At 45.0% G+C, this 243,793-nt stretch overlaps 5 protein-coding genes and 1 pseudogene across 5 annotated transcripts; 4 read left to right on the forward strand and 2 right to left on the reverse strand.

The window, feature by feature from the left end:
• The first annotated feature begins 1,265 nt into the window (after nt 1–1,265).
• Nucleotides 1,266–66,289, forward strand: Trim71 (tripartite motif containing 71). The gene is made up of 4 exons (XM_090352748.1): nt 1,266–2,141; nt 54,510–54,677; nt 58,989–59,123; nt 64,141–66,289. The coding sequence occupies exons 1-4, from the start codon at nt 1,266–1,268 to the stop codon at nt 65,590–65,592; spliced, it is 2,631 nt and encodes an 876-aa protein (XP_090208874.1). The 3' UTR covers nt 65,593–66,289.
• Nucleotides 66,290–83,387: 17,098 nt separating this feature from the next.
• On the forward strand, nt 83,388–92,167 carry Ccr4 (C-C motif chemokine receptor 4). Its single transcript, XM_090352749.1, has 2 exons — nt 83,388–83,422; nt 90,446–92,167. Exon 2 carries the CDS (start codon nt 90,486–90,488, stop codon nt 91,569–91,571), a length of 1,086 nt encoding a protein of 361 aa, XP_090208875.1. The 5' UTR covers nt 83,388–83,422; nt 90,446–90,485; the 3' UTR covers nt 91,572–92,167.
• Nucleotides 92,168–113,437: 21,270 nt separating this feature from the next.
• LOC150050044 (thioredoxin-dependent peroxide reductase, mitochondrial pseudogene) lies at nt 113,438–114,608 on the forward strand (annotated as a pseudogene).
• Nucleotides 114,609–117,227: 2,619 nt separating this feature from the next.
• Glb1 (galactosidase beta 1) lies at nt 117,228–214,646 on the reverse strand. The gene is made up of 16 exons (XM_090351810.1): nt 214,540–214,646; nt 195,860–196,026; nt 192,563–192,713; nt 191,918–191,978; nt 189,465–189,559; nt 179,369–179,549; nt 175,706–175,764; nt 172,266–172,387; nt 172,142–172,182; nt 164,745–164,857; nt 145,838–145,912; nt 141,940–142,029; nt 137,506–137,619; nt 134,564–134,695; nt 131,247–131,564; nt 117,228–117,748 (listed from the first exon to the last, which is right to left on the reverse strand). Exons 1-16 carry the CDS (start codon nt 214,606–214,608, stop codon nt 117,506–117,508), a joined length of 2,031 nt encoding a protein of 676 aa, XP_090207936.1. The 5' UTR covers nt 214,609–214,646; the 3' UTR covers nt 117,228–117,505.
• Tmppe (transmembrane protein with metallophosphoesterase domain) lies at nt 210,588–212,016 on the reverse strand. The gene has a single exon (XM_090352750.1). It carries the CDS (start codon nt 211,948–211,950, stop codon nt 210,607–210,609), a length of 1,344 nt encoding a protein of 447 aa, XP_090208876.1. The 5' UTR covers nt 211,951–212,016; the 3' UTR covers nt 210,588–210,606.
• Nucleotides 214,647–223,722: 9,076 nt separating the features above from the next.
• On the forward strand, nt 223,723–241,385 carry Crtap (cartilage associated protein). The gene is made up of 7 exons (XM_090351811.1): nt 223,723–224,216; nt 227,817–227,966; nt 230,055–230,226; nt 234,540–234,668; nt 237,784–237,929; nt 240,068–240,151; nt 240,955–241,385. The coding sequence occupies exons 1-7, from the start codon at nt 223,743–223,745 to the stop codon at nt 241,006–241,008; spliced, it is 1,209 nt and encodes a 402-aa protein (XP_090207937.1). The 5' UTR covers nt 223,723–223,742; the 3' UTR covers nt 241,009–241,385.
• The last annotated feature ends 2,408 nt before the right edge of the window (nt 241,386–243,793 follow it).

Below are 243,793 nucleotides of genomic sequence, written 5' to 3' on the forward strand. Positions count from 1 at the left end.
GCGCCGGTGGCTTTGGCCACGCGGCTCCCGAACTCGCCGCGCGGGGCCCTTGCCGGTTCCATTGATTCCAACGCGCCAGGGAGGAGGCTCCGTCCCCAAGGCTCGGGATCGGAGGGGGGACCAAGGCGAGGGCGAAATGGCCCGATGACAAAGGAAATGTGATCCCCTTCCCTGCCAAGGTTTCAGAGAGGACGGACGTGAAGAGGAGGAGGAGGAGGGGCGCGGGGCGCGCGCGGAGCTCGGATAGCATTGCACGACGGCCCGCGCGGAGCGGGCAGCGGGTACATCTAATATCTTCCTGCCGATGAATAATTCAGGGAGGCCCGCGGGGACCTGCGGCCCCGCGCTGTAGCGCGGCTAACCCGGAGGGGAAGGAACGCACGAGAGACGCCCAGGCTCCGGATCAGCGAGGCGGGGGGAGGGGGGCCACCAGGGCGCCCGGGGCCGCGTGGAACGCGCGTGCGTGTTAGCGCTGGTTACCGCGGGCCCCACTGGGCGGGCGGACGCGCGGGAGACTCGAAGCGCGTGGGGCGCGCGCGTGCGCACTGCGCGCGTGCAGCCCGCAGCCCGGCCCCGCACGAGGTGCAGCTGCTCGGGGGCCGACCGCCCTGAAGGGGAGGCTGCGCCGGGTCCGTAACGCGAGGCCGGAGCGCGGCGCACCGGGCCACCCAGGAGCCCCGGGCTGCCGCGTCATGCGGCGGGGCGGCTTGGCGTCGCGCGGCCAGCACCAGCTTGGCGATTTGCTGCTCCCGCCTTTACGAGTTCGGGGCGCCTTCCCCCAAGAAGAGACTAAATCCGTTCAGCGAAAAGCTCTGTAACACCAAATCGTTCGTCGAATCAAGTTTATGCTCTCGCCTGGCGGGCCTGGATTCCACCGCGGACTCGCAATTTGGGGACTACTAGGCCGGTGCCTAGCGAAGCCCCGGCGGCGGCCGGGACTCCACTGACCCCCACCCCCCACCCCCCGCTACCCACGCGCGTGTCAGGGCTTGTTCCGGCGTTCCCGTTGGGGAAGGCACGCTGCGCCCACGTCCTCCGGGGAGGAATCCATCTCCCCTGGACTGGCATTTAATGCCCGCGGCGGTAGGGCTGGCAGAGCGCAGGCTGCACGCGGCGAAGCCGAGGAGAGCGCGGCGCCCCGGGGTCGGCTCCTGGCTCGCTCGTCTAATCGATGCATTTTTCTAACTGAGCCGGCTCCCCCCCCTCCACCCGCCCTCTCCTCCTCTTCCTCTCGGGTCTCCTCCCTCTTCTGGGCCGGCTTGCAAATGGCTTCGTTCCCCGAGACCGATTTCCAGATCTGCCTGCTGTGCAAGGAGATGTGCGGCTCGCCGGCGCCGCTCTCCTCCAATTCCTCCGCGTCTTCCTCGTCCTCGCAGACGTCCACGTCGTCCGGGGGCGGCGGCGGAGGCCCCGGAGCGGCGGCGCGCCGCCTGCACGTCCTGCCCTGCCTGCACGCCTTCTGCCGCCCCTGTCTCGAGGCGCACCGGCTGCCGGCGGCCGGCGGCGGCGCCCCGGGAGAGCCGCTCAAACTGCGCTGCCCCGTGTGCGACCAGAAAGTCGTCCTCGCCGAGGCGGCGGGCATGGACGCGCTGCCTTCGTCCGCCTTCCTGCTCAGCAACCTGCTGGACGCCGTGGTGGCCACGGCCGACGAGCCGCCGCCCAAGAACGGGCGCGCCGGCGCCCCGGCGGTAGCGGGCGGCCACAGCAACCACCGGCACCACGCGCACCACGCGCACACGCGCGCGGCCGCCTCCGCGCCGCCTCTCCCGCCCGCGCCGCCGCCGCCTCCGCCCGCGCCTTCCCGCTCGGCTCCTGGAGGTCCAGCCGCCTCCCCGTCCGCTCTGATGTTACGCCGGCCCCACGGCTGCAGTTCCTGCGACGAGGGCAACGCGGCTTCGTCGCGCTGCCTCGACTGTCAGGAACACCTGTGCGACAACTGCGTCCGCGCGCACCAGCGCGTGCGCCTCACCAAGGACCACTACATCGAGCGCGGCCCGCCGGGGCCCACGGCCGCCGCCGCCGCCGCCGCTGCCGCCGCGGCGCAGCACCTCGGGCTCGGGCCGCCCTTCTCCGGCTCGCCCTTCTCCATCCTCTCGGTGTTTCCCGAGCGCCTCGGCTTCTGCCAGCAGCACGACGACGAGGTGAGTTCCCGGGCGGCCTCGGGGTGGGTGCGCGTGTGTGCGGGTGGCCGCGCGCGGGGGAGGGGCCCCGGCCCAGCCTGGTTGTGTTTTATTTTGGGGGGGGGGGGGGTTACGTGGCAGTCGTTATTATCGAACAGATCAGGACCCAGTGGCCGAAGAAGTGGAACGTAGACCTTTTTCTTTTTTCTTTTTTAAAGTGCGTGACGCCCCCAACGTGTCCCCAAAGCGTGTCTCCCCCCGTTTCCTGGCTTTGGCTGTCTTCTGCGTGGACTGGGTGTGTTTGCGGGCTCTTCCCCGGGAGGCTCGTCTTCCCCGTGCTCCGCGTGGGCGCGCATCGCTCCTCTCGTTTATTTTTGTGAAAGTGGACTGTTGCTTTGGAATCGGGCGCGGGCGGGAAAGGGGGAGCGCGCGTGGGTGAGTACTTTGCAGGGTGGATCTGCGGTCCACGTGCGCCCGGGCAGATGGTACAGCATGCCTCTGCATCTTAGGAGGTTCGAGGCGCCCCAGCGTTGAGGCTCTACCCGTTCCGCAGCTGTGAAAAACAAACAAAAAAAAAGGTTAAAAAGGCTTGTTGTGCGCGCCCCCACTCCAGATCCCACGTGCCGGCATCGCGGGCCCACGGGGGTACCCCGACGTAGGGGAGGAAGCTCCCAGCCCATCTGGGAATCCTTTGTAGCCCCCGCCTGCTCTCATCTCCAGTGGGAACCGGTTTCCCAGCGTAGAAAGTGTCCCCGACCCTTCTCACCCACAGGCTCTGCCTGCCTCGGAAAAAACCCGGGCTTGTGCCCAGAGTCTGAGGACGGCACCTCCACCGTTGGGCTTGATTTCGCTTTTTGGATGTTGAATTAAGTCTTAGCTTATTTCGATTTTTTTTTTTAACGGACCAGCTCGCCTTATTTTGTTAGAACACCTAGGCACGGACCAGAGGGATTTTTGAGAACACACGAGTGCCCAGTGCCGGAGGGGTGACTTTCTTTAAACCTGTGAGCTTTGGTGTGTGTGATCGCCAAAAAGCTTTGGAGGAAGAGCAGAAATTGGCAGAGGCTTTTAAGCTTTGGAGGAGGAGCAGAAATTGGCAGAGGCTTTCCAAATCCTGGGAGTTGGAGGGGGCCGGCTGGTGCCCGGCAGTGCTAAAAGCCTGTAACCCTTGGCAGCCCCCTCCACTCCTAACCTAACCTGTTATTTGGAGGGGAGGCAGAGCTAATGCCCTGAGAGCCTTAAGTCGACTTTTCCAGGGGGAAAGTTGTAATTCTCATGTACTGTGTGCACCTTACATTTTCGAGGTCTCTTCCAGGTATGAAGCTGTGAGAGCTTCACTTCGTTTTCACCCTTTGAATTGATGTTCACTTTCCCCACATTTGTGGGTGAATGTTTCTCGTGCATTCTTTTAGAAAATCCCTGGAGCAGAAAGATGGAGCCCTTTAGGTTGAAATGGAGGTGGGGGGGAGGGGCGGGTGTGGGGAGAGCTCCCGGAACTGCCTGCTGGGAGGGGCACTGAGTTTAAGTGTCAATTTTTATTTATATTCCTGGTTAAAGGTACCCTGATTTTGGACTAAAATTGGTGTTCCGGGTTGCAAGACTTAAGAGAAAGGTTTACTTATTTTTAGATGATAAAACCAATCCAACTGTGTTGGAAGCTCTCCTCCTCACTCTGTGAGGTACCAGGATGCTCTTAAAAGTCACTTTTCAACACGGGCAGGGATTGCCTATAGGTGTTTTAATAAGAAAGCATTAAGATAATTGCTACTAAAGTAAATGCCTTTCATTAACATAAAATTTTCTAAGTGTTGAGCAAGATTGGCTTTTCATTCAAAGAAGAATGCTTGGGAATGGTTATGCCTTTATTAGTTTTTGCATTTGGAAGACTGCCACAGCCAGGGTTTAAAGGTGATAAACAAATGCTTCGAATAGATTGAAATGTTTGAAAAAGAAAAGCTTTACAAGTACCGTGTTTCTCCCAGGCTATTCATAAAGTCTCTTTTCTTTGGTGGAAGTGTTGTTAGCTATTACAGAACATTGTCCCTTTAAAAAAAAAAAAAACTCTGCTTTCTGGCCCGGAAGGAGCACGTGGGCATGTTGGAGGATGTTTTGGGTCTGTTACTTCCATGTACACTCTTAGTTGTAAAAATATGCTACTTTACCCAGCTACTTCTGTGTCAGTAGATCCCATTAAGTTGTTTGGGATCTGTTTTCCTTTGGGTGACCCAGTGCTACCTGACCTGGGAAAGAGGCCCAAATGACTGTCATTGCCTGGAGAAGGCAACCTCATGGGGGAGAATGCTTCCTTACCCATCACCTACCAGATAACTGGACTGGTCTGTGAGGTGGGTGTCTGAATCTTTCTTTAAAACATCATAGTCACTTAGTACCTTGGGATTTGGGAGGGAATGATATGATTTGCTTGCTGCCACTTTATCTTTCCTTGTATTTGGTTCATTGGGGCATAATTTGGGGGTTTCAGTTGTTCTCTGTCTCTAGGGTCAGGTTGACACCCAGAATTTTGGGCCGCTGTGCTGCCCCTTCAGATTTGATCAGGTTCCAGAAGCTTGTTGCTCACACAGCTCCATTCCTGGACAAGGCTACTACAGGTTAGGGTTTTGTGCCACTCTGACATGAAATGCCCTTTTAATTTTTTTTACCCCCCCCAGTCTGACATGAAATGCCCTTTTAATTTTTCCTTTTTGGCCACATGGAGTGGAAGCAATGCTGGGAACTAATCAGCCTATGTGTTCACTGTCTGGGTTGTGTAAATGGCAAAAAGTCTAGCAGAGTTTGAACATGTCCAGGTCCCCAGGAAAAGCTCCTCATTAGCAAAAGAGGTGGCTGTGAGGGTCTGCTGGGACATTGTTGCCATCTTGAGTCAAGGAAAACATTCAGCTGGCTCCACAAATGGTGGCTCCTTTTGCAGGTCTGAGGGTGAGATTTTGCAGTCTCTTGGTCTTCAGGAAATAGGTGGAGGTGCTGATAGATGTATATTCAGTCTGCCCTTAGGCTTTAAAATACTTCCTAGAAAGTTCTGTAGTTCCACTGAAATTGACCCCAGCCCTCCTCTTTACCCCCCAGAAAGCATAATCATTTCAAAAGTACTTTAGGCAAGGCAGTTTGTTGCCTAAAGGGTAATTGGTGGTTGTATCTTTTTCTCTATCTGTAAAAGTGATTGCATATAGATACCTTTGGTGGAATTTATAGTAAACTTTGAATTTCTATAAAAGTGAAGTTTCAACTGGAGCCTCATTGATTCATATACCAGCTTTTTTTTTGTTTTGTTTTGTTTTTTTGCCAGTCCTGGGCTTGAGTTGAGGGCCTGAGCACTGTCCTTGGACTTTCTCAAGGCTAGAGCTCTACCAGTTGAGCCTCTATGTATGTGGAACTGAGAAATTGAACTCTAGTCTTTGTGCATGCTAGGCAAGCACTCTACCACTAGGCCAAACTCCCGGCCCGCAAGTTTTATTTTTTGGTTTTGTTAGCCTAGGGTAAGAAAAGAGATAGAAATGGGTATTCTACAGTCTTCTATGTATGATGTATGCCTTTCATCTATTGGCTGGAAAACCATACTTTTTGCTTGTTCTTTTTTTTTTTTTTTTAAGCTCCTGGGCTTGAAGTTAGGGTCTGGGTACTGTCCTGAGCTTTTTCGCTCAAGATTAGCTCTCTACCATTTGAGCCACAACACCACTTCTACTTTTTTGTTGTTTATGTGGTACTGAGGAATTGAACCTGGGAATTGATGCATGCTAAGCAAGCATTCTATCACTAAGCCCAATTCTTCATACCATACTTCAGTATCTTAAAAAATGTAGGTTCTGGTTTGAATCTAGTTGAATAAACTGTGGAGTCTGTTGAATTAAAGAAATGTTTGCTGGAGGCCAGGAGTTTGGCCTAATTGGTAGAGTGATTACATAGCATGCACGAAGACCCCATTCCTCGGTACCACATACATAGAAAAAACCGGAAGTGGTGCTGTGGCTCAAGTGGTAGAGCTCTAGCCTTGAGAAAGCCCAAGGACAGTGCTCAGGCCCTGAGCTCAAGCCCCAAGATTGGCCAAAAAAAAAGCTTATTGGGCTAGTGGCTTGCACCTGTAACCCTACCTACTCAGGAATCTGAGATCTGAGGATCATGGTACAGTGCCCAGATCCGGACTACGAACAAAACAAGACAAAAACAACTTGATGAAAAGCTATGGAAAGGCTTAATAGGCTTGGGCTGAATACTTACATTAAAGTATTTTGTCCACATGAAGCCCTGAGAGTGGGCCCTGGCTGGTTTGGCCTAGGCTTGGTTCTGAGGCTGCCTCTCCATAAACTTATCGTGACTATTCACACTTGTCTCCTAAAAGGACAAAACTGAACTGGTTTTGGAGTATGTACTGTGGAGAATAGTGTACAGATTTCTTTTTCTTTTCTTTTCTTTCTTTCTTTCTTTTTTTTTTTTTTTGCAGTTCTGGGGCTTGAGCTCAAAGCCCTTGGCCCTTGGCACTGTCCTTGGACACTGAGGGATCAAACCCAGGGCTTTGTGCATGATAGGCAACCCCTCTACCACTAGGCCATGCTCCTGGCCCCCTCTCCCTGAGCTCTTCAGCTCAAGGCTACCATCCTACCCTTGAGCCACACCCCACTTCCTGTTTTCTAAAGGTTAATTGGAGGATACGAATCTCAGGTCTTTTTGTGCCCGGACTGGCTTTGAACCTTGATCCTCAGATCTCAGCCTCCTGAATAGCTAGGATTATAGGCTTGAGCCACTGCACCAGCTGCTCAGCTCTTTTTCAACTCACTGCTTTGCTGTACCACTTGAATCATGTCTCCACCTCCAGCTTTTTGCTGGTTAATTAAGGATCAGATTTGGGCTAGATTTGAACTCAGATCCTGAAATCTCAGCCTCTTAAGTAGCTAAGATTACAGGTATGCGCTATCAGAACCTGGCTTAGTGCTGGTTTTTTCACCTCTGAAACACATGAAACCATATTCTGGAGTAATACTCTGTACCACATACATTAAAAAAAAGAGAGAGAGAGAGCTGGAAGTGCTGCTGTGGCTCAAGTGGTAGAGCTCTAGCCTTGAGAAAGTCCAAGGACAGTGCTCAGGCCCTGATTTGAAGCCCCAGGACTGGCAAAAACAAACAAAGGTTTCTTTAGCCTACCTTCCCTCCTTCCCCCCACCCCCACCATTGGTTAGTTTGAGAGAGGGTGTGTATGTGTCTTACTTTTCTTGCCTGGTTATGCACCTGGATTGAGATCTGCTTATTTTGTATTTCCTGTGCAGTTAGCATGATGACTCTAGAGAGCTTGATTGAGAAGGGAATTTCTGTTTATGTCTGGGATGGCCTCCAGCCCTGATCCTCCTGATTTCTGCTTCCTAAGTAACTAGGATGATGGCAGTAAGTCACAGGTACCACCACCTGGCTTTTTTCTGGAACCAGGTCTCACTGGGGGGGCTCAGGCTGCCCTAAAGCTGGTAATTTCCTGCCAGTCTTCCTGTCTCAACCTCCTGAGTTATTGGCATTACAGTTTTAAATTGCCTGACCTAGCCAAAAAGTAGCTAATCTTGCTGCAATGTATTTCAGAGTGATAGAATAAGTTGAGCAATGGTGGCTGATACTTTTATAATTCCTAGTTACTCAGGATGCTGAGATCTGGAGGATCTTGATTCCGGGCTATCATAGCAGAAAAGTGCACCAGATTCTTTGCTTGAGCAAAAATCAAGTGTTATGGCACCAGCCTCACAAGTTGGAGGATCTGAGTTCAAATCCTAGTATCAGCAGGAAAAGAAGGGGTTGTTTGTTTATGCCAGTCCTGGGATGTGAACTGAGGGCCTGGGCACTGTCCTTGAGCTTTCTCAAGGCTAGCACTCCACCACTTGAGCCACAGCACCACTTCCGGCCTTTTTTGTACATATACTACCCAGGAATTGAGCCCAGGGCTTTGTGCATGCTGGGCACACACTCCCAGCCCTTTCTTTTATTTAATTTGATTCAATGGGTTTAATTCCCCCACTCCTCCAATTCTGGGGCTTGAATTCTCAGGACCTGAGCAACTTTCCTTGAGCACTTTTTTGCTCAAGGGTAGTAGAAGTAGAGCTCTACCACTTGAGCCTCAGCACCACTTCCAACTTTTTCTATGTATGTGGTACCGAGAAATCCAACCCTGGCCTTTGTGTGTGCTAAGCAAGTACTACCATTAGGCCAAAATTCCAGCCTTGCCTTATTATTTTCCATTCCTGGGACTTGAACTCAGGGCCTGAGCACTGAGCTTTCTCAAGGGTAGAGCTCTACCATTTGAGCAATAGCACCACTTCTGGCTTTTCTGTGTATGTGGTATTGAGGAAACAAACGTGGGTCTTCGTGCATGTTAGGCAAGAACTCTTCCACTAGGCCAAACTCCTGGCCCTCCCATTTTTTTTCTTTTTCTTTTTCTTTTTTTTTTTGCCAGTTCTGGGCTAGAGCTCAGGGCCTGAGCACTGTTCTTGGGCTTTTCTCAAGGCTAGCACTCTGCCACTTGAGCCACAGCACCACTTCCAGCCTTTTTCTATGTATGTGGTACCAAGGAATCGAACCTGGGTCTTCGTGCATGCTAGGCAGGCACTCTACCACTAGGCCAAACTCCTGGCCCAATTTTTAAAAAAATTATTATCAGAAAGATAATAAACACAGAGGTCACAGTTCTATAACTCAGGCAAGTAAAGAGTTTCTTTTTTTGGCTGGTCCTGGGGATTGAACTGTGGGCACTGTCCCTGAGCTCCTTTTGCTCAAGGATATCATTCTACCACTTAAGCCATCATGCCACTTCCAGCCTTTTCTGTGATTAGATAAAAATCTCATGGACTTTCCTGCCAAGGATGGCTTTGAACCATGATCCTCAGATTTCAGCTTTCTGAGTAGCTGGGATTGATTACAAGTGTGAACCTGTGGCACCCAACAGAAGTACTTTTTTTTTTTTTTTTTGGTTGGTCATGGGACCTGAACTTCACCTGGGGGCTGTCGCCTGGGCACTGTCCCTAAGCTTTCTTCAGCTCAAGGCTACTGCCCTACCTCTGGCCTGGGCATTGTCCCTAAGCTCTTCAGCTCTGGACTACCACCCTACCCTTGAGCCAAGTCCCACTTCCCATTTTTGGAGAGGTTAATTGGAGATGAGAGTCTCAGTCCTTTTCTGCCCAGGCTGGCTTTGAACTTTGAACCTTGATCCTCAGATCTCAGCCTCCTTAGTAGCTAGGATTACAGGCATGAACCATGGTACTCTGCTCAGAATTACATTTCTTTCCTGCAGTGTCAGCCCTTTGCTTGCTCTCTCCCAGTTTTTCTCTGGTGATCCTACCTACAAGTTGTACAGTTCATTTTCAACATTGTATCTAGTGAGTACCACTGCTGCTTTTGTTTACCCTTTGTCCCTCCATTTCTGTTTCTACCAAAGACAGATAAATTAACAAACAAGACAAAAGGAAAATAAAGAAAAATCTCTTTGGTTTGAAAAGAGTGTTTTTGATTTTGATTATTTTTTCCTGTAAGGCTGGTGCAGGGTATTATGTTATAGACACCGATGGAGTCTGAAGTGGGGAGGATATATCCTCTGGACTTAGACAAGGTAAATTCTGGCTGAGGATTTCCTGAAAATAGAAGCTGTGAGTAGGGTGGGGAGTGACCTAGTGGTAGAGTGCTTGCTTACTAACATGCACAAAAACCTGGGTTCAATTCCAGAAAAAGCTGGAAGTGGGGCTGTGGCCTGGGTGGTAGAGCTCTAGCCTTGAGAAAGGCCAAGGACAGTGCTCAGGCTTTGTGTTCAAGTCCCAGGACTAGCAAAAAAAAAACAAAAACAGTGCCTAACACCTGTGACCACCTGCATCCTTTGGCTACTGAAGAAAGATTGCCTGCTCTTTTTCTTCTAGCTTAAGTATTTTGAGATACTCAAAATAGATACTTCAGCTCTGTGCAGCACCCCAGTAATCATGTTTGAACCAGCCTGGGAATACTAGTAGTGAAACTTTGTCTCAAACCAAACTATACTCCTTTTGCTGCCAAACATTGGTCTGCTACTACTTACAAACAGATTTTGTTGCCTTTTCTTGCCCTGGTGCTAGGATGGAGTTCCAGTCTTCTCTGTACTCTCCCACTGAGCTATAGACCCCCAGCTGAGACACAGGGTTTTTATTATTATTCTGTTTTTGTGCCCTGTTTTTGAGTCCTGGGACTGGAGTTCTGGGTATTGGGCCCCTTCCCTGGGCTGTTTTTCTGCTCTTCTGGGCTACTGTTCTACTACTTTGAGCCACTGTGCCAATTGGGATTTTTCTGGTGGTTGGAGCTAAGAGTCTTCCTGGACTTTCCTTCCCGGGCTGGCTTGAATGGTGATTCTCAAGTCTTATTTGGCTTCTTGAGTACTATGATTACAGATGCCTGGTTTTACTCATTTTTAAGTAGTTGTACAAAAGATTTTGAAGTCAGCAGTGCAGTTCATGAGTATAATTAGTGTGCTGTGATCAGTGTTACCCTCTTCCATAGTTGGTCTTTTTTGAGATCCTCTATAGTCAGCCTGGCCTCCTGCAGGTATTGCTGGGATGGAGCCATCATGCTTGTCCTTCATCTTTCTTATTAAAGGTGCCTTTTATAATTTGCCTACATTTGAGTACTCTGACTTGATGAGTCGGGGTTTAGAATCTGCTTTGCCTACAGGTTTTTTTTTCTCTTTTTCCAAGATGAAGCTATTCAGGGCTGTAAGGATTGGAGCTGACATACACAGGCCCAGGCACACAGTTAACACAATTGTAAATACTAGTTACAGCAGGTGCCCTCCACCCACAAAGTGGGTTGGGAGGTCAAACTTTCAACCTTAAGTGTAGGTAACTGTGGATGGTTTATGCTTTTTACCAAACCACCACAGTCTGATTGGAGAAAGCTGTGTAGAGATTCTTGCAAAGTAATGGATGCAAGATGAGCCACAGGTAAATTTATAGTTTCTTGCTCCCAGTTAGAAAAATGAACTCACTTTTTTTTTTTTCTTTCCATTCCTGGAGCTTGAACTGAGGACCCGGGCACTGCCCTTGGACACTTTTTGCTCAAGGCTAATGCTGCCACTTAAGCCATAGCACCACCTCCGGCTTTTTCTGAGTCTGTGGTGCTGAGGAATCGAACTCAGGGCTTTATGCATGCTAGGCGAGCACTCTACCACTAGGCTATGCTCCTGGCCCTAAAACTGAACTCACTTTACCTCCAGACGTGGGGCCTGGGTGCTGTCCTTGAGCTCTTCAGGTCAGTTCAAGGCTACTTCTCTACCCCTTGTCACAGTGCCACTTCTAGTTTTCTGGTGGTTAATTGGAAATAAGAGTCTCAGGGACTTTCATGCCAGGGCTGGCTTTGAACCTTGATCTCAGCCTCCTCACTAGCTAGGATTACAAGCTTGAGCCACTGTACCTGGTTTCCCCCCCCCCTTCCCAAGGGTACTGGAACTTGAATTTTTTTTTCTTCCTGTACCCACCATTACCATTTTTATTGTTGTTTGGTTGATTATGCTGAGATTAATCAGCAGGGCCTTCTTGTGTGTGGTCTTTAACTTTTGACTTTTGATCATGTAAGGAATTGATCATTTAGGGTTTCCGAGCTTCCCAAGCATTGGAGAAATTGGAATAAAAATTTGTTTATAGAGGCTACTTCAGTGCTTTTTTTTTTTTTAATTTCTTTTTTTTTTTTTTTTTTTGTGGGTCATGGGGCTTGAACTGTAGGCCTGGGTGTTGTCCCTGAGCTCTTCAGCTCAAGGCTACCACCCTACCCTTGAGCCATAGCCCCACTTCCCATTTTCTAGTGATTAATTGGAGATAAGAGTCACATGGACTGACTTTGAACTGTGATCCTCAGTTCTCAGCCTCCTGAGTAGCTAGGATTACAAAGGGTGAGCCACCATGCCCAGCAGGGTTATCGTTACATATGTTAGGTGGTAAGTACATTTCTTTTGCATAGTATCACCTGTTCCCTTTCTCATTCCCTCCCTCTCACTCTACCTGAGTTGCTTCGTTCACTTTCATCAATGTCCAGTGCAGCCAATGGGCTCCAGTGCTGCACATTTTCACCTGTTTTCCTCTGATTCTGTGCCCCCCCTCCACCTTCTGTCAGTTGTGCACATGCACACACCCTCTATGAAATAAAGAATACAGTCATAGAAAAGTGAAAAGACAAATTTCTTGCTTCCTTAACTTTGGAGTTTGTTTCAGTTTGTATCTTATTGTATGTATGTATGTATGTATGTATGTATGTATGTATGTATGTGGTGATTAGGTATTATAATTTGATGTTTTTCTCCTAAGACTATCCTGTTTTGGTCTCACTGTGTATGGGTGTCTAGAATCCTATATACTTTGTCATATCTGTTGTGTTTAAGTTCGTCACCCCAGCCTCTGTTTCTGATGTTTAAAAAAAAAGTTTTTTCAACTGTTACTTGTTCATATTTTTATTCTTTTTTTGGGGGGGCAGTTGTGGGGCTTGAACTCTGGCCTGGATGTTTCACTTTCTTTTTCATTTAAAGTTAGCATCCTTACCACTTTGAGCCACAGTTCCATGTGCACTTTCCCTGTGGCTAATTGGAGACATGAGTCTCACAGACTTAGCTGGTGTTGTAATCCTAGCTACTCAGGAGGCTGAGATCTGAGGATCTCAGTTCAACACCATCCCTGGCACTAAAGTCTATGAGACTCTCATCTTCATTTAAACACTAGAAAACCGGAAGAGCTCAGGGAATAGCACCCAGGCCCAGAGTTCAAGCCCCATGACTGACCAAAAAACAAAAACAACAGCAAAAAAAGGAGCCTCACAGACTTTTCTTCCCTGGATTGGCTTTGAATCAAGAGTCTCAAATCTTAGCATCCTGTATAGTTTTTAGTTTAGGATTATAGGCTTCAGTCACCAGTACTGACTTAATTTTTTTTGGTCAGTCTTGGGTCTTGAACTCAGGGCTTGGGTATTGTCCCTGAGCCTCTCTTGTACTCAAGGCTAGTGTTCTACCACTTGAACTACAATTCTGCTTCTGGCTTTTGTGTGTTTGTTTGTTTGTCTTGTTTTTCCTCAAGGCTACCACTCTACCCCATTGAGCCACAGTGCCACTTCCAAAGAACTGTCAGTCCTAGGGTTTGAACTCAGGGACCGAGCACTGTCATTAGGCCTTCTCAAGGCTGGAGCTCTGCCACTTGAGCTACAGCACCATCTTTTTTTATATGTAGTACCAAGTAATTGAACCTGGATCTTTGTGCATGCTAGGCAGACACTCTAACACTAGGCGAAAATCCTGGCCCATTTTGTATATTTTATTGTAGATAAGACTTTTCTGCCTGGGCTGGCTCAAACCTCAGCCTCCTCCAGCAAAGATTATAGGTGTGAGCCCAGCTTGCCTTAATTTGTGTGTGTGTGTGTGTGTGTGTGTGTGTGTGTGTGTGTGTGTGTGTGTGTCCTGGGGTCATTGCTTAGGGCCTAGGCACTGTCCTTGGTCACCTTTTGCTCAAGGCTAGTGCCCTGCCACTTGAACCACAGCACCACTTCCGGCCTTTTTCTGTGTATGTGGTAATGAGGACTCAAACCCAGGGCTTTGTACATGCTTGACAAGCATTCTACCACTCAGCCAAAATCCTGGCCCTTGAGTAGGAACTCTTTTTTTTTTTTTTTTTTTGCCAGTCCTGGGCTTGAGCTCAGGGCCTGAGCACTGTCCTTGGACTTTCTCAAGGCTAGAGCTCTACCACTTGAGCCTCAGCACCACTTCCAGCTTTTTTCTATGTATGTGGTACCAAGGAATCGAACCCGGGTCTTCATGCATGCTAGGCAAGCACTTTAACCACTAGGCCAAACTCCCGGCCCCTTGAGTAGGAACTGTTAAGGCCAGGCACCAGTGGCTCACGCCTGTAATCCTAGCTGCTTAGGAGGCTGACGTGTGAGGATCAGAGAACAGAAATGCTAAGGATGGGCCAGGAGTTTGGCCTAGTGGTAGAGTGCTTGCCTAGCATGCACTAGTCCTGAGCTCTAGTCCAGGACTGGCAAAAAAAAAAAAGAAAAGAAAAGAAATGCTAAGGATTAGCACTCAAGACCAGTGCTAGCACAAGAAAAAAAAGTTTACGGGGCCTGGAGTTTGGCCTGCTGGTAGAGTGCTTGCCTAGCATGCATGGGTTTGATAAAAGCCAGAAGTGGTGCTGTGGCTTTAAGTGGTAGAGCTCCTGGCCTAGCCTCATTCCTTTCATCTCTGTACTGTTGGCTTGGCAGTACACTACAGGTGAGAATAAAATAAGACATTTTCTGGGGAAAACGCCAGGCTGTCTGATATGTAAATCCAAGCGGAAAAAACCCTTCTTGCTCCCACACTGGAAGCTCTCCCAGTGTTCCCCTCTAGTGATCGTTCAGATAACCAATAGGTTCTGCATTTCCTTTTTGTTTTTGTTGGTGCTAGGGCTGGAACTCAGGGGCCTAGGTACTGTCTTTATTACTCTGAGCTACAGTATCACTCCAGTTTTCTGCAGATTAATTGGAGATAAGAGTTTTATGCACTTTACTGCTTGTGTCTGGCTTTGAACCTTAATTCTCACATCACAGCCTCCTGAGTAGCTAGGATTATAGGTGAGAGTTAATGGCGATGGGCCCCCTTTGTTGTTCTTTTCTTTTTCTTTTTTTGTTAGAATAATCTAAAAAGATGTATTCTCATTTAGTGGATTTTTTTTTAATAGAAGGGAAGAAAATACATATGGGCTGGGTGTTAATGGTTAAAATCCCAGCTCCTGGGACTGAGGGTTTGGCCTAGTAGTAGAGTACCACATACCCAGAAAAAGCTGGAAGTGGTGCTGTGGCTCAAGAGGTGGAGCTCTAGCCTTGAGAAAACCCAACGACAGTGCGTAGGCCCTGGTTTCAAGCCCCAGGACTGGCAAAAAAGAAAAAAAAATCCCAGCTCCTGGGAGGCAGAGATTGAGAGAATCAGGGTTCTAAAGGCCTATTTGAAAAATAGCAAAAGCACAAAAGGCTAGGGATGTGGCTCAAAGGTCAGGGTCTGCTTAGCTTCTGGAGGATCTGAGTTCAAAACCAGTACTGCCCCCAAAACATGTCTAAGCAGATGTCACACACATAGGCAAGTAAGAAAAACCAGAATTCCTATCAGTTGAGGATCAGCCCAAATATTCAGGGACTTTGGAGATTCTTCGAAAGTATCCCTTCTCTCCTTGAGTATGGTTGAAGTATTCCCCCCACCTTTTTTTTTTTTCCTGTTCCCTCCTACCCCCCCGTTTTTTCTGTTTTGCCAGTCCTGAGCTTGGGCTCAGGGCCTGAGCACTGTCCTTGGGCTTTTTTCTCTTGAGCCACAGCACCACTTCTGGTTTTTCTCTATGTGTGTGGTACTGAGGAATTGAATCTGGGTCTTCGTGCATGCTAGGCAAGCACTCTGTCACTGTGCCAAACTCCCAGCCCCTCCCCCCCCCTTTTTTTTTTTTGCCAGTCCTGGGCTTGGGCTCAGGGCCTGAGCACTGTCCCTGAATTTTCTCAAGGCTAGGGCTCCACCACTTGAGCCACAGCACCACTTCTGGCTTTTTGCTACGTATGTGGTACCGAGGAATAGAACCCGGGTCTTCGTGCATGCTAGGCAAGCACTCTACCACTAGGCCAAACTCCCGGCCCCTTTTGTTTTTTTGATGTCCCTGAGCTCTTTTTGCTCAGGGCTAGCACTGTACCACTTTGAGCCATATCACCACTTTCATAGTATTTTTTCCCCCCTCTTTTCTTCCCTTTTCTTTCTTTTTTTTTGCCTGTCCTGGGGCTTAAACACAGGGCCTGGGCACTGTCCTTGGACACCTTTTTTGCTCAAGCTGGTGCTCTGCCACTTGAGCCACAGCACCACTTCCAGCCTTTTCAAATGTATGTGGTACCGAGGAATCAAACCCGAGTCTTCATGCATGCTAGGCAAGCACTCTACCACTAGGCCAAACTCTTGGCTGTACAGCCATAGTTTTAAGGGTAGAAATTGTGTTTTCCTGAGAGCGGGCTTAACACATGCTCAATTTTTGGTTGGTCATGGGGCTTGAATTCTGAGTGTGAGTGTTGTCCCTGAGCTCTTCAGTTCAAGGCTAGTGCTCTACTACTTGAGCCACGGTGCCACTTCTGGTTTTCTGCTGGTTAATTGGAGATAAGAGTTCCACAGACTTTTATGCCCAGGCTGGCTTTGAACCATGATCCTCAGATCTCAGCCTCCTGAGTAGCTAGGATTACAGATCTGAGCCACTGTCACTTCAGTTTGTTGTTTTTTTTTTCCCTTGCTAGCTAACTAGGGTCTTTGGTACAATGTGTGTGAGCATAGTTTATCTGACTGTATTAAGAATATTTATTGCCCACTTCACCAGTGCCTTTTTGCCTTGACTGAATGAACTTAGTTTTAAGATTGTCTCCCAGTCTTATCTGCCAAGTGCTTTCATTTAGACTGTGTATGTATGTGGGTGCCCATGTGTGTATACATGTACAGAACACAGTTATAGAGCTTGACCTCAGGGCCTTTCATTTGTCTTTTTTGCCTCAAGGCTGGCCTCTTAGTACTTCAGCAGTACCTCAACATTGGCATTTTCCTAGTTTGTTGGTGATAGTGTCTCTTGGATTTCTTTGGATTTCTTTTGCTCAGCTCTTTCCCCTTCCCCTCCACCTTGGGGCTTGAACTCTGGGCCTGGCCACTGTGCTCAAGGCTACAGCCCTACCTCTGAATCACAGCCCCACTTCCTATTTTCTAGTGATTAATTGGAAATAAAGTGTCATGGTCTTCAGTGCCTGGACTGGCCTTGAACCAAGATCCTCACATCTCAGCCTCCTGAGTAGCTAGGATTACAGGCACAAGCCACTTTTACATGGAAGTGGTCATTGTTATTGAGGGTAAATGTGGACAGGTTTGCTTGTAGTTGGTAGAAAAGAGGAAGGAACACTTATTTTTGGAGCAAGAGCAAGAGGACCAGAGTTCAAGACCAAATATCAACACATGGAAACAAACTCTCCCCCTGTTCCTGCCCACCCCCCTCCTCCACCACACAGTTGTTTTGTAAGGCAGAGCTCTGATTTAGCATTGGTCAGAACCTGCCTTCCAATGCCAAATAGTGCTAAATAACAAAAACACCTTTCTAAATACAGGAGGGGTTTAACACAAGAACAGCTGAGTAACCTTTTTTTTTTTTTTTTTTTTTTTTGCCAGTCCTGGGCTTGAGCTCAGGGCCTGAGCACTGTCCTTGGACTTTCTCAAGGCTAGAGCTCTACCACTTGAGCCTCAGCACCACTTCTGGCTTTTTTCTATGTATGTGGCACCAAGGAATTGAACCCAGGTCTTCATGCATGCAAGGCAAGCAATCTACCACTAGGCCAAACTCCCAGCTCCTGAGTAACAATTTTGTAACCATTTTTCTTCATTGTTAAGTGGAAAATGTCCCCCCCCCCAATGGCTAATCTAACTCATACCAATGACCTGTTTTAATCATACATGTTTTCTTTCTGTAGATTATCTGTATTTTTTTCCCCCTGTGTCTTTCTTGGCGCTTGAACTTAGTATTCATTTTTGTTCAAGTCTAGCACTTTTGCCATTGGAGCCATAGCTCTACTGGAAATTGGAGATAAGAATCTAGAGGGCTTTGCAATCCAGGCTGGCTCTGAACCTTGATTCTCAGGGCTCTCAGTCTCTCTTTAGTTGCTAGGGTTACAGAGGCATGAGATTCTCTCCTCCCAAGCCTCCTGTGGAAGGAATTTCTGGGACCCCTGAGAGGCACATTTCAAATGTTAATACTTCCCAACAGTTTGCTCCAAGGGGCTGCCTCTCACCTCCCACTCTTCCTCCCATCCCTACCGTCCTGTTGCCATCACTCTAATGGCAGAAAGATGGCTCAGCCTATTTCACCTTTCACTTCAAAGATTACTGGGAGCTTTTTCCTTTCCCTTTCCTCTTTTCTTGGTTGGTTGAGGACTTGAACTAAGGGCCTTTGGCACAGTGCCTGAGCTCTTTTGCTCAAGTCTAGTGGTCTACCACTTTGGGCCACAGCTTCTCTTCTGTCTTTTGAGTGATTGATTGGAGATGAGTTTCTCAGGGACTTTTAATTCCTTAGCTGGCTTTGAACCATGATTCTCATGTCTCAGCTTCCTGAGAAGCTAGCATTACAGGCATGTGAGTCACCAGTGCCCAGCCATTGGAATTGCTTGTTTTTCATTTCTTTTTTTTTTTTTTCCTAAACTAGGCATTTCGGAAGAATACCGGGTAGGTACTGTGGCCTCATTTTAGTTTAACTTGGTGTTTATATTTACATTTCACTGTGGTTTAATCATCCCTTGTACTATCTACAATTTTTAGTTCCATTTTAGGCTGTATTACTGGCAGAGTCATTTGTTTGTTTGTTTTGTTTCATTTTTGACACTCTGGGGTTTTTTGGTGTCAGTACTGGGGCTTGAACTCAGGGCCTAGGTACTTTTTGGGTATAAGTAATTGGAGATAAGTCTCATGGATTTTCCTGCCAAGGCCGACTTTGAACTTCGATCCTTATATCTCAGCCTCTTGATTGTGAGGTGTGAGCTATCAGGCCAGCTTTTTTTTTTTTTGATGACAAGAAATGATGAGCCTGTGGATAAATCCATTCTGAGTTTAGCTCCTGGCTGGGGTAGAGAGAAGGCTTGGTCGGGTTCCTAAACTTGCTGGTGCCACTTGGCATGAAGTTTAGTGCTTCAGGACTGTACAGTGGTGATATCAATAAAAAAAGATCCAGATGTTCAGTTACAGCGAGCACTGACAGTGCTATATGCCACTTTTTTTTTTTTTTTTGGTGGGTCATGGCTCTTGAACTTGGCCTGGATGCTGTCCCTGAGCTCTTCAGCTCAAGGCTACCGCCCTACCTCTGGGCCTAGGCATTGTCCCTGAGCTCTTGAGCCAAGCCCCATTTTCCATTTTCTAGAAGTTAATTGGAGGTAAGAGTCTCAGGTGCCCGGGCTGGCTTTGAACCTTGATCCTCAGCTCTCAGCCTCCTGAGTAGCTAAGATTACAGGTGTGAGCCACGGAGCCAGCCATGCCACTCACTCTTTCATTACTTTTGTATCCTTTTTACTGGGCTGGTTTCTGGCTCTACAGACCTGTCCTTCTAACAGTGTTTTCTCAATTTTCCCCTCATTTTCTTTTCTTTCCTTTTTTTTTTTCTCCTTCTATTTTTTGTGGGTCGTGGGGCTTGAACTCTGGGCCTGGGTGCTGCCCCTGAGCTCCTTAGCTCAAGGCTACTACCCTACCCCTTGAGCCATTTTTCTAGTGATTAATTGGAAATAAGAGTTTCCAGTGCCTGGGCTGGCTTTGAACCTCAATCCTCAGATCTCAGCCTCCTGAGAAGCTAGGATTACAGGTGTGAGCCTACTGGCTTTCCCTCCTTTTTATCCACCTATCTGTCCATCTAGTCTGTTTTATCTGATTTATATAGATGGGTTTGAATTTAGGGATTCAAACCCTAATTTAATCCTAAATTTAGGGATTATAGACATGTTTTTTGCCAGTCCTGGGGTGTGAGTTTAGGGCCTGAGTGCTGTTCTTGGGCTTTCTCAAGGGCACAACTCAACCACTTGACGTCATGGCCCCATTTCCGGCTTTTTCTATGTATGTGGTACCAAGGAATCGAACCCTGGTCTTCATGCATGCTAGGCAAGCACTCTACCACTAGGCCAAACTCCTGGCCCTTCACTGGACTTTTAAATTGCAAAAGAAATAGGTGGTTCTTCCTGTAACTCTGGTATATGCTAAATCAGCAAAAAATACAACTTGCCAATGACACTCCCCAGAAGTAATGAGTATTAGGTTTGAGTTGTGTCATTGTTCTTAATTACTATGGGTAAGCGACACTAACTTTGTGATTGTCTAATTTAATAATGTGTATAGAGACATAAAGGTGTTTGTGTGTGTGTGTGTGTGTGTGTGTGTGTGTTTGTCTTTGTCTTTGTCTTTTCTCTGGCACTAGGGATCAAACCCAGGGCCCTGCATTTTGCTAGGCAAGTGCTTTGACGCGGAGCTGCATCCCAGTCTGGATATAAAGTTTTTAAAATGCATATTGCATTACATACCAGACAGGTCAGTTCTGTAGGGCCCCCCCCCCCACCTTCTGTTTCCTTTTTCTTTGGCTTTGACAGGGTCTCACTGTTAGGTTGCCCAGGCTGGAACTGAATTGGTGGGCTGAAGTGAGCCTCCTGCCTTCATCTCCAGTGCACCAGGCTCAGCTTGCTTTGTATTTTTAAATCTTAACAATGGATCTCTTATACATCCTTGTGTGTCTTAGAGCCCCATTTATTTATTTACTTATTTATTTAATCATCACCGAAAAAGATTTAAGGTACAGTAAAATTACCTTTTTTTTTTTTTTAGATATGGCAGTAATAAATACATTTGTGTTTGGTAGTTTTGCCATGGATTGACCCAGTCAAGATTTTCTACCACCACAGAGTTTTTCTTAACTGCGTTATCTTCTAGTACATATCTGGAGATTTTGGCCCCAGAAGCATTTACAGAATGATGAGCCGTTGGGGCTCTAATGATGAGAAATTGCAATGTTTTAATGTCTTGGCTAATTTTTTCGTTGAAGGCTAGTGGTAAAAGTCTAATATCTTTTACTTTAAGACTTCTGAAGAGGCCCGGGATCCTACCTCTCCTTTCCCTACTTTCTAAACATTTGCTGTTGGGGCCACGATGCAAATGGCCTGGGCACATTGTTTAGAAGCAGCAGATGCCTGCTGGGAGGCAAATTCCTCAAGGACTGCTTGGAAAACATGGAAGTGAATTCCATTCAGTCAACACACATTGAGCATCTGCCCCTTGCCTGGTGTGCACTTGTGAGCTTGCCTGTGGTCTCTCTCTTTCTGTTTCACTCCCTCCCCCTCCTCATCTTTCTGCCTTCTCCCTCCTCTGTGTCTCTTCTGAGTACACAAAGAAATTGAACAGGCTGGTCTTCTGGGGACCCTTGAATCACTAGAAGGGGAGGTAGAATTAACTAGGGATGGGGTACCTAGGCCAATCTCATACATCATTAGTGCAAGTGTGGAATTACATGATTACGTTAGGAAACATCAAACACCTAAATAGGACACACGGCAGGCCAGTTTCTTTGTGTTTCACTGGAGGTGGCCAACTGGAATAGAGTTGCTACTACTGACTGCTTTTCTGTTGGGGCTAATTGAGGTTTTCTGTTTATGTATGACTCATGCTCCCGAAGAGTCTTCCCTTCAGTTGGATTTTGAATTTATTCCCATTGACTTTCACCTCAGGAGGTGGGTGTGGCCGCTTGTCTGACCAGCTGTTGAAGTGTCATTTGCTGCTAACTGCTTTCCATGTGGCGGTGATATCCTAGGGGAAGTGACACACTGAGGCCATGTGACTCCCAAGTCTTTATTACCTGCTTCAGGCTACTTCCTTCCTTCGTGGAGGCTGCTGGCTCTACTGGATAGGCTCTAGTACTCCCCTCCCCCCCTTGTCTCTCTTTTTCCTCCTGTAGTCTCTTGGCTCCAGCAGGAACTGCTGTGAAGCCGATACTTTGGGAACTGGTAGAGTGGCACATGTGAGCTGGGGAGAGGAGCCACTTGTGGTGGTCCCATAGGAAAGATGGAATACTCTGCTGGGGACTTCCTTGGGAATCAGAACTGGGTCTACAAAGGGAATGTTCAACCAGTCTTGGTACTTGAAAGGACTGACTCTAGGGAGCTGTTGGATTATAGCTGAGGGCTATAACCTCAAAGGTATTTGTGCCCTGAAGGCCCTCCTGATGCTCAAGTCTCTTTCCCAGCTAACTTGTATCTCCACAGCCCTGGAAGGGTAAAAGTGGCCTTTGTTCCTCCATTCCTCAGAAAGGCCTTTTTTGGGGAGGGGGGGGCTGATGGTCTCCTTGAAATACTTCCTGTACTGCTTGCCGGAGGAGCTGAGGAGGAGCTGAGCTGCTGACCTGCAGTGTGGTTTAACAAAACCTCACACCCCACCTTTAGTCCCTGGGGGACAGCAATGTTTGCATTTGTTACTGGATAGCATGAATACAAAGACGACCCTTAGATTAGGTTAATGATTAAACTCTTGAGCTTGGGACTGGTTTCCCACCCTGATGGTTCTTTCTTGAACTTTGCTCCTTTGTTACCTTTTTGCTCCCAGGTTACCTTTTGAGTGAGTGCGTGTGTGTGTGTGTGTGTGTGTGTGTGTGTGTGTTTTATGGCATCCAAAATGTCTTTAATGATGAGAGAAGGTCCAGAGTTAGTTCCTGTAGGCCCCTGGCACGCTCCAGCTTCTGGCCCTTGGATGGCCCTTGGAGCAGACGTAGGGTTTGGTGTGGCTGTGTGGCCTTGCCAAAGTGCCCTCTCTGCCCTTGCAAGGACCAGATGGTACCCCAGCCTTGAGGATGCCGGTGCGGGGCTGGCTGGTCATACGCAGTTCACAAACCTTGAGCTTGGGCACCTCCAGGACACATGTCCTGTGACCGCGACCATGGCTGTCTTGTTCTCTCTATCAGGAAGCTTCATCTGAGACACCTGGGACAAGGACAGGGGCGGCGGTTGTTACGACTCATAAACAACCTTTTTCAGCGCCACTTAGTTGAAGGTAGAATTAGTTTTTCTGGCCAGAAACCAGTAGAGGTTGACCAACAGCCTCAGGTAGATGTCCTGGCTCTTGAGTTCTTTGCGCCGAACCTTGCTGTCCTTGTTGTGGCGGATGTCGACTCCATGATGGCGCCTCCTGCACAGCCAGACCTGGAAAGACCTTTTGTGTTTTAAGGTCAGGGTTCTAGTATCTGCTAGTATCTGTTCAGGAGTGATTTCCTTTTGGTCTTTTCATTCTGGTGGTGTGTGCCTGTGTGCGTGCCACTCCTGGGGCTTGAACTCAGGGTCTGGGCACTGTCCTTGGATACTTTTTGCTCTGCCAGTTGAGCCACAGCACTACTTCTGGCTTTTCCTGTTGCATGTGGTACTAAGGAATTGAACCCAGGGCTTCGTGAATGCTAGGCAAGCATTCTTACCACTAGGCCACACTCTTGGCCCATTCTTATTCTTTTACCTGGACCAAGAGGCAGGGAGTGTCTTAGGGCCTCTTGGTAGGTGTATTTTTTCCTGCCACTATTGCCAACCTACTTTTTTTTTTTTTGGCCAGTCCTGGACTTGAGCTTAGGGCCTGAGCACTGTCCTTGAACTTTTCTCAAGTCTAGAGCTCTACCACTTGAGCCTCAGCACCACTTCAGGGTTTTTTTTGTTTTCTATGTATGTGGTACGGAGGAATCTTCGTGCATGCTAGGCAAGTACTCCACTACTAGGCCAAACTCCTGCCCCCCAAACCCATTTTTTTTGAGTCCCTTCCCCTCCATTTCTTCCTGTAGGATGACTCCTGCAATGTTGATGGTGGCAAGAACCAGTGAGAAGCAGTAGCTCCCCACCTTCTCAGTCACTCCAGATAAATCTTCTTAACCTCTGACTAGCCATATTCATCTGGTGTAACGTGTTTTTTTTGTGGGTTGGTGAAAATGTTAAGATTTGGTTTCCTCTTTCCTTTCCTTTCCTTCCCTTTCCATTCCATTCCCTTTCTTTTTCCTCAGGCTGAACTATATTTAAAAATACAAACTATAGCCAGGCGCCTTTCCTTTCCTTCCCTTTCTATTCCATTCCTTTTCTTTCCCCTCAGGCTGAATTGTATTAAAAATATAAACTATAGCCAGGCATGGTGCTCATGTCTGTAATTCTAGCTGCTCAGGAGGCTGAGATCTGAGGATCTCGGTCCAAGGGGTAGGGTGGTAGCCTTCAGCTGAAAAGCTTAGAGAGCCCAGGCCCAGAGATCAAGCCCCACGGCCAACAAAAATAAATAAATATAAAAAATAAAAATATAAACTATACCTGGGCACCAGTGGTTCAGGCCTATAATCCTAACTACTCAGGAAGTTGAGGATCAGGGACAGCTCCCAGGCCCAGATGTCAAGCCCCACGACTGACAAAAATAAAATAAACTACATATATATAACACTGAATTCAACTATATCTGCATAGAGCACATGTTTGTTTAAGTATACATTATTTAAGTATATATATATTTTTAGTAAGAGTATATGCTCATACTAAATAGACACTCACTAAATCAATTATTCTGTCTTGTCTGTCTGTCTAGTCACCATACCCGACTAGGGCACAGTTCTTGAGAACTCAGATCTACACGCCAGGAGCACCTATCTCTACCTGCTTTTCTCACATGAAGAAGATGGCCGCTCTGAAAGTCTGTTGAGGACCTCCCAGCTCGGAAGCTTGTGTGTGTGGGGGGTGCTGGCTGTGTGCTGAGCAGCCGGGGCTGCCAGGAGGGCGTTCACAAGTTGATATACACTAGTATATGTGGGTTTGCTGGGTGGATGGGAAGGCCTTGACTTAAGAGGTGGTTTGTGAATTGTTAGTGTTCCTCATTTTGCTTTGAGTACCAGAAAGCTCAGTGTCAAATTCAATGGCCTCAATCCAGGAAATTCCTTATTTTCCCCTTTCTTGATTCAGTCTTCTTTTTCTTCTTCCTCCTCCTCCTCTTCTTCCTCCTCCTTTTCTTCTTCCTCCTCCTCCGCTTCCGCTTCCTCCTCTTTTTTTTTTTTTTTGTAAATGTATTTTGACGCTGCTTGGATTTGAACCAAAGTTGGTGAAATAAATTTTAGTTAAAAAAGGAATGAAATTTAGCTGGGCACCTGTAGCCTACACTTGTAATCCTAACAGGAAGCTGAGGATCTCGGTCCAAATCCCACGTGGACAAATTAATTACCAAAAAAAGCCAGAAGTGGGTGGAGCTGTAGCACAAGTGGTAGATTACTAGTCTTGGGCAAAATAAGCTCAGGGACAGTGCCCAGGCCTCAGGACTGACACACACACACACACACACACACAAATAGTGAAATTTGAGGGGCTTCTTCAATTGCCCAGGGTAGGGACAAGTTTCAGGCTAGTAAGTCTGCTGATAGGAATGTAAAAGAATGGAGCCACTCTATTACTGAAGCAGTTGGCAAGCTAACATGGTAGTCCTGTATGTACTCCTTCCCTCCTTAGCAGGGTTCAGACCCATGGCGTGGGCTGGGTGAGAATGTGCCTCACAGAGGAGCACATGGACTACAAAGCTCTCATGCGTAAAAATAAAAGCAACTTGAGAAATCCAGAGTTGCTCATGTCCCCTCGCAAAGGCCTTAGCCAGGTGTGGGAGCTTTCTGATCCATGTGGGAGCCCCCCCCCCCCCAGCCCTCCAGTCTACACTTCAGTGTAGCTTGAAAACTCCTTCTTGAGAGGTGGGAGGAAGTGGTTAATCCCTACTTCCTTCCCTGGGAGTTTTATGGGCCTCTAGGAGCCTGTCTTACCCTGGCCTTAATGGTCATAAATGACCCTCTCCCCGGGCAGGGCCAGGCCCCTATGAATCTTTGCCCCCAAACTCTAGAGCAGTTAGGAGCTTAGTAAGTATGATGGTGACACCCTTCCTTTTCTGAAATTGGGTGCTGGGGTGGAAAGCTTTGTTGGATTATCAGGGTGGTGGCTAGAGCCCCCTTCAGCCGTTAACATGGTATGCTGATGGGGCTTCCTGGGTGCTGGAGCAGGCTTTTAATGAATTTGTTAGGTCCTGTATTGCTAAGGGTGGAGGGGGCTGGGGCTTTGCCCTATAAGGGATTCTTTTGCTTGCTACGCTAAGTGAGCTCTTTGACCTAGAGGAAAGCTTGGGGACACAAGTGTTGAGGGAACCATAATTGATCCAGAGGTTCTGAGATCTGCTAGCTTTTAGCCACCAGAGTTGCCTTTTAAAAAAAGTTTTTTTTTTTTAAATAAGCCCTGCCTCTATCTTGCTTGCTGGAGACCTGACCCACACCTTGCCCTGTGCATGCTAGACAAGTGTTCAACCACTGATCTGTATCAGCCTAGTGAGATAAATTTTTGTGTGTGTGTGGGGGGGATTGAATTTGCTCAACTCTTGGAGGTTCACTGAAGGGATACTGGCATCTGTCAAGATGTATGGGTGGCTGAGTTGTGCTTAGCACATGGAATCTTGATTAGTGGCAGAGGGGATCTGGGAAGGAAGTTTCCGGCAGGCATCACCTCTCTTGCTAAACAGGTCCCCCCTTTTCTCTGCTGACTAATCCCCCTGCCTCCTGTTTTAATTAGCTGTTTCATCTTCCCTGGGAAGCAGGCTTAATACCCGCCTGGTGCTTATCCTGTTTCCAGCTGGGTTTTCTGTTCCAGCCCAGCTGAGGATGAGTAACTTTCTAGTGGAGCCCTACCTCAAAGACACAGGTGAGAAGTTGCCTGAATCCTGTCTTTTTCCTGTTACCCAGAAAGCTGCCAAGGTGCTAATGGGATTCCTGTCTTCCCATCCCCTCTCTTGGAGAACTCTAAATCCTGCTTGGTTTAATGCTATGCAAGTAATTCAGATAATATTTTTCTGGCTTAGCACTTAAGATACCTATATGAGAAATAAAAAATAATAAAAACCATTAGAGCAGAAGTCTTTTCAAGTATTTTACACACAAAATATTTTTATTTAGTTAATTAAAATTCTTTTTGATTGGTCGTGTGACTTGAACTCAGGGAGCTTTTTTTTGAGACATAGTTCTACTTCCAGTTTTCTGTTGGTTAATTGGAAATGAGTCTCACAGACTTTTCTTCCCCAGTCTGGCTTTGAACCACCCTTCTCAGACCTGAGCCTCCTGACTAGCTAAGATTTACAGGCATAAGCTGCCAGTGCCCAGGTCACAAAATATTTTTAGTTTAGTCACTTACCCAACCATATGCTTTTACCCCAGGCTTGGTTTCATCTTTGTGTCATTTTCCCTGGGCTCTGATTTCACTGTGGCCTGTGGAAAAGGAAGCAATATTACATGGTTCTCCTTTTTCCCACAGGACTTAAATCCCTAGAGACTGAGCAGACCACTACTATTTTTTTTCTTTCATTTTGGTGCTGGTACTGTGGCTTGAGCCACAAACTCCATTTTCCGCATTTTTTCTGGCTTACTGGTGATAGAATTTTGGATATATCTGCTCATAGCTGGCTTTGAACCCTGATCTCATTAAAATCTCAGCATCTTAAAGTAGCTGGGATTACAGGCCTGAGCCACCAGTGCCTGGCTCATTGTTTTGCTTTTGAATTGGCATTTACCTACTTGACAGTCATAAATTCTCCATTTAAAGTGGTTTTGACCTAATTGTGACCTGTTTACCATCAGATGCTGTGGTTTAAGAAGCCCTGTAATAAATGAAAGTTTAAGTTATTTTGGTGTGGCTGAAACCACATTTCTAGACTGGCTGTGAAAAGTGCGTCAGAGGGGACATTAATTGTTATGAAGTCACTGCATAATTCCAAAGTTGTCTAATCTTAATGACCTTGGGACTCAAATTAGATTTTGACAAGGTAATTTGGCGAATTTGGGTGAAACTCCCTAAAGCACTTTCATGCAGGAATCTGGCCTTTCACCACAGAGAAAAGCAGCTGGGAACTAGGTTAGCTGCTCTGAGATCACTTGGGGTCGTCCTCCAGTTGCCAGGTGAGGCCCCACAAAGGGCCTTGTAGGTCACTGCTTCTACTTTCACCTCCAGTTGGCATCTCTTCCGGTGTAGAGCAGAAATAGGAACCACAAGGACTCTTATCCAGCAACTTACCTGGAGGGAAGGGAGTTCTCTTGAGACTTGCTCAAGCACGTTGAGTTCTGGGAAGACTGCTTCGGTGCCTCCTGACAAACAGGCAGCCTTTGGAAAGAGGTAATAGTTGTCCTTCTGCTCAGCCAAGTAAGTGATCCAAGGACAACTTTCTCCCTAAGAGATCCACCTGGGACTGTTCCGAGGCAGGGCTATAATTGAAGAGCTGACATGTTGCAATTGTAGGTATGATTCCTAATCGAGAGTCCAGGCCTTTACTCTCAGTTACTTGGGAGGAAATTCAGGCGCTCCTCCTATGGAGTGATAGCACTGGAAAACATAGAGGGAAAGGAGGACGGGAGAGGACGCAGCTGTAAGAGGTTCTCTGTGTTCCTGACCTGGCTCCCTAGCTTCTGCTGCCACTCTAGGTCAGTCTTGTAGTATTCCACCGGGGAGGCTCACTTTTGCCTTCTTCCTTCTCTTCCCATTGTCAGATTTGTAGAGACTCTTGACTTTGGGGTTATTTCTTTGCTCTTGTGAGTACTAGCTAACTGAGGAGGGAGTTGTGCAACATGAGAAGCCAGTTAGTTGTATGTGTCGAGAATGATAGGTATACCATGAATGTAGTATACTGTGCACATGGTGAAATGAACGGCTGTGAGCCTCCTCCCCCACCTCCACCCTCCGGCATTTTTCCCTGCCCTCTTAGTTCCCAGGTCAGAGGAATCCTGTCCAGGGAGTCCTGTGAGGGTGGCTCTGGAGACTCTTATCTTGTCTCTGGAAGTCAGCTGGTCTCACCATTATCCCAGTATATGGATGGCTGAGTCATCTGGGAATGATGATGCTGGAGTTGAGGCTCATCCAGAGAAAAGCAATGATAGTGTGTTTTGTTTTGCAGATTCCTTGTTTTTCTCAAGCATTTTAACTCTCAAGGCTGGCATTCAATCTTTCCCTAGCATTTTATGACTAGATATTGTTAATTTACATACCCTTTTTTTTTCTTTGTGCCCAAGGTTAGTGCTCTACCATTTGAACCACAGTGCCACTTATGGTTTTTGAGTGGTTATTTGGAAGTAAAAGTCTCTTGGGGACTTGACTTTTCTGCCTAAGCTGCCTTCCAACCTTGATCTTCAGATCTCAGTCTCCAGAGTAGCTAGGATTACAGGCATGAGCCACCAAGCCTGGCTTGCTTTACATACTCTTTTGACTTAATTTACTTTAGCTCTGTCCAGTTAGCTGGGAACCTGAGGTTAACGTTGGCCCTAGGCAGCACCAAAATGCAAGATGGCTCTTCATTTTTGATCATATGGACTAGCTGAGGTCTAAGATATTACTTAGATCTTTGAAAGCATGCCTGCTTTAAGATAGGCATTCTCCCCTGACCCCCTTTTGCTGGGGCTTGATCTCAGCCCAGGTACTATCTTTGAGCTTTTTGTTTGTTTGCTTGTTTCGTTTTTTTTCTCAAGGTTAGCCCTCTACCAGTTGAGCCAGAACTCCACTTTTGCCTTAAAAATTTTTTTTATTTTTTTTTTTTTCTTTGCCAGTCCTCGGGCTTGAACTCAGGGCCTTAGCACTGTCCTTGGGCTTTCTCATGGCTAGTGCTCTACCACTTGAGCCATAGCCCCACTTCTGGCTTTCTATGTATGTGGTACCAAAGAATTGAACTGTGCATGCCAGGCAAGCACTCTTAACACTAGGCCAAAACTCCTGGCCCCACTTTTGCCTTTTTGGTGATTCATTGGAGCAAAGAGTCTTATGGACTTTCTTATCAGGACTGGCCTTGAATCTTGACCCTCAGATCCCAGTCTCTTGAGTAGCTAGGCATGAGCACCTGGCTAGGACTGTTACTTGTTGGTGAGGGTGACCCTGAGTCCTTATGCATGCTAAGTAGCCCTCTGCTACTGGAGTTAGTGTGCAGTACACGTTAGGGTAATGGAAGGAGTGTGGATAGGGTCTTGAGTTCTAAAAAATGCTTAACTGCTGTGGTGGGTGCCAGTGGTTCATGCCTATAATCCTAGTTACTCAAGAGGCTGAGATCAGGATTTCAGTTTGAAGCCAGCCTAGGCAGGAAAGTTTGAGACTCTTATCTCCAATTCCCTAGCAAAAAGCTAGAAGGGGAACTGTGGCTCAAGTGGTAGAGCACTAGTCTTGAATGAAAAAGCTAATGGACAGCTTCTATCCCCTGAGTTCAAGACCCAGTACTGGTACACACAAAGTCGGATTTCTAAGTTAATCCACAGCTATTTCACACAGAAGAGTTTAAATGCATTGGCTGTGCAAGTCTCTTACCTATGTAGGATGACCTGAAATTTTCTGAGTGTCTGCTAGGCTATTGCATAATCAGCAATGCCTTTTGAGAATATGGCACCTGCACACCTTTCTAGACTAAAGGTAGTAGCTTTTATTCACAGGTACACTCTCATGGCCCGCAGTCTTATTGGAGTTTGTCTTAAATTCTTTTCAAAGCAAGACAGTAATTGCTTGCTGTTTCAAAAGTGGAACAAACGCCATTTGACTTGGATGGTTTCAGAATTCAACATTAACACCAACTTCACTCTTCTCAGAAGTCCTTCCCAGGATGAGGCAGTTACTAATTTAAAAAGGTGTACAGGCATTTCTGAAGCTTCCTGTGTAGAAGGACAGGATTAGACAGGGCTGTTACATAATTAATTCAGTGTGTGTGTGTGTGTGTGTGACAGAGAGAGAGACAGGGACAGAGACAGGGACAGAGACAGACACTAAGCAAGTGTTTAATGTGAGTGGGCTCAGTGGATTTTTAAGACATTTTCTTTCCTTCCCGACTTGAGCTTGACCTATTTATATATGCTTGCAGTGTTGATGGCATTGCATTTCAAAGGGATATTGTATGTGTTGGCTGGTAACTTATTTTAAATAAGTTCCATATCCTCTCTCTTCCACTAATGACCGCCAGGGTTCTTGCCAGAAGTGGAGATTGTCATAGAATGTCATAATTGTCCTGATGACTAGCGTCATTCTTTACCCTACTTCATTCCCTTTTGTCACCGTAAGAATGCAGTCACCAGCTCAAAACAACCTCAGAAAAACTAGCCTGTGTATATTTAGTTGTTCAGGAGTTTTTATTTTTTTTTAAGGTACATTTTTAAGTGGAATGCTGAGTGGAGACGGGGAAGAAACAAAGCCCTGCTAAGGAGAGTGTGTTTTTGACCTTATTAGTAAGCTGTTTGTAGGGGAACCAGTTCCTGGCCCATCCCCCTGTTCCATGGGATTAATCATTTCCTTTTGACCTTTTGCTCTGCCCCTAACACACACATTGCATTGATCAGATCCCCAAATCTCAAATCATCTCTCAGGTCCCCTTCACAACCCTGTTCTGATAAGAAGTCCAAATGTGTGGGTGGAGTGCCTGTGTGTTATTTAGCATTTAAATAGAAAAGTTATTTTTCATCAGTGTAAAATGGAAAAAAAAATTTAAAGCCTTTCTATGTGGATTTGGGGGATTCTGAATTGTTTTTAAAAATTATTCATTTATTTTAATTTATTATTGTTGTTTAGACTTACAAGGAATGAAAGATCATTTCCTCGTTCACATTTATTTTTGGAAGATCATTTTCTTTCTTTTTTTTTTTTTTTTTTGCCAGTCCTGGGCTTGAGCTCAGGGCCTGAGCACTGTCCTTGGACTTTCTCAAGGCTAGAGCTCTACCACTTGAGCCTCAGCACCACTTCCAGCTTTTTTCTATGTATGTGGTACCGAGGAATCGAACCCCAGTCTTCATGCATGCTAGGCAAGCACTTTAACCACTAGGCCAAACTCCCGGCCCCTGGAAGATCATTTTCTTATTCACATTTATTTATTTATTTTTGGTCAGACATGGGGCTTGCACTCTGGGCCTGGGCATTGCCTCCGAGCTCTTCAGCTCACGGCCACCACCCTACCCCTTGAGCCACAGGGCCACTTCTGGTTTTCTGGTGGTTTATTGGAGATAAAAGTCTCATGGGGGCTGGGAGTTTGGCCTAGTGGCATAGTGCTTACCTAGCATGCACAAAGGCCCGGGTTAGATTCCTCGGTACCAGCCAGAAGTGGTGCTGAGGCTCAAGTGGTAGAGCTCTAGCCTTGAGGAAGTCCAAGAACAGTGCTCAAGTCCTGAGCTCAAGCCCAGGACTAGTGAAAAAGAAAAGTCTCATGGACTTTTTAGTACCGGGTCTGGCTTTGAACCTAGATCCTCAGATCTCAGCCAGGATTGTAAGCATGAGCCCCCACAACTGGCTTAATTTTTGTTGTTATTGGCTTTGGTTTTTGTTTTTGTTGTTGTTGTTGTTTTGCTAGTCCTGGGGACTAAACTCAGAGCCTAAGCACAGTCCTTGGGTTTTCCTCAATGTTAGTGCTCTACCACTTGAGCCACAGTACTATTTCTGTCTTTTCTATATATGTGATACTGAGGAATCCAACCTGGGTTTTCATGCGTGCTAGGCGAGCACTCTATTATTAGGCCAAACTCCTGGCCTCCCTCTCCCCCCTTTTTTTGTGGGTCATGGGGCTTGAACTCTGCCTGAGCGCTGTCCCTGCGCTTCAGCTCAAGGCTACCAACCTACCGCTGAGCCACAGCCCCACTTCCCATCTCTTGGTCTTTAGTGCCTGGGCTGGCTTTGAACCACAATCCTCAGATCGTGAGATTTGAGTTTCAGTGAAATGACTGAATACCGTTTGTAATGGAACTGAACATATCGCTGTCCACTAGAAAATTTACAGAATTGGAGTCTGGATTGACATTGTGAAGCTGAGTGTCTGGTTGATGGATGTCTTTTGGTTAGCACACCTTTCCTTCCTCCTGGTCATCGTAATGGAGTTGGAGGAGGAGGCAGTTTTCTAAGTTAATTAGCTCTATGTGACCTTAATTATGGAGAACTTAATTATTTGGATCTCAGCAGTTTTAGGGTGGCAATATAGGAACTGGAAGAGGGAGAAAAAGAAGGGCTCGTGTTACCCCTCCTAGCTTGAGAACATCTGTCACTTGTAAGGGAGTTAAGGAGGAATTTTTCTATTCACTTCCTGCCTGCAAGAAGCTTACTCATTGGAGAGGGAATGTACTGGAGTGTGTGTGAAGAAGCTGTAGAAACAAAGGCCCTGTATTGGACAAACTGCCATCTTGGACTGGCTGTTTTATCATTTGCCTTGGGCTAAATTGAACACAGATTTCCTGGGGGCAGCCTTTTGGATTATGAGGTCACAAGTGAAATTGTCATAGCCTAATTTGGATCTCCCGAGGCTCATCTTGGACAAGAACATTGAGGGCTCTGTCCTCTGACTGGAGGGAAGGTGGTAGTTAAGCAGCACATCTCCACATTTTCTACTACTGGAAAGAGTTGTGAAGCAATTTGAGATGGTTGGAGTTGAGTAGCTCTGTAAATGCAATAGGACGAGAGCGTAGGCCTTCAGTATTTGTCAGGACGTTTTACTCTGATTTTACTCTCCTTAACTCTGAGCTGACTTGAAGCAGAAGTAGCAAAGCCTAAAAGTTTCTTCTTGTATTAGACAAGGATAATAACAGTAGGCATCCATCTCATAATATAGTGGATTTAACCAAGTTCAGCAAAGGGCTGGATCCTAGTGAATACTTAGAGAGATACTTTGCCTGTATTAAATTTCCTTCGAGCAGGGCACGAGTGCTCATGCCTATAATCCTAGCTACTCTGGAGCCTGAGATATGAGGATTGTGGTTCAAAGGCAGCCCAGGCAAGTGTGAAACTCTTACGTCCAATTAACCACTAGAAAATGGAACGTGATCCTGTGGCTCAAAGTGCTAGAGGATAAAAGAGCTCAGGGATGGAGCTCCAGACCCTGAGTTCAAGCAAGCCTCATAACCAACCCATTCCCCCAATTGAAAAATCCCTTAGCTGGCTCGAGGTGGCTCACACTTGTAATCCTAGCTACTCTGGAGGCTGAGATCTGAGAGTCAAGGTTCAAAGCCAGCCGGGACATAAAAGAACCTGAGACTCTTATTTCCAATTAACCTCTAGAAAACGGGAAGTGGGGCTTGGCTGAAGGGTAGGGTCGGTAGCCTTGCCCTGAAGAGCTCAGGGCTCAGGGACAGCGCCCAGGCCCAGTTCAAGCCCCGTGACCCCCCACCCCCCCTCAAAAAAAAATCCCCGTGCCTCCCCGTGCCTCCTATATGTGCTGTGTGCAAACTTACAGTGGCTATCTAGAGGCAAACTATTAATAGTTTCCATCACTCTGACCTAGAGTATTAAAAAAAAAATACTGTGGATTTAATCATGTTCTGTTCCTTTTCCACATTATATTAACATCTTCATTATATATAAATTGATAAAATATATAGTATGGTCTCTGTAAATATTTATTGTAGGGTTATGAGGGGAATAACAAAACTTGTAGTTTCATTATAGTTATCATAATATAATAATGATAGCAACCACTATTACTATTATTTTTGGCCAGTCCTGGAGCTTGAACTCAGGGCCTAGGCTCTGTCCCTGAGCTTCTTCTGCTGAAGGCTAGCACTCTACCACTTGAACCACAGGGCTACTTCTGGCTTTTTCTATTTATGTGGTACTGAGGACTGGAACACAGAGCTTCATGCATTCTAAGGAAGCACTGTACCACTAAACTACATTCCCAGCTTGTTACCATTATTTAGTGCAGATAAATGTCTCAAAGACATTTTTGCCCCCACTGGCTTTGAACTGTAGATTTCAGCCTCCTGAGTAGCTAGGATTACAGGTGTGAGCCACCAGTGCCTGGCTGCAGTTTCATTACATACCACTCATTTGGTATTGGAGTATTCAATATAGGCACAGCAAGGAGTGCTTGTACCTGTTTTCCTGTTTTTCTTCCTTTTCACCAATAATACCATCCTATGCATTACCTTGTCTCTGTTGTAATGTTTTTTTAATTTATTTTTTATTGTAATTAATAGAAGGGTTACATGGTATTTGCCAGATAAATGGTGCATTAATTCCCACACATTGATACCCTTTCGCATGTCATGGTCCCTATTTCCCTTCCCCCCTCCCCCAACCCTCATCTTGTTTTCCCCCCCGTTCCCTATCCAATTTCAGATAACCAAATACAATTATATCTGATATATAATGGTTTTTTTAGTAGTCATTTCACAAACCCAGAACATCTTATTTTTAAAACCCAGCAGTCGGGCCGGGAGTTTGGCCTAGTGGTTAAAGTGCTTGCCTAGCATGCACGAAGACCCGGGTTCGATTCCTCGGTACCACATACATAGAAAAAAGCCGGAAGTGGTGCTGAGGCTCAAGTGGTAGAGCTCTAGCCTTGAGAAAGTCCAAGGACAGTGCTTAGGCCCTGAGCTCAAGCCCAGGACTGGCAAAAAAAAAAAAAAAAAAAACACCCAGCAATCAATGAATGTAGTAATAATTTAATTAGTCCCTCTTTGGTGGACATTAGTTTTTTTGTAGGTCATGGGGCTTGGACTCTGGGCCTGGGCGCTGTTCCTGAGCTCTTCAGCTCAAGGCTACTGCTGTACCCTTTGAGCCACAGTGCAGTGCCACTTCTAGTTTTCTAGTAGTTAATTGGAGATAAGAGTCTCAAGGACTTTAGTGCTTCAGGGGCTGGGGGCTGGCTTTGAACTGCAATCCTCAGATCTCAGTCTCCTGAGTAGCTTGGATTACAGGCGTGAGCCATTGTGCCCGCTTGGTGGCCATTAGTTTTAAGCTTCTGATCTCAAGTCATCTGTGAAGCCTCCAGCATTCCCCCCATTCAGAGGCTAGAACACTACTCTTTGAGCCACAGTTCTACTTCTAATGTTTTGGTAATTAATTGGAGATAAGAGTCTCGGAGACCTTTCCTGCCCAGCCTGGCTTTGAACCAAGGTCCTCAGATCTCAACCTTATCAGTAGCTTTGATTACAGGTAGGAACCATTGGTATCCAGCTTCAGAACTGGAGTAATTGAACAAGACAGAAGCGTCCCAGCTTTGTAGTACTTATATTGCATTCAGCGTGTAGATGGCAAACAAGCAGACTTCCACAGTTTGAGTAAAGTACCCTGAGGAAGGGAATGGGTGAGCTGAACGCATGTGCTCCTCACACTGGCACCACATACACAAGAATGCTGGTCTCCACAGGGCAAGAAGGGAATGGAGGGGAGGGGAACACTGAAGTTAGAGTGGTAGAGAGTAGTCAGTCCTTTTGGGGTACCAGTGACTGCTAGGGTCCTAGTTCTTAGGCAGAGGGAATGGAGCAGCCCAGTGGGAGCACCCCACAGGATTTAAAGAGGGTGGTGACATGGTCTTTGACCTTTCAAAAGGGTCTCTTCTGTGCAGCTGTAGGACACAACAGGCCTGTGGCTTTCTGGTGGTCCGCAGGCAGGCCCAGGATGTTTGGGAGAAAAGGCTTCCCAGGGGGTTCTGCTCTACCAGAGGAAGAGATTAAGGGAGCCTGTCAGAGAGATGGGTGATGCTAACTACCTGTCTTTGAGATGTTTGCAACTGCCATCCAGAGGATGTCACACAGCATAAAGGAGGAAAGGGTGAACAGAGGCGGGTAGACATTGTCTAGGCACTACCATCCTAAGTAGAGCCTGGACTTTAGCTTTGGTGCTGATATGCAGCATGGAAAGTCAGTCTCTCCCCCCCCCCCCCAATTCCTGTGACCTTTCCCAAGGCACAGACATCGCAGGTACCAATCTTGTCAATAGAAAACCTCTGATAGTGGAGGTGGATGCTGTTGTGCCTCCTGGGGATGGATGGGAGCTTGGGCCCTTGGGTATGCACTAGTTCCCTGAGGAAGGAAATGGGCGGGCCATGGGTCAGAGTTGTCATTCAATACTCCTTTCCCCAATCTTACGTACGGACTCTGACTCTTAGTCCCCCCCAACATTCTTTTATGGGCAAACAGAATAACAGCCCAGAGAATCTGCCTCATCCATCTCCCTTGCCTTGCAGAGAAGGCAAGTTTGATTTAACTTGCTGTCTAGCCAGGCTGGATCTTTTATAGGTAGCAGGACAGCTACTTTTTTGTTACAATTGCCATGAGCATGTAGATTTTTTTTTTTTTTTTTTTTTTTGGCCAGTCCTGGGCTTGAGCTCAGGGCCTGAGCACTGTCCTTGGACTTTCTCAAGGCTAGAGCTCTACCACTTGAGCCTCAGCACCACTTCTGGCTTTTTTCTATATATGTGGTACCGAGGAATCGAACCCGGGTCTTCGTGCATGCCAGGCAAGCACTTTAACCACTAGGCCAAACTCCCGGCCCGAGCATGTAGATTTTTATGTGCACTTAGCATCTCTGTTTTGAGGGAAGAAATGGCCCTAACTCAGGAGCTAACTTTGGAACAGTATATTGAGAGAAAGATCTGATCCAGATTTGAACCCAGATTTTTTTTTTTTTTTTTTGCCGGGGTGGGGGGTGATAGCTTGAATTCAGGGCCTGGGTACTTGAGCACATTGACTCAAGGCTGACGCTCTACCACTTTGAACTATAGCCCATTTCTGGTTTTCTGGTTGGAGATAAGAATCCCATAGACTTCCTGCCTGGGCTGGCTTTGAACTGTGATCCTCAGATCTCAGCCTTCTGAGTAACTAGGATTACAGATGTGAGCTATTAGCACCTCCAAACTTAGATTTTTTTTGACTAAGCACAGGATACCCCAAAGCATCCTCTTCCATGTCCACATGGCTAGAACTGTAGTCCCTGTCTTCTCAGGGTTCACACATACCACATCATACACCCTTGCTCAAAAGCACCCCGCTCAAGCCTGACTATATATATTAACGTTTTTTTTTTTTTTTTTTTTTTTTTTTTTGCCAGTCCTGGGCTTCAGCTCAGGGCCTGAGCACTGTCCTTGGACTTTCTGAAGGTTAGAGCTCTACCACTTGAGCCTCAGCACCACTTCTGGCTTTTTTCTATGTATGTGGTACGGAGGAATCGAACCCAGGTCTTCGAGCATGCTGGGCAAGCACTTTAACCACTAGGCCAAACTCCTGGCCCCACGTTGTTTTTGTTTTGCTCCTTTCTCCCTCTACCTTTTTTTTTGCGGGGGGGGGGGGGCGGTCCTGGGGCTTGAACTCAGGACCTGGGCACTGTCTTTGGGCATTCTCAAGGCTAGAATTCTACCGCTTGAGCCACAGCACCATTGGTATTGAGGAATTGAACCCAGGGCTTCATGAATGTTAGGCAAGCACTCTACCACTAGGCCATACTCTTGGCCCTCTACTTTTTTCTTTTTTTGGTCAGTTGTGGGATTTGAACTGTGGGCCTGGGCATTGTCCCTGAGCTCTTAGCTCAAGGCCATTGCCCTACCCCTTGAACCACAGTGCCATTTCTGGTTTTCTGGTGGTTAATTGGGTTGACTTTGAACCGTAATCCTTAGATCTCAGCCTCTTGAGTAGCTAGGATTACAGGCGTGAGCCATCACGACTGGCCCTTCTACTTTTTTAAATTAAGTGGTACTAGGATTTGAACTCAGGGCCTTGTATTTGCTAGGCATATTAACCACTTGAGCCTCACCCCCAGAGCCCCCTACTTTTGTTGCTTTGCTCAAGCTGTTACTTTTAGCTTGATTTGCTCTTCTCCATCTGTCTCTTGGAGGCCTTTTATGCCTTGCCTCTCCACCCTGAGGGCCTGACTGTAGCATCTTCTGACCAGTAATTGAAGTTCTACTGAAAGGGAAGAAAGCCTTTTATACAACTTTCCTGGCAAATTTTGATTTTTCCTATCTTGCCTAACATAGTTTTCATTTCACTATATCTGTTGCCAATTTTTTTTCCATCTTGGATAAATCTTAAATAATCTGATACCATTAAAGGGATATATGTGATTCAAGGCAAAGCAAAAGTAAATCACAGAAAATTAAGAATTAACTTTGAGGGGCTGGGAGTTTGGTCTAGTGGTAGAGTGCTTGCCTAGCATGCACAAAGACCCAGGTTCAATTTCTTGGTACCACATACATAGAAAGGGCTGGAAGTGGTGCTCTGGCTCAGGTTGTAGAGCTCTAGCCTTGAGAAAGCCCAAGGAGAGTGTTCAAGTCCCAGGACTATTAAAAAAAAAGTTAACTTTGAGTTAATTAACTTTGAGTTAATTGAGGCACTGGTGGCTCATGTCTATAATCCTAACTATCAAGGAGGTTGAGATCTGAGGCTCTTGGTTCAAAGCCAGCCTGGGCATGAAAGTGTGTGAGACTCTTACCTCCAATTAACTACCAGAAAACTGGAAGGTGCTGTGGCTCAAATGGTAGAATACCAGCCTTGAGCTGAAGAGCTTAGGGACAGCACCCAGGCCCAGATCTACCAAAAAAATTAAAATAAAATAAATTGCCTTTAAGCTAGGCTGCTGGTAGCTCATGCCTATAATTCTAGCTATTCAGGAGATCTGAGAATCCAGGTTCAAAGCCTTCCCAGGCAAGAAAATGTAAAACTTTTAAACTACGAATGTGGTACTGAGCCACTTTCGGCTTTTACTTATGTATGTGGGACCAGGAATCAAACCTGGGTCTTTGTGCATGCTAGGCAAGCACTCTGCCACTAGCCCATACTCAAGGGCTGAAAAGTGTGAAACTCTTATCTCTGGTACAGTAAACTACGCAGGAAAGCCAGAAGTGGTGCCAGAAGTTCAGGTGGTAGAGCACTAGCTTGGAGCACTGAGGATCAAGGACTGAGCCCAGGCTCTCAGTTCAAGCCCCAGGACTGACCCTCCCCCCCAAAAAAAAAATAAATTAAAAAAAATACTTTGGAAATACTAGATTCTCAGACCAGCATGATTTTCCTGTGTTGACTTCCTTAGAAGAGGGGAGGAAGGGTGGGGAAGTTGTCCTCAACTCCTGCTCTTTAAATTCTCTCCTGAGGCAGAGAGCAAGGTGTGAGCCTTGATGACACCCTGTCAGGCTTGCCTTGGGAAGCTTCTGGTTCCCATGTAACTCTAGGCTTTATTGCAGATGCCCTCAGTTCCTCACAGGATGTTGTCTGGAAATTGACCTTACTTCCTTCAACTGATGGTGGTTTTCTCCATTTCAAAAGAGGGCTCAGAGGGCTTCTCTGCACATAGCCTCTGTAGACTCCATGAGATACCAATGAGAGCGGCGCCCAAGGCAAAAGGCAAAAGAAAGGCTTTTCATCCTGCCCTGTGCATTGGAAGCAGTCTCTAGATTCAGCCCCACACTCCTAGGGACTTTGCACAAAGAAATGAAGGTCAAAAGGCAGAAAAGGCTAGAAGTCTTTAGGAGGAAGGGGAAGAAGAAGAGAAAGGTGTGGGAGGAGGGGAGGGAGAGGACTGAAGAAGAGTTCATTTCTCCTTTATCTTACTAATCCTCTCTTTGGATACTGCAGTTGTTATTTACAGTGGGTCATTTGGGTATGAAGAGGGTGCTGTTAATAATTATGCTTAGACCGCAGGACGCTGGAGTTTCTGAGGATGACCCACTGCCATCTGAGAACCCTGTCTAAGCTTGAGTTGTTTCTTAATCTCCCAAGGTTCTTAGCTCTAAGCCCTAAATTGGCTTTTAAGTAGGTTAAAAATTAGCAGAAAACAGCTCACTTGCTAAGGGTGCTATGGCCAGAGACTGCAAATTGGTGTTAAAATCAATTCCAGTGTAGGCCTTAGCTGAGAGCTGCCTTTATACCAGTTGAAACTGAAGGAAAGCCTTTGGGCTTACCACAGAAAGCCTGCCGTTACTTGTCTAGTGCCTTTTTAGGGGAAGGGTTTTAGTACATTTCTTTCCTCATTTTCTCCCAGTTTTTCCTTCTCAATTCTAGCTTTTTGGTAGTTCCATGGAGACAAGTTTGGACTTTTCTGCCAGGGCTGAGTTTAAACCGTGATCTTCAGATTTCACCCTCCTGAAGTAAGAGGATTACAGGCTTGAGCCACAAGTGCATCTGCTATAGGCAGAGAAAAGTCTATCATATCTGTGACTTGGAAATTATTTTTTTATTCTATTTCATTGTTCTAATAGAGAAAAATGATACATAATGGAGTTGAGGATTTCGAAGACACGATCGAGGGTAGGATTCTCAAGATAAGTTTGACTTCTGTTGATTTTCCTGAAAATCCACCCCCCTCCCCTTTCTGATTGCCAGTTAGTTGACATTTCTCTGCCTCTGATCTTGCTGCCTTGGATATGGGATTCCAATTTTCCCTAGCTCCCTCACCTTGTCCAGGTGTGGTCATTGCTTCCTAAAGTGTAGTAGTTGAGCTGGGTGGGAGGAGCCACAGGGCTAAGGCCTGATCTGGTCCTTGAGTTGATGGTGTTTCCCTAGGTGAGCCCAGCGCTGGTCCTTTTTCTTCAGTTCATAACACGAAGATGAGACTTTTCTGCTTCCCAGATCTTTTTCCTTGTTGGGCCCCTTATCCTACCCTTTGCTGTACTTGTGTCTGTCTCAACATAAAGATCTTTAAAACCGAGTGTGGTGGTGCAGATTTGCCTGTACTCAAGTCAATCCACGCATTCCAGAGGCGGAAGCAAGGGGAACAGTGAGTTCAAGCACCATGACCCACCAAAAAAAAAATCTAGGAATGTGGATTAGTGGTAGAGTGCTTGCCTAGCTTGCACGTAGCTTTGGGTTTGATTCCTCAGTACCACATAACAGAAAAAAGGAAGGGGTGTTGTGGCTCGTGCACTCATGCAGTCGAATACTAACCTTGAGCAAAAGAAGCCTGTGGACAGTGTCCAGGCCCTGAGTTCAATCCCCAGGATTGGCCCCCCCAAAAAAGTGTTGGAGGTTGGAAGGTGTGGCTCAGTTGGTTGAGTGATAGCCCAAGGAGTGAGCGAAAACTCATTCAGACATAAAAAAAAAATAGTTGTTGTTTTCTACAGTAATGTGTGTCTGTGTCTGTCTTTGTCCCAGTTTCTCTACCACATAAGCAGTCTACTTCACTGCTTGAGGGTTTCAAGCAGATTGTTGTTCACAGAGTATGAGGTTGACTATTCCTGATTCTTGTCCAGAATACAATAGATTAATTGGGCTTCACTTTCACAACTTTGAGAATATCTGTGTCATTCAAAAAAGTCTGCATTTGGAAATCTGTAAGTTGCGAACGGAGACAGGAATGTCATTGTCAAGACATCTCTTATTTGTGGCTGCTTATTAGGATATCAGATGAGACGCGTGCTGGGTGGCAACTGGGCGTTTAATGATTTCATCGGGCTCTGACCACTGAGGGCCTGCAGTGCTATAAATCAGACTCGGGGTTCTAATTGTCTCAAAATCTCCAGGGAGTTTTGCCCACACTTGGGTCTTTCCAAGATAGAATTTAAAATATTATTTATAGTGGAGGGCACAGGAAAAAAAGATACCTAATAGGAGCATTATGGATAAATTGTAGCAACCTATTAGAAGTAAATTATGTGGGGCCATTATGGGTGCAAGGAGTATTTTATTAGGTTATGCGGGCAAGGAAATGCTCTGTAGCTCCCATCTATACTTGGGCTGGTGGTGGATGGATGTCCATCTCTTGGTGGTGGTAGAGGGGTGTACTAAGTAGACACCTCCCACATAAAGAGAATAGAGCAGCCAGGTGTCTGTGGTTCCTGCCTATAATCCTAGCTACGAAGAAGGCAGATCTGAGGATGGCGCCTCAAAGCCAGTCAGAGACTTCTATTTCCAGCTAACAACCCAGAAAACTTGAAGTGGCACTGTGTTTCAGAGTGGTAGAAAATGCTAGCCTTGAGTGAGAAAGCTTAGGGACAGTACATACATATTTCTAAACATTGTATGCCTTGCATAAAATTGTGTGTGTGTGTGTGTGTGTGTGTGTGTGTGTATACATACATGCTGGTCCTGAGGCCCTGAGTTCAAGCCTTACAAGCAACCCTTCCCCTCCAAGTTGGGGGGGGTGGGGGAGGGAGAGAGAAAGAGAAATAAGAGTCCTCATGTCTATCACTCTATCAGTCCATCCCTGTCCTCTTTTACCCATCCCCCCACTTAGGTTTATCTTCATGTAAATTACAGTGCTGTATATATCCTAATTCCTTATTATTATTGTGCAAAAACGTTTTCATGGTGCTTATTTCCGCAAACAGCCATCAATGCACTTGGGTCAGATCCTCCTTCCTACTCCCCTTTTCCTTTTACCTCTCCACCAAAAATTAATGTCCTTAAGATTTGTTTAGTTGCTTGCGTCACTAACTCATTTTCTTGTCACTGAAACAATTCTGATGTGGAACTTATTTACTTTTGTAGTATTGGTCTTACAGCTTGTGAGGCATGCATTGTACTACTTAAGCTAACTTAATGTTACTTAACTACACTGTTTTGAGGTGTCATAATTATCCTCAGAGGATTTTTGTGTGTGTTTAAATTTTTGCAATTATTCCAAGTTCAGAAGGTCTGTCTACACTAATGATCTCTGTGTATGAAGTATGACTACCTACCCGAGGCCCCCATGCTCTTTCTTACCTCTGTCTCTGCCCCCTATGGCTCACCTAGAACTTTTACTTACCTGCTCTGTAGTGAAACTAGAGGTACAGCTCCTTGAATAGGGTTACAATAACTGAAAAAAAAACTATATGGCTGATACATACCATCCTTATTTGGATTTGTCTCCCAAGCATAGGAGTGGGTTATGTTAAGGTCATTTAGTGTTTGGCTCACTTGCTATTCCACCTGTCCAGAGTGGTGTAGTCTTACAGTGGTGGTGGGGGGTGGAATGTAAAGTTGTTCCAGGATGAACTCATGTTCATACTGCGTGTGTGTGTGTGTGTGTGTGTGTGTGTGTGTGTGTGTGCGTGTGCGTGTGCGTGTGCGTGTGCGCGTGCGTGCGCACATGGGCACCCATGTGCATACACCAGTACTGGGGCTTGAACTCATGTTCAGCTCATTTTCATACCTTCTGGTGGTAGGGCTTGAACTTGAGGCCTGGGCACTGTCCCTGAGTTCCTTTTTTGCTCATCACTTTGAACCATAGCACCGCTTCTGGTTTTCTGGTAGCTAATTGTAGATAAACACCAGGGACCTTTCTGCCCAGGCTGGCTTTGAACTGCAATCCTCAGATCTCAGCCTCCTGAGTAGCTAGGATAATAAGTGTGAGACACCCAACTGATTTTAACTTTTACAAGATAAAGCTTCCAACTGGGTGAGGTGACTCCCACCTACAATCCTGTCTACTCTGGAGACTGGGATATGAGGATTTGGGGAAGTCTATTGGGACAGTGTAATAAAATCACCCTGTAATAGCTGGAAGTGGAGTACTGGCTTTATACACAGGACTTGTGCACTGCGGATACCCTTCCATTCCTGTGAGCCCAAACCGTACCTCCATACTAGCCCTGGGGGGATAGGGTGTCTGGAGGCAACATATGGAATAGGCTCTTAGGAGCAGCTGCCAGAGTTGTCAGGGGAGCAGTGGTCAGTTGTCCCAGGAAGGTTTTCTCCTGTTCTTGGAATTTGGTTTTTATAGAAATGTTTCTTGGTCAGAATGTTTGAGCTTCACTTCAGAGAATAGCATCCCTCTTTGATTTCACTGCTTCCCTTTCAGAGTTGCCTTGTCCAAGGAGGCTTAATCATGGGTTGTAGAGTCCCATTCTGGACCTGTCTCCAGCAATTTATGCTTTTTTTTTTTTTTTTTTTGTGGGGGGGAGGGCTAGAGCTTGAACTAAGGGCCTGGGCACTGTCCCTGAGATTTTGTGTTCAAAGCTACACTATATCATTTGAGCCACAGCTTCGCGTATGTTATAGCTTTTATTGAATGTGTGTGTGTGTGGGGGGGGGGTAGTTTCTTGGAAATAAGAGTCTCATGAGCTTCCCTGCCCAGGCTGGTTTTGAACCACAGTCCTTAGATCTCAGCCTCCTGAGTCGTTCATCTTATAAGTGTGAGCCACCTGCTCTAGGGTTGATGAAATTTCTTTACATGTCTGGTAAGTTTCAGTTATGCTCCCTTGGTCACAAGTGTGTCAAAATTTCTGATTTTAAGCCAGGTGTGGTGGCTCATGACTGTATCCTAGCTACTCAGAAGGCTAAGATCTGAGGATCAAGGTTCAAAGCCAGCCCAGGCACTAAAGTCTGTGAGACTCTTATCTCCAGTTAAGCACTGGAAAAACCCAGAAGTGGTACTGTGGCTCAAGGGCTAGGGTGGTAGCCTTGAGTTGAAGAGCTCAAGGACCGTGCCCAGGCCTAGAGTTCAATCCCCACAACCAACCCCCCAATTTCTTTTTGTCCCTAAAATTTTTTTTTGATAATTGTCTTCTTTCTGTATGGTATATATGTATGTATGTTCAATTATATATGTTCAGTAGGGATGAGGAGAAAGAACTCCAGGGAAAAAGGGTGGAAAAATGTAGCATTGGCCATTGATGAAAATGAATTGTGCAACTTGTTCGGAGGAAGGGACTTGGAGAGAGTGAAGGCACAGAAGACACTGTATTAAAGGAAATGTCTCACTACTGGGCTCATGTAATTGTAATTCCTCCTGTAAATTACCATTGTAATTAATAATAATAATGTAAATTAACCTTGAAAGTGTGAGGCTCTGAGTTCTAAGCCTCAGGATCAGCATGTATATATATACACACACACACAATTTTATGCGAGACATACAATGTTTAGAAATATGTATGCACTGGAACCTTGACCATTTTGAACTAATTGGTATATGAGTTATGTCACAAACTCACAAACTCTTGGGAATTTTGAGGTGGTAGAGTCTTGCTACACAGCCCAGGTTTGAACTTCTACCCTGAAGTGTTAAGATTATAGGCCATAAATAACTTGTTTTTATGGTGAGAACACTTCAAACTTACTATTGATTTTTGTTTGTTTGTTTTTGAGGAGGGCATGGTGCTAGAGATTTAACTCTATTTCTTGACTCCATAACCAGTCCTCTTAGTGGTTTTCAAAGCTTACATTATGCTGTTGTCAGCTTCTTTCCAATTTTACCAAGTAGCTTGTGTGAAAATCTTTTATTTCCGGAATACTTCGGATTTTAGAACTGGAGAAAGTGGATTTAGACCTTGTAATGTTTGTTTCACTGAAACTTAGCTGGTACCTATAGGATTCATGTTGTTTGTTTTTAATTCTTAAACTTCCCTTGCTTTACATCATCACCTGAGACCCTTCTCTCCCCCCCCCCCCCCACCCCTCCGTTATCAAGCAGGCTTGTTTCCCCAGCTCTGTTCCCAGCATTGGGGAAAAGCTCTTCAGCAGTCTGTACTAAGAATGCAAACAACCCAGCAAGGCTTTCTTTGCTTGGGCGCCTTCTCTTGTGGCTCCCCCTCCCCCTTCCCATCCTTCTCCATTTCCCTCCTCCCTGGAACACTCCAAGACTAGGCCTTTCAGCTTCCACCCAGGCCTTCCAGCTTGGCTGTGGTAGATTTTAACCCTGCGCCTGGAGTTCCCTGTTTGTGTGTGTGTGTGTGAGTGAGTGTGTGTGAGTGTGTGTGCGTGTGTGTGTGTGTGCGTGCATGTGTGTACATGTCCGTCCGTCCGTGTGTCCCAGAGAGACTTATTTCCACTCCCTTTGCTGTTCACAGAGATGGGGCAGAACTGAGTTGAACTATTTAAATTTTGGCATATTTAATACTTGAAATTGCAAGTATGCTTGCGTTGGTGGCTATTCCAGCAAAAGTCTGGGAAGTTAAATATATTTTGAAATGCTACCTATCCCTATCACAGTGAAAACTTGGGGTTATATAAGAACAAAGATGGGCTGGGAGTGTGGCCTAGTGGTAGTGTTTGTCTAGCATGCCTGAAGCCCTGGGTTCAATTCTTCATACTGTATACACAGAAAAAGCCCAAAATGCCACTGTGGCTCAAGTGGTAGAGTGCTCGCCTTGAACAAAAGAAGCTCAGGGACAGAGCCCAGGCTGTGAGTTCAGGCCACTGGATAGGCAAAAAAAAAAGAGATTTTCAACAGCATTGCTTGTGATTTTTTTTTTTTTTGGTCTCCCCTGCGCGGGCGCCCCCCCCCCCCCCATGAAGAAACAGCTGAAACTAGCTGTGCAGGAGGCTGAGATTTAAGGATCAAGATTAGAAAAAGCCAGCCAAACAGGAAAGTCTAGAGAGTCTCATATTCAATTACCTACTAAAAAGCCCGAAATAGTTCTGTGGCTCATATGGCAGAGTGCTAGCCTTGAGGTTGAGGGGGGAGAAAAACCTCAGGGGCCATATTCGGGCACCATACTCAGGGCCTGAGCAAGCTGCAGGATGGACACACACACACACACACACACACACACACACACACACACACACACACAGAGAGAGAGATATGGAACTTACAGGTGGTTCTTGCTTGTAATTCTAGCTATAAGTTCTAGCTGAGTTCTAGGGGTTCACAGTTGGAAGTGAGCCTGGGCTGACAGTTGGAAGTGGAGGCCTGGCTCAAAGTGACACAACACCTGCCTTGAGAGAAAAAGCTCAGGCTCAGTGCCCAAGACCCTGAGTTCAAGCCTCAGTATACATACATATATGCACAACGTCTGTGCTCATGCACATGTCAAGCATGGGCCAGGGTTGTAGCTGTGGCAGAGTCCTGTGCTGCACAAGGCCCTGGGTTTATGAGGGTGTTAGTAGAAATCAAGTAACAGATTGGGAAAGGTTTAGTTTTCTTGTTTTGGAAGAGGTCTTGTGTTGCTCAGGCTGGCCTCAACTCCCAGGTATGAGAAAGAAAGTCTTTCCAATTGTGTGCATCCCCCTCCCCGCCTTTTTTTTCTTTTTTTTGTGCCAGTCCTGGTCCTAAACCTGGTGGTGATAGTGCCTGAGCCAAATCTTCTGTCCCCTAGGCTCTGTTGGGGTAAAGGCAGACCAGAGCTGCATCTAAGGTTTTGGAATCTTATCTAAAGTCAAGGAAAGCTTGGTGTTGAATGTTGCTTAGACTTCTTAACTTTAAGTGTTGAGTGTCCCTCTGGTGGGCACACACAGGTTAAGACTATTGCTGCCCCTGCTGCCTTTCGAGTGGGTAGTGGACAAAACATGGAGGTGGGAGAGAATCTCCTTTTGTGCAGGGGTCACAGCTCAGCCTTAGTGTTTGAGAGCCCTACCAATATCCTGCATCATTTTAGAGGACACCAGATTATTCTAAAAATTACAGCATCACGCAATGAGAGGCCGCCCCTGCCCTCCTTTAGTTTGTGTTTTTCACTGAAAAAAAAAAATGGCTCAAACCTGTAAACCTAGTTCTCCCAAGAGCCCCAGGATGTGTGCCCAGTATTATCAGGCTGGATTTGGGAGTGCATGTTGTGAGCATGTGCTCACAGAAATAACATGGGCGCACATGCTTTGTTCAGGAGCAAGCCCATTTTCTTTCCGTACTGGCCCAGGCAGACCTGCCTACTTTGTGTTTTTATTTATTTTTCCTTTAACCTCCCCCACCCTCAGTTCCTTTCCTGCTGGGCCTACATTCCTAGGTCTTTGTCTCTGCCTGGTATTTTAGAAATTTTGGGAGAGGAAGGCAGAGGGTAGGACCTTCTGGAAGCTGGGGGGAAGGGAAGGGGGGTGGTCACTTGCAGGGTTAGAGGTCAGGCTGCCTCCATTTAGCTGGAGCAGCCAGATTGTCGCCAGGCTCGAGGGGGCGTGTCCATGCATCTGCCCTGGGAGCCCCAAACAGGCTATACCAGGCCCTGGAATTCCTGCCGCCAGAGGACTTTCCACCCCTTCCTCGTTCCTGTAGCTATGGCCACTGCCCCATTTGTAGCCCCTGCAAAGCTCCAGTTTATTCCTTTAAATAACCTCCCAGCTCTTTCCAAGGAAAATTCCACCCAGTATAGAATCTTACTTGTTTAGTTCCAGCTACTCTAGAATTGGGCTTCTTTCAATGTTTAAGAGCATGGAAACCAAGTGTGAATGTTTTCTTTTTTTGTTTTTTTACTCCAATAGATAAAAGACTTAAAAATATCTTACAATCTTCAGACAGTGCATTCTTTATAAAATGTGTGCTTCATTTATTACAGTCTTATGGAAGCTATTCTTGTATTCTTCTTGGCCTTTTATTATCTGCCACTCTGGTTCTGCTCCCCTACCCTTCCCTCTTGTGGCACAGCGTGTCCCTTGGCCTGTTCTGATCCATGGGAAGTGACACTGGGCAGGATTGTTTGTACTATAGACTCAGACTCATTTTAGAGGTGTCTCAAGTCAATGCTGACATGGGGAGGAGTGTTGGGTGCTCTGTGCATTTTGTTGTTGGTGGCGGTAGTGGTGGTTGTGGGGCTTGAACTCTGGGCTTCGGCTGTCCTGAGCTGTAGCTCAAGGATACAGCCCTACCCCCTAGGGCACAGTTCCACCTCTAGTTTTCTGGACTGTAGTGCCCAAGCTGGCTTTGAGCTGTGATCCTCAGATCTCAGCCTCCTGAGTAGCTAGGATTTCAGGGGTGAGCCACTGTGCTTGGCTACTCTGCATTTTATAGACACTGCCTGTTGTGATTTCTTTTCCGGCCACTGCATCTGTAGAATCTTTTAAGACTTGCCATTCATAGGGCATCTGCTATACCCAGCATAATGGAAGTTCTACTTTAGGGTTAACAAAACTCAAATTCAGTAAGCTCAGAATTTGAGTTGAAGAATTAACCTTGAAGCTTTGTGATTCCTATCATCACATTCCCAAAGGAGGGGATTTCTGGCCCTTTAAAGATTGGTTTCCCTGAGTTTGCAAATCAAACCCCTTTGTTTCACAAAGGCCAGGCCAGTCATAGGAGGTGACTGGACAGATGGCTCCAAGATCAGGTAGAAACAGACCCTAGCTGTGCAATGAGGAATTCTCATAGCCTGGAGGAAGGAAGCAGGGGGAAGCCAGTCCTCAGAGTGCCCTGGAAAGACCTTAGAAGCATGTTCTATTCCAATTTATTTGCTGCTGCTGCTGCTGCTGTTCATTGTTGTTATCATTAGTTAATAATAATGGTTACTAACATGATCATGGCCTTGGGCAGTGTCCCTGAGATTTTTTTTTTTTGGCTGGTCCTAAGGCTTGAAATCAGGGCCTGAGCACTGTCCTCAAGGCTAGAGCTCTACCACTTGAGCTCCAGCACCACTTCTGGCCTTTTCTGTGTATGTGGTACTGAGGAATCGAAACCTGGTCTTCGTGCATGCTAGGCAAGCACTCTACCACTAGGTCAAACTCCTGGGCCTCCCTGAGCTTTTTTTGCTCAAGGCTAGTGCTCTACCACTTGAGTCCCAGCTCCATGTCCAGTTTGTTGTTTTCTTTTTGTGGGTCATGGGGCTTGCACCCAGGGCCTGGACGCTGCTCCTGAGCTTTTGTTTGAAGCTAGCACTCTACCACTTTGAGCTACAGTGCCACCTTCAGTTTTTTAGGGGTTAGTCAGGGATAAGAGTCTCATGGACTTTCCTACCCAGGTTGGCTTTGAACCTTGACTCTCAGATCTCAGCCTCCTGAGTAGCTAGAATTAACAGCCACTGGTGCCTGTCTCATTTCCAGCTTGTTGCTGGCTAATTGTAAATAAGAACCTCATAGTTTCCTGCCTGGTTTGGCACTGAACTGTAGTCCTCACATCTCAGCCTCCTAAATATCTGGAATTACAAGTGTGAGCTATCAATGCCTGGTTTATATTCTATTTTAAGAGGAACCTTGGGGGTGGGGAGGCTTTCACATTTCACCTGAGCTCTGTAATGATGTCTGTTCCCATGACAAGATGAGGAAAGAGAAAGGAAGGAAGGAATGTGGCTGGGTTGACAAAACGAGTAGAATTGCTTTCAGTGTACCACACTTTTTTTTTTTTTTTTTTTTTTTTTTTACAAAGGCTGTCTTGAATTTTTCCTGTATTTATCCAGGTTAGCATCTTTGCTTGATTACTTTTGGAAGAAGGTTACAAGCCTTATCACATTTCCTTGAACAGAGCCTGCAAAACCTGCTTTATCAGATTCTTTTTTACCCCAACAGATTTAAAACATATCCTAAGGGACACCCTCCCCCCCATTTTTTGGAGGGGTGGCGGTCCTGGGGCTTGAACTCACCTGGGAGCTATCCCCTGAGTTCTTCAGCTCAAGGCTACCACCCTTGAGCCAAGCCTCTCTGACCATTTTCTAGAGTTTAATTGTGCCCAGGCTAGCTTTGAACCTTGATCCTCAGATCTCAGCCCCCTGAGTAGCTAGGATTACGGGCGTGAACCACCACGCCTGGCTCCCCCCCTCCCCCATTTCTGAATCCAAAAGTTTGTAGAGAAATAGCCTAATCCAGACTGGATCTTGTGCTTCCCTGTTTGTTCACCTTCTCACAGTGGAGCTTGGAAATCTTGGGGTAGGGAGTGTGGCAGCATTTTATGTTTTCTGTCCCTAATGGCCCCTCTTTGTGTGGTCTTTTCAGTAGTACTTTTCTGGTCTTCAGGTTTTCCTTCAGGTCTCCAAGAGACAGAAATGGCCCTTTTCTGCTTACTTCCCAGCTACATTGCCTTGAGGTTTCCTTTCTGGACCTCCAGGTGTCTGTGTTAGAGCCAGCTCTTGGGAGGGCAAAGTACTCGAGTTTAAACAGGGTCTTTTTGCCCTACTCCTTGAGCTACACCCACACTCATGGAACTCAGAGCCTGGGCACTGCCCCTAACTTTCTTGCTCAAGGTTAATGTTCTACCACTGAAGCCATAATGCTACTTCATATTTTGGTGTTTAATTGGACTTAAGAGTCTTTTTTTTTTTTTTGCCAGTCCTGGGCTTGAGCTCAGGGCCTGAGCACTGTCCTTGGACTTTTTCAGGGCTAGAGCTCTACCACTTGAGCCTCAGCACCACTTCTGGCTTTTTTCTATGTATGTGGTACCGAGGAATCGAACCCGGGTCTTCATGCATGCTAGGCAAGCACTTTAACCACTAGGCCATACTCTCGGCCCCGGACTAAAGAGTCTTATAGGCCAGGCTAGTGGCTGGTTTTGAACCTCAATCTCAGCTGTCATCCTATTGAGTAATTAGGATTATAGGCATGAGCCCTAGTGTCCAGCCTCCAAATACTTATTTTTAATTAATTTTTCTTCTGGTACTGGGGATTGAACTCAGTGATAGCCTCTCAGGGTGCAACTTGGTACCTTTTCCAACTTTAACATTGAACCCCACCTCACTTTATTGCTATTGTTGTGCTGTAATTCTAGATAAGCCTCAGAATTTGTCTTCCTGGGCTGGCTTTGAACCTGGATTCTCAGATCTCAGCCCCCTGAGCAGCTAGGATTGTAGATGTGAGTCAGTGCTCAGCTGGAACAAGCTCTTTAGAAAGCTTATGTTGGAGCCAAGTACTGATAGCTCACACTGTAATCCCTGAAGATCATGATTCAAAGCCACCCCAGGCAGGAAAGTCCTGTCCACAATACTTATCTCGAATAAACTACTCAGAAATACACAGAAGTGGCTTACGTGGTAGAGTGCTAGCTTTGGTTAAAAGAATCTCTGGGACAGTAGCCAGGCCCTAAGTTCAAGCCCCAGGACAGACATCAAAAAAGAAAAGAAAAAAAGCTTTTACATTGAGCCAGGCGCACAATGGCTCACGCCTGTAATCCTAGTACTTAGGAGGCTGAGATTTGAGGCTCAAGGTTCAAAGCCAGCCCTGATGCAAAAGTACCTGAGACTTTTGTCTCCAATTAACCTCTAGAAAACGGGTATTGGGGTTTGGCTCAAGGGTAAGGCGGTAGCCTTGAGCTGAACAGCTCAGGGACAGTGCCCATGACCCCCCCCCCCAAAAAAAAAAAAAAAAAACAAAGGCTTATGCTGGCTTCCTGGCTCTGCCCTGGCCATGTGGCCTTGAGCATACCTCATGTCTTCTTCCTTTATGTGGAGATTGGGTTGTGTGGCAGACGGTCCTGTCCTGCTTTGCTTCCTTACCTGTTTCCTGTCAGCTTTCTCTCATTCCAAGTGTGTACTAGGCGAGTGGAAGCTCATGCATGCACATAGAAAAAGCCCCACTGATAATGGGGCTTTTTCAGTAAGAACTTGAGACTCTTTTTAAGTTCAAGCCCCAGTAATGGCACAAAAAAACCATTTTAGAGGTGCAAGGTCTCAAACTCTTGAACTCTACCCCTGACTATAGTCTTAGCCCTTCATTCTCATAACTCAATCCATTTTTTTTTTCCTATTCAAGGAATTCATTCTAAAGTTAATGGAACTAGGTTACCCTGTTAGCTCTCATCACATGTCTATCACAGTTAAGCAATTCCGCCTAAGGGGCCGGGAGCATGGCCTAGAGGGTAGAGTGTTTGCCTAGTATGCCTGAAGCCCAGGGAGTGATTCTACGGTACCCTATACATAAAAAAAACCCAGAAGTGGCGCTGTGGTTCTGTGGCTTAAGTGGTGGGGCAGTATCCAAGGACATTCCTCAGGCCCTGTGTTCAAGCTCCAGGACTGCCTCCCTCCCCCCCCAAAACAAAAACAAACAAACCAAAAAAACCTTGAGCCACAGCACCACTTCTGGTTTTCTGGTGGTTAATTGGAGACAAGAGTCTCACTAACTTTAGTGCCTGGGTTGGCTTTGAACCTCGATCCTCAGATCTCAGCCTCCTGAGTAGCTAGGATTACAGGTGTGAACCACCACACCCAGCTCTTTTTATTTTTATTTACTTTTTTTCTACCAGTATTAGGGCTTAAACTCAGGGCATAGGTGCTATCCCTTAGCTTTTTCATTCAAGGTTGGCACCACTTAAGCCACACCCCCACTTTTGTGTTTTGGTGGTTAGTTGCAGAGTCTCACCATCTGTGGTGGATTTGAACTTTGATGCTCAGGTCTCAGCCTACTGAGTATCTAGGATTTCAGGCCTGAGCCACAGATGTCCAGCTTAAAGCTCTGCTATTGAACGCAATCCAGTAAACATGTACAGAGTTATGATGCCAAATGCCTTGTTCTGTCAAGAGATGTATGACAAGGGCTTGGAATGTGGCTTAGTGGTAGAGTGCTTGTCTAGAATGCATGAAGCCCTGGGTTTGATTCTTCAGTACCACATAAACAGAAAAAGCTGGAAGTGGTGCTGTGGCTTAAGTGGTAGAATGCTAGGCTTGAGCAAAAACAGCTCAGAGATAGTGCCCAGGCCCTGAGTTCAAGCCCCAGGGCTGGCACAAGAGAGGTTGGGGGAGGGGAGAGATATGATAAGACTGACCTAGTTTCTATGCTAAGTAGAGCTCTCTTGAGAGAGGATTATACCAGTCCAACCTCCTAACCACACTGCAGAAAACAGCTTTGTCAGCCCTCACTGACTTCCAGGTTCATTTTCTTGGGTAAACTTGGCAGGAAGAAGGAAGGCAAGAAGCTGGCTGACCTCACACTGCTTTTTGGTTGAGTGCCTGGGATCTTCTCTCTGTATACTGAGCTCCCTAATGGAGGGCGGGTGGCTGGGGTGTGTGTGTGTGTGTGTGTGTGTGTGTGTGTGTGTGTGTGTGTGTGTGTGTGTGTGTGTGTGTGTGTGTGTGTGTGTGTGTGTGTGTGTGTGTGTGTGTGTGTGTGTGTGTGTGTGTGTGTGTGTGTGTGTGTGTGTGTGTGTGTGTGTGTGTGTGTGTGTGTGTGTGTGCCTTGTATTGGCACTTGACCTTGCTTCACACCCATAGAGTTGCTGTAGTGGCAACTGAAACTGGGTATGTTCTTCCATTTAGACTGCTGGTCTGACAATGTCTTACAAGGTTTCTGGGGAATTAAGCTGAGGCAACAGGGAAGCCTTGTGTGCCTTGGGTGTATGCGTGCTGCATTTCATCCCTGCCTTTGTGGAGGGACATGGCAAAGGGTGGGTTCCAATCTCTAGGTTGGGCCAGTGGGGATGGAAAAGGACAGTGGATGTTTGTAGTTGCACTTGGACCTGCAACACTGACACCCCTAGCTGTCATTCTTATAGGGATGGGAAGGGGGGGGGACCATTTGGAATCTGGGGGTCCAGAGCACCACTGTGTTGCCGTCTCTTTCTCTTGCTCCTCTTACCACATCCCTTATTCATGCTTGTCTCCTTTTTTGTTCTCAGGTGCTGCACCTGTACTGTGACACTTGCTCTGTGCCCATCTGCCGCGAGTGTACAATGGGCCGCCACGGGGGCCACAGTTTTGTCTACCTGCAGGATGCACTACAGGACTCAAGGGCACTCACCATCCAGCTGCTGGCCGATGCACAGCAAGGCCGTCAAGCCATCCAGGTCAGTCAGTCCTTCTTTCGTTGACAGGATTCTATGTGGAGAGACAGGTAGGCAGTGACGATGGTATTGGGAGGCAGGAAGGGTGGAGGAGTGAGCGGAGGTACTCTTGGCAATCTTGAGAAATGGCAGGCTTGCTGGATCCCCACATACCCAGCCTGAGATCCCCTGCGCAACACCTCCCACATACAAATGGACATTGGCATCACAGGAAAAGTGGCAAAAGATTGCGTTTGCAAACTTTTCACCTCTATGTAGGTGAAAAATAGGGAACATGGGTAAGGGATTTTATTAAAGGCACAGTCTTGATTTCTTCCCTGGGCGATAAAGTCCTTGCAATTAATACCCTTGTCTGTTGAATTTCCTTGCTTTAGAGTAAGAGGGGGCCATTCATGCCACTGAGAGTTAGGCAGATTCTCTCACATGGTTAAATAATGGAGTTGTGAGATGATTGTCTTAATTTTTTAGTGGGGAGAGGTGTCAGTCCTGGTGCTTGAACTCAGGGCCTTGGCACTATCCTTGGCCTTTCTCAGGCTAGTGTTTCCTCCTCTCTCCTCTTTTTTTTGGGGGGGTGTAGGGGGTGGGGGGCAGTCCTGGGGCTTAAACTCAGGGCCTGGGCACTGTTCTCGAGCACTTTTTCTCAAGGTTAGTGCTCTGCCACTTGAGCCATAGCATCACCTCCGGCTTTTTCTGTTTATGTGGTATCAAAGAATTGAACACAGGGCTTCGTGCATGCTAGGCAAGCATTCTACCACTAGGCCGAAATCCCTGCCCCTGTATGTTTCTCCCCTCCCTTCCTCCTTCTCTCTGTCTGTCTCCCCCTCCCCTCCCCCTCTCTCTCATGGGGCTTGAACTTTGAGCCTTGAGCTCTTCATCTCAAGGCTAGCGCTCTACCACTTGAGCCATAGCACCACTTCTAGTTTTCTGGTGGTTAATTGGAGACAAGAGTCTCACAGACTTTCATGGCCTAGGTTGGCTTCAAACTTTGATCCTCTTGAGTAGCTAGGATGATGAATCCTCAGGGAAGTATAAATGTAAACTTTCTGTGGAGAGAAGAGTAGATGGGTGGAAAGTTTGTGTGCCAGCTTAGCTTTCTACATTACAGTCTAAATATATAATATAAGGTTAAATATGGTCCCTAAGTGGCTGCTGTGTGAGCATAAAGCTCACACACAGTGATATGAAGTGCGATCCTTAGGCTGTGGCTTAACCTGCTTTTCTTTTCTTTTCTTTTTTTTGCCAGTCGTGGGCTTGAGCTCAGGGCATGAGCACTGTCCTTGGACTTTCTCAAGGCTAAAGCTCTACCCACTTGAGCCTCAGCACCACTTCTGGCTTTTTTTTCCTATGTATGTAGTACTGAGGAATCGAACCCGGGTCTTCATGCATGCTAGGCAAGCACTCTACCACTAGGCCAAACTCCTAGCCCTTAACCTGTTTTTCTTAAAGTGCTCACTGCATTGGTCATTCCTAGGAAGGTCAAGTGTTAGATAGGGCAGAGGCCTTGTAGGAAAGCAGGGTAAGTGGTTCCTGGGTGTTGGTAGTGACCATGACCCCTCTTTTCTTTCTGAGTCACTCTGAGATACTGGTATAGGCTTTTGAGGTTTGTAGTAGAAGCCAAGGTGAAGTTGGATGTCAAACTAGCGCTCAGGTCATCTGCACTAAAGCCATGTTATGTTCTCACAGAAATAGATGTTTCTGATGTCATAGGCCAGGTGATGGGGGAGGTTCAGTTTTCCATAAGTGTAAGCGTTCTGAGTTAGGATAGTTTTGTATCATTTGAAACAGACTAACTAAGAATGGGAAGAATCCATCAGTTTGTGTTCCTGAGAGCACTTGCTCTTAAGGTTCTTGCCTTGGTGCCAGCACTGTCTCTAGGCAATTTTAACTCCACTTGTAAGGTATACATACAAAGCTCTCCTGAGCCATCCATCATATCTTTCCTCCTGTTTTCCTTCTTTTCTCCTCCTCTGGGGTCTAGGAGACTAGGTTTGGGGTAGTTGATTGGTTTGGTCTGACTTCCTCCATTTTTCTCTTTGGATACAGTCCTGGGGTCATAAACTTTGTGCTCTTCAGCTCCCCTTGTACCAGTACAAATAGAAGAGCAATGACATACCCCTTAAGGAAAAGATACACTGTGGACTAATTCTACAGTTATATTGAAGTCCATAGAAGGGTAGTATACCCTTCAATGTCTCACCAGTGACATTTTGCAGACCTTTAGGACTTATTTTTGCTTTAACGTCTATTTACAGCTTTTGTTTAAATGGTGATAATTTATGCAGTGCGAGGGATCTAAGGCTTGTCCCCACCACTGAGCTATACCCAGAGCTCCAACGGGTGGGGAACTTTATTTTTTCTGCCATTTTTCTGGACATTGGTGTCATTGCAGGGTCACATAAAATTATCAGCATAAGCAAATAGGCCATAGGCAGCCAAGAAGCATGCGTATGCTTAACTGTATGTATGATTCCCCCGCCCCTACCCTCTCCCCCTTCTCGGGTTGTAGGGCTTGAACTCAGCCTGGACACTATCCCTGAGCTTTTGAGCTTAAGGCTAGTGCTCTACCACTTTGAGCCACAGTACCACTTGTGCTTTTCTGATGGTTAATTAGAGAAAAGAATCTCATAGACTTTCCTGCCTGGGCTGGCTTTGAACCGAGATCCTTAGATCTCAGCTTCCTGAGTAGCTAGGATTATAGGTGTAAGCCACCAGGGCCTTGATGTATGTGTGATTTTTGTGGGTTTTATACAACCCTTGGGACAGCTATTTCCCATCCAGGGAAGAAATCTTTTCAGGAAACAAATCCCTTTCTCTAGGCCAAACTAACAGTAGAGTGTAGTTGCCCTTTCCTCATCATTTGGGTCTGAATAATACCACTGATGATGCTTTTGTGGTTGTGTTGGTGGTAGGCCCCTCCATTCCTAGCCTCTGCGCTTCCACAAGTTAGCAGCTGTATGCCACAATTCGGCCTTCATGTACTGACCTCCCTATTGGGATGCTTTTGCCTGTGGCCTGTTTTCCTGAGCCTTGATACCCTGCTTTGCTTATTTTCAAGATTAGTCTGTTTCCTTGTCATGGATGGAGAAGGGTTTACTTATTAAAGGTACATTTCCCTTTTGTATGTCTGGCTTTTATCTTTTAGATTAAACCTGTCAGACAGTATAACTCGTGAGAAAATTCTAGTTCTAGAAAGAACCTTGTTATATGTAGGTTGTTGAATTAATTCTAGATACTCTGTAAAGATCATCCACCTGGGATGAGCATAGAGTAGCACCCCCGGGCAAGCAGGAGTATGTTTGCACCCCACCACTGTTTTGGGGGGAGATATCAGAGGTATGTTTGTCAGCCAAGACTCTTAATAGAGCTGTGTTCAGTTCCTGCCTTATATTTTCTTGCCTTTCCTTCACATTGGCTCTTTCTCAAGACTGGAAAGGATTAGGACCATATGCAAAGCCTTTAGTTTGTAGGAGCTGGATTTGAACCTGAATTACCTGACGACACGGACCGCTCATGAGTCTAGTTTGCCCAGGATTGTTTGGGATTTCATCACTGATTGTTCCACCTTGCGGGGACCCCTTCAGTCCAAGGCAAACACTGACTTCTCATCTTCCTGATTTCCTAGCCTGTGTCCTAGTTGGAATTATCTGCCCTAAAATCGCTTGTTCCACTAATAAGTAGATCAGAATTCCCTAGTTAGTACCCCAGTGTCTCAAACAGATCCTTGTGGTTTTACAAGACACATCATGTTACTTTAATGGCTGGATTAATTTTTTATGAATGATAATATGTCTGATTAAACTGACTGATTTATTCAATCTATTAGTATAGATAGGATGTAGGCTTCGTGCTGGTGTGTGGATGGGTCTAACCTCAGGGTCCAGTTTCTTAGTAGATCAGATGGTATTTCCAGGGTGCACTGGCTGTTGGCGCATGTCCAGGTAAGTTAAGCTTGCTCATCATTAGAAAGAAGTATGATGGAGTAGCCAGCAACTTTTTGGGGTACCCTCACAGGATGGATGTATCTGGCATGCAGAGTTTTCTCCAGGAATAGGGGAGGAAGTTGCTTGTATGCCCAGAGTTATAGGTTTTAAACGGTGGGCATACTAGTTCTACCATGTCAAAATATCTCTTTAATAGTCTGAAATTTCACTCTGTAGACACCACTTCTCACACAAAGAAATCCAGCCTTTGCCAGTAACTGCTTCAGCATCCGCTTACTGAGAGTTTGAGGACCCAGTGTCATGAGTGAGCACTGAGGAAGAGTGAAGGTGTGAACGTCCTTCCGATTCCTCAATGCTGTTGTTGCTTTTCCAGCTGAGCATCGAGCAGGCCCAGACCGTGGCAGAGCAGGTGGAGATGAAGGTGAAGGTGGTACAGTCAGAAGTCAAAGCTGTGACTGCCAGGCACAAGAAGGCCCTGGAGGAGCGGGAGTGTGAGCTGCTGTGGAAGGTAATGTAGTGCTCTCCTCACCCAGCTGCCCCAGCCCCATAGCTTGTTTCTGAAAGTGCTAGCAGGTTTCCTAGTTTCAGATCCCTGACCTAAGCTCTTAAGTACAGAGCATTTTCTAATTTCCCAGGAAGACTTGGGGCAGGAGGGGCCATCCCTGGAATAATCTTGGGAGTGCTGTCCACTCAATAAAGCAACAGGGAGCCTTTTTTGAAACACTTGGGTAGCCTAGACTGGAAGGAGGCTCAGGTTTTCTATTGCACACACTCAAAAGGAGGCAGATAGAAGGGAGAACAATCAAACTGTGTTAGGAAAGGCAGGCTGGTAGGAAACATCCTTATTTTTGGTGTCCTGTCTGGCTGGACTTCCTGACCCCATGGAAGGCAGTTTTCCACTTATGAGGGCAGTGAGTTTATGCCCTGTCTTCCTGTTGGAGCAGGAAAGGGTGCTGAACACACTGGTGTGTTGTTTAGATAAAAACCAGCTGGAAGACCACCACCCCACCCAAGTCAACAGCTTAGCTGTTCTAACTTTATATCCCCATTCAGGAAGTCAGAGAGTTCAGTCTACCAGCAGGCCAGGACCTTATACCGCTGCCTTCATTCTAATTACATTCCCTGAACACACGGCTGCAGAGCTGCTTACAGAGGGCATGTCCTCCCCCCCACCCCGGCTTTTCTGTGAAGAACAGCCTTTGTGGGGACAGGCAGGCTAGCAAAACTCAATTCATCATTAAAAAAAATTTTTTTTTTTTGAGTGCCTTGTTGGACATGCCATAGTTTTCAGACAGTCAACTGTCCCCAAGGTTTGCTAGTCTCAAGCCACCCACGAATGTTAATTATAACCGGAGAGGCTTCTTGCAACCCGAGAGCTGTGTAGTGAGCTCTGTCACAAACTTGCTCTTCTGGATTTCCTGATGAAAAAGGCCTTTGTGTGTGGAGTCCCACACAAAGTATGTATTTAACTACATACCCTCTGCTGTGAGGCAGCCCCACTTCTCTCAGAAGGTTCTCTTTCAGAGAACACCTGGAAATCAAGTGTTAAGGGTAAGGGTAGTGTTTTGGGGAGAAGAACCAATCTACACTTAATATGACAGATTGCTGCTTCTTGCCCAAAGAGTCATCCTCAGCCAGCTGAGTGCTGGCTGGTGGCTTATGCCTGTAATCCTAGTTACTCAGGAGGCTGAGATCTGAGGATTGTGATTTGAAGCCAGCACTGAGCAGGAAAGTCCATGAGACTTACCTCAATTAGCCACCAGGAAACTGGAAGTGGTGTTGTGGCTCAGAGCAGAGCACTAGCATTGATCTGGAGAGCTCAGGGACAGCACTCAAGCCCTGAGTTCAAGTGCCACAAATGAACTCCCCCTCCCCCCACCCAGAAAAAAATCATTCTCAAGATAGGCTTGCATATTTTAGAGATAACTCCATCTTATTTATCTTTGCTCTTTGCATTCGGGTCCTTGCTGCCCGCGCTGTTCTTTGATGACTTCCATTTCTGAGCACCTTCCTGGCTGGCCAGCTCTGTCAGGGTGTCTCTGTCTGTGATGACATGTTTTGTTCATTTCTCCTCTTGGTGTTGAACATTAAAACTTTTTTGTTTTTTGCCAGTCCTGGGCTTGAGCTCAGGGCCTGAGCACTATCCTTGGACTTTCTCAAGGCTAGAATTGTACCACTTGAGCCTCAGCACCACTTCCGGCTTTTTTCTATGTATGTGGTACCAAAGAATCGAACCCGGGTCTTTGTGCATGCTAGGCAAGCACTCTACCACTAGGCCAAACTCATGCCCCCCCAGATTCAGTTTTGATTTGCCAAGCTAAGTTTTATGTATCTGAAAGCATCTCTTCATTCTTCTTCCCAGTCCTGGGGCTTGGACTTAAGGCTTGGGACACTGTCCCAGAGCTGCTGCTGCTGCTTCTGTTCCTCCTCCCTGCTCCCTCCTCCCCCCTCCTCTTCCTCCTCTTCCTCCTCCTCTTCTTGTTCTTCTTGTTCCTCTTCTTCTTCTTCTTCTTCTTCTTCTTCTTCTTCTTCTTCTTCTTCTTCTTCTTCTTCTTCCTCCTCCTCCTCCTCCTCCTCCTCCTCCTCTTCCTCTTCTTCCTCTTCCTCTTCTTCCTCCTCTTCCTCCTCTTCCTCCTCTTCCTCCTCTTCCTCCTCTTCCTCCTCTTCCTCCTCTTCTTCCTCTTCCTCCTCTTCCTCCTCCTCCTCCTCCTCCTCTTCTTTTTTGGGGGAGGATTCATGGAGCTTGAACTCAGCCTGGGCACTGTCCCTGAGTTCTTCAGCTCAAGGCTACCACCCTACCCTTGAGCCAAGCCCCACTTCCATTTTCTTGTGATTAATTGGAGATAAGAGTCTTGGGTCCTTTTGTGCCCATGCTGGCTTTGAACCTTGATCCTCAGATCTCAGCCTCCTGAGTAATTAGGGTTATAGGCATGAGCCATTGTGTCTGGCCCAGAGCTTCTTTTGCTTACAGCTAACACTACCATTTGAACTACAGCATACCACTTCTGGCTTTTTCTGTTTGTGTGGCACTGAGAATTGAACCCAGGGCTTCATGTATGCATGCTAGGTAAGCATTCTACCACTAAGCCACATTCCCAGCCCTACCTCTTCATTCTTGTTTCTAGTGTAGGTCTGTCTTTCTGCTAGGGTGGCCATGACTCTCTAGTTTCATGGGTTAGAATAAGTCCAAAGCTCAAGACTTGTCTTATATAAACCCATCCCAAATCCTCTGTTCTCAAGGTTTCACAGTGAACAGAAGATAAAATGGGAATGGGTCAAAATCATATCACCGTTCCTCTAGGGAAGATCAGATTAGCACCCAAGCCTTAGAACAATGGGCCTTTGCTGTGAATTAGACTGGCTTTCAGATGAAGAGAGCATTGAGAAATCACATTCCTCTGCAAAAACTGATCCACTTGGGCAATGCTCCCTCACATTGGGTAAATCACTCAGAGTTAGGGCACTTTCTTTTCCTTCCTTCCTTTTTTCTTTTTGTGAGCCTTTTTTGGGGGGCGGAATGGGACTAGCAGGAGATAAGAATCTCCTGGGCATTCTTGTTGTGCTGGCTTTAAACCATGAGCCTCAGATCTCAGCCTCCTCAGTAGCTAGGATTAGAGAGGTATGAACCACTGATGTCAGCAAGAATCATGTTTTCTACTGGTTGTTCGAGTTTAATGCCTGGCACCATATATGTGCTTTGCTAGACAACGTTAATCTTCATTTCTCTTTAATTCCTTACAGTGATTGTCAGTATATTAACTACTAAAAATAACAACTTCGACAGATGCTACTGGCTGAGATCTGAGGATCATGGTTTGAAGCCAGCCCAGACAGTATATTCTTGAGACTCTTACCTCTTATTAACCACCAGAAAACTGGAAGTGGGGCTGTGGCTCAAAGTGGTAAGAGCTCCAGCCTTGAATAGTAAAATTTTGGAACAGCACCCAGGCTCTGAGTTCAAGCCCTATATCTGATATGATTCACTAATTACTTCCATTGTGCCCCATTTATTTGCCCTTTCATTATCTGCACCTATGGGAGATGGGTTCCAGAAATTCTTCTCAGGATGTTCAAAACACTGTGTTCCAGACTTCCATATAATGTAATATTTAGGTGTTGCCTATGTGTCTCCTCCCATGTAGTTTATCAGATAAATCTATTCATAGTTACTACTGTATTATCTAGAGATTAGACAAAAGCCTCTATATTTTGTCTAGGCATAATGGTGTTTTCCAAATATTTCCTAACCACAGATGGTAGAGTCTATGACCATAGAACTTGCAGGTCCCAAGTGCCAAATCAAATATCTGTTATAACTTGGGTATGAGGTGGAAATCTGGAAACAGCCTCTTCATCACCTGAGTACTTTTATTTCCTACAAAGTAAGACATTTCTTCCATAGCCATAAGATTGTCTAAATTAGTACCTATACCTAGTACAAGATTGTCTAAATTAGTACCTATACCTAGTACAGAGGTATAGGTATTATACCTCAGTACAGAGTCAGTAGTTTATTCCAGTAGTTTATTTGTTTGAGGGAAAGTATCAGCACTAGGTGAACTCTGGGCCTGGATGTTGTCTCTTAGTTTTTCACTGAAGGCTGATACTCTACTACTTGAGTAACAGCTCCATTTGCTGCTTTTTGGTGGTTAATTGGAAATGAGAATCTCATGGACTTTCCTGCCAGGATTGGCCTTGAACCTCAACCCTCAGATCTCAGAGGCATTGTACCTTTGTGTTCTTCCCCTAAGTGTATCTTCCTTCAGACTTACAGTATGTGAATGCCTAGAGTCTTGTATAATTTATTATGTCCTGGTGTGTCTTAGCTCCCTGTCTTGTGCATCCTTCCTGTGTTTTTTGGAGGGGCAGGGTGGGAGTTAGGAGTACTATTTTGGAACTCTTTTTGCTCAAGGCTAGTGCTTTACTGCTTTGAGCCACACCCCCATTTCTGGTTTTCTGGTGGTTAATTGAAAGTCTCATAGACTTTCCTACTGGGGCTTTGGACTGTGGTCCTCAGAACTCAGCCCTCTGAGTGACTGCTTTTATGGACTTGAACCACCAGTACCTGGTTTCTTCCAGTTTTATTGTTTTTTTGTTTTGTTTCTCCACCCCCACCCCCCCCCCCAAGTCCTGAGCCTTGGACTCAGGGCCTTAACACTATCCTTGGGCTTTCTCAAGGCTAGAACTCTACCACTTGAGCCATAACACTACTTCTGGCTTTATTTATTTATTATTTTTTTCTATATATGTGGTACCGAGAAATCAAACTCAGGTCTTGGTGCATGCTAGACAAGCACTCTACCACTAGGCCAAACTCCCAGCCCACTTCCAGTGTTTTTAATAGCCGGGGGTGGGGTGCAGGAGGGGGTCTGGAATGAAAGGTGTCAGTTTTAAAACTTGCTGTTCTTTCAGACATGCTTTGTGGGTCCTCAGTGTCTCAGTATGGGGCTTTCTGGTTGTATGTATGCATGGATAGATTTTGGCACTGTGGTCCTAAGTCCGTGTTCTCTCAATTTTTTGTCCAGGTAGAGAAGATCCGCCAGGTGAAGGTCAAGTCTCTGTACTTGCAGGTGGAGAAACTGCGGCAAAACCTCAACAAGCTAGAAAGCACCATCAGTGCCGTCCAGCAGGTCCTGGAGGAAGGTCGGGCCCTGGATGTCCTGCTGGCCCGAGATAGGATGCTGGCCCAGGTGCAGGAGCTGAAGACTCTGCGGAGCCTTCTGCAGCCTCAGGAAGATGATCGGGTCATGTTCACGCCCCCTGACCAGACACTGTACCTTGCCATCAAGTCCTTTGGCTTTGTCAGCAGTGGGGCCTTCGCCCCACTCACTAAGGCTACTGGTGATGGCCTCAAGCGGGCGCTCCAGGGTAAGGTGGCCTCGTTCACTGTCATTGGTTATGACCACGATGGTGAGCCACGCCTCTCAGGAGGTGACCTAATGTCAGCTGTGGTCCTGGGCCCTGACGGCAATCTGTTTGGAGCAGAGGTGAGTGATCAGCAGAACGGGACATACTTGGTGAGCTACCGGCCCCAGCTCGAGGGTGAGCACCTGGTGTCCGTGACCCTGTGCAACCAGCATATTGAGAACAGCCCCTTCAAGGTAGTGGTCAAGTCTGGCCGCAGCTATGTAGGCATCGGGCTGCCGGGCCTGACCTTTGGCAGCGAGGGTGACAGTGATGGCAAACTCTGCCGCCCGTGGGGTGTGAGTGTAGACAAGGAGGGCTACATCATCGTGGCTGACCGTAGCAATAACCGCATCCAGGTGTTCAAGCCTTGCGGCTCCTTCCACCACAAATTTGGCACCCTGGGCTCCCGGCCTGGGCAGTTTGACCGACCGGCTGGGGTGGCCTGTGATGCTTCACGCAGGATTGTGGTGGCCGATAAGGACAATCATCGCATCCAGATCTTCACCTTTGAGGGACAGTTCCTCCTCAAGTTTGGTGAGAAAGGAACCAAAAACGGGCAGTTCAACTACCCTTGGGATGTGGCAGTGAATTCTGAGGGCAAGATCCTCGTGTCAGATACTCGGAACCACCGCATCCAGCTGTTCGGGCCTGATGGGGTTTTCCTGAACAAGTATGGCTTCGAGGGGGCCCTCTGGAAACACTTTGACTCCCCACGGGGTGTGGCCTTCAACCACGAAGGTCACTTGGTGGTCACCGACTTCAACAACCACCGCCTCCTGGTCATTCACCCCGACTGCCAATCGGCACGCTTCCTGGGCTCAGAGGGTACCGGCAATGGGCAGTTCTTGCGCCCACAAGGTGTGGCCGTGGACCAGGAGGGGCGTATCATTGTGGCTGATTCCAGAAACCACCGTGTGCAGATGTTTGAAGCTAATGGTAGCTTCTTGTGCAAGTTTGGTGCTCAAGGCAGCGGCTTTGGGCAGATGGACCGTCCATCTGGCATTGCAGTCACTCCCGATGGCATGATTGTCGTGGTGGACTTTGGCAACAATCGAATCCTCATCTTCTAATCGCATCTTCTGGGTTTCTGTGTTTGGGTCGTGTGTGTGTGTGTGTGTGTGTGTGTGTCTCCGTTTGAATTTCAAAGAAGAAGCAGTCTCAGGGATTCTTTTTTTTTTTTTTTCCTTTTTTTAAAGAGAACAAGAAAAATACAACATTACTTAAGTCCTACCTCATCTTTATTTTTTTACAGATGAATGTACTTACCTTTTGTGCAGGGATTGAGCCTGTGAAGTGATAATTCTATCTACCTCATATATCTTTGCATGTCCTTTTTCTAGCAGGCCCTCTTCCTCCTCCGTGATGCTCACATTCCCTCTTCCCCGCGTGGGCAAGATGCACACAAGCCTGGCAGTGATGGCACTGGATGTGGATGGAGGGTGCATTCTGTATAGTGAGCCAAGAAAACACAGAAACTACTAAAGACAGAAACGTGAGATTTGCGTTCATAGAGCATTTGTGTTCTCGAGAATTCTATTCCTGTGGGGTTAGATGGTGATGTGTGGTTTGATCTTTTTGGAAGATTGTCTATTTTTTTTTTCCTTTCTTTATTTTTAAATGCTGCAACAAAAGGCTTTCCTGTTCTTAACATCTTCCCTCAGTCTTTTCTTATCCTAAGGAGAGGTGGCTGTGGCTTGCTAGCCAAGAAAAGCAGACCATTTATATTTTAGGGTGTTTAAGTTTTATTTCTTGTGAGGGAGGAGTGTGTGTGTGTGTATGTATGTGTGTGTGTGTGCGCGTGCACGCGGGTGTTTGTATTTGTATTTTAAAGCCATCTTGCACCCCAGTAGTGAAGCTGGAAATGGAAATGACATACTACATCCCAAGGAAGGTCCTCTCCCCCCTCCCCCCCCGGCCTCCTCCCCAGACATTAAAAGAGATAGATGTAGCTCAGGACTCTTGATTAAAAGTATTCTTGAAAGTGTTCTTATCTTGTTGGATATGAAGAGTTAGGTGGAAGGAAGAAAACTCACGTTGGAGAGAGGGTTTTCAGACATGGACTGACTTCCTTGCTGCAAAAGCAAGTAGAGGGTACTCATGATGCAAGCCCCTGCCCCTGCCCCCCACTCAAGGGGCTGACTGAACTATTCAGGAGAAGCCTGGCTGCACTTGACCCTGGAGTGAATGTACTGCAGTGCTAGGAATTTCTCTAAGAAGAGTCAATAGGTTAAGGAATAAACTTTTTGTTTTAAAAGCACAATTTTTTTTCCTGCTTTGGAAGTTCAGGGAAATAGAATATTTGAACCTCAAGTTAGTGGGAACAGCCTGTTCCTACACCCTCTGCTCGGGTCACCTTCACAGGATCCTGTACCTGAGTTGTGTTGTACCTCATGGTTAACATGAAGCTCTCCACCCCCTACCCAAGGCTTTGAATGTAAAGGATTTGTGAACTCAAATCATCCCAACCTGAAATATAGGACATTGTAACTTTGTTTCAACCTCTTACTCGGTACCAAAGAATGGAAAACATGTAAGCCAGAATTCTACCTCACAACTGGGGGGCGGGGAGGGGGGGAGGTGGCATTTGTCACTTTACAAGATTAGTTTACTGTAAACTGAACTTGGGTACAAACTTTGTGCTTCTAAGTATTGTCTGTTTTAGAACCCAGCGTGGGTCCTGCATTATTACCCTCATGTACCAAAATAAGAGCAGATGCTGGAGTAGCAGTCCCCAGGGAAACAGATGCGCCTGCACTCCAGTAGCGTGCCAGGGAGACCTCTTGCTTGAAACCATCAAATTACTTATCTGCCCCATCTTTTGGGTATTTAGTTTACCAGTTTGATCTATCTTGTTTCTTGCTTTAGCTATGTAAGTTTTGAGAGTTTCTTCCCTTTGTGAGTGACCAGAATGGAACAGGGAACAACTCAGCCCACAAAAGGGAACTGTATGCAACCAGCGATCCAAGAACTGCTTCCTGGTTCCTGGGTAGAGGCTCACAGCATCTTGTTTGATAAGTAGCACCTTTTCTTTTAGAATCTTAAATTCCAGTTCCCAATCTCCTCCTTCCCCCTCCCCCATTTTTAAATTTAATTAAGACTTTTTTTTTTTTTTTTTGCCTCTATGTTCCAAGTTCTTTGGTAAGGAGTGGAGTAACTTAGAGGTGATTTTCCTCCTCTTCCTCCTCACCGGCCAGCAAGTCACTCTTAAATACCAGACAGCTGTCTTTCCATGCTTCTATGTTTTTTGTTTTAAGTAAAGAAATGGGCCTAGATTTAAAAATAAATACATAAATATTCTCAGAATCATAGGTTTGATTATGGCTGGGCAAACTTTAAGTTGATTTCTGCCACATTGTCTGTTCTTTCATTCATTTTCTTTGCAGGGTCATCTCCCTCCCTCTTTTCCTTCCTAACCCCTCCCCCCCATTGTGGGGGTATACTATTAAGTGAATGGGAAATTTTATTGGTAAACGGGGGGGGGGGGGGACCTTTAAAAAAAGAAAACCTCAAGTTTTGCTGTGTAAAGTTTGGTTTTATAAGCCAGGGTTTCACCTCTGTGGCTGAATTGATGTGGTCACGACTTAAATCAGTAGAGGGACCAGTGTATATGCTGGCTTAGAGGGGTTATGTCACTGAGGGATGCTGCCTCTGTGTCCTCGGAGGTGGGGCTCCCCTTACCTTTTTTTTTTTGCACCCAGAAGGGTGAGTGACTACCATCTGAGAAACATTAGTCACATTTGGGAAACTTGTTTTTAAAGCAAGTAGCTCTTTGTAGTTGCCCGCCATTGACTTCTGGCCCCTAGGGATTGGTGCTAAGCACTTTGGAGAGTGTTTATTGGTATAAGATGGAATGTTCCCAATCAAAGTAAGATTATAAAGGCCAAAGTTTGGTGCTCTCTAGTGTGAGGCTGGTCTAATACCTGCATTCAGATGCGTTACCCCTACCCGTAGTGAGGTGGGTAAGAATTGGGTCAAAGAGGATTGATTATCTTTAACTTGATGCAGAGCTGAAAATGTTTCTAGAGAGTAAATGATGATTGCGTGGTGGTTTCCCATTTAGAACTAGTGGTCTGGTGGCAGAGGTGTGTGTTCAAGAGGTGGCTTATAAAGATTTAGCTATTGAAATGTTAAATCTAAATGGTTCATAGGTATAACTTGTTGGTTGGCACCTACTTAACATTTCAAAAGAGTGGTCTTTAAAAACGGGGAAATGAAAGGTGGGTTTCTTGGTACAGTTTGGAGCCATCTGGTCTCCACCTATGCTTTGTGGAGGCTGCGAGAAGATCCCCGAGCAAGCTGGGCCCACTGGGCTGAACCCAAGTGCACTACTAACTCCTCAATCAATGCCCTTGTAAGTTTAACTTATTTGGGAAACATAGAAGGGTACCCTAAACAGATTCTCAGTTATGTGTTGGGCCAAAGAAGTTGCCAGAACGAAGACACTTTGTGATGGAGCTTTTGAGAGAGTAACTTGAGGTAAGCTAGCCTCAGTCTGTTTTAAGCCAAAGCTTAACTATTCCAGGAGAGAAATCTTTTAGGCTTGAAGCAGCAGAATCCTGTTTGTTTTATGTGTTGTTTTCCTAGTTGGAAGATTCTAGAATTGCTGTGTTCTGGTAGATAGTGAAAGATATGCCAAAGTTTTAGGCTTTCTTCTCCCTCTCTCCCTCTCCCTCTCCTTCTCCCTCCCTCTCCCTCTCCCTCTCCCTCTCCCTCTCCCTCTCCCTCTCCCTCTCCTTCCCTCTCCCTCTCCTTCCCCCTCTCTCTCTCTCTCTCTCTCTCTCTCTCTCTCTCTCTCCCTCCCTCCCTCCCTCCCTCCCTCCCTCCCTCCCTCCCTTCCCCCTCCCCCACCTCTCGTTTTGTTTTGTTTTGTTTTTTAATCCAGTGGTGCCAAAAAGTACTTAGGGTATTTATTTAGGACCTCCCTCTTACTGAGTTTTCAACAGTCTGGGGCTGTATAAAAGTCACACTCACACACGGTGATTGCAAAGAGGCCTGCAGCTTTCTTGGGCTTCTCTTGTTGGCTTCCTGTGGGCCAGGGCACTGGCACAGCACTCCCATTCACACTTGACTGCCTTTGTTTGGTTTCTACCTCACTTGTGGTGAAAGTCTTTATCTACCTCACTTTAGCAAAAACAGCTTGAAAAGAATTGTTATAATCTAGTGGGAAGCAGACAGAAGTGGGAAGCTATCTCTAGACCTAGACTGGATCTTCTCATCAAGGTGGACCTGATTTCTCTCAGGAGAAAGGATTGACCTTTAAAAAGACATGTCAGAGAAATGCAAGTAGTTCTTACCAATTTTGGGCTCCCCTCTGCCTCTCCTCAATAAAATTATATGTACCTCTAATCTACCACATTTTTCAGTATTATGAAACTACTGGTTAATTTGACCCATTGGAGGATATAACTGCAAATAATATGGACCTTTAGGTCTCTTTCTCTTCAAGAGAAAAATATTTTATCTGTATTTGAATGTCTACAGATAGAACTTTTTAAAGGAAAACCCTAGAGGTTGAGTTGGAACATCAGGTATTTGAAGGAAATGAGGCCCTTTGACTTCAAGATTGTACTGACAGCCTTCTGGACTCAGCTGTTCCCACCACAGTGACTGGTGAAAGATGTGTTGTTGCTCTTTTGTTTTGATTTCTTTTTCTACCAAAGGTAACATTAACGGGTTGTTTCCCTCCCCCCTCCCTTTGTTCTTATTCTTTGTTTGTTAAATACTTGATAAATTAGAAGAAGCACATTATCAGGATATACTGTACTGACCCTCTTCCTGTCTTCTTCCTTGGTAAAATGATGGATGTGATTGGATGAGAGGGTCTGAAGATCACTGTTATAGTCCTCCGATTTTGGGTTTATGACTGTCATGGTTGAAGAAATATACCTCAATGATGTCTATTTTAAAAACTGATCTTACGGGTTAAAAAGCCAGCCTGGTGAGATGTTCTCCATCTCCATTTAACCAGTAATGGTTTTAAAAGTGTTGTGTTCCACACGGTCTTAGACCTCTTTTAAAGATTGTATTAACTTCCAGCTCAGGTAGTGTTTTTCTTAGGGCTATCTCAGCACACTGGCAGAATGGTGGCATGTGTAGTGACGTGTTTACTTTGTTGAAATCATCAGTTCTGGAATAGTTCTTTCTAGCAGTCTATGTAGTTCTCTTTCTTCAAAGGAAGATGTTTCTCATTTATTGGAATTTGTTGTTTTTAGAGTCATAAGAAAACTTTTTTTCCCCCTTTTCCCCTAACGTCAATGCAGACGCGGGTGGGTGGGTAAAAGGGATGTTGAGCATGTTCCATGTAGTTGGGGGGTGGGAGGGAGGGAGGGTTGTTTGTATTTTTTTTTCCATTTTAATGAATCTTGCTTAATACTGTCCATTAGCTCTCATGCCTGGTCAGCAAAAAATGCTTTAAGTGTAGACTGTATGCCTCTGTTTTTGTTTTTAAAGAGAATAAATGCAGAAGTTTGGTGACATGTCACAAAGGCATGTTGCCTGGTATTAGACCGATCAAACCTCTGATTTTCTGTTATTTCTCCAAGGCAAATCAATAAGATTATGTGCCACCAGAATACCTGGTGGGCTGCAGGAAGCTCACTACCAGCCCAATTGGGCTGCCACTGCATACCATTCCCGTGTGAATGGGCACTGCTTTGGCATTGTGGTCCCCACATTCCTGGGGATGGAGGGAAGATTTTCCCAAACCTTTTTGGCAGAAGTGGGTTCCTGTTATTTGTACACCATCCCTGACCCATCCTGTTTTGTTTTGACTTTTAAACCTTATATGTTAGTATTGCAGGCCGCAGGCATGACAGGCAATGAACAGGTGAAGAACCAATGGAAAAGTGTTTAAACTCCTGTGTTTGCTAACAGGCTTCTGAATGTATCGCTGTGGTCCACAGAGAGGGCTGGACAAGGTGGCAAGGAGATGTTGTATCAGCTACCACAGCCTTAAAACAAAGTTGGTGTCTCTTTGGACTTTAAAAATGTTCCTATGCAGCTTATTTTATTTTTGTTGAATCAAATAAACAAGAGGGTTTTTCCATGGATTTCATGTGTCTGTGTGATCTTTAATCCAGGGTAAAGATGTGTGTCATTCTGATTGGAGGGAATGTTAAAAGAGCGTGGATATTGTTTAAGAGAGGCTAGAATTAGGCCCTAGGGGACTGCCTTCTGTCCCAAAGAAGCTGGGTGGCAGATGTCTCTTCAGAGATACCAGTGCTGTCTTTCCTCCTCGCCTCTAGTGGGTTCCGATCTTACATCCTTTGCCTGGGGGAGGGAGCTAAGGAACCATTTATGGGCTCTACTTTGGCCCTGGTGCAAGTGATCCTCTCTGTTACACTTGGCTTTCCTCAGGTGGTATGGGTGACTGAGACGTAGATGGATTAAAAAACACATTGTAGGGGCTGGGAATTTGGCCTAGTGGTAGAGTGCTTGCCTAGCATGCATGAAACTCTGGGTTTGATTCCTTGGTACCACATACTCAAAAAAAGCCAGAAGTAGTTCTGTGGCTTAAGTGGAGAGCACTAGCCTTGAGAAAGCTCAAGGAGAGTCCTCAGGCCCCGAATTTAAGCCCCCAGGCCTGGCAAAAACAAAAAAACCTTATTATTGGTTTTTGGCTGAATGATCACAGCTGTATATGTGTCTGGGTGTATGTGTGTATCTGTGTGTCTGAGCCAGTAAGTACTATATCCTCCCCTCTCCCCACCCCCAACACACACATGTTGATACTCTTTTTCAGATACAGTCTCACATTTTTGCTCAAGTCAGTATGGACTATTGTCCTTCCAGTTTCCATGGATCTTCATCTTCTGAGGAGCTGGGGAAGCAAATGTGTGCATTACCAGTTCCGCTTGTTGGTTGAGATGAGGTCTCACTAACTTTTTTTTCCTTCCATTTTTTTTTTTATTGTAACTAATAGAAAGGTTACGTTATAGTCACCACAAACATTGATACCCCTTGTTATGTTTTTGTCCTCATTTACTTCCCCACCCCCTCCCTTCATCTTGTTTTCCCCCCTTCCCTATCCTATTTCAAGTAAACACATATACAATGTACCAGAAAACAAGGTAAGATACTGTAACAATATGAGATAATCATAAACTTTTTGCTTGGTATGACCTTGAATCTCTATCCTTTTCTTATCTATACCTTAAGAGGGGCTGGTATTATATGCATGTGCTACTGCACCCAGCTTTTATTAGAATTAAATTTGATCAAGCTTGACATACTTATCAAATCATGATAGCCTCAGGTTTGACCTTGCAAGTAGGAAATCACTCACTCACCTAGTTCCACTTAGGTTGCTGAGGTTTTCCTCTGTTCAGTTTCCCTTTCCTAACATGGTTAAGAGTTCACAGTTCTCTGGGTGTAGAGCATCCATCCATCCCTGCACAGGCAGCTCCTGCTCTCTCACCGGTGTTGGCATTGAACATTTAAAAAGTGGTTTGTAGCTGGGCACCTGTGGCCCATGCCTGCCATTGTAACTACTCACGACTCTGAGATCTGCATAGAAAAAGCCAGAAGTGGCACGGTGGCTCAAGTGGCAGCGTGCTAGCCTTGAGTAAAAACTGTCCAAGGACAGTGCCTAGGCCCTGAGTTCAAGCCCCAGGACTGAAAGAGCTTGAGGCCCTGAATTTAAGCTGCAATTTTGACACAAAAATGAAGGATCATGCAGGATCAGTATGTGTTATACAGGTAAACCTTGGGGTTATAAATAAGTAGACACTTGACTTTATATACCTGAAACTGAAATAGGGATATTGGGTCTAAGTAACATGGTCTTGTTCTCACTGTCATCCTTTCTGGGTTGTAGGGGCTTTCCACCCAGCAGCTCTAGAAAGCCTAGAGGTGAGAAAGGCCATCCTTTGAATTGCAGATGTCATACTGTTTTAGCCCCAAGCAAAGCTTTGTTACAAGAATGCTCACCCAGGTATGTCAGTGGCTCACACCCATAATCCTAACTGCCCAGGAGGTTGAGATCTGAGAATTGCTGTTCAAAGCCAGCCCAAGCACAAAAGTCCAGGAGACTCTTCTCTCCAATTAACCACCAGAAAACAGAAGTGGCACTGTGGTTCAAAGCGGTAGAGTAGCTAGCCTTGAGCTGAAGAGCAAAGAATGCTCACCCTTGGTTGTTCTCTATAGTTTGATTTGCTCGCTCCTGTTTCCCTGTATGGAAGGTTTTGCTCACCAATGAATATTTCCTTACATAGTGTGCTTTTGCTTTTGCCTTAGTGCTTTGTGCAAGCTACTTTATGGGCTGCAGGTCTGTCTCTCGGTCTCTGTCTCCATCTTTCCCTTCTTCCCTTTCCCTTTCTCCCTCCCTCCTTCCAGTTGCTTGAATTCAGGGCTTAGACACTGTCCTTGAGCTTCTTTTGCTCGAGGTTAGCACTCTACCACTTGAGCCACAACACCACTTGTAGCTTTTTCTGTTTATATGCTACTGAGGAATGGAACCAAGGATTTCATGTTTGCTAATAAGCAAGCACTCTACCACTAAGCCACATTCCTATCCCAGAGGGCTGCAGGTTTTTGAGATAGGAATCCACCTGCAGTGGCCAGCTTTCTAATAGATTCCCAGTTCAGCCTCTCAAAGTGTGGCTTTTCTGGTTCTCACAATTGAATTCCCATACAACAAAATGAAATGGGGGAGCGAGTACAGTGTGGATCTCTTGATAGCAGCTTTGGGAAGGAGGTTTTGAGAGTAACTGCAGTGGAGTCCAACATATTCTGGGGTTGGACAGCGATAATGGCGTCAGCCTGGTTGAATATCCTTGAAATCTGAACTTGGCACTTACTTTACTACCTAGTACTTTCACAGTACTAGGACTTGAATTAAGACCTCATGGTTGATAGGCAAGCACGCTTCCACTTGAACAGTGCCCCCAGCCCTCAACTTTTTGTTTATTGTGATGATCTTTATGGTATATGAGTTACCTTAATAGGAAAGGCACAGGAAGAAAAAAAATTGATCATCCTACCACATCAAAAATTTATGTTGAAAGTAAAGTTTGATTTCCTATACTGGTCCCCTTGGGGCAAGTTTGACCAGCAGGTTGTAAGTGGCAGTATTTTATTGCGAACATGAATCCCATGTCCAAAATCTCATCAGCTTTTGCCTAGGCAAGTGCCTGGCCCAGAGCTACAGCCAATCAACCAAGAGTGAGGACGCTGTGGGCCAGCAGCACAGACGCTACTCTGGGAAAGGTCACCTGTGGAAGTAGTGGAAGAAAGGGAATATGGAGACCACACATCAAGATTATCAAAGGCTCATGCCTATCTCCTGGCTGTTTTTTACATGGCTGATAAAGGCAATGTGACAGTGGGATTCTGATGGCTCATGCTCTGTAAATCCTGCCAGCTAAGGCTGAGATCTAAGGATCGTAGTTCAATTCTAGTCCAGGTAGGAAAGTCCATAAGATTTTTTTTTGTGGGGAGGGGGGCTCAGTCGTGGGTCTTGAACTCTGGGCCTGGGTGCTATTCCTAAGCTCTTCAGCTCAAAGTTAACACTACCAATTGAGCCACAGCACCACTTCTGGTTTCCTGGTAGTTAATTGGAGATAAGAGTCTCAGACTTTTGTGGCCAGGCTGGCTTTGAACCACAATCTTCAGATCTCAGCCTCCTGAGTAGCTGAGATTATAGGTGTGAACCACTTGGCCAGCCCATGAGACTTACCTTCAATTAGCCACCAGAAAACTGGAAGGGGCACTGTGGCTCAAAATGGTAGAGCTCTAACCTTGAGCAAAAGAACTTAGGAACAGGGACTGGGAGTTTGGCCTAGTGGTTAAAGTGCTTGCCTAGCATGCATGAAGACCCGGGTTCGATTCCTCGGTACCACATACATAGAAAAAAGCCGGAAGTGGTGCTGAGGCTCAAGTGGTAGAGCTCTAGCCTTGAGAAAGTCCAAGGACAGTGCTCAGGCCCTGATCTCAAGCCCAGGACTGGCAAAAAAAAAAAAGAACTTAGGAACATTGCCAAGGCTGTCTTGAGTTTAAGCCCCACAAACCAACCAAAAAGTATTATCAAAGGCTTCTTAAGTTTGCCATACAGTAAAACTCTAATCTGGGGGCCTAAGGCTCGTTCTTGCTGAGGAAGGCTGAGATCTGCGAATCATGGTTTAAAGCCAGCCCAGGTAGGAAATTCTGAGAGAATCATCTGCAGTAAACTACTGAGTAAATGGAAATGGCACTATGTTTCAAGTAGTAGAGGGTTAGCCTTGAGCACAAATTGGTTTAGGGACAGCATACAGGCTCCGAGTTCATGCTCCAGGACTGGCAAAACATTTCCCAAGTGAAATTTTATTTATCTTGTTTGCTAGTCCTAGGGCATGAGCTTAGGGCCTGAGTGTTGTCTCTGAGCCTGTCTGTATGGCCTGGCCCATCAGTGCCAGCGTTTCTGTCTCATAAGCTATGAAAGTTTTTATATCCCCCTCATATGAAGCTTAAGACATGGATGTTTGGAAACATAATCATACATTTGAAAAAAATGTATATATTGGGCCTGGGAGTTTGGCCTAGTGGTAGAGTGCTTGCCTAAAATGCACGAAGACCTAGGTTCGGTTCCTGGGCACCACATACACAGAAAAAGCCGGAAGTGGTGCTGTGGCTCAAGTAGTAGAGCGCTAGCCTTGAGGAAAGTCCAAGGACACTGCTCAGTCCTGAGTCTAAGCTCCAGGACTGGCAAAAAAAAAAAAAGAATATGAGAGGAGGGGGCACTGTTCCTGAGTTTCTTTTGTTCAAGGCTAGTACTCTACCACTTGAATCACAGTACCACTGCCAGCTTTTCTAATGTGGTACTAAAGAATTAATCCCAATGCCTCATGCGTATTAGACAAGCACTCTACCACTAAGCCACAATCCCAGCCCATTTGAATTTTTTTTTTTTTGCCAGTCCTGGGCCTTGAACTCAGAGTGTGGGCAGTGTCCTTAGATTTTTCTCTACTACTTGAGCCACACTACCATTTCTAGCCTTTTCTGTGTATGTGGTACTGAGGAATCAAACCTAGAGCTTCTTGCATGCAAGGCAAGCACTCTACCTTGCATGCAAGGCCATGCTCCTGGCCCCCCATTTGAAATATTAACTCAGTTTAGTTTTCTTTTACTTTGCCCTACTTAATCCTCTTTTTTTTTTTCTTTTTTTTTTTTTTTTTTTTTTTTTGGCCAGTCTTGGGCTTGGGCTCAGGGCCTGAGCTTGGACTTTCTCAAGGCTAGAGCTCTACCACTTGAGCCTCAGCACCACTTTCAGCCTTTTTCTATGTATGTGGTACCGAGGAATCGAACCCGGGTTTTCATGCATGCTAGGCAAGCACTCTACCACTAGGCAAAACTCCCAGCCCTCTTTATTTTCTTATTGTCATACATGCGTACAAAATATTTCAACTAGACCCTCGGCCTCATTCAACTCCCTCCATTAGCCCTTTTCTCTCTAGCTGGTAGCTGCCCCGCTCATAACCTATTTTTATTTTATTTTCCTTCAGTATGCATTAACTGTACAAGGGCTTTCACAATGGTGACTTGCGAGTGCATATATTACAGTTTCTTCAGATTAACATTATCTGTTTTCCCCCTCTGTATTCTCTAAAAATAACATACATTGTATACATATAATACTAGCACATGCGAGGTTGAAGCAGGTGGCTTATAGCCAAGACTACCAAAGGAGAATTAGCCACCCTTGCGCCCTTTATTTCCTATTGAACTGTTGCTTTTTCAGTGTTATTTTATCTTTTACTCATTACTGAAGTCTTTGTCTTATTTCAGATAAACTGATTTGTGAAAGAGCTTTTTCACTATGTGTCACATTGTTCCAGGTGTGAAAGGTATAGTAGTGGTTAAAGAAGCAAAGGTCTTAAACTAATAGGACTTAAATTTTATAGGTTTGATAGCACAGATTCCCTAGAAAAGATCTCAAGGCTGCCTCCCTACCCCTACACTGGGACTCAGCTTGAAAATTGCTATGGTAGAGAAATGACATCTATTCTGCAGGGGGCAGCAGGCACTACAGCAGTATCCAGTTTACATTCCATTGCCTAGAAACTGATTTCACCATAAAGGCAAAAATTGCCTTTAAAGCTCAAAGATAATTTCCTTCTGGAAAGTATTTTAAAGTATACCAGAGAATTCCATAGAACAAATGTTACTTTAGCTTTGTATCCATGTTACCAAGCTGTATTCCTCAAAGCAGTCTCTTATTCTCTGGAAGGGGGTAAGGAAAAGCAGAAGGTAATAAGTATGTTATTCCAAGGAAAACATTAGATTGTGCAAGGCCTGAAATGGTGGAATCACCTGGTATATTTAATACACGTTTGTGGGTTGGGATGTAGCTCCATGGCAAAGCGCTTGCCTAGCAAGTGCAACCTCCTGGGTTCGATCCCCAATACCAAAAAAGAAAAGACAAAAAAATTAATACACAGTTGTAAAAAAAATGACAGGAAAATAAAACAGGCTTGGCTGGGAGGAAGAAAGGGAAACAAAAAGGGTGAATTAAGAATGAATATGAGGGCCGGGAGTTTGGCCTAGTGGTTAAAGTGCTTGCCTAGCATGCACGAAGGACCCGGGTTCAATTCCTTGGTACCACATACATAGAAAAAAAAAGCCAGAAGTGGTGCTGAGGCTCAAGTGGTAGAGCTCTAGCCTTGAGAAAGTCCAAGGACAGTGCTCAGGCCCTGAGCTCAAGCCCAGGACTGGCAAAAAACAAACAAAAGAACGAGTATGATTGAAGTCATTTTCTGTATGCAAATAGAAAGTAGCCAAAATTGTTTTAAGAAGAGGAACTGGAATAGGGGAGAGAGAGGATGATGCTGATTGTAATAAAACTGGTTCCGTGTACTGAAATGTTAGAAATTCCTCTTGCACAAGTAACATGCTAATTTTTTAAAAAAGGCAAACTATGGTCCAGGCATAGGTGGCTCACACTGTTAGTCCTAGTTGCTCAGGAGACCGAGATCTGTAGATTGATATTTGAAGCCAAGCCAGGCAAGAAGGTCAAAGATTTTTATCTACAATTAACTGCCATAAAAGCTGGAAGTGAGGTCTGGTGCGGTGGCTCACGCCTGTAATCCTAGCTGCTCAGGAGGCTGAGATCTGAGGATCAAGGTTCAAAGCCAGCCCAGCATGAAAGTCCATGAGACTCTTATCTCCAATTAGCCATCAGATACCCCAGAAGTGGTGCTGGGGCTCAAGGAGGGGCAGTAGCCTTGAGCTGAAGAGCTCCGGGACAACACCCAGGCCCAGAGGAGTTCAAGTGACATGACTGACCCTCCCCCCCCCCAAAAAAAAAAAAAGCTGTAAGTGGAGCTGTGGCTAGAGTGCTAGCCTAGAGCAAAAGAAGCTCAGTGACAACACTGAGCAGTAAGTTCAAGCTCCAGGATGGCTGGAGGTGGGGGTGGGGAATGGCAGGGAAGCAAGCAAGCAGCAAGGCTGGGTGGTGCAGTGGCTCATGCCTGCGCTCCTGGTTCTGGTCAGGAGTATCAGAATTCAAGGCCAGTATGTGCAAAACATTTGCAAGACCCAGTGAATAAGCTTGGCATGGAGGCATAGGATCAAAGACCTAGGTTGCCTAAGATAAAAATTGATACACTATTTGGAAGAGAAAAAAATCAAAACTGTAAAGCAAATAGTGGCTCAAGTGGCAAGATATTTGTCTATCAAATATAGAACTCACTGCTGTGAGTTCAAGCCCCATTATTGGCACACACAAAAAAACAGGAAGTCAGATAAGAGAGATATTACATTATTTGTTGGTCCTGAAAATAGAGGAAGCTTCCCTGAATTATATATGTAGAAGTCATTAATCTCAAGATGCTGGAAAATGCATGGATCTTTCTAGAAATTGTAGATAAAACCAGCCCTGAGAACACACAGTGACATTGAATTTCTGACTGCCAGAATCACATAAAGGTAAGGGCTGGGACTTGGCTGAAGGAATAGAGTGCTTGCCTAGCAAGCAAAAGGCCCTGAGTTCAAACCCCAGTACCATAACACAAAACAAAAAATTTTAAAACAGAACCACATAAAGGTAGTTTTTAATGTATTTGAAACCAGTGAATTTGTCATAATTTGTCAGAGCAGTTACAGAAATGATACAGTGAGATTCTGACATTGTGTAATGAGATGCTGATAATTTCCCCATTTCTTCAATTTCAGGAGTTTTCATATTTTTATTGTAATTAATAGAAGGGATACATTATATTCACCAGATAGAAGGTGCATTACTTCACAAACATTGATACCCCTTCTCCTGTTTTGGTCCCCATTCCCCTCCCCTTACCCCCGCCCTCAAAGTTTTTGGGGGTGTCATGGGGCTTGAACTCTGGGCCTGGGCACTGTCCCTGAGCTCTTCAGCCCATGGGTACTGCCCTACCCCTGGAGCCACAGCCCCACTTCCCATTTTCTAGTGATTAATTGGCGAGAAGATTCTTACGGTCTTTAGTGCCCAGGCTGGCTTTGAACTGTGATCCTCAGAGTTCAGCCTCCTGAGTAGCTAGCATGCATGAAACCCTGGGTTTGATTTCCCATTACCACATACACAGGAAAGTCACAAGTGATGCTGTGTAAGAGTGCTAACCTTGAGCAAAAGAAGCTTAGGGACAGTGTCCATGCCCCGAGTTGAAACCCCCTCCAAAAAAATGGATGTATGGCTCACACCTGTAATTCTAGGATCAAGGTTTGAAGCCAGCTTGGGGAGTAAGGTCCATGAGATTCTTACCACAGTTAACCACCCAGAATCTGGAGGTGGAGTGGAGGCCTGAGTGGTAGAACACTAACCTTGAGCACAAAGCTAGGGGATTGCACCCTGGCTGTGAATTTAAACCCTGAGACTGGCACAAAAACAAAACAAAACTATGCATCTGGTTACATTTGAGCATATCGCTATTTGAAAAGATACCCATGATATTGTGTTTAACAAAGTTGTATTTTCAGACTAAACCAGTCATTTTGTTCTACTTTTCATTAAAATAGTGTATGAGATGAATTTCAAGTTAAAATAAACTTCACCTTAAGTTATTGTATCACTTGAGCCACAGTACCACTTCATTGGAGATGAGAGTCTCATGGGCCCCTTCCAGAGGTCTGAACTTCTTGTTGTCAACCAGATAAGTCCACATCTTCAATCCCGCCCCCCCACCTCCGGTTGCTTTTTTTTTTTTTTTTTGGCCATACCTGGTGCTAAAACTCAGGACCTTGGGCTTTGTGCATGCTAGGCAAACAATCTACTTTAGGCCACACTCCCAGTTCCTTTCAAAAATGGTTCTACAGGGGGCCGGGAGTTTGGCCTAGTGGTTAAAGTGCTTGCCTAGCATGCATGAAGACCCGGGTTCGATTCCTCGGTACCACATACATAGAAAAAAGCTGGAAGGGTGCTGAGGCTCAAGTGGTAGAGCTCTAGCCTTGAGAAAGTCCAAGGACAGTGCTCAGGCCCTGAGTTCAAGCCCAGGACTGGCAAAAAAAAAAAAATGGTTCTACAGGTGATGTACAGAGGGGTTCCAGTCTCATATGTCAGCTAATGAGTACCTTTCTTTTTGGACACATCACCCCCTCTTTCACTCCCTCTCATCCTTACCCACAAGTTACACAGTTCATTTCAAATCTTCTTCATCAGTTATCATCCTGGGGGGGTGGTTGTCATTGCTCTTAGGCTAAGTTTGAGATAGCTAGGACAACTCTGCTTAGATATCACAAAACTATGCAAATTAGCTTATTGTAAACCTAACTCACTTCATTTGCATGTACTTCATAGGCAGTCCATGAAGTTCTGTTAACAACCGTAAGGGTCTAACTTCCGTTCACAGTCTCATTTTAATGCTAACGCGTGGCTTCTTACTTGCTGCTGGGCTGCAGCGCTCCTTGAAGACCTTGACAAATGTACACTGGGGGATTGACTTAGTCTTTGCTGTTCAATAATGCTGGGCCCACCAGGGGTCGCTGTAGTCACGTGTTGGAACCTGGCCCTGTGCTGTGACCTGCACAGCCCTGGGATCCAGTTTGTTGGTCTATTCCTCTTGGCAGTATACAGGGAGAAATTCAGCCTCATGGCGCGTGGTGACATGAATGTTAGGAGTGTGGGGGTTGGCCCTTAATTGGCTTCTATGCCTTGGGCCTCTTCCCTCCCTGGGTTTCTGTAAGAAATGATGCAACTAAAAAATACTAAGTGATCTTGGGCTGGGACATTGCTCAGCAGCAAAGTGCTTGCCTAGCAAGTGCAACATCCTGGGTTTGATTCCCAGTACCAAAAAAGAAAAAAAAAGATCTTTTGGGGATAGGGGTGAGGACTCATTTTTGGATGTTTTTCATCCCTTGCTGAAGAGTAACTTACTGTTTTTCCAGCAGAGCAGTTCTCTTACTCAGCCAACATGAAGACTGGCTGTCTGGGGCAGAAGTCTCTGCAACTTGGAAACCTGGATGGAGATTCATGATTCACCCTGGTAATTCTGGGGTCTTGGTGATGGCTGTAGGCAACATGCCAGGCTCCAATATTTCAAGAGAGAAAGGTATTTGCTCCTGAGCATTTGATTTATGCTGGTCTTCAGTTAGTGCTATTGTTGAGCATGTATATATGTATGTGCATGTATATGTTGGCCACACATGTACATATGTGGTAGGCACTATGCTTTATACTTTGCAAATGTTGGTGCATTTCATCATAAGTAGCGAACCTGCATGCATAGTTTTCAAGCATTAAGGGCAATATAGACATATTATCATCTTAATGTGTCATTGAGGACAGAATGGATTTATTATTAAATCCAAGAATGTGGTTAATGGAGACACATGTAGACAAACTATCCACTTCTCTACACTTGGCTATCTTATTATTATTACTAGTAGTGGTATTTTGTTGATCTTGGGGTTTGCACTTAGAATCTGGACACTGTCCTTGAGCTCTTTTGCTCAAGACTGTCATCTGCCACTTTGAAGCGGAGCTGCACTTCTGGTTTTCTGGTGGTTAATTGGAGGTAAGAGTCTCACGGACTTTCCTGCCTAGGCTGCCTTTGAACCACAATCTCAGCCTCCTGAGTAGCTAGGATTGCAGGCATGAGCCCCAGCACCTGGCCTCCATTTGTTTGGTTATTTGTTTGTTTATTTATTTATTGCCAGTCCTGGGGCTTGAACTCAGGGCCTGACTACTGTCCTTGGGCTTTCTCAAGGCTAGAGCTCTACCACTTGAGCCACAGCACCACTCTGGCTTTTTCTATGTATGTGGTACTAAGGAATCGAACCTGGGTCTTGGTGCATGCTAGGTAAGCACTCTACCACTTGGACGAACTCCTGGCCCTTATTTATTTTTAAAGAATGGAGACGTATTGAGCTTATGCTACTGCAGGCTGTGTGGGGAGCCAAAGCCCTGCACCTAGTGGCCACTCTGCAGAATCCAAGTAAGCAAACAGGACTGTCCTTTTTCTAGAGTACTAGTGGATTTCAGTCTAAAGTCTGCTTGCTTGGAGAACACCATATATCTTGAGTGCTCACCACTGGAGTTCCATGAAAAGGAAAAGTAGCCCATTGATCCACGGTGTCCTGCGTGTGTGTGTGTGTGTGTGTGTGTGTGTACACACCTTCAGTCTTGGAGATTCAATCCAGTCCCTTGCTCATTCTAGGCATGGATCTGCCTCTATGCTACCTCCATGAGACCCCACAATAAACACAGTTTTAAAAAGCTCCTTCTTTTAAAACAGCTTTAATTTTGACTCTTAACAGAAGCCAAACCTTCCTAGCTTTGAATTTTGGAAAATGACTCACTCATCTCGTTTTCTGTTTCCTCCCTCTCTCAAAAGCCCCACTTGAACTCAGGGCAGATGGGTCTCACAGGAAGCCACATGCCCTTCAAAGGCACCTGTGCTGCACGAGCAAGCTTGGCACTGCCTCACAGACCTTCCTGAGAGACACTTCCAGAAACGCAAGGTAAGTGGGCCGGGGTGTTCCTAGGGCCTCTGGCCACCCACTGCTCGCCAGACACGTGGCCTGGAGACCGCATAGACAGGTGCCTCGATACTCAGGCTTCTTGGTCCTGCTATTATCTCTATACTTTTCCATCCCTCATCTGCTGGTATTCAGATATAGGACTCTTCCTCTTCACACATGCTGCAGACACACAGATGGCCATTATCAAAAATCCATACTGTCCTTCTTGCTTCTATCAAGATCCCAGACTAAGAAACACTCCCAGGCAAGACCTATAGAATGATCATCTTTAACCAGCTCTCTGCTTGTTCTGAGACTCTCCAGCATCCTGGGCCTTCCTATTTCCCTTTCATTGGTAACAGTAAGACATGTACCCCTGTAGCAACCCTTTCTTTAGAGAGCTTGTGATACAGTAGGAATTTTGCCTGCAATTCGAACATAAATTCCAAATCTCCCTTTAGACAGTGTTGTGTGTTTGGCTTCTTAGTGGGAAGGCTGCAGGTGCGTGGTGGGTGATAGGGATGAGGTGTTGGGGATTGGCTATGAATTATTGGGCAAAGTGACAAGTGTTTAATAAGGTATGCAGCTGCAGCTGGGGGCAGCCCTGGGCCAGCGCCTTATGAGCTGCTCTGCTCTGCAGGAAAGCAAGGTGAGTGAGGAGGCAGCGATGTTCATTCTGGCTTCAGTGTCAGGCAGATTCCCACTCAAAACGAGTTCGATGCATGGATTGGTTTGATATGAAGTTTGGATTAGACCAAAAAGTCCCTTCAAACTATCCAACTGAGTGTTTATTACCGCTGGAAATCCTTATAAACACATTTGCCGTTAGCATCCAATTGGCCCAGAGTAGCTGGGCTGCTATGCCCAGAAGGCTCTGCTTATCCCCACCTGAGGGGTGCTGGCTCCCCGGTGTGGTACAGGAGCCAGCTTGCCCTCACTGATGGCATGCAGGAGCTCCCTGGCACCAGTTCCCACACACCCACTGCTCCAGGCTCAGCCCATGTGTGGTGTAGTTGTTAGCTTGGAATTGGCCAGCAAGTGCTGAAATCAGAGCTGTTTGTCACTTACCTCTGAGACCTGGCCTATCAGCACATCACCGGCCTTGGACCTCAAAGACCACAGCTGTGGAGGTCATTGAATCTCAGAACATGTTTCCCACCCATCCATTGTGCTTGCTTCTGTGAGAGAGGAAGAATTTTGTTGGGTTGGGATTAAAATGTATGGGACTAGGAAGGCTGCTTTGAGATCTATACAGTACAGCCGGGCGTGGTGGCTCACACCTGTAATCTAGCTACTCAGGAGGCTGAGATCTGAGAATCCCAGCTCAGAGCCTGCCCGGGCACTAAAGAATGTGAGACTCTTACCCCAGTTAATCACTAGAGAATGTAAAAGTGGGGTTGTGGCTCAAGGGGTAGGGCAGTTGCCTTGAGCTGAAGAGCTCAGGGACAATGCCCAGGCCCAGAGTTCAAGCCCTATGATCCACATACCCACAAAAAAGTCCAGTTTATTGGAGATAAGAGTCTCTGAGAAGCTGGGCACCAGTGGCTCACACCTGTAATCCTAGCCACTTAGAGGCTGAGATCTGAGGAGTGTTGTTCAAAACCAGCCTGGGAACAAAAAGTCAATGAGACTTTTTTTTTTTTTAACCAGTTTAGGGCTCAGGACCTTAGCACTGTCCTTGAGCTTTCTCAAGACTAGAGCTCTACCACTTGAGCCACAGAACCACTTCTGACTTTTTCTGTGTATGTGGTGCCGAGGAATCAAACCAGGGTCTTCCTGCATGCTAGGCAAACACTCTACCACTAGGTCATACCACTAGCCCTCAGTGAGACTGTTATCTGTAATTAAGCACCAGAAAACTGGAAGTGATGCTGTGGCTCAAAGTGGTAGAGTGCTAGCCTTGAGCTCAGGACAATACCCAGGCCTAGAGTTCAAGCCTGAGGAATAACAAAAAAGAGTCTCTTGAAACTGTTTTTTGCCTGGGTTGGCTTTGAACTGTGATCCTCATATCTCAATCTCCCCACTAGCTAGGATTACAGAGTGCCCTACAGTCTATGAGACTCTTATCTCCAATAAACCACCAAACAGCTGTGAGTGGTGAAGTGACACTTTGTTCAAGTGGTAGTATGCTAGTTTTGAGCAAACAGAAGGTCAGGGACGGTGCCCAAGGCTCTAAGTTCAAACCCCAAGTGCAGGAATGAAAAAAAGATAACCTAAAGCAGTTACTCAAAATGTGGAGTTAAAATCTGGAGAAAAAGATCTAGATTACATTATTATTAGTAGTAGTAGCACCGGTATTTGGGCTGTGCTGAGACAAGCACATTATTTGAACCCAGGGACATGTATGTCTAGACAAGAGCTCTACCAGTGAGTTCTACATGCACATTGTTTTATTTTTTTTATTTTATTGTCGGGGTAATGTGTAGAGGGGTTACAATTACATTTGTCAGGTAGTAGGTGCATTATTTCTCGCACATTGATGACTCTTCTCATGTTTTTAATCCCTGTTTCTCACCCCCACCACCTCCCATTCATCTTGTTTTCCTCCTTCCCTTCCTTATTTTTTTTAATTTTAATTTTTTTATTGTAATTAATAGAGGGGTTACAGTTATAGTCACCAGATAGAACGAGCATTACTTCACACACACTGATACCGCTTCTCATGTTTTAGTCCCCATACCCCCCTCCCTTCCCTATTTCAAATAAACAAATAAACGTATATATAATATACCAGGTAACAGAGTCAGATACAGTAATGACATGAGATTAACCATAAAGGGAAAAAAAAGAGAAAAGAAATAAATAGTACATTAAGAACAACAATCACAAAGATTTCTCTTATTTCCATATCCTAGAGTTCATTTCATTTAGTCTCATCCTTTTGAGACTAGCATAGCTTTTGAGCTATTGTAATCCTCTGCTAGGCGAGTCCTAGATGTGCACTAATGATTACAAATGAGGGAAACCACGGAGCCTATGTTTCTTTGGGTCTGACTTACTTCACTTAATATGATTTTTTTTCCAAGTCTTTCCATTTCCTTATGAATGGGGCAATGTCATTTTTCTGATGGCGGCATAGAATTCCATTGTTTATAAGTACCACATCTTCTTGATCTAGTCATCTACCGAGGGGCATTTGGATTGATTCCATATCTTAGCTATGGTAAATAATGCTGCAATGAACATTGTTGTGCTAGTAAGTTTAGTATGCCTTTGTTCCTGGACATTTGGGTAAATGCTAAGGAATGGAATTGCTGTATCATAGGGAAGCTCTATGTTTATTTTTTTGAGGAACTGCCATACTGCTTTCCATAGTGGTTGGACGAGTTTACACTCCCACCAACAGTGTAGTAGTGATCCCTCCTGGCCATATCCCCGCTAGCATCTGTTGTTATTAGATTTCTTGATCATGGCCATTCTAACTGGAATGAGGTGGAATCTCAAAGTTGTTTTGATTTGCATTTCTTTCACGATCAGAGATGTCAAGCATTTCTCCATGCATCTATAGGCCATTCTTATTTCCTCTTCAGAGAAGTCTTTCTTTAAGTCTTTAGCTCACCTTTTGATGGGATGGTTGTTTCTTTGAGGATTTGTTTTGGAGAGGTTCAACTTTTTGAGCTGTAGGTATATTTTAGATATGAGGCCCTTGTCTGTTGTATGGTTAGTGAAAATCTTCTCTCATTCTGTGGACTCTCTATTTAACTTGCTAGCTATGTCCTTTGCCATACAGAAGCTCTGCAGTTTAATGCAGTCCCATTTGTCCAAACATTCTTTAATTTGTTGTGTTTCTGGGTCTTTATTAAGAAAGTTTCGACCTGTGCCAAGGAGTCCTAGTGTATCTCCTATTCCTTCTTGTAAAGTTTTCAGAGTATCTGCTTTTTCCTCAAGGTCTTTGATTTATTTGGAATAAATTCTGGTGCAGGGTGACATATATAGGAATCCAACTTTAGTTTTCTATAGGTGCTTAACCAATTCTGCCAGCACCATTTGTTGGAAGAGGCTGTTTTTCTTCCATCCTATTTTTTTTTTTTTTGTTCCCTTATGAAAGATTAGGTGGTCATAGGTCTGCAGGTTGATTTCTGGGTCTTCAGTTCTATTCCTTTGGTCCTCAATCCCATTCTTGTGCCAGTACCAAGTGGTTTTGGTTAATTATAGCTCTTAATAGGGTCTAAAGTTTGGTATTGATATTCATCTAGCCCTGTTCTTTCTGTTTTTGCTATATGGGGTCTTTTATTATTCCATATGAAATTTTGGATTACTTCCTCTATTTCCTTACAGAATACATTGGGACATTAATGGGTATAGCATTGAATTTGTAGATATCCCTTGACAAGATTGCCATTTTCTCGATGTTAGTTCTTCCAATCCAGGAGCATGGGAAGTTTTTCCACTTCCTCAGTTCTGTTTAGTGTCCTTTTTCAGATTTTTAAAGTTTTCAACATAAATGTCCTTTACCTCCTTAATTAATTCCTAAGTATTTTATTTTCTTGGAAGCTATTGTGAAAGGAGTTGTTTTCTTGACATCTGCCTTGCTTTTCTTGTTGTTGGCATACAGGAAAGCCACTGATTTTTGAGGGTTAATTTTATACCCTGCTACTTTGCCAAAATTTCGAATCAGCTCAAGCAACTTGGGAGTGGATTCTATAGGGTTCTTTAAATACAGAATCATGTCATCTGCAAACAGGGAAAATTTCACTCCCTCTTTCCCTATTTGGATCCCCTTTATGCTTGCTTCTTGCATTATTGCTCTGGCTAGGAATTCTAATACTATGTTGAAGCGCGGTGGAGAGAGTGAGCATCTTTGTCTTGTTCCTGATTTTATAAATGGCTTTAGTTTTTTGCCATTAATTATAATGCAGCTGGGCCGGGAGTTTGGCTTAGTGGTTAAAGTGCTTGCCTCGCATGCATGAAGACCCGGGTTCGATTCCTCGGTACCACATACATAGAAAAAAGCCGGAAGTGGTGCTGAGGCTCAAGTGGTAGAGCTCTAGCTTTGAGAAAGTCCAAGGACAGGGCTCAGGCCCTGAGCTCAAGCCCAGGACTAGCAAAAAAAAAATATATATAGATATAGATATAGATATAGATATATAATGCAGCTGTAGGTTTGTCATACACAGCCTTTATTATACTGAGGAATGTTCCATGGATTCCTAGTTTCTCCAGAGCTTTTAGCATAAAGGGGTATTAGATCTTGCCAAATGCTTTTTCTGCATCTATTGAGGTGTGATTCTTGTCCTTGCTCCTGTTGATGTGGTTAATTATATTAATTGACTTTTTTGTCAGTCCTGGGACTTGAACTCAGGGCCTGGGCATTGTCCTTGGCCACTTTTTGCTCAAGGCTAGCACTCTACCACTTGAGCCACAGCACCACTTCCATCTTTTTTCTGAATATGTGGTACCAAGGAATTGAACCTAGATGAAGTTATGCTGGCTTCATAGAATGAGTTTGACAAAAAGCCTTCACTTTCAATTTCATTGAAGAGTTTGAGGAGTATTAGTGTGAGCTCTGCTTTCACGGCTATTAGAGTTCAGTTGTGAATCCATCAGGTCCTGGGCTTTTCTTGGATGGGAGGTCCCTTATTGACATTTGTTTCATTACTTGAAATAAGCCTGTGTAGTTAGTTTAGAACGTCTTGGTTCAGTTTGGGTATGTCAGTATTGGCTAGAAATTCACCCATCTCTTCTAGATTCTCAAATTTGTTGACATAAAGGTTTGAGCATCTTATGATACTCTGGATCTTGGTAATTTCTGTCATGGTATTTCCATTCTTGTCCATGATTTTGTTTATTTGGGTGTGTTCCCTTCCCTTTTTTGCTCAGATTTGCTAAGGGCTGTCAATTTTGTTAATTTTTTTCAAAGAACCAACTCCTTGTTTTGTTGACTCTATTTTTTTTGTACTCTAATTCATTTAATTTTGCTTTAATTTTAATAACTTGTTTCCTTCTACTGGATTTGGGATTTGTTTGTCGCTCTATTGTCTTTGTCAGTTCAGCTAGGCCAGTTCAGAGTAACCTAGGGGTGGAGCTGCCTCTGGCAGCAATGCATAGGGAGGCATTGCTTCCTCCAGGGCAGGGAGCCAATCACCCAGTTCAGCAAACACCGGTCCGACCCTTTGTCCTTTTGAGAGATGGCGCTGCCGACAGCACTTCTCAGGCCTCAGGTATCTGCTAGTTGGTGTGGCAGGGTCTTTGCCAGCAGCCAAGATGGCACTGCTGTCGGCTGGTGGGCAGGGGCTCCCTTCCCAATGCGGTGGTGCCAGTGGGAGTGAGATGGTCTTTAGTGAGGCCTCCCACGTCCCCTTGGTTGTCTGCATTTTCAGTGGCCGGCAGGGTGAAGATGTGGGCTTGTGGTCCCCGGGCTGTGCTGCGGTGAGTGAGGCACTGAGGCCCAGGCTCCGGAGCCTTTGTCTTGGCGCAGCTGCTGTGGGGAGCGGCAGGCGCTGCCACCCCCACCGCCATGACCGCTGGTGTGGACTCCAAACTGGCTTAAGCAGGCTGACTTTTTCCTCTCTGATCTCTCCGAGATCTCTGTGCTTACTTGGTGTCACTCTTTAGCAAATAAACTTTCTGCTGGAATGCTAAAACTGGTATCTTGGTGAGAGCTCAGACTTACCTGAACCCCCGCCGTCTTTCCAGAATTCTCCATTGCTTTCTTTCTAATCCACAGGAAGGGCCTGGCTGGGGTTGTAGCCTATGGGGAAAAGTGGCTGATCTGGTCATTCTTGAAAGTGCATCCAGCTCTAGGAAGCTCCTCCCCCCCAGACCCCTCCCCCACCTCAACCCGGACCCCAACCCTGCAGAGGATGAGAAGATTGATACGCAAAGCCCATCTGGCTGACTCCCAAGGCCGGATTGTTTCACGAGGCAGCAGGGTACTAGGAAGCATTGGGCCCCCTCCCTTGGCAAGGGTGTGTGCTGATGGGGGGGGGGAGAGCTGTGTCCTGCATTTAATGCTCTTGCTTTATTGTTGTTGTTGTTGTTACAGAAATTTGATCTGCTCTTGCTTTCATTCGTTTCCTGTAGTTGGCCCAGCCCAGTCTCGTGAAGGCTGTAGATTTACAGAATGAACCCCACACATGTGGCTGAGACCACCGTGGATGACAGCATATACAGCGGTTACTACCAGTATGAGAACATCCCCAAGCCTTGCACCAAAGAAGGCATCAAGGCCTTTGGGGAGCTCTTTCTGCCCCCTCTTTACTCCTTGGTCTTTCTGTTTGGTCTGTTCGGCAACTCTGTGGTGGTCCTGGTTCTGTTCAAGTACAAGATGCTCAAGTCCATGACGGACGTGTACCTGCTCAACCTTGCCATCTCCGATCTGCTCTTTGTCCTCTCCCTCCCTTTCTGGGGCTACTATGCTGCAGATCAGTGGGTGTTTGGACTGAGTCTGTGCAAGATCATTTCCTGGATCTACTTGGTGGGTTTTTACAGCGGCATATTCTTCATCATGCTCATGAGCATCGACAGGTACCTGGCCATCGTGCACGCAGTGTTTTCCTTGAGGGCTCGAACCCTGACCTATGGGGTCATCACTAGCTTGGTGACCTGGTCAGTGGCTGTGTTCGCCTCCCTTCCTGGCCTGCTGTTCAGCACTTGTTACACTGACCGCAACCATACTTACTGCAAGACCAAGTACCCTGTCAACTCCACGACGTGGAAGGTGCTGAGTTCCCTGGAGATCAACGTTTTCGGGCTGCTGATCCCCCTGGGGGTCATGCTGTTCTGCTACTCCATGATCATCCGGACCCTGCAGCATTGTAAAAATGAGAAGAAGAGCAAAGCGGTGAAGATGATTTTTGCCGTGGTGGTGCTCTTCCTTGGGTTCTGGACACCGTACAACGTGGTGCTCTTCCTGGAGACCCTGGTGGAGCTGGAAGTTCTTCAGCACTGCACCTTCGAGAGGTATCTGGACTACGCCATCCAGGCCACGGAAACTCTGGCTTTCGTCCACTGCTGCCTCAATCCAGTCATCTACTTTTTCCTAGGGGAAAAGTTCCGCAAGTACATTGTAAAGCTCTTTAAAACCTGCAGGGGGCCCTTCTTCGTGCTCTGCCAACCCTGTGGGCTCCTCCAGATTTATTCTTCGGACATCTCCAGCTCCACTTACACCCAGTCCACTGTGGACCATGACTTCCGTGAGGCTTTGTAGGAAAAGGAAAATGTAAAACAGTTTCCAGGCTTCCCACATACATAGCCTCCTTACCAGTGTCCTTGTTTAGTAAGAGTGCCCTGTGCCTGTGAACATGCATTTCTCAGCCTGCTGTGGGCACCTCCTCTTCCCATGACATCTGAGCCAGGCCTCCCTGCATGGAGGAGCAAATTTGAGCAGTTTTTTTTTTTTTTTTCGGTCAGTCCTGGGGCTTGACCACAGGGCCTGAGCACTGTCCTTGGGCTTTATCAAGGCTAGTGCTCTACCACTTGAACCACAGCACCACTTCTGGCTTTTTCTTTGTATGTGGTACCGAGGAACTGAACCCATGTCTTCATGCATGCTAGACAAGCACTCTACCACTGGGCCACACTCCTGGCCCCTGAGCAGAGTTCTAAGCATCACCTTTAAGGAGCTGTCGATTCTGTGGAAGAGAAAGACTGCTGCTCATCCCCTCCCTGGGGTGGTGGAACTGACTCTCTGTAATATTTTGTGAAAGGTTAAGAAAATAAAACAACAACAACAAAAAAACTTGGACTGGTTTTCATGGGGTTTCTTCAGTCCTATGCCTGAAATATTGTATATTCTGTGAATGTATGTAGATACAATGACAAGATGAACCTACATGTTGATTTTTTTTGTTTGTTTCAATTAAAGCTCATCTCTTTTTCTGCTGATATAAACAGAAGGCCTTAGGATGGTTTGATTTTTTTTTTTTTATTTAGAATTCAGGAATACTTGCTGACATTCAAATGCAATTGAATTTGTTTGGAGATATTATTTTAAAAATGAATATTCAGCTCTTTAATACATAGGTCCTAGATGTGGTTACAGACACCTATCTTAGCTACTTAGGAGGTGTTGGCCGGAGGATCTTGAGTTTGAGGAATAGCAAGAATTTATCTAAAAACAAAAACACAAGAGTCAGCTCTGAAGATATCTGTGAGTGTCCCAAAATCTTAAAAGTATGAGCTGTTAGAAATCTTAACAAAGCTATACTGCCTGACCTCATAGTCTTAAGTAAAGTAGTATGTGCCTAGTTTGTGTGAGGCTCTGGATTTGAGCCCTAGCACTACAATAATGATAGTAAGATTAATTAATATTATTTCCACTTCCAGAATACATTTACCTGGGTCTTTTACTTCTTTACAAACACATCCTTCATAATTAAACATAAGATAGACTGATGAAGTATAAGGAGATGGGCCATTAATTGAGGTAAGAGGTATCAACTAAAAGCATAAAAATAGCCTTTAAAATTAGGAAATTGTAGCTGGGCCCGGTGGCTCACGCCTATAATCCTAGCTACTCAGGAGGCTGAGATCTAAGGATCAAGGTTCAAAGCCACCCCAGGCACAAAAGGACCTGAGACTCTTATCTTCAAATAACCTCTAGAAAATGGGAAGTGGGGCTTGGCTCAAGGGTAGGGTGGTAGGTAGCCTTGAGCTGAAGAGCTCAGAGACAGCATCAAGGCAGAGTTCAAGTCCCACAACCCACAAAAAAAAAACCCAAAACAAAAAAAACCCCATGAAATTGTAGAAGGCCTCCTTTTAAAATTTGGCTGTAGTTTATAAATTTAGGTAGTTCAAGAGTTTGAGTTAGTCATTGTTACAAGTTATTTTAATCCTTTATCATGTTATATACTTTGGAGATGAATTGGTAAGTCTTTATAATCTTAATTATTCAGAATTTAATGAAGATTTCAACAAAGTTAGATCTTTAACTTTGTCTCTAGGAAAAACTAACTTTGCAAGCTATTGAGTTAAAGTGCTTGACATGTTATTGCATGCTTTATAAAACTCTTTTATATACAAAGTACATTTCCAGGCTGGGTGCTGATGGCACATGCCTACAATCCTAGCTACTCAGGAGGCTGAAATCTGAGGATCATAGTTTGAATCCAGCCCAGAAAACAAATCTACAAGACTTTTGTTTCCAGTTAATTAGCAAAAAGCTGGAAGTAGAAGCTGACTGTGAGTGAAAAAGCCAAGCAAGAGTACAAGGCCCTGACTTCAAGTTCCAATATGAGCACTGGGGAAAAAAAAAAAAAAAGGATTGGGTGGACACGTGTGGGTGCTTACATGCACTGAGGATTGAACTCCGGATGTTGTGCTTTCTAGGCAAGTGCTCTACCAATTGCATCATAACTTCCTAGCCCTTTGCTTTCTTTTAGTTATTCAGATAAAGTCTCTTGATAACTCATCTGGGATAGTGATTCTCCTGTTTTTACATCCCAGGTGTTTGGAGCACAAACATGCATTCCCATTGAGTGGTATTAATTCATGTTGCTTTTATAGGAAACGAAGGGCTTTTTTCCCCAGTCCTGCCTGAGCCTGTTCACCTGCTGGGGCCATGAGTCAGAGCTGCTGATATGCTTATTGTTTGCTGTATGTTGTGGATGCTGTGAACTCAGCCCTAGGGAAGAAACCATAGTTGTTGGCTGTTAAATTCTCCACTTGCGGTGGAAAAAGTTCCTGTATTGTGGGATACAAAATTAGGTATATGCAGGGTATACTAAGTCTGTGAGCCTGAGTGTGTGAATTCCTTGTCTTAGCTTCAGTTTTCTCATCTGTTAAAGAGGATATATTTCAGAGTGATAGAATAAGTTGGGCAAAAGAGGCTCATAACTGCAATTCCAGTTTCTCAGAATCATCTGTTGGTAATCAGTAAGAGCAGAAAATTCGACAAGATGTCATCTCCCAAATAGCCAACAGAAAGCTAAGCTGGAAGTGTGGCTTAAGTGGTAAAGTGCTTGCCAAGCAAGCATAAAGCTCTTGAGTTAAAATGTTGGTACAAAAAAGAGTAAGACAGGGACCGGGAGTTTGGCGTAGTGGTAGAGTGCTTTTCTAGCATGCATGAAGACCTGGGTTCAATTCCTCAGTACCACATATATAGAAAAAAGCCAGAAATGGTGCTGTGGCTCAAGTGGTAGAGCTCTAGCCTTGAGAAAAAGTCCAAGGACAGAGCTCAGGCCCTGAGCTCAAGCCCCATGACTGACCCAAAAAAAAAAAAAAAAAAAAAAAAAAAAAAAAGAATAAGACAATTTCTGCCAAGTATTTGTGTTCCTAAGTCATAAAAGATGTTTGGAATGTGCTCAGCCAGAGGGTGGCTGGGAAATCTTGCAATTAGATTTATTTAATCACAGTAGCATAAAAATTTGGTTCATGTTGGGTGCATGTGGCTCATGCCCATAATCCAAGCTACTCAGAAGGCAGAGATTTGAGGATCATGGATACTTAGGGTAGGTAAGAAAGTCCATGAGACTCTTATCTCCAATTAACCAGCAAAAAGCTGGAATTAGAAGTTGACTCAAATGGTTGAGCGCCAGCCTTGAGCAGAAAAAAGCTAAGGAACTGCATCCAGGCCAAACCCCCATACACCACCCCCCCCCAAAAAAAAAAAGTGTACCAAAATTGTAAAAGGGAATAGTGGTTTGTGCTCCATGTGGTTTCCATTCTCCAACCAAGGGGTGAATGTAGGGGGAGTGGTACCCTCAGGACAGTTATTTAACATCTCTGGTGACTCCTAGCATGCATGAAGCCTTGGCTCCAATTCCATTCCTTGGTTACCATATACAAGAAAAAGCTAGAAGTGGTGCTGTGACTCAAATGGTAGAATACTAGCCTTGAGAAAGCTCAAGGACAGTGCCCAGGCCTTGAGTTCAAGCCCCAGGACTGGCAGAGAAAGACAGAAAAAGAAAGAAAAAGAAAGAAAGAAAGAACGATCTTTTTTCAGGGGCCTGGAGTTTGGCCTAGTAGTAGAGTGTCTGCCTAGCATGCACAAAGACCCAGGTTTGATTCCTCAGTACCACATACATAGAAAAGCCAGAAGTGGTGCTCAAGTGGTAGAGCACTATCCTTGGGGGAAAAGCCTCAGAACAATGCTCAGGGCCTGAATTCAAGCCCTGAAGTTCAAGGACTGGCAAAGAAAAGAAAAGTCTTTATTCAGTAATAGAAGGCAGAAAGCAATCCAGCCTGGTTTCCACATGGCTTCCCTGGCTGCTTGCAGACATTAGCCCTTGAGCTTCCCGGCTGCCACGTGTCTGCCTCCTGGAGAACACATATCATTTACTTCAGAATGACAGAAATGAATTTACTTCCAGGGTGACATTAATGTTTTAGAACTGGAGAGAATCCATGGCTATAGAATGTTATGAATGTACTGATACTGAATTGTGTATGTATTAAAATGGTGGAGTTTGTATGATTTTTGTGTATGTGTTGTATATGTGTGTGTATGCACGTACAAGAGGGGGGGGGCGTTAGTGGGGCTCGAACTCAGGGCCTGGATGCTGTCCTTTAGCGTTTTCACTTTAGGCAAGCACTCTACCACAACACTGCTTGGAATTAAAAATCTCTCTCTGGCAGCCAGCGCAGTGGCTCATGCTACTCAAGTGGCTGAGATCTGAGGATGGCTATTCAAAGCCAGCCTGGGCAGGAATATCTGCCCAGAAAACAAGAAGAGGAGCTATGACTCAAAGTCTCCAAGTGATGGAATGTGAGCCTTGAGCAAAGAGAGCTTAGGGACAGATGTTGGGAGCATAGCCTAGTGGTAGAGTGCTTGCCTAGCATGCACGAAGCCCTGGGTTCAATTCCTCAGTACCACATACACAGTAAAAGCCAGAAACGGCACTGTAGCTCAAGTGGCAGAGCGCTAACCTTGAGCTAAAAGTGTCCAAGGACAGTGCCCAGGCCCTGAGTTCAAGTCCCTCAGTTAACAACTCCTCCGCACCCCCCCCCACCTGTCCCCGCCAAGATCTCAGAACTTTCTGCTGAGCCTGCCTGTGAAGCTGGAACCACAGTCCTCAGATTCAGCCTCCCAAGTAGCTTTCAGTCATGCACCACCTGTGCCTAGCTTTTGTGAGATTTCTCTCCCAACCCCCAAAGAACAACTGAGACTAGCCCAGTCAATACCACTTCCATCGCAGTTGCTCAAGTTCTACTGAATAAGTTTCACTTACTTTCCAGACCTTCCGAAAGATTTGTTTTCCCCTTAGGAAATCCGCACAACAGTCCTAGAACTATTTGATGCAGTTAATTTCTACCTGTCCAAGGCCTGCTTCTCTCCCAGCAGAATACTAAAATAATAAGAAAGGGATTAGCAGGATTTACAATCTGGTAAGGGAAAACCAGATGAGTTATAGTGCACACAAGACAGCTGTGACAGCCATGGGAGAAGATTCTTCTAGAGGAAGGAGAAAGGGATCCCATTGCAGGTTTTCATCATATAATTAGTTTCTAAGGTAGACTTGGTGGAGGAGCACTGTTTTGTTGGGAGGGGAGTAGGCAGTGGATTCCTGGAGTTTTCTGCAGCTACAATGAGGAGGTCAGGGACAGATGAGATTACAGGAAGTATGAGTTAAGAGGCAACAGTCTCAACAGTCTGCATAAGTTCTGGGGCTTGAACTCAGGGCCTGGCACTGTCCCTGAGATTTGTTTTGCTCAAAGTTAATGTTCTCCTACTGAGTCAGAGCTCTACTTCTGGCTTTTGTTGTTGTTATTGTTGTAGTTTATTAGAGATAAGAATCTCAAGGGTTGAGAATGTGGCCTAGTGTAGAATGCTTGCCTAGCATGCATGAAGCTCTGGGTTCAATTCCTCAGTATCAAATACACAGAAAAAAGCTGGAAGTGGTACTGTGGCTCAAGTGGTAGAGCTCTAGCCTTGAGAATGCCCAAGGACAGTGCCCAAGCCCTGAGTTCAAGCCACAGGACTGGCCAAAAAAAAAAAAAGTCTCACAGCAGGCTACATTCTTAGTTACTCAGGAGGCTGAGAGCTACGGATCACTGATTCTGTAACTCAGGCAAAAATGTTTGTGAGACTCTTCTCTCCAATTAACCACCAGAAAACTGGAAGTGAAGCTGTGGCTCAAAGTGGTGGAATGCTAGCCTTGAGCAGAAAAGCTCAGGGATAGTGTGGAGGCCCTGAGTTCAAGCCCCACAACCACTCTTCCACTACTCCCCCACCCCCCAAAAATCTCACAGATCTTCCTGCTTAGGCTGGTTTTGAACTACAATCCTCAGATCTCAGCCTCCTGACTAGCTAGGATTACAGGCATGAACCATTGGAGCCCACATGGTCTGGAATTAGCGAGTTGGCTTCCCTCTTGCACTGAGTGTTTCCACCCCAGACCTCTCTATATCAGCTTTTGGCATCTTGGCAGCTGATGTTCCAACTAGGCTTTCTCCCGGAAGTGCCTTCCCTTGGGGAAGCTCATATCCGGTGACTGGATAATGAGGGGCCAAGCATTTTCCCTGTCACTTAGATTTGGGTCAACTCTGAGGGAGGCCATCCTGACTCTATAGCTCCCCTATGATTAGCTGAGGTATCCAGGTCGACTCTTCTGTGTCCTTAGAGGTTCTGTTCCCAAGGAGGCTCACAGTAAAATGTACCTCCTGCAGAAAGCAGTGACGCCGGATCCTACTGGACAGGCAAAGAGCTCACTGCCCCAACTGCTGGAAAATGAGACACAATCGTGGCCTCTTCCCTCATCCCCTTAGTTCTTGTATTCTCCATCAGCTTCTTTTTTGCTCAAGTCTACACTGTACCACTTGAGCCACAGAAAAAGCTTCTGGCCTTTTCTGTTTATGTGGTGCTAAGGAATCAAACCCAGGGCTTCATGCATGACAGGCAAGCATTCTACCACTAAGTTACATTCTGAGTACCAAGACCTGACATTCTGAGTCCTGTTCTTGTCAGTGATGGCTTCATGGACAGCCTTTCTCAGCTTGAGTGAAACAGTGAGCTTTACTCGCTTCAATGTATGTATGAGTATGTGCAGGCCAGTGTTGGGGCCTGAACTCTGGGCATGAGCTGGCTTCAAACCACATGCTTTTTTTTTTTTTTTTGCTGGTCCTGGGGCTTGAACTCAGGGCCTGGGCACTGTCCTTGGGCTTCCTCAAGGCTAGCACTCAACCACTTGAACCACAGCACCATTTCTACCTTTTTCGGTATATGTGGTACTGAGGAATTGAACCCAGGGCTTCATGCATGGTAGGCAAGTACTCTATCACGAGGCCACATTTCCAGCCCCGAGCCACAGTACTTATTAAAAAAAAAAAGAAATAGAGATCCTAAATTCTTCAGAAAATCAGAAATACATCAAGGGTTTTCATATAGTAAATCTCATTTCTGCCTTTTAAAAAGGAGATATGAAGGCTAGGTGACAGTGGCTCATACTTGTAATCCTAGCTACTGAGAAGCTGAAATCTGGGGATCACAGTTCAAAGCCAGCTCAGGCATGAGACTCTTATCTCTAGATAACCAGTAAAAAAGCTAGAGATAAAAGCTGTGACTGATGTAGTAGAGCACTAGCCTTGAGCAAAAAAGCTCAGGGACAGTACCCAGGTCCTGAGTTCAAGCCCCCCTACTGGCATACACACAAAGAAAGTAGCTTCTTTGCTCCCAAGAAACTGAGGTACTGAAGAAACAGTATTCTAATCACAAACTGAGCTAACTCCACCAACAGTAACCACAATCTCACTGTCTAGTAAAATGCAGAAGTCACTCACTTCATTTTTGTTTTGTTTTTTTAACTTTATGAATGTCCTATCTTGTAAGTAATCTGGACTGGCCAGCCAAGTTTCTGTTTAACTACACAAAGTTCACTAGTCCTAGCTCCAAAATCCCCAAAGTATTTCTAATAAAACTTTCCATGGCTATCTTCAAGAACTGAGAGAGTTGTTCCAGAAATGGTGGGTGGGTTTTAGGTTCATTCTTCCTTCATTCAGATATTTGGTATTAACGAATGTGTAAGAGTATGCATGTTCACCTCTGGAAACGGAAAGAACATCAAGAAAGTAAGAATTTAAAAACTCAGTGCTGTGTGCTGGTGGCTCACGCCTGTCATCCTAGCTACTCAGGAGGCTGAGATCTGAAGATCCTGGTTCAGAGCCAGCCCGGCCACTAACGTCCATGAGACTCTTATGTCCAATTAACTACCAGAAAACTGAAAGTCTTTCTGTGGCTCAAGTGGTAGAGCTGAGTAGTTCAGGGATGGCACCTAGGCCCAGAGGCAAAGCCCCATCACCCAAAACAGCAACAAAAACAAAACTCATTAATGCCCCTTCCCAATAAAGATTTGAAGATACAGATTCTAAAACAATTCATAGGTTGCCCAGAGCACCGGATATGAGGCAAAAGCTATGGGAAAAGGTAAAGAGAAGGGCAGGGATGGCTGCTTCCCGAAGGGAAGGCTGTGCAGAAGTTGAGATGAGCTTGTGCAGCCCCTAAAGGCACACCTGCAAGTCCAGTGCCAGGAGGCTGATGCAGGATTGAGCCCAACTTGAGCTATAGTGAGACCTTTTCCTAAAAAAAAATTAGTGTGGCCGAGCACCAGTGTGGCTCATGCCTCTAATCCTCACTACTCAGGAGACTGAGATCGGAGGATCTTAGTTCAGAGTCATCCCAGGCACAAAAGTCTGTGCCAATTAACCACCAGAAAACCAGAAGTAGTACTGTGGCTTAAAGTGATAGATCACTAGCCTTGAGCTGAAGAGCCCAGGGACAGTACCCAGGCCCAAAGTTCAAGCCCCATGACCTACCAAAAAAAAGTATGTTGCTATGTTGTCTAGGCTGGCTTTAAACTCTAGGACACTAGGGATAACCCCTGTCTTGGCCTTCTGAATAGCTGGGACTATAGGCACATGATAATGTGCTTAGTGACTTAATTTCATTTCTTTTTTTTCTTTTTGCCAGTCTTTGGGCTTGAACTCAGGGCCTGAGCACTGTCATTGGGATTTCTCAAGGCTAGAGCTCTACCACTTGAGCCACAGCACCACTCCGGCTTTTTCTGTGTATGTGATACTGAGGAATCAAACCTAGGTCTTCATGCATGCTAGGAAGCACTCTACCACTAGGCCAAACTCCTGGCCCAGTAACATAATTCCTTTTTTTTTTCCTAGTCCTGGGGCTTGAACTCAGAACCTGGGCACTGTCCTTGAACTTTTCTCAAGGCTAGTGCTCTACCACTTGAGCCACAGCACCACTCCCAGCCTTTTCCGTGTATGTGGTACCAAGGAATCAAACCCAGGACTTCTTGCATGCTAGGCAAGAACTCTACCACTAGGCCACCCTCCCAGCCTCAGTGGCTTAATTTCTTTAAACATATATTACTTTCATAATCTGCTGAAGCAACTAAGGTAGTATATTTCTATCTGACGATGGAGATCTAGCAAACTCCACAGATATTCATATATTCTATAAAGCTGCAGGCAGGTGAGTTAAGTAAGTGAATGCATCCTGATATGACACCTGCCCACACAGCTGTATGATACTTTGCAGATGTTGACGTCAGTCTTTATTGTTTGAGATGAGTGCAAGATAGCATGTTAAGAGTCTGCAGAAGGTTTTGATAAACAAACACCACTGGAGGACAGCAGACAGGAAAAGGACCTTCACCAAGACAAGAGAAGACAACCACGGTTGCCTGGGTTACAGGGTTTCCTTCTAATTTGTTTGGTGTTATAATGAAAAAAAAAGTCACATGCAGATAAAATAAACAACAGTTCTAGTGGAACGTATGATCTAGCTGCGATCCTCTTAGAACAAATGAAGAGGAATTACAATAGAGTTTGGGCAAAAGGTTAACTGTGAGTTAGAAATGAAGGTTCATCTGTAATCTGAGAACTGGTGAAGAATTTGATGGTTATAGAGCTGCTAAGTGTCCCATCCAGGAGACATAGTTTGGAAGTTTTCCTCTTCCTCAGCACTCATCAAATATAAAAAATAATACAACCAAGTTTGAAGATGATTGTGTACAAATGCTACAGTGGAAATATTTCTTGAAGATATTTTGTAAAATGGTACTTCTATCTACAATATATTCACCCATGAAAAATGTAGCTTTCAGTTCATATAATGACATATCCAAAAAAAAATTTTTTTTGCCAGTTCTGGGGCTTGAACTCAGGGCTTGGATACTGTCCTTGGGCACTTCTTGTTCGGGGCTAGTGCTCTGCCATCTGAGCCACAGCACCACTTCTGGCTTTTTCTGTGTATGTGATACTGAGGAATAGAACCCGGCTCTTCATGCATGCTAGGCAAGCACTCTACCACTAAGTCACACTCCTGGCCCTCCAAAAATATTTTTTGTTTTTTTTGTTTTTTTTTTTGTGGGTCATGGGGTTTAAACTCAGCCTGGGTGCTGTCCCTGAGCTCTTCAGCTCAAGGCTACCATCCTACCCTTGGAGATAAGAGTCTTTGGTCCTTTTGTACCAGGCTGGCTTTGAACCTTGATCCTCAGATATCAGCCTCCTGAGTAGCTAGGATTACAGGTGTGAGCCACCGCATCCAGTTTCCAAATCCCCACATATATATATGGGGATTGAACTCAGGGCCTGAGCACTGTCCTTGGGCTTTCTCAAGGCTAGAACTCTACCACTTGAGCCACAGCACCACTTCCAGCTTTTTTCTATGTATGTGGTACTGAGGAATCAAAGTCAGGTCTTCATGCAAGCTAGGCAAGCACTCTACCACTAGGCCAAATTCCTGGCCCCAAATAATTTTCTCTTTATTTTGCCAGTCCTTTAGCTTGAACTCAGGGCCTGGGCACTGTCCTTGTGTTTTCTCAAGGCTTGTACTCTAGCACTTGAGCCACAGCACCATTTCTGGCTTTTTCTGTGTATGTGGTAACCAAGGAATCAAACCCACAGCTTCATGCACAGTAGGCATGCACTCTACCACCAGGCCAAACTCCTGGCCCCCCAAAACATTCTTAAGCATCATGCTAAATAGTGGAAGATGCTTCCCTCCCAAATTAGGAACAAGATAATGATGTCTGCACCTCCACTTCTATTCATGATATACTGGCGCTCCAATGAGAGAGGCAGGCAGAGAGAAGGGGGAGGGGACATTCAGTTTGGGAAGAAAGAAAACTAGGTAAGATGATCTTGTAGCATATTCTAAGGCATTAAAACAAATATATCTATTAGAGCTAATAGATGAGCTCAAGTTGTGGCATACAACATTCACATACAGAAATTAGCTGTACTTCTATTTAGTAGCAGTTGAAAAGTCCAAAAATAAAATGAAAAACAAAGCAATTGCAATTGCCATAATGTTGGAGAGAATCTAGAAATAAGCTTAAGAAGCATAACATTTGCTGCTTTATTATGATTATGCTGGTAGTAGAACATGTACCGGGGCCTTGTGCTCTTATTTGGTTTTTTTCTCAAGTGTGGTGTTCTGCCAAAAAGCCACACTTTCTCCATTTCTGGCATTTTGCTGCTTAGATAGATAGAGATAAGAAACCTCACATACTTCTTTCTAGGCTGATTTTGAACCTCCAGCCTCAGATCTCAGCCTCATCAGCTGAGATTATAGGTGCGAGCCACCAGCACCAGGCTAAGATTTGCAAATAAAAACCTAGAAAACATGACAATAGCCAGCTCTGCTGGCTCACCCCTGAAATCCTAGCTACACAGGGAGCTGAGATCTGAGGATCATAGTTCAAAGCCAGACTGGGCACTAAAGTCAGACTCTTATCTCCCATTAACCACCAGAAAATGAAAAGTGGCGCTGTGACTCAAGTGGTAGAGCAGTAGCTGATGAACTCAGGGATAGCACCCAGTCCCGGAGTTCAAGCCCCATGGCCAACAACAACAAAAAAGAGGGGCTGGGAGTTTGGTTGAGTAGTAGTGCTTGCCTAGCATGCATGAAGACTCGGGTTTGATTCCTCGGTACCACATACTTAGAAAAGGCCGAAATGGTACTGTGGTTCAAGTGGTAGAGCTCTGGCCTTGAGAAAGCCCAAGAACAGTGCTCAGGCCCTCAGTTCAAGCCCTGGGATTGGCAAAAGAGAAAAAAGACATGACAAAAAAATAAAAAACTACCGAAATAAGTGTAAAGCCAGTCTATGATTATTGACTGGAAGGTAATAGTTAAGACAGTTGTATATTTCACCCAATCCTTATAATGCCAGCTGGCTTTTTGCAGAAATTGACAAGCAGATGGTAGAATTCACAAGGAAATTAATGGAACCCAGAACAATTGGAAAGGAAGAACTACATTACCATAGCAAATGTAAAGAAGGTAGGTATGGTGGAATGGCAGGTGGAGAGATGAAGGAAACAGAATCAAGAGCCCAGAAATAAACCCTCATATCTAGGGCCTGATGATTTTTTGACAAATGAGCCAAGACAGTTTAGTGGATACAGAATAGTCTTTGCAGCAACTCTCAACAGCTGGCTGGTCTTGTGTGACAAAGAACAAATCTGGACCGCTACTGTACTCCATTCACAAAAATTTACACAAACTTGATCACAGATTTTAACACAAGAGCCATCAGATTCTTAGAAAATGTTGTAAATTTTTCTTTTTAATCTTTTTTTTTTGTCCCCATCTCTGTCCTACCGGGCCCCACCAATTTCTTTTTAATCTTGAGTTAGAGAAACTTTTAGACAAGGTAGGAGAGAGGAGAGAAGCTGGAGAGGTATGTACAGTGACTGCTGAGTGATAATAGGATTTAGGGCTTTAAAAGGTAGGGGAGTTTGATTAAAAAGTTCAAAGCTGGGGGCCGGGAGTTTGGCCTAGTGGTTAAAGTGCTTGCCTAGCATGCATGAAGACCCGGGTTCGATTCCTTAGTACCACATACATAGAAAAAAAAGCCGGAAGTGGTGCTGAGGCTCAAGTGGTAGAGCTCTAGCCTTGAGAAAGTCCAAGGACAGTGCTCAGGCCCTGAGCTCAAGCCCAGGACTGGAAAAAAAAAAAAAAAAGTTCTGAGATCTGAGGCTCAAGGTTTGAAGCCAGCTGGACAGGAAAATTTGTGAGACACTTACTTCTCTCTAACTACCAAAAAGCTAAAAGTGGAGTTTGGCTCAAGTGGTAGAGAACTAGCTATAAGCAAAAAAGCTCAAGGAAGCATTAGTGGCTCACACCTGTAATCCTTAACTACTCAGGGGCATGAGATCTGAGGATCATAGTTCAAAGCCAGTCTGGGCAGAAAAGTCTATGAGACTCTTATCTCCAGATAACTACCAGAAAACTGGAGGTAGCACTGTCACTCTAAGTGGTAGAGGGCTAGCCTTGAGCTAAAGAACTCAGGGACAGTGCCCAGGTCCAGAGTTCAAGAACTGCAACTGGTGCATACCCCTCCCCCCCAACACCGTCAAATAAATCAACATGCATACATGTTTTCTGCATTTTATAGCAAGGTAAATAACATTTTAGGAAAATAGGGGACTACGCATTTTTTTTTTTTTTTTTTTTTTTTTTTTTTTTTTTTTGCCAGTCATGGGCTTGAGCTCAGGGCCTGAGCACTGTCCTTGGATTTTCTCAAGGTTAGAGCTCTACCACTTGAGCCTCAGCACCACTTCCGGCTTTTTTCTATGTATGTGGTACCGAGGAATCGAACCCGGGTCTTCATGCATGCGAGGCAAGCACTTTAACCACTAGGCCAAACTCCCGGCCCGGGACTACGCATTTTTAAGAACCAGAATGGGAAGATAGAAGCAAATGTGTGAATAAAGTTGAGACTAACATTGCTGGGTCCTGGGACCTGAGCTGCCTTTTAGCTCCTGTGGCCTATTCCACATAGATGAGGAGGCTTAAAACCAGAGAAGCTACAGAGGGTGGCTGCTCCCCACTTGGGAAAGAAGACAAAGAACTGCTGGTTGACAGATGTTCATCTCATTAGGCTGGAGGATAAATACAAATGCCCAGCTACCATGTAAACCAGTCCTATCAGGACAGTGCTGGAGAGCCAAACCTCTAACACAGGCCTGGCTCCGGCAGTCACCGGAAGAAGTCTTCAGTTGGGTGTCCTAGAAGCTTGGCCTGAGACTGAGAGGAAGGGCAAGGTGGTGAGGAAGGATTGTTCTGTTGGGCTCTCCAGCGGATGTGTAATACATATCACAAGGTATTGGCTCACACTGTTTGGGAACCTGAATCCCAAGACTTAGTTGGCAAGCTAGAGAGCCAGGATGGTGCAGTCCAGTCTCTCTTTCTGAAGGCCCGAGACCCAGGGAGAGCCAGGGTTGCAGTCTGAGTCTGAAGGCAGAAAAGACCACTGTGCCAGTTCAAGGCAGCTAGGCACGAGTTCCCTCTTAGTAATATTTTTTTTCCAGTCCTGGGGCTTGAATTCAGGGCCTGGGCACTGTCCCTGAGTTCTTTTGCTCCAAGAATAGTGCTTTACCACTTTTAGCCATGCCTCCACTTCAAGTTTTCTGGTGGTGAATCGGAGATAAAAGCCTGCTTGGGATGGCTTCACACCACCTCAGATCTCAGCTTCCTGAGGAGCTAGGAGACAGGTGTGAATCACCAGCGTCTGCCTCTTAGTAATATTCTCTTCTGGCTTCCAACCCATGAGATAAGGCCCAGTCATACTAGAGATTTATTGATTACAATGTTAGCGCCATCCAGAGACAGCCCCCTCACAGAAACACCCAGAATTATGTCTGACCAGGTGTCTGGTATCTGTGGACTAATCATGTTACCATATAAAATTCACCCTCACAACATCCCTGCTGGAATCTAGTCTCAGCCTGACCTGCCTGAATTGTACAATAGAGTTGATCCACTTTGAAGCAAAGAGTCTGGCTTTTTGTAACCCGGCTAGTGAGGCACGCTTTAAGCCCAAAGTACTTCTCTCAGGGAATGAAATCATGTATTCACATAGGAATTAGAGGAGGGGTGCAGCTGCATAAAGCTGCTTCTGCTGTCCAATTCAAGAGGCAATCTTGGTAAGCAAAGGGAATGAGATGGAGAGAGAGGGGGGAGGGAGGGAGGGAAGGAGAAAGAGAGACAGAGAAGGAGGGAGGGAGGGAGGGAGAGAGAGAGAGAGAACACAAGAACACACAAGGTCTTATCAACAAACCTAAAAGCAAATCTATTATGCAAAAATGAACATAGCCCAAGGGGAAAAAAACCAAAACATTAAAGCAATAAATAAAATCAACAATCAACAGTTGAGACAAAAGTCAATAGAATAGGGTGAAAAAAACAGTTATAAGTATGTTGACCTCTCTTGAGCAGAATAATATCCACTGAGAAAGAACAAAGGGTTGACCCCGGAGAGGGGATCATACCCAAAGGTGTGAGACGTGTATTAACAGTACACTTCCTTCTAGAACAAACTTCTGTCTAGACCAGAACTTACCAAGTTTTGACACCTCCATTCCTTCAAAGACAGAGACTCAGTTGGCATTGTATCCCCCATCTCTTTCCTCAGGGGCCTCTGGCTGTGTGATCTGGGAAGCTGGACTCTGGTCTTTGTCGTCTGCGCATGTCAGCACCTCTTGAGACACTTCATCTTGTCTACACCTCGCATCGATCTGTGAACTCCCACCACTGGGTCCCCTTAGCTCCCCTAAGCTTCCCTTAGGACCTGGGGAACACGGGGCGATTCAAGGCCTTTTGTGCTTGCTGCTGCTCTAAGCCAGTGGAAAACTCTGCTCTCTCCACTCCATGTCTGGCCGGTGGGAAGGCTTCAAGGCTGCCCTGGTCCACAAGCATAGAAAATCCCTGCCATGCCTCTCTGCACTGCCCTGCCTAGGGGCGCATAGGCCTCTTCCCTTCAAGCTTGACCTGGGGACTGGTGGTTCACAGCTTCCCGAACCCGAGTGGGGATTCTGTTCTGGCTTGCTACCACCAGGGCTTGGCCATGGGTCACAGTGGTGCTAGGCTTAGTGACAATCACTACCTCCAGCTCGGTTCCTTCTGTCTCCTGTCCCTTTCTTCTCTCCCTGGCAGCTACCTACCACTCCGAGCCCCTTCCACGGGACGAGACTTGACTTTTAAAAGAAAGGAAAGTGGCTGGGAGTTTGGCCTAGTGGTAGAGTGCTTGCCTAGCATGCACTCGATTCCTCAGTACCACGTACATAGAAAAAGCCAGACGTGATACTGTGGCTAAGGACAGTGCTCAGGCCCTGAGTTCAAGCTCCAGGACTGGCAAAAAAAAAAAAAAAAAAAAAAAAAACAACCAAAAACAAACAAACAAATAAAAGGAAGGCATGTGTCATTTCGGGAACACAGAAGATGGCCAACCCACGTGGAAGATGGTAAAAGGTCTTGTAAAAAACCAGTATCAGGCCAGGTACCGTTGGCTCAGGCCTGTAATCTTAGCTACTCAGGAGGCTGAAATCTGAGGATGGAGATTCCACGCCCAGCCTGGGCAGGAAAGTCAGTGAGACTCTCATCTCCAATGAAGTATCCGAAAACCAGAAGTGGAGCTGTGGCTCAAAGTGGCTGAGTGCTACGCTGGAGCAAAAGAGCTCAAGAACAGTGCCCAGTACCCAAATTCAAGCCCTATAACCACCACCACCACCAAAACTACCCTCTAAAAACAATATCAGATGGGTATCAGTAGCTCATGTCTATAATCCTAGCATGGAGGAGGCTGAGGTCTGAGGATTATGTTTTGAGGCCAGGCCAGGGAGAAATGTCCTCAAGATTCCATCTTCAATTAACATGGCATACTGAAGGTATGGCTCTAGTGGTAAAACACCACCTGTGAGCAGGCAAGTTGAGAGAGAACAAAGCCCTGAGTTTAACGACTACTACTAGAACACACACACACACACACACACACACACACACACACACACACACACACAAAATTAAAAAATTAAAAAAAGCAGGGATATCCTGCTGGTTGTGGTGCATATCTGTAATCTAGCCCTGCATGGGCTAGGATTGGTTAATTTTCCCATGCAGCCCAGGGTCGGTCTGAGGCACATACGAGGACCTTGTTTCAAAGCCAAAACGAAAGACCAAGACCCTATGTTTAGCGTTCAGTGCTATGGCAGTATGCATGGCTCCCCTACTCAATAGCTTCAGAGTTCCTGTCATTGGTTCAGATCACTAGGGCCCAGTGTGGGGAGGGTGGGAGAAACTGGTCCACATTTGAGTAAAGCTACTGTAGAAGGCTGTGTGGGATGCTGGGGCCCCACGAGCTGAATTCATTCAGTGGAAGCAGAGGCAGATTGTCTCACCAGAGGAAACCGCCAGAAAGTAAGCCTTCCAGGATGCTCAGAAATCTTGGGCCCAGGCCAAAAGTTTGGTTTACTGGTAGAGTGCTTGCCAAGCACGCACGGGGAGCTGGGTTCGAGTCCTCAATACCACATACATAGAAAAAGCCAGAAATGGTGCAGTGGCTCAAGTGGTAGAGCTCTACTATCCTTGAGCAAAAAAAAAAAAAGTGCTCAAGGACAGTGATCAGGCCTCAGGACTGGCAAAAAGAAAAAAGAAAAGAAATCTTAGGCCCATTTAAAAAAAAAAAAAACGTTGATTTTTTTAAGAGAAGGGAAGTGTAAGAGTGATTTCATGAGATACAGTGCTTACTTAATAATGACACCCCCCCCAAAAAAAAATGAAAGCGCCCACACACCTGGGCAGGCACCTGTGTCAGGGCCTCTGGAAGGAAGGCTAGACATAGCCTGGGCTGTCTACGAATGAGTCAGCCAGGCTCAGGCCTGTAATCCTAGCTACTCGGGAAGCTGAAATCTGAGGGTCAAGATTCAAAGCTAGCCTGGGCACACCAATCTGAGAGACTCATCGCCAGTTAACCAGCAAAATGCTGCAAGTGGAGCTGCGACTCAAGTGGTGGAGCATCAGCCTTCAGTGAAAAGTCCAGTGAGAATGTAAGGCTCTGAGTTCAGGCCCCAATTCCCTGCACACACACACACACACACACACACACACACACACACACACACACACACACTCATCCACTCATCCATCCAGGAAGTGTGGACAGGGACCTACCACAGGCTGGAGATGCCCTATCAGGAATACAAGCACAACAATCTTGGGTTACTTGTCAGGGAGGCTCCCTGTCAGTGGGAAGCCAGAGTGAGCTAGGTACCACAGGAACTGGTGTGGGAATTTAGAGTTCTAAAAGGCCCAGGCCCTTCAGACAGGAGGACAGGTCAGTTTCCTCTCTGCCCCACCCAGTTCCTCTTCTGCCCAGGACCCAAGGACTGCTCTGCTGACATAATGTTTGCCCACAAGTCTGAACTCGACACAGTGCCTGGATATTTATGTGGCCTTTCCTGACGAAAGGCACGGGAATCGCTGCTCTGCTTACTGCTGCTATCATTACCGATGGCCTAGTGGGCACCAGGCTACCGGCCCAGAAGAAAACTGCTTTTAAAAACCAAGTATGAGGGCTGGGAGTGTAGCCTAGGGATCGAGTGCTCGCCTAGCATGCGTGAAGCCTAAGGTGCAATTCCTTGGTACCACATACTCAGAAAAAGCTAGAAGTGGTGCTGTGGCTCAAGTGGTAGAGTGCTAGCCTTGAGCAAAAGAAGCCCAGGGACAGTGCCCCCAGGCCCTGAATTCAAGCCCCACAACTGGCCAAAGAAAAGGGGCGGGGGGTGGGCTGGGAATGTGACTTAGTGGTAGAGTGCTTGCCCAGCATGCAAAAAGCCAGAAATGGTGTTGTGGCTCAAGTGGTAGAGTACTAGCCTTGAGCACAGAGCGGCTCAGGAACAGAGCCCAGGCCCTGAGTTCAAGCCCCAGGACCAGCAATAAACAAAAAAAAAGTGAGGGCTCAGGGATATATGCACAGACAGAAATAGCACATGAACACTTCTCATATGGTGAATATTCACTAGCAATAGGAATTTTGTCAGAAGCCACTGACTCTTTAAACCTAGTTATTCAGGAGGCTGAGGGTCATGATTCAAAGGCAGCCCAGGCAGGGAAATCCATGAGACTTTCTCCAGTTCACCACGCAAAGAAGTCAAAAGTGGATCTATATAGATCAACTCGCGGATCAGACTGGTGCAAAAAGGCTGGATGGTGCCCAAGCCTTGAGTTCAAGCCTCAGAGTCAGCACACAACACAAACAAGGAGAGAAGCAGGGAACAGAAGCGTTCAGGAAGTACAGTATTTGAAACACTGAAGATGAGCCGCTCTGCCTGCCAGTCCTGGAACCCAGATTCCTCGTGCAGGCCCACACTGCCCACTGCAGTCTCAGCTCATTGTCCCATTCTTCCTTTTGGGGTTGTTTTTTTTTTGTGCCTGTCCTGGGATTGGACTCAGGGCCTGAGCATTACCGTTGGGCTTTCTCAAGGCTAGCATTCTACCACATAAGCCACAACACCACTTCTGGCCTTTTCTATGTAGGTGGTACCAAGGAATCGAACCCAGCATGCTTTGCTCATGGTAAGCAAGCACTCTACTACTAGTCCATGTTCCCAGCCCCTCCTTTTCTGTGTAGGCTCCTGGTCTGTATTTTCAACCACACAAGACAAACCCTTCGTGTGTGTGTGTGTGTGTGTGTGTGTATTGGTACTGGCTTGAACAAGGGCCCAGCTATCTCCTTTACTATTGTGTTCTCAGATAAGCACAAAGTAGCTCAAGCAGTCAGGAGAGAGACCAGACATTAACTGAGAAGGAATGGAATGTTCTGATACCCTTCCTTCTCCTCACCCCCTACCTTGTCCCTAAAGTTTTCAGACAGTGGTTGCCTGCTTCAGCAGAGGAATATGATGGAGCAGCATTTACCTACAAGGTGAGTGCTGGGCAGGGCACTTCTATGATATTACTTCATTTATTACTACTACTATTAATTGTGTGTGTGTGTGTGGGCTGTTACTGGGGCCTGAGCAGTGTCCCTTAGCTTTTCCCTCAAGGATAGCACACTACCATTTGAGCCACAACTCCATTCCAGTTTTCTGGTGTGATAAGAGTCTCACAGACATTCCTGTCCAAGCTGGCTTCCAAATGTCATCCTCTAATCTTAGCTTCCTGAGTAGCCAGGATTTCAGGTCTGAGCCACTGACACCTTGTTTAACTCATTTAATTTGAAAAGCCCATGGAGTGAGGACCAGGAAGAGGACACTGAGTGATAAGTGAATCACCTGGGGTTGTGTTCTCAGAGCCTGCTTGTTCTGCCTTAGGAGACAATGCTGCTGGTTTGGGAGTCTCAGGAAGTGAACTTCCTTCCTCCCCCGTGGGAAAGCCCCTATGGGGTGCTGGGAGAGCAACTGTCTGGTGAGAAACAGTCCAGAATTTCACTGGGTATTTACAGACAGCCAGAAAGCCACCAGGCACCTAGCTCTATTATAGCAGGACTGCAGGCAGGGACAGGCCAAGGCAGCCCGTTGCTTGATTAAATGGGGACAGGAAGTTAGGTCACATCTGATCCACCTTCTCCTTTGGACATCGTTTGGGCACTGACCTGACTTGCCTGTCCCCATAACACTCAGCCCACACTCAGCAATCTACCACAGACCAGGCAGAATGTTCTCATGACTAAAAAGTCACTTCAGAGAATGACTCCTTTTTTCATAAAAGGGAGAGAGAAAGACCACACGAGATCATTTCATATTTGTGTCATCTGACAAAAGTCACTTATTGGGAAACATTTGGGAAAAAAACAACACAGACCCAGACACACAACAGTAACCCAGGCTTATACTAACGCTCAACAGTCTCATTCTGAATAAGCTGGATTTACTGAGAAACAAAGATAGACAGATTGAAAAGACAAGTAGAGAAAGTTGCTAAACAACCTCACAGAGAGAAAGGAAAAGAGCACATGCAGAAAGGAGATCCACCACCCTTACTCACTGTCCCAAGCACTCTCTTAAAAAGTCAAATGTAGCCAGGAGCAGTGGCTTGTGCCTGTAATCCTAGCTACGCAGGAGGCTGAGATCTGAGGATCGTGGTTCAAACCCAGGCACTAAAGAACATGAGACTCCTATCTCCAATTGAGCACTAGAAAAAACGAGAAGTGGGGCTGTGGCTCCAGGGGTAGGGCAGTAGCCTGGAGCTGAAGAGCTCAGAGATAGGGCCCAGGCCCAGAGTACAAGCCCCATGACCCATCAAAAAAAAGTCAAATGTACCCAAGTGTAAGGCTCACACCTGTAGCCTTAGCTACTGGGAAGTCAGATCTAGGGACTGAGGTTCAAATGCAGCCCAGACAGACAAATCTAAGAGATTTCATTTCCAAAATGACCAGCAAAAAGCCAGGCTCAGAGAGACAAATGATGTATGTTTTCTCTCATATGAAGAAGCTAGATCTAAAATATTGGGATGTACTTATACAGGTCTCTGGACTTTCACACACAGTGAGACTAAAAGAGGACCCTGTTAGAAGAGGAACAGAAAAGTGCAATGCTTGCGTGCATCTGATCATACGAGGTAGTATTTATCACAATGAACTCCAGGAAATGGAAACAAGATTTTGTTTTTGTTTTTCTATTTTGTTGTTGCTTTCTTTTTGTCTTATTTTTCTTTCTGTCTTTGGGAATGCAAGGGGGAGGCACAGAAATGGAAGGACAAAGGTGACCAAATGCAGCAGTGGCACTCACTAGGGAACTATACAACTTGCAGATAGGAGTGGGAGGGACAAGTGGGAGAGAGTAAGGGAAGGGTGACATTGTCCAAAAGGAAATATACTCTTTACCTGACTATGTAACTGTAACCTCTCCATTTTTAGAATTTTCAAACAAAAATAACAAAAAAAAACCCAGGCTAGAGGTGTGACTCAAGCGGTAGAGCATCAAGCAGGCAAGCCAAGGAGGCATGAGACCCTAAGTTTAAGCCCTGACAGCATCACCAAAAAAAAAAAAAAATAGTTGCTGGGCGCGGTGGCTCACGCCTATAATTTTAGCTACTCAGGAGGCTGAGATCTGAGGATTGTGATTCAAAGCCAGCCCGGGCACTAAAAAATTCTTTGAAATTCTTATCTCCAATTAACCACTAGAAACTGGAAGTGGCACTGTGGCAGTGGCCTTGAGCTGAAGAGCTCAGGGATAACTCCCAGGTCCAGAGTTCAAGTCCCATGACCAACAAAAACAAGTCAAACATGATCACATAAAGAATTGAACAGGGCATCCATAGGAACATTATTCATCATAGTGCGAAGGGGAGATATTTCAAAGGAATTGTATACAGCAATCAATGGGAGCCAGTTTCAGAGCATGCCACCCTCCAGGTGAGTGCATAATGCCCAATGGAAGTCAGATATGGAATATGATACTTTGTTCTCCCAGTTATATATAACATGTCTAAAAAAGCTAAACTAGATTCCTACTAGTGCTGAGAGTTTCTTCCAGTCCTAGGTTGCTTGATAGGCAAGCACCATCTCCTGGCATTTCTGCCTCTGCAGCCCTTAGGCCTGTTGCTTCCAGAACATGCTTGGCAAACATACTGTGGTCTAGGTCTAGTCAACCAAATTCACCATTAGCACTGGTTCTCATCTTCTGTCCCTGCTGGTCCCTGACCTTCACCTCACTTTAAAGGCACAGTTGTTGTTCATAGAGAGTTCAAAGAGCTTAGCCTTGATGACTTTTTCAGAGGAAATACTTGGTGCGTTTCTTCTAGCCTTTGGATTTCACTGCTCTGTGTCCCACAGAAATTGTTTTGCCAGGAGCCAGTGGCTTATGCATGAAACCCCAAGTTTAAGCCCTGATAGCATCACCCCCCCCCAAAAAAAAATAGTCACCGGGTGTGGTGGCTCACGCCTATAATTTTAGCTACTCAGGAGGCTGAGATCTGAGGATTGTGATTCACAACCAGCCTGGCCATGAAAGTCTGTAAGACTCTTCTCGCCAATTAACCACCAGAAAACCAGAAGTGGCGCTGTGGCTCAAAGTGGTAGAGCACTCCCTAGTCCTGAGCTGAAATGCTCAGCGACGGTGTCCAGGCCGAGATCAAGCCCCATGACAGACCAAAAAAAAAGCAATTGTTGCTTTTACTAGCAAAGCCCATGAGTTTCATGATGTGCGCTGTGACGCCATAGCAGTTTCTGTGGACTGCTGCTTTCACCATCTTGCCTGGATCAGTGCAGCAAGGAAGAACGGAAGCTTGGGTCACAGGAACATCACACTCTTGTCGGATTTAAGCAAGCACATTTCCCGGGACTGTGGTGTGCACTCAGAGATCTATTCATAATTGGCCCTAATGACATCATTAAGCATCTGAGTGTCAGTGACCTGCCAGTGGCCCAAGTGTGGGCCACTGCTTGGTGCAGTGTTCCTGTCCATGGAAGCCCATACAGAAGTCTGCCCTGCCAACACAGCACCAGATTCTCCTACAATCAGGCTAAGTCCTTCTGCTCCCAAAGGACATTTGAAGGCCATCATGAGATGATCTGTGGGCACAGGAGGCCTTATTACAGGAAAGAACCTCAGCTGGTGCCCTTTTGGCATTTCAAAGATTATTTATAGAAGGAAAAACCCAACTATGCTTGTATTTATAGATATTACTTTAAAAAAAAACAAAGAAAACCCTCTTGTTTCCATTTCCTGGAGAGCTATTACTCTTAATGCTCTCTCTCTCTCTCTCTCTCTCTCTCTCTCTCTCTCTCTCTCTCTCTAGCTCTGTCTCTCTCTCTGTCTCTGTTTATCTCTGTCTCTGTCTCTGTCTCTCAACACTGGCTAAGACTTGGTCCAGGTGATTCGTTGCTAAGAAGTCTTTTCTTGGCAATGTCTTTACTGCTCATGTCTTCAGTGGGTGAAGGAAGCACTGTTCCTTTAGTCTTATTCCCTGAATCTTTGCTGCATCAATGAAACACAGTGTGGAATGCTTCTGAGTGAGGGTCCTGGTTTTTCTCGAAGTTTGTTGGATTAAACTCAACTTCCTCTAAAGCAACATAGCTTTATGTGGTTAGGCTCTGCTGTCTAAGCTAACTCTCGAAATGGATGTCTATGCCACAGAAACAAATGTGACTCTTGAGACTAAAAACATGGTGGCAATGTAACTTAACTGATTGTGTATGACTTTTCTGAGGTTTAGTTTACAGTTACTTATTTTATTCATTAGCTGACTTAGCGTTGTATTTTCAGATGTTAGATGTAATTATAAAGGATTGTATGAAATCCAGGCATTGAATTTTGATTCAAGTTCTTGATGTAAAATGTATCATAAAAATAAATATACTGAGCTGGGGTACAGTGGTTCACACCTGTAATCCTAGGGGGCTGAAATCTGAGGGTTCAAAGCCAGCCTGGGCACTAAAGAATGAGAGACTCTTATCTCCAATTAACTCTAGAAAAGGGTAAGGGGGGCTATGGCTAAGGGTATGGCAGTAGAGTTCAGGGACAATGCCCAAGCCCAGGGGTAGAGCAGTAGCCTTGAGCTCAAGAGCTCAGGGATAGCGCCCAGGCCCACAGTTCAAGTCCCAAGACCAACAAAAAATATAAATAAATAAACATACTGGGCTGGGAGTTTGGCCTAGTGGTAGAGTGCTTGCCTAGCATGCATGAAGACCTAGGTTTGATTCCTTGGTGGAAGGAGCTGGAAGGGCAGGCTTGGTGCAAATGGGTGTGAAGGAACTTTCTGGGGTATAGGCAGTGTTCTAACCCTGATGCATGAACAGGGAATGCTGTACAAATTTAGTAAAACACATGTAATTCAACCTTAGAGCTCAGTGACAGCTATCAGGCCCTGTAATCCTAGCTACTCAGGAGGCTGAGAACTGAGGATCATGGTTTGAAGCCAGCCCAGGCAGGATATTCTGTGAAACTCTTGAACTCCGGGCCTGGCGGCTGTCCCTGCGCTATTCAACTCAAGGCTAGTGCTCTACCACTTGAGCCAAAGCACCACTTCCAGTTTTCTGGTGGTAATTAGAGATAAGAGTCTCATGGAATTTTGAGCCTGGGCTAGCTTTGAACCTTGATCCTCAGATCTCAGCCTCCTGAGTAGATAGGATTACAGGGGTGAGCCACCAGTGCCCGTCTGTGAGACTCCTATCTCCTATAAACTACTCAAAAAAGCCAGAAGTGGTGCTGTGGCTCAAGTGGTAGAGAGATTCCCTTGAGTACAAAAGTTCAGGCCCAGGGCTCAAACCTAGAGTTCTAGCCTTAAGGACTGCAAAAATAAAATTGTCTTAAAGATAAGTTCCTAAGAACAGAGCATGTAACAAAAGTACTGTCCAGGGCTGGGAGTTTGGCCTAGTGGTAGAGTGCTTGCCTAGCACGCACAAAGGCCAGGGTTCGATTCCTCGGTACCACATACGTAGAAAAAGCTGGACGTGGTGTTGTGGCTCAAGTGGTGGAGTTCTAGCCTTGAGAAAGCTCAAAGACAGTGCCAAGGCCCTGAGTTCAAGCCCCAAGATTGGCAAAAAGAAAAAAAGAAAAGAAAAAAAGGTACTGTCCACCAGGTACGGTGGCTCACACCTATAATCCAGGTTGGCAGTTCAAAGCCAACCTGGGCACAAAAGTCTGTGAAACTCTTATTTCCAGTGAACCACCAGAAAACTGAAGTGGCACAGTGGCTCAAACTCAAGTGATTGAGTAGTAGGCTTAAGCTGAAGAGCTCAGGGATAGCAACGAGGCCCAGAGTTCAAGTCCCATGTCTGGCAAAAAAAAAAAAATCTCATGGTCTTTCCTATCCAGGGTGGCTTTGAACTATGATCCTCAGATCTCAGCTTCCTAAATAGCTAGGATTACTGGTATGAGCCACTGGTGCCTGGTTTGTAGCATCATATTCATGGCCAGCTACCATTCCACCATATAGGTGGACTATACTAGCTACGATTAAGTTGATCATACATGTTGCGTGCACAGTTGCTGTGAGCTGTAGTTAGGCGTTCCCTGGTAGCTATGACAGAAATTCAACAGCAAGTTAACTGAGGAGCAGAAACACAGCAGTCCACTAGATCAAACGAGGCCCAGTGAAGTGGCTTATGTAGCCCACTCAAGTCTAGTTATGATTTAAATCAGACTAGACAGTTCAATTCCAGCTCAACATTAAAAAAAAGAAGCACCATTGAGTACAAATTTTATTTAGCAAATAGACACCATGATTCTTCCAAAATCAAAATCAGTGACACTTTTTCAGGCTTCACACTTTGGCTGATTTCTTCCTATGTGGCCGTGCTGTCTTCTTCCTTAGAATCAAGATGACTCAGGAGAGGGGAATCAGGAATGGTGGGGTTCTAGGGAAACCTCCAGGGACAATGGACACCCTGCATTTAGACTTCTAGAGACTGGAGGGTGGTGCAGGTGAGGGCTGGGCAGGACGAGATGGCCAGAGAGCCTTGGTCATCATGTATCGTTCGGTATCATGCCTTGGCTGCTGTGACCTGTGCCAATAATTGGCTCATTCACCAGTTCAACAACACATGGGTCTAGGGCTTGGCTCCCGCAGGGCGCCCACTCCAGTTCCAGCACAGTGATGTTGTTTGGGGCTGATGTGGTCAGGATGTGCTGTGGCACAAATAATGTCTTCTGGGGTCCTCGTGCTGGCCAATAGCGGCCAAGATTAAAGCTGTTGATCCACACCTGACCCTGAAGAGAGACGGAGAGATAGGAAATTATCAACCCAGGATGTGGCGACAGCCTTGAGTTACTTCACCTTGGCCACATCTCCGCTCAGTTGTTCATACAAGTAACAGGACAATGAGGTCAGAGGGAAAGAGCACATGTCTGCCTAAAGTCTAGCAGACACTGAGAAATGCTCTTGTTCACATCCCACAGAGGGAGGTCAGTGATCAAAAAACACCTGCTGTTGGATTAAGTCATTTAGAGAAAGGATGACAGTTTCACAGTTCTCAGAAATATTTTACTTTTTTTTTTTTACCATGGGATGTTATCTCTATCCATCCTAAAAGACATACTCAATGACAGCTCTACTGGCTTTATATCAGCCTAAAATCTGCCAGGACCTTGATTTCGCAGCAGTAGAGAACTGCAGCATTTACTTCTGTGCAGAAGTAGGGCTTTGATATTAAACGCGCAGCCCATGAGGAACGGCACAGACACTTAGGCTTCGTGACACCTTCTTGACCAGAGGCAAATAGTGAATAAAACTGAGTTTTGTAGCTGCTCTGTATCCATGAGTGAATCAAGAGCACTCCGGCACACGCCTGTCATCCACTACTAAGGAGGCTGAGATCTGAGCATCACCCTTCAAAGCCAGCCAGGTACAAAAGTCCACGAGATTCTCATCTCCAATTAACCACCAGAAAATGGGAAAGTGGTAATGTGGCTCAAAGCTGAAGAACTCAGGGGCATGCTCATGCCTAGAGTTCAAGTCCACAACCAAAAATAAAAAAAAAAGTGGGGAAGCAATATAGTACATATATACAATGGAATTTTACTCATCTATCAGAAAGAATAATAATATGTCATTTGCAAGGAAAAGGGTGGACCTGGAAAAATTAAGTAAATCAAACTCAGAAAGACCAATGGTGCATATATCTCTCATATGTGGAAGTTAGCTCTAAACACAAACATATATGATAACATAGATGGGAGCTTATACATATATACAAAAACTGGCTAAAGGACAGTGTGCTTAAAGTGGGGAGTCCAGTAGTGTAATTCCTGTGAACAACCAACAACCTGTTCAATACAGAAGAATAGCAGGAAGCAGAAGCACGTTTTGAGGGGAAGGGGACAAGGAATGGAGGGAGGAAAGGTGAGTAAATGAAGGCATATTCAATGTACATTATATAAAAACTGAGCTCTATAACGAGGGAAAGGAAAAGAGGGGAAAAACAGGAGAGAATGAGGGAAGGGGGTGATGCTGATAAAAGATGCATTGTAACCTAACTTACAGAATTGAAACCTTTTTGTACAACTACTTTAATAATAATAATAATAATAATAATAATAATAATAATAATAATAATAACTAAATACAACAAACAAAAAACCCTGAGCTTTGGTCCTGTTTCACATCTTAGTATCTTAGAGAACGGTTCTCAATCCCTTGCGCTGAATTGTATGCATGGACCTGCTAAGTAGGCCAGGGGCCATTCTGAGCCCCATGGCTAGGTGGCTGGGGATTGGAGTTGGTGCAAAGAGAACTGATAGCAGCTTGGGAAGGTGACATGGAAGCCACTGCTGCTTCTCCTAGGAAGTCACCATGGTTAGATACAGGTTCACAGGAAAGCAGTCCCCAGCATGTCTAGCTGACTGTTGGGTCTTCCGGTCTCCACACCTTCTTCCTCTTGCTGACTGCTGCTCTTGCTGGCAAGAGTTCCTACAGACTTCTTTCTCTGTGGGTCCCTCAAATCCTACTGGTATCCGGACTTGGATTGTGTAGGCACACATGCATATGCGCTGACACACTCAGTGAGGCCCTGGAGTGTTTGCTTCGCTTTTTTGTTCAAGGCTGGTGCTTTACCACTTGAGCTACATCTCTGCCTCTGGCTTTTTGCTGGTTAATTGGAAATAAGAGTCTCAGATTTGTCTTCCCAGGATGGCTTTGAGCCAAGATCCTCAGATTTCAGCCTCCTGAGTAGCTAGGATGAAAGGCATGAACCATAAGCACCTAGCTAGGACTTAACTTTCAGAATCTCTCTGTTCCCTGCCTAGGGCTCAGGGAGGAGGAGGTGAGCCTCACCCTTCTGGTTCACCTTCCCAGCCCCTTCCGCTCTTGGGGAGGTCTGATTCCTTGCAGTGACTGTAGATAGTAGCTGGCTCCACTTCTTAGAATGAACCATGACATACACCAAACACCAATGCCCGCAACCTACGTCTTTCTTCTTCAACCACTCTTCCTTCCTAGCCACACCTGTTACCTGGCCAAGTGGCAGACAGCAGGGCTGACGGATGGAGAAGGCCTGTGATCTCATCAGCAGACCACAGGCTCTCCACCTTCCTCCATCCTCACAGCCAGTCTGTTCAACAGAGTCCTAATCAGTGCTCTGATGACGGCAGCCTCCTTGCAGCTCTTCATGTATTCTACCAACTCCAGAACCTCGGTCTCCTCGGTCCCACACCCAGTTCAGCTGAATGCTGGTCTACATAGCAGCTCCTCTACTTTCTTCCATACATTCCTGCTTTCATTCCTCCTGTGGCCCACAGCTCATGTTTCCTCCTTTCCTGCCTCCCTGGCTCTGCCCTTGCTCCCTCAGCTCTCCATGAGGCCTTTTCTTGGCTTTCTGAAAATACATCACACTCACCTCACCTACACATCACTCACCCCCAGGCCTCAGCACTGTCTCCAGAGCTGAAGCCTTTGGGAGTTGTAGGGCACAATTGCACCTCATCTTCTCAGAGGCAGAGTTGTGATTCTCCCAGTCCTGGACTTCTCAATCCAAGTCTCTCATCACTATCAACTCTCCTCTCTTTCCCTCTCCCCCCTCGCCTCTCTCTCCAGTCTTGGGGCTTGAACTCAGGGCCTGGGCACTGTCCCTGAGCTTCTTTCGCTCAAGGCTAGCTCTCTATACAGGGCTTCATGCATGCCAGGCAAGCACTCTACCATTAAGCCATATTCCCAGCCCTCACTTTCTCCTTGGTCCTTCCTTTCTTTTCCTTCTTCCCCTTTTCTTTCCTCTCCACCCTCCCTCTTACTCTTCTCCTTCCTTCCCATCCTCAGAAAGGCACATCATGTCACCTCATTTGTTTGATGACTAGTCTAGCAGTTATTTCCTGCAATACTGGCTTTATGAAGAGAAAGGCCTTTTTGTTCAAGATGGGATTCTTTGTACTCATCAAAGACTATGCATGTTCATTATAGTCTAAGCCTTATTCAGTAGATGATAGCTGTCATTCTGCTTGAGAGGATTTACTGAAGAGATGACTGAAGCTTAATACATAGGATACTTCTTGTTTCTCAGCCTCCCATTTAAGATTTTTTTTTTGGTCAATCCTGGGGTTTGAACTTAGGGCCTAGGCACTATCACCTTGGGCTTTCTGAAGGCTAATGCTCTACCACTTGAGCCACAGTGCCACTTTTGGATTTTTCTGTGTATGTGGTATCAAGGAATTGAACCCAGGGCTTTGTGAATGCTAGGCAAGTAGTCTACCCTTAGGTCATGCTCCTGGCCCGATCCTGGTTTTTTTGAGTAATTAGATGGAGATGGGAGTCTCAAGAAGTTTTCTGCATGGGCTTTAAAACCACAACCTTCAGATCTCAGCTTCCTGATCAGCTAGGAGTATAGGGCATGAGCTACCAGCACCCAGCTTACATTATATTTTTAAAAGATATGGCACACTGAAAGAAAAAAAACCCTGAGTTTCTTCCTTGACTTAGAACAATCAAAAAACACTTTAGCTGGGCACTGGTGACTGTTCAGGAACCTGAGATCCGAGAATTGCAGTTTGAAGCCAGTCCAGGCAGGAAAGTCCAGGAGATTCTTACCTCCAATTAATCGTCGCTCTCAAAAAACAAACAAATGAACAAAAATGAACACCAAAAGCAAACAAACAAAACCATTAATGGAGCTATGGCTCAAATGGCAGAGCCCTAGTCTTAAACATAAAAGAGCTCAGGGACAATGCCCAGGCTCTAAGTTCAACCCAAGGATCAGCATCCTTGCTCCTTTTCCCCCCCACCCCCCCCCAAAAAAAAGAAAGGATGGATGGATGGAAGGAAGGAAGGAAGGAAGGAAGGAGGGAGGGAAGGAAGGAAGGAAGAAGATAGCACTTTAAGCCAGGCCCCAACTAAGTATAGCTACTTAGGAGATCTGAGGATCACAGTTCAAAGTGAGCCAGGAGCAGACAAATCTGAGACTCTCATATCTAATTAACCACCATCCAGTTAACCAGCTGGAGGTAGAGCGGGGGCTCAAGTATTGAGTGCTAGCCTTGAGTAAAAATAGCTGAGAGAGGGTAGGGGCCTGCTTCAAGCCCAAATACTTGCCTGCATGTGTGTGTGCGCACACACACACACACACACACACACACACACACACACACACACACAGAAGCATTTTAAGAACTTCGTGGCTCAACCTGGGCAGAAAAGTCTGAGATTCTTCAATTCCAACCAAAAGCTGGAAGTGGAGGCTGGGATGTAGCCCCGTGGCAAAGCATTTGCCTAGCAAGTGCAACGTCCTTGCTTTGATCCCCAGTACCAACAAAGAAAAAGACAATAACAACAACAACCTTTAAAGTACATTGTATGGCCAGGCACTCACGCTTTTAATCTTAGGTACTCAGGAGGCTCAGATCTGAGGATTATGGTTTGAAGTCAGCCTTGGCAGGAAAGTCCATGAGACTCTTACCTCCAATTAATCACCAGAAAACTGGAAGTGGTGCCATGGCTTAGTGGTAGAGCATTAGCCTTGAGCCCAAAACCTCAGAGACAGACCCTAGGCCCTGAGTTCAAGCCTTACGACTGATATAATATATAAAGATAAAAAGTATACTATATGGGGCCGGGAGCATGGCCTAGTGGTACAGTAGCACATATGAAGCCCTGGGTTCAATTGCCTGGTACCACATACATAGAAAAAGCTGGAAGTGGTGCTGTGGCTTAAGTGGTAGAGCACTAGTCTTGAGAAAGCCCAAGGACAGTGATCAGGCACTGAGTTCAAGCCCCAGGACTGGCAAAAAGGGGAGAGGAAGTATGTTATATGTATCCATGGAATTACCACATGAAAATCTCTTGTATGATATGATATATATATATATATTTTTTTTAACCAGTCTTGGGGTTTGAACTCGTGACTTGGGCAGTGTCTTTGAGCTTTCTCAAGTCTAGGGCTCTACCACTTGAGCCACAGAACTTCTAATTTTTTCTGTGTATGTGGTACTGAGGAATTGAACCCAGGGTTTCATGCATGCTAGGGAAGCACTCTACCACTAGGCCACACTCCTGGCCCTGGGAGTACCTTTAAAAGTGGGACAAAAACTCCATAATCTGAAGGACATTTACACAAGTAGAAGACTTGACCAAGATAAAGGTCCAGTTCCAAAAGGGATAAAGGTCTTCAATACATGTAACGCATGAATTGGAGAGTTAGCTTGTGAGAAATAAAATTAAATAATAAAGGAAGTCAGGAATTGGTGGCTCATGCCTGTAATTTGTAGCAACTGGGAGATTGAGATCTGAAGACTGAGGTTCAAAATTAGCCAGGTTAGGGGCTGGAAAGTCGGTGAGAATCTTTTTGTTGTTGTTATGGTTCTTGACCCAGGACCTAGACACTATCTCTAGTGCTCTACCACTTCCAGAAACAGCTCTACTTCCAGCTTTTAGGTAGTCAACTGAAGATAAGAATCTCATGGACTTTCCAGCTTCAGACCACCAACCTCAGGTCTCAGCCTTCCAAGTAGTTTGGATTATAGACAGGCATAGCCACTAGCTCCTGGCTATCTGCGAGACTCTTATCTCCAACTAACCCCCCCCACACAAATATACATGTATACAAATATATATGTATATATATATATATATATGGAAGAAGCGTCACGTGAATTTTGACTTGGGCCTTTAAAAAGCCTTCCACAAAAGCTGTGTGGACTAGTGTGCTGATAATGAAGACAATTATAAGAGTATGATCATGAAAATCGGTTAGCTCTTCTATGATATGTGAAGTGTATATGAGAGGGAGAGAGGGAGGGGGAGAGACAGGGAGGGAGGGGGAGGGAGGGGGAGGGAGAGGGAGGGAGGAGGAGGGAAAGGGAGGGAGGGAGGAGGAGGGAGAGGGAGAGAGGGAGGGAGGGGAAGGGATCAGGAGGGATAGGGAGGGAGAGGGAGAGGGTGGGGGAGGAGAGAGAGGCAGTCAGTCTAGGGTCTAGTTGCAGCTTTCTAGAATTTAACTGGAGATAAGCGTCTCCTAATGTCCTTACCTCCGCCTCCAGGGTAGCTAGGATTGCAGGTGTGAGCCACCAGGACCTAGCTGCCATGCCATTTTTGTTCTTTAAGTTCTACCTCATCACGTGAGCAAGACAAGGTCAGCTCATGGGTGATACGGATATAGCTCAATCTTCTTGGTAGCCCAACTGACAGCCATTTGACAGTCCTAGTTTCTTGCCCATCCCAGCAGATTCATGCAGTGTGCCAGTACTCTCGATTGTGAACTAGATCAATGAATGAATCACTTTAAACCACAAAAGGTAACTGATACACATCACCAGTGACGCATGGCATCTTCACATACTTTATAGGACAGTCAATCAGATCTATAAACTAATTTTTTTTTTTTTTTGTCATTGGCCTTGAACTCAGGGTTTGGGCACTGTCCCTGAGCTTTTTCCTTCAAGGCTAGCACTCTACCACTGAGCCACACAGTTCCATTTCTGGTTTTCTGGTGGTGAATTAGAGATAAGAATTTCACACTTTCCTGCCTGGGTTGGCTTTGAACCATGTTTCTCAGCTCCCAGCTTCCTGAGTAGCTAGGACGATAGGCATGAATCACCAGCACCTGGCCTACAAACTAAAATTTAAAACTGTAGGGTATAGGGCTTAGAGTATGAGTGAGCATGACATTACTTGTCTATCAACGCACAAACTGAGTTCAAATTCACTACTATTAAAAAAAGGGGGGGGGCATCTTATTTGTCCATTCCTCTTTCACTGATCCATCCCCTGAAGTTTCCCAGCCATGTCAGCGCCTCTCGTGGTTACGTCAAAGGAGAGCCAGGTGTATTCCACAGAGGACTCAGAAATGTCTCCAGTGGTGGATGTTCATATTGTTCTTTCCCACAGTCCTCCCCATCACACTTCAGAGGTGACAGGGAGGAAAAGCCCACAATGCCGGCCCACAATGCCCCTGGAGCTTCCTAAGAGCTGAAAGATGGAGATGAGGAAATCACCAATGCAGTGGTGGGGACGACATTCTGTGACATGGAGGAGCGGGCCCAGGTCTAAGACCTAAGGACCGTAATATAGAAAGAAGCCCGAGAAGGAAGACAGCTGCGCAAAGACTAGAATAGCTGTCAGAGCAGAGTGGCCATGTCAGGTATTGTAAGCTGAGGTCTGAGAAACATCTGTCACTCTAGCAAAAACCATCTCAGAAGGATGTGGGAGAAGAACAGAAGTTCTTGCCCATCTCCTTTCACTGTGGGGAGTTTTCTGAGCTGGGTCCCTCTCTTAATGGCTAAGGGACCCAGGATACACAATCCACCTGTGTCCACAGCTGTCTTATGGACAGGGTAAAATGGCTGACCTCTTCACACTAAACTCTACTTGGTGTTCACTCAATGTGAACCGAAAGCCACATCCGACCAGAATAACCAGAACTGATCTTTTTGTGTCATGAATCACATTTATCAGTGACTTCATTCACTAAATCAAGTGTGGGTTCCTTTGTAACACATGAAGAGTAAGAGTTGAGTGGGCTCCTCTGAAGATGGAGCGGGACAGGGGTCTGTGTAAGGTGGGGAGGCCGGGCACCAGTGATTCATGCCTATAGTTCTAGCTACTTAGGAAGACGAGAACTGAGAATCACACATTGAACCCAGCCGCGACAGAAAAGATGATAAGGCTCTTACAGCTGGGGTTTTGGGCATCATTTATTTAGTTCACTCTCTTTACCCCTACCCAACCATCTGTCAAAATGGGAGAAGTTGGCATTAGGGGGTGTGGGGTCTGTGTGAGTATCTAGAGGTCCAGAGCAAAGGGTTGTTCTCAGTATGGAGACCCCAACACATCAGGAAATGCTAACCACCATGTCTACTCAGCATGCATCGGTCCTCAGAGCTATTCAAGTGGGATTTGCAAATCTCTTGGATGGCTTTTCTTGTGTGCGTATGTGTGTGGGAAGCTTTATTGATATATATTTACACACATACACACACACACACACAATTCAAGAAAAGACAGGACTGACTGTTAACTTCATGACAAATTATAAAACTATTCTTAAGGAACAGCAGAGCCATCTAAATAGATCACTCCCAAATGTGGAGCATTTCCTATAATGATCAGATGGCACACTGTAGCTAGAGACATCACTTCATGGAAGCCATGCTCTCTTCAAGTGTCAACATCAACTTCTCCAGAACCAAGTTAACCAGAACTGAGATAATGACCAGCCAAGCCACCCAGAACCAGGCGTCTGAAACTATGCATATTGTCACCTGCCCCAAATTGTTCCTCTTCTTGAACCTAATGCTCAGGTCTGTACCATGAAGATGGCTCAAGGGGAAGTGCCATCTTCACACGGCATTCACAAAATGTTTTTCTTTCATTTTTTTGTTTTTTGCCAGTCTTGGGGTTTGAACTAAGGGCCTGAGCACTATCTCTGGGCTAATTCCTCAAGGCTAGCACTCTGCCACTTGAGCTACAGCACTACTTCCAGCTTTTTCTATGTATGTGGTACTGAGGTTAGCACTCTACCACTAGGCCAAACTCCTGGCCCATCTTCCATATTTCGTTTCTAGTACTCTTCTTTTTGTTGTTGTTGTTGTTGTTGGTATCAGGGTCTGGGTGCTGTCCCTGGGGTTTTGTTTTGTTTTTGTTTTCCTCAGTGTTAGCACTCTGCCGCTTTGAGCCACAGCATCAAGTCCAGTTTTCTGGGGGCTAATTGGAGATAGGGGTCTTGTGGACGGACATTCCTGCCTGGTCTGGCTTGGAATGACAATCCTCAGATCTCAGCCTCCAGCGTAGCTAGGATTACAGGTGTGAGCCCGGCGCCTGGCTTCCCAAACACTTTTATTACGTTCATGTCTTGCCTGAATTCTTCCTACACTGGAACACAAGAACTGAGGTTGAGTAGCTGTGCAGAATTTCTGGTAACGTACTAGAGTCTGAACTGAGGGTCTTGAGCCTACTGGGCAGGCATCTTACCCACGAGCCACACCTTCAGCCCTGTTTTGTCTTTTTAGGATCGTCTTGCTGCCTACCTGAGCACACACCTGCACTGGGAACTAACCACTTACACTTCCTGTCATTCCTGGGAATGAAGGTATACAGCATTGCATCCACTTCCCCTCTGAGGAGATGGATCCCTGGGCTGGGCTGGCACCAAGATCCTCCCAAACTCAGCCTCCCTTCGAGTTTGGGATGACAGGTTGTGGACCACTATGCCCAGTTATGGGTTAAAAAGAGATTTATTTTCCTGCCTTTGCTGGCCTTGAATCACAATCCTCTAAGCTTCCAAAGTAGCTAGGATTATAGGTGTAACCTACCTGTGCCAGGTTCAGTGCGTGCGTGCGTGTGCTTGAACTCAGGGCCCCGCTTTCTTTTTATTTTTTTGCCAGTGCCTGAGCATTGTCCTTGAGCTTTCTCAAGGCTAGAGCTCTACCACTGGGGAGCCACAGCACTACTTCTGGCTTTGTTTGTTTTTGTTTTGCCAGTCCCATGGCTTGAATTCAGGGCCTGAAAATTGTCCTTGGACTTTGCTCAAGGTTAGAGCTCTACCATTAGAGCCACAGCACCACTTCCGGCTTTTTCTATGTATGTGATACTCAGGAATCGAACCTGGGTCTTCATGCATGCTAGGCAAGAACTCTACCACTAGGCCAAACTCCTGCCCCCCCCCCAGCTTTTTTCTATGTATGTGTTTCAGTCTTCCTGCCCTGGGTAGCTTTGAACCATGCTCCTCAGATCTAGCATGGGTTTTGATAGAGACATTCAGGCCACAACAGTGGTCTTTCAGTGACCTAATTTCTTCCTTTAGTCTAAGGCTTTTTTTCTTGCCAGTTCTGAGGCTTGAGCTTCTTTTGCTCAAGGCTAGCACTCTACCACTTGAGCAACTCCACCACTTCCAGGTTTTTGTTTATGTGGTACTGAGGAATCAACCCTAAAGCTTCATGCATGCTAGGCAAACTACCTCTAGGCCATATTCCCAGCATCCTAATCTGAGACTTTTGAGGTTCTTCTGTGTTGTAACATGTATCAGCACCGAATCAGGGTATAGATGAAGAAATAGGGAAATTATTTTCTACAATTATCAAAAGGGCTAGATTTATGGGTATGGTGGCTCACCCCTGTAATCCTAGCTATTCAGGAGGCTGAGATCTGAGGATTACAGTTCAAATCCAGACAAAGCAGAAAAATCTGTTAGTCTCTTATCTCCAATTAACCACCAAAAAGCTAGAAGTGGAGCTGTGGCTCAAGTGGTAGAGCACTAGGTCATGAATTCAAGCATCAAGACAGGCACCCTCCTTCCCCCTCAAAAAAAAAAAAAAAAAAAAAGGCCAGAGTCAGAAGTTAAAAGTAAGCCAGACTCCGGTGGCTCACACCTGTAATCCTAGCTACTCAGGAGGCTGAGATTATGGTTTGAAGCCAGCCCAGACACTAAAGTCTGTGAAACTCTTATCTCCAATTAACCACCAGAAAGCTGGAAGTGGTGCTGTGGCTCAAGTGGTAGAGCACCAGCCTTGAGCTGAAGAGCTCAGGAACAATGCCCAGGCCCATAACCAGCAAAAAGAAGGAAGGAAGGAAGGAAGGAAAGGAAAGGGAAGGAAAGAAGAAAGAGGGAGAGAAAGAAAGGAAGAAGGAAGGAAAGAAGTAAACTGAAAAAGCAGGTAAATTCTCCCTCCGAGCATACTTCTAATATTGAGTTACAAGACTGGGAGGCATAAAAGGGCCATCCAAGTCTTCTTCCTTTGAGGCAGGCACTAATGGCAAATGCCTGCAATCCTAGCTACTAAGAAGGCTGAGATCTGAGGACCAAAGCTTGAAGCCAAAAACAGCCTAGGAAGGAAAATCAAAGAGACCCTGACCTCCAATTAACCACCAAAACCTGGAAGTAGAGCTGTAGCTCAAGTGGTAGAGTGCCAGCTTTGAGCAGAAAAAGCTAAAGGACAGAGCCCAGACCTGATTTCAAATTCCAGCCCCCCCATCACATACACACACAGCCATGCGCGCGCGCGCACACACACACACACACACACACACACACACACACACACAATTATCAAATCTTTCTCCTTTGAGATGGTAAAAATCTGCGATTTCCATGAATGTAGAGAGACAGAAAGAATGAAAGTATGTATCTGGCCAAAGGAAGTCCTAACAGTTTACCTGTGCATTGGGTAGGCCTCACCCACCTTACCTACCTAAAACCATTGTCTGGAGAATTAGTAACTTAATTGACTGACAGGTATTCTCCTAGCTCAGAAAGAATAAAACTACAGATAGGAACTACTATTTTGGGCTCCATTTCCTGCATGGGGAATAGGAAATATTTCTTTTTTCTTTTTTTATTTCTCTTTATTTTAACCCATCATATTAAAGTAAATCCTTGCTAGAATGTTTACCTAGAGAGACATGTTTTGTAAGCCACCCAAAATACTTTATGACAGAGGATCAAGTTCCTGTGATTTTATGTGCACACTGAGAAGTCAAGGAAAGCCTTCACCCATTCTCCAGGGCCAATCAGGCTGACCAAGTAAGTCAACGTCATGCTTGGAAAATTAGTGCAAGCTCCTTACCTGGCTTTTGACATCCTGTGCCATGCCCCCTACCTTTCCATATGGACTCTCCAGACAGAGCTGGGGCTCTGACTTCTATACCTCTCGTAGGCTGATCAGCTTTCCAAGCTGCCCACTGCTCACCTGCAGCTGGAGATGGCCAAAGGACAGCCTATACCACAGGGGCAGATGCTAAGCACAGGCCTGGGTGAGTATCTAACCCAGTCAGGGTGAGCCAAGTCTGATCTCATTTCTGAACCTATGGGCCTCCTGAGGAATGCAGAAGAAAATGAGGAAGAAAAGGAACACAAATTTGACTGTTTGCTGAAGGGACTGATCCAGGGAGATACTTCCTTTGGTGTTACATCCTAAATCCTTGAGACATCACTTCTTGGCCTACCAAAAGGCCCTGGCAGAATTAGGAAGGAGAAATGAAATGTGGCTAGGTGCAAGAGTATGAAGACATGATTTTGGCCTGGAGGGGAAGGTGGGGAAGGGAGTTAGAACTCAGACTTCCTCCTAACCTGCCACTGGGAAGGAAGTGAGGGTAGAGGCACAGTCAAGTCTGACAGGAAGGCCCAGGGAAGAAAGGTGTCACATGGTGAGGAGAAGGACTTCTTGGGGGAGATGTGAGGTGAGGGATGAACACTGAGGCTTAAAAAGGTCAGGAGGTCCAGAAAGGCCAACAGAGGAGCTGGGCTTGTGGCTCGAGTGCTGGAATGAATGCCTTCCTGGGTAAGTACAAAGACCTGAATTCAAATCTCAGTCCCAACAAAACAAAATAGAAAGGCTAGCAGGGAGGGGAGAAGAAAAACCAAGACTTCTAGCTTGCCTGAGAGCTTCTAGAAGCTGGCGATAGCGAGGGGACATGGCATGACTGATGTCTGGCAAAGGCCCACCAGCTCTGCTCAATCATCCATGAACCAGCAGAGAAAACCAATAGAAACAGAAAGAAAACCTTCCAAATGGAGGGAGAGAGGAGAGACAAGAAAGCCAGGGGTTAATGATTCATAGAAAAGGATTATGGGCCAGGTGCTGGTGGCTCATGCCTGTAATCCTAGCTACTCAGGAGCTTAAGATCTGAGGACCACTAACAGAAAAGTCTTTGAGACTTATCTCCAATTAACCACAAACAAAGCTGGAAGTGGAGCCATAACTCAAATGGTAGAATGCTAGCACAAAAGCACAGGGACAGTACCCAGTCCCAGAGTCCAAGCTCCAGGACTGGCATGGGCACACACACACACACACACACACACACACACACACACACACACACACACACACACGGATAGTAGGCCAGGCATCAGTGGCTCATGCCTGTAATCCTAGCTACCCAAAAAACTGAGATCTGAGGATAGAGGTTCCAAGCCAACCTAGGCAGTGACGTTCATGAGACTCTTATCTCCAATTAACCAATCTAAGAATCTAAGCTATCGGTCAATGTGGCAGAATACTAACTAGGAGCCAAAGAACTGAAGTGTTCAGGTCCTGAGTTCAAATCCTACAACTAAACAAATTAACAGAAGATAATGGGGATGTCTAGGATGGAGAGAGTAAGAACTCAAGACCCAGTGCTCATGGCTGGGCTCTACCACTTCCCTGGTCTGGCTTTTTGCTGCTTAAGTAGAGATGGGAGTCTCTTGGATTTTCTTGGTCAGGCTTTTAATCTCCAGATCTCTGCCTCCTGAAAAGTAAAGCTACGAATGCAGGTATGAATCACTGTCTTGCTTCCCATGAAGGTACATACCTTGGTCCAGCCAGGAAACTGGATGTAGGTATCCTGGGGTAAATCCGGGATCCCCTGGGGAATGGAGAAGCTGCCCACATAAAAGGCCGGGAGTGTGTATGAAGACGAGTTCTGAATAAAGTCTTTGGGAAGAAGCAGGTCGGTACCACGCGGGTCGGCACGACGCAGGCCGGCACCATGATGGCCAGCACCACGACGGCTAGCGTGACGCTTCTTCCAGACTGCTAGGCGGCTGTGCACTGTAGCCTCAGTGTTCAGTGGGAAAATGGTCCAGTTTGTGAGGATATTGCCATCAAGGGTCAGATTAGAGACCAAACCCTGTGAAGAAGAAACAAGAAATACCATGAGCCAGGGAAGGGAGGACTTAACATCCCACTGCATTCAGCACCGAATCCCTCGGAAAAGCACCAACGCACTACACATGCCAGTACCACAGCGCTGGCTTTAGGCCCAGTCACATCTTGGGAAGCGGGGTATGTCTACACTGCAGCATGTCCTTCCTGAGGAGGCCACAGTCAATGAGAGAAGCCCATGGAACCCTGGGCCTCACTTCAACCATTGTCAGTGCTTGCTAACACGGGATGGCTCCAAGGAATGGGAAAGCCTCTGCCTCTCACACAGAACCTGGAGCCAGTGTTGTCTCCAGGCCCCTGAGCTCAGGATGCTCACCTGAGTTCATTCAGCCACTGTCAGGTGGGAAACACCAGGTGAGAAGATTTTGAGGCCTGCAAGAGAATCTAAACGGCCATGACAATGGCGGTGAGCCTCACACATGGTGTGAAGACTGCTCCATGGGGCCAAGAGCTGGCAAGTCCCTGGCTACAGTTACCACACAGAAGCTTATGCTCAGAACTAACTTGGTGAGAGTACTCTGGCTTGTCCTTAGTCTTGAGCTCTCATTCAACTGTCAGTCATAGGGCTTGATATATAGAGCCAGGAGCTCTTTTTGGCTCAATGCTAGTGCCACAGCACCATAACAAATCAAGAGATTCACTCATCAATCAGTTGTTGACAACCAGTGCTCCAGCACTTGAGCCACATTTCCAGCACAGAATTTGGCTGGATATTTTGGAGACGGAACCTCATAGACTTTTCTTGCCAAGGCTCAGGGCAAACAGTCATCTGCCAGATCTCAGCCTCCCAAGTAGCTAGGATTACAGACAGAAGCTTCTGGTACCAGGCTTCTGCCTTTTGATTTTTTTCCCTTTAGTGGTGTGAGACCAGGTCTCAGTGTATATCTCAGGCTGGCCTGGAACTCATTAGGTAGCCTGGGCTGGCCTTAAACTCATGATCCTCCTATTTCTGCTTCCCAAAGCCTGGGTTTTATAGAAGGTGCCACTGTGTGCAACTCACTCTTGACTTTTTTTTTTTTGCCAGTCCTGGGGCTTGAACTCAGGGCCTGAGGACTGTCCTTGGGCTTTCCTCAAGGGTAGTGCTCTACCACTTGAGCCACAGCACCATTTCTGACTTTTCTATGTATGTGGAGGAATCGAACCCAGGTCTTTGTGCATGGTAGACAAGCGTTTATTCTTGTCATTTTATATGAGGAACTTCTCTATTCCTGATGAGATCCTAGATTTGTATCAGGATACCTTCTGATACCAAGTCTCAATGGTTTATTTAGTGAGTGAGGTAAATATCTAATACTTAGTAAGTATTCAGTATGCAGCTATATGGTAGGTTTTTAGCTGGGTATTGGGGACCCAGCGATAACTCAACAGAGTCCAGTCTCTTCAGAGGTCAGCATAGCCTTTGAGAGGCAGGCAGGAAAGTCCCTGGTTATAGGTGAGCATGAGGATGGTGAGAGACATTTATAATAGAGGCAAAGGTGTCTGCCACACTGCCTTAAGGTGGAATTGGTTGGCCTCTTTGGTGCCTCCAAGAGGGAGGAATTAATCTCTGTCCTGTCCTGGACCAGGGGTGCCTTCACTTCTTCTATGAAATGTCTTCAAAAAAGACATTCTTCCTCTTTCCTCTCACAGCCATTCTATCTTTGCACCCCTGTGGCACCTTGTAGGGACACCCTGTGAGCTAAACAAAAATCTATGAGGCTAGAAATATTGGTTAGAAAAACAGATTTGGACTAGACACCCGGGTACAGAATAAAAGGCAAGCCGGGAGTTTGGCCTAGTGGTAGAGTGCTTGCCTAGCATGCACGAAGACCCGGGTTCAATTCCTCGGTACCCCACATACATAGCAAAAAGCCGGAAGTGGTGCTGAGGCTCAAGTGGTAGAGCTCTAGCCTTGAGAAAGTCCAAGGACAGTGCTCAGGCCCTGAGCTCAAGCCCAGGACTGGCAAAAAAAACAAAAACAAAAACAAAAACAAAAACAAAAACAGAATAAAAGAGTCAGTTTATCAAGAAAAAAGCGTGAGTGTCACAGATGTCCGAGCAGTCAAGCTCTCCAGATGCCAGCACGCTAGGTTGTCAAAGGAGTGTCTTTCATGAGCAATGTGGGTTTTTAAAGCAGAGGAAGAGGAAGAGCATGGTGGAGAGGCTTCCGCTGCTTCCTGTGGGATGACCACACTCAAGCTCAAGGGAAGCATGCAACTGTTTTAAAGCTCCGAATTCTCATCACCTGCTGAGGAAAAGAGTTCTTCAAAATAACCCATCATTTAGCTTGCAAAACAAATCAGGAAGGTTCACTCATCAAGTCTGACAAAGCATGTGTGCCCTTAGAAATTGCTTCTCTTGTGTAACCGTGCATGACCGTGGTAATCCCATTATAGTATACACATATAGTAAAATATGAAGTTGAGGCTCAGGCTGTAATCTTAGCTACTCAGGAAGCTGAGATTGGAGGATCATGGTGCAAGATCAGCCTGGAAAGAAAAGTCCCTGTGAGGCTCTTCTCTCAGATTAACCATCATAAACCAGAAGTGGCACTGTGGCTCAAAGTGGTAGAGCACTAGCCTTGAGACAAAAAAAAGAGCTTCTGGACAGCGCTTAGGCCCTGAGTGCAAGCCCTGAGACCGACAAAAGACAAAACAAGACAAAAGAAAAACCATTGAGTTGTACTGCTTAAATATAAGACATATTTCTGGGTGCCAGTGGCTTACAATTGGAATCTTAAGTTACTTAGGAGATCAAGAGCTGAAGGATCAAGTTTCAAACACAACCAGGCAGAAAAGGTAAAACAAACCAACACCAACTAACAAACAAATGCAAAGCATGTAAAAATTTGCTTCTATGCTACTAGGAGTGGAAGCAAGGAATGCATTATGCGTTTTCAAATCTATCTATAAAACTTTCTCTAACTACTCAGACATATGCCTGGGAACTCTTCAGCCTCAGTCTGAATAATGTTCCACATCCTACCTTAAAATCTTTGATAAACATGCCATAGTTTACGCGTCCCATGTTTTCTACCAGGATATCCAGTGTGGCTCCAGCTCTTCCCTCTATGGTCAGATGGGTCTCCTCGTTTCGATCCAGGATTCCTTGAGGTACCTATGGGTTCAAGGTCAAATGCAAATAGGATGGAAGGTAAGAGAAGCAGGTATAGTTAGTGTCACACATTTTCCTGCTCTTAAGGGCCACTGCACTTGTAGGGAATGTGTTGATATTGCTTAGCACAAGTGACCGTAAGGGGTCAAGTTCTCCTCAACTACAGAATTGCCCAACCCAGCTCTGAGCACAGAAAATGTTCCCTGGGACTTTGGGCTGAACACCTGTTGTTGTAGTTGTTGTTGTTAGCAGTAGTAGTGCTGGGGTTTGATAGATAGGCATTTTCCCACTGGAGGCAAATCCCTAACCTTAATATCTTATTTTGAAAGAAATAAGAATGGAGGAAAAATTCCAGGGAAGAATTCCTAATAGAGGAAATATTTCATGGCTGCACAGAACAAAAGTCGGTTGTGAAGAAATAGCTTCTTAACAATGTGGACAGATGAGCCAAAATCAGATAACGGAGATAAAATCAGAAGGTTAGGTGGGGTATGCTCACCTCAAAATGCCTGACAAGATGCCTTAACCACAGACATTACATAACAGAATGAAGGAAAACAACAGGCATTTTAGCAGCTATAGATTCCTAACTCTTTCTTTCTTTCTTGTTCTTTCTTTCTCCTTCCTTCCTTCCTTTCTTTTCTCTAGTCCTAGGGATTGACCTCAGGGCCTGGGCCTTTTTTTCTGAGATTCTTTTGCTCAAGGCTGACACTCCACTACTTCAGCTCTACTTCTGTTTATGTGGTACCAAGAACTTAAAGCCAGGGCTTCATGCATGCCAGGAAAGCACTTTACCACTAAACCACATTCACAGTCTTTTTCTTTTTTTCTTTTTTTTCTTCTTTCTTTCTTTCTTTCTTTCTTTCTTTCTTTCTTTCTTTCTTTCTTTCTTTTTTCTTCCTCCTCCTCCTCTTCCTCCTCCCCCTCCTCCTTCTTCTTCTTGAATTTTATTCATTCTTTTGTGTCTATGCCGTACCAACGAATCAACCCCAAGGCCTAAGGTTTGGTAGTGAAGCATTTTACCCCTAAGCCACATTCCTTGCCAATATTCATGTTTGTGTGTGTGTGTGTCTGTACATGTGCATGTGTGTGTATGCATGTACTCTCATACTAGCAGTAGGGCTCAAGGTTGGTACTTTACCATGTGAGCTACACCTCCACTTCTAGCTTTTTTTTTGGTTAGTCATGGGGCTTGAACTCTGGGCCTGGACTCAAGGCTACTGCCCTACCTCTGGGCCTGGGCGTTATCCCTGAGCTCTTTCAGCTTAAGGCTACCATCTACCCCTTGAGCCACAGCCCCACTTCTGGTTTTCCAGTGGTTAACTGGAGATAAGAGTCTCTCCTCTTTAGTGCCTGGGCTGACTTTGAACCAAGATCCTCAGATCTCAGCCCCCTGAGTAACTAGGATTACAGGTGTGAACCACTGTGCCCAGCTCTTTTTTTTTTAATATTGGCACTATTTTGACTATAACTCATGAAAAAAATTCATAAATTAGAAATCATGAAATAGTCACCATTGGGTCAGGAGTTTGGCCTAGTGGTAGAGTGCTTGCCTAGCATGCACGAAGATCAGGGTTCAAGTCCTCAGTACCACATACATAGAAAAAGCCAGAGTGATGCCATGGCTCAAGTGGTGGAGCTCTAGCCTTGAGAAAATGCCCAAGGACAGGCCCTGAATTCAAGCCCCAGGACTGGCCAAAAAAAAAAAAATCACCATCAACAGCATATTTTAGAAACTTGTTTCCACTGAAATTAAAACAATGTACATATTTTTATTTAAAATGCTCTGAACTATGTCAGGCACTAATGGTTCATACCTATAATCCTAGCTACTTAGGAGGAGAGATCTGAGGACGAAGGTTTGAAGCCAGCCCAGGCAGGAAAGGCCATGATACTCTTACCTCCAATAAACTACTCAGAAAAAGCCAGAAGTGATGCTGTGGCTACCTAGCCCACACGCACCATCCCATGCCTCACGTTCTTCAAGGTTGGGATTACAGGTGTGCCTTGCCACACGAAGCCCAAGAATTAATATTCTCAAAATATCTGCATTTTGTTATACAACCAAGATCTTGGTGCCTTATAGTTATAACTGTTATGAGCAAGTCTTCAGATTATAACTTTTTGCGTGTGTTCTATATGTCAATATTAGTGCATAGGCACCGAAGGCTAATGGAGCCACAGCTCCATGTTCAGCTTTTTTGGGGTGGTTAATTGGAGATAAGATTCTCATGAACTTTCCCGCCCAGACTGGCTCTGAACCTCGAGCCTCAAATCTCAAAGCCTCAAATCTTCCTTAGTAGCTAGGATTACAATCTGGCACCCACCCAGACTGTAACTTGATGTGGATGAAGCCCCTGGTTCAGGAGCCTTTATGTATGGCAAATATAAAAATGGGACTGGAGAGCCAGGTGTTTGGCCTAGTGGTAGAGTGCTTGCCTAGCATATATGAGGACTCGGGTTCAATTCCTCAGTACCCCATACATAGAAAAAGCTAGAAGTGATGCTGTGGCTCAAGTGGTAGAGCTGTAGCCTTGAGAAAGCCCAAGGACAGTGCTTGGGCCCTGAGTTCAAGCCCTAGGTCTGGCAAAAAAAAAAAATGGAACTGGAGATAGATGATGTTCTCAAGGAGCAGAGAAGCAGAATGATCAGTGTTAGAATTAACCTGGGTACTGGATGTTTCTGGACACAGGCTGGGTGACGTGTAGCTAAGCTCCCGTAAGAAGAAGGCTGCAGCTGGAGGCTGGAAAGGTGAATTGTCGTTTTATAAGTGCTGACTGCACAGCCCCATGGCAGCCGAGAAGCAGACTTACCCCATCCACAGCGACATAGGCCCGATCGTGGACGCCATCAAAGGTTGAGGAGAGGGTTATGGTGCTGCTGCAATCTTGAGGAAGTGTGGTTCGGTACAGCACAAACCCATAGTACTAAATTATAAAGAGATTTAAGAAAAACACATCACTCTTGCTGTTCATTGAAAGTGAACTTGGTTTCCTCCGATTTGTATGAAAACAAATGTTTCAAATACCATCAAAACTGAAAAGCATAGCGAAATGGACTCCAGGAAATGAAGAGTTTTTTTTTTTCCCCTTTGATTTTGTTTTTGTTTTGTATGTTCATTTATCTATCTTTAGGAGGGGTAAAGGAGGCACAGAAATGGAGGGACAGTGATACTCATGAGACACTATGTGGAAAATGAATGATACAACTTGTGGACTTGTGGGTGCGAAAGAAAGGAAAAACTGGGAGAGAGCAAGGGAATAGGTGACATTGTCCAAAAAGAAATGGATTCATTACCTGATTTATGGAACTGTAACCTCTCTGTATATCACCTTTATAATAATGAGAAGTATTTTTTTGAAAGAATAAAAAGCAAAATTCAGTTTGCAAGAAAGATACTGGCTTCAATTTTTATTTTTATTTTTTGCCAGTCCTGGGGCTTGACTTGAAGGCCTGGGCACTGTCCTCGAGCACTTTTGCTCAAGGCTAGAGCTCTGCTACTGGAGCCACAGCGACACTGCTGGCTCTTTCTGTGTATGTGGTACTGAGGAATGAAACCAAGAGTTTCATGCATTCCAGGCAGGCAGTCTACCACTAAGCCACACTGCCAACCCCAATTTTGATCTTAGAATCACTATCCTGACAGCAAGCTTCTAGGAACCCTGGAGTGTCTTACCAAGAATTTCTCTCCCTGGTAGGAAAATGACCTCAGGCAGTATAAATCATTTACCCAGCAGAAGGAGCTGGGATCATCTATGTGAGAAGCTGCCAATATTAACTCCAAAACCAAAACCAAGGGAAAAGAAAGTAACTACTACCACCAACAAGGAAGCCAGACACACATCAACAAAGCCCATGTCCAGGTCCCAGGCCTGGCTACTACATGTGCTCTATCATACAAACAAGACTCAATCTGAAACTATCTAAAGTGGAAGTACATATAGGAGAAAGAGAGAGTTGGGGGATCAGGGTATGGCTGTTTCCAAATCGGAAAGTTACTTTTTGGTGCTGACTTCCAGGTCCTACAGGAAGGCCTTAGCTTGAATCAGTATTTAGTGAAGTGAATAACTTCGCTGACTTTGCCTGTTTCCTTCTTGCTTTGTACATTACCAAGGCTGAGCTGGAACGAACTGTGGAATTACCGGAGAGGAGCTCAAAAGAAGCCAACATGAAACAGAGTCAAAGTCCCCACTGCTGGGCCCCGAAGTTGGAAGTTGATGTGATTTGGGGACACAGAAGCATGAGCCTACTATCCTGTGCAGCCACACCCCCAGAACACTCTGTTCTTCCAGCACCAGTCTCTGTTCCCCTGCCCCAAGGCTCTGCCCTTCTTTATATCTTTAGCAATACAAATTGAAGGTGCGAGTGCCACCTCTGAGGCTGTAGGGCCTTTAGGATGAAGCAGAAGCTGAGGGGCTCTTAGTCAGGTGCTGTGGAGGGCTCAGCTCAAGAAAAGGAGGCCACACGGCAGAGGCAGTGAGCTGGACCCCACTCCTGAACCCTTGAACTCTGCAGGTTCACTGAAAATAAGTATTCTTTGGGTTTGTTGTAAACCTGAAAGAGCTGAGCCTGGACCAGGGCACCCAATGCCAGAGTGCTGTGGGGCCTGAGATCAGATCAGGAAGAAAGGGCTAAGGACAATGGCTCAGGTGAGCACTGGTGACCTACAGCTCTCTCCCCAGGATTCACTTGTCAGGACCACTCAATGAGCCTGGAAAACAGAAGTAAGTTCCATTCCACTGATGCAAACACTATATTCAGGGAGTGTGTACCAGGACTGAGAACTTGTCCAGGTGCTAATATAATCATATGTACATAGAGGAGAGCATTATTCATTGTACTAGACACAAGACAGAGCTCAGCTCTGGTGGCTAGATTTTTTTTTTTTTGTGGGTCATGGAGCTTGAATTCAGCTTGGGCACTGTCCCTGAGCTCTTCAGCTCAAGGCTATTTTCCTACCCTTGACACAAGCCCCATTTCCCTTTTCTAGAGGTCAATTGGAGATAAGAGTCTTGGGTCCTTTTGTGCCTGGGCTGGCTTTGAACCTTGATTCTCAAATCTCAGCCTCCTGAGTAGCTAGGATTACAGACGTGAGCCACCATGCCGGCTGGTGGCCAGATTTGTATCTTAACTACTCAAAAACTGGAAATGGTTTGGCTCAAGTGGTAGAGTACCAGCCTTGCACAGAAAAAGACCTTCAGTTCAAGCCTCTGTACTAGCACAAAGAAGGAAGGAAAAAAGAAAGAGAGAAAGAGGGAAGAAGAAGGATAGGAAGGAAGGAAGGAGGATAGGAAGGAAGGAAGATAGGAAGGAAGGAAGGAAGGAAGGAAGGAAGGAAGGAAGGAAGGAAAGAAGGAAGGAAGGAAGGAAAGAAGACCAATCAGAGCCCATCCTTCCCCCAGCCTTGGTGGAGCTCAGAGCCATGTCCAAAAGCATGTGCACATGAATGCATACACATGTGCATATACCCAAACAGTGTTGGAATAAAGGCATCAGAGTAAAAACAGTAAGTGCAGTACACTAAAACTACTTTAAAATTGGACATCACAGTGCTTGATGAAGTGAATCTCCATAGAAAATCAGACAATTCACAAAATGGGGCTGAGACCACTGCATTGTGATCAGGCTTGACAGAGCAACAGGGTCGATGGACCCATGGGCGTCTGGGAGTCAGGCTGTGAGGAGAAGACGTCTCTTCTGTTGGGAGTCTAGTTATTGAGGGGCAGTTTACAAACAGCCTGGACTATTCACAAATGGCCAGGTCATGAGACAGATGGAGGAACAGTTTGGGTGAGAGAAGTTTAAAGAAGGATTATAAATAAATGCAATATGTTGGACATTAAGTTTAACAAAGAATTAGAAGGAATATTACTGGCATGACTAAGGATACCTGAATATAATCCTAAAAGCTATTAGATAATAGGGTAGTATTGATTTAAAAATTGATTTTCATTTTTATTATTTATTAACTTTGCTGGTGCCAGGGTTTAAACTCAGGCCTTCAGCTTGTATGGTTTGCTTGCTCCTGGATGGTGCTTTACTACTGGAACCATGCCTCTAGCCTGACCCTTTGTTTTGGCCACCAGTACAGGGGTTTGAACTCAGGGCCTCTCATTCTTGCTCAACTTTTTCCCTCATCACTGCTGTTCTATCACTTGAGCCATGCCTCTAGTTCCGACTTTTTATTGGTTTATTCAAAATAAAAGTCTCTTGAGTTTACCTGCCCTGGTAGACTCCAAATCCTAATCCTTTTCTTTTCTTTTCTTTTCTTACAGTCCTGGGACTTAAACTTGGCCTGGGTACTGTCCCTGGGCTTCTTTTTGCTCAAGGTTAGCACTCTACCACTTGAGCCACAGCTCAGGACGTCTTTTTCTGTGTATGTGGTACTGAGGAATTGAACCCAGAGCTTCATGCATGCTAGGCAAGCACTCTACCACTAAGCCACATTCTCAGCCACCCCCCAACCCTCCTCCCATCCCCAATCCTTTTCATCAGAATAAAAACTTGTGAAAAGCTTCTAAACAAATAAAAAAAAATGTGCACTGTTCTTTTCAAAAACATAAGCTTTTGCCTTCTCCCTCCATCCTTTCTCCTTCTTATAGCCTCTTCTATAGTAGAGACCACTGCTGGCACAGGCTGAACTGTATATTCTCCACTAGTGGGAAATCTAGCTCCTGCAAGCAGGAAAAAAAAAAAAAAACTACTAAGAATCCAGTTTACCAAGAGTACAGTCCCTATACTATTTTTTTTCCCAGTCTTGGGACTTGAATCCGGGGCATGGGCACTGTCCTTGGGCTTTCTGAAGGCTACAGCTCTATCACTTGAGCCACAGCACCACTTCCAGCTTTTTCTATGTATGTGGTACCTAGGAATTGAACCCGGATCCTCGTGCATGCTAGGCAAGCACACCACCACCACTAGGCCAAACTCCCAGCTCCAGCCCCTATACTAAAATCCTACAAGCAAATCATCTTGTTAATATTAAATTGGTAGTGTTCCATGTCTAATAATAGGGATTTATTTACTAGGCAGTTGATGTACTCCATCTATAACTCCTACAAGTGTGTGAAGCAGGCCAACTGACAAGGAAGAAACAAGAGGAAATATAGAAAGATCACCTACATGCCAGCCTCAGGCTCATGGCCTGGAGATGGTAAGTTCCCGTTCTTGGGCTCTGATCAGGAACATTTTGGCTCATCTTCAGAGCACTATAGGAAAACAAGGGCAGTGTATCTTTGAGAGCCTACCTGTTTCACCTCGACAAATGTCAAAGGATAAAAGCTGTTTATAGGGCCATCAGGGCACAGAACACCAAGAGCTTCTGCCACCGTCGCTACCTGAAAACAAGGAAAGGCAGTTTTTAGTCACTGTGGCCAGTTCCCAGGAATCAGAGAAGCAGCTCCCATTAAGTCCAAATATCAAAGAAATTGGTGGATTCGACCAAGTCCTACTTAAACCTCAACCACTCATTGTGGCTTTCCCGTCATTTCCAGCCCTCTTCGTCTCCTCCCTCTTTTCTTCCCTTCTTTTCTCTTTTGGTGCTGAGGATCAGACCCTAGGGCCTTGACCCATATCCCCAGGCTCTGTTCTTAACTCTTTAAAAATTTTTTTTATTGTAATTCATAAAAGGGTTACATGATATTCACCAGATAGAAGGTGCATTACTTCACAAACATTGATACCCTTTCTCATGTCTTGGTCCCCATTTTCCCTCCCCCACCCCTTCCCTCATCTTGTCTTCCCCCTTCCCTATCCTATTTCAAATAAACAAATAAACCCATATACAATATATCAGATAACAAGGTAAGATACTGTAACAATATGAGATAAACAAGGGACAACAAAAGAGATGAGAAGTAACATAGTACATTAAGAAAAACTCTTGATGAAGAAATTGGAGCACTCAGCCAGATACCTGTGTCCCATGCCTGTAATCCTAACTTCTCAGAATGCTCAAGTCTGAGAATAGTGGTTCAAAGCTAGGCAACTCTTATCCCCAATAAAATACCAAAAAAAAAAAAAAAAGCCAGAGTGGAGCTGTGGCTCAAGTGGTAGAGCACTAGCCTTGAGCAAGAGCTCAGGGACAGCACCCAGGCCCCGAGTTCAAGCCCCAGGACTGGCAATAAATAAATATATATGAATCATTGCAGCGTAAAAAAGTTTCAAATACATCCATTCAAATTATAACTTCCTTACGCTCCATGTGTAAGGCCTTAAAACAAATGAGAGCTGAGGTACAGAGGCTGCCCAACTGAAAAGCTTTCTATAACATCTCATGGAAGCAAAAGACAGGACAAGGACTCTTAGCTTAGACACGCTGTTATCATGTCACTTCTCTGTGACAAGTTCAATTACTTCTGATCTAGGCCGTGCCATTTATCAATTTGTATCTTTCTCTTTCTCACCTTGAGTGCAAGATAAAGTACTCACCCCAGTATCTAGCACCAAGATCATTATAAATATTCACTATATTCAATTTTGATAACCCAGGATGCTTATTCTAGTGCAATAATAAAACACCAACACTCCCTTTCCCCCAGTTATTGCATTCTATATGCTTCATGTCAGAAGGAGCATTGTACAACCATATTTTGTTTACTCCTTACTAGTCACCCAGTGGGGCAGACCTTACTCTCCCCATGTTTATATGAGGCAACAGTCTCAGAGGGGGCTTACTTCAGCAATGGCAGAGCCAAGATTTACCATGATATTTTGCTCCCAAACCTGGGGCATTCCATGGCCTCACAATAATGGCTAACATTTTGTTTGTTTTTTTTTTTGCCAATACTGGATCTTGAACATGGGGCTTAGAGTTCTGGCTTAGTGTTTTCACTTAAAGCTAGATTAGCCGTACCACTTGGGCTAAACCTCTACTTCCAGCATTTTGCTAGTTAATCAGAAATTAAGAGTCTCTCAGATTTATCTACCCAGATTGGCTTTAAACCCTTGTCCTCAGATCTCAGCCACCTGAGTAGCTAAGATTACAAGCATGAACCACTGCATCTGGCTGGCTAGGGATCTTATGAATGCTTTCCAAGGTAACGTTGCTATTTGTGCAGAATGAAACAAGCATGCTAAATTATGACTCTATGTAGGCAGCTACTCACATGGTGCTATTCTGCCAGGACAACAAAAGGAATTCAACTCACAGTGAAAGTTTTATTCTATCAACTATACTCTGCATAAATTTAACTCAATGTTCTGATTTTTTTCCCTTGGTGGTAACCATAATTCTGGTACTAAGCTACATTGTGTGTGTGTGTGTGTGTGTTGGTCCTGAGGCTTGAACTTAGGTTCTGGGCAGTGTTTCTAAGCTTTTTTGCCCAAGACTAACACACTATCATGTAAGCCACAGCCCCATTTCTGGCTTTTTGGTGGTCCATTCAAGATCAGAATCTCATAGACTTTTCTGTTTGGGCTGGCTTTGAACCATGATCCCCAGATCTCAGTCTCCTGAGTAACAAGGACTGCAGGTGTGAGTCCACAGGTACCCAGCATAAGATACCCTTTTGTCATTGTTAATTTTTATCATGGTTATTTTAAATAAAGGGAGCTGTTTTCTGTTGCATGAAAGTAAATTTTCATAGCTCTAGAGCCAACAGGCGTTTTCTTTAGTAGCCATGGCAGTGAACAAGTAGAAAATTCTCTCTTTGTAAGTGTGATGAAAGCGTAATTGATCTAAGGGAGATCCCTATCAGATCACACAGTCTTTGAAGAATGTAGCGCACAGATCTGACATCAGGTGGAAACTGTCATGACAGCTCAAGTAACAAGATCACAAGGCTTCCTGAACGGAAAAATCATACAATCATGTTTGGCATTTTGCTTCAAGATAAAAACTTACGATGCTATTTTAGAATCTCAAGATTCTTAAGAAGTGAGTAACTGTTCATGGTTTCTCTTTTTGTTGTAAATATATGTAGGAGTTAGGGATTATAAGGGGAAAACCTGAGGACACAGACTGCCAAAACACTGACTTCGGCTAATGTTACTTCTAACTATTAAATAAGCTCTTTAAGTCTTTTCTAGAATTAAGATGATTATCCCTCTCTTTTTAATTTTTTTTTGCTAGTCTAGGAGCTTGAACTCTGGGCTTGAACTTTGGGCTTGAGTGCTGTCCCTTAGATTCTGTGCTCAAGGCTAGTGCTCTTATCACTTGAGCCACAACTCTACTTTTGGCTTCTTGTGTGGTTCATTGGAGATAAGAGTCTTACAGACTTTCCTGACTGGGTTGCCTCCAAAATACAATCCTCAGATAGATCTCAGCCTTCTGAGTAGCACATGTGAGTGTGTGTGCACACACGTGCTCGTGCACGCGCACACACGCACACACACACACACACACACACACACACACACGAGATAAATTATAATCTGGCAATCAGCCTCATTGAGAGGCTGAAAGTGGAAGGATCATGGCTTAAGGCTAGTCGGACAGAAAAGTTCAAGAGACCTTCTTTTGAAAACCACACACACACACACATACACATATACACACACACACTCACAAACAAACAGGGCCGGTGGTGTCCGGGAGTTTGGCCTAGTAGTAGAATGCTTGCCTAGCATGCACGAAGACCCAGGTTCGATTCCTCAGTACCACATACATAGAAAAAGCTGGAAGTGGTGCTGAGTCTCAAGCAGTAGAGCTCTAGCCTTGAGAAAGCCCAAGGACAGGGCTCAGGCTCTGAGTTCAAGCCCCATGACTGGTAAAAAAAAACAGCTGGTGGCATGGTTCAAGTGGTGGAGCACCAGCCTGAGTTCAAATCCAGAACTGCCCCCCCCCAAAAAAAAAAGTGGATAGAGAAAATAATGGAGAAGAGCTTGTCAGACCAGAATAATGAGATGGCCTGTCATATCCACAGTCCTAACACTGCCCAGAAATGGTGGCAAACAATAATGCCCGCTACTTCATTTTGCACAAACGCGCTTCCTGTCAATATGCACGCATTATCTTCTCATCTTCTCCTCTCCATTTCCCCAGAAACAGTACCCACTCCCAGGCTTGCTGAAACCCAATTCACAGAAAGAAAACTTATGAGCCCTTCCCCGGCCAGCTCTTTAGCCCACTACAGCTGAGTTCTACCTCGTCACTCCTGGCTTCCTTCCAGCACTGCTGTATTGCTGTATTTATGTATTGCTTACCTTTTGCAGAACAACTTTTCCATATGCATACTTGGGTGTAGATGGAGGAATAGGTCCTTCTGGAATGCCTTCAAACTATGAACAAGACAAAAAAAAGAGAGAGAGAGAGCACAAAAAGAGAAAGACTGTTAATTCTTCAGAAACTATTCCTTAAAATCTGTTTTTCTAATGGGAGGTCAAAAATCCAAAGCACAGTAGTGGGGATTCCTATTCTGGGAACCATACAGACAATTCTAGAACCAAAGACTTGAAAACAAATGGCATGCGGCTGGAAGCTGGGGGCTCAGGCCTGTAATCCTAGCTACTCAGGAGGCTGACATGTCTGAGGACTGCAGTTCAAAGCCAGCCCAGGCAGGAAATCCATGAGCCTCTTATCTCCAATCAAGCACAAAAAAGCTGCAAGTGGAGCTGTGGCTCAAGTAGTAAAATGCTATCCTTAAGCAAAAAAGCTCAAGGATAGCACCCGGGACCTAAGTGATGGCTAGAGAGAGTATTTCTTTTTTCCAAGTTATAAAATACATACTACAGCCAGGCACCAGTGGCTCATGCCTATAATCCTAGCTGATCAGGAGGCTGAGATTGAAGGACTGCAGAAGTCCTTGAAACTCTTTTTTTTTTTTGCCAGTCCTGGGCTTGAGCTCAGGGCCTGAGCACTGTCCTTGGACTTTCTCAAGGCTAGAGCTCTACCACTTGAGTCTCAGCACCACTTCCGGCTTTTTTCTATGTATGTGGTACCGAGGAATCGAACCCGGGTCTTCATGCATGCTAGGCAAGCACTTTAACCACTAGGCCAAACTCCCGGCCCCTCCTTGAAACTCTTATCTCCAATTAAAGACCAAAAAGCCAGAGGTGGAGCTGCGGCCCAAGTGGTAGAGTGCTAGCCTTGAGCACGAAAGCTCAGCAACAGTGAACAGTTCAAGCCCCAGGATTTGCGCACATGCACATACACACACACACACACACGTACGCACATGCATGTACATACACAGCATGCACATACATGTGTAAATACATATTACCCCCCCCCAAAAAAAACCCTGAAGCATTTAAGAGTAAAGGATTGTGTCATATGCAACCTTCCAATGGCTTGCTTACACACACATACACATACACACACACACACACACAGAGGGATGGGGAAGAGTGAACACAATGAACAAATCAGAATGAAATACTGACATGGATCAACTTGAGTTGGGAATATTAACTTTTCATTTTGGAATTATCTTAAATAAAAAGTTTTAAAAAAGTAAACCGTACTAAGTATGTATGATACCCACAAATGATGTTCACAAATTTGAGAGGTTGTGCTTAAGGTCTTTCTCGAGTCCTGAGTTTTTTGTTGCCTGAAAGTTATTTTTCTATTTATTTCACCCTGGTCTATTTCCTGTTGCAGTATTCATATGGATGTTCACACTTAGTGGTCTTGCCATGTGAACCATCCTGTCTAGCAGTCCTGTTCTATGAACAATGCAAGGTTCGCTTATCTGGTGGCTTTGTTTTGGGGTGATTTAATAACATCATATCATGTGGAAGGTCTTTGTCCTTGGGCTTTTGCTTTTAAAACTATTTATAAAGAAATAAATTCCTGATGAACATATTACCTATAATTCTAACTTCTCAAGAGGCTAAAATGAAAGGCATAGGGTTTTTGAAGCCAGCCCAAGCAAGAAAAGTCTATTAGATTCTTACCTCCAAATAATCACAAAAATCCAGAAGTGGAGCTTGACTCAAGTAGTAGAACACTGGCCTTGAGCAAAAGAGCTCAAGGACAGTATCCAGTCCCTGAGTTCAAACCCCAGCTTAAATCTCCCATCCCTCAAAGAAAAATAATCTCATATTTTTTTTTACTTGTGGAAATATGGCCTCCCGAATGAATTATCTGTTGGAGAGAGGAATAAAAGACTGGACAGGAAATATTTGGGGGTCAATTGTCTCTTTTTCAGCTTAAGGCCAGGACTATAACAAAATACCTAAGACAGGCTAACTTTATGAAGAAAAGAGGTTTACTTAGTTTACAGATCTACTCCACCAAGGAGTAGGATTTTGTGAAGGACAGTGGAACGACATGCAGGAGGAAGAGATCTTATTTCACAACAGGAAGCCACAGAGGCCTCAGGGGGCCAGGCTCACACTCTCATCAAGAGCTACCTTGGGAAGAACTACTAGGGTTCTAAGAAAAACACCCTTAAATGATCTAAGGACCTTCCACTAGGCCTTACTTTATTATTTTATGTGTGTGGCAGTAGTAAGGTTTGAACTCTGGGCTTTGTGTTCTCTCTTGGCTTTGTTGTTCATGGCTAGAGATCTATCACTTGAGACACATTTCCATGTTCAGCCTTCTTCATGGGAAATAAGAGTCTCAAGGACTATCTGGGCTGGCTTGGAACCACAATCTTCAGATCTCAGCCTCCTGAGTAGCTAGGATTACAGCGTGAGCTATTGGCGCCTGGCTCTAGGCCCCACAGGCAGCCACCCAATGGATCGCAACACACAGATGCAGAAGAAATGGCATTCAAACCATAGCTCCCTGACTCCCGGGGCTCTTTGGGAAGGTACAAGTTTCTCAACATCTATCATACACTCTGGAGACCAAGACTCTTCATCCTATATCCTGTAACTACTTATCTAGCTACTTCCTCCCTCTGAGATCTTTTGAAATCCCTCACACATAGACAGCTTCCCTTTGGTGGACTTCATTTAAAAAAAAATTCCCATCTTTTGTCATGTTGGCTACATGGAAGGCTAAGATCAGGAAGAGTGAAGTTTCAGGCCATCCCAGGCATAAATATGAATTCCCATTGCAATCAATAAACAGCAAGATGCAGCGGTTTAGGTCTGTTATCCTAGCTCTGTGCGAAGCATGAATAGTCAAATCCAAGGCAACCTGGGCATACATGTGAGACATAATTAGAATTTAATAGCCAAGGCATAAAGGGCTGGCAACATAACAAGGCCACAAAGTGCTTGCATGGAAAGCACTGAGTTCAACACTTAGTATCCCCACTCGCATAAAACCTTTATTAGTTAATAATATTTTGGAAAGGAAAAGAGATAAATATGATCAGAACTTTCAATGAAAACATTCTTTGTGTTGCTAATATTCTATGAATCTGCATTTTTGTGACATTTAAAAAAGACACTAGTCAAGTGTGATAGTATATACCTATAATACTAGCTATTTGGGAGGCTGAGACAGGATAGTTTGAGCACAGAAATTTGGTCAGTTTTCACATATTCTAGATGATTAATTTGTGATCAACCAGTACTAGGGTTATAGGTATGAACCTCCATCTGTGGTTTCCTTAAGCTCTGGAAGTACTAAAAAAAAAAAAAAATCACTGTCTGTTCTTGTTCCTCCAATCCAATTTCCACCTTTCTGAATCCTGGAATACACATAAAGATTCTCAAATACAAGATCATTAATGTCTGAAGAGTGAGCCATCTCCAATAAACCAGCTAAACTCTTCTATTTGATTTGATGGCATCTCTACGAAGAACTAGAACAAAACATGTGCCTGTGTACAGATACTGGAGCTTGAACTCAGGGCCTGGGCACTTAAAACTGGTGCTCTATTACTTGAGCGACACCTCTGCTTCCAGGTTTTAGGTGGTTAATTGGAGATAAAAGTCTCATGGAGGGGCCAGGAGTTTGGCCTAGTGGTAGGGTGCTTGCTTAACATACAGAGGCCTGGGTTCAATTCCAGCCAGAAGTGCTGCTGTGGCTCAAGTGGTAGAGCTCTAGCCTTGAGGAAACCCAAAGACAGTGCTCAGGCCCTGAGTTCAAGGCCAGGACTGGCAAAAAAAAAAAAAAAAAAAAGCGTCTCATGGACTTCCTTGCCTGGGCTGGATTTGAGCTGGGATCCTGATCTCAGTCTTTTGAGTAGATAGAATTATAAGCATGAGCCACTGGTGCCCAGCTATAAATATTATCTTATATGATCAGAGGCACACAGGCATTGGACCTTTGTGGAACAAAACTCAAAGCAGGGCTTTTATTTTATTTTTTTAAAGACACAAAGGGGGATTTGAACTCAGGTCTTTGAACTTGCTTATCAAGTAGTCTACATTTAATGCTGCCTCCAGCCCTGTTTATTTGCTGGCTCTTTTGCAGATAGAATTTAGTGAATTTTCCTACCTGGGCTGGCCTCAAACTTTAATCCTCCTTCAGGCCATAGCCTCCTAAGTAGCCACAATCATGAGATACTGACACATGGCTTTTAAAACAAGTTTTAAATTTATTCAAAAACATTTCAGCAGGAGGAGGGGGAGCTGCCCTAGCATTATGGTTCTTCCTCAAAGTCAAAGTGTTAACCATGTCTGGTTGAGATTTACCCACACCAAAGAGAACTGCCTTAGAAAATGCAAATGTCTTAAGTTTTCTCATGGCTTAAAGACTGTCATGCAAAGGTTTTTCTGTGCCCCTCAGCCCTTCACCTCAGAGCACTAGTATGTAGCCTGCTAGGAAAGTCTCATCTCCTAAGTCATGTGAATGGAAGATACTGCCTTTACCATCTAATACCCTCCTGAAATTGATTCAAAAGGAGACAATTTCCACTGCTTAAGTCTTTGCATCACCAGTTTCCTTTCCTAGACACAAGCAAATATTTCACATACACCTTAACAAATCATCCAACTCAATGCCCAGAAAGTCTCATGAGGAAGAGTACATAGCCCCACTTCCAGCTTTTCTGGATGGTTAACTGGAGATAAGAGTCACATGGAGGCCAGTGAGGTGGCTCATGCCTGGAATCCTAGCTACTCAGGAGGCTGAAAGCTGAGGATCGAGATTCAAAGTCAGCCTGGACACAAAATGACCTGAGACTCTTATCTCCAATTAATCTCTAGAAAATGGGAAATGGGGCTTGGCTCAAGGGTAGGGGTGGTAGCCTTGAGCTGAAGAGCTCAGGGGCAGTGCCCAGGCAGGGTTCAAGCCTCATGACCCATAAAAAAAAAAAAAAAAGGATTCACATGTACTTTTTGGGGGTAGAGTTCTTGCCTAGCATTCATGAAGCCCTGAGTTTGATTCCTCAGTACCAAATAAACAGAAAAGGCCAGAAGTGACGCTGTGGCTCAAGCGGTAGAGCACTAGCCTTGACTATAGAAAGGGTCAGGGATAGAGGCCAGGCCCTAAATTCAAGCCCTACAACTGCCCCTCCACCCCAAAAGAGTCACATGGGCTTTTCAATTCTCACATCTCAGCCTTCTGAGTTGCTAGGATTTCATGTGAACCACGAGTGCCCAGCCCACTAAATTTTAAAAAATTCTTTTAATGCTATTATAAAGATGATGCCCAGAGGAGGGGTTACAGTTATATAAGTCAGATAGAATATGTATTTTTATTTTTTTTGCCAGTCCTGGGGCTTGAACTCAGGGCCTAAGCACTGTCCTTGGACTTTCTCAAGGCTCTACCACTTGAGCCACAGTACCACTTCCTTCTTTTTCTGTGTAAGTGGTACTGAGGAATTGAACCCAGGTCTTTGTACATGCTAGGCAAGCACTCTACCACTAGGCCATGCTCCTGTCCTTAGAGTATATATATATATATGTATATATATATATATATTTTTTTTTGGACAATGTTTTCCCTTCTCCTGCTCTCTCCCATGAAATGTTTCAAAATAGGATAAGTTTCTCTTTTAAATCTGAAATACCAAGAAAAAGAAAGAAAACACAAAAATGGGAGGAAATGATGACCACATACTAGGCTGCAAACTACTGCTTTCATTCCTAAAGCTGGTCTCTTTCATAAGTCTGTCTTACTCTGCTCACCTGTAGAATAGGTAGGACCCTCTGCGATTATCTTTTATGGAACCTGCTGCCCTTCTCCCTGGCATTCCACATGAAGTCACAGCCTCCACCTGGACTTCAGTCCCCTCAGGTGAAGCTTAGAAGTATCTCAGGTTATTGAGGTGTCACACAGAAATAAGGATACTGACCAAAAAGAAACTTAGTAAGGCAGAGTTTACTTCTGCAGAAGGGTGTACCGTCGGCCAAAATCTGGCAAGTATGCACACAGAGTAGGCAAGCTGTTTCTCTTTTAACCCTAATAGAGTGGGCCCTGACCCTTTACCTGGATTCATCAGGCTCAGAGTTCAGTCTCTCACGACTGGTTAACAACTGGCATCTGAACCACAAAGGGTAGAGAAGTTTGTAGGCTGGCTCTTTTTTTTCCCTGGTCCTGGGCTTGAACTCAGGGCCTGGGCACTATCCTTGGATACGATTTTCTCTTTACCACTTGAGCCACAGTATCATTTCTGGCTTTTTCTGTGTATGTGGTACTGGGGAATCAAACCCAGGGCTTCATGCATGCTAGGCAAGCACTCTACCGCTAGGTTACGCTCCCAGGCCCTAAGGCTGGCTCTTAATAAACAAACAATGCTTTTGGCAGTAGAAGTGTTGGAAAAAGTCTGATGGGTCATTAACAAAGAGTCCAGGAAGTCTTGGCCATACTCCTAGTCTCACTTTGACAGAAGAAGGTGATGTGTGGTGATGGAAAAGATGGGACATTGGTATGTCTTAGTGTCATGCCTCTTCTCTCTGGAAAATAGCCAGGCTTACTGCACAGATGCTGCCCGGATGTCCTTATGCATTCTGAAGTGAGCAAGCCCAGGGCTGAATTTGGGGTTATCCTCCTGCCGGTGCCTCCAATGCAAACAGTGCCTAAGCTGCCACTCCCACTACCAACTCCATTCTCCAAGTACCTTCCTTCCGCCTGCATCTAGCCAATCACCAAGTCCCATGTGATGTCTTGCTTTTCAAGCCTGTTGTTTTCTTTCCACATCTTGCTATTGTTGCCATTATCTTGTTTCTTGGAACCAGCTGGATGCCATTCTCACTCAACTAGTCTTCTGCATTTTCATGCTAGAGAGGGATTCTAGCGTATGTCTACAAAATTTGCAAAAGTAATGTAAATCAACCATGTTGCAGTTAACAGGCTATCCATGCAACCCTTTCAAGTTCAGCTTCTCTGTGTCACATGTCTTCTATGTCAGAAGGCTTCACAGTGGTGACAGGGATCTTTATGACTGAACTACACAACCTGGCTGAAGAGAAACATTTTATTAATTGATTGACTAATTGCCAGTTCCGGGACTTGAACTCAGGGCCTGAGCATTGTCCACTTCCAGCAAGCACTCTATCAGTAGGCCAAACTCCTGGCCCATGAGAAACATTTTTAAGAAGCTGGAGAAAGGAACTATCACCACCAAAGGAGCAACAATAGACATCTAATTTTTCAGAAGTTATGTAACAGGAATCATATCTTGTCAATCCTGATAAAAAAAATAAAAATAAAGTGAAACTACATAACAGCTAGGCAGCCATGAGACTAGTATCTCCAATTAATCACCAAAACATTGCAAGTAAACAGACACTGGTGGCTCATGCCTGTAATCCTAGCTACTCAGAAGGCTGAGATCTGAGGCTAGCAGTTAAAGCTAGCCCAGGCAAAAAAGTTCCTGTGGGACTCTTATCTTCAATTAATCACTTCAAAACAAGAAGTAGAGCTATGGCTCAAGTGGTGGAGCATGAGCCTTGAACACAAACGGGCTCAAGGACAGTGCTTAGGCCCTATGGACAGCCCCACAATGGTAAAAAAGAGCTGCAAGTGAGGCTGTGACTCCAGTGATAAAAGGAAATGAAAACTTTCTCTAGAAGACATCACCTTCCCCACAAACCTCAAATAGTTCCTAAAGTTCCAAAAGAGTGAGGCTATCATCAGAACTGCAAACCAAAGAGTAGTTAACATGAGCAAGAATGCAAATACAGTGAACAACTGATCCAATATAGACATCCACCAGGAACACATAAAGAAGTAAAGGCAGGCTCTACACAGGCTTAAAATCAATGACTAGCATTACAAATATCAATGCGAACAATTAGAGTGAAAAATATAACAATAATTCCATAGGAATGTTTTTTAATTATTTGAAAAGTGATGCACGGAGGGATTACAGTTACATAAGTCAGGAGATGAGTACATTTCTTTTTGGACTCATAGAAGTGTTGAATCTTGCTGAGTGCTGGTATCTCATGCTTGTAATCATAGCGACTCAGGAGGCTGAGATCTGAAGATTCAGTTCAAAGCCAGCCCAGACAGGAAAGTCTGGAGATTCTTATCTCCAATCACCCACCAGAAAATTGAAAGTAGAGCCGTGGCTCAAAGTGGTAGGGCACTAGTCTTGAGCAAAAGAGCTCAGGGACAGTGCCTAGGCCCTGTGTTCAAGCCCCACAACCAAAAACAATATATTTAACCTCAGAATTTACAGCTGCAAAAGGAGAAACAATGGAATTAGAAGAGACATTGAAGACATTCAGATTGTCCTATATAGAGAAAAAGAAGTTAAAGGTTGAAGGCCCAGGAGCATAGCCTAGAGGTAGAGTGAGTGCTTGCCTAGCACGAAACTCTGGCTTTGATTCCTTGGTACCACATACACAGAAAAAACAGAAGTGCTGTGGTTCAAGTGGTAGAACCCTAGGCTTGAGAGAGCTCAAGTACAGTGCCCGGGCCCTGAGTTCAAGTCCCAGGACAGAAGAAGAAGGAAGAAGAAAGAAGAAGAAGACTGAGGCTAATATCAGAATGCTAAATAAACATCTAAAGATGCTTATTTGAATAAGCAACTAAATATGCTGACAGGAAATATCTGTCAGTGCAGAAAAGTACAGGAAAATGGAGAAGAAAAATGACAGCTTCAGACCTAATAGCTAAAGCAGTTAGAGATGGTAGTTCATGCCTGTAATTCCAGCTATTAAGGAGATGAAGACCAGGAGAATTGTGGTTTTAAGGCCAGCCTAATCAGAAACAGTTGTATGTCACACACAAGCTTGGCATGGATGTGTATGTCTGTCATCCTAACTTCATAGGAAACATAAATAGGATGGCCCTGGACCAGGCTGGTCCAGGCAAAACTGTGAGATTGTAACCAACAAATAGGCAAAGCGAAGCAAAAAAAAAAAAAAGTGGGGGTTGGGGCTGTGGCTCAACTGGTAGAACACTTGTCCACCTAATAGGAGATCTTGCATTTAAATCCTAGTAAAAGGTAGGCACTGGTGGCATCTTAGCTACTTTAGGACACTAAGATCTGAGAATAATGCTTCAAAGCTGGCCCAGGGAGGAGAGGCCCTAAGACTCTTTTTTTTTTTTCCAGCCTGGGCACTGTCCTTGGACATTTTTTGCTCAAGGCCAGGGCTCTGCCACTTGAGCTACAATGCCATTGCTGGTTTTTTCCCTGTATGTGGTACTGAGGAATTGAACCCAGGGTTTCCTGCATGCTAGGCAAGCACTCTACTACTAGGCCACACTCCTGGCCCCATAAGACTCTTATCTACAAAATTAATTACCAGAAAAGATAAGCGGAGCTGTGGCTCAAAGTGGTAAAGCACTAGACTTGAGCAAAAGAGCTCAGAGTCAGTGCCCAGGCCCTGAGATCAAGCCCCCCCACCAACACAAAATAGATAAATACACACACCAACACACACACACACACACACGCACTCTAGTACAGGGAATGATTGAGAAAGACACAGAGACACAGAAAGAATATTAAGGTATTTTGCTGAATAAGTGAAATTACAAAGGCTATACTTTATACAGAAGGAAAGGTCATACTTTTTTAATGTGTGTATGTGTGGCTCATGGGGCTTAAACTCTGGGCCTGGGTGCTGTCCCTGAGCTCTTCAGTTCAAGGCTGTCTCCCTGCCCTGGAGCCACAGCCCCACTTCCTCTTTTCTAGGGATCCATTAGAGATAAAGAGTCTCATGTTCTTTTTTTTTTTTTTTTTTGCCAGTCCTGGGGCTTGAACTCAGGGCCTGAGCACTGTCCTTTGGGCTTTCTCAAGGCTAACTCTCTACTACTTGAGCCATAGCACCACTTCCGGCTTTTTTTCTATGTATGTGGTACCAAGGAATAGAATCCAGGTCTTCGTGCATGCTAGGCAAACACTCTATCATAGACCAAACTCCCAGCCCAAGTCTCATGTTCTTTAGTGCCTGGGCTGGCTTTGAACCTCGATGCTCAGATCTTAGCTTTCTAAGTAGCTAGGATTACAGGTGTCAGGAACCAGCCAAGGTCATACTTTATATAGAAGGAAAGTAATCTCAAATGCAAAGACTAAACTACAGGAAGGAATAAAGAATAAAAGAAATCGGAGGTATGGTTCAAGTGGTAGAGCAACTTCCTACAAAGTATGAAGCTATGAGGTCCTGAGTTTAAACTCTAATACCACAAAAACAAACAAACAGAACCAAGGCAAAATCAAAAGAATGAAGCCCAGGTTAGGTGGCTCATGCCTGTAATCCTGGTTACTCAAAAGGCTGAGATCTGAGGATCACAATTCAAAGCCAGCCTAGGCAGGAATGTCTGTGAGACTCTCACCTCCAATTAACAACAACAACAAAAGTGACGAGTGCAGTTATGGCTCAAGTGTTAGAGCATTAGCCTTGTATAACAAAAGCCCAGGGACAGCACCTGGACCCTGAGGACAAGCTCTAGGACTAGCAAAAAAAAAAAAAAAAAAAAAAGAATAAAAAAGAATGGAGTGGTACTAAGGCATAGGTACTAGATCTTTGCTATAAGTTCTAAATTATATATTTATCTGCCCACCCTACAGTTCTACCAACACATGTGTGAGACATGTCAGACCAGCACTTCCACAAATGAATTGCCCTCCTCCCTATAGAAATGTCAGCTTTGTCCTTGGAGATGCTCAGGCCAAACACTGGAGAAGTCTAATAAGTTGTGTGTGTGTGGTGTGAGTGTGTGTGCGTGCATGTGCACTCCTTGTTCTGCTCCTGAAGCTTGAATTCAGGGTATGGGCTTTGTCCCTTAGCTTTTTTTGCTGAAGGCTAGTGCTCTATCACTTAACCAACAGCTCCATTTCCAACTTTTTGGGGGTCAGTTAGAGATAAGAGTCACAGATTTCCCTGCCTATTCTGGCTTTGAACCTTGACCCTCAGATCTCAACCTGAGTAGATAGGATTACAGGTGTGAGCTACTAACTCCTGGCAGCTCCACTCCCATAATATGGTTTGAATCAGACTAGTTGCTTCTACCTTCACCAGCCATGATCTTCTCTCACAGAAAAGGTCACCAAATCTAGTTAGTCTCTACTTAGCCTTCCTGCTACACCTCTGCCTTTTTTGCCTTTTCTTCCAAAATTATCATTTTAATTGCTCTACCCAATCTGTCAGTGGATCTTCATTTCAGTCTTTTGGCCTTATGCCTCAGTTTCCCCCACCTACCTCTGTGGTCTCACATCTTATTCCCCTATGCTTCATTTATGAGGCTCCAGGTACAGGGGGCTCCTTTCTAGTCCTCAACATGCTATGTACCTGCCTACTTCTCACGAGTTGAGGTCTGCCTAGAATGCTACTTCTTGGGAGATCTGTATGGAATTCTCTCTCACCACCACACTAAGTCTTTGTTCAAGCTTTGCCTTCTCAAGGAAATTTATATACTGACTGGCTAAACCCAGTGGCACAAAGAAGGCATTTGACTTTCTTTATTTTAGTCATGGGGCATGAACTCAGGGCCTGGCACTCTCCCTGAACTTTTTTGCTCAAGGCTAGTAGTACTTGCAGTTCTACTTCTGGTTTTCTAGTGGTTCATTGGACATAAGAGTCCCATGGCCTTTCCTGCTCAGGCTGGCACTGAACCATGATCCTCAGATCTCAACCTCCTGAGTAGCTAGGATTATAGGTGTGAGCCACCAGTGCTTGTGGGTTCCCCCCCCTCCAGTCCTGAGGTTTGATCTCAGGAACTGGGCATTATCTCTGAGCTTCTTTTGCTCAACCACTTGAGCCACAACACTACTGGAATTGAAGCCAGGGATTCATGTATGCCAGGCAAGCATTCTACCTTTAAGGCACATTCCCGGCCCTTGACAGTGTTTTTAAAATCATTCGTTAACAAATGGGCAAAGTGGAACAGTATCTGAAGCCATTGTAATACAGTTTTATATGTTTATTTCATTTATTTATTGATGTTGATCAGTCCTGGGGCTTGAATCAGGGTCAATGCTCTGTCCCTGAACTTCTTTTTGCCCAATGAGATTAGCACTCTACCATTTGAGCCACAACTCTACTTCCAGCTTTTTTGGTAGTTTAGTGGAGATTAAGAGTCTCACAGACTTCCCTGTCTAGGCTGGCTTTGAAACCACAACTTTAGATCTCAGCTTCCTGAGCTATAATTCTAGCTAGGATTATAGGTGTAAGCCACCCGTGCCTTGCTCTAGGTCCTGGGGTTTGAACTCTAGGACTGAGTGCCCCTCCTTCCTCTCTCTCTCTCTCTTTGTTGGTCTTGGGCTTCAACTCAGGGCGTAGGTGCTGTCCTTGAGCCTATTTGTGCTAAAGGCTAGTGTTCTACCACTTGAGCCACAGCTCCACTTTTGGCTTTTTTGAATAGTTTGTGAAGTAAAGAGTTTTGAGTCTCTGTGTACTTTTCTGCCCAGGCTGTCTTTGAACCATGATCCTTGTATCTCAGTCTCCTGAGGAGCTAGAATGACAGGTGAAAGCCACCAATTCCTGGCTTTAGGCTTTTTTTTTTTTTTAAGAAATGTGGGGAACTTTGCAGTTTAGCTCTGAAACAGTCTGTCTGAAACAGACAGTTCTGGAGAGGGTTAAGAGACTAGAAATCCCTCCCTCTCCCACTCAGTGCTGGAAGGGCTTAAGGTTACACCTTAAAGGCTAGGCAAAGTGCTTATAGCTGGACCTTGGAGGCTAGATACAATAAAGTATGTCTGGCCTTTCCCTGGACTGCATTCTCCTTTCTCAAAGCAATAAGGGAAGCAGTGTTGCTCGTAAACACTGTTTTGGCTCTGGGTGTCATTATTACTATAGATGCTTTATGTTTTGCACATATCCATGGTAACATCCCTGTGTGAACTCAAATAAATATGCTGCTTGTGGGAACCTGGTGCCAAGTGCCAGGGAGCCTGAGGACCCCTGGTGCCTTGTTGTCTGTCTGCCTGCCTGTCTGTCTGTCTGTCTGTCTGTCTATCTATGTTTCTGTGTTTTTCTAATTTCTTCAGCTCTGGTATCCCATTATTGCCTTGGGTTGTGGTGAACAACAGAAATGCAAGCTATGTCCTTTGCCATATAGAAGCTCTGCAGTTTAATGTCATCCCATTTGTCCAAACATTTTAAAATTTGTTGTAGTTCTGGTTCTTCATTAAGAAAGTTTCAACCTAGTCCTAGTGTATCTCCTCTTCCTTCTTGTAAAGTTTTCAGAGTATCTGCTTTTACCTCAAGGCCTTTGATCCATTTAGAATTAATCCTGGTGCAGGGTGACACAGAAGGATACAACTTTAGTTTTCTACAGGTGCTTAACCAATCCTGCCAGCACCATTTGTTGAAGAGGCTGTCTTTCTTCCATTCTATTTTACTTATGAAAGATTAAGAGGCCACAGGTCTGCAGGTTGATTTCTGGGTCTTCAGTTCTATTCCATTGCTCCTCAGGCCTGTTCTTGTGCCAATATCAAGCTGTTTTGGTTACTAAAGCTCTGTAATAGAGTATAAAGTTTGGATATTCCTCCAGTCCTATTCTTTCTGCTAAGGACTGTTTTTGTTATATGGGTCTTTTATTATTCCATATGAATTTTTTTTGGTTGCTTCCTCTATTTCATTAAAGGATGACATTGGGATATTGAAGAGTATTGCACTGAATTTGTAGATAGCCCTTGACGGGATACATAAGGTCATATGTGTGATTGTTTTTCTTAATGTACTATGTTATTTCTCTTCTCCTCTCCTCTCCTCTCCTCTCCTCTTCCCTCTCTCTCTCTCTCTCTCTCTCTCTCTCTCTCTCTCTCTCTCTCTCTCTCTCTCTCTCTCGCTCTCTCGCTCTCTCGCTCTCTCGCTCTCTCCCTCTCTCTCTCCCTCTCTCTCTTTCTTTTGCCCTTATGGTTTATCTCATGTTGCTACTGTATTTGACTTTGTTACCTGGTATATTATATATACATTTTTATTTGTTTATTTGGAATAGGGGAAGGAAGTGGGGAAACAAGATGATTGGGAGGGGGTAGGCAGAGGGAAACAGGGACAAAAACACGAGAAGGGGTATCAATGTGTGAAAAGTAATGCACTCACTACCTGACAAATGTAACTGTAATCCCTCTCTACACATTATCCTGACAATAAAATAAATAACAACAACAAAAAGAAATGCAAGAACAAAATGCACAGCACTAAAGTACATGTCAGTAGTAGCACAGGAAAGCAATCTAATCAGAGTCAGAATGAGTTAGAGAGGGTTACAATATGGAAGGACTAAAGCAATTGGTTCATCTAAATTATGAATGATAAAAGCTGGGCATGGTGGCACACAGGAATCTGAGACCCAAAGGATTGTGGTTCAAGGCCAACCCAGGCAGAAAAATCTCCATGACTCCATCTTCAAAATAACCAGCAAAAAGTTGTGCTGAAGGTATGGCTCAAGTAGTAGAGCACTAGCCAAGCAAGTGTGATACCCCGAGTTCAAACTTCAGTACTTACCATAAACAAATGAACAAACAATCTTAAAGTTGACTGAGAGCCAGATAAATAGGTAAACATCTTGAAAAAGACATTTACATGATGTCCAAAATAAGTAAACATGAATCTATTCTCAGCAGAGTGGTAAGCTCAGAGTAGGTAGATAGGAGCTAAGGATGAGGAAGAGGCATCCACAGGCTCCTGGGTGCTGGGCGCTGACCGCAATTCTATGTTCACTTTGCATACATTCACTAAGCTATAAACATAGAAGCTATGCTTTTCTGGGGATGCTGTATTACCCTTCAATGAGGAACCACTAAGAAAAATAACATCCACATGAGAAGAGGGAAGTAAGAAAACAAAAAATATCACCCTCAAAGAATCCAAAAGAAAGCAATAAATAGATGAAAGACTAGAAAAGAGGCAAACAAGTAGAAACTACAAAATAAGAGTTGACTATCACCCATGCCAAGAATTACAAGTCAAGTGCTGTGGCTCACACCAGGAATCCCAGCTACTCAGGGGAGAGATTTGAAGGATTGTAATTCAAAGCCATCTCTCAAATAACAACAGAGAAAGTAGCTAAAGTAGTAAGAGCACCGAAGAGTACACAAGCCAAACAAGTGTGAGGCCTTGAGTTCAAACCCCAATAGTGGAAAAAGAAGAAGGGGGGTAAAGAAGTAGTTTATGTGGTAGAATACCCTTTCAGCAAATACAAAGCTCTGGGTTCAAATCCTAGTACCACCAAGGCTGGGAATGTGGCTTAGTGGTAGAGTGCTTGCCTAGCATACATGAAGCCCTGGGTTCAATTCTTCAGTATCACATGAACAGAAAAAGCTGAAAGTGGTGCTGTGGCTCAAGTGGTAAAGCACTAGCCTTGAGCAAAAGAAACTCAGAGACAGTGCCCAAGTTCTGAGTTCAAGCCCTAGGACTGGCAACAAAAAAAGGTTATAATAAATGAGAATGAATATAATAAATGAGAATGAATATATCAATAGATTCACTAGTTCAAAAAAAGCACAAATTTTCACACTGGATACTTAAATTTTGCTATGTTCTGTGTTTAAGGACACACATAATGAAAATGCTAAAATTAAAGGTTAAAATAAAAGTACTGGGAAAAAAATATACTGGGTGCCAAAGACTCATGCTTATAGTATTAGTTAGCTATTTAGGAGGCTCAGATCTGAAGATCACAGTCCAAAGTTATCCTAGGCAGAAAAGTCTGTGAGATTCTTCTCTCCAATTAACAAGCAAAAGAAAACATAAGTAGAGGTGTGGTTAAAGTGGCAGAGACTTGACTGAAAAAGCCAAGCAAGAATGGGAGTTTAAGGGCCAGGAGCATAGCCTAGTGGTAGAGTGCTTGCCTAGCATGGACAAAGCCCTGGGTTCGATTCCTTGGTACCATATACTCACAAAAAGCCCGAAGTGGTGCTATGGCTCAAGTGGCAGAGTGCTAGCCTTGAGAGCAAAAAGTGTCCAAGGACAGTGCCCAGGCCCTGAGTTCAAGCCCCAGGACTGGCCCCCCCACCAAAAAAAAAAAGAATGAGAGTTCAAGATCGGGTGTCAACACATGCACACACATACACACATACATACAACATGTCAAGTAAATGCTAACTAAAAAAGAATGGATGCTAGGCGCCAGTGGCTCACACTTGTAATCTTAGCTCCTCAGGAAACTGAGATCTGAGGATTGTGGTTCAAAGCCAGCCCAGACAGAAAAGTCCTTGTGAAACTCTTATCTCCAATGAACCACTCAAAAACCACAAGTAGCATTATAGCTCAAAGTAGTATAGTGCTAGCCTTGAGCAAAAGAGCTCAGGGGCAGTACCCAGGCCCTGAGTTCAAGCCCCATGACCAAAAATTAAAAAAAAAAACATTTAAAAATGCAGTAAGGCATATTAATAACATAGACTAAAATTATTAATAACCAAGAAAATCCTGTAGGGCCAAAGCATTACTAAAGTTTGAAGATTATATCACGATCCTGGGGAATTTAACAAATAAAGTACCCTAAAATTTATATGCTTAAAAAATAAATGATAAAATAAGTAAATAAAAGCACTTCAAAGGTATCACTGAAACCACTGATAAGCTTAATCTAACAAACAAGTATATAGAATATCATGTCTAATTATAAAATGTACATTATTTTCAGTTACATGATAAGTTATTAATCTTAGCATGTGGTGGGCTCAATGACAAGGCTCAATGTTAAAGGGCTTAGTATCATTCAGACTACATTCTCTAATCAGAATACAAACATGCCACAAGCCAACAAAACTGGGAAAATACTAATGCTTAGTATTAATTAGCATTGATGGGCTAGGCCTAGGAGCTGGCACTCAGGGCCCCAGTTACTCAGAAGCCTGAGGTAAGAGAATCTCTTGACTCTAGGAGTTTATGACCAGACTGAACAATACAGTGAAATCTTATCTCAAAAATCCTATCTCAAATAAAAACACCCACATTTCTGAACATCTCAAGGGTCAATTTCAAAAGCAAATAATTATATTACATAAACATAGAAGATACACCTATAGTGGTTCTTGAAGAGATACATCTAGAGTGGTTCTGAGTTTTTCTTATTTTTGTCAGTCATGAGGCTTGATCTCAGGACCTGTGTGCTGTCCCTGAGCTCTTCTGCTCAAGTCTAGCACTCTGAGCCACAGCTACACTTCCACTTTTCTGGTTGTTAGTTGGATATAAAAGTCTCACAGATTTTCCTGCTTGGGCTGGCTTTGAACCTCAATCCTCAGATCTCATCCTCCTGAGTAGAAAGGATTACAGGCATGAGCTACCAGTACCTGGTTCTTCTTTCTTCTTCTTCTTCTTCTTTTTTTTTTTTTTTTGTTGGTTGTGGGAATTGAACTCTGGGCTTGGGTGTTGTCCTGGAGCATGTCAGCTCAAGGCTACTGCCCTACCCCTTCAGCCAAAGCGCCACTTCCAGTTTTCTGGTAGTTAATTGGGTGTGAGTCTCACAGACTTTAGTGCTCGGGCTGGCTTTGAACCACGATCCTAAGATCTCAACTCCTAAGTAGCTAGGCTTACAGGTGTGAGCCACCACACCCAGCTCTTCTTTTAAAAATCATCTTTAAGTAATTGTGCAAAGGAATTTCAATTCAAGATGTCACTTTCCCAGTTCAATGCATCTTGATCTCTCCCAACCCATCCATCCCCTCAATGAACCTAGATCCCTTTTTACATATGTGCATTGAATATTATTATTATTATTATTATTGCCAGTCCTGGGCTTGGGCTCAGGGCCTGAGCACTGTCCTTGGACTTTCTCAAAGCTAGAGCTCTACCACTTGAGCCTCAGCACCACTTCCGGCTTTTTTCTACGTATGTGGTACCAAGGAATTGAACCCGGGTCTTCATGCATGCTAGGCAAGCATTTTAACCACTAAGCCAAACTCCTGGCCCCGTGCATTGAATATTATAACTGCAGCAAATGTACGACTTTGGATATGTATTAGACAAGAAGAAGGCTAGATAAAAACAACAACAACAACAACAACTATGTTTTGCATAATGAAAGGAAATAATAAAGGGAGAAAGAGAGAGTGTTGAAACAGAGAACAAACATAAGAGAGCTTAGGAGACAATCACCTTTGCTTCCAGGACTGAACCCATAATAAAAGATTCACACCAGCCACAACACACCAACACATGTGAAGATTTAGACAAAATGAGCAAATGCTAGATTGCATTTTTCTCTGTGTAAAGTGCTTCTTAGCACAAATCCTAAACTTGTACAGAAATTGATACTACATCATACTTAAAAAAAAAAACTCACACTGTTTATAGCCAGAACAGTTTTGCGTGTGTGTGTGTGTGTGTGTGTGTGTAGCTTCAAAACTCAGGTGACTGAGCAGAAAAACTGTGGTGTTCAGTGTTTTGTTTTTTTCCCCCACCGCAGAGACAGGAAACCCCACCTGGGAGCTTTAGAAATCTCAAAAGATTATGCCGTTGGCAGGACTAAGCAGTTTAGAACGGGCCAGAGGTAAAGGGCAATCATCTTCCCCCAGGTAGAAAACTAGAGTGTCTGCTCATCTCCCACTGGTGCTATCTTCCTCTTCCCCCTCCCCAAATATTTCAGCTGTTTAAGGGGACACACATTTTCTTGCCTTGCGTATAAATCATGGGAATGGCTACCACCAAATGGACATATCAGTATGAACAGGCTGTCCTTGATGGCATTAAAAGGTCCTTTTTGGCCCGCTCCTAATCAGGTGTGGTGATCCTAAATGCATCAGTAGAGTGACTTGCTCAGAGGCTCGTCCCTAATTGGATGTTAAGGACACTCCAGCTTCTTTCATCAACTCTTCTAAGCATGCACACTCCAGGCAGGAAGTCATCTAGAGCCACACACACTGCACTCAAAGCAGACTCTTCCCAAGATTAGCCCACCATCACCTTCCGAAGCACTCACCTTCTTGATTATTTTTCGAATCGCAAAATACTTCCTGGTGAGGTCCCCAGCCTCGGTCAGCGGGGCATCATAGTCATAGCTGGTGGGCTGTGCTGCGTAGGGTGTGTTGGCCCCTAGGAGATAAAACACATGCCACTGGTTACTCCAGTAGGGCCTGCCTAGGAACAAGTTTTCGGGGGACCCATGACCTCGGGATCTTAAAGAAAAATAAAGGACATGCTAAGTTAACTGCTAAGAGGCACAGAAGTACTTGCATTTTTTTTTTTTTGTCAATCATGGGACTCAAACTCTGGACCTGAGCGCTGTTCCTGGGCCTTTTCTGCTCAGGGCTAGCGCTCTACTATTTTGAGCCACAAAGCCACGTCCAGTTTTTTGGGTGGTTAGTTGGAGGTAAGAGTCTCAAATATTTTCCTGCCCCCACTGGCTTGGAACTGTGACCCTCAGATCTCAGTCTCCTGAGTAGCTAGGATTACAGGTGTGAGCCACCAGTGCCCGACTCACAGAGGTGCTCTTCAGAGAGGTGAGTTTGTTCCTACAGGTGAGGAGCATCAAGCACCCTTGAGTTCCCATAGCAGTCCCCCCACCCACACCCACACCCCAACTCTGTGGAAACTCACAGCTGTCATTCTAACAAGTATCTCCTCCCGGGGCAAGCAAGCTACCTGGATCTTCCTTCCCCCACCCACAATCCGTTAACAACTCGGGATCAGTAATAGCAGGGCATGTGACAAGATGTCTCTAGTACCCCTCTAATCCTGGGTCTTAGTTTTCATGTCTTCAATCTAGGTAACTGAGCAAAGGTCTGATGGAGATACAGATGACTAAATCGAGAATCAGCAGAAAGCTGAGGGGTAAGCAGACAAAAGGAGCGTGGGAGATGACTGCACATGCACAGGCTTTTGCATCTGCAGATACAAAGGAGGCAGCTACTGTGGGCTCTTGGCTCCCCCATTCAGGACAAAGACACAGTCACTACTCCACTGCCAGGGCATGGCTGCCCACATGTCTCAACTGTGACCCTGTGTGGGCGTGGCCTCTGCTCAACTCCTTTCCCTTTTGTTACAAGCCTCTAGGGATAGCCTACATCCAACAGCTGACCAGGACAGTGACAGGTCTGGATAATTGCCTCAAAAGGACATCTTGGCTTTCAGAATTCCTGCTAGTAGGCTGAAGCCATTCATAAAATTATATTACAGACCAACTCTGCAAATCTTGCAGATGTGGTCCTGAGCGTAACCCAAGGGCACCACCTAACACACTGTCCAAGAGCAGAGTCATCCTCGGTGACTAAATCTTGATTCTGATGATGGTGACAGATATAAAGCTGTAATAGTGGAAGACCTTCACATATTTGATCCTGTGGAAGAGTCATCGAGAGAGACTGTTGAGATATCACTTTAGGTCTGGGGACATACTTCAGTGCAAGGTCCTGCCCTAAGTATAAGAAGGAAAGAAAGAAAGGGAGGAGAGGAAGAAGGGGAGAGAGAGAGAGAGGAAGAGGCAGAGAGATGGAGAGGAAGAGAGAGGGAGAAAGAGGAGGGAAGAAGAAGGAAGGAGGAAGGGAGGGAGAAAGAGGAATGAAGAACTAAGAAGGAAGGAAGGAAGAGAAAGTGAGCGAGAGAGAGAGAGAGAGAGAGAGAGAGAGAGAGAGAGAGAGAGAGAGAGAGAGAGAGAGAGAGCGTGCACTCTCAAACCCTTACAATTTTTTTCTTGCCAGTCCTGAAGCTTGAATTCAGGGCCTGGGCACTGTTCCTGAGCCTCTTCAGGCTCAAGGCTAGCGCTCTACCACTTGGGCCACTTATGGCATTTTCTGAGTAGCAGTTTATTGGAGTCTCACAGACTTTCCTGCCTAGGCTGGCTTCAAATCAGATCTCAGCTCCCTGAGTAGCTAGGATTACAGGTGTAAGCCAATGGCACCTGGCTCACACGCTCACAGTTTCTAAGTCTCACCCCCAGAGATCCTGATTCAGCAGCGAGAACCTGAGACAGCAGCCAGCTTTTTTTTTTTATTGGGTGAGATGGAGTTTTGGAAATCTTTTTTGGTCTAGGCTGGATGGGAACCACAATTCTCCTCATCTAAGTGTCTTCTGAGTAGCTAGGATGACTGGAGGCGTGAGTCACTCCATCGCCAGCATTCTTAACAGGATCCTGGATGATGGTCTCGAGCCCATCTTAGAACCAAAACGTTTTGTGACTTTCTCTGTACTTCAAAACCACTCAGCAACACAAGTGTGTGGGAAGAAAGTGATTTTAGGGTTCAGCTTTTATCCAATCTAATTTATAAGTAATTACATGAGGCATAAAATAAAATAGTTGAGCCAGGTGTGGTGGTACATTATCAATAATCCTGGCACTTGAAAGGGTGATTAAGAGTTCAAGGTCAGCCTAGATTAACTTAAAGAGACCCTGTCTATATTTTAAAAAGAGACAGCTCACCAAGTATTAGTAATAAACTCCTTAGACAATGTACAAATAAAGGGCCCTGGGTGATTCTACCACTGATGTAGATAATGAATGAAGGAGATGATCAAGGGGGTTTTTTTTGGGGGGGTGTTCAAAGTTCTCTGCATAGAACCGCCATCTTCAAAGACCTGGATCCCTCAACCAATTAAACTTCCCCCATTTCTTCTTAACAAGGTCACAGCCAGCAAATCTGCTCGCCTTAGGGGAAGCACAGGTTAAAACGCAGCCCTTCATGTGACACATCAAGAAAAATAAAACCACATCCTCACTGAGGGAGCTCACCTTCTTTGTGGCTCCTCTTCTACCTCATGTGGCTGGAGTGGGCGGGGAAGGTTCTCACTCAGGCCTTGCTCTGCACTGAAATCGCTCACCTTTAAGAACTGACTGTACCTCATCCTGGCCGGCACAGTGCAGGCTCAGCAAGTAGTGTCACACATGAGTGGAACACTGTGACTTTCAGAAACAAACTCATCAGGCCTCAGAAACTCAAGCTGGGAATCTGGTGGACTAGAGACCAAGGCTTTCGAGTAGATCTACCAGTTCTTCCTGTCGATGCTTTCAGACCAGCCCAGGACAGGGAAACTGTATGTGCATAAGACTAAGTGACAGGGTGAGAGGCAGAAGGCAGTAGAAAGGGAGAGATGTCATGCTCCTCAACTCTCCACACTATGGGTCTCACAGGCATGGGGTCACACAGAACATGGGGACAAAGACTATATCAATAGGACAGACAGCGTCTCCCTCACCTCTCCAAAGAGACCTGGCCAGAGAACCTGGGAGGGCTGGGTCAGGGACAGACTCAGGTCCCACAGGTTTACACAACGGGCATTGGCTCTGCTTCATTGAGGCCTGACCCTGAATCCAAGTTCTACCCTTTGCCAAGAAGCATGTTGGTCATGTCTGCACCCAGAGGCTCTTATCTATAAACTGGTGTTGACTGCCTAGGCTAGCTGAGTCTGATATGAGAAATAGAAGAGAGGCAGGAAGAGGGCTGATGGATTGGCAGTAGAGGCAAGGGGACAGGAGCTAAGTGAAGACAGCTTTTGCTTCCTGAGTGATGGGATTTGTTTTGACTTTGGTGCGGGCACTAAGGTTTGAGCTCAGGATCTTGCACGCTTGCTGGTTTGTTGGTTTTTTTTGTTTTGTCTAGATTTGTTTTGGTTTGGTTTGGTTTTATTCACTGCTAGTGCTGTACCATGTGAGCCACACCTGCAGCTTGGCTTTTATTGCCAGTTATTAATTGGAGATGAACTTTCAGGTACTTTTCTGTCCAGGGTTGGGTGTTAACATTCTCAGATCTCAGCCTAACAGAATTCCAGGTGTGAGCCACTGGTGCTTCACTAAGTGATAATTTTATTTTGTCTAAATTTCTTTTCTAAAGAGAAAGTACTAAATGGTAAGATTTTTGAGGTGTTTGTGCCAGTACAGGGGCTTGAACTCTGGGCCTCTTCCTTTCACTCAGCTTTTCCACTCAGAGCTGATGCTCCATCACTTGAGTCATACCACCACTTCTGGCATTTTGTTGAGAAAAGGGAGACAAAAGTCTCTCGGATTTGTCTGTGCGGGATACCCTTGAACCATGATCCTCAGATCTCAACTTCCTGGGTAACCAGGATCATAGGCATGAGCCACCAGGGCCCAGTTTCACAATAAGATTTCTAAAAATTGGTCGGGAATTTGGCCTAGTGGTTAAAGTGCTTGCCTAGCATGCACGAAGACCCGGGTTCGATTCCTTGGTACCACATATATAGAAAAAGCCAGAAGTGGTCCTGAGGCTCAAGTGGTAGAGCTCTAGCCTTGAGAAAGTCCAAGGAAAGTGCTCAGGCCCTGAGCTCAAGCCCAGGACTGGCAAAAAAAAAAAAAAGATTTCTAAAAATTATGCCATGCACTGTAAAGTTACAAAACATTCCAGTCTTGCTTCTTCAACCAATCAGCCTTAATTTCATTGCTGGCAGCTGAGCTAGGTGGGTGCTCTCACCTAGCTTAACAAGGTGTTACCCAAACTTAACCCTATCTAATTGTAAAATAGACACACAGAAAGTTTAATATCAATAAGCAACTTCAGTGTGTGTGTGTGTGTTGTGTGTGCCAGTACTGGGGCTTGAACTTAGGGAGATGCATTCTCACTTGGCCTATTTCATTCAAAGCTAGCATTCGGGGCCAGGAGTTTGGCCTAGCGGTAGGGAGTTTGGCCTAGCGGTAAAGTGCTTGCCTAGCATGTACGAAGAACCGGGTTCAATTCCTCGGTACCACATACATAGAAAAAAGCCGGAAGTGGTTTTATTAACATTGATTTCAGTACACTTTTAAGAGTTTTCTAATATCTTCCACTTGGCTGTGACAACAGTAATGACACTGATAACATTGGTAAGCCTGGTCTTCTTCTAGCCCATCTTCTCTGCCAGACAGATAGCAGACAAAGGCGAAACTCCACTTTTTTGGGGGAACCAGGAGTCAGTCATGGGGTTTAAACTCAGGGTCTGGGCACTGTCCCTGAGCTCTTTTGCTCAAAGCTAGCACTCTACCACTTTGAGCTACAGCAGCACTTCTGGTTTTCTAATGGTTAACTGGAGATTAATGGTTAGTTGGAGTCTTATGGACTTTCCTAGCCAGGATGGCTTCTATCCATAATCCTCAGATCTCAGCCTCCTTAGTAGTTAGGATTATAGGCATGAGCTACTGACACCCAGCTTGAAATTCCATTTCTTAATAGTAAATAGTATCCAATTTAAGGTCCTGAGAGATTCACTCCCAAACAGCCTTTAAGATACAGCATTCTGGCATCATCAATAATTCAATGAGATAAATGCAGATGTGGAGAGGTGGGGGACTGATGATTATATACAACACATAATCTATGTGTGTAAATTTAACAAAAATGCTGAGGGATTTATCATAATCTTCCACATAATCTCTCCACATATGGGAATGAAAAGTTGTGCTACCACTCTGAAAATCGTAATGGCTCAGAGTTACCACACAATCCTGCAGTTCCACTCTTACTACAAATCCTAAAAAGGCAAAGATCCAGACACCTATATTCCTACATTCACAGAGCCATTCACCAAAGCCCCAATGTAAAATTATCCCACACATTCGTCAACCAATGAATGGATAACAAAATAGTGTGTAACTGCATCATAGGGCAGAATTCAGTGAAATCGGCGATGTGGTTCAAGTGGTAGGGCGCTAACCTTGAGCTCTCAGGCCCAGAGTTCAAGCCCCATGGCTGACCAAAAAAAATAGTGTTCAGTAATAAACATTTCTGAAGTGCTAACACATTCTATAACATGGATGAGCCTTAGAAACATTAACTTAGCTGGGGCACTGAGAGCTCACATCTGTGATCCTGGCTACTTGGGAGGCTGAGATCTAAGGATCGTAGTTGAAAGCAAGTCCAGGCAGACAAATCTGAGAGACTGTTATCTCCAATTAACCAGCAAAAAGTTAGAAACAGAGCTGTGGCTCAAGTGGTAGATCACTAACTAGCCTTTAGCAAAAAATTTCAGGGACAGCACCCAGGACCTGAGTTCAAGTCCCATGACCAACAAAAAAATAAAAACAAACAAATAAATAATATCCCAATCAACTAAAGCACTAAAGAAGAGGAAAAAAAAACAGGACCAAAGTAGAAAACACAAATATTCATAGTTATAGATTATGTCTGTGTGAATTCCATCCATATACTGTGGTATCTGTAAAGCTTTTAAATGCTTGACATATATACATAAGCATATATATATATATGTGTGTATATACATACATGTCCCTATGTTTATATATACTTATGTATATATACCTGTGTGTGTGTCTCTCTCTCTCTATATATATATATATATTATTTTTTGTCTGTCGGTCATGGGGCTTGAACTCTGGGCCTGGGCACTGTTCCTAAGCTCTACAGCTCAAGGCTACTGCTCTATCATGTTGAGCCTCAGCACTACTTTCGGTTTTCTGGTGGTTAACTGGGCTGGCTTTTGAACCTTGATCCTCAGATCTCAGCTTCCTGAGTAGTTAGGATTACAGGTGTGAGTGACTGGCACCCAAATGTCCCTTGATTTTTTTTTTCTTTTCTTTTTTTTTCTTGCCAGTCCTGGGCTTGGACTCAGGGCCTGAGCACTGTCCTTGGGTTCTTTTTCTCAAGGTCAGAGTTGTACCACTTGAGCCTCAGCACCATTTCTGGCTTTTTTCTACGTATGTGGTACTGAGTGCTAGGCAAGCACTCTACCACTAGGCCAAACTCCTGCTCCTGATTTTTTTTTTTAAGTAAATTAAAAGCCAGGTGTCCATAATCCTAACTACTCAGGAGGCTGAGATATGAGGATTGCAGTTCAAAGCCAGCCAGACCAGTAAAGTCTGTGAGACTCTTATTTCCAATTAACCACCATAAAGCTAGAAGTGGAACTGTAGTTCAAGTAGAGTGCTAGCCTTGAGCAAAAAAGCTTAGGGACAGCACTCAGGCCCTAAATTAAGTTCTAGGACTGGCCCAAAAATGCAGTAAATTGGGCCAGATGCCAGTGGCTTACAACTTTATTCCTAGCTACCAGAAGGCTGAGAGATCTGAGGATTGAGACACAAAGTGATCTTACAAGAGTCTATGAGACTCATCTCCAATTAACCACCAAAAAGCCAAAAGCAGTGGTGTAGCTCTAGTGCCTGAGTGACAGCCAAGAGCAGAAAGCTAAGGTCCTGAGTTCAAGTCCCAGGACTAACATATATACACACAAAAGCTGAAAGTAGAGTACCAGCCTTGAGTAAAAAAAGCTAAAGGGACACTGCCTAGACTCTGGACAATCAAAAGTAAATTAATTTATGTAAGTAATTCTCATCTATGAGACAAAATTAGAAAGTTATTATAGGTACACTTCTTCAAATCAAGTATCAGAATCATATATAGCATGAGCTTCTACAAACAGATATTAGATTGCTCTTACCATTCCAATAGCCAAAATTGGTCCCACCTATAAACATGTACCTACAAGGAAATAAGAGAACACACAGAACTTCACTGTAAGCCAAGACTGTCGGGGAGCCCTTCCCCATGTATCTACTACTTACAAGTTCACACTTGCCCCTCGGGCAAGGATCTCAGTGAGAGTGGAGGTCAATTCTGCAGTGCTGACTTTGGAATGAGGCTGACCCCAGTGGTCTAACCAGCCAGTATAGAATTCAGAGTTGATCTAAAGGAGAAAAGAGGAAGTAGAGAATGCAGTTCAAGTGGTAAAGGGCCAGTCTTTTTTTCTGCCAGTCCTGGGACTTGAACTCAGGGCCTGGGCACTGTCCTTGAACACTTTTTTGCTCAAGGCTAGTGCTCTGCCACTTGAGGCACAGCACCACTTCTGGCCTTTTCTGTGTATGTGATACTGAGGAATCAAACCCAGGGCTTCATGCATGCTAGGTGAGCACTCTCCCACTATCCTACACTCCCAGCCCCCAAGGGCCAGTCTTGAATGAAAAAGCCAAGTGAGAGCTCAATGCCCTGAGTTCAAGCTCCAGCACACACACACACACACACACACACACACACACACACACACACACACACACACACACACACACACACACACACACAGCATGGAGCTTATGATAGACTCATGACTTCTGGATGCTGGGGTACTCCTGTAATGACCCTGTAATGCAGAAAGGGCATATTGACATGTACTATTTAATCCAAAGGTTGGACGCTTGCCATAAGGTCTCATCTTGGCAGGTTAAGGACAGAGTCCATGGGGACTCTTCATCCATAGATTCAATCAAACATGGGAGCTGGGTATCATGGCTAACACCTATAATCCTAGCTATTCAGGAGGCTGAGACAGAAGTCTGAGGATCCTAGTTCAAACCCAGTCCAGGTAGAAATGTCCCTGTGAGAATCTTATCTCCAATTAACCACCCCAAAACTAGAATTGGTGCTGTGGTTCAAGAGGCAGAGTGCTAGCCTTGAGTAAAAGAGGGCTCGGGACAGCACCCAGGCCCTGAGTTCAAGCCCCACAAACAACAAAAATAAATTTAAAAAACAAAACAGAACAAAAAAATCCAGACTGGAAATTAGGCTGGTGGTTCATATCTGTAATCCTAGCTACTCAAGAGGCTGAGATCTAAGGATTACATTTCAAAACCATCCCAGGCAGAAAAGCCCATGAAAGTCTTTTACCTCCAATTAATCAGCAAAAGCCTGAAGTAGAGCCATGGCTGACGTGGTAGAACAGAAAAAGCCAAGCAAGAATGTGAGGGCCTGAGTTAAAGCCTCAGTACTGGCACATATATATACACACAAAAGCAAAAAAGAAAAAGAAAAGCCAGACTAGAGGAGTGGCTCACATGATAGAGCACCAGCTGAACAAGCAAGATGAGGAGCTACATGGCCCTAAGTTTAGGGTTTTTTTCATTATTTAGAGAACACTTTATTAGTTTCTATAATCAAACCCACGTAGATAAGACCTTACATATGTAATACAGTGTGTTTACCTACATGGCCCTAAGTTTAAACCTAGTATCAGCAAAACAAAACAAAACAGTTCAACTGTATTTTTACATGTACAGACTTTTCTTATCATTGTTTCTAAACAAGTGGTAAAAATGTATGAGAAAATTTAGGTGACAAAAATAAATGGCAAAAACAAATAAGAATTTTAAAAATAACTAAGTTAGGGCTGAAAGTTTGGCCTAGTGGTAGAGTGCTTGCCTAGAATGCACGAAGAACCATGTTCAATTCCTCAGTACCACATAAATAGGAAAGGTTGGAAGTGGTGCTATGGCTCAAATGGTAGAGCTCTATCCCTGAGAAAGCCCAAGGACAGTGCTCAGGCCTTGAGTTCAAGATCCAGGACTGGAAAAAAATAAAAATAAATGAAAATGTTTGAAACATGGCTGGGAATGTATCTTAGTGGTAGAGTGCTTGTCTAGCTTGCACGAAGCCCTGGGTTCAATTTCTCGGTACCAATTAAAAAGAAAATGCCAGAAATGCCTCCATGGCTCAAATGGTAGAGTGCTAGCCTTGAGTAAAAGAAGCTCAGGGACAGTGCTCAGGCCCTGAGTTCAAGCCCTACGAATGGCAAAAAGAAAAAAAAAAAGAAAAGAAAAAAGATCTCAGGGCTGGGAGTTTGGCCTAGTGGTAGAGTGCTTGCCTAAGAAAGATCTCAGTCCAAGTTTATTGGCCTATTGGACTGTTAAGAACAATGTAATGCCTACTGTTCTGGGGGTTCCGGGAGAGACCTGGCTGACTCAGGTTCCAGGAAATAGCTCCACCCCAAATCTGTGCATACAGGCTCTGCCCAGCTTACAAACAGAGCTTGGATGAGAAAAGGCTGGTTATAAACAAGACTTGCACACAGGTGCTGGGTGAACAGCAACAACCATGCTAAGGAACAGAAGGGCCTGCTAGGTGATAGTGGCTCATGTCTATAATTCTAGCTATTCTGGAGGCTGAGATCTAACGATCATGGCTCAAAGTAGGCTGGGGAAAGTCTATGATACTCTTATCTCCAATTGAACAGCAAAAAACCATAAGTGCTTCTGATCATACAAAATAATATTTATCAAAATGAAATCCAGGAAATGGAAACAAGAGGGTTTTTTTTCTTTGTTGCCGTTTTTGTTTTCTTATCCTTTTTGTTTGCTCATTATCTGTCTTTGGGAGAGTAAGGGGAGTACAGAAACAGAAGGGCAGAAGGTAAACAAATGCAGCAGAGGACACTATGCTGAAAATGAACTACACAGCTTGTGGGCAGAGATGGAAGGAAAAAAGTGAGAGTAAGGGAAGGGGTGACACTATTAAAAAAGAAATGTAGCTGGGTGCATTGGCTCACGCCTATAATCCTAGCTACTCAGGAGGCTGAGATCTGAGGATTGTGGTTCAAAGCCAGCCTAGACAGGAAAATCCATGAAACTCTTTATCTCCCTAACTTCCAGAAAACTGGAAGTAACACTGTGGCTCAAAGTGGTAAAACACTAGCCTTGAGCAAAAGAGCTCAGAGACGGTGTCCAGACTCTGAGGTTATGCCCCATGACTAAGAAAGAATGAACAAAAGAAAGGAAGGAAGGAAGGAAGGAAGGAAGGAAGGAAGGAAGGAAGGAAGGAAGGAAGGAAGGAGAAAGAAAGAGGGGAGGGGAGGGGAGGGAGGGAGGGAGGAAGGGAAAGGAAAGAAGGAAAAAAGAAAGAAAGAAAAAAAAGGAAGAAAGAAGGAAAGGAAGGAAGGAAGGAAGATTTGGCCAGATCACAACCCAGCCACCCCTGGCCTGTGACACAGTGAACATGGGAACACTAGGATCACTTGTGGGACTTGCCTGTTCCACTCATGTTGGCTTTGGTTTCAGTTCACTGGGTTGTTTCTGCTGTTATCTATGGATCCAAAGGGTTATGTCACCCCCATACCCCATACCCCATATGTTGATCCCACAGCCAGATAAATACACCATGTCACCTCCCTCTTGAACCCCCAACCTGTGAAAGAGTTGGCATGAGCCAACAACGGTCTCTACCCCGTTCTAATTCTCACCAGAGGTCCTTTGGGCTCAACATGCCTTTGGTGTAGGAAGGCCTTTGTGACGTTGAGTTCTGAAAAGTAGAAGAGGAAAGGAAAGGTCAGCTACCAGAATGGTGGGAAGCTAAGTGACAAGGGCCTCCACAGGACTGGAGCTGATTCCTGCTATGAGTGGAGTTGTACTAAGTGCTCAAAATTCTTGATTTGGAATGTAATCTCTAATATGACAGTATTAAGAGGTGGGATCTTAAGCTGGATTACACCTGAGGATCAGGTTCCAAATCAGCCCGGGAAGACCAGTCTAAGAGATGCTTACCTCCAGTTAGCCATCAAAAAGTTGGAAGTAAGCCAGGCCCTTGGTTGTGGCTCTCTGCTATAATCCTAGTTACTCAGGAAGCTGAGATTTGAGGATTGCAGTTCAAAGCCAGCCCAGGCAGGAAGATCCATGAGACTCTTATCTCCAATTAACTACCAGAAGTGATGCTGTTGCTCAAAGTGGTAGTGTGCTAGCTTTGCACAAAGAGCTCAGGGATAGTGCCTAGACCCTGAGTTCAAGCCCCAGAACTGGCATTTAAAAAAATAAAAAGGCTGAAGGAAGCTCTCTACCCATATCTGCTAGGAGAGAACGCAGCAATGATCAGGTACCTTTCAAACAGATGGCCCTGGGAAAACACTGAATCTGCAGTACCTTGGGCCTCCCAGCATCCAGAACTGTGAGAAATATAAACTTCAGTTGTTTATAAATTAACCAGTTACAGAAGTGGAGCTCTGGCTCAAAGAGCCAGAACAACAACAAAAAAATAACTCAAGCAGCTGGTGGCTCATGTCTGTAATCCTAGCTACTACTCAGGAAGCTGAGATCTATAGATCATGGTTCAAAGTCAGCCAGGGCAAGAAAGTTCATGAGATTCTTACCTCTAATGAACCACCAGAAAACCAAAAGTAGTTCTGTGGCTTAAAGTGGTGGAGTGCTAGCCTTGAGCAACAAAGCTCAGGGACAGGGAATAGGCCCTGAGTTCAAGCCTCATGACCAACATACATACATACATACATACATACATACATACATACATACATACATACACACACACACACACACACACACACACGAAATTACCTAGTGAAAGGCAATTCAAGGTAGCTTGGGCAGTAAAATACATGAGATTCTAATTTCCAATTAGCTATTAAAAAAAATAAAAGCTGGATATGGAGCTGTGACTCAAGTGGTAGAGTGCTAGCTTGGTGTATAAAAGCTAAGGGACAGCATCCAGGCCCTAAGCTTACTCCCCCCAGTACTGGTAAACACATACACACAAAAAAGCAAAAGGTCTAGGAGAATGGCTCCAACTGGTAGAAGCTTTGTCTAGCAATGAAGAAGTCCAAGTTCAAATTCCAGTACTACACACACAAACCACACTAATGCTATAGCCTACAAACTTTAAAACATTATAATTTTTTCCATAATGCCCTTCAATGGCAAAATAAATAAGTAAATAAAGTCCAGTTTAGGAGTCCCTCCAGGGTCCTGCCTGGCCCTGGCCTGTCACATTCTTCAAGAATGCTGCTCTCAAAATCTACACAAAGGATCCATTAACTTTTTTTTTTTTTTAATCAGCAGAAGCATTTGAACCATACAACCTTGCCCATTCAGAACATTTGCTGAATCTTAAGTCTGCCAGGACAATTTCCCTAGCATCTGGCAAATGCTGCAGCTCTGAGTTATGTAAAAAGATAGTTTACCTGACAAATATCTTTTTTTTTCCCCCTTCTTTTGCCAGACTTAGGGCTTGATCTCTGGGTCCGAACACTGTCCTCAAGCTTCTTTTGCACAAGGCTAGCACTCTTATCACTTGAGCCACAGCTCCCACTTCTGGCTTTTTAGGTAATTTACTGGAGATGAGTTTTATAGACTTTCCTGCCCTGCTTGGCTTCGAACCTTGATTCTCAGATCTCAGCCTCCTGATCCTAGCTACTGTTAGAGTTACAGGTGTGAGCCCCAGTGCCTACCCCTGACAGACATCTTAACAGTAGGGCCCAGCTCACAGGCTGTGAACACCAGTCAGTGGCTGATTTCAACATGTGCAAGGCCACAACACAGCCCTGACAAGATGAGAGAGACAGGGAGAGCTGGGTAGGGAAAGAGGGCACAGAAGAGAGGAGATGAAAAGTGGGCAGAAGAGGCCAGGGGAGAGAACAGAATGCACAGTGAAGGAGAGGTGGCCAGGGAAGGCTAGAGAGGGGAGAAGAGAGAAGAAGGAAGGGGGTGGAGGGGAGGTCGGGGAAGGAGAGCACATGAAGGATAGGGCAGCAGAGGGGATGGAAGCGCAGGACATAGAAAAGGAAGACGAGGAGGAGAGAAGGGTAGGAAAGAGAAGGGCTGGGGAGGGCAGGCAGGGGAGGGCTGAGGAAGGCAGGAGAGAGGTAGGCATAAAGGGCAGGGAAGGGCAGAAAAGTCTGCCTGAGACTGCTCAGCCCCTTATCCTGCCTAAGCAGTCCAGCCAATTAGAGAGGATACACCAGAGTCCAGGCTAGCTGTACCTGCGTGGACATGAAGCCACACTGGAAACCTCTCGCCTAATGATAGAGTTAAGATAACTGCCAAGAAGGGGTGCAAAACTCCATTTTACCTGTTTCTTGATGCTGTAATTTAGATCTTATAAATCCCCTACAGGTTTATGATGATACAGGTAAGCTGTAGAAGTTTTAAGATGTGGGCCTAAGCTGGGTACTGGTGGTTCAACCTGTAAGCCTAGCTACTCAGAAGGCTAAGATTTGAGGATCAAGGTTCAAAGCCAGCCTGAGTAGGAAAGGCCAGGAGAGTCTTGTTTACAACTAACCACCAAAAATCTCCAGTAGAACTGTGGTTCAAGTAATAGAGCAACAGTCCTGAGTGAAAAAGGGACAGCACCCAGGTCTCAGTACAGTCACAGTCTCATACACACAGGCACAAAACTATGTGGGGTCTAGTAGGAGGTTTTAGGTTACTGGAGGATTATGAGAGCCTGGTCTCTTCCTCCCCTTTCTCTTTTACTCCCAAGCTGAATATATACTGAATCAAACAGCAACAGCACAATTTAAAACTGTGTGAACCAATATAAACCTTCTCTCTTTTTAAGTGGATTGTCTTAGGTATTATGTTGCAGTAACAGATGAGCGTACTTAATAAAGAAAAATCTGAGAGATCTCATTGAATCTGCTCATGCCACTTAAAACAATAGCTGCTGCCTACAGTGACCAAAACTGCATTTTATTTTATTTTATTTTCTTCCTTCCTTCCCTCCTTCCCTCCTCCTCCTCCTCCTCCTTCTTCTTCTTCTTCTTCTTCTTCTTCTTCTTCTTCTTCTTCTTCTTCTCCTCCTCCTCCTCCTCCTCCTCCGCCTCCTCCTCCTTCTCCTCTTCCTCCTCCTCCTCCTTCTCCTTTTTTTGGTTGGTTGTAGGGCTTGAACTCTAACCCTGGGCTTTTTTTTGTTCAAGGCTAGTGCTCTACCACTTTGAGCCACAGCACCACTTCCAGTTTTCTGGTGATTAATTAAAGATAAATCTCAAAGACTTTCCTGTCCAGGCTGGCTTTGAACCACAATCCTCAGATTTCAGCCTCCTGAATAGCTAGGATTATAGATATGGGCCACCAGTGCTCAGCCATAAGCTACAATTTCTAGTTACTATACAAACACTGACCTGCTCCGAAGTCCACTGTGGCATAGAGGCCCTGTAGGGTACCACATTTTAGGAATTCTTTATTTGCCCCATCAGTGGTGAACAGAAACACGTCATCACCCAAATAGTAGCGAAAGCGTTTTTGCAGGAAACGCATGTAGTCATAATCACAAGCAAAGTAGGAGCCATACTCATTTTCAACCTGCGAATTTAAAAAAGAGGAAAGGGAATCAGTAAATCCTGTGTGGACATCCTAATGCAATCTTTTCTTTTTCTTTCCTCCCCAATACTGAACTTGAACTCATGCCCTGGATGCTAGTCCTTGGCTTTTTCACTCAAGGATGGTACTCTACCACTTGAGTTACAGCTCCATTTCCAGCTTTTTGTTGGTTAACTGGAGATAAATGTCTCATTGACTGTTTGGGCTGGGTTCAAACTGAGATCCTCAAAACAAAGCCTCCTGATCAAAGCTAGGATTATAGGTTCAAGCCACTAGTGCCTGGCCTAATGCAAACTTTTTGGGGAACATTTTTGGCTGAAATGACAAGACCTTGAGGTCACCAGGAGAGTCTCTTCTGAGACATCAAAACTAGTTTTTTGTTTTTTAAAGCAATTCAATCCAGAAAGTGACCTTCCATGAATCCTTCCTACCAACAGAAAAGTAAAATACCAACTTGGTTTTTAGATTGTAATAACATTCTCCTCAATAATAACCGATACTTTGATCTTATATAAATATCTTCCCATGGCATACAGAAAAGAAAATGTTGAAAAGAAATCATCAGGTAAAAAGTGAGGGAGGAGTTGACACTATTTTAAAAATGGCACTCATTACTTGACTTATGTAACTCTCTGCAGATCACCTTTACAGTAAAATTTAAATTAAAAGACAAAAAAATCGTCCACCAGGCACTTGTGACTCATGGCTATAATCGTGGCTACTCAGGAGGCTGAGATCTGAGGATCTGAGGGTCATGGTTCATAGCCAGCCCAGGAAGGAGTCCCTGAACTTTTTTTTTTTTTTTTTTTTTTTGCCAGTCCTGGGCTTGAGCTCAGGGCTTGAGCACTGTCCTTGGACTTTCTCAAGGCTAGCACTCTACCACTTGAGCCTCAGCACCACTTCCGCTTTTTGCTATGTATATAGGGTACCGAGGGATCGAACCCGGGTCTTTGTGCATACTAGGCAAGCACTCTACCACTAGGCCAAACTCCCGGCCTGGAATCCCTGAACTCTTATCTCCAATTAATTACCAGAAAACAAGAAGTGGTACTTGTGGCTCAAAATGGTAGAACACTAGCCTTGAGCAAACAAGACACAAGACAGTACTCTGGCCCTGAGTTCAAGCCCCACCCACAAACAACAACATCTACTAATTCCATCTGTGAGAAAGTTATCTTTCTTTTTCTTTCTTTTTTTTTTGTGTGTGACAGTTCTGGGGCTTAAACTCAGGGCCTGAGCACTGTCCCTGGGCTTTCTCAAGGCCAGAGCTCTACCACTTGAGCCACAGCACCACTTCTGGCTTCTGTGTATGTTGTACTCAGGAATCGAATCCCAATCTTCATGCATGCTAGGCAAGCACTCTACCACTAAGCCAAATTCCCAGCCCCAGACAAGTATCTGTCTTATGATAGTGATTTGCTTCCTTCCCATTAATCTTGAGAGGACTATTTTTCTGAAAGGTTTCTGCTTTGACTTGGCCTTTGTTAATTACATTTTAGTTATACACATCCCTGTCCTATGTATTTCAATTAAGACACCTGTTAAAAGTTCCTTGAATTTTACTTATATACTATGAAGTAAGCCACATCCATTGCAGATTGTGAACCTGAGCTCAACCAGAGTGAGCAAAGTAGCGGGGCCTGCTGCATTAGGGACAGAAAGGGAGCAGCCTGCCTGCTTGGGGTGCTTATTTGCCAGCTTTTTGGCTGATGGCACATAGTTCTGCTCGAAGTGGTGAAGTGCTAGCCTTGAGCTGAAATGCTGAGGGACAGTGCCCAGGCCCAGAGTTCAAACCCCATGACAAAAAAAAAAGTAAACTTTGCCTTAATGAGTTCTTTTCTAGCTAGTCTGTTTATTCCTATGTGACACCTCAATATCTCAAGCGATTTCTAAGACATAACCACTGTAAGTATTTAAGTAGATGGCCCTCCAAGTTTACACAATATACATAGTATTTTCTTTCCTCAAAGTGGTATATTATTTACACCAATTATAATAATATTTTTGGCTGTTTTCTTTTTTTTTATAGGTCATGGGGCTTGAACTCTGGGCCTGGGCACTGTCCCTGAGCTCTTCAGCTAAAGGCTATTGCCCTATCTCTTGAACCACAGCCCCACTTCCCTGTTTTCTAGTGATTAAGAGGAAATAAGAGTCTCAGTTCTTTAGTGCCTGGGGCTGGCTTTGAACCTCAGTCCTCAGATCTAAGCCTCCTGAGTAGCTAGGATTACAGGCGTGAGCCACCACGCCCACCTGGCTAGTACCAAGAGCTTTAAGTCAGAACCTCATGTTCTTGCATGGCATTCTCGCATGGCTTTCTTGCTTGGTTTTCTTGCTCATGTCTGGTATTATGCTACTTGAGCCATGCCTCCAGTCTGGCTTTTTGCTGGTTAATTGGAGATGAGTCCCTTGGATTCTTCTGCCCAGGCTGGCTTCAAACTGAGATGCTCATATCTCAGCTTTCTGAGTAACTACCACTATAGGTATGAGCCACCAGTTCCTAGCTTCTACTCTCTTTATATATAAAACACAGGTATATGTTTATACACAATACAGTATGTCCATACATAAATATGAACAAACTTCCAATATCCCAGACATCATTTTCCATGAGGGAATGGAAGGAAAAGCACTAAGAAATAAAACCTAAGAAAGTTTCCTAGGGAGAAAAAGAAAATAAAGTCACAAAATATTGCTCTTGAATAAAATGAACTTTCAAATTTACCCACTACAACAAAAAATACTTAGAAATATAATATATAGGGGGCTAGGAATGTGGCTTAATGGTACAGTACTTGCATAGCATGCATGAAGCCCTGGGTTCAATTCTTCAGTACCACATAAGCAGAAAAAGCCGGAAGCGGTGAGGTGGCTCAGGTTGGCAGAGTGCTATCTTTGAGCAAAAGTAGTTCAGGGACAGTGCCCAGGCCCTGAGTTCAAGCCCCAGGAATAGTAGCAAGAAAGAGAGAGAGGGAGGGAGGGAGGGAGGGAGGGAGAGAAGGAAGGAGGGAGAGAAGGAAGGAGGGAGGAAGGAAATATAATGTATGAAAGAAATGTGATACTGAAAAATATACCATACAATACTCAGGAGAAACCTCAAGAACACTCAAGACAATTTCCATGAAAGCCAGGACAGAAGAAAATGGAGTATGATCAAGGACACCTGGGAACCTTTTAGGGTGCTGTTTCCTGTCCTTAGATGGTGCTATGTGGGTGCTTATGTTACAACAATTCAACATTTGTGTAAGTGTACTATATTTCCTAACTTTATAGAAAATTGTTTTAAATGTCTAAGAATAAAATTTCAACCTGCAGGGTAGGTACAGTGGTTCACACCAGAAATCCTAACTACTCAGAGGGTACAGATCGGAAGAACTGAAGTTTAAAGCTAACCTAGGGAAACATGTACCTCTCACCCTAGAGGAGGCATAATTAGGAGGGTTGTAGTCTGGGCCAACCCAGGAAAATATGCCAGACTCTGTGAAAAATTAAAGTAAAAATGAAAAATGGTTGAAGAATCAGGCACTGGTGGTTCATATCTATAATCCTAGCTACAGGAGGCTGAGGTCTGAGAAGCATGATTCAGGTGGGAAAGTCTGGGAAGCTCTTACTCCAATTAACCACCAGAAAACTGGAAGTGGAGCTGTGGCTCAAAGTGGCAGAGCACTAGCCTTAAGCAGAGAAGCCCAGGGACAGGGCCCAGGCCCTGAGTTCAAGCCCCATGACCAACAACAACAAAAAAGGAGATATTTGATATATACAGAGTAGAAACAAAATTCTACCCTGGGTAATTTTTGCTGACACTCTTGTCTCATGAAAGTTCCTTTGAAATAATTGAGACGGGTGCTAAGAAAAATTCTGCAAATTCTGGTAAGGTTCTTTTTTTCCCTCATTTTCTCTCCCCCACTCCCGCCCACTCCCTTTTTAAGAGCTACCTAAATGACTATGTCTTCATCATTTGGCTGCCAAGAAATTCAGAACTAAATTTATGGGTCAACTGTAGCAACTAAGCAAGCCAAGAGCCTTTACATCTATGTTCTTTTCTGCCACCAGCCTTGGTTTTCTTCCCATCATCCTACTTACTCATTATATTTATCCATTATTATTGTAATATACCAAAAAACAAAGTGGCTTATAATGAATACATGGACATTTATTTATTATAGGGAGGAGAGGAAGACAGGAGGGAGAGAAAGAATAAAGAGAGAGACATTTATAAAACAAAGCACAGAGGAAGTCTAATTCACACCTATAATCTTAGCACTCAAGAGGCAGAGATATATGAAGATCACATTTTAAAACCAGCTTGGGCTGGAAAGTCTTATCTCTAATTAGAAAAAGAACAACTGAAGGGACTGGGAATATGACTTAGTGGTAGAGTGCTTGCCTAGCATGCACCAAGCCCTGGGTTTGATTCCTCAGTACCACCTAAACAGATAAAGCTGGAAGTGGTGCTGTGGCTCAAGTGGTAGAGTGCTAGTCTTGAGCAAAGGAGGCTCAGGGACAGTACCCAGGCCCTGAGTTCAAGCCCCAGAACTGGCACAAAGCAAAAAATAACAATGGGCCAGGAGTGTGGTCTAATGTTAGAGTGCTCACCTAGGATGCATGAAGCTCTGTGTTCCATTCCTTGGCACCACACACACAGAAAAAGCTGAAAATGGTACTGTGACTCACGGACATGGCTGGGAGTTTGGCCAAGGGGTAGAGTGCTTGCCAGGCATGCACGAAGACCAGAGTTCGATTCCTTGGTACCACATAGACAGAGAAAGCCGGAAGTGGTGCTGTGGCTCATGTGGTAGAGCTCTAGCCTTGAGAAAGCCCAAGGACAGTGCTCAGGCCTTGAATACAAACTCCAGGACTAGCCCCCCCACCCCCCCAAAAAAGCTCAGGGACAAAGCCCAAAGCAGAGTTCAAGCCCCAGGACTGGCAAAAACAACAACAACAACAAAAATGCCTGAAGTGGAGCTGTGATTCAAGTGGTAGTGTAGTAGCCTTGAACAAGAAAACCTCAGGGCCATCCATTAGAAAGAATTTATTTTGTCATGTGCAGAGAAATGGGTGGACTTAGAACAAATCATGTTAAATGAGGTAACCCAAGCTCAAATAGACAATCCCTACGTGAAAGTTAGATCTAAAATATAACTGGATATGATAACCTACACATAACTCCAGGCATTCACACATAGAGGATACCAATAGGGGAAGACCCAAAGGCATAACTGCCCTGAACACACAAAATGCTATCTATTGAAAGAAATTCCAGGAAACAGAAACACGAGTTATTTCTCTTTTTCTTTTCCTGCTTCTTATGGAGGAGGCAAAGGCAGGGCACAGAAGAGGAAGAAGGTGAACAAATGCAATTAAGGTATTCATTATAAACCAAAAAGAAACTGCAACTTCTGGGCAGGAACAGGAGAGGGAAACTAGGAGAAAGCGAAGAAAGGGGGGATTTTGTCCAAAAAGAGAAATATACATATTAACCTGAATTGTGATATGGTAACCCCTCTGTATCACATCTTAATAATAACAAAATTGCACACACACACACACACACACACACACACACACACACACACCCTTAGAGGCACCATCAAGCTCTAGGGCTGGCACAAACAAAAAGCCCACCAGCTTAGAGTCATAGTCAAATGTTGGGGACCGACTGTGGGATCAGTGACCTTGGACCCACACAATTGTGTACACAAGGAAGTAGCTCTTATGATTTTGGGCTGTGTCAATCACTTCTCATTTAACCTGTTTGGGACTTAATAGCTTCTCATTTAACCTATTTGGGACTTGATCGCTTCTCATTTAACCTATTTGTGACTTGATACTGTTTTTACGAATGTAACCCCTGGCAGTTCCCGAGTTTAAAGAAGTGTATTTAAGGTCAGAACTTGAAATAAACTAATAAACTGGGCTGCAGTCTTTACCTGGGCTGCAGACCTCCCAGACCCCATCTGTTTGTCTCTCTTCTATTTTTTCCTAGTCCCTGCCCCCCTATTTCAGGAATCCCAATTTGCTGCCGGCTGGCTCCAGCAGTCAAAGGCATCAGAGGTCTCTATTGGCTACATGCAAATCAGAGCTCTGCCATTTCCTGTCCATGGGATTCCATCTGCACAAGGTTTTCTCATCTGGAGAGGTTGAAGCACCCACCTTACTCAGTTATGAGGTTTAACTGAGTCAAGGCAGGAAAAGACCTTTGTACAGTACCTGGCCTCTGCTTAGTCCTCAAAAAGTTAGCAAAGCAGTGACTACCAAACTCAAGTTTTATATCACTGCCAATTAGGAAAAAAAAAAAAAGAGCTATGCAAAGACTGGGGCTGAGATTAGGAAAAATGAAAACAAACAGAAAAAGGGGTTGCAAAACTCACAGAAAAGGCACAATGAAGTTCAGAGGAACACTAATTTTTCTAGTGTATGTGCTGACAAACTTTTTCAATGAAGAACCAGGAAATGCTGGGTGTCAGTGGCTCACATCTGTAATCCTAGCTACTCAGGAGGCTGAGATCTGAGGATCAAGGTTTGATACTAAGTAGGCAAAAAAGTCTGTTAGATTCCTATCTCAAACTCAACACCAAAAAGGCAAAAGTGGAGATGTGGCTCAAGTGGTAGACTCCTATCCTTGAGTGAAAAAGCTAAAGGACAGTTCCCAGGACCTGAGTTCAAGTCCCAGTACCTGATTTAGGCTTCGGACCACATATATCTCTGTTTCAAGGACCATACTTTGGTAGAGCCCTTGGCAGTCTATAGACAAATGGTAGTCATGTTCCAATACATCTTTTTTTGTTCAGTTATGTTTTTTGCCAGGCCTGGAGTTTGAACTCAGGGCCTGGGCACTGTTCTTGATCCTTCTCAAGGCTAGCACTCTACCACTTGAGCCACAGCATCACTTTTTCTCTGTGTGTGGTACTGAGAAATCAAATCCAGGGCTTAGTGCATGCTAGGCAAGCACTCTACCGCTAGGCCACACTCTCAGCCCCTCCAATACATCTGTATTTATAAAACCAACAGTGGGTCACTGTTGGCCCACAAGTCATAAGTCTGCAGGTCTTTGTCTTGAGTGACTATATCATCTGGTATGCTGCCTCCACACGAATACTTCTAGTAATGGTTGAATTTCTTAAACAACAGGTAGAACTAGGTCCATGAATTTATGACCAGTGCCTCATGGACTGGATGAAGAAATGCTGAAGTTGGAGCTCCTAATTATTTTCACCTTGAAAGTCCTCAATGGTGGTGTTGGCTCTTGGATACACAGCGTCATCGGTGGCTAATTCCTCCAGAACAGAAACATCTGCACAGCTTGGCTTTCTGACATCTAGAGAACAGCAGGCTGAAGACCCTGCGTGGCCTCAGGCACAGATTAGGGCTTCATGCGCTGACTTAGTTTCATTCTGACTTAATATGGCTCCTCTAGACCTCCTCAAATTCTCTGGAGGCCCCAAGCAGCACCAAGATCCCCAGTGCCTGAAACCTTCTTTCGCATCTTTCGACCTGGATTAAGACAGAGCATGAAACTAGCTATCATAAGAATACAACTTCAAAATCCACCATACCTTTTTGTTCTTGTTGGTTATGGGGCTTGTCAGGGCCTAGGTGCTATCCCTGAGCTCTTTCAGTCAAGGCTAGCACCCTACCACTTTCAGCCACAGCCTGCTGGTTTTCTGGTGGTTAACTGGAGATAAGAGTCTCACAGACTTTTATGCCTGGGTTGGCTTTGAACCGAGATCCTCAGATTTCAGCCTGAGTATCTAGGGTTACAGGTGTGAGCCATCCTTCTTATACCTGCCAGCCCAGCTGTTGCACACCTAACATGAGATGGTTTCTCCTGGTTTTTTTTTTGCACTGGCCCTGGGGTTTGATGGGGCCTGTGTGCTATCCCTGAATTGTTTTTTGTTGTTGTTGTTGTTTTTGCTTAAAGCTAGCATTTACCACTTGAGCCACAGCTATTTTAGTAGTTTATTGAAGATAAGAGTCTCACGACTTTCCTGCCTATCTGGCTTTCATCCTCAGATTTCAGCCTTCAGAGTAGCTGAGATTATAGCCACCAGCACCTGGCTTGGGCACATTTTTATGCCACTTCTCTCACCCAAAAGTGCAAAAAAAGTGAGCAGAAATGGAAAGTAACTTAAGAAGTGGAGACTGTGAAAACAAAGCAGCAAATAAATGTTTTTCACCTGCCATCAGGCAAAGGCCAAGGACCTAGCTGTGCAGAACCTGGAGTGGCCAAGTTTCAGATTTGTGATCTTCGTACAGATAGATGTGGTCTTCCAGATTACCAGGACAGATTCGGATGGGTAGCAGATAAGGAGCATTCAGGAATAAGCAGCAGCCTGGCCCCATTCAACCGGATATCTCCAACCAGATAGCTCCTACCACGGACATGTGACAGACTCCACCACATCCTACATCCACCAGAGGGGCTCATAAGAGTCTAACTCATTATATAAGAAAAATAATTACATACCAATGTTCATTGCAGTTTTTTTCAAAATTGCCAAACAGTGGTATCAGCACATGTGACCAACAAAGAATGGATGAAGAAAATACGGCATACACAAGGACATGCCCATGCACACACACACACATACACACACACACACACACACGCTAGAATGTTATATAACCACAAAGAAAAAGGAAATTGTGTTATTTTCAGGAAAGCAGACAGAACAGGAGATCATCATATTGAGTGAAATAAGTCAAGCTCAAAAAGCCAAATATTGCCATGTTTTTGCTTATTTGTGGAATCTAGACTTTAAAGAAAACATACACATAGTTACTTAGATCTATCTATTGATCAATCGATGTATTTACATATATATACATACATACATACATACATAGAATTTGATTGAAACTGTAGGACCATTTAGGGGTAATGAAGCGAAGAAGTAAGATGGAAGAGAATGATGGAGGGCAAATAATATCAAAATATATCACATTTTATTCATGAAGATGACATAGAAAATCTCATTGAAAGCTGTGAAACAATAGAGGGTAGCAGAATGAGAGAGATAGAGAGAAATAGAGCTGATTATTCTGATTAAGATATAATATACAGGACCAGAAGTGTGGCCTAGTGGTAGAGTGCTTGCCTAGGATGCACAAAGCCCAGGGTTTAATTCCTTGGTATCACATACACAGAAAAAGCAGGAAGTGGTGTTGTAGCTCACATGGTAGAGCACTAGCCTTGAGAAAGCTCAAAGGACAATGCCCCGGACCTGAGTTCACATCCTAGGACTGGGGAAAAAAAAAGATACAACAGGGCTGGGAGTTTAGCCTAGTGGTAGAATGCTTGCCTAGCATGCATGAAGGCCCGGGTTCCATTCTTTGGTACTACATACATAGAAAAAAGCAGGGAGTGGTGCTGAGGCTCAAGTGGTAGAGTTCTTGCCTTGAGAAAGTCCAAGGACAGTGCTTAGGCCCTGAGCTCAAGCCCAGGACTGGGGGAAAAAAAAGATACACTATACATACATGAGAAAATTCTTGGTACAATTATACACTGGGGAAAAGATGGACAAGGGAAGAAGTTAAGCTCAGCTGGAGCATGGAGGGTGAATGAAGAGAGTAAATGAGAATAAAGAATGTCAAAGTAGTTTACTTGTGTGGAGGAAAATAAAATGATGAAACCAGCTGACATTTTGTTTTAAAAGGGGAGAGGGGAGAGTGACAGAAAGGACAAGGATGATGGTTCCATTGTATGCATTTATGGCAATGTCATACTGAACCCCCTTTATTGATTAAAAAAATAAACATGTGATATATAGAAGGCAAAAAGAAGCAGCAATGCAATTTAAGTAAAAGTATGGGACTGCCCAGGTGTATGTCACCATTGCAGCTATGTGTACATAATATAGAGGGATGAAAAATCACCACTTTGCTCAGTTCCATACTTACCTGAACTGCTATGATCGGTCCTCCATTCTGATAGAGAAGAGGCCTCATCTTAGGCAGAAGGACTCCCAACCACTTATCCACAGCTTCGAGGTAATCTGGAAAACAAGATCGGGGAGACATGTTCGCATGCTTTCACCTGCAGCTAGGCACTGGTGGCTGCTCACACCTGGCATCCTAGCTACTCAGGAGGCTGAGATCTGAGGATCATGCTTCAAAGCCAAGGCTGGGTAGGAACGTGGGTGAGACTCATCTCCAATGAATCACCAGAAAACTGAAGTGCCACTGTGGCTCAAAGTGGGAGAGCACTAGCCTTGAAAAAAAAAATCTCAGGGACAGTGTCCAGGCCAAGTTCAAGCCTCACAACCAACAAAATAAATGAATGAGTGAATGAATGAGTTCACTATAGCCTCCCACACTGGGATTGGCAGCAAGGACCAAGTTATACCAGATATTCAACAACTACTTTTTAAAGGGGAGCATATACCAGACCAAGGAAAGTATGAAAAATTCTGTCCTGCTGACCTCCTCAGTGGACAAGGCTCACCAGGCCTGTCCTTGCCCTTGGACACAAAGCCAGGAGCACAGGTCACGGCTGCTAAACAAAGAAAAGGCAGATTGAATGCTACGTTCTCCTCTCTATTATTGGAAGGCTTCATTTCTCAAATTAAGTTCTAGTAGCCATGAGAAGTAGATCAAGACTATAATCCTTACTACTTGAGAAGATCAGAGAATGAAGATTTGAGCCCAGCCTAGGCACAAGACTGTTTTCTCAATCCGTGGCTTTGCTATCAGTACATTGGCACAGACCCATCATTTCAGCTACAGGGGAAGCACAATGGCTAGAAAACAAGGTGACATGTGTCTGTCTTCCCAGCTACATAGGAAGCACAAATAAAATTATTGCAGTCCAGGCTGGCCCTGGCACAAAGCAAGATCTTACCTCAAAAATAACCACATGGCTCATACCTGTAATCCTAGATACTCAAGATGGAAATCATGGTTCAAAGCCAGCCTGGACAGCAAAATCTATGAGATTATTATCTCCAATAAACTATAAAAAAAAGTCAGAAGTAGAGGTGTGGCTCAAGTAGCTCAAAAGCATTAGCTATGAACAACAACAAACTCTTAGGGACAGCACCCAGTCCCTGAGTTCAAGCCCCAAGATGAGCACAAAAAATAAATAAAAATAACCAACATAGGCCGGGAGTTTGGCCTAGTGGTATAGTGCTTGCCTAGCATGCACAAAGGCCCGGATTCGATTCCTCGGTTACCACATACATAGAAAAAAGCCAGAGTGGTGCTGAGGCTCAAGTGGTAGAGCTCTAGCCTTGAGAAAATCCAAGGACAGTGCTCAGGCCCTGAGCTCAAGCCCAGGACTGGCAAAAATAAATAAATAAATAACCAACACAAAAAGCAGTTGGTAGAGTGGCTCAATTGGTAGAGCTTCTCCCTAGCAAATGCAAGCAAAGCCCCAAATTCAAACTCTAGTATTTAAAAAGTTAGACTAAATTACATATTTGTACTGACAAAAGGGAATAAGAATTGTTTGTTTTACCAAGTTATCATAAGGACTACAGAGGTTGTACACGTGAGGACACTAGTATGCCAATATACTAAGGTACAATCCAGAAGGATGAAGCAATAAATACTTATTATGTAAATTTACTAGCTTTCCACAGACCAAACTTCATATCAACCACTATTACAACAGTCTCTACCATCCCCAAGAGAAATAGAGCCTTCAGGAAGCTGCAATGCAGTGAAATAGGAACTCTGACTGTTCAGGATTTAGAGCTAAAAATTATCTCTCTCAGTTTAAAAAAGGTAAGTGCCATTAGCTCAGGCTACTCAGCAGGCCCTGGCTGAGATCCTGGTTCAAAGCCAACACAGGCAGGCAAATCCAAAAGACTCTTATCTGCAATGAACCAGCAAAAAGCCAGAAGTAAAGCTATGACTCAAGTGACAGAATGCCAGCCTTGAGTGAAAAAAGCTAAGCAAGAATATCAAGCCCTGAGTTCAAGCCCCAGTACTAGCATAAATGAATGAATGAATGAAACAATAATGCCTTATTTATGTTATCCACCTGACACTCTCTATAAGCTACCAAGAAATCTAGTTATACCTTCCTAGAAATTACACATGGCATTTTGATTATCAAACTATCACAAGCTGTGTAGTATACTGAGTATATAAAAAGAGAAAAGAGCATCAGTAGTTGGCCAACCACAAACAGGGTTCAATGCCAATTCAAAGTATTACCAGGTTATTGGTAAGATCTGGCTAAGAGGTACATGAAGCCTACATGTTCAGTGTCTGATATGGTGCAGTAAAGGGTAATTCACCCTCCCTTCTGCCAAACTTTTTAAAGTAATTGTGCAGTCATCCAGGTTTCAAATTATCTGGTTCATTTTATTAAACTAATTTCACAAATCCTGAGGCTATCGCGGGCTTACCTGGGTCAGAAGAGCGGAGAATAATAGATGGTTTCTGTAATAGCCACACAGGGAATCCTCCCTATGATGAGAAGGAACAAGGGACAAAAGCTGTTATCATGTCATGTTCATGAGAGATGCTTCAAGAAGACTGAAATTACTGTTAGCAGTATAAGCTTAAGAGAAAAGGTATTCCAGCTAGCTGGTTTGTAACTGTTGGGGAACTGGAACATAGGAAAACTAGGATCCTGGTTGCTAATTCAGTGTTTGGAGACTCAGTGTTGGCTTATGTAGATGACTCCAGTTCATTTCTCAGCCACTTGTGAGGAAGAACAGATAAAATCAGCTGCCGTGTGTGTGTGTGTGTGTGTGTGTGTGTGTGTGTGTGTGTGTGTGTGTGTGGCCTGGGCACTCTCCCTTAGCTTTCTGTGTTCAAGGCTAGTGCTTTACCACTTGAGCCATGGCTCTACTTCGGGATCTTTGCTGGCTAATTTGGAGATAAGAGTCTCATGGACAATCCTGGCTTTGAACTGTGATCCTCAGATCTCAGCAGGTTGAGTGGCTAGGATTATGTGTGTGAGCCCCTGCACCTGGCTTTACAGTCATATTTAAACCGCTCTATTTGACTTTGCCCGGGGGGCCTGCTTGCCAGCCCACCACACTCACCATGTCCCACTCGGCACAGATGTAGGGCCCGGGCCTCAGGATTACCAACAGTTCCAGCTTGTGAGCTAGCTTAATAAAATACTCCACATCATGATCTCCAGAAAACTTGTAGTGTTCTGGCTGGGGCTCGTGAAAGTTCCACGGCACATACCTGGGGAGACACACACAGCCTGCTTGCAGATAGCGGCAGGATGGACAAGGGGCCCTCTGAAGAAGGGGAAGGGCTTTGAGGGCTATTACCCAGAACTTGGAAATAAGGTGAAAGGCTGTTTCTTTCCTTTCCATATTGTTCTGGAGATTATTCAAGATGATTACCGAGCCTTCTTTTATTCTCTGGGGGGAAATAAATTGTTTTAACTAGTAAATATTGATTAAAGCAAAGACTTACGGATTCATTTGTACTTGTTATTGCCTGTAGTCAATGACTACATAGTAGACAAATGACTACTGCTGCTGTATAGACAGGACAATTCCAAAAGGAATATCAAATATTGTATATCCACGCGTGCGCAAAAAAAATTATATGTACCTGTATATGCTATAAGAAATGCAAACAGCTTGCTAAACTACGAAGATATATTAGGAAGATATATATATTGCCAGTCGTGGGACTGAGCACTGTCCTTGGACTTTCTCAAAGCTAGAGCTCTACCACTTGAGCCTCAACACCACTTCTGGCTTTTTTCTATATATGTGTACTGAGGAATTGAACCCTGGTCTTCATGCATGCTAGGCAAGCACTCTACCACTAGGCCAAATTCCCAGCCTGGTATATTTATTTTTAAAGATAAAACTTCCTTCCTCTAATCTTAGCTACTCAGGAGGCTGAGATCTGAAGATTGTGGTTCAAAGCCAGCCCGGGCACAAAATCTGTGAGACTCTTATCTCCAATTAACCACCAGAAAACCAGAAGTGGTGTTGGGGATCAAGGGGTAGAGCAATAGTCTTGAGCTGAAAAGCTCAGGTTCAGGGCTCCAGAGTTCAAACTACATGACCAACTAAAAAAAAAAGCTAGCTTTGGCAGGAAAGTCCATGAGACTCTCATCTCCAATTAACCACCAAGTCAGCAGCACCTAAGCTCTGAGTTTAAATGCCACAACTGACAAAAAAAAAAAAGATAAACCTTCACAAGTGATATAGAGCTTACCTCACAAGCAGGAAGCCCTGAGTCCCTGAGTTCAACCACCAGTACACTAACAAAAATAGAAATAAACCTGTAATCCTAGCACTTGTGAGTGGAGGCAGGAAGCCTTCAAGCTTGTGGTCAACCTGAACTACATAGCAAAATCCTGTTAATAAATAAATAAACAAGTCCCTCAACCCATATACATAGACCAATGATTTTTGTCAGGAGTTAGCATGGAGGAGGTAAAAACAGCCAATATTTCCACCAATACCTCTAGTACCTCTAGCTACGTCAGCAAGCAAACACAAATACAGGACCAACCAGTTCTATCTTGAAGATCACTTTGATAACCTTGGCCTGAGTTTTTCTTCCCCAGGGCCATTATTTCAGAGTTCCCTGAAATCTACTTCAGGGTTTCCTGAAATCTATTAGAACTCATGTGTAAACCACATAAGGGTGACTTGGGTTTGCCCTTCTCTTATCCTTAGACCCAGAAGAGCATTGAATCATCTGGGTTTTTGTGTGTTTTTTTCACTTTTGATCTCTGAATCAGTTACTGGTCATCATCATCAGCTCTGCAAAAACCAGAGTGGCCAGCCTCCTCGATATTTCCAGTTAGTCACAGCAGCAGCAAAATAGGAGACAGGGCTGAGAGTTTGGCCTAGTGGTTAAAGTGCTTGCCTAGCATGCATGAAGGCTCAGGTTTGATTCCTTGGAACCACGTACATAGAAAAAGCCAGATCTGGGGCTGTAGCTCAAGTGGTAGAGCTCTAGCTTTGAGAAGCCCAAGGACAGTGCTCAGGCCCTGAGTTCAAGGCCTACGACTGGCAAAATAGATAAATAAAGGAGACAGGGCAATGAGTAGTAGGATGCCTTATAGCCGAGCATATATAGTCATCCCCAGCAAACCAAGGAGGCAAATGGGTTCAGAAATCCATCTAAGCACAAGACTTAAGATGTGTAAGAGCCAAGAAAAGCTATGGCTGCCTACAAACTCCTTTATGCACCAATCCTAGCTGGATCTTTGCCCAAAGCTATGACCTTGGAGGAACTTGAGTTTTACCTGCTGTAAATAGGAGTGTAATGCCTACCTTAGAGAAATGGAATGTAAAGTGCTGTCGTTTGCATTTATTGATTGATTGAATGATTGATTGTACTGGGAATTAAACTCTGGGTTTTGTGGTTTATTCCACTTGAGCCACACCCCCAGCCTTTTAATTGTTATTCAATAAGGTCTCCAGTTTTGATTGGGTAAGCCTCAAGTGGTGATTCTACCACCTGCCTAGCTGGGACACAAGTACTAAAAAGCCCAGTCCCACCTTTACTTTTACCTTTTATTTTTTTTTTCTATTTATGTAATTTTTTTTGCCAGTCCTGGGGCTTGAACTCAGGGCCTGGGCACTGTCCCTGAGCTTCTTTGGCTCAAGGCTAGTATTCTACCATTTGAGCCAAAGCGCCATTTCTGGGTTTTTCTGTTTATTTGGTACTGAGGAATCGAACCCAGGGCTTCATAAATGCTAGGCAAGCACTCTCCCACTAAGCCACATTTCCAACCCCCACCCCTTTACCTTTTCTTTTTTTTTGGCCAGTCCTGGTGCTTAAACTCAAGCCTGAGCATTGTCCTTGGGCTTTCCACAAGGCTAGAGCCCTATTACTTGAGCCATAGCACCACTCTGGGCTTTTTCTATGTATGTGGTACTGGGGAATCCAACCTCAGTCTTTGTGTATGCTAGGCAAACACTCTACCACTAAGGCTACTGCCCTACCCCTGGGACAAACCTCAGCCCCACTTCCCATTTTGTACAGCTTAACTGGAGATAAGAGTCTCACGTTCTTTAGTGCCCAGGGCTGGCTTTGAACAGCAATTCTCAGATCTCAGCATCCAAAGTAGCTAGGATTACAGGTGTGTGCCAACACACCCGGCCACATTTACCTTTCAAAGCTGGTATTTCATGATTTCCAGAGACAAAACTCAAGGCTGGAAAAAGGAGCAAATTATCTGAATGCAATTATCTGAATCCAATCCAGTTTATAACAACCACCTCCCAGAGGGCCACAGGGAAGTGGCCTTCCTCCATTCCTTAGCAATTAAACAGCTGCTCTGAATAATGCAGCTGTATCCTCTTTCAAGGCCTTCAGACCCCAGTGGACACTGAGTATCTCTTACTTACGTCTGGATGGCATTCAGCCCAGCCATCTTCATCTTCAGCAGCCGGTCCATCCAGTAGAAGCGAGGCACTCGGAAGTAATGGATGCTTCCGGAGATGTAGCGGAATGGCTTGCCATCCTTGAGGAAGCGGTCCTGGCTGTAGTCTAGCACAAACGTCCGGGAGGTATTCTACAAAGCAAGGATGGGGTCAGAGGGGAATTTCCATCCTCTTCATTGCTCCAGGTGATTCCCTGCCTGTTCTACCCCCACCATGAATGCTTGACTTTCTGGTCTAACAAACAAACACTACCATAGTAAGCCAGGACCACTGTGTGTGAACGCAGACAACTGAGTCACCAGGGCAATCTGAATGCAGGATTCCATAGGTCTAAGCCCTCAGAGAGCAGCACTGGTCAAAGTGAGTTCAAAACCACAGTCCATCATGCAGCTCATGGAGCTTGAGAACAAAAATCACACAGGCCTGGGCATTTAGATGAGCTCAATATTAGGGTCAGTGGGATCACCAGAACCCATTCAGAAAATTCTCATACAGATCAAAAAGACACGCAAGAAAAGCTCCATCTGTAGCTGCTGCTCTGAGCCCCATACGAACCTGGCCACATTTTCTCTCTATTCCTACATCTCATTCCTAACTATCCAATCCTGGATCCAGTACCCAGGAGACCACAGGATTTTTTTTTTTTTTTTTTTTTTTTTTTTGCCAATCCCAGGGCATGAACTCAGGGCCTGAGCACTGTCCTTAAGCTTTCTCAAAGTTACAGCTCAACCACTTCAGCCACAGCACCACTTCCAGCCTTTTCTATGTATGTGGGTTCAAGAAATCAAACCCAGGTCTTTGTGTATGCGAGGCAAGCACTCTGCCCCTAGGCCAAACTCCCGGCCTGAGTAAAGAAATTTCAAGGCAACATTTCCCCTCCCCATGTTATAGGCTATAATCAAATTTGTGAGTAATGAAGGCTGTGATAACATCCTTTGGGAAAAAAAAGAGAAAAGCATCAAGTTTTACTTTATGAAACTTTTGTTGCATATATGTATATAGTTACACTGCTTGCATATCTCCGTTGGGTTGGAATGTAAGATGAGAAACATCATTTGGGGATCATCTAGGCTATGACACAGAAGAGACAGAGGCTGGTGCAACACTGCACCCAGGTGGAGGAAAAAGGTAACAACAGGCAGCAGGTGTCCACACAATCCAGTACAAGAAACCATGTGACCAGTGTTCTCCAACCCAAAGGTCACAGTACTAGCCACAGCAGCAGCACTGTCAGTCCATGGTAGGCAATCCACTGGGTGTTACGCTTGAAACCATATAGTAAAACACTGTGAGTACTAGATCACATGTGGCCCTGAAATCCAACTGGAGAATGGAAGGCAAACAATTCAAGGCAGATGGATTACATGCAATAAAAGCTAACTCAAGAGGTCGGGAGTTTGGCCTAGTGGTAGAGTGCTTGCCTAGCTAGTACCACATACATAGAAAAAAGCCAGAAGTGGTGTTGAGGCTCAAGTGGTAGAGCTCTAGCCTTGAGAAAGTCCAAGGACAGTGCTCAGGCCCTGAGCTCAAGCCCAAGACTGGCAAAAAAAAAAAAAAAGCTAACTGAAAATAAAATAATTTTTTGTATATTGGTATTAGGCCTTCAGCTTTTAATCACTGGTGCTTTCATTCAAGACTGGGATTCTACCACTCAAGCCAGGTCTCTAGTTCTGACTTTTTGTTGATGTGTTGGAAATAAAATGTTTTTTGAATGTATGTCTGGCCTGGCTTCACTGGTCCTCAGATCTCAAGACTCCTGAGTCGGTAAGATTTCAGGTATGCACCACTGGCACCTGTTTTTTGCTTGTTTGTTTTGAGACAAGGTCTCACTCATCCTATACCTGGTCTGAAACTTTTTTTAAATTTTTTTTTTGCAACAGTCCTAGCTGATAGGGGAGAAGGACACAGAGACAGACAGAAAGACAGCTGAGGGCTGATGGCTCACACTTGTAATCTGAGGTACTCACGATGCTGAGAGCTGAGTCTATGAGACTTTTATCTCCCAATTAATATCAGAAAAAGCTGGAAATGGTGCTGTGGCTCAAATGGCAGCCGTGAGCAGAAAAAGAAACCAAGTGAGATTACAAGACCCTGAGTTCAAGCCCAGTAATAGCTAAAAACAGTGAGTTAAACATAAGATGTGAGATGTTCTAAAGTTCAGTGATGCAGTTGCTCCACAAAGCAGTGGTATTGTAGCAGTAATATCAAAAGAAGATTACTAGAAAATGAAGCATTTAACAACAACCTAATAAAGTGTTTTGAAAACAAAACAAACATTCACTTTAAGAAAAATCTGAGCTAAGAGTCTCATGGACTTTTGTACCCGGACTGGCTTTGAACCTTGAGCTTCAGTTTCTCAGCCTCCTGAGTAGCTAAGATTACAGGTGTAAGCCATGGGCATCCAGCTTGTAAAACCCTTATTTCCAATTAACTACCAGAAAACCAGAAGTGGAGCTGTTGCTCAAAGTGGTAGAGCACTAACCTTGAATGAAAAAGCTCAGGGATAGCATACAGGCCCTGAGTTCAAACCCCACAGTCAACAAAAACGAAAACTGATGTCACCTGGAACATCAACCGTGTGCAGTAGTGATATACAGACACACATAAGCTCAGCATACTTGGTTCTGCAGTCTCTCCTCAAACTCATACATCAGATCTTTGCTGCCTTCCTGTCCCTACACCAGAAGGACCTGCTGGGCAGAGTCCAGGGTTGCTGGGGTACAGGGCTCTAGGTGCAACCCTCAGTCACTGGGGGACATGAAGGACATGTCACTATATTTTCCTGTCTTTTCAGGAAAGTTTTGGCAGAATCATCTCGGTTGTCTACAGTGACTGCTATGTCACACAGGTTTATTATAGAGGCTTTTCCTTCTTTTCACCTCTTATGTTCTTGGATGCTTTTATAAGCCTCCTGGCAGCTAAAACTACATTTCTTATTTTTTTCGAGAGGAACCCAGAAAGGCCCTAAGCTGTGATGGCACAAAAACAAATCCCTCACTTATGCTGGGCTGAGAGGAGGTCCAGGCAGGACGGGAGAGGTGCCAACAGCTCTTTGGTCATTGCTAATTCCTAAGGATCATGAACTCCTAAGGATCATGGCTGGCTTCTGTCAACACAAGTGGAAGCTTTCAAGAGACAGACTGACAGGCCTAGGTCAGCCATTCACTCCAGGCAGTCTGTGACTAGCAGCATAATGTTTAGAGATTCTCATCTATCATAACAGAAAGGCCACAAAATTAGCCATAGAAGGACAATGAGAATTGTTCTTAAGGGCCTAAAATAGACAGCTGCAAGTAGGAAGTTGCTAGCAGGATGGCCTTTCTCATGACTCCCACGCTATCTTGATGAAGGTTCCCAGTCCCTTGGTTTATGGGCTGGCTCCATAGAATCTAGACACGATACTGGCCTGTAGGAAAGGAAGATGTCAGGACTTCCCTGGACTCTGAAGAAGGCATGGGAGGGTTCAACAGATTAGCAATGTAAAAAATGGTAAACAGAGACCCACCATCTGATTATTCACCCCAGGAAAGCTCTGAGAATGTTTCCTTCAGTAAGGCATGTGTTCATGAGGGCACCTTTGTGGGTCTCTGGTTATCACTGGGGATGAGGGCATCTTTGCTTTACCCATTAAAGCTGGTCAACACAATTATTAAGAAGACCTGGCGGCAGCCAATAGTAATCTTACAGAATGGCTCATAAAAACAAAGCATGGTGAGATGGTCAGGCAATTGGTAAAGCTGCTGCTTAGTGTGTTTGACAAGACAAAAAAAAAAAAAAAAGCTAAGTAGTGGTGGCAAACATCTAGAATCTCCCAGCTACTCAGGAGACTGAGATCTGAGGATCGCAGTTCAAAGTCAGCCTATGCAGGAAACTCTATGAGACCCCTCATCGCCAATGAACCACTAAAAAGCCAGGAGTGTAGTTGTGGAAGCCAAGCTAGAGTGTGAGGCTCTGAGTTCAAGACCTTAATACCAGCTGAATGAATGCCTGAACACTTGTGAATATAAGGCTGATGTCAGCTACTGCCATGGAAAACTGTGATGCTTTTATCCAGTTCTGGCTTTGGACCAACTCTGACACAGCCAACTGGATGAGAAGGTTCCTGCAATGCTCCTGTAACTACACAGTGGATATTCCACAATCCCTAAGTCCCCCAGACATAGGATACCTGTGTCCTAAAAGGCATTCCAGATTTTCTGAAGGCTACTGGTTATAAGCAGGGTCTAATGCCAGAGCTGTGAGATTCCATCATTCTACTGCTCTTACAGTGGCCGGGGGATTATGGAGTCTTGACCCAAGTCCTTCATACAGCAAATCTAAGTCAGAGAACTCACCCTGTGATTGTTTCCCTGGCCCTGAGTACAAATTGGGATAGTTTTAATTAACAGCCAGCAGGATCCTGTGTGGTATAAGAGCCTTCATGGATCAAATGGTAGTTTCTAAAACTTCTTGTTCTCATCTTCTCACCCCAAATCAATCTGAAGCAAGAGCCCACTCTGGAAATGGCAGCCGTTACTGTGTCTCTCAGTAAAATATTTAAAGGTCATTCCCATTCTATCTCCGTTCAATAGGTGTGTGCTCCTGTAAATGACAAATAGCGGGAGATGCAAGTAGGCAACTTGATTAGCCAAGTACAGTGCTGGTGGCAGCAACCTTGGTTAATGTGCAGTTGTTATGGAACAATTGAGATTGATAATTCCATGTGTAGCACTTGCTCTGCTGCAAATGTTCTAATCTTGTTACAATCCTATGGCTAAAAAACGTCAAAAGCAGTTTGATAAAAAGCAGGACAGCCATGTCCTCATTCTCTCTTGCCTCAAGGCTATGCTTGCTGCCCAACTCTACACATGACTGGCTCTGTGTCTTAGGACATTGGTGGACTGTCTTGCTTGTTCAATGACACAGGACACTACATTATTTAGCTCAGGGACCTCATCTAGGGTACAGTTGGCACAGCCAACGGAACAAGGATAATCTACCTGATGAATTCAAAGTGATGGGGTTAGAGGCGTGGCTCAGTTGGTAAAGCACTAGCCAATGAGCAAAAGCATCAGGTCCAAGATAGAGCCCTGGTTTTGAACAACAACAAAAAATGAATTCCAAGTTCTCACCTAAGAAGATTCAACCTGAAGAGTCAGCGTCATTTTGAACTTGCTGAGCTGCAGCACCACTGACAGAAGAGATCAAGCAATGGGGTAGGCCGCTGGGTACGAGTGCCTCACACCTGTGATCCTAGCTACTCAGGAGGCTGAGTTCTGAGGATCATGGTTCAAAGCCAGCCCAGGCAGGACAGTCCATGAAAATCTCATTTCCAATTACCCACCTAAAAACCAGAAGTGGAACTGTGGCTAAAAGTGGTACTAGCCTTGAGCAAAAGACACTTAGGGACAGCACCCAGGCCCTGAGTTCAAACCCCATGAATGACAAAACAGAAAGAGGGGATAGGAGCTGAATGCTGGTACCTGTAATCCTAGCTATTCAGGAGGCTGAGATCTGAGGATCGTGGTTCAAAGCCAGCTCAGGCAGGGAAGTCCATGAGACTCTTTTCTCCAATCAACCACCAGAAAACTGGAAGTGGTGCTGTGGCTCAAGTGGTAGAGTGCCAGCCTTGAGCTGAAAGTTCAGGGACAGTGCCCAGGCCCATAGAGTTCAAACCCCACTACCCACAAAAAATTTTTAAAGGTGGGGGGAGGGGATTGGGAGAGTAGAAGAAAGAAAAGGTTGGGGAAGAAAGCTGCCTTCAGAGATTTAATTATTATTATTATTACACATAAAACACATATAGCCCAAATTTCCCGTATGTGCAGATTCTGTCTGTGTATGTGTGCATTGGTACTGGCGATTAAATTAAGGGCCTCATGCTCTCATTTGGCTTTTTCTGCTCAAGGCTGGTGCTCTCCCACTTGAACCATACCTCCATCTCTGACTTTTTGCTGGTTAACTGGAAATTGAGTCTCAAGAACTTTTCTACCTCGGCTAGCTTTGAACCACAAACCTCAGATCCCAACCTCCTAAGTAGCCAAGTTGAGTAACCAGAGACTGACAAATTCTCTCTCTTCTAAGTGAATTAGCACTAGAATGGAATGTTGAAGAAAGATAATTTTATTTCACACTTGCAGGGGCATGGAAGCATTATTACTTACAAGGCATGAGGTCATAGGAAACACTCAAATCAAAAAGGAATTCCAAACAAAACAAAACTCATACCTTTTCAGAGCCCTCAGAATACAATCCTGGAAACAAAAACAGTAACAGAAATGAAACATCCTTGAACCATAATATACATCAAGGACCTAATACTGACCAGTATAATTTTTAAAATATTTATTTCAGTGGTAAATAAGCATTTTGTAAAAAGAAAAAAAACATTAAACATACCATAATATTCATATCACCAGGTAACATGAACAACCCCAACTTTCCTGACTCCCAGGAATAAAAAGTATTTGTATTTATATTGCTTATGTACATTTCTTGAGTCTCATAAGAAATCATAGCAGCTCAGTGATATCAGATCACAGGTCATGGAGACAGCTGGTCTTCAGATGGTGCAAGAAAACTCTGGAAGCTAGCTACTCCCATGAGTTTCCACCCCCAGCCTCCTACACAGCCTTTCAACTCATCTCAGAGACCAAAATCCTGGGTAATTCCTGGCATCAGCTATTCACCTGCTGGGTGGCAGAGGTCCAACCCTTCCTCACTAGCTTCCAAAGGCTAGGAGACAGGAAGGAGTGAAGGAGGGTTGTAAACCATGGGCTTCTCAATCCCCTCAGTCCATAGAACAACAAAAACGGAAAGAAATACTGGAGTAACATTTCTGGTGACTCTAGGGAGGTTTGGTCATACCCAAGCTAAGAGACTGTTGTGGACACACCATTATTTGGAATAGACTGGAGAAATGACCCAGTTGATCGCTGTGGCCATCCCCTCAAACAGTGAGGGCCAAGTTGGTGATGGGCTCTGGCTTACAGTCTACGCGCATTCACTTATGCATACTCGTCTCTTGCCAAACATATTGTTCCTCTATCCCAAAAATCTGTAAATAGGAAAGATGAATTCCAACAGAAGAGGAAGGAAAATGGCAGAGTGACAGGGAAGTAGGGAGAGGAGGAGTGAAGGGGATGCAGACAAGTTGAGTAGTTCTGTACTGCACTCATGTACCTTCACAAATTCAATTACCTCAAAATACAAGTTTTAAAAAGATGATTTTTTAAAAATTGTTTGTCCACCTGGGGCTTGGACTCTGGGCCTGGGTGCCGTCTCTGAGCTTCTTTTGCTCACAGCTAGGACTCTACCACGTGAACCACTTGCCACTTCTGTTTTTTGCTAAGTAGTTTTTATTGGAGAATCTCGCAGACATTGCTGCTGGGGCTGGTTTTGAACCACAATCCTCAGATCTCAGCCTCCTGAGTAGCTAGGATTACAGGCATGAGCCACTAGTACCTTGCTTGAAACATCTTTTGAGACAGAATCTTGCTATGCAGCCAGCCTGCTTCAGCTTCCTGAATGTTGAGATTATAGGCATGAAACCGCCATGCCCAACTAAAACAATTCTTAACAAATAAAACCAGAGTGTACAAATGCAGCAGTGGTACTCACTAGACACTATGTTGAAAATGAACTAAACAACTTATGGGTGGGACTAGAGGAAAAAACTGGGAGTGGAGGTTATGTGTGGGGTGACACTGTCTAAAAAGAAATCTACTTATTACCTGACTTACATAACTGTAAACCCTCTGTACATCACCTTCTTGACAACAATAAAAATTAAAGAAAACAAAAGCAAACAGATCTAACTTACCACACAGGCAAAGATTTAGTTCAAGTGAATTTGAAGTACTAATTTGACTGTCTTTAGAAAAGTACAGCATAAAGTACAGAGAGAGGGAAAAAAATCAACTGTATCCAATAGATTCCATTTTGGTAACAATAGCAGTGTTATGGTTTAGAATCTAGTATCATACAGAGTAGGATAAAGTAATTGTATAAGGTTACTAGAAACATTCCCAGTGTAGGACTGGAATGTGGCTTAGTGACAAATGCTTGCCTAGCATGCATGAAGCCCTGGGTTCAATTCCTTAGTACCACATAAACAGAAAAAGCCAGAAGTGGTGCTATGGCTCAAGTGGCAGAATGCTAGCCTTGAGCACAAGAGGTTCAGGGGCAGTGCCCAGGCCCTGAGTTCAAACCTCAGGACTGACTGGCAAAATACATAAATAAAAACATAAAAAGATTCTTAAAAATTCAGGGTAAAAGTCAAACATTAAAAAAAAAAAATTACAGAGCCAGACACCAGTGGCTCATACCTATAACCCTAGCTACAGGCTAGAGATCTGAGAATTAAACTTCAAAGCCTGCCCAGGCAGACAAATCTAACACTTTTTTGGTTGGTTGTGGGATCTGAACTCTGGGCCTGGGCATTGTCCCTGAGCTTTTCAGCTCAAGACAACTGCCCTACCTTTTGAGTCACAGTGTCACTTCCAAATCTGTAACACTTTTAACTCCAAATAACTAGCAAAAAGTCAGAAGTTCAAAGCCAGTATGGGCAAGAAGGTCCATGAGACACATACTCTCTCTCTCTCCCTCTCTCTCTCTCTTTTTTGACCATCCTGGGGCTCAAAATTAGGGCCTGAGCATAGTCCTTGGGCTTTCCTCAAGGCTTACGCTCTAACATGTGATCCAGAGCAATACTTCTGGCTTTTTCTATGTATGTGGTACCAAGGAACAGAACCTGGGTCTTCATGCATGCTAGGCAAGCACTATACCACTAGGCCAAACTCCTGGCTCCAAGACTCTTGTCTCTAATAATCTACCCAAAATGCCAGTAGAGCTGTGAATTGAACAAAAAACAGCTCAAAGACAGTACTCAGGCCCTGAATTCAAGCCCTATGACTAACAAAGGGAAAAAAAAAAAGAAAAGAAACTGCAGGCCAATATCTCTGATGAGTAGTGAGGCAAAAATCACCAATAAGCTGGGAGTTTGTGTCTCACCACTATAATCCTAGCTACTCAGGAGGCTGAGAACTGAGAATCACAGTTTCAAGTCAGCTCAGTTAAGAAAGTCCAAAAGAGTCCTATCTCTAATTAAGCACCAAAAAGCTAGACGTGAAGCTGTGGCTCAAGTGATAGAGAGCTAGCCTTGAACAAAAATGTTCAGGGACAGCACCTAGGCCCTGAGTTCAAACCCCACTACTAACACATACAAACACACATACACAAAACAAGAAAAGGAAAAAGCAAAAGGAAAAAAGGGCTGCGAGATTGGCCTAGTGGTAGAGTGCTTGCCTAGCATGCACCAAGACCCAGGTTTGACTCCTCGGTACCACATACACTGAAAAAGATGGAAGTGGTGCTGTGGCTCAAGTGGGAGAGCTCTAGCCTTGAGAAGGCCCAAGGACAGTGCTCAGGCCCTTTTCTCAAGACCCAGGACTGAAAAAACAAAAAATAACAACAACAAAAACAAACAAACAAACCTACAAAAAAGAAAAAAATCATGTACAAAAATACCTGAAAGCTGAACTGAACATATTAAAAAGTATTATATATCATCACCACGTGGGGGTTATTCCTGGAATATAACATAAGAAAATTAATTCATCTGAGAGACAGCCAGGGAAGGGGAGTGCCATTGTCAAAAAAAAAAGGAGGGGGTGGGCAGGAGTTTAGCCTAGGGGTAGAGTGCCTGCCTAGCATGTACAAAGACCTGGGTTCAATTCCTCAGTACCACATGCATAGAAAAGCCAGAAGTGGTACTGTGGCCCAAGTGGCAGAGTGATAGCCTTGAGGAAAAAGCCCAAGAACAGTGCTCACACCCTGAGTTCAAGCCCCAGGACTGGCCAAAAAAAAAAAAAAAGAAAAGAAAAAAAGAAAAAAAAAGTACTCTTTACCTGACTTATGTAACTGTAATCCCACTGCTCATGATTTTTACAATAATTTAAAAAATAAAAAAACAGAAAACCAACCCATGTGCTGCACCATAGTAATAGCACAGAAGGCAAAAATCACATAGTTACCCATCTGAGGCCAAAAGAGCAAAACCCAACCTCTTTTCTGACAAACTAAGAAGAGAAAGAAGCCACCTAAACAGAATGAAGGCCAGCTATGCAAAGCTCACAGCTAGTGTTTTCTCAGTGGTAAAAGCAGGCAATCCTTTCCTCTAAGATTAGGAATGAGGCAAGGACAGCTGCTCTTGTCACTTATACTCAAAATAGTAACTAGGGGTAGGGAAGTATTCAAACTAGAAAGGGGAAAAGTAAAACTGTTTAAAGATGATGTGGTCTTACATACACATAAAAATTTATAAAGGTTCTACAAAAAGAAACTGTTACAATAAATGAATTCAGCAAAGTCACATGATACAAAATCACCACATACACTAACAATCCACAAAGGAAATGAAAACAAATCCACATACAAAAGCATTAGAAAGTATAAAATGAGTTTGGTGGCTTATGCCTGTAACTCAAGCTACTCAAGACAGCTGGGATTGGAGGATCGAGGTTTGAAGAGGTTTGAAAAGTCGGTGAGACTCTCATCTCCAAATAACCAGCAAAAAGCTGGTAGCTCAAGTGACATAGCACCAGCCTAGAGCAAAAACAGAAAGAGCACAAAGCTCTTACATGAGTATGCATGAGTACACATGGACACACACATACAAAGAAATAAAATATTTAGGAATAAATCTAACCAAGGAGACAAAAACCTTATAAAATAAAAACTATAATACTACTTCAGTTATGCCATCAAAATGGACTAACAACAGGTAGCTCACATCTGTAATCCTAGTTACTTAGTAGGCTGAGATCTGAGAATGGTGATTCAAAGCCAGCCCAGGAAATAAAGCTCATGAAAAGCTTATCTCCAATTAACCAAAAACTGGAAGTGGTGCTGTAGAGCACTCTAGCCTTGAGCAAAAGAGCTCAAGGGACAGTGCTCAGACCTAGAGTTCACAGTCCTACCACCAACCAAAAACTCTATAGGTTGTTACCTACAGAGACAGCACAATACCTACTAAAATCCCCAGGCATCTTTTTTCTAAAAATTCATATGGAATCTCAAAGTCAAAAAAATAAAAATATTACTGAAAAAGAACAAAAGCCAAATATTCATATTTACTAATTTCAACACATATTACATAGTTTACTGTAAACAAAAGTGTGGCAATAGCATACCGATAAACAGACGAATGAAAGAGAACAGAAAGCCCATGTACATACATGGTCAAATGATTTTCAACAAAGATGTCAAAACCACACCAAGGAGAAAGGATAGTCTCTTCAACAAAGTGTAGAGATTGACCAGGAGCGTGGCCTAGTGGTAGAGGGCTTGCCTAGCATTCACAAAGTCCCAGGTTTGATTCCTCAGTACCACATACACAGAAAAAAAAAAAAAAAAAAAGCCAGAGGTGGTGCTGTGGCTCAACTGGTACAGCACGAGCCTTAAGAAAACCCAAGGGCAGTGCCAAGGACCTGAGTTCAAGCCCCAGGACTGGCAAAGAAAGAAAGAAAGAAAGAAAGAAAGAAAGAAAGAAAGAAAGAAAGAAAGAAAGAAAGAAAGAAAGAAAGAAAGAAAGGAAGGAAGGAAAAGAAAAGAAAAGAAAAGAAAAGAAGGAAGAAATGTGCCTCAAGCAATAAGAGTGTTGGGCTTGAGGAAAAAAAGGGTACAAGAGCATACCTTGGCCCTGAATTCAAACCCCAGTACTGGCACACACAAAAAAAGAGCTGGAGAGAGAGGCAAAGGCTATCTCATAGGGAACTACTCACCAGAGTATACTGGACAGCAGTGGAGATCTTTCCACTGCTCAGTCAGGGAACATCAGCCAAGCATGAGAAGGTTTGTACTACACACTGCATATACCCATTTCCTTTCTGCTAATAAAAAAACATCTGCTTACGCAGACTGTGGATGAAGGGTACACAGACCAAAAAACCATGACCTCTAAGAGGAAGAGGAGAAACAAGGATGCAAGAAACTGATGGGAAAGATCCAGAGATCAAGAAACTACTAGATTAAAGTCTGGCCCTAGGGCTCCTATCTATAATCCTAGTTATTCAAGAGGCTGAAATCTGAGGAGCATGGCTCAAAGCCAGCCCAGACAAGAAAGTCTGAGACTTTTATCTCCAATTAACTATCAGAAAACTACAAGTACTAAGCTGAGCACCTGTAATCCTAACTACTGAAAGGCTCAGATCTGAGGAATGGGGTTCAAAGCCAAGCCAGGCAGAAAAGTACCCTTGAGACTCTTTTATCTCCAATCAACTACTCAAAAACCAGAAGTGGAGCTGGAGCTCAAAGTAGTAGAGCACTAACATGAGCAGAAAATCACAGGAACCGTGTCCAGGCCTTGAGTTCAATCCCCATGACCAAAAACAAACAAAAAACTAGTAAAGTAATAGGAACAGCAACTAAACCACCACCTGGAAGCAGCACCAAAAGGTAGGAGAGAAATGGCACCAACTGGTCAAAAAATAAAACACATAAGAACTGAAAGGGTGCATAAGAATGAACCCCAAATGGGGTTGAATCACAGGGGTAGCAAGCTGGTAGGGGTAGCTGGTGGGAGGCAGGCACTGAATGCTTTAGATATACCCGTCCTAGAACCCCAGCATTTCCATAAGGCCTCTGCAGGAGACCTTCCCGCAAACAGAAGGCACCTCCCAGTTCATTGAGCACCAGTACTAGGTGCCATGCTGTACCTTCACATCTCCCTAGAAACTCTGACCACTAGGTCCAGAGGAGCTCATCGCCAGGCCTCTGTGTGTTGAAAACCTGAGGTAACACTGAGTGCTAAGAGCTTATGCTGGGCCACACAGAACTCAACCATCATCTCAGAACACAGTTCTATGGTTGATAACAATAAGTTACTTTAAGATTCACTAAAACCGAGGCTGTGAGGTCAGCTCACTGGCGGAGGCAGTCCCCTTGCTGAGCAGCAGAGTGAGCCCCTGTGGTCAGAGTCTGTGTACCTAGCCACGAAGACTTCTAACCCCAAGCCGAAAGATTACCCAGCAAGACGTCAATGCTGGGCACAGGACCTCTTACTTCTCAGTGGAGGCTCAAGGGTATCCCAAGGTCAAAGTCTCCCTACCTTCAGGCAAGGACCATGCTAACAAGTTCCTCCTCTAGAGGATAAGCTCTGATATTTGACATCATACCAGAGGCCCAAGCAAGGCCCTACCTTAAAAGATCAGAGCCCAAGTGCCACCCTCTGGGGCCCAACAGGAAAGCTGGAATTTGCCTAGTAGTTAGCGTTATGCAGCATTCCACAGCTAGGGCTGGAGAAGGAGGAAGTAGAGCTGACACAGCCCACACAAGCTGCAACTTCACGGTACACAAAACCTGTGCTTCCCACAAAAAAAGTCAGATTCAAAGCTGAAGGCTGGAGGCGCTCTGGTTTCCTGACTTCTTCAAATGTAACAGCCAGGGCCAGGAGTTTGGCCTAGTGGTAGAGTGCTTGCCTAGCATGCACGAAGACCTGGGTTTGATTCCTAGATACCACATACATAGAAAAAAGCCAGAAGTGGTGCTTTAGCTCAAGTGGTAGAGCTCTGGCCTTGAGAAAGTCCAAGATCAAGCCCAGGACTGGCAAAAAAATAAATAAATAAAAAGTAACAGCCAGCCAACACTGAACAGGCCATTCCCTCACAGGCCTGCCTCCTGCTAGGTAGGAGAAGAATGAAATTAGCCTCAAGCAATCACTGTGAAGGAATATCAAGCTCAATGGTTCTGCTGGTCTTCTTTTTATACTTACTTGCATGAGACTCTGAGAATTTATAAAGCTACTTAACCATTAATCTATGGAAAGAACTTTGTCAGAGGTAGACCTGGCTGGCCCCAAATGTCAACCAACACCCCCCCTTTTTTTTTTGGTAGTGCTGGGGCTGGAACTCAAGGCCTCTCCCATGGTAGGCTACACCCTCAACCCTCTTCATATACCTTGTCATTTGCCCTATCATTCTTTTCAGTTTCCTTTCTCTCAATAGGAAAGCAGCCTCTCCTAATTACCTTCCTAAGGGTTATATAAAATGCAACCAGGAAGGCAAAATCCCTCTGAGGTTGTAAGCAGGAGTTGAATCACCAGCACCCACCACCGTGCTTATAATTTCTTCTCACCCAGCCCAGCCCAGTCCAGTCCAAGCCAGCGACAGGCAGTTAAATAGTATCACTCAAACTAAAACACAGGTTTTAACTTGAGTAGGTTTCAGTAGGTTTTACAAATGCCTCCAACAAAGATGATTCTCATAGAAACAACCAGGAAAATACTTCCCTCCCCAGCCAGCGGGGCTTTCTATTTGCTTGTTCTCCCATACCACCTAGCAGCCACACTCCTTACCCAGAATGATTGGACCAATGATTCTACCAAGAGGCAAAAGTTAAGGCTCCCATCCTTTCCCAATTCCTCACTCTTACTAAAGTTCTTTCCATACCCTCATGTTGCAATCACCACTGCACACTGTACAGCAAGGCCTCCTGCCGTCTCTGCTAGAACAGAGACTCCTGGCCTCTTTTATGCATCTCAAAGGCAACTTTGATCACCTAGAGTTAAACCAGCCTGAAATGCCAGGCAACCTCATCATAAACCGTTGTTCATGGCAGATTGTGGCCAAGGGGACCCCGGCAGGGGTGGGCATGAGAAGCTGGAGGGACAAAGCAAGCAAACTACTCTGAAAGATCAGGCTGGGGGGTGGGGTAAAAGGCAAGAGCTGGAGCCCTCAGGGTGCCCGCTGCAGAATGAGCTCAGTGATCTCGGCCCTGCTCCCCAGTCTCATGGGTATCCCATAGTAGGCGGTGCCCGGACTGACATAGACAAATGTTTCCTGGGCTACTCGGTAAAGCCCAGCAAAGAAGGGGTTCAGGAGATACACTGCCACATTCAAAGGGAAAATCTGCCCAGCATGTGTGTGCCCCGAAAGGATCAGATTAATATGTGGACGTTCCTGGAGGGCTCTCTTAGCAGCCAGGGGCTGGTGAGCTAGTAAAATGGTGGTATGGTCTGGGCTACAGCCTCCCAGGGCTTTGGCAAGATCCATGCCATGACCGGTATAGTGAAGAATGTCTGCCTCGATATCATCTACCCCTGCCAAGCACACCCAGTCTTTCTCTTCCCCACCCCCATGCTGGGAGTGGGTGGCAGAAATCTTCACGTTTTCATTGTGAAGAGGCCGGACATTTAGGGATTCCAGTAGTGCAAACCAGTTGCTGACATCTGACGTGTAGTATTCATGATTGCCTGTGACAAAGTAGGTGCCGAGCCGAGAATGAAGCTGGCCCAAAGGTGCGACAGCCGTGCGCAGGACTGAGGCTTCTGAATCGGACAGGTCACCCACAATCACTGTGATGTCTGGTCCCAGGGCATTCACCATCTTCACAAACATCTCCATCTTGGTCCTGCCCACTGTGGGCCCCAAATGAATGTCCGAGAGGAGCACAATCTTGAGGTTGTTCATGGAGGCGGGCAGCTGATGAATGGGCAGCTCTACAGTTTTCACAGCTGGGGGCTGGGCAGCATTGAGAAGCCCCACCACACTGAGCAGAGCGGTCACGGCGACTGCCAGCACGGGCCTGAGTACCAGCTTCCTTGTCTTGTCAAGACTGCCCACAACCCTACCACTGCGCCAGGCCAAGAGCTGGTAGGCCTGCTCCATTCCGCTGAGGATACAGAGGAAGAAAAGCATGATGATGTAAGCGCCCAGGCAGGAGTAGGCTGCCAAGGAAAGGAAATAGGGTTCCTCAGCCACTAAAAAGAGCATGGTGAAGAAACTCGAATGTGCCAGGCCCAGAAACAACATAACGAACAGCTTCCAAAGCTGGAAGCAGGTGGACTCCCCACTGGGGAAGGGGCAGAGGTTGCTCACTATACTCCGCCAGATGTACACAGAGCCAATAAGCATGAGTGAGTTGACAAAGAAGGCAAGCTGCAGGCGAAACAACCACCGCCAGGCCCGGAGCTCAAGGCTCTCTGCCAGACAGGAGCGGGACAGGATCATGGAAACGAAGACTGTGACAGCAGCCAGGGCGGCCTTAGAGCCCAGGGACAGCTGCCTGAAGAGTGCCATTTTCTCTTGCTCTTGAAGCGTCCCCACTAGTTCTGTGCAGGTGGGCGCTGGAAGGTGAATTCCTTACAAAGGACAGTGGTCAAGAAGAGACTTCCAGGTCAGCTCCGCCTGCAACCAGGAACGGGCATCAGCTTTTGTGGGATATTATAGCATCCTTGCCCTCATTCAAAACCCAAAGGCCACTTAGAGCTGTCCAACCCACCCTGAATCTAAATCACTCACATATCAGACAGTGGCTATACTCTATTATTAAAATCTAGAGTGGTGAAGTGATGGGCAGATAGGCAGTGTGTTTTATTTACTTATTTATTTTGCCAGTCTTAGGGCTTGAACTCAGGGTTTGGGCACTGCCCCCGAGCTCTTCTGCTCAAGGCTAGCACTTGAGCTACAGCACCACTTCTGGCTTTTTCTATCTATGTGGCAGTGAGGAATCAAACCCAGAGTTTCAAGCATGCTAGGCAAGCACTCTACCCCTAGGCCACACTCCTGGCTCCTGTCTTTGTGTGTGTGTGTGTGTGAATGCCAGTTTTGAGGCTTGAACTCAGAGCCTACGCCCTATCCCTGAGCTGTTTTGCTCAAGGCTGGCACTCTACTAGTTTAAACCACCGACACCCTACTAACTTTCCTTTCCCTAGCAGTATTTTGTATAATGAAGTTTTTCCACAAAGAGTATGGACTGTTTTTTGTTTTTAAATAAGAAAAACAGCCAGGCACTGGCGGCTCACACCTGTAATCCTATCTACTGAGAAGGCTGAGATTTAGGGATGGGTGTTGGCAGCAAAGTCTGTGATACACTTATCTCTAATGAACCACCAGAAAATCAGAAGTGGTAGAGCACTAAGCCAAGAGCAGAAAAGCTTGAGGACAGTGTCTAGGCCCTGAGTTCAAGCCCCATAACTGACAAAAGAAAACAAAAAAAAAAAAACATTATTCCTACATTAGTGCTTCCAAAAGTGTGGGAATCCCTCAGAACAGGTCCATTTAATCAAGACTTTTTTTTTCACACGAACACTAAGCCTTCGCTGTTGTTCCCATTCTATGAGTGTGCAATGGTGTTTTCCAGAGCCTACAGGACATGTGATCTGGCAACAGACCATATGCAAGAATGTAAACAAACACAACCTCCCTCAAACTGTGGAAGAGATACTCTTATTTCTCAGGCGATATATTGTTTATATTAACATCTAAGAGATTTTTTTCTCTTCTTCTCAAAGAATAAACTATCTTAAAATTTCATCTAGGATAGTTCAAGTTTGAGAACCGATGTCGTAAATAAACCCAAACAAGGCAACAATGAAAGCTAGCCTGGAATTTTCCTTGGGCTCTAGAACCAGGAGTCTTGAAGGAACATCTGGACACCTAAATATTTCTATGTTGATGCCAGCCTCCCTGTGTGGGCCACCTAGTGATATGGCATGAGCCTGGTGACTACTTTATCCACCAGTTCCTCCTCCCTAAATCCTAATGGCTTCCCTTCCACACCAATGCTGGTTAAGATTTGCTGTCTCCCCTTCTTCCTGCATCTGTTTCCCCAAACTCGACCCCCAACTCCACCTTCACCGGTGGTTCTCACAACTGACTAGCTCAGACCCTGCAATCAAGAAGACCTAGTCTACAAAAGGCGGCAGGAGAGGGAGTAGCAGCCCCAGGAGATGAAGACTTTCCAATAGAAAAGCATTCTCAGCAGCTGTTTTCCAAATCCTTCACATTTCTAAACCTGGGTTTTTAAGTGTCTGGCTTGTCTCTGTTCTAGACGCACGTATACATAACATTTTATCAAGGGGTATATGTAACTTACAAGTCCACGGGCTCAAATTCCACTAACCCCTACTTAAGATATGCCTCGGAACGCTAAAGGCACCCAAGTGTCGGTACCCTGAACCTGCAGTGCGGTGGGGCGATTGTCCCACACTCCAGGCCGACCTCCCCGAAGCCACCCCCCCACACACACCCCAGCCTCACCTCCTTAATTCCGCACAGCTGGCGGCCACCTGCGGCTGGCCTCTTCCCACCCTCCACCTGCACCGTCCCACGAATGCGAAGGGAGATCCAAGACCCCCCCACCCCCAAAAAAAAGCAGGCGGCGGAGACTGGCGCGAGGCCGACGAGATGCGTGAAGGAAGAGAAGGGACCCCGAAGGAAAGTACTCCGCTGTCCCCCTCGCAAGTCGGGGAGGGGCTTTCCTGACCCCACTTTTCTCCTTCCGGAGCGTTCTGCAGATCAGCGAAAGGTGGGCAGCAGCCCGCATCAGAGCCCGCGCAAGTGGGAAACCTTCCCGGAAGGTGAAGTCCCTCCGGCGCCCTCCTCGTTGCTCAAATGGGGAAGGAGGTCCACGCAAAAGGGGGAGACACAGAGCGGAACACCAGCGACCCGTGCTGCCGGGAAGGACGCGCGCGCGGCCCGCCCCCGGCGGCAGGCAGGCCGGTCCACTGCCTGCGCCCCGCAGGCCGCCTGCCCCGCCGCCGCCCGCACACCCCGGGCTCCCCGAGTCCCCGCCCCGAGGGATCGCCAGTGGTCGCGGCCTCGTCCTTGTCCCAGTTACCCCGCGCTTCCCGGGGCGTCCCCCGCGCGGGGATGTCGCACACTTACGCGGAGTTCAGAGCCCAGCAGCAGCGGAGCCAGCAGCAGCGAGAGCGCGGGGACCAGGATCCCCGGCATGACCGCCCTGTGCGCGCGCGCGCGCCCTCCGCTCGGCTCCGCACCGCAGAGGGCGCCGGGGCCAGCTGCTGGGCCTCCCCGGGCTGAGGACCCGCCGTCTGGGCCCGCCCCGCGCAGGCTCCGCCCCGCCCCGCCCCGCCGCGCCGCGCCGGGGAGAGGGAACAGACGGGGTGGGGGGATCCGGACGTGAATCGGCGTGGCTCAAGTGAGCCGGTGGTGGTGGTGGGTTTTGCTGGCGTCAGGACGGGAGAAGACACTTTGGAATGGCGACCCAGAGGCCCTGCAGTCGGGCGGATCGCACATTAACAGGCATCGCCTTGCTCCTTGGCTTGCGCGCGGAGAGAACGGATGAGGGGCCGAGGGGAGACTGATAACAACTAAACCGAAATGCACTACGTAGAATCCTAGCCTCATTAAACCCTACGCCGGGGCTGGCAGGTGTGGTCCATAGTCCATCTAATCTGAGAGTACCTGGAATTTCGAAGTGCTGAATCAGAAACTCTAGGGAAGAGGCCTAGCTTTTCTTTCTTTCTTTTATTTATTATTATCGAGGTAATGTATAGAGGAATTACAGTTACATTCGCCAGATAGTGGATACATTACTTCTCACACATTGATACTCCTTATGTTTTGAGGCCTAGTTTTTCTTATTTATTTTATTTTTTCCAGTTTCAGGCTTGACCTCAGGGCCTGAGCACTGTCTTTGGGCTTTGTCAAGGCTAGAGCTCTACCCCCACCCCAAGAGGCACCTTCTACTTTGTCATGGGATAGTTTCTAACCTGTTTCCTGGCTTGTTAAAGTTTCCCTGCTTTCCAAGAAGTAAGTAAAGCACTATAATTATGCAAGAGGGGGAATTCCTGTGGCTTTCAGGTTTAAAAGTAGCTTGCATGGCATTCTGAGATCCAGACCTCAGGTGCCATCCTGATACATCAGCCATTTCTCACTCAATAAAACATTGTACACCGAATCTCAGGTCCCATAACATTTACAATGTGTGATAAAGCTTAAGAATCTCTGCTCTGGCTACTGAAGTATTTTAAGTATGACTGAACTGGAGCAAAGTTATTCCAAATGACAGCTTCCAAGAAAGCACCAGGCCTAGAGAAGCTTTATTTCTTCCTAGGGTGTTGAAGAATAATAATAGGTACATTTGATTCTTTTTGTATTTGATCCTTTCAACATTTTTTTTTTTTTTTTTGCAGTCCTGGGCTTGAGCTCAGGACCTGAGCACTGTCCTTGGACTTTCTCAAGGCTAGAGCTCTACCACTTGAGCCTCAGCACCACTTCCGGCTTTTTTCTATGTGGTACCCGAGGAATTGAACCCAGGTCTTCGGGCATGCTAGGCAAGCACTCCACCACTAGCCAAACTCCTGGCTCCTACTCTCAACATTTTTATGTTTGCAGGCAGATAGTCTCTTGGTTTTGTCTGCCAAAGCTGGCTGCAAATCGTGATTCTCAGATCTCAGCCTCCTAAATAGCTAGGATGACAGACATGGCTTTGCTTTCATTTTTTTATATATTAATTTTATATATTTAAAGAAAGATAGAAATGAGCACTACTAACAAAATACACAAGCCTGAGCCTTTACCAAAGGTTGTCTGAGGAGCACAGGCACCATAAGAGTAGAGAAATAAGGGTAAGCTGGGTGCCAGTGGTTCACACCTGTAATCCTAGTTACTCAGGAGGCTGAGATCTGAGGATCTAGGTTCAAAGCCAGCCTGGGCACAAAAGTGCATGAGGCTCTTATCTCTAATTACCCACCAGAAAATTTGAAGTGGTATTGTGGCTTCAGCCTTGGGCTGAAGAGCTCAGGGACAGTGCCCAGGTCCAGAGTTCAAGCCCCATGACCAACAACAACAACAAAAAAGAGTAGAGTAGCAATGAGGGCTAAAAATGTGTTGCCCCAGACACAGATAAAGACTGGTTTTTGTTTTCTTTTGTTTCTTTGTCTGGTGCCAGTGGTACTAGTTTGTAATCCTAAATACTCAGAAGGCTGAGTTCCAAGGATCAAGGTTTGAAGCCCACCCCTGCACGAAAGTCCACAAAACTTATCTCCAATTAACCACCAGAAAACCAGAGGTGATACTGTGGCTTAAAGCGGTAGAGTGCTAACCTTGAGAGAAAAAGCTCAGAGACAATGACTAGACCCTGAGTCCAAGCGCCAGGACTGACAAAAGCAAGCAAACAAAATACTGTTTTTCTGTCTAATGGAGCTCCATATACAAGATCCAAACTCAATCTGTTTCCCTGATGGGAACAACTCTTCTTTCTGCCCTCAGATTTCAGCTCACAATTTCAGTTTCTGACGAGTGTAATTTAGTGTATGTTTTAGGAATAATCAAATGAAATATGTTCAAGACAAAGGAGGAGAGGGAAGGTACCCACTAGAAACATGACAATTAAAATGTGCTGTATGAGGCTAGACTTAATCTTAGATCAGGAAAATAATAGTGATAATAACCAGGCCCTGGCTGTTGAAAAGAAGCAAAAAATGAGATGTTCAGTTAAAACAGATTCTGCTGCAGAGCAATCCCTTATCTTGCCTACCTAGGAACTCCTGAGTCCCATATCTTGGGGGCTAAGTTGTGAAACTGATAAGTTTGGTTATGAAACAATGAAAAGATAAAATTGCGACATAATCAGCTAAGAGTTCCCCTACAGATCTCAGCAAGTTAGTGGGTGTGTGTCAGGAACTGGATGATGCACGTGGCAATCACAGGTTTGGTCACATTTGTTCTTTCAAAAGTTTGAGATACTTGGGGACATCAGATGCCCCAAGTGAGACCTGCCTTATAAGCAGGGAACTGAGATGATTTTGTTTCAAATGTGTCTTTCCTAATTTCTTTCTATAGTTTTCCTTTCAAGGAGCTTTGTTTCCTGATGTCTCTCAACTGCTATTTTGCTGTTGTTTTAAGTTTGGTGTGTCTCCAAATCCTCTATTCCCAGTGCCCCTAGATTTATCACAGTCTCTCTAATTTTTTTTTTTTTTCGGGTCAGGAGGTCAGGAAGGTTTGTGCTGGTACTGGGGCTTAAACTTTGGGTGTCATGCTCTTGCTTGGTGTTTTTCCTCAAGGCTGGCATTCTACTACTTGACTTCATCTTTTTGCTGGATAATTGGAGAAAGTCTCAGACTTTCCTATCCAGGTTGGATAACAAAACAAAATTCTCAGATCTCCGACTCCTTTGTAGTTAGAAGTATAGACGTGAGCTACGCATGCCCAGCTCCTACAGTCTCTTGTTTTAATAACTATACATGCAAGTGCTGATTTCTGTCATTATAGTAGTTTCCTGGCTACATCAAAGATCCCAACTAGATGTGACCCAGACAACTACATGATTTGACCCTCATCACAATGGTGAGTAACTTCATTAAATTACTACATTCATCAACAATTAGGACAATTCACATAGTCTGGATTTCTAGTTTCTCCTCTTAGATTTGTCTGGTTATACCGGCCCACAGACCCATGAGGTAACAGTAGACAGGAAATTTGTCCTGGGACTGTATGTATGTATGTATGTGTAGTTATATATACATATATACACACACATATATATGTATATACATATATATATATATACCCATATGTATATACACACACACATATATATATTCAGTCCTGGGGCTTGAACTCAGGGCCCTAGCACTGTCTTTGAGCTTTCTCAAGGCTAGAATACTCTACCACCTAAGCTACAGCACCACTTCCAGCTTTTTTCCCCTATATATGTGGTACTGAGGAATCAAACCTGGGTCTTCATGCATGCTAGGCAAGCACTCTTACCACTAGGCAACACTTTTAAGGTTGAATAGTTCTTTGAAGTTGGGATGTCTATTCTCCATCTCGTCCACTTCACTTAAAAAAAATTGTATTGTTATACAGGTGATGTACAGAGGCATTACCATTACATAAGTCGGGTAACAAGTTCATTTCTTTTTTCTTTTTCGGTCATGGGACTTGAACTCTGGGTCTGGGCACTGTCCCTGAGCTCTTTAGATTGTGGCTATCGCTCTACCACTTGAACCAACCACCACTTTCAGTTTTCTAGTGATTAATTGGAGATAAGAGTCCCATGGACTTTGGTGCCCAAGGCAGACTTTGAACGGCCTCCTGGGTAGCTAAGATTATAGGCATGAGCCACCAGCACCTGGCTACAAGTACATTTCTTTCTGGACAATGTTACCTCTTCTTCATTCTCTCCCAGTTTTTCCTTCCCATCTCCACCCACAGTTGTATATTCCATTTTCAACAGTTTCTTTTGTTCATCCTTTTCCTTTCCATTTCTGGGCCCTCCTTACTCCCCCAAAGTCAAATGAACAAAAGAAAAGAAAAAAACTCCACTTCCTAGAGTTTATTTCAGTCAGTATTATTTCATATGACCCAAGGCACAGACACGTTGAGCCTTTGTGTTCCTCCCCTAAGGGCATCCTCCTTTGATTTCACTGTGTGTGAAGACATAGACTCTGGTATAATTTATCATGTATTTTAGATCTGGCTTCTGCTTATGAGAGAAAACATGTGCTGCTTGTCTCTCTTCACTTAACAGGCTTTGTTCTAGATCCATCCATTTCCTTGTAAATGATATGATTCTTTTCTAATTCCGCTTCACTTTTTTTTTTTTGGCCAATCCTGGGACTTAAAGTCAATGCCTGGGCAGTGTTCCTGAGCTGCTGCTGCTGCTGCTGCTTCTTCTTCTTCTTCTTTAAATTTAATTTTATTGCAAGGGTGATATCTAAGGGGTTACAGTTATATAAGTCATTTCTTTTTTTGGGGGGGGGGGTCAGTCGTGGGGCTTGGACTCTGGGCCTGGGCACTGTCCCTGAGCTCTTCATCTCAAGGCTACTGCCCTACCCCTTGAGCCACAGCCCACTTCCAGTTTTCTGGCAATTAACTGGAAATAAGTCTCATGGTCTTTAGTGCTTGGGCTGACTTTGAACCTCGATCCTCAGATCTCAGCCGCCTGAGTAGCTAGGATTACAGGTGTGAGTACATTTCTTGTTGAACATTCTTCCCCCTCCCTTGTTTTCTTTCCCTCTCCTTCTCCCTCACTCCCCTCCCACAAATTGTAAAGTTCATTTCCAACAAAGTGTCTTGTGAGCATTGCTGTGGCATTGGTTCACCCTTTGTCCTTTGTCTCACCATTTTGCCATTCCCCATCCCTTTCCCTGTAAGGTAAACATATACAAGATACAGTGTGCCAAAAATCACAAACAGTGATAACAAGGGATAAACCAAAGGAAAGAAAAGAAAGAACAAATTACCTCACACAGCACATTCAAAAACAAAAACAAAGAAACAACAGAAACCCTCTTGTTTCCCTATCTTGGAGTTCATTTTGATTAGCATCGTTTTATATGGTCATATATGTTCATAGCTACTGTGTGATCCTCTGCTAGGACTATCCTAGACATATACTGATTATTACAAATGAAAGAAACCAGGAGCCTATGTTTCTTTGGGTCTAGCTTGACTTCACTTAATTTTTTTCCAAGTCTTTCCATTTCCTTACAAATAGGGCAATGTCATTCTTTTTAATTCTTTAGCCCATTTATTAATGGGTTGGTTGTTTCTTTGAGGATGTTTTGGGGTTAATTTTTTGAGCTCTCTTCTTTTTTTAATGTGTGTATAATATATGTGTATACACAAATATATGATACACATATGATCGTATATTACATATACATATGTATGTTATGTATACATCAAATACCTATATGACTCTATATTATATAGGTATATAATATATACATGTACCTATGTACATGTATACACACACATACATAGTTGTCGTTTTGTCAGTCTTAGGGTTTCAACTCAGGGCTTGGGTACTGTCCCTGAGCTTCTTTTGCTCAAGGTTAGCACTCTACCACTTGAGCCACAGCACCACTCCCTGCTTTTTCTGTTTATTTGCTACAGAGGAATGGAACCCAGGGCTAGGCAAGCACTGAACCAGTGAGCCACATTCCCAGCCCATCCACTTCACTTTTTGCAGGCTCCAAATAGACTTACATTAACAACTTCTAGGTCAATGAGTCTCAGTGATAATGCTGAAGGCTGAGTTAGACATTTTTTTTTTTTTGCCAGTCTTGAACTCAGGGCCTGAGCACTGTCCTTGGGGTTTTCTCAAGGCTAGAGATCTCCTACTTGAGCTACAGCATCACTTCTGGCCTTTCTATGTATATGATACTAAGAAATTGAACCCAGATCTTAGTGCATGCTAGGCAGGCACTGTACCAGTAGGCCATGCTCCTGGCCCTGAGTTAGACATCATTTTTTGGGAGGGCGGGGGTCATAAGGCTTGAACTAGGCCTGAGTGCTGTCCCTAAGCTCTACAGCTCAAGGCTATCACCCTACCTCAGGGCCTGGGCATTGTCCCTGAGCTCTCCAGTTCAAGGCTTCATCTTCAGACCTCAGCCTCCTGAGTAGCTAGGGTTGCAGGTGTGAGCCACCCCACGGGGCTCTGATTTAGACATCTTGTAACACATTTGCAAAGCCTGCCTTAACTGCCTGCTCCACCACAGCTACTGCTAGGGCATGTGGCATCTAAAGCGAACTGTCTGGGGTCTGTGGCTCCTCCAGACACTTCCAATGAACTATCTGATGAGCTATGTGCCCGTTTCTCTCTCACTTTCTGTCTTTCTTGTTGGTTGTGAGACTTGAATTCTGGGCCTGGGCATTGTCCCTGAGCTCTTCAGCTCAAGGCTACCACCCTACCCCTTGAGCCATGGTGCCACTTCCAGTTTTCTGGTGGTTAATTGGAGATAAGAGTCTCCCATGCCCAGGCTGGCTTTGAACCTCCTGAGTAGCTAGGATTATAGGCATGAGCCACCACACTTGGCTGCGCACGTTTTTCTAAATAACCTGTTCAGACATTTGATCCATCTCAGTAGTCATACCACTCAAGACATAGGCTCTGTCTTTAAAGCAGTGGTCTACCCATGACATCCCATTCTATTGCTTCTTCTCCCTTGCCCCATTTTTCCTCACTCTCAATGTCATCGACTATAAATCCCAAATGAAGGACTTGACATTTATTCTTGTCATGTGCTCATTTCTAGAAGGCTCCTGATGAGATCATTATTTGATCAACATAATGAAATTAAACTTCCTGATTCGTGAATCTCCTTTCTATTCCCTGTAATACCTGGATGACAAAGATTTAGTGGCTGGTCTTTATATCCTCTTTTTGCTTTTGCTCTTTATAGACTTTTTTTTTTTTTTTTGCTTATTTACTTTTAGCCTCTCAAGCCACTTCCTTGTAGGGCAGATTTTGTCCTTATGCTGTCATTTGCAAGTTGTACAGACTGTAATTCCCACTACCTTTTTTTTTTTTTGTGGATTATGGGGCTTGAACTCTGCCTGGGCCTTGTCCCTGAGCTCTTCAGCTCAAGGCTACTGTCCTACCCTTGAGCCAAGCCCCCTTCCTGCTTTCTAGAGCTTAACTGGAAATAAGAGTCTCAGGTCCTTTTGTGCCCAGGCTGGCTTTGAACCTTGATTCTCAGATCTCAGCCTCCTGAATAGCTAGGATTACAGGCATGAGCCAGCGCACCTGGCCTGCCTTTTTTTTTCCAGTCCTGGGCCTTGAATTCAGGGCCTAAGTACTGTCCTTGGGCTTTCTCAAGGCCAGAACTCTACCACTTGAGCCACAGCACCACTTCTGGCTTTTTCTATGTATGTGGTACTGAGGAATCGAACCCTGGTCTTTGTGCATGCTAGGAAAGCACTCTATCACTAAGCCAAACTCCCAGCCCCCCATTTTTTCTTTTTTTGTGTGTGGCAAAAAGATGTATATTTATAATTAGCCAGCTGGATGCAGTTTAGATGATTCCAATTTTGTTGGCAACGTCTAAAGCAATCATAGTCAGGAGCCGGTGGAATATATGTTTTCTTTTCTCCATCAGGCTTGATCAGGGTATTGACCTTAGCCACATCAATGTCACAGAGCTTCTTCATGGCCTGTTTGATCTGATGCTTGTTGGCTCTGACATCCACATCCACAATGAACACAAGTGTGTTGTTGTCTTCTATCTTCTTCATGGCTGCCTCCGTGGTCCGGCTTGTTTTTCCTCAGAGCACTCTTCCCAGGATATTTGGGCTGTCTCCGGAACGGCTGGAAGGTGGTTGAAGTACATATCTTCTTTTTGTGGCTGTGGACGCCTGTCAGCATGGCCTTCTTGGCCTTCAAAGCCTCTTCCTTGGCTTCGGCTTTAGGAGGAACAGGAGCTCCCTTTTTCGCTTTCGGTGTCATCTTGGTGAAAAGGGTTTCCAGTGGCCACTAGCTGCTTTTTGACTGACTCCTTCCTATTAGCAAGTTATTTGTAAAAACTTGTGTATATGTATGTGCCAGTCATGGGTGTGAACTCAGGGCCTGGGTGCTGACCTTCGCTTTTTCCACTCAAGGCTGGTGCTCTACCCTTGAGCCACAGCTCCACTGTTGGCTTTTTGGTGGTGAACTGGAGACTAGAGCCTCCTATCGGGGCTGGCTTCCAACCCCGATGGTAAAATTCCAGCCTTCTGAGTAACTAGGATTACAGAAGTGAGCCAATGGCATCTGGTTTAAAGTGCTACTTTTATTTGTATCTCTCAATGTCCTGGTACAACTTTTCCTTCTCTTCAGCCTGACTAGCTAGAGTGTTCACAACCTGGCACCATCGCCCTTCTCGATTTATTTACGCCCAAGCATTCTCTCTCACTAAAACCTACAGACCCCATAGCAAGGCTGTTCAAAGCGCAGTTCCCAGCCTCCACCCTCTATAGGGCGGTTTGTAGGATAAATCCTCGGACCCCCATCCTAGGCGTGAGTCAGACATTTGGGGGTCGCTTCCCAAGGAACCCGTGTGCTCACAAGTCCTAAGAGATTATAAAATTTAACCTAGGACCCATGGGGGATGCATGTGGTTTGCAGGCCCCCCCCCCCGTCCCCCAAGCAAAGGAATCGCTGACAGCTCGGTGGCACTGGGTGAGGACTGGAGGGTCGGGCGCACAGCCGGGATCCCCCCCGCAGCTAGGCGGGAGGAGGCGGCCGGACAGGGCGGGCCCGAGCTCGCGTCCCGCCTCCCAAACTCGGGGCCTGCCGCGTTGCGCCGTCCTGCTCCTTCCTTTCCCTCTCTTCCTCCTTCCTTCCGTCCCGCGCGATGCAGCCAGGGTCCCGGGCGGCGGCAGCGCTGCTGGCGCTGCTGTGTGCGGCGTGCTCGCTGCGCCCCGCGCGCGCCCAGTACGAGCGCTACAGCTTCCGCAGCTTCCCCCGGGACGAGCTGATGCCGCTCGAGTCGGCCTACCGGCACGCGCTGGAGCAGTACAGCGGCGAGCACTGGGCCGAGAGCGTGGGCTACCTGGAGATCAGCCTGCGGCTGCACCGCCTGCTGCGCGACAGCGAGGCCTTCTGCCACCGCAACTGCAGCTCGGCGGCGCCCCAGCCGGAGCCGGCCCCGGGCCTCGCCCGCTATCCCGAGCTGCGGCTCTTCGGGGGCCTGCTGCGCCGCGCGCATTGCCTCAAGCGCTGCAAGCAAGGCCTGCCCGCCTTCCGCCAGTCGCAGCCCAGCCGCGAAGTGCTGGCGGAATTCCAGCACCGCGAGCCTTACAAGTTCCTGCAGTTCGCCTACTTCAAGGCAAGTCGACCCCACCCCGTCCTGGCGTCCCTGCCTCCAGGCCGGGACACGCCCCTCCCCGCCCACCGAAGCCACGCCCCCGAGAAAGCCCCGCCCCACTCAGGCCCGCTCCCTCACTCAGCGTCGTCCTCGGCCCCGCCTCCAAGCCGGCACCGAGGCCCCGCCCCTACGGAGGCCCCGCCCCCACGGAGGCCCCGCCCCCGTCCATCCTAGGTCCCTGGCCCTCTTCACCCAAACCAAGTCCTTTTCGCCCTGTCCTCTGGACCCCAGGCCTCACCCCGGTCTCTGTACCCTGCCTCTTAAAAATCTTTAAGGTAGAAATGAAAATCCCCTCCTTGAAGCCTTGTTCTAAGGTAAAGAGTTCTAAGGTACACGGGACACCACAGTGTCTGGAGCCCAACAAAGTGCCACAGATAAACGTTGCCTGTGGTTTGAGGTCTTTTTTTGTTACATACCATTTAAATGGTATTTCCTCTACTGAGTTGGGACTTGTGATAATAAAGCTGAGAGGATTGGAGGAGTCTGGATAATACAGCCAAAGTTGGGTAGGAACTCAGGACACATTCCTGAAGAGGGTATGCCCCGTAGTTCATCTGGGTCCTGGCCCTTTTTGTTTAGAATTTAACGTGGTCTTTTTTTTGGGGGGGGGTGGGGGGTTCTATCCTGGAAGTTGAACTCAGGCCTTGGGCACTGTCCCCGAGTTTCGTTTGCTCAAGTCTAGCACTCTATTATGACTTGAGCCACAGCTCCAGTTCCAGCTTTTTCTGTCGTTAATTGGAGATGAGTCTCACAGACTTTTCTGCCCAGGCTGGCTTTCAACGTGGATCCTCAGATCTTAGCCTCCTGAGTATCTAGGATTGTATGCATGAATCACTGGCGCTCTGCTGAAACATGGGTTTTTGTTTGTTTGTTTGTTTTCCCCTTGTTTGCAGCAGCTTGCAAGTTAGAATGTGAGAATATTTTTCATCACCTTTCCTAGGTTTTGTGACATTTATTTCCTTGAAGGTCCATCTACTTAGCTGGATGTTAGTGGCTTGTGTCTGTAAACCTGGCCACTAAGAAAGCTGAGACCTGGAGAATCCAAGTTTGAAGCCAGCCTAGGCAGAAAAGTTTTCAAGACTCCATCCCTGATGCAACAAAAAGTGCAAGCAAATGTGAGGCCCCAAGTTCAAGCCCCAGCACCAGCATATCTCTCTTTAGTATTTTATTTTTGTTGTCTGTGCTGGTCTGTGTTGGCTCTACCACTTGAGCCACACTCTACTTCTAGCTTTTGTTTATTAATTGGAGATAAGAGTGTTTTGGATTTGTCTTCCTAGTCTTGTTTCCAATCACATTGCTCAGATCTCAGTCTCTTGAATAGCTAGGATTACAGGTGTGAATCACTGGTGCCTAGCTAAAAAAGCATCTGTTTTTTTTTTTTTTTTGGTGGATTATTGTATGGTTTACTTTTTCCCCTCAATGATTTTGTCAGACTCTGGTAGGCACATACACATATGCCCATCTGATACTTGCAGGTAAATACCATCCCTTGCCTGGGTCAGGTACTAGATCTGCGTGCTTATATTGTGATTCACAGGTCCCTTATAGGTAATTAAGGACAAAACTTAGGTTGAATAGGCACAACAGGAATTGAGAATTGAGATTTTCTTTTTCTTTCTTTTATATCACCGTGGGATCATGTCACAAGCCTGTTTTAGGTCCCCGTCACTAGCTGTGACCTCTTTCCCTTAGGCACGAAAAAGTGGGTGAAGACTCTTAATGTGTGCTGTCCCTAAGCTGTACAGAATTGGTTGGCTCCCCATTCTTCTTTTCCCTTACTCCTCCTTTTTGCTAGATAAGCTAAGGCTGATTTCGAGGCAGCTTATCCAGCATGTCAGATGGTGTTTTCTGGAACCCCTGACTGGATGGTATACTCACTGCCTTCTCCAAAACTCACCCAGGGTCTTTCAGTGGGGTAGCTTACTGTGTTGCCACGTTCCAGCTGGCAGAACCCAAATGGAAACAAATAAAATTACCCTTTTCTCCCCAGGAAATTTTGCAGAACTCAAATTCTAAGTTAGAGGCCTTAAAAAACTCACCATGTGCCCTCTAAGTACTGTACTAAGAACAAGACTAAAAAACCTTTCTTTCCTTAGCCCGCTTATAGCTGGTGGGGTGGAGAGCCTGCGGCAGGCTCTGTCACAGCCAGTCCAGAGAGCTATACACCATTCACTGGCACTCCTTGGGGCCAACTCCCACATCTGGAGTCTTCCCTCATCTCCCACCAATGCTCCAACAGGCAGCCACCATGGTTGCAGGGATGGCTTGGCCCCAATTCAGGGACATTTTGGTACAGAAGTGTGCTGCCCTGTGATTCTCAGACATCTGAGATATCACACATACCTCTTTATTTTCTCTCTCCAAACCTTACTCCCTAATTCCTGACTGTCCCTAGAATCTCTCTATGCACATCCTGTGACGGTCCTTCCCCCTGCGAGGTGGTAACAAGATGGTGGCATTAGTCTTCAGGGAGAGGCTTCTGCATCCCTGCTTGTGTGTCCCTGTAAAGTCTCCCACAGCACATCTGTCTTCCTGAAGGATTCCTGCTCTGCTGTGTAGAGACTGACCAAGCTTAGCCCTAAATTTCCAGGGCCCTGGACCTGACTGTTCCTTAGATCCTGGAGTTGGGGGAGCTTATTTGCCCTGTTTCTCCTCTTCCTCTTCCTCCTCCCCTTCCTCCTTTCTCTCTTTCCTTTATTTTTTGCTGGCCCTGGGGCTTGAATTCAGGGCCTGTGCATTGTCCCTGAACCTCTCAGTGCACAAGGCCACTACTGTTATCACTTGAGCCACAGCACCACCTCCAGCTTTTTCTGTTTATGTAGTGCTGAGGAATAGAACCCTGGGCTTCATACACACGAGGCAAGCACTCTACCACTAAGCCACATTTCCACCTATTCTTCCTCCTACCAGTTAGCTTTCCTCTGTAGTCTTCTCTCCAATTTTCTCCTCTCTTCAAACCTGCTAGGCCCTGTTAAGAACATAGGCTTTGGGGCTGAGAGTGTAGCCTAGTGGTTGAGTGCTTGCCTAGCATGCACGAAGACCCCGGTTTGATTCCTAGGTACCACATACATAGAAAAAAGCCAGAAGTGGTGCTGAGGCTCAAGTGGTAGAGCTCTGGCCTTGAGAAAAGTCCAAGGACAGTGCTCAGGCCCGGAGCTCAAGTCCAGGACTGGCAAAAAACAAACAAACAAGAGAGTGGATTGTAAAAGCTAGCCTCTGGATACCCAAAATGGCCCCAGGGAAGATAGACCAAAATGTTCCTGGACTGGGGTATTCTACCACTTGAGCCACAGTGTCACTTCTGGCTTTTTGTGATTATGTGGTACTAAAAGAATCTAACCCAAGGTTTCATGCATGCTAGGCAAATACTTAAACACTAAGCCACATTCTTAGCCCAGCCCAGGTCTTGAATAGCCCTAGAAGTAACTGAACCCTTTGCCAGAACCATTGTTTGGGGACATAAAGTTCATGAAGGGCTATTCAGTCAGAGTTACTGAAAAGACATTGTTGTTTAATAAATGTTCCGAGCAGCATCCATCATGGAGCTGTTATCACTTTTAGGCAAACAATCTCCCGAAAGCCATCGCAGCAGCCCACACATTTCTTCTGAAGCATCCCGATGATGAGATGATGAAGCGGAACATGGCATACTACAAAAGCTTGCCTGGTGCTGAGGATTACATTAAGGACTTGGAAACCAAATCATATGAGGTATTTTCAGATTTCACACGGCAATTAGTGAAATGTGCCTATTAATTGTGTCTCAGTGAAGAGCTGTGGGCATCTAAAAGAATGTTTTTTTTGGGAAGGGGGTGATATATGATAAATGTAGCATAGAAATAACTGGCTTTTGAGCATTCAAGATGACTTTTTGGTCAGGTGAGGTGGCCTGATCCTGTAATCCTAGCTACTGAGGAGGCTAGCTGGGCCAACAATTAATAGGAACACACTTTTTTATTGTTGCTGTGTTTTATTTTGTTGTTGTCCTTTGGTACCAGTCCTGGAGTGTGTCATAAATATGCTCTCTGAGAACCACTGGAGTCACAACCATAGACAGGAAAGTAAAGAAGTGTCTCAGCAAGGCAAAATGTATTTCTGCAGACGAATGCACCAGCAGCCAAAAATCTGGCAAGCAAGCCCATACAGCAGCAAGCTAGCTGCTCCCTTATTTATCCCTAACCAGCGGGCTCTGCCCCTCTGCTTGGATTGGTTGGGCTCAGGTTCACAATCTGCTTGTGATTGGCTAGTTTAAATAGGGTAAAATGTATTTGCATAAGTAATCTCAAAATAGCCCCACACCCTGACTGATTTCTGGAACAGTCTGAGGTGTGTGTTAATTCCATCTCGAAAAGAAACCAGTTTAAGACAAAACTTTACATTTCAAAACCCCTTCCTTATCCCTATTCCTTAACAAGAGCCAAGCCACCAGGCCAAAAGCAGAAACTTAGGAGCCACACAAGAGCTTTTCTCATAGGCTTTTCCTACCATTTGAGGCACAGCTCCACTTTCAGTTTTTTTTTGTTTTTGTTTTTGTTTTTGCCAGTCCTGGGGCTTGAACTCAGGGTCTGAGCACTGTCCTTGGGCTTTCTCAAGGCTAGAGCTCTACCACTTGAGTCACAGCATCCCTTCCAGCTTTTTCTGTGTATGTGATACCAAGGAATTGAACCCAGATCTTTGTGCATGCTAGGCAAGCACTCTACCACTAGGCCAAACTCCTGGCCCGTACTTCCAGTTTTTTTTTTTTTTTTTTTTTTTGTGGTTGGAGATGAAAGGCTCAGGGTCTTGCCTCCCTGGGAAAGAGGTGGGTCACAGACAGTTTGGGTTGTTATAACAAAATACCTTAGATGAGGTAATTTGTAAACAATAGAGGTTTATTGTTCACAGTTCTGGGTGCTGGGAGGCCATAGGTGCTACAGATTTTGTGTCTGAACAGGGCCATCTTACTTGAAGGCACCACTTTATTGCTGTGTCCCATCCTCACAAAAGGGGGTGGAGAGATCTTTTTTTTTTTTTTTTTTTTTTTTTTTTTTGCTGGTCCTGGGGCTCAGGACCTGGGCATGTCCTTCAGCTTCTGTGCTCAAGGTTAGTGCTCTACCACTTAAGCCATAGTGCCACTTCCAATTTTCTGGTGGCTAATTGGAGATAAGAGTTTCACAGACATTTTTGTGCCCAGGCTGGCTTTGAACCACGATTCTCTGATCTCAGCCTCCAGGGTAGCTAGGATTACAGGTGTGAGCCACTGGCACCGATTAAAACTACATTTTTTTTTCCTGTGCCAGTCCTGGGGCTTGAACTGAGGGCCTGGGTGCTGTTCCTAAGCTTTTGTGCTCAAGACTAGCACTCTACTACTTAAGCCACAACTCCATTTCCAATTTTTTTGTGTGTTTAACTGGAGATAAGATTCTTGCTCCCAGGCTTGTTTAGAAGCACAATACTCATTTCAGCCTCCTGAGTAGAGACCACATCTTGAGGCCAGGAGCGTGGTATAGCACCTGTGGTGCCAGCTACGTAGAAGGTAGAGGTAGAAGGATTGTGGTTTGAAGCCAGGCTAGGTCTGGCTTCCATCTTGCTGCTTTCTGTCATAGCTGGGAAGCTATGTCTCCCTTCTTCTGCTAAGGTAGTCTCTTGGACTTTTCTGTCCAGTCTGGGCTAGGCTAGGCATGTGATTCCCCTGCTCTCAGCCTCCCATGTAGCTGGAATGACAGGTTTGACCCACCAGCACCTGTCTTCTTGGTTCCTTTTGAGGGGAGGTGTCTCTCTCCTTTCCTGGTTTAGCTTCCTAGGCTCTCTGCTTTTCAGACCCTGTTCATCCGTGCAGTGCGAGCTTACAATGGTGAGAACTGGAGAACATCCATCACAGATATGGAACTGGCACTTCCTGACTTCTTCAAAGCCTTTTATGAATGTCTTGCAGCCTGTGAGGGCTCCAGGGAGATCAAGGACTTCAAGGATTTCTACCTTTCTATAGCAGGTTGGTCAGTGGGTTGGTTCTGTCCTGGAATAGATGTCATGGTCACCGTTGTGGGTGGCTTCCTATCTGCTTTCTACCTAGATATCTACCCAATGCTATGAATGGCTTCTGAGGGATTTGTTAGCCTAAATATTAATAAGTAACTGGGGACAGTGGACACCAGTGTAGATGAGCAGGGCCTTCTGGTGAAGCATATGACAAGGCATTCTAGCCCAGGCCTACAGATGAGTCCCAGTATCAGTCCTGCTTTATTTGCTGAAGCTTTTAGAAAAATAAAAATGGGGGGCTGAGGATTGTGGCTTCGTGGTGGAGTGCTTACCTAGCATGCATTAAGCCATAGGTTCCATTCTTCAGTACCACATACACAGAAAAAGCTGGAAGTGGTGCTGTGGCTCAAGTGGTAGAGCGATAGCCCTGAGCACAGAGAGGCTCAGGGACAGTGCCCAGGCCCTGAGTTCAAGCCCCAGGACTGGCAAAAGAAAAATGGAAGCTGGACCCTGGTGGCTCACATATGATCTGAGAATCATGCAGCTGAGAAGGAAAGATTTTCTGGAACTTCAGATATTTTCGGTCTCAACGTCCCCCTAGAGTTTAGTATGACAGACACTTTTCACTGCATCCAGCCTCCTTCCATAGAGTCAGTCTTGTGGGTTCTCCTGTCCAGGCTGTCCTAGAACAGCTATCCTCCCAGTCTGAGTTTCGAATGACAGTTTAGGATGTGCATCCATGCATTAAGTTATTGATTGAGGAGGAGTCTTGAGAACTTTTCTGCTTATACTCCTGTCAAACCACGCTCCTCCCATTCGAAGCCTTCCAAGTAGCTAAGATTTTAGGCATGATCCACTGGTTCCTGGATGCACCAAAAAGGAAGTATAACAATAATTCCTGGATCCTATCATCCAATACTGGTGTCTACATTATCTTTGGAATGTCAAGAATGGCTGTGCATGCCTGCTTTTAAATTACCATTTGTCTGAGTCCAGATCAAACTAAAGTTTACACATTGCAACTGATTAGCTTTTTAAAATTTTACATGGTAGAATATACATAATGAATGTATATGATGTGACATTTTACCATACAAACTGGTTTTTTTTTCTGGTCTTGGGGCTTGAACTCAGGGGCCTGGGCACTGTCTCTGAGCTGTTTTGTGTTTAAGGGTAGCACTCTACTACTGTGAGCCACATTGACCCATCCAGTTTGTGGTTAATTAGAGATAAGAGCCAGACTTTCATGCTTGGGCTGGCTTCAAACCACAATCCTTAGACCTCACCCTCCTGAATAGCTAAGATTATAGGCGTGAACCATTGGTGCCTGACTTCAAGCCTTTTGTGTGTGTGTGTGTGTGTGTGTGTGTGTGTGTGTGTGTGTGTGTACTGAGGTTGCACATGGGGCTTCCAACACTTCCTTGACTCTTTACTCAAGACTGGTACTTTAACACTTGAGCCATACCCCCACTTCCAAAATTTTGCTAGTTAAGTGGAGGTAAAAGTTTTGGATGTTTGAACCTCAGATCTTAACCTCCTGAAGAGCAGGATGTGAGCTGCCAGCACTCAGCTAATTAAACTGTCTTTATATGCATAGTCCAGGGCACAACTGTGCCTGTACCACCACCATTTGTAGCTAGAATCTTTTTGCCTTTCTGAAACTCTACTTGTTAAACAATAATGTCCTTCTTTCCTGAAACAATAATGTCCTTCTTTCCTGGTAGCCACCCTTCTAATTTCTGGCTCTATGGATCTGACTACTCTATAATGATTGATATGATATGGTATCATATGATATGATATATAACATATAAGTGGAGTCACAGAGTATTTGTCTATTTGTGACTGATTTATTGCACTTAGTGTAATGTGTTCAAGGTTATTCATATTGTAGCAATTTTGTTTATTTATTTGGTCAATTGTGAGGCTTGAACTCAGGCCTGGGCACTCTCTCTGAGCTCTTTGACTTAAGTCTAGCACTCTACCACTTTGAGCACAGCTCCACTTCCATTTTTATGGTGGGTAATATATATATATATATAATTATATTTTAAAAATTGTTACTATAAAAGTGATGTACAGGGCCAGGAGTTTGGCCTAGTGGTAGAGTGCTTGCCTAACATGCACGAAAGACCTGGGTTCAATTCCTTGGTACTACATGCATAGAAAAAAGCTGGAAGTGGTGCTGAGGCTCAAGTGATAGAGCTCTAGTCTTGAGAAAGTCCAAGGACAGTGCTCAGGCCCTGAGCTCAAGCCCAGGACTGGCAAAAAAAAAAAAAAAAAAAAAAAAAAAGTGATATACAGAAGGATTTCAGTTACGTAAGTCAGGTAGAGTTTCTTCCTTCCTTCCTTCCTTCCTTCCTTCCTTCCTTCCTTCCTTCCTTCCTTTCTTCCTTTGTTTCTCTTTTTCCTTCTTTGCTAGTTCAAAGCTAGGGCTTAAACTCAGGACCGGTCACTGTCCCTGAGCCTCTTTTGCTCAAGGCTAGCACTCTGCCACTTGAGCCACAGTGCCACTTCTGGCTGTTTCTGTTTCTGTGGTACTGAGGAACCCAGGGTTTCATGCATGCTAGATAAGCATTCTATCATTAAGCCACATTCCCAGTCCAAGAGTACATTTCTTGCTGGACAGTGTCATCCTTTCACTTGCTCTCTCCCAGCTTTTCCCTCCTATGGTCACACATAAATTGTATAGCTAATTTTCAACATAGTATCTAGTGAGTACTACTGCTGTATTTGTTTACCCTTTGCCTCTCCATTTCAGTGCTTTATTTTTACCATCCCAAAGGCAGATAAATGAACAAACAAGATAAAAAAGAAAAGGAACCTAGTCTTTCAATTTCTTGGAGTTCATTCCAAGAAATATTATTTTATATGATCAGATACACATAGACATTGCATCTTTGTTTTTCTCTGCTAAGACTATCCTCCTTTGGTTTTACTGTGTGTGAATGCCTAGAGTCCTGTATCATCATGGCCCAGTGTCAGAAGAACCTTATTAAGAAAGCAATGGGAACCAGGTGCTGGTGTCTCCCTCCCGTAATCCTAGCTACTCAGGAGGCTGAGATCTGAAAATCATGGCTCAAAGCCAGCTCGGGCAAGGAAGTGCTATGACTCTACCACTTGAGCCAGAGCACCACTTCTAGCTTTTTCTTTCTTCCTTTTCTTTTTTTTTTTTGCCACTCCTGGGGCTTGAACTCAGGGCCTGAGTACTGTCCTTGGGCTTTTTCCTGAAGGCTAACGCTCTACCACTTGAGCCACAGCACTACTTCCAGTGTTTCTATGTATGTGGTACTGAGAATTGAACCCGGGACTTGGTGCATGCTAGGCAAGCACTCTACCACTAGCCAAACTCCTGGCCCACACTTCCAGCTTTTTCTATGTGGTAGCAAGGAATTTTGCCTGCTAGGCAAGCACTCTACCACTAGGCCAAACTCCTGGCCCTGAGACACTCTTTACTTTTTCCTTCTTCTTCTTCTTCTTCTTCTTCTTCTTCTTCTTCTTCTTCTTCTTCTTCTTCTTCTTCTTCTTCTTCTTCTTCTTCCTCTTCTTCCTCTTCTTTCTCCTCCTCTTCTTCTTCTTCTTCTTCTTCTTCTTCTTCTTCTTCTTCTTCTTCTTCTTCTTCTTCTTCCTCTTCCTCTTCCTCTTCCTCTTTCTCTTCCTCTTCTTCTTTTTTTTTTTTGCCAGTCCAGGGCCTGAACACTGTCCTTAGGCTTTCTCAAGGCTAGAGTGCTACCACTTGAGTCATGGTACCACTTCTGGTTTTTTCTTTTTCTTTTTCTTTTTTTTGCCAGTCCTGGGCTTAGGCTCAGGGCCTGAGCACTGTCCTTGGACTTTCTCAAGGCTAGAACTCTACCACTTGAGCCTCAGAACCACTTCCGGCTTTTTTTTTTTTAATGTATGTGATACCGAGGAATCGAACCCGGGTCTTCGTGCATGCTAGGCAAGCACTCTACCACTAGGCCAAGCTCCCGGCCCAAACTTCTGTTTTTTTCTATCTATGTGGTACCATCATGAGATTCTTATCTCCAATTAATTACCCCAAAAGCCAAAAGAACTGTGTGTTAAGTGGTAGAGAGCTAAACGAGCAAAACTAAAAAAAGCTTAGGGACATTGCCCAGGCCTTGAGTTCAAGCCCCAGTACTGGCACACACACACACACACACACACACACACACACACACACACACACTTAGAAAGCAGTGGGCTGGAGATGTATCTCCGTGGTATAGCACTTATTTAGCACGTGTGAAAACAAAACAAAACAAACAAAAAAGTGGGACAGGAAGTAATGAATGCATGGCTCTGAAATTTTGTATATGTTTTCAGATCATTATATAGAAGTTCTGGAATGCAAAATACAGTGTGAAGAGAACCTCACCCCAGTTATAGGTGGCTATCCGGTGGAGAAATTTGTGGCAACCATGTATCACTATTTGCAGTTTGCCTATTACAAATGTAAGTAACCAATGGAATTGTGGGTAAAGTTTTGAATCCAATGTGGACTCAGCTTGTGCATTGGTAAAGTAATGGTAACAGCCCTTACCTATGGTGTCTGAGAGAGTTCATCAAGGTCATGTTGATTGATAACCTTGGGGCTGTACTGTGTGTGAAAAGGCAGCAAGGCCTCAGGATTCGGGCAGAGACACTGTAGCTACAGTGCTGGATTTGAACTTCAGCTCTGTCATTTTCTTGTCTGCACAATAGAGATAGTAGTGGTTACTTAGATTGTCACAAGGATTGAGTTGATGGGTAAGGTTGTGGTTGTAATTGTCTCTTCTTTCCATCATTGGCTGTGTGTGTGTGTGGGTGTGCGTGTGTGTGTGTTGGTATTGGGTTTTGAACTCAGAGCCTGGGGTTTGTCTCAGCTTTTTCACTCAAGGCTAATACTCACTACTTGAGCTATAGACCTACTAGATTTTTTTTTTTCTGGGCGTGGGTCTTGAATTCAGGGCCTAGGTTCTGTCCCTGAGCTCCTTTGCTCAAGGCTAGCATACTACCACTTTGAGCCACAGCTCCACTTCCAGTTTTCTGGTGGTTAATTGGAGATAAAGGTCTCAAGGACTTTCCTGCCAAGGCTGGCTTTAAACTACAATCCAGAGCTCAACCTCCTGAGTAGCTAGGGTTGCTGGTATGAGCCACCGGTGCCTGGCATCAGCTTTACTTTGGAGATTGTGAGAGCCCTGTTCCATTTGAATAAAAACATTGCCAGTGGACGAAAGGGAGTAAATAGAGAGGAAGGGGTAGCCTAGAGCTTCACCTTCTCCCATCATGCACTATGCTCAATGCTGCTTGAGCAATGTGTATCTTGCCTGTCCTGTGGTACACAGGAGGGTTTTCGTGGACAGATATATAAGAAACTGCTCTGTCCTCATAAGATGGGTCAGAGGCTAATGGTGTCATAGCTTTGGCTAAAGTAGATATCTCTCAGAGAGGGCCTGCAAGGGGGAAGAGGTGACCTGAGCTTCTAGAACCTTCTTTCAAACTGGGCTTATTCCTCATTGAGTTTCTTCTTCCTGCAACAACAGGTTCTTACTTTTTGATCTTCCTCAGGACATGGAAAGAAACTTTTACCTACTGAAGGTTAAAAGAGAGAGAAAAAAATATATAACATGTACTTGTATGTTATATAACAGTCTCTCTGAGCATGGCTTGGTTTTGCTGAACAAGTAGTAGAAGTATAGTTTTGTGACAGTGTCAGGTACTGGTAGCTCATGCCTGTAATCTTAGGTACACAGGAAACTAAGATCTGAAGATCAAGGTTCAAAGCCAGCCCAGGTACCAAAGTCCATGAGACTCTTTTTTTATTTTTATTTTTATTTTCCAGTCTTGGGGTCTGAGCACTGTCCTTGGGCTTTCTCAAGGTTAGAGCTCTATCACTTGGGCCACAGCACCACTTCTGGCTCTTTCTATATATGTAGTACCGTGGAATCAAACCCAGGTCTTTGTGCATGCTAGGTAAGCACTCTACCACTAAGCCAAACTTCCCTCCCTTTTTATTAAGAATAATGTATTCTTGACTACATCCCTTATCCTCTCTCCTTTCATTCAAATATCCCTCTCCCTTCACCCCACTGCTCCTCTTGGATATACCCCTTTTTCGGTGTTGGTTTTGTTGGGCTTTGATCTGGTTTTTCTAAAAGATGATACTACTTGAGCTCTCTATAGAGTCTATTATACTTCTGTTAATTCATTTGTAACCATTTGCATCTGGCCCGTCTCAGCATATTTCTAGATTTATGGGTACATCCTATCTACCACAAATGAAAGAAACCATGCAACCTTTGTCTCTTTGGGTCTGGCTTACTTCAATTAGAATAATTTTTTTCCAAGTCTTTCCACTTCCTTACTAATGGTAGAATGTCATTCTTTCTAATAGATGAGCAAAATTCCACTGTGTATATATTCACATTTTCTGGATTCATTAGTCCATTGAGGGCCATCTAGGCTGATTCCCTATCTTGGAACTCTTTTAGATTTCTACCATACTAAATTTCTTTTTTCTTTTCTTTCTTTCTTTTTTTTTTTTTTTTTCTTTCTTTTTGGCCAGTCCTGGGGCTGGAACTCTGGGCCTTGGCACAGTCCTTGGACATGTTTTGCTAAAGGCTAGCACTCTGTCACTTGAGGCACAGTGCCACTTCTGGCTTTTTCTAGGTATGTGGTTCCAGGGAATTGAACCCAGGGCTTCGTGCATGCTAGGCGAGCACATTACCAATAGGCCATGCTTCTGGCCCCATCTTAAGGCCAGGTGTCACTGTATTTACATTTGCATCCTTTCTCAGGGTTTTGGGTTGTTATTATAGGAAACAGCCACTGGATGGCAGAATGCACCCATTGCTAAGGCTAATTACTTCTGCCGACCAGAATTTTGGCAGAAGCATTCCTTTCCTGTAAATTGTGAATTGGAGAGGAATGTCCCAGAATACCCCAAATGTTCTGACAGTGATGTGAGTGGGGTAATCCTTAGTAGGGAGGCTGGAGGGGGAACCCCACCGTTCAGCCGACAAGAACTCTGGTTTCTGAGCTCTTCTGGTCAAGGCTAGCACTCTACCACTTGAGCCACAGCACCACTTCTGGTTTTCTGATGGTTAATTGGAGATAAGAATCTCATGGACTTTGGTACCCAGACTGTCTTTGAACCATGATCCTCAGATCTCAGCCTCCTGAGTAGCTAGGATTACAGGTGTGGGCCACCGGCTCCTGGCTCTCATAGTTTTTTAATCAAGGTTGTCATTCTACCACTGGAGCCACACCTCCATTTCTGACTTTTTTGCTGGTTATTTGGAGATCAGAATCTCTTGGATGTGCCTGCCTACACTGCCTTTGAAACCTTGATTCTTAGATCGCAGCATCCTGAGTAGCTATGTGGGATTGCAGCCACTGGTGCCTTGCTTTCCATGTTTTCAACTGGCCATGGAGGCTCAGTCTGACTTTGCCCAGTCTGGTGGCTGGTGGGGAGGGGAGCTGGTTCATGATCTTTTTCTCTAGGAAGCAAAGCTTGCTGGAAGGGCGGCTGAAGGGAGCGTGTGGAGGACAGGACTTATTTCCCCATGCTCTTCTCTCTTGGATTTAGTGAATGACCTCAAGAATGCTGCCCCCTGTGCTGTTAGCTACCTGCTCTTCGACCAGAACGACAAGGTCATGCAGCAGAACCTGGTATACTACCAATACCACAGGGACAAATGGGGCCTCTCCAATGAGCATTTCCAGCCCAGACCCGTGAGTGCCAGTACCCCGGGCCTTAGCGCCCCCGTCACCCTCATCCTTCCTTTAAGGAAATGTCTTTCCCCTTGAGAGAAAGGGCTTGTTCAGAAATGAAGGCAATTGCATTGATTTTGGCTGCTTTTGTTTTTGTTTTGACATTTTACTGCTTTTTTCTGATTTCTGACTCTGTGAACATTCTACAAATGTCAAACATATAAAACTATCTCACAGGAGCCAGGAGTGTGGCCTAGTGGTAGAGTGCATGCCTAGTATACATGAAGCCCTAGATTCAATTCCTTGGTACCACATATACAGAAAGAGCTGGAAGTGGCGCTGTGGCTCAAGTGGTAGAGTGCTAGCCTTGAGAACACTCAAGGACAGTGCCCACGCCCTGAGTTCAAGCCCCAAGACTGGCAAAAAAACCCAAACCCAAACAACCACCCTATCCCATATTTCCTGGTAGAGCAACTCAAAGATGTGTATGTATTGCCAGGGAACTTTCCAAAGGTGTTTTCTAGAGGGTCTTTGTATTTTCAATGCAATTTCTGTATGTTATTCTGCTTTGTCATAAATCCACCTTTAATACTTCAGCCTGTTGCTACTCCCCCTCCCCCACATATACCCCTGGCCACAACTGTACAAATTCTCTCATTTATTTGTTTATTTATTTATTGTTCTGGGGCTTGAACTTAGGACTATATGCTGGCCTGCCTTGTTCAGTAGGCTGGAGCTCTACCAGTTGAATAACACCTCTACCCCAACTTTCTCTTTTGTCAGTCCTGGGAGTTGAACTCAAGGCCTGGGTACTGTCCCTAAGCTTCTTTTGCTCAAGGCTGTCACTCTACCACTTGAGTCACAGTACCACTTCCGGCTTTTTCAGTTTATGTGGTACTAAAGAATCGAACCCAGGTCTTCATGCATGGTAGGCAAGCACTTTACCACTAAAATATATTCCCAGCCCTTCTCATGAACTTTTCTGCCCAGGCTGGCTTTGAACTGCAGTTCTCAGATCCTAGCCTCCTAAGAAGCTAGGATTACAGATGGGAGCCATCAGTGCCTGGCTCATTTACTATTTGTTATGCTAATTTATATTTTTGTGCCAGTAGTAGGGCTTGAAGTCAGGGCCTAGGCACTGTTCCTTAGCTTTTTTATTCAAGACTGTGACTCTATCACTTGAGCCATATCTTCATATCCAGAATTTGTGTGTGTGTGGGGCGGTCATAGGGCTTGAACTCGGTCTGGGCACTGTCCCTGAGCTCTTCAGCTCAAGGCTATCCCCGTACCCCTAGGCCTGGGTGCAGTCCCTGAGTTCTTCACCTCAAGGCTAGTGTCCTACCCTTGAGCCAAGCCCCATATCCTGTTTTCTAGAGGTTACTTGGAGATAAGAGTCTCAGGTCCTCTTATTCCCAGGCTGGCTTTGAATCTTAATTTTCAGATCTCAGCCTCCTGAATAGCTAGGATTACAGATGTGAGCCACCATGCCCAGCCTGTTTTTGTTTTTGTTTTTGGCAGTCCTGGGGCTTGAACTCAGGGCCTGGGCACTGCCCTTGGGCTTTCACAAGGCTAGCGTTCTACCACTTTAGCCACAGAACCACTTCCAGCTTTTTCTGTGTATGTGGTACTAAGGAATTGATCCCAGAGCTTCATACATGCTAGGTAAGCACTCTATACCACTAGGCCACACTCCCAGCTGATATCTTGCTGGTTAATTGCAGATAAGAGTTGTCTAGACTTTCCTGCTCTGTCTAGCTTCAAACTGTGATCCTTAGATCTCAGCCTCCTGACTGGTGTCTGATTTCATGTACTATTTTTTAATTGAGGTGTAATTTACATGCCACAGAAATTTCTTTCTTTCTTTTTTTTTTTTTTTTTTGCCAGTCCTGGGGCTAGGTGAGCATTTTACCACTAGGCCAGTCGCCTGGCCAGAATTCACTTTCTTAACATGTGCAAATCAGTAGTTTAGAACATTCACAAAATTGTGTAACCTCTCTCACCACCTTCAAACATTTCAAACATTTCCATTATCCCAGAAAAAAAAAAAAACCCTGCCTGGGAAGGGAGGGGGGCTCCCCTCCCTCTCCCCCTCCTCCCCCCAGCTCTAACTTAAATTAAAAGCTGGCCAACTAAGTGGTTCTATGTTTGTGTCTGAACAGGAAGCAGTTCAGTTCTTTAACGTGACTATGCTCCAGAAAGAGCTGTATGACTTCGCAAAGGAAAATATAATGGATGATGATGAGGTAAGCCTCCATGCTTAGCACATGTCTGCTGAGAGAAACCACTACTCACATCTTTACTAACGTCACTTGAAGGCTGAGCTGCCCCTGAAATAAGAAACAGAAGGGGACCTTGAGAAAGACACTTGCTGTGGGTGTTTTAATGAAAGCCAGACCCCTGCTACGGAAAAATCCCAGCTTTCTAGGAAGCCCAGCCGAATACTCGTGTTTCCTGCTGGTGAAGTATTTGGGGAGTGATAGTCTGGAAATCCAGCAGAGTCACCCAGCAATCCTGGGCTTTAATTTAGGGCTTTGAATTGGGGCGTTGCACTCTGGCTTGCCTTTTTCAGTCAAGACTAGTGCTCCACCATTTAAGTCACACCTCAGCCACGTGCTGGTGGCTCACATCTGTAATCCTAGCTACTCAAGAGGCTGAGATCTGATCATGGTTCAAAGCCAGTCCAGGCAAGAAAGTCTTTGAGACTCTTCCTTCCAATTAACCACCAGAAAACGGGATTTGGAGCTGTGGCTCAGAGTGGTAGAGCACTCATCTTGAGCAGAAAAGCTGAGGAGACAGAACCCAGGCTCTGGGTTCACGCCCTAACACTGGCATAAAACCAAACCAAACCAAACTAAACCACTGAGTTCTCATGGAGAAGCTGAGCTCCCTTCCCCAGGAAGAAAGAAATCAGGTCCTTTGGGCCAACTTGGTAAAAAATGTGCTTCAGCCCAAGTAGGGGGCCAGCAGAGACCTTTTGGGAACCATCTTCCCAGCCACGGAAGTGGAAGTAGTGTACTCAACAGAGGTGTTGCTTTGTCTCTTGCAGGGCGAGGTTGTGGAATATCTGGATGATCTCTTGGACCTAGAAGAGAGTGCCTAATCCACAGGAGCCAAAGCCTTCTCCCAAGTGTTCAGGAAACGTTCTTTGTCCTTTTCCCAAAAGCTCATGGTGCTAATACCTCAAAGACTTCTCTTTAAACCGTCTAAGGGAAGCTCCCCTCTCCTTCCACTACGTGTAACTAGGGTGAGCCTGCCCTCCCTGTGTTTGTACCTGGCTTCCCCTCTTCACATCCAGCTTTCCATCTTCACATCTGTCTCATGTTCACACCTGTCTCTCTGTGCTTACACCTGTCTCTCATGTCCATCATGCTTTTCTTCCATTTTGGTGGGAAAGATGGTCTTTCATGGTTTGTTTCCCTCCCTCCCCTGAAAAATCAGTATTATTTTTTCAATAAGAAAAAAATACTTTTAAAAGGTAGCCATTGTGAAATCTTCCTTGGGTTTCTTTACTTTTCCAGATTTTAATCTCCTTTCGATCATCCACGAAAGATGGCAGAAGACAAAGGGTAAAAGTTCTTCAAGTTTTGTGATGGTCTTTGTTGGGTCAACCTGGATCACTTTCTTCTTTTTTTTGGTGCTAGTACTGGGACTTGAACTCAGGGCCTGAAGCTCTCACTTAGCTTTCTTACTCAAAGCTGGTGCTCTACCATTTGAGCCACATCTCCATTTCTGGCTTTTTAAACCAGTTAATTGGAGATAAAAATCTCATGGAGGAGCCAGGAGTTTGGCTTAGTGGTAGAGTGCTTGCCTAGCATGCACAAAGACCCAGGCTCAATTCCTTGGTACCACATACAGAGAAAACCAGAAGTGGTGCTGTGGCTCAAGTGGCACAGTCTTAGCCTTGAGGAAAAAGCCCAAGGACAATGCTCAGGCCCTGAGTTCAAGCCCCAGGACTGGGAAAAAAAAAAAAGTCTTATAGTCTCATGGGCATTTTTTTTGCTCAGGGCTAGCTTTGAGCCATGACACTTAGATCTTAGCCTCCTGAGTAGTTAGGATTCTAGGCATGAGCCTATAATCCTTGCTTAGAAAACTTCTACTACTTTTGCCCCCATTGACAGGCTGGCTGAGTAAATATGTAAATTACAGAACTATAGCTTTGGCCTAACACATTTAAATCTCCAGTCTTAACAACGATTGACCAATCTCATTTAAGAACAGTACTCAGGTACATCTTGAGTTAGAAATGAAAGAAAGGCCAGATGCTAGTGGCTTATGTCTATAATCTTAGCACTTAGGAAGCTGAGATCTGAGCATTATGCTTTGAATCCAGTCCAGGCATAAAAGTTTGTGAGACTCTTATCTCCAATTAAACACCAAAAAAAGCTATAAATGGACAGCACCTAGTTCCAGAAAGTGCTGGGTTTTCCTTTCGTTCTAACTCCCACCCTCTATTCCTCTAGGCCCCGAGTTTTAGCTGGCACACAAAAAAAGGAAGAAAGCCAAGGGAATTTAGTGTTATTTATTTTTTTCAATAAATATTTATTGAGTGTGTTTGTTCCTGGCATTGGTCTAGATACCAGATATACTTCACAGAATAACAAAACAAAATTCCTGCACTTACAGATGTTACATTGTTTTTATTGGTGGTAGTAGTGGTTCTGGGGCTTGAACTCAGGGCCTGGTGCTTTCCCTGAGCTCTTCAACTCAAGGCTAGTGCTCTACCACTTTGAACCATAGCTCTGCTTCTGGTTAACTGGAAATAAGAGTCTCAAGGACTTTCCTGTTGAGGTTGACTTTGAGTGGCAATCCTCTGATCTCAGCCTCCTATAGCTAGTATTACAGGCGTGATCCACCAGTGTGTGCAACAAGGTGAGCTTTTTTTTTTTTTTCAGACTTCTTCTTTCCTCCAAACAATACAGGACCCCACATTTGGGAGGCAGGACTTTTCAAGAAAAACAGCACGGGGCCATGGTGTAGCCTTGTGGTAGAGTGCTTGCCTAGCATGCACAAAGCCTTGGGTTGGATTCCTCGGTACCACATACATAGAAAAAGCCAGAAGTGGCACTGTGGCTCAAGAGGCAGAGCACTGGCCTTAAGAGCGAAAACATGTCTAAGGACAGTGCCCCCTCCTGGAGTCCCAGCCCCAGAACTGGCAAAATAAATAAATAAAACAAACAAACCAGCAGACAGTGTTTGGGGCCTTTGTACCACAAACAATGAGTGGGAGTAAAATGACCAGACATTCATGCTTTTCCTAGATTCCTTTTCCTCTGGGAATTTGGTACATCCTTCCATTTCTCCCAAACTCTCTCCTTCCTGGAGGCCCTGTCCCCTGGTGAACTCATCCTTGTTCTCCTGTACAAAAGTCCTTTTGGCAGGTTTTCCCTGTGGGATGCTCAACCCCCTGCAGTAGCCTGCCATGTCTGTCTTTGGCCATGGTGGCAGCACCTATCCCCACCAACATGGGTCTTGGGCAAAGGACTAGATTTCATGGCCTCAGCATCTTTGCAACTGGGTACCTTCTTGCCCAGCAGGGATTTTATGTGGTTTCTTGGTGGATAGTCCTTGTTCCAGAAAGTGCTGGGTTTTCCTTTCTTTCTAACTCCCACCCTCTATTCCTCTAGAGAACTTTCCTTTTGAAGTCCCTTGGGGAAGAGGGCCGTGAGGTAGACCTGTGTGCAGGGGTGCCAAAAGCAGACATTCCTCTAGGGCTCCTGAGTTTGTGTAGAGTGCCTGGCTCTGTGTGTGTGTGTGTGTGTGTGTGTGTGTGTGTGTGTGTGTATTTGTGTGTGTGTGTGTGTGTGTGTGTGTGTAGTGTTGGTACTAGGGCTTGAACTTGGGGCCTTTGCACTCTCCCTTACCATTTTTTTGCTCTGCCCTTTGAG

The sequence above is a fragment of the Megascapheus bottae genome, chromosome 18 (assembly GCF_031878675.1).
Source record: "Megascapheus bottae isolate mThoBot1 chromosome 18, mThoBot2.hap1, whole genome shotgun sequence".
NCBI lineage: Eukaryota > Metazoa > Chordata > Mammalia > Rodentia > Geomyidae > Megascapheus > Megascapheus bottae.

What these genes read in the sequence shown, in the direction of transcription:
- Trim71 (XM_090352748.1), top strand. Translation starts at nt 1,266, where the DNA reads ATGGCTTCGTTCCCCGAGACCGATTTCCAGATCTGCCTGCTGTGCAAG. An exon ending in GCCAGCAGCACGACGACGAG is followed by an intron (nt 2,142 to 54,509) that starts GTGAGTTCCCGG and finishes TTTTGTTCTCAG; the next exon opens with GTGCTGCACCTGTACTGTGA. An exon ending in AGTGTGAGCTGCTGTGGAAG is followed by an intron (nt 59,124 to 64,140) that starts GTAATGTAGTGC and finishes TTTTTTGTCCAG; the next exon opens with GTAGAGAAGATCCGCCAGGT.
- Ccr4 (XM_090352749.1), top strand. Translation starts at nt 90,486, where the DNA reads ATGAACCCCACACATGTGGCTGAGACCACCGTGGATGACAGCATATAC.
- Tmppe (XM_090352750.1), bottom strand. Translation starts at nt 211,950, where the DNA reads ATGGCACTCTTCAGGCAGCTGTCCCTGGGCTCTAAGGCCGCCCTGGCT.
- Glb1 (XM_090351810.1), bottom strand. Translation starts at nt 214,608, where the DNA reads ATGCCGGGGATCCTGGTCCCCGCGCTCTCGCTGCTGCTGGCTCCGCTG. An exon ending in TGCTGGGCTCTGAACTCCGC is followed by an intron (nt 196,027 to 214,539) that starts GTAAGTGTGCGA and finishes CTTGCTTTGTAG; the next exon opens with AATACCTCCCGGACGTTTGT. An exon ending in CATTTGTCGAGGTGAAACAG is followed by an intron (nt 137,620 to 141,939) that starts GTAGGCTCTCAA and finishes TTTATAATTTAG; the next exon opens with TACTATGGGTTTGTGCTGTA.
- Crtap (XM_090351811.1), top strand. Translation starts at nt 223,743, where the DNA reads ATGCAGCCAGGGTCCCGGGCGGCGGCAGCGCTGCTGGCGCTGCTGTGT. An exon ending in GCAGTTTGCCTATTACAAAT is followed by an intron (nt 234,669 to 237,783) that starts GTAAGTAACCAA and finishes TCTTGGATTTAG; the next exon opens with TGAATGACCTCAAGAATGCT. An exon ending in ATATAATGGATGATGATGAG is followed by an intron (nt 240,152 to 240,954) that starts GTAAGCCTCCAT and finishes TGTCTCTTGCAG; the next exon opens with GGCGAGGTTGTGGAATATCT.